At 42.0% G+C, this 288,358-nt stretch overlaps 1 protein-coding gene across 9 annotated transcripts; it reads left to right on the top strand.

Annotated features, from left to right (window-relative positions):
• The first annotated feature begins 9,907 nt into the window (after positions 1–9,907).
• On the top strand, positions 9,908–216,582 carry KCNC2 (potassium voltage-gated channel subfamily C member 2). 9 transcript variants are annotated; one of them, XR_012716113.1, is made up of 6 exons: positions 9,908–10,353; positions 10,760–11,388; positions 191,006–191,933; positions 193,731–193,886; positions 213,120–214,013; positions 215,621–215,666. XR_012716113.1 is itself a non-coding variant. In XM_075274356.1 (6 exons), the coding sequence occupies exons 2-5, from the start codon at positions 10,813–10,815 to the stop codon at positions 213,979–213,981; spliced, it is 1,722 nt and encodes a 573-aa protein (XP_075130457.1). In that variant the 5' UTR covers positions 9,908–10,353; positions 10,760–10,812; the 3' UTR covers positions 213,982–214,013; positions 215,621–216,582. The 9 variants fall into 9 exon arrangements, 8 of the variants coding, with proteins under 8 accessions (XP_075130457.1, XP_075130451.1, XP_075130453.1 ...); XM_075274356.1 differs by having other exon boundaries at positions 213,920–214,013; positions 215,621–216,582; XM_075274350.1 differs by having other exon boundaries at positions 213,120–216,582.
• Positions 216,583–288,358: the final 71,776 nt, after the last annotated feature.

Genomic DNA, 288,358 nt, shown 5'->3' on the forward strand with positions numbered 1-288,358 from the left:
CTCTATCATGCTCCACAGCCGCTAGGGGGGTGGGGCGTCTTTTGATCGTCTCCCTCAGGCAGCAAAGTGGTTGGGTTCACCACTGTGTGCATATTTGTGAACTTTCCTTCAAGGGAGTATGTTATTAGTAAATTGATTATTAATCTAATTACAATTTCCAAATATGACTGTGTTATTTATGTAAACTGGCATTTTATTCATATGTAAATGAGGGCAAAGTGCTTTGCACAGGAATCTAGAGTTAGGCTATGGGACATCCCCAAAGCTGTATTCCCTTCATTTGCATATGAATAAAACAAATTTATATGAAAATAGGGCTCCAAAGCAGAATAACACAGGCATACTTGGAAATACGCTTTTACTTGTATAATCACCTATGCTAAGTACAGGTTTATAACAGGTCTATAGGTTTATAACCAATTTACTTGAGACAGATTCCCTTTAACAAATTTCTAATATCCTAACATGATATTCACTATAATTATTCACACGGCATATGACAATGTTAATTTCACATAACAATGTTAGTTTTTCAAACTGTTGATCCACACATTTATTACTAGAGAAACATAAGAAACTTCAAAAATGTGCAACTTGAGATTGCGATAAATCAGCCTACTAAACTCTGATGATAAAATCTGCATTCTGGCTCATTTTCCACACCAAGTTCTCAGTTTATCAGATGGCGAGCTTTATAGTTACAATATGACTTGCATAGCAATTTGCCTTTTGATCTTCCCCTTTGATTATGTGTTTGGTCATGTTCCTATCTGTATAATGATTTTTCTTGTAAATGGTTTGATCCATCTGTGCTATAATTATGCGATTACAGAAGCTACCTGATCTTTTCCTATAAATTGCCTGAAATATAAGCCATATGTTGCTAATACTGTAATATGAATTTATTGATGGAGCTGAATATTAGACTATATCTACAGAATTTTGCCATTTATTATCTTTACTTGATGTATAAAATGTAAATAGTACTACCATGTTTCCCCGAAAATAAGACAGTGTCTTATATTAAATTATCTTCTGAAATATATGACCTGTCTTATTTTCGGGGGATATCTTATGCAGCGGCTGTAGCAGGGGACAATCGGCAGTCATGTAGGTGGTCCAGGAGGTGAAGGGGGGGAGAGGTATGCTACTTACTTTCCCCATGTTTGTAACAGCGCTGGTGCTGCTGTTGGTTGCATTGGAAGTGGTGGGCGGGACTTAGCGGAGTTTAGTGAGGCTTCCGGCGGTTGCACTGGAGAGCCTAACTTAGTGGACATTGCAGTCGGCTGAACGCTGTGCTCCGTGTGCACAGGAAAGCCGGCTGGTGCCTCTGCTGTGATACCACTGTTCTGGTTGCTGTGGGATGAGCTAGGAGAGTAGTTTCCCTGCAGTATACAATGCTTTCTCAGCTCATCCTACAGGAACAGTGGTATCACAGCAGAGGCAGCAGCCGGCATACCTGTGCACACGGAACATCGTGCACAGTGTTCAGCCGGCTGCAGTGTTTTTTTGGGATGCCTTTTTTTTTTTTTTTTTTTGGGGGGGGGGGTGCCTTATATTAGGCAATTTAACAAAACCTCCCCCATGCCTTACTTTACGGGGGACGTCTTATTTTCGGGGAAACACAGTATGCTGCTTATTAGGCCCGATTCATATCTGCATTCGAAATTACATTTGGAGAGTCCACTTGAGGACCCCCAAACGGAAACCTATACGCATTAAAAAGTGGTTAGCTAAGAAACCACACGGACCTTATAAACTATAATGGAGTCCATGTGGATTCCGCATGAAACATAGGGAGAGAAAAGTGGTGCTTGCAGTACTTTTCTCTCCGCATGTTTTGTGTGGACACCAAGCAGCAAAAAAAACACATGGACCTCATTATAGTCTATATGGTTTGTGTGGTTTGTTAGCTTATTGCTTTTTAATGCATATAGGTTTCCATTCGGGGGTCCCCAAGCGGACTCCCCGTACGGAATACTGAACGCAGATGTGAACCAGGCCGTACCTTTCTGACTGTATGGGCTGGAGAGAAGAAGGTGAAAGAAGGGGTAGACAAATTGCTGAACATATCCTTTTTTTTTAGAAAGTGTGCTATCCTTGTGCCAGCTAGGGGTGTGATGTTGCTGGGTAGTGTGTAGCTTTCTTCAATCTAATGTTGACCATTAGAAACATTTGTAAGCACTCATTCCTACACTAAAGGAAGTCCGCTAATGTGATTTTCTTTTTGCACAGTGTTCATATCTGGGAGCTCCATTTTCTTTCTGATAAAGGACTTCAACATTATAGTATTATTATTCCTATTATTATTGTTATTACGCTGCTTTCAACCAACAGATGTTCTGACTTAGTGCGGCTGTGACGATATCTGTGGCCTCTTGATGAACATCGTAGTTCTTATCGGAACAATGACAATTAGCCACTTTCATAAAATCTGCAATGTCTACACATCTGGCCTATTCATTTTCCATGGGAGCTATATATAATTGTGGGTCACAAATAAGGCTCATAATAAGTCTGAATTAATCAGCAAATCCAATCCCTTTTCAGACATGACTGTGCAGCATAAGGTTTCATGGACGTTCTCTTCCTATTAGTCTGCTGCCTTTAGCTGTTATTGGGATTTAAGAGTTTGAGCCTCCATGTGTTTTGTCAATATTTCTCGGAGGCACGCTTGCTGAGTCACAGAGAATGATTAACCTTTAAGGAATGAAATCTGACCTTTTTCATCTTGAAAAGAAGGTGAACTTTGATAGCCTTCGAATAACATATTCCAATTTTACTATATACTCTGCAACTTTAAGCAGATACCAGAAATCAAACAGCTGTGATGTATTTCCAGTATCTTGTCATACTGACTATAGTAGATCATATGATTATATCTGTAATATCATTTTAGATAGTTATATGCCTGAATAGCCTTTAAAAAGACTATTCAGGTGGTGCTACTAGATTTTGAAGACCTCCCCTGTTTTTTTTTTGTTTTTTTTTTATATATCGGTGAACCTCTCTGTGCACCCTGAGCGTTCTCCAAGCCATCGTGCACCCCCCTGCGTCATACCTTTGTAACGCCCCCTCCTTTGCTTGTGCTCCTGTGATGCCCTCCTCCTCCGTAGGTGTAACCACCTCCATTCTCTTTAGTCTCGATCATGTGCTTTCAAATCTCGGGCATGCGCAGTAATGCTCCCTTCAGAGCGCTACTGCACATGCCCAAGCACCATTTTCTTGTGAACAATGGAATAAAGCACACAAGAAAATGGCGCTTGGGGATGTGCAGTAGCGCTCAGAATTTTGCCTGGACATCCTCCTCTTGGCTTTTGAGTGGATGGACAGACTTTCTTTCATATTCTTCCAACTGTCATGGCACTCACATGATGCAGTTTGGTGATTTTCTAGGCCAAGAGTAAAAAAAAAAATAATATTTGTCTTTCAATATTTCTCTAAAACTGGAAAACTCCTTTAAACAATTTATCTATTGACTTATTTATCTATGAAAATCTAATTACCATAAAATATAAGTATACTAATATTTGGAAACATATTTATCACAGTGAGATCAAAGTGTTGGCTAAAGAGCACTGTAGCCTCCATTGCATTAATCTGATGGGCAGTGATCCAAAGCATCAATCTTTACCAATGACAAAGTATTTAAAATAAATCAGTGAAAATTATTCAACCAGCTTGTCAAAGAGCTGCTAATGTCATCCAGAAATATCTATGCAAATGTCTCTGGACCTTCTCTGTACCAGAGATATATGACATACTGGACTTCTTGTCATTAATTTACAAAGATAGATAAATAGATAGATAGATAATCAGATAGATAGATAGATAGATAGATAATCATATAGTGAGATAGATAGATAGATAGATAGATAGATAGATGTTAATTCAACATGTCAATGCTTATGATTCTTTTTTTCTCATCAAGATCTAACAGTCAACAATAGTCCTCTTGACAAATGATATTAGTGGTCTTATCCTTAGTCTATGAACAACTGTTTTACTTTAACGTCTATGGAAACTGATGGTGTTTCAGTGTTAATTGTGTTTGTGCATAGATCTTCACAAGAAAACCCTTTAATGCTGCAACAGAAAACCTATTTAACTTTTTACATGGGCTACATTTTGTGGACTAGCTGCTGAACTAGCACAATTTATCCTAGAACTGATTTCTTCTTCTACAAGCCATGAATAATCTCTTCATCCCTGTGCGGACACTGATGTTCCCCACCCTCAACCTGCAGGGTTGTTGGAGTTCTCATTTCTTTGTACCCATGCACAGCCTTTGGGATCTCTCTGTTCCTCTCTCACAGTGTTATGGTCAGCAGGGTTTATTAAAAAAAAACAAAAAAAAAACAACTAAACCCTACGGAGCCCTCTGGGCTACTGACTGCTAAACAACCTGGTGTGAACACTGTCCAACAGTTACTGTCACTGCCAACTAAATAAAAGGACCAGGTGTGCTCTGTTACCATTCACAGAGCCCTCTGCAGTCAGAGCAGCCGCACTAATAAACTAACTGGCTAGCCAGCACTCCTGGACTAGCCAGAGACCAACAAACCCTGTGTGCTTCCAGCCACCCAACCCCCCAATGCAGCTACAGCCTAACAACTGGTCAGTGTGAATACTGACTGACAACTCACACACACCAGGCAGCATGCTGCCCAACTATAAATGGCATTGCTGACTAAGGGGATATTTCTAACTAGGGCAAAATGGCAATAAAAATTTTTTTATATCTATTTTAGGGTAACTTTGTAAGTATTGTTAAAAAATGTCTCCTTGAAGAAATATTGTAATTTTCCACCTTAGTAGCACCCCTTGGTGCATGTCATTCTAGTGAGGCTCTGTCATGCATACATCCTGCTGCCCATGATTGCCCACTGAGGATCCAGCAGAAGCTGTACTGTATTCTACTGGGCATGCAATTTACACTAGGTATTGAATAAACAATTTAACTGCAAAGATCCATTTCCTAAACCTTGAAGAGGTTGGCCAGGCAAAAAAAATATTTTTGGAATAGGCCGGGGAGGTGGAAAAAAAAATTATACTTACCTGTCCCCGGTGCTCCGGTGTCCTCCCAGAACGGTCTGTGGTCCAGTGTCTTCTAGAAGTGAAACTCTTCGTCGGCTGTGATGTCTCGGATCCCTTCCGCTGAAGCCACTGACTGGCCTCAGTGGTCAGTATTAAGCTTGTTTATATTTAATGTGACCGCGTATTGAGTTATAACAAAGTGATTTGGAACACTAAACCTTGGGTCTAGAAGAACTTGCTGGCAGTGTGTAATGATCATCCTTCTTATCAGACAGCATACTTGCTCTCTGATTGTCACTTATGAAGGTATCAAGTTTTTTTTAGCAGAATAGACGTGAAAAATATGAGCTCCTGATTATTCAATCACCTCTCTGCATCTAATTAAGTTGCTTATTAATGCTAAAATCCAGTAGTTTAACCATTCAGATGCCACAATCTATGTTGATCATAGCATCTAAGTGATTATATCGAAAAAAAAAATAAAAGCTTTTTTTTTACCTTATCTAATGTTTAATTATTGAAAAAAAGAATTAAACTCTCTATATAACTGGTATTGCCACATCTGTAACAACTTGTTCTATAAAATCTCATGCTATTTATTTCACATAGTAAATGTGCGCAATAAATTACGTGTCCTGCTATTGACAGCCAGCCACTGTTACCTTCATTTGCAGTGATGTCATGAATGAGAAACCTGGACTACTATGGACTGGAATCATATTGTCTTCAGTGATGATTTCAGGTTCTGTTTGGGATCCAGTGATGGCTAGGGGAAAAGTATAATGTCATTGCGGACAGCTGTTCAATCCTGATTTTGCTGTGGTGTGACACACTGCTCCAACTGTTGGTGCGATGATCTGGGAAACCATCTAAATTACAGTCAGGAATAGCAGTGACCTAGCATTGATTAGAAACAGCTCAGCCATATGTGAAGGACATCCAGGAGCCTCATATGTTGCCTCTCAGGGCAATGTTCCCTCACACACAGCAAGGGTTTCCTAGGAACATCTCCGTCAAATTGCAACACTTCCTTGGCTTGCCCATTTGCCAAATTTATCGCCAAACATTTATGGGACCAGTTTTCCAGCTTTTGCATCCAATGAGTGGGCAGGATATGCAAGCCCAGATGCAACATCTATGGGCAAATTTTCAATAGGATATGTATGGAACTTGTATTCCTTCGTGCCTAACCATATCTCATCTTGTATCCAGGGTAGAGGCAGCCCAAGAGGGTCCTAGAGTCTTCTTTCACTTTAATATTGTAATCACTTACATATATTTTCATTATATTTACACTTACAAAGTTCATTTTGTTTCAATAACGCCTTCTTATATTTTGGCAATAAGTGTATTTATACCATATGGAGTACACCATAAAAATAAATACTGAAAAACAATGTTAAAAATTCATCAGGTATAAGGAGAGAGGCAATTCTCAACTTCAAGAACACACTCATCTCTGAAAAGCACGTCTACTTTACTACACTTATATCTCCCCTATCCCATAATCCCAAGCAGCTATTCACTAACTTCAACTCCCTTCTCAGTCCCCATCACTCCACAGAAACTGCACAAAGCCAAGCGTCACTACTCTGTCCTCCTCCTCCTTCACCTCTCCTCTGCCTTTGATACAGTTGACCATTTCCTCCCTCTCTCATCCCTTGGCATCACTGACTTGCCCTCTCCTGGATCTCCCTATTCCTCATCAACTACACATTCAGTGTCTCTCACTTGTATACCACCTCCTCGCTATGCCCTCTTTCTGTAGGTGTCCCCCAAGGCTCCGTCCTAGGACCCAGCCTGTTCTCCATCTACACCCTTGGTCTTGGCCAACTCATAGAATCTCATGGTTTTCAATACCATTGCTATGCCGATGACACTCTAATATATCTCTCTGGACCAGACATTACCACTCTGTTGTCCAGAGTTCCAGAGTGTCTAGCAGCTGTAGCCTCCTTTTTCTCCTCCTGCTTTCTCAAACTCAACATGGAGAAAACGGAGTTCATCATCTTTGGCTGCTCTACACATCTATCAAAGTTAACAGGACCACACTTACCCTAGTCCCACAGGTCCACTGCCATGGGATTAATGTAGACTCTGACCTATCCTTCAAGCCACACATCCAAACCCTAAACACTTCCTGCCGTCTCAATCTCAAGAACATCCATCACATCTCTGAAACTACAAAAATGCTATAACTTCTCTAACAAAAAACAAGCCCTCATGTGCCTAACTTTAAGGAATGAAAAAACAACTGCTGGAAGACTTGTGAAACATAAAATCTATACCAATGAAAACAACATAATGACATAAATGACATTACCAATTTTCTTGCTATTATTTTGCCCCAAATTGCTATTTCAGAACTTGAAAGTAAAATAGAAAACCAGTATGTACTTCACTTAGGAAAACACCATGTTTTCTCCAACACCCTTTCACCCCTCTAATACTAGTGCACTTGAATCTGGCACTTACAAGGAGTGGGGTGGGTTTGGACTACATGCCCATTTTGTTGATATGCAGGTCCTAGTTATCAGTAGTAGTAACAGTACTAGCAGTAGTACACATATAGTAGTAACAGTACTAGCAGTAGTACACATATAGTAGTAACAGTACTAGCAGTAGTACACATATAGTAGTAACAGTACTAGCAGTAGTACACATATATTAGTAACAGTACTAGCAGTAGTACACATATAGTAGTAACAGTACTAGCAGTAGTATACATATAGTAGTAACAGTACTAGCAGTAGAACATATATAATAGTAACAGTAGTAGCAGTAGTACACATATAGTAGTAACAGTACTAGCAGTACAACACATATAATAGTAACAGTACTAGCAGTAGAACACATATAGTAGTAGTACTAGCAGTAGAACACATATAATAGTAACAGTACTAGCAGTAGAACAAATATAATAGTAACAGTACTAGCAGTAGAACACATATAGTTGTAACAGTACTAGCAGTAGTACACATATAGTAGTAACAGTATTAGCAGTAGTACACATATAGTAGTAACAGTATTAGCAGTAGTACACATAGTAGTAGTACTAACAGTAGTACACATATAGTAGTAGTACTAGCAGTAGTACACATATAATGATACCAGCCACTATACCTTACTGAGTCCCAGTGGCATAGTTGAAGGAGGCAGCTATCATGCTGATGGCCAATAGTACTAAATACAGTATATACATACACATGTATCATTAGGGTGGCAGTAGTTGCACATATATTTGGGACTTTTATTACAGTTCTACAAGAAAGCCACCCAGCTTTCTAAAACTACTGAAAGGCAAATTTGAATGACACCATGTAGTACTTTTATTCTAATGAAATGCATTTGTTTCCTCCTCTTAGAGTTTTTACCCTGCTTTCCCAGATTGCTGAATTCCAACTTATATAGTGTTGAATATGCCATATAGCTAGACATACATGTCACTAAGCTTTTTCAGGACCCTGAATGGCAACACTATGTAGCTGCTAGACTGACTGGCTGTCCAGAAGCCATATGATTGATACAGACAGTGTATCAGACCAGCAAAGTGTGTATTTTATGTTGCCAATGTCACCTCCATCACAGCTCTCAGAGGTTTCCAGGCTTCCCAGATTTCAGGAGGTCAAATCTGCCTAATAATTTATCAGTAAATCCGCAACGGTCATATTATAACACAATAGCTCTTCAGGAGTTGGGAAAAGCTGGGTCAGAGGCTACACAAAGCTATATTTAACACTTCTGCCTACTTATGCACTGAGAAATCCTGCATGCTGTAACAAATCTAGGCACATTTGCCTTTCAGCTTCTGGGGAAAGATGTGTAACAAACCATATGGAGAACTGATGAATGCCAAATGTACCTAAATAAATCTTGCTCCTCACTGCCAAATGTTCCATAGCTAGGAAATTTGCCTTTTATGACTCTAGGAATGCTAGGAAACTTGTACATTGCATGGATGTGTTTAGAGGTGCCATTTCTGCTGCCTTTTCATAAAAATAGCAGAATATTTTCTACAATTTTTACACAAAAGGCTATAAAGTATATAGCTGAGCACTAACCAAACACAATATGAAGGAAAACAACAAACAGAAAACTCACATATTCCTATTCTTGCCTTGGAATTGCAACAATTCCATACTGCAGGTCTTTCAGTATAGGGTTAAAAGGGCTGTTCATGGGCAGAAAAAAAAATCATAGAATGCTTTAAATACATAATAAATACACACAAAAAATAAGATATTACCCATCCATTTATGGCATTTGCCCCATAGGATAGTGGTTAAATTGCAGATTAGAGGCAGTCCAATCACTATTAATGAGAATGGGGGGCTGGGGGTGCGGGCTTATAGAACCAAGTGTAACTGTATGATATAGGTCAATGCCATTCATATTAGCTAAACATATATTCAGTGTGAGCAGAAGACATGAAGAATCCTTTCTACCTGGAAGGCTTTCCTGGACTTGAAGTGCTGAATGACTGCAACTGTTATGTCAGGGAGGCTTTGTCTTTTATATATAGAAATGTAAAGTGCACCAGATTTCCACTTTTATAGCTGCAGATCTTATCTGGAAGTAAGTTGTGCACACCAAGCATTTGTGTAAGTGTGAACCTTGCTACAAGCCCAGGTTGCTAGGAGTCTTCATGATAGAAAGCTACTGGGAGACTTAGCAGGGATTTCACCTGTAACTAGGTGACGCTTTCCCTCTGTCTCACTAGATAAAACTATGTCTTACTGTTGAGGCAGAGCTGCTTAGCACTTGTATGGGGAAGGGGATGGCAGACCCTCTGCTCTCTAAAATAGAGCAGATGAGTCTTAGATGAGGGGGCGAGGGATGTTACCATTGGAGGGTGTGTGCAGGCTGTGCTGGTGCTGAAAGGACAGCTCCTTTCCTCCAGCTGTCTTGTAGATCAGGAGGGGGCTGGCAAGGAGACATCATCAGCATCTCCAGCTCCTGGAGCCACCACACGATCTTCTCCACTCTTCTGCTTGGATATTGCTGGGATCACACACTTGTTTCTGTAAATCCTCCAGGATCTCGTGGATTCTTTGTTTGTGCTCATATATTTAATGGCTACCGCCTGTTGTGATTCTGACATCCTTCCAGCAGATGACATAGGAGGAAGATTCTCCATGAAATGGACTGAGACTGACATGTAAGAGTCACAACCTTTAGGAGTTGGAGCAGGAAAAGCCATTCATAAAATAGACAAGTAGTTTGCACTTCAAGATCGATCCTCGCCTTTGATCCTTACAGGGAGGATGAAGAGGGGCTGGCACATATTACTGGCACTTTATTGGCTCTGTGTGTGAGGTATGGAGAAGCTTTGTCTTTGTGCAGACAGATGCATGTTACATATATGTGTGAATAGGCATCTCTGTGGCTGTAGCTTTGTGCTTACAACCTGTAGACAGCTATGTTTACTAGTGTGTATATAGGATGTTAACCCACAGTAAGTAGGAAATGGGATGTGGTATATACTAGGAGAAGGTGAATGCTCAGAACATTGTATGTGACATGAGCTGGGAGTCAGGGTGCTTAGTGACAGCTAGGAAGGAACTAGGGAACTTCTTACTAACTGGAGGTCAACAAGTTTACTCAAAGTAGTTGTATCCATTAAACTAGACACTATATGTGCATTACAGTATGTAAGGAAATGAAGAGGCTCTGCCTTGATTTAACCCTATATGTGTCCTCACTGTCTATTCTACCACTGCAGAACACGGGTTCCTTCCTCTTGCCACTCATGCGCGTCATGTGGAATCCAGAGATATGGGCAAGATTGATGAGAATGAGAGGATAATCCTCAACGTGGGGGGCACCAGGCACGAAACATATCGAAGTACTCTAAAGACCGTGCCCGGGACCCGGTTGGCATTACTAGCATGCGACTCTCACAGCGACCCAGGACTGGAACAGCAGCCGGTTCCAGGCACCTTCCAGGGCACCTGTCGCGGCAATGAGTTCTTCTTTGATCGGCACCCAGGGGTCTTTGCTTATGTCCTCAACTATTATCGTACTGGTAAGCTGCACTGCCCAGCGGATGTGTGTGGACCCTTGTTTGAGGAGGAACTGGCATTTTGGGGCATTGATGAAACGGACGTGGAGCCCTGTTGCTGGATGACCTATCGCCAGCACCGAGATGCAGAGGAAGCACTAGATATATTTGAAACTCCAGACCTGATTACTGGTGAGCCACCGCCTATAGATGAGGATGAGGAGGACTTGGGAAAAAGACTTGGGATAGAGGACGTTGTTGGTCCTGATGGAAAGGTTGGACGCTGGAGAAGGCTGCAGCCCCGCATTTGGGCTTTATTTGAAGATCCTTATTCTTCCAGAGCCGCCAGGGTAAGCAATTTCAGTGCAGTATATACACTATTGGGTTAGGTTCTTTTTACATATATTATGAATCTCTATGTGTATTTTGTCAACAATACTGGCCAAAGACACCCTATTATGGATATCCAGTGGACCCCATTATTGGCAGTGGGATCAGTCGCACAGTGCTCCTCATGTCAGAGATTCCACAAGTCCATTATTTCTATTGTTCCACTTCTAGAGCAGAGAAATGACTATAACTTGTGCAGATGTGAACTAAGCAGATGTGAATCTGTCACTTCAAACTAGCAGTTTGATCTGCAGACAGCATGTTATAGAGCAGTATGGGCTGGGCAAATTTGTCGGAAAAGATTTAGTATAACATTTATTAGTTTAAACCGCTGCTCTTTCTGGGTGTAGGAGTCCAGTAGGTGGTCCTACTCAATGATGGACAGCCTTCCTTCTAAAATTGTGCATTGTCTATACTTTTTCACATGCTGGGTAGAACCACCCACTAGATGCTCAACCAGAATGATCAGAGGATTGAATAAAAGAAAAGTTTTATTAGAACTTTTTCTACAAAGCTATAAATACATTTGCTCCTCTTGCACTATAACATACTACCTCCAGCTAGGACTGCATGCACAATTCATTTTAATGGGTATTACACAGGTATTGCTGTTACTGGAGATCACCATAGTTTCCTGACTTCTTCTGTTACCCAATATATCTCATAGCCTAAGTGGTTCACTATGATCTTACCTAGGCCACACATCTTTTAACAGTAACTCATATGCTAACATAATTCAACTATGTTCATGTACATGTTCTACAGATCAGAGTGGAGTAGTAATCATCAGGAGAAGGGGTTTTCTAGGCAGTAATATCATTGAAACTTTTCAGGGTCAAGCTTCTTTTACTCTTTATTTGCATTTTTCTGTATTTGGTATGTGATATATGGCGACAGTATACAGTTCAGCGCTGTGAAATGTTGACAATGAGAAGTAAAAACAGCCTGTTGCTTTGTGGCACATTTACTAAAAGACAGGGGTTTCCATAAGGCACTATAGCAAAACTTATAATGAAGTTCCACTTTGACATGACCAGTTTTATTTCAGAACATGAAGACAGTATTATTTTAGACTTCTTAATGCATAGGGATAATGCCAATGTGATGTCACAGCAATGAGTTAATAAACCCAGCAATGTCACAGTAAAGAGAAAATGAATATATTATGATCAGTGATGTCACAGTACAGGAATAAAAAACAGTGATGTCACCTTAAGGGGATAATGCACACAATGAATTAAGAGATAGCAGTGATACCAAACACAATGATGTCACAGTACACAGATAAAAAGCACAGTGATCTCACAGTGAGGGGACAGACATAACAAACACAATGATGTCACAGTGAGGGGACAGGCATAACAAACACAATGATGTCACAGTGAGGGGACAGACATAACTAACACAATGATGTCACAGTGAGGGGACAGGCATAACAAACACAATGATGTCACAGTGAGGGGACAGACATAACTAACACAATGCTGTCACAGTGAGGGAACAGGCATAACAAACATAAAGATGTTACAATGCATGGTTTTATCAACACAGGACAGGGATGATGCAGTAAATATCATAATACAAGGATAATGCTCATGGTTATGTCATGGTACACATAAAAAAACACTAATATCACAATAAATGATACTGAACACATATCACTAGTATAGGTAGAAAGTGCTCTTTGAGACCGCTTGGGGACCCCAAAAAATGGAAAGCTAATCCGCTTAAAAAGTGGTTACCCACGGAAACTTTCTGCCTGAAAAGTGCTGAAAAATGTATAAAGAAAAGTCCTGCTTGCTGAAATTTTCAAGCAGATTTGGGGATGGAAACCTTAAATGTAGTTCAAACATTGGTGTGAACCCAGCCTGATCTGTGTAATACACAGTCATGTGTGGGCTGACGGAAATGAATGGGTCAGTGTACTATCCAGAAAACGCCCAGAGAGTACACTGACCTAACTCATGGTCGTCTGCAACGGGTCTTACTTTGAGACAGATTCTTATGTCACAATTTAGGTGCATTTAAGCAAAACCCCCTTTTTCTGAGAAGTCACACCCACATGTCTAGCAAGTTGCAAACATTTTAGATTTTAGATGCACCACAGTTTTGCTAGTTGTTGGGGCCACACGGTGGCTCAGTGGTTAGCACTGCAGCCTTGCAGTGCCTGAGTCCTGGAGTTCAAATCCCACCAAGGGCAAAAAACATCTGCAAGGAGTTTGTATGTTCTCCCCGTGTTTGCATGGATTTCCATACCATATTCCAAAAAGACATACTGATAGGGGAAAAATGTCCATTGTGAGTTCTATGTGGGCTCACAATCTACATTAAAAAAAAAATAAATAAATTTTTTTTACTAGTTGTAACCACATTGGTAAGCCTGGGTCAATGATGACCCAGTATGTAGATAATGTGCTTGGTAATATCAAAGTTCTTATACAATATGCAGAGTCATGTCACAATATTGGAATTAGAACCACTATGGAGCAGATTTTCTATTTTGGTTACTACTCAACCCTTGTGAAACCTATGGTGAATCTTGGGATTTATTGGCTCGTTCAGTTTGAAATTATTTTTTTCTGACTAATTCACTAATTGGGCATGGATGTACAGAAAAGGGGCAAAGTCTATAACTAAATGTACCAAGATTTCAGCATAAAATTCAGGTTGAATGTTAGGGAATTAATAGGTGGTAAAACATTAGACTAGACTATCTAAAGGTGCACTTGAATTATCATCCAACATTGTCAACTGTGATAAATCTAACTGCCTGTTTAAATGTATACTGTATAACTGTTAGAGGGAAAGCTTTAGTGCTAAGAGCGCTGGTTATGCTGACTTTTTCCTTACATTACGGAGTGATGAGTCTCAAACAATGACAGTAGTCAGAGCCCACACTTCAAAACTGTCTCTAGTACACCCACAAAATCCACATCATTGCCCACACTTATTTACTGCTAAATAACAGTAAAATAAAGATTATGGGGAGGGGTCTCAAACTACCAAAGCACAGTAGGGGGGATATTGATTAAGACTGAAGTTTAATGTGTCATTTTTAATCAGTTCTCCCAGTGGTGCAAGATGAACCTAAATTATTAAAAGACTCTGGCCTCTTAATAATTCTTGTGCATGTCAGGTGATTCCGTGCGCCAGAATTGACATTGATGCTAGCAAGGGTCTGGAGTCGAATTTAGCTAGAACTGAGTTTCTTAGTTTTCAGGCGTGACTTAAAGCAACTTTAATGGGCCAAAGCATCACTACCCTGGTCCACCTCTATCCCCTCACTTCTCCGTCCATTGTCTTAGAAATTATTAAGTTGGGAGGAAAAGGAACAACGTGACATATCTTTGGTACAAATAGAGGCCTTGAGACTACTTGTCTAAAAGTTTTCTGATTTGAAATAAATAAGGGACTAGGAATTAAAGTAACTGTACAAGAAAGATTAAATAGGACCTCAGATATTTTACTATAGATCATTCATTTATTGGGAGAATATTATTGCAAACGGCAGGATCTCTTTAGGTGTAATCGATTTTTATCAGAAACAAGAGTTTTATAAGAAACAAGGTAACTGCACAGTACAGAATACAGACAATGGTGTGAACACCATAACAAGTGTGTGTGCTAGTGGACATGCAAGTCCAAAAACAGGCAACAAGGAAGGAGAAGAAAAGAGGTAAGAGAAACAGGGAAGTGGGAAACAAAAAGACACCAGGGGGCACACAGACACTGGGGGGGGGGGGGGGTTGGGGCACAAGAGGAGAGGGCAGAGGTCGCCAGGGCAGAGGGGAAGGGAGACCGGAGAAGATTATGAGAATAGGTTGGAGAACTCAGATGACTCCCGAAACAGCCGCCAGAGGGTCCCAAACTTAAAGGAGGTAGGAGAATCCTCCGCCTCCAAGACCTCCATCCTCCTAGTGAGGAGGGGCACCTGGAGCCTCTCCATCTACAGGATCCCTTTAAGTGGATGTTCTTCTTTAAAATTGTACTTTCTCTGCAATTTTCCCCTTGCTACTTAAAATATTGTCACTGTTTACTTAGCAACAGACTACAAATTACAACTCTGTAAACATGTCCTGACAGTTTGTACTTTGTTGCTAGGGTTGGAAAAGCAAATGGATTAAAATGCAGCAAGAAATTCAATAGTGTGAATGGGCACTAATATAAATGGGGAGAATAATGGTTACCGAGAAGTAAATGTAGTTTTCTCCTTAGCTGATTTTTTTCCTCTCTGTGTGCTTTAGTGATGGGGATAATGGTTATAACTAGATTAATACATAGGTGTAAAAACAAATGCTTTCACTCAACTGACTGGGTACTTGTATTCAGTAAAATCTAAACAACAAAATCTAAGTCCAATATTGGGCTCAATTCTATTGATAAGGTTCTTTATGACAAACCATTGGTTATTGTGTATGCACCTAAGTGTATATTTTATGCAAGCTTATAATAAGAGGTGCAGTACATGGAAAGATGAGTGGCTGACCTTGAAGATAATCTGTTTTACTGCGATGCATGGTGAATAAAATTACATATATTATACACAGTTGCAAAAAAAGATGTCAGTATATAAAGTATTGAATAGTTATTTTGTTAATGTTCAATCTTTCAGAATTATTTTCTGAAAATAAACCTGTGACTATATGAAGTCATGCAGAGACTAGTTCTTGAAAAGCTAGGAAAAAGCCAGTCTCCTTCTCAATGAATATGTGAATGGAGCATTCAGCAAGGCTCAGCTAAGGACCTGGAAAACATGATTAGCGGGCCTGTGATTACTCTGTATGTCTATGAAAGAGTGATCAGCATTATAATTTGCATGTGTTGGGAATTATCCAGCTGTGGCTCATTGTACTGGCTTTTTCTGGTGGTGGTGTGATAGTTGGTTTCTTTTCTCTATTCTATATTACATTTGCATGTCTACCCCAGCAGCAAGGCGACTCCCTGCTATTCTGAGGTGTGTAATTATCTAAGGCATGAAATAATATAGTAGTATAACAAAATATCAACAGTACTGACATACTCCCTATAAGAAAGAAGCCTTGATGGAAGATCAGTCCAGATTGCAGTTCTTTTATCATTTTTTGATTATGTATACATTGTATTATATCATTTTTTTAAGGTGTCTCTTCTCTATGTAATACTTCTGTGTGACATATTGTACTGGGTATATGTATTAATATACTACTATACAGTTTACTGATATATCATTTTTCCCATATACATTACAAGCATTTATTTTCTCTTCTCCACATATGAATTTGAGCCTATAAATACTGCAGTATATTTCAGCTATAGTCCACCATCTTCTGAACCAACATTAAATGTTTTTATGGTTGTGCGCTTGACAAGCAGAAGACTAAAAATTGTCACACATCAGTATGCCATCCGTCCTTTTGAATTCAGTTTGAGACTAAAAACGGACTGATGCACATACTGATTGTATACTGACACCTTTTTATGCTGATAGCAAATGCTGTCCATTCCCTAGAGGACAGATAAGGGGATTAAAAGTAGAAAATTGTAAATAGAGTAGAGATAAGAACATATAATAAATGTCCTTATCTCATATAATAAATGTCCTTATCTCTACTCTGTTTACAATAGCTACTTTTAATCCCCTTATCTGTCCTCTAGGGGATGGACAGTGTTTGTTTGCTATCAGCATAAAAAGGTGTCAGTATACAATCAGTATGTGCATCAGTCCATTTTAAAGTCTCAAACTGAATTCAAACGGACGGATGGCATACTGATGTGTGAACCAAGCCTCAGGCTAAGGCCCCACGGGACGTCCTGCAGCGAAAAAACACATTGCGGTTCTTCCCGCAGCGCTTTAGACAGAAAGTTCACAGAGTTTCCCTCTGCAAACTTTCTGTTACAACTATATCGATGGGGAAACTGTTGGCGTTTCTTTAGATATAATTGACATGCTGCGATTTCCAAAACCGCATCAGTACACCACTAGCCATAAATGAATAGAAATCACAGCTCCAAAACATCTCATTCAACTATTTTCTTGCCTGTGTAGATTTCATAGCCCTTTTAGTCTTAAGCCACATCATGACTGGTATATGTCAACTGAAAATGGGCTATCTACTTTTTATATTCCCTTTTTTGAGAAATGTCTTCAAAGGGCCCGTTCCCACGAAGTAACGCTACACTCATTCTGACACGTAAATACATGTCAGAGTGAGCGCTTCAAAACAGAATCCCATTGACTTCAATGGGTTCCGTCTTACGTGTGCTACACAATGAAATCAATGGGAGGCTTTTTAACCCATTGATTTCCACTTCAATGTGTTCCACACATTAAATGGAACCCATTGAAGTCAATGAGATTCTGTTTTGAAACGCTCACATTGACACGTGTTTACGTGTCAGAATGAGCGCAGTGTTACTTTGTGGGAACGGGCCCTAAAAATAAAGTTATTTCATAGGTTGCCCTGCTGCTTGGACCCCTCACTCCCAAAACAATCAGTGGTAAACTGCAGGTGAGCCTAGCAGCATGTGTTCAGTACCTGTTCAGTTCATGTAGCATTGCACAGTTGCATAACAATCTGTGTCCTTGTAATGCATTCATGTGCTCGGTTTTCCATGGAAAGAGATGGAATATGCAGTTAGCTACTGTATCTGGTGGAAATTCTATGCGAGGGATCCTCTCTATTAATTCAAAGAAAATATTTGATAATGGGGTCAAAACCAGACAACCTCTTAAAGAAATTGACTTATGTGGATTAGCAGAAGAAATCCCCTTACTCTTTGTTTTACTTATCAAGTTGCTGGCCAATAAGCTGAATACATGAGTATAACCTTTTGAATCTATCTATCTATCTATCTATCTATCTATCTATCTATTATCTATATAGCTCTCTGTCTATCCATTATCTATCTTTAAAAACAATTTTGCTTGTTAACACAATGACCAAAATAACCAGTGAAACGGAGAAGGTTAGTAGCCAAGAGGTGCCCACCCATATTATTATCCGCTGTTGTGTCACGAAAACAAAGCACTACTAATAGTAACATGTGACAGTTGTAATAATAGTAGTAATTACCTACCACCAACATTATGTGCTTCTACCTTCCACCTTTCACAATAGGGATGAGGGCGGCTTGTGGAAATTGATAATTATACCTGAAGTGGTATTTGGCCGCCAGCATCTCTTTTGTGAATTTCTTTATACAACGCTCTACAAAATATAACAAAACAGTCATTTTATTCAGGCACAAACAGAAATATTGTTTTAGCTCCAGAATTCTCTAGGATTGGTTTATATCTATGTTGTGATGTTTATCAGTGGTAGGATATAATACACTTACTATACATGATGAATGAATGAAAGGCTCACTGGGTGTATGGTAATAAAAATGACATTTCATTCTGTCCAGATAAGGAGATGACACAAGGAAAATAAAGGTGTGTATTAACATGTAAATATGTGGAAAGTTAGATAAAAGGATTGAAATTATATCGAGGGGAGGGAATCAGTTTCTACAAATATATAAATGGCCCAAACAGCAGTGTGAGAAACTTTTGACAGTAAAATTACCAAAAAAGGAGGAAGCTTTTCTGGTTGGAAGAATACAGGTTGATCTCTAGTGGTAAGTTTTGGTTACCCTTTGCAGCCCTGCAGTTTGATTTCAACCATAGACAACATTTTCCTACTGCTACGTTGGTTTCCTCCAACACATACCCAGTGGCGTAACTAGGAATGGCAGGGCCCCAAGGCGAACATTTGACATGGCCCCCCCAGTTCCCTGACCCCACCACCACACAAATTGCATTCCTGCACACACTATCATGCCCCATAGTGGCCCCTACAAACACACTATTATGCACAATAGTGGCCCTTGCACACAGTATTAAGTCCTTCCCTAGATAAACTTGATGGACATTCAGGTACAGCTATAGCTTGCAGCAGTGGTGAACCTAGCCTCTCTGTTGTCTGAGGCAGACGATCAAAAGACGCTCTCCCTCTTTTGATTGTCCGCCTCAAGCAGCCGCAAGGGGGGGTGCTAGTGGTAATATTATAGTAAATACAGTGCGTGCAGCAATATTTTGTTACTTACAGAAGACGTCTTCCCACATTCCCCGTCTCTTCCCTTTGGACCGCCATAACCACTTCTTCCAGATGTGACTTGACTCTGTAAATTTTGCAATAGACATCTTTGACTCCTCATTTCACCAAGCACCCGACCTCCATATATATATATATATATATATATATATATATATATATATATATATATAATGTCCCACAGTGGACCCTCCCCTGCAGCCTATATTGTGCCCCGTAGTGGCACAATAGACTGTGGGGCATAATAGAGGTTGCAGGGGGCCACTGTGGGGCATAATAGAGGTTGCAAGGGTCAGAGTGGAACCTGCAACCTCTCTTATGCCACATAATGGCCCACTCATGAACTATTATTATACTCTGGGGGCTTTTCAGACCCTGGAGTATAATAGTCAGTGCCCCAGGGAGGTGAGAGAATATAATAAAAAGTTTTACTCACCTTCCCGGGATCCGATGTTATTCCCAGTGGATCTTTGGTCTGGGACATTACCACACAGGCTGGAAGCCTTTGCTAGCAGTAATGAGCTGTTACTGCTAGCACAGGCTTCAGGCCTGTATGATACTGCTAACACAGACTTCGGGTCTGCACGATATTGCTAGCACAGGCTTTGGCCCTGTATGGTAATGTCACAGATCATCTGACATCTGGGTCATTACCTTACAGGCCCGAAGCCTGTTAGGATTAACATCGGATCCTAGAGAGGTGAGTAACACTGTTTATTATGTTCTCTCACCTCCCTTAGGGCTCCGATTATTATACTCAGGAATCTGAGCAGAAGGTGAAACGGGATGAAGCAAAAGGCCCTCGCGTCCTATAGCAGAAGGTGAAGTGGGGGTCGGCCTGAGCAGGCCCGGGGAGGTAGGTAAATAGGCCGCTACCTTCTGGGGATACTCCAGCAGGTAGTGACCTATTATTAAAAAAAAAAAAAAAAAAATGTTACTTACCTTGCCGCTGCTCCTGCTGCCGCCTTCTCGTCACCCAGCAATAATACGTCTGCATCTGAGGTCTAAATCAGCCCAGGAGAGGGCCGCTCAGTTTGTTTTCAGAGCAGCCCTTTCCTGCGCTAGTTTGTGAAAAAAAAAAAGTTAAAAAAAATCTAATTGCTGCTGCCCCCTCCAAAGTGCCGCCTGAGGCCTCCACCTTACATCGCCTTAGTAGAGGTGCGACTCTGGCTTGCAGCCCTAATAGTCTCACCACAGGCCTTGGTGCCTGAGGGAGTTTAAAGGCCCTTCTTCCACATGAGACATCAGTATCATAAATTACATATCTTTGATGGGGTCTATAGATGGGCATGTATCATTTCTCACACATGTGCTATATAAGTAAATCTTGCTTTATTCTGAATCTGTGACATGTCACTTTTTAGAAAATAAGACTATATGTGAGATTAATACAGTGAAGTATGAAGTTTTAGGCAAGAGAAGATTTGGAAAATGGAAATATACCATTGCTTTTCAGATTTTCAACATCATGAAATACATATCAGAAATGTAGTCCTTAAAAATGAGCTCTCCAGGGAATGTGGCTGACTGTGCGGCTATGTTTGTTTACATCGCTGTGTGCTTGTAGTCAGCTCTCAGGATGAGCCTAATGCATAGTGAATAGCCATGAATGAATGCTGCTTTTTTTCTGAGAGCTATATATGTGGATTAGACTACAGATATAGCAAAGTTGAATGTGTAAGTATTCAGAAAATAAGATGGTTGCTAAGAAAGACCAAAGTTCAAGAAAATCACCTACTTAGTCTGATATATGCCTTTACAATGAAGAGCATGCACAAGTCTATTAACATGCATCATTAATTACAATTTATTGTAATTATGGTACCTACAAACTTTCACCATCCAGGTCTTTGCATTTCAGAAAGACATAGGATACTGAAAAGTATACCTTCCCTAAGCTAAGTGACAGATGACAATGCAGCATTTGATAAGGGCTGAAGTTGCTTTCTCCTTACACCATATTCATTGCATTATCTGCTTGCACTGCTAGCAGTAAGTTATCTGATGGCTGAGTGTGCAGGTTTTGTGCCATGAAGAAGGGGAATAGCAGCCATCAGACACATTACCTTTGGTATCCACTAGTTTAACTAGGAAAATTGATCAGGCATCACCTTAGATTAAAGTGGGATTTTCTGCAAAAATATTAAAACTATTGCTGGAGTCTTATATGAATGGTAAGTACGGCTAACAGCTATCTAAGTAACAATTATGTATGTATAAGGACACTGAAATTGGGGAGGAGATCCCTCCTATTTTGCTCAGGCGCCTCCACTATGCTGGAGTCATAAATTTAGTTCCAAGCTGTGAAGGATCTTGCCTCACCAAAGCCACTTTGGCACACCCGCGATCAGCTCTTTTACCTTCCACTCACGTCCCATGAGTTTACCTGGGTTCGTGTAGGATAATATGAAACAAGTTTTATAAATTTTAGATATTTATTAACCTGAGTGGGTCGTTACTAGCTACAAACATATACAGAGATATACCAGTATCTATATCAGTGGATAAACAAATACAGGTGAAAGTAAAATACAATACGTAAAATAAAATGGGACAAAAGAATAGAAAAGATATACAGTACAGACCAAAAGTTTGAACACACCTTCTCATTCAAAGAGTTTTCTGTATTTTCATGACTATGAAAAATGTAGATTCACACTGAAGGCATCAACACTATGAATTAACATGTGGAAATATAAACTTAACAAAAAGTGTGAAACAACTGAAAATATGTCTTATATTCTAGGTTGATTACTGCTTTGCACACTCTTGGCATTCTCTTGATGAGCTTCAAGAGGTAGTCACCGGAAATGGTTTTCACTTCACAGGTGTGCCATGTCAGGTTCAATGAGTGGGATTTCTTGCCTTATAAATGAGGTTGGGACCATCAGTTGTGTTGTGCAGAAGACTGTTAGAATTTGTATTATGACAAGAAAAAAGCAGCTAAGTAAAGAAAAACGAGTGGCCATCATTACTTTAAGAAATGAAGGTCAGTCAGTCCGAAAAATTGGGAAAACTTTGAAAATGTCCCCAAGTGCAGTTGCAAAAACCATCAAGCGCTACAAAGAAACTGGCTCACATGAGGACCGCCCCAGGAGAGGAAGACCAAGAGTCACCTCTGCTGCGGAGGATAAGTTCATCCGAGTCACCAGCCTCAGAAATCGCAGGTTAACAACAGCTCAGATTAGAGACCAGGTCAATGCCACACAGAGTTCTAGCAGCAGACACATATCTACAACAACTGTTAAGAGGAGACTTTGTGCAGCAGGCCTTCATGGTAAAATAGCTGCTAGAAAACCACTGCTAAGGAGAGGCAACAAGCAGAAGAGACTTGTTTGGGCTAAAGAACACAAGGAATGGACATTAGACCAGTGGAAATCTATGCTTTGGTCTGATGAGTCCAAATTTGAGATCTTTGGTTCCAACCACCATGTCTTTGTGCGACGCAGAAAAGGTGAACAGATGGACTCGACATGCCTGGTTCCCACTGTGAAGCATGGAGGAGGAGGTGTAACGGTGTGGGGGTGGTTTGCTGGTGACACTGTTGGGGATTTATTCAAAATTGAAGACATACTGAACCAGCATGGCTACCACAGCATCTTGCAGCGGCACGCTATTCCATCCGGTTTGCGTTTAGTTAGACCATCATTTATTTTTCAACAGGACAATGACCCCAAACACACCTCCAGGCTGTGTAAGGGCTATTTGACTAAGAAGGAGAGTGATGGGGTGCTACGACAGATGACCTGGCCTCCACAGTCACCAAACCTGAACCCAATCGAGATGGTTTGCGGTGAGCTGGACCGCAGAGTGAAGGCAAAAGGGCAAACAAGTGCTAAGCATCTCTGGGAATTCCTTCAAGACTGTTGGAAGACCATTTCAGGTGACTACCTCTTGAAGCTCATCAAGAGAATGCCAAGAGTGTGCAAAGCAGGAATCAAAGCAAAAGTTGGCTCCTTTGAAGAACCTAGAATATAAGAAATATTTTCAGTTGTTTCACACTTTTTGGTTAAGTATATAATTCCACATGTGTTACTTCTGTGTTTTGATGCCTTCAGTGTGAATCTACAATTTTCATAGTCATGAAAATACAGAAAACTCTTTGAATGAGAAGGTGTGCCCAAACTTTTGGTCTATACTGTAATACCAAACAAAGTGATGGTTCGCTAGGCTTCATCCTAGGCCACAGGGTTCTTCCTTAAAACAGTCCAAACAACATGTGTTCTTTACATGCTGTCCCAGAGGCAGTGCTCTCTTTGCTGTCTCTTGGCTGAGTCTTTGCTGAGTGACCTTTCTGAATGACCAAGAAGTCTAAGTCTAAGTCTCTCTTTAGCATATGGCCAGTGTCCAACCACACCTTCCTCCCAGGTATCCCTCCTCCTCCTTCCCTCCTTGCAGAATCCAGTGAAAGAAGGGTGTTTTCCTGGCTAGGCTAAAGCTGTGTGTCTTTGGTTCAATTGAGGGTCATTAGCCCTCCCTCCTTGGACATTTGCTTGTCCAGGGGCCATAAACCGGCTGTCCAGACAGGACAATCTCCCATGGTACATATATATAAAACCACTGAAGTGAAATGACCCCCAATGTAAGCACAGCTTAAACATAACATTCCTAGAGGTATGTGTAGGACTGATATGACCAAGTAGAAATACCTTCCAAAGAAAGAAACATGGCTGAGGGTCTGTTCATCAAACAAGCAAACTGTAAGACTAGATCCTGGTCATGAGATCATGGCAGTCTTCTCTAAAGTTTACTTTAGGTAATTTTTTCTTGATCTAACTAGACTATATATTCCCCTCACTAACCTACTGTCTCCTACTTGGATCTGTAATACATTTGTCTGTACAGATCCCTACTCTGTAATTTTACACTACATTTAAACTGGATTTGTTACAGGGAAATCATATTATTGTTTTTCTTACACTGTTTTATCCTTCTTTTTGAAATATTATGTGAGTATATAGAAGTACTACAGCTTTGACATTTTGTGAATAAACATTTTAAAGAGATAAAATTGCTTTCAGCCAGCCAAACTGCATTGAAGAGTACATTCCTTAATATCTCATATGGCTGGCTTCTCCTACACTGCCATTCTGAATGACCTTGGTAGCTGGATGCAAGGCTCAATAAAAGCTACCCTACACTCTAATTATATGGGCTGTATATAGGGTGCTTTTACTGTACCCTGACAAGTATATAGAGCTGATACCTGTATTGTGTCCAGTACCTCATCACATGACCAAGGAAAATGTTTCTATCCGAAAGGTAAGTAGTAATCTCAATATCCTACTGTAGAACCTGCTACGACCACAAGACACTAAAAGTAAATATACATGAGAAAGAAGAAGGTAAAGTGAGATTAAGATAAAACAAATCAATCTACTGGAAGGTGAAATAAAAGCGTGATAGCTATGAAAAAAAAGAGAAAAGTTGAGAATGAATAGAAAAAGAAGATGACCAACTGGAAAATACAATGGCGGAGGAAACTGAAAGCAAAGATTTTAGAGGGATGATCTTCTGATTGTTTCCCAGGTCAACTTATATTTATAGATGCACCTACGCAATAGAACAAAGGTAGCCGTATCTGCTGATTTTGGCAGCACCAGACTACTATATTATGTGTATGGCCGCATGCTGACTCTCTTCCAACAAGTGATGTTTAAGGATACGGTGTATTGAATTTCCAATTCTTTAATTCAACATTGGATAAGATGCTGCCAAAGATATCTGACCATGGTTTATTTCCCCCACCCAATTCAGAACACATACGTGGCCGAGCTGAGTATGCATGTATGTGTGGGTATCAGGAGGAATAGTTGACTGCTAACATCTATTGAATATATGTTCTTACCTTCAGTCCTTATCCAAACAATTGGAAGATTTATTAAGACTGCCGTTTTTTATGCCAATCTTAAAAAAGGCTCTGACTGGCTTGATGTGCTCCTGAATTATCAGGAGAGTCAGGCATCACAAATATCAGACACTAATGTAGATTTGCTATATAACTCATGCAACTTTTCTAAATTGATTTATAATAAGTATCACAGGGCCAGGCATCCCAACCATGGTCCTCTCCACTTTCTACTCCATTCTCTGTCCTACTCTGCCCACATTCACAGAAATGAAGGTGGTGGAAGAAAGGACATGCACCAAAGATGCGCCTTTGATCGATACCGAATTTGCCAGGAAAATGGAACAGATTATTTGTGTTTGCATATATCCAAGGGTCTTAGATATATCAACTTTAGTAAAAATCTAGCCAATGTTTCCACTGTGATCCAAACTTTCACAAGGGTAACATTTATGCATTTCATCGTTCAAGCCCTGACTAACATAATATATACTACTAGACAAATAGCAGTCATTGCGTAATAAGGCTTAATAATTGATATTTCATAAACTCTTGTTCTTCTAGAAATTAGTCATCTATTTACAGTGTACTGATGCTTTCTCGCCTTTAAGGATTGCGTCATTGGAAGTAGTCGAGGGTTCATTACTGAAATAGCTGAAGAATTGTCCGGGACTGCCTTCATGACTTTGTGGTTAATCAATAATAGGAAATAGCAGCTGCACATGGGAATCGCAATGCTGAATGCTTTAAAAGTCATACCCATGGAAAGGATCATTTTCCTTCGCTAAGGAAAAAACAAAGAACTACTTACACTCCTTGCTTAGGATCAAGTCTGTTTCCAATTACTAAGAATTTCTTTTGTAGTTGGTTACTCTATAAATAGTTGTAAGTATAGTAAGAGCTCACTGGCATATTCATTTATGGCAATGCAAATTATAGGGGTGTAAAAGTATATAGTTGGTGATAAAGGCAAATTCAAGGAATCTTCCTCACTAAAGGGTTATATTTAAAGAACAATGTGACCCTTAATCTCTGTTCAGCACTGATGAAGTCTAGCTTTATAATTTACATATATGTAGTTACTAGAGATGAGTGAGTAGTGCTCGATCGAGTAGGTATTCGATCGAATACTACGGTATTCGAAATACTCGTACTTGATCAAGTACCACTCGCTGTTAGAATGTAAAAGTTCGATGCAGAACCAGCATTGATTGGCTGAATGCTATACAGTTGGCCAATCAATGCTGGTTCTTCTCCTACCTTTAGAAGTCTTCTCCGTGCAGCTTCCCTGCGGCGTCTTCCGGCTCTTCATTCACTCTGCCAGGCATCGAGCCTGGGCAGAGCCGACTGCGCATGTCCGCTTGTAGTGCGGGCATGCGCAGTCGGCTCTGCCCAGGCCTGATGCCTGGCAGAGTGAATGAAGAGCAGGAAGACGCTGCGGGGACACTGCAAGAAGACTGCACGGAGGATCCAGCCACGGAGGATCCGACCCTCACTCGTGGACTTGGTAAGTATAATTTGATCGAACGTTGCCTACCCCTGAAACAAGCATTTTCCCCCCATTGACTATAATAGGGTTCGATATTCAATTCGAGTAGTCGAATATTGAGGGGCTACTCGAAACGAATATCGAACCTCGAACATTTTACTGTTCGCTCATCTCTAGTAGTTACCCTTTAATGTTTACTTGCTAAGTGACAGATGACAATGCATCATTTGATAAAGGCCGAAGTTGCTTTCTGCTTACATAATATTCATTGCATTATCTGCTTGCACTTCTAGTAATAAGTAATCTGATGGAGTGTGCAGGTTTTCTGCCATAGGGAAAGGGGAATAAGCAGCCATCAGACACATTACCTTTGGTCTCTATTAGTTTTACTGGGAAAAATGATCAGGCATCACCTTAGAGTAAACTGGGTTTTCAGCAAAAATATTAAAACTATTGCTGTGTCTTGTCATGAATGATAACTAGAGATGAGCGAACAACATTCGATCAAATAGGTATTCGATCGAATATCAGGCCATTTCAGGTATTCGTTCCCAATCGAATACCACGCAGCATATGCAGTAAAAATTCGTATCCCTCCCACCTTCCCTGGTGCGTTTTTTGCACCAATAACTGTGCAGGGGAGGTGAGACAGGAACTACGACAATGGAGGCAGTGAAAAAAATTGAAAAAACCCATTGGCTGCCGAAAACATGTGACCTCCCATTCATAAGAACGGCCGCCGCCATGTTCGTGTCATTTCGCGGTGAGAGATAGGGAGAGAAACATATCTGCTGAGGGCTAGATAGGCATTAGCTTCAGATAGGCAGGGAAAAACCTAAGAACAACAATAGCTCTTCTCAGAGCTATACACTGCAGGGACAGGAGTCCAGATTTCCACGGACGTTGGAAAACAGGAATACAGAACAGTTACTTGTTGCTATATACGTGCACACCAGCTTTTGTTAGGGGTGTCCCCATACAAAATAGCAGGAATCCACAGCAGTTACTTCTTGCTTATATATGTGCAAACCAGCTTTTCTTTGGGGTGCCCCCCCCACAGAAATTTGCAGGAATACTGAGAAGTTACCTCCTGCTATATATGTGCAAACCAGCTTTTCTTTGGGGTGTCCCCCCACAAATTTGCAGGAATACAGAGCAATTACCTCCTGCTATATACCTATATACGTGCAAACCAGCTTTTATTAGGGGTGTCCCCCCAAAATTTGCAGGAATACAGAGCAGTTACCTCCTGCTATATACGTGCAAGCCAGCTTTTCTTTGGGGTGTCTTTGTCTCTGCCCGCAAGGGCTTACAATCTATGAAGGAAAAGGGATAGAGACAGAAGGTGAGAGGGAGACTGTTCAGATGGTGGTGTGGAGATAGTGTTATTAGAGGTTGTAGGCCTTCCTGAATAGGTGAGTTTTCAGGGCCTTCTTGAAGCCTGTGATTGTGGGGGTCAGTCTTATGTGTCTTGGTAAGGAGTTCCAGAGTATGGGGGATGCACGGGAGAAATCTTGGAAATGGTTGTGTGAGGAATGGATGAGAGCAGAGCGGAGTAGGAGGTCATTGGAGGATCTGAGGTTACGTGTAGGCCGGTAGTGGGAGATTAGTTTGGAGATATATGGAGGGGACAGATTGTGGATGGCTTTGTATGTTAATGTTAGTAGCTTGAATTCAATTCGCTGGTCTATGGGTAGCCAGTGGAGGGACTGGCAGAGGCAAGCAGCCGATGAAGATCAGGGGGTGAGGTGAATTAAGTGAGCAGTACAGTTTAAGGTGGACTGGAGGGGGGCGAGAGTGTTTCCTGGGAGTCCATGGAGAAGGTTGTTACAGTAGTCTAAGCGGCAGATTATGAGGGCCTGGACGAGCATCTTAGTAGCTTCAGGGGTGAGGAAGGAGCGGATTAGATGGGTGTTCTTGAGTTGGAGGCGGCAGGAAGTGTTCAGGGTTTGAATGTGTGACTTGAAGGATAGGTCGGGATCCAGTGTTATCCCAAGGCAACGAGCCTGTAGGACAGGGGTAAGTGTAGTTCCGTTAACTTTGATAGATGGGTCAGGTGGAGGGGTCATACGGGGTGGGGCGAAGATGATGAACTCCATTTTCTCCATGTTGAGTTTGAGAAAGCAGGAGGAGAGGAAGGAGGCTACAGCTGCTAAACAATCTGGAACTCTGGCCAGCAGGGAGGTAATGTCTGGTCCAGAGATGCATATTTGTATAGTTCCAAACAGACTGTAAGACTGGATCCTGGTCATGAGATCAAGGCAGTCTTCTCTAAAGTTTACTATAGATTAGTTTTTCCTGATCTAACAGGACAGACTATATCTTCCCCTCACTAAACTACTGTCGCCTACTTTTGTCTATACAAATCCTTACTCTGTAATTTTACACTTGTTGTCCATGCAACCAATGAGAAATGACAAAGGTAAATAACAATTTAATCTGGATTTGTAACAGGGATATCATATTATTTACTTGCATTTTATTATACCAGTCCATAGTAGAGAGTTATGTTGCCCGTATACATTAGACTGAATTAATCTAAATCCACAGAATTTGGCAGAATCTACTGACAATCTAATTTAGGGAACGCTAAACATTCCCTGATGGCAGATGTCAAGGGAAAGCATGAGCCTGCTGGATTTCAACATGCCTGATCTTTTGTCCCACAGAATATAAGTCACTGCCAGAGAAGTCTGAAGGTGACTAATTCCATTCTCTCCATTTAATGCATTGTAGAATTAGTTACAGTTATCTCTTTGTACATCATGTTTGTTCCTAAAAGCAGCATCACTAGATTACTTGCCTGTACTGTAGCTCTTCTAGCTATACCCCTGACTATATTCAGTAAGCAGAGGTATAGCTTAAAGAAGACTTTTCATGTCCTCTAATACAAGGATTATTACATAACATTATTTTCATTATTGTCTACATCTCCCCCCAATTTCAGAGATTTTATTTTTTGGCTGTATGGTCAGACCGGTTGGCCTTATAGCTCAGTGTCCACCCTGGGCAGTGGCGAATGCCTACATACAGTACAAGACTATGCAAGTGTTCTGTCAGAGGGGGGTTACTGGCTAAATAAAAAACTGAGGTTCTGAGAAAGACAGAGCTCAAGTGTTGCAGCTGAGGAAAAATTGCTACTGTTGTATGTGTGAAGAGAAGCTGAGAAACCAAGCCATAGTCTTGCATTAGGCTGGAACTTGTAGAAAAAATTGTGTACTTTAAGACAGAGTGTAGTAGACAAGTTTAAGTGAAAGACTTCCCCAGCAAGGAAAAGGCATATTGTCGAAGAGAGTATAATGAACCAGGGGATTCTCAGCAAGAATTGTACCTTAGTATCTGGACACTGTTCAGATTACCCTGTTCTCATCAAATAAAAACCATCATGGGCACTCGTACCCGCTCAGGCCCACAGAGGCATATAACCGTTAGGACAAGCGGACAAGAGGAAAGCCAGAGGATTCAGTTGAGATTCTTGCCATTGTGACTAGAGATGAGTGAAATGAAGCTGAGGAAGTGGAATTCCATCAGAATTTCAGGAAATATTTGATTAGCATCCAATCCAGATTTCCTTGCGCTTTGTAGTAATGAATTGCATTTTTTCCTAAAATGGCTGCTCCATATATTAGGACATGGGGCAAGGAACTCTGGAAACGCGGGATCACCTAAAATGTCATGCATGCAGCCAGTCAGCATCAAGCCTGTGATGTCACAACCCTCTGCCATCTTGGATTCAGGCTTTTTCCAGTGTACTCAGTGAACGGAGAGATGTAGCAGGTGCTAGGAAAGTGGCAGAAAAGAATTGAAAACTGAGATTTTGCTCAATCGAAATTCAGGGAAAGAGCATTAAAAGTGTAGTCAGGAAATAGCTGTTTTTTAACACGATTCGCAACAAATTAATTTGGATTAAATTATTTCGTAAAATTCAGTGAACTGGCTGGATCGAATTTTTGAAAAATTCATTAATCTCTAACTGTGACCACTGGAACTATTACTATTCTCAGCCTTTCATTTCTCTTTCACAAATGCGGGACCTGTAATGTAACAGTTCCTTATTTTGAACCTTCATTTTACCTCAGGGTTTTAAACATTTTTAGTCAGACCCTGAGCACTTTTATACAGATTCCTCACATAATGGAGCTAACGTGGCCAGTGGCCGGATACATCTATGCATGTGACAATGGCGTCTCACATCACCCACACTCATGTAACCACCTGTCATTTTCATTTATGACTATTTTACGTGTTATTTTCATTTAACTGGAATCCAAAGGAAATGTATGCAATGTCTCAATACATTTCATGTTTGTTTCTTGCTCTTTATGATATATGTTATTGCTTTGAGTAAAAACTGCTGAAAACCTGGCCGTGTCTATCTTTCTCAGGTCAAGGACTTACATTGTGTATCAGGACTATGTTCTGCAATAAGCTGCGTCACAAGGCCATGGTTTTCTCTCTGTGGATATAAACAAGAATGTATGCAGGGTTCATGAAAATGGAGAGGACTTGGAGCAACGTTGTTTAGAAAGAACTTTTTGTAGACTTTTTTTTAATGAATGAGATTTTTTGTTTTGTTGGAACAGGCAGGGCCGGCGTCAGCGCACGGCATAGTCGGGCAAGTGCTGGGGCCCACAGAGCCTCTGGGGGCCCCCCGGCACTTGCCTGTCACAATTTCAGCTCATCGGCGTCCGTCCGCCGATGAGCTGAATACATACGCGATGCAGGAGCTGTGAGATCAGCTCCTGCTTTAAAGCTCCGGCCCGGCTTGCGTGTGTAGGCGCGATGACGTCATCACATCGCGCCTACACACGCAAGCCGGGCCGTAGCTAAGCAGGAGCTGATCTCACAGCTCCGGCATCGCGTATGTGACTGGAGTGAGAGAGAGGAGTGTCGGGGGAACGATGGAAGGTGAGTGATAGAAGGTGAGTGTAAGTGTTTGTTTTGTATTAAATATTAAGGTGGAACATAATGAAGGGGGCCCATGAAACTGGGGGGCAAATGAAGGGGAGGGGGGGGAACGGCATGACACTGGGGAAGATGAAGGGGGTGGGGAGAGAACGGCATGAAACTGGGGACAGAGATGGAGGGGGCCCAATGAAACTGAGAGGGCAAATGAAGGGGAGGGGTGGAACAGCATGACACTGGGGCAGATGGAGGGGGGGAGAACAGCATGACACTGGGGCAGATGGAGGGGGTGGGGAGAGAACGGCATGGAACTGGGGACAGAGATTGAGGGGGCCCAATGAAACTGAAGGGGAGGGGGGGGAACGGCATGACACTGGGGCAGAGACGGGGGACATGAAACTGTGGGCAGATGAAGGGGGAGAACGTGATGAAACTGGGGACAGAGATGGAGGGGGGGACATGAAACTGGGGGCAGAGGAAGGGTGTATATGAAACTGGGGGAGAGATGGAGGGGGGGCATATAATTTACGGGTGACTGTAGGAGGATTATACTGTGCGGGAGCACATGATAAATGAATGAGAATGGGTGGAATCAACATAAAAGTGGGTGGAGCCAAATTTGCAGCGGCGCGCAGAGCGCGCCGCACATTTTGCCCCTCTTTCTACTCTTTAAAAGATTGGGAGGTATAGCGTTGGTGACGCCACACTCCATGACGTCACTCGCTTCATCTGCAACGCACAGTGTCTCGACTCCCCCACCTCCTTTACAAGGGGGCCCACTGAGGCTCTGTCGCCCAAGGGCCCATAAAAACCTGGAGCCGGCCCTGGGAACAGGACATGGTTGCCCTGAGCAATACCCCTACTCTGATTTGTAATATAGTATATTATAGTAGTATATATATGTAAGCGACAGGATGAGCAGTATATCCAGTGTGAACATAATCCATTTGACCTCTGCTGCCATTGAGAGCGAGGTTTGAGAAAGGTTACAAATATCTGGCTTGCATTTTGATGAGTGTTCCTACTTTCCCTACAGCTCTTCTACTAGTGGTCTGGGCTCTTTTCCTTAGTACTCACATTAAGGAAAACACGACTGACCTTTCTTTTTAATGTCAGTAAACTGTAAGCAGCAAATGTAAAGGCAGTGCGCAAAAAATTAACATTTTAACACTTTGTCGCCCCCAGAACGTTTAGTGGAGTGGGATGGGTAATTGCATTAGCAGTGATGAGTGAATTTTAAGTCAACACGGTTCATCCTGTAGACCTGAGAGCCATTAATCTGTGCAGCTAGTGCTCTCCTCCATAATACCATGTGTGTACGTGCTGAAGTAATGCATATTTCATTATAGTGGAGCTTGGAATGAAGGCACTTAGCTGCAGATAACACTTTAATTGTGTTAGCTTTATTTCTCAATATGGTTAGGATGTAGTCTTCAATCTATGGCTGGAAAATGGTAAAACTCGAACTAGTGGTTACTTTACCTATTTTTAACAATTTAGTTTACTTTATTATTGCCGTTAAATGTTGAAGATTGTGCGTCCTATTTCTTTTTATCTTGTCTATGGTGTACCCTGGGTTCTATAAATAGAGATTTATAGAAATTGAAATATAAGTTGTCATGGCAACCTGTTGTGGAGTAGAAAAGAAGAGCTTACAGGCAAAGGAAGAAGCCAAAACGGCTTGGAAATCAGATGATACTACAGAAGTACATGTGTATGATAACTGTCCAGCCATTGCTATTGTTCACAGTATAATATAATATTTGTCCTCATTTTAAGCTTTGTTAGTCATTTTCTATGATTAGATTGTGTGCATATGGTAGGAATATGATGTCAAGTGTGGACATGGCTGACTCTTATGAATCCAGCAAGTAGAAATTGTTCATCCCGTCTGTACATAACAGTGTTAATATTAACTTGCATAACAAGAATATGACTTTTCTCACCTCGCTGTCTTAGTATATATTTGTAAGTGGCAGGACGTGTATAGTCTTTGACATTTATGATGAAATAAAATTGCAAAAAGGTGCAGGCACATATGACTTAGCCAACTCAATGAATACATATATCCTACAGTAGCAGCTCCAGACGTACTGTCAGAGCCATCTATTAGGTTGGCCACTGATATTTCCAGTTACACCATATTATAGCTTTACCAACTAATTTTTCTTTACATTTTGTGTAACCTTTCCCAGTCTAAAGGGTCAAAACAAATATAAAACATGATGTAACTGCTTTGTTTCAGCACGTGCCATACATTAGAAAAGTGTACAAGATGACACGTACTATTTCTAAAAGCATTATGCAGATAACTGAATGGAAAGATCTGCACTTTGCAGAAGATAAGAGTAATTTGCACCATAGAGAACCAATAGGAAGATTGTTTCTAAAATATTTCTCATTTATATTTGACTTTATTCACATCACATGTATCAGTACAATTGACAGTAAAATCCTTTGCAGGTATACACTGTACAGCACGAGTAAGGGGGTGTTCACACTTGCACCCAGTGTCCACCCTGTGCCATTCCGCCGGGTTTCCATCCTCAGCCCTGAGAAACTGGACAGGGGACGGCTTCCCGGCAGGCAGCTTTAAAACCCATTCATTTGCATTGGTTTTTAAAGGTGACCGCCGGTGTCCGCCTGCAGCCTCTCCATGGGGAAACCAGTTTTTTTGGCCAGACATAAAGACCTGCATGTCTGACTTTGTGTGCAGCCAAAAAAAAAACGGGTTCCCACCACGGAGAGGCCGCAGGCAGACACTGGCAGTCTCCTTTAAAAACCTATTCAAATGAATGGGTTTTAAAGCTGATGTCCAGTTTCTTGGGGCTGAGGACGGAAACCTGGCAGAATGGCATAGGACAAATACTGGGTGCAAGAGTGAAGACGCCTTAAACTTCTGCGGAGCAGACATATTCCCAATCATATGATGTCATATTGCTAAAGTGTTATCTATTCAATAGCATTGCTAATATAATATTTTGTCGAAAAAGTATAAAAAAAATCTTGTGTCACTAAGTCTAATTTAGAAATTTTTAGACTTTTGTAAAAAAAGAAAAGAAAAACAAATGAATATACTGTATATGGTTTCATTTGAGAAAACAGTTTTTGTTTCCCTCATTCTATATCCACAGTAAGGTGCTCAGATATACTTCGGCAAGTTGCCAGGATCAATATGTTCTAAATTGCATAACATTGAGAAAGGTTATTTTCTCAACACAAGAAAATATTGTTTTGCTTTTTGTGCTCTTACTGTAATATAACCAGTGCATTAATTTCAAAGCTACTTGAGTACAGGAGTTGCTTATACATGTAGAACCTTTGGATGTCCAAGAGGAGTAGCTGGTGTTGCTGGGGCTGGGAGAGGTGAGTAGGCCATTGCAGTACCAGGATTGGGGGTCTCTGATAAAATAATCTACATCATGTTTCTAATGTATCTTAAATGGAGTCTGTCAGCAGGAAAAGCAGTATCATACTAATGACAGTACCTTGTAAGGTGATTTCTACACTTTCCAAAGATGCCTTTCTTATTATGCCATGCAGATGAATTTTCATGAAAATCAGGATTTTATTCTTATACAGATTAGCTGAAAAGGGCTTGTAGGCTAAGGCCCCACGGGCATTCCTCAGCAAACAGCGCTGCGGGAAAAGTAACGGCATCGTGCATCGTGGTACTTCGTGGTACTTCCTGCAGTGCTTTTCAGAGAAAGGTTGCAGAGGTTTCCTTTGCAGACTTTCTGCTTCAGTTCTGTCTATAAGGAAACCTTTTCCATAGATTTAATTGACATGCTGTGATTTCTGCCATTTGGGCCCCGGCCTAAGGGTGTTTCTTCTCCTACTGGGGCTTCACTCTTTGCTCCAGATGTCCAGCCCTGGCAGGAAAGTCTTTTTCAACTAATTTACATGGGAATAAAATCCCAATTTTTATGAAAATGAAGCTCCATGGCAGAATAAGAAAGTCATCTTTGGAAAGTGTAGAAGTCTATGTAGACTAAGGGCTGCTGGGAAGGACATGACCACATGAAAAAAGGATGAAACCAGGATTCAGTTGACTCTTAGGGTAAGTTCACACGGAGTAAAATGGAGTGTAATTTGGAGTGTAATTTTTACACGTGTAAAAAATTTACACGTGTATTTTGGAGTGTTTTTTTTACACGTGGCGTTTCAGTAGCGTTTACGGAGTGTTTTTTTGGAGCATTTACACGTGTAAAAAAACGCTTCAGTAAACGCTCCAAAAAACACTCCGTAAACGCTACTGAAACTCCACGTGTAAAAAAAAACACTCCAAAATACACGTGTAAATTTTTTACACGTGTAAAAATTACACTCCAAATTACACTCCATTTTACTCCGTGTGAACTTACCCTAAATTAGGCATCTGTGATTTAATGGAGGAATTGAGATTTCAGTCAGATTTGGTTACTGACGGTAATGACTGCTCTAAATCATCCGTAGCTAAAATACATACACATTCACTTTTCACATCCCCACTTTCCCCTATGGAACCTTGATAATATTTGACATCAATGCAGTGATGATATGTAGCCCAAATACCAACATGTGGTGCTGTGGTGATGGCAGTATGTGTCTTTAGCTGTCAGTCATTGACTCTGACTAGTCAGCTCTGCAGCCGCATATACAAAGACTAGCGGAAACCAGGTTGGCTGTATACGATGGCTGTCACAGTTAATAGAACATATGAAAGAAGATTGTAGAATGACTTCCCTTTTACCTTTTCTGTAGACACACTATAAACAGAAGTTGTGGTTCTTTAAAGGTAACTTTTGTCCTTTAATACACCGTTGTCCATATTAGCGTTACCAGTAGCTATGGGACATTGTCTTCCAGAATCTATTAGCACATTGTGTGCTCTTCTTCCTTTCGGTACAATATTTTCGGTGTTACTGGAGGCCACACAACCCCTAAGCATAACAGAACCACATCCATACTTCATGGTTAAAGGGGCTCTATCAGCAAAATCATGCTGATAAAGCCCCACATATGCGTGAATAGCCTTTAAAAAGGCTATTCAGGCACTGCTAAAGTTATATTAAAGTATCCCCCCGTTGCACGATGGGTAAGTAGATCACATTGTGTTTTAGGGTTTTATTTTAAAACTGGGGGGTAGTTTAATATAACATTTACGGTGCCTGAATAGCCTTTTTAAAGGCTATTCACGCATATGTGGGGCTCTATCAGCATGATTTTGCTGATAGTGCCCCTTTAACAAGGTGTTATTTTCTTGAAAGTCTTGAAGCCTATAGTTTATCCGTTATACGGCATGTGATGGAGAATGCTGCAGTGTTTTATTTATGTAGACTCTGTATTAAAGATGACTGTCAGCTGTATCCAGGATCCTTATCACCTGGATCCTGAATATGGTTGTCTGCACAAGGCCTCAAGAGATAAAACGCTTCTGTGCTCTAAATAGATACATAATAAGTAAGCTATACAGCGCTCATCTAGTTACTGTGGGTTACTTTATCTAAATATATCTCTGGTGTCTCTCCTTATTCATCTATTTGTGTGCTTCCCCATCTGCTCCTCTTTTAGCCTGAAAATACAGTAACTGTGGAAACCGAGCTTTGCTTAAAATAATGACAAACTCCATCTTTAAGGCCTCATCCAAAAGAGACGCCATATGTAACATGACAAACAGGTGGCACTTAAAGTTCTGATATAAGAATATGCAGCGCTAACAACCAGACCATAACGCTCCATTACTTTTTTCTGTCTTATAAGACCAGATTGAAAACAGCTTTACCTATTATCTAAAATGGTATATTATGTATTCTGCATTATATGCGGGATATTCCAATTCTTCCATTCCTGAAGTTTTGTGGCATATGTATGAAGTTTTGTCCTTTCCTCTTTCTTCTTGGTCACCACCAGATCCCTCTAGGCCAACCAGCATGGAGGAATGTACAGATCACCATTACAGAACTTGCTGTGGATTTAGGAGTCCGTTCATTGGATGAGGTGACACCCTCAAGCAGTAATCTAATAGATGCCCTAGACATGAATTACACAAATATAAAATAAAATAATTTGGGAGATGCTTTCTTGAGGAAAAATGACAGGGTTCTATGCCATTTTGCATCTAAAAATACAACTGCCACATGTAACTTACAAGGACAACTTCTCAAAATTGCAATGGAAATTTAATGGTTCCATTCAGAGGCCTAGCTTGGGTTTCAGCACATGACAAACATATCCAAGTGAGCCCCAACCCAGTTATACTGATATTATCAATATGCAGTCACAACATAGTGGTATATACTGTATATCGGCTCTGCACAGGGCTCCGCAGACCATTTAGTGCAGTTAAATTTAGTGATTTGCAGTTGATGTCTCTCACTGTTCATATTTCTTGTCTCTTCACATCTGGACCGCCATGACCACTTCTTCCAGCTGTGACTTCTCTCTGTAAAGTTTGCAGCACAGACATCTTTTCCTTACTTTACCAGGCACCTGATCTATATTGGCCTCACCTACACAAAGTCTCCATCCTGCTGCTTCCCCAATTATAAAATACTTAGTACAAAAGTCCCCTGTAAATGAATAATACCCCTTAATCTATAAATTAATCTATTAATAATATTAATAAAATAATATTAATATAAATTTTTATTAATAATAAAATAAAAATGCGCTGACACTTACCTACATCTTCCCCTCTGTCCTGCCCTCGGCCGCCTGCCAGTTTCTCTACTCTGTATACAGAGCAACTACAGCAGTGATGTCAAGTTAATGGGACCTCTACAGCCAATCCCTGCGCTCATCAGTACAGCAGTATACAGTGTTCGGCTGCCCATGGTCTTGTCAACATCAACGCTGCTGGTGCTCTGTATACATTCAAGGTGACAGGCGACTCAGCACAGGTAAGGTATAACTCTCCCCTTCTGCCTGCATTAAAGGTTATGATCTGGGAAGACCTCTCTTAATTAAGAGTTCCCATCAATTAATAATGTTTTCTCCCTTAATTAATAATACCCATGCATATCCCCTTAAAGTGGTTCTCCACAGCCACAGGATCAGAACAGGCGACATATATGAGTGACATCACTAGTTCCTTTCCTTTGGCAACTGATTGAACTTATTAGTCATGTGTGGCACAGGACTTCCACCGGCAAAGGCATGGCGTGCACTGGAAAGGACAGTGGTGGTGGACACGGAGCACTGGGGAAATATATGATTCTTTCTTTTTTGATGTTTCACCTTTCCCAGCCTAACCCCTGACTTCTGAAATTCTTGGACAACCCCTTTAAAACAATAATACTCACCTTAAATAAATACAGCCCAATAACCCATGGGTTAATATCTCCTTAAATCAGCAGTTCTCAACCTGTGGGTCGCGACCCCGGCGGGGGTCGAACGACCAAAACACAGGGGTCGCCTAAAGCCATCAGAAAATACATATTTCCGATGGCTTTAGCCGCTGAGAAGCCGCTAGATATATCCTAGCCAGTAGATCCTAGTGCGGTGAAGGACCTGTGATGACGTCATGACTATGTGATCGGACTCTGGTGTGGGCGGAGCTATTCAGTACAGTGCCGAGTTACACAGGAAGGGAAGGCTGCAGTGAGTGGAGACTCTAAGGTAAGATGGAGAGAAGAGACAGCATGTGTAAGCAAGGGGTGGGAAGGGGATGCAAGCAGTGTGTGAGTATGATAGGAGGGGATGCAGGCTGTGTGTGAGTATGATAGGAGGGGTTCAGGCTGTGTGTGAGCAAGATGGGGGTGTTTCAGGCTGTGTGTCAGCATAATAGTGGGGTTCAGGCTGTGTGTGAGCATGATAGAGGGGTTCAGGCTGTGTGTGAGCAAGATGGGGGTGTTTCAGGCTGTATGTCAGCATAATAGTGGGGTTCAGGCTGTGTGTGAGCGTGATAGGAGGTTCAGGCTGTGTGTGAGCAAGATGGAGGACATGAATCTGGGGGCAGAGATGGAGGGGACATGAATTTGGGGGCAGAGATGGGGGACATTAATCTGGGGACAGAGATGGGGGACATGATTCTGAGGGCAGAGATGGGGGAGACATGAATTTGGGGGCAGAGATGAGGGGACATGAATCTGGGGGCAGAGATGGGGGACATGAATCTGGGGACAGAGATGGGGGACATGAATCTGAGGGCAGAGATGGGGGGACATGAATCTGGGGACAGAGATGGGGGACATGAATCTGGGGGCAGAGATGGAGGGACATGAATCTGGGGACAGAGATGGAGGGGACATGAATCTGGGGGCAGAGATGGAGGGGACATGAATCTGGGGACAGAGATGGGGGACATGATTCTGAGGGCAGAGATGGGGGGACATGAATCTGGGGGCAGAGATGAGGGGACATGAATCTGGGGGCAGAGATGGAGGGGACATGAAACGGGGCAGATGAAGGGTGTATATGAAACTGGGGGAGAGATAGAGGGGGGACATATAATTTACGGGTGACTGTAGGAGGATTATACTGTGTGGGAGCACGTGAAAAATGAATGAGAATGGACGGAGTCAACATAAAAGTGGGCGGAGCCAAATTTGTTGTTTTATCCCTCTTTCTACTTTTCAAAAGTTGGGAGGTATGGGTTGTAGCAAAATTAAGGCCCGTTCACACAGGCACAGAGGGGGGCAGATTATGGTGCGAAATCCACGCCATAATCCGCCCTCTCACAATGGAGGTCTATTTAGACCGCCAGGCTTGTTTTTTGTGTGAGCGGCATGCTGACGCTCACGGAAAAAAAAAGTGGACTGCCCTTTCTTCAGGTGGATTACACAGCTCGGTGACCCGTGGCGTCCGCCTGGCGGTAGCAACCTCCCGAGTCGTCCCATTAATTTGAGCCGACTCCAGGGGGAAGCCGCGACAGTCATGGCAAGAGTGTTTTGACCCAAGAGTGACGCGGCTCCCCGCGTCACTCTCAGTGCCTAAATCCGCTATGGATCCGCTATACCGCCCCCTGTGTGAACTAGCCCTTACAGTTATGAAGTAGCCACCAAAATTATTTTTTGGTTTGGGGTCACCGCAACATGAGGAACTGTATTGCGGGGTCACGGCATTAGAAAGGTTGAGAACCACTGCCTTAAATAAATGTTGCCTCCTAATGCCCTGTTATATTAATAACACCCTCTAATGACCTGTTTGTATTACCTGCTTGCCCCAATGACCCATTATATCAATAATACCCCCTTATATTGTTATTTCCCCATAATATTAAAGGGGTTGTCCAGTATAAACTAAAAATTAACCCCTAATCTAAACTCCCTCTCTCCGCCTAAGGGCTCGTTCACATCTGCGCCCGGTCTCCGTTCATTCAGGTTTCCATTTCCTGCACAAAACAGAGCAGGAGATGGAAAGCTGCAGGACTCTTTCAAACCCATTCATTTGACTGGGTTTGAAAGGTGTCCGGCCGTGAGCGCCGGTGAGCGTTTTATGCTCTCCGCTGCGAAACCGTTTTTTTAAAAACCAGACACAGAGTCGGACATGCAGTACTCTGTGTCCGGTTTAAAAAAAACGGTTTCACGGCGGAGAGCATAAAACGCTCACCAGTGCTCACGGCCGGACCTGGTCTGACAGCTTTCCTTCTTCTGCATGCAGAAGACGGAAAGCTCAGAACGGACTCCGGGCGCTAGTGTGAACCCAGCGTAACTTCTAATTTACTTCAATTAAAAAAGATCTATAATTATCCATATCCCTGGAGCGGTCATGTGACCACCCCAGGGACACTTTCTGATGATCTGGTGATGTTCCATTTTATAGGTCCCAAAACGGAAAGTCACCTTTACTCTCCCCCTCCTTTATCCCCATCAATACTTACAAAGCCTTCCTGTGTGGGACGGATTCTCCTCTCTTCCTGTCTTCTAGTAGTGGGCAGAATAAATTAGCTAGGAAGACGGGAAGAATGGGAGGGGCTAGTAATGGGCGGGATCACTAGACATAGTGAGACAGGGCGGATGGGAGGGGATAGTAATGGTCAGGATCGCTAGGCATAGTGAGACAGGGAGGGTGTGAGGGGTTAGTAATGGGCATGATTCTAGGCATAGTAAAACAGGGAGGGTGGAAGTGGCAAGTAATGGGTGGGATTGTTAGGTTAGTGAGACAGGGAGGGTTTTGTAATGCAGTGATAGAGGAGGGGGGTCTGAGTGAGAGTGAACTAGTGTAGCAGCTACACAGGAAGCTGCACAGCAGTAAGCTAACATCATGTAAACAGAAGCAATAGGGATGCAGCAGCAACCAGAGACACCCAAAATTACTCCAATCCCTGCTAAAGTTTTATGGGTGTTACTTAGTAACCAATTACTAGCACTAACAGACCTTTCTTAAAAAAAGATTTTCTACCTGGAAAACCCCTTTAATGCCCTATATATAGGTCTATAGTATGCTGTAAGCAATTTTGCTTCAAAATAGGATTACAGTATTTAATGAAGAACATGCAGTAAGTGGCACTGTAGAATTCCTTTATGGGGGTCACAGAATTAGTGTATGGTAATATTTTTTCACCATTTTTCTCCTAGTCACCACTAACTAATTTTCCACATTACAAATAATGACAGGTATATACAGTCCTATGAAAAAGTTTGGGCACCCCTATTAATCTTAATCATTTTTTGTTCTAAATATTTTGGTGTTTGCAGCAGCCATTTCAGTTTGATATATCTAATAACTGATGGACACAGTAATATTTCAGGATTGAAATGAGGTTTATTGTACTAACAGAAAATGTGCAATATGCATTAAACCAAAATTTGACCGGTGCAAAAGTATGGGCACCCTTATCATTTTATTGATTTGAATTCCCCTAACTACTTTTTACTGACTTACTGAAGCACAAAATTGGTTTTGTAACCTCAGTGAGCTTTGAACTTCATAGCCAGATGTATCCAATCATAAGAAAAGGTATTTAAGGTGGCCAATTGCAAGTTGATCTCCTATTTGAATCTCCTCTGAAGAGTGGCATCATGGGCTACTCAAAACAACTCTCAAATGATCTGAAAACAAAGATTGTTCAACATAGTTGTTCAGGGGAAGGATACAAAAAGTTGTCTCAGAGATTTAACCTGTCAGTTTCCACTGTGAGGAACATAGTAAGGAAATGGAAGACCACAGGGACAGTTCTTGTTAAGCCCAGAAGTGGCAGGCCAAGAAAAATATCAGAAAGGCAGAGAAGAAGAATGGTGAGAACAGTCAAGGACAATCCACAGACCACCTCCAAAGAGCTGCAGCATCATCTTGCTGCAGATGGTGTCACTGTGCATCGGTCAACTATACAGCGCACTTTGCACAAATAGAAGCTGTATGGGAGAGTGATGAGAAAGAAGCCGTTTCTGCACGTACACCACAAATAGAGTTGCCTGAGGTATGAAAAAGCACATTTGGACAAGGCAGCTTCATTTTGGAAACAAAAATTGAGTTGTTTGGTTATAAAAAAAGGCGTTATGCATGGCGTCCAAAAAGAAACAGCATTCCAAGAAAAACACATGCTACCCACTGTAAAATTTGGTGGAGGTTCCATCATGCTTTGGGGCTGTGTGGCCAATGCCGGCATCGGGAATCTTGTTAAAGTTGAGAGTCGCATGGATTCCACTCAGTATCAGCAGATTCTTGAGAATAATGTTCAAGAATCAGTGACGAAGTTGAAGTTACGCCGGGGATGGATATTTCAGCAAGACAATGATCCAAAACACTGCTCCAAATCCTCAGGCATTCATGCAGAGGAACAATTACAATGTTCTGGAATGGCCATCCCAGTCCCCAGACCTGAATATCATTGAACATCTGTGGGATGATTTGAAGCGGGCTGTCCATGCTCGGCGACCATCTAACTTAACTGAACTTGAATTGTTTGTCCAAAATACCTTTATCCAGGATCCAGGAACTGATTAAAAGCTACAGGAAGCGACTAGAGGCTGTTATCTTTGCAAAAGGAGGATCTACTAAATATTAATGTCACTTTTCTGTTGAGGTGCCCATACTTTTGCACCGGTCAAATTTTGGTTTAATGCATATTGCACATTTTCTGTTAGTACAATAAACCTCATTTCAATCCTGAAATATTACTGTGTCCATCAGTTATTAGATATATCAAACTGAAATGGCTGTTGCAAATACCAAAATATTTAGAACTAAAAATGATTAAGATTAATAGGGGTGCCCAAACTTTTTCATAGGACTGTATTATAAGACTGTTTATTTAGGGGATGTATTTCACTTTACCAATTTTAAACACAGTCCTGGGGGTACAAATGCCATATTATATTGTGCAATCACATCGTCCCTTGTTTGCATTCAGCATCATTTTTTCTAAACAGCTGTGAACTAATGCAAATGAGCAAAATGTAATGTGTTTATGTCAGTGAATCTGTCAAACTGTCACTGAATAAGGGTAAACTGTTATTTAATTCTGACAGAATCAACTATTACCCACCAGAGTCGTGTTTTTTTTGTCTGTCTCGCTGCCCAATAATGAGGGTGCTTACACAACATCTTGTGCGCACTCTGTTTAATTCGAGCAGTCATTTCTAAGCAGCATGCGATGAGTCACTATTAGACTGTTAGTTTACGTCAGCCTCCAACTTAACACAAATGACAAATTTTTGGAGGAATTAATAAAAGGGAATGCACCATAAGTAAGGACTCCTCCATGCCTCACAGACATTATTAACCCCTTCCCACTGGTGGCATTTTCCAATTTTTGATTTTGACTCTCCACCTTGCAAACCCAATAACTATGAAAGCTTTATGTGTGTGGAACAAATTGTTCTTCATAATAGTACCATTTGTTATTCTATACAATATAATAGGAAGCTGGAAAAAAATTCTGAATCAGGTGGAATTGGAGAAAAAGTGCATTTGTGTGACTTTCTCACAGGCTTCATTTTTAAGGCATTCAGTGTGCAGCCAAAGTGACATGTCATCTGTATTCTATGTTCTATTACGATTCCGGTGATACCAAATTTATATACTTTTATTTACATTTTTTCTTAAAGTCACAATATTCTGATACAGATGCATAGGGCATCTTTTATTTTGCAGGGCCAGGTGTACTTTTTAGTTCTACCATTTTGGGGAATGTCTATTGCTTTGATCAATTTTTATTCAATGTTTGTTATCAGAGGCAAAACAGTGAAAAAATGATGGTTCGGCAGTTTTGATTTTTTTTTCAACTACAGTGTTTACTGTACAGGAAAAATATTTTTATAAGTTTTTTTTTTACATTCTACTTAGACCCCTATAGGTCTTTAACCTCAGGGGGTCTGATCACTAATGCAATGCATTGAAAAACATCGTTTTTTTTTAATGACAGGCTGCCATACAAATCATTGCCAGACAAGCCTGGGAGCCTTGGCTCCCAGCCATCATGACAACGGATTTCCGGCCCCGGATCTTGTTCCGGGCATCAGCAATACTCCTGAAAATGGCGGTGCCCATGTGCTGGTGGCAAAATGTCACCACAGTCAATTTGGGCACTGATTGCGAGGCATTAGCGTCGGGTCTCTGCTGTGCTCAGCTACATAACCTCAGCTCCTGAGCGCTTGCTATATTTAAATACAAATAATACCGTATATACTCAAGTATAAGCCGTCCCGAATATAAGCTGAGGCCCCTAATTTTACCACAAAAAACTAGGAAAACTTATTGACTCGATCATAAGCCGAGGAGGAAAAATGCAGCAGCTACTGGAAAATTTCAAAAATTAAAATGGGTGCAGTAGATGCTGGGGTGTTTTGGTTGTCTGTCTGGAGGGGGTTTTGGAGGGGGTGTTTTGGTTGTCTGTCTGCCCCTTTCTTGAGCTTGAGGACTGTTTTTTTTTTTTTTCCCCCACTTGGAATTCAGCCTGGCTGAATATAGTGTATCTGCAGTGCTCCTATTAACCCTTTCCTGACGGAACAGGAGCACTGCAGATACCCTATATTCAGTAGACCGGGCACTTTCAGACACAGGGATACCTAATGTGTATGTGATTCTAGGGAAAGGAGTGATTTAGAACTTTTATTTATTTTATTTTTTTATGATATTTTTTTCCTCTATTTTATGGGAGATTCAATACATTACTACTGCGGCTTGTCACAGCCCCCCCCCCCAAAAATATACTCGAGTATATACGTTACTTATTATTAGATTGTTTAAATGGGAAAATTTGCTTGCTATTAGAGATGAGCGAACACTAAAATGTTCGAGGTTCGAAATTCGATTCGAACAGCCGCTCAATGTTCGTGTGTTCGAACGGGTTTCGAACCCCATTATAGTCTATGGGGAACAGATACTCGTTAAGGGGGAAACCCAAATCCGTGTCTGGAGGGTCACCAAGTCCACTATGACACCCCAGGAAATGATGCCAACACCTCTGGAATGACACTGGGACAGCAGGGGAAGCATGTCTGGGGGCATCTAACACACCAAAGACCCTCTATTACCCCAACATCACAGCCTAACAACTACACACTTTACACACTCAATACCACCTCTCTGACAGTAGGTAAACACCTTGAAACATGTGTATTTGGCACTTGCAGTGAGGAGAGCTTGTCACCAGCAGTGAATTTGGCCCTTGTAGTAAGTTGAGGTTGGCACCAACATTTGTTTTGAAAATCAGGGTGGATTGAGCCTCTAACCAGCAGAGTTGAGGCAAAGTCATGGTGGAGGGAGCCTCTAAACACCCCAGTTTGGGCAAATTCATGGTGGAGGGAGCCTCTAAAACCCCCAGTTTGGACCAATTCATGGTGGAGGGAGCCTCTAAAACCCCAGTTTGGACCAATTCATGATGGAGGGAGCCTCTAAACAGCCCAGTTTGGACCAATTCATGGTGGAGGGAGCCTCTAAACAGCCCAGTTTGGACCAATTCATGGTGGAGGGAGCCTCTAAAAACCCCAGTTTGGACCAATTCATGGTGGAGGGAGCCTCTAAACAGCCCAGTTTGGACCAATTCATGGTGGAGGGAGCCTCTAACCAGCAGAGTTGTGGGAAAACAGGGTGGAGGGAGCCTCTAACCAGCAGAGTTGGTGGAAATCAGGGTGGAGGGAGCCTCTAACCAGCAGAGTTGTGGGAAAGCAGGGTGGAGGGAGCCTCTAACCAGCAGAGTTGGTGGAAATCAGGGTGGAGGGAGCCTCTAACCAGCAGAGTTGGTGGAAATCAGGGTGGAGGGAGCCTCTAACCAGCAGAGTTGTGGGAAAGCAGGGTGGAGGGAGCCTCTAACCAGCAGAGTTGGTGGAAATCAGGGTGGAGGGAGCCTCTAACCAGCAGAGTTGGGGGAAATCAGGGTGGAGGGAGCCTAGTATTAGCAGAATTGTGCAACGCTTATGGTGGATGAGTATGAGGATGCGGAGGAATTGGAGAGGTTGAGTACAGACATGGAGTTTCATGTTGGGGTGCTTTACACAGGTGGGCACAAAAATGAAGGCTCTATCCAGTGGTGGTTCATTTTTATCAAAGTGAGCCGGTCGGCACTCTCAGCTGACAGACGGGTGCGCTTGTCAGTGATGATGCCACCGGCTGCACTGAACACCCTCTCAGATAGGACGCTGGCGGCAGGACAGGACAGCACCTCCAAGGCATATAGGGCAAGTTCAAGCCACAGGTCCAACTTCGACACCCAATACGTGTAGGGCGCAGAGGGGTCAGAGAGGACAGGGCTGTGGTCGGAAAGGTATTCCCGCAACATGCGCCTATACTTCTCACGCCTGGTGACACTAGGACCCTCCGTGGCGGCACTTTGGCGAGGGGGTGCCATCAAGGTGTCCCAGACCTTAGACAGTGTGCCCCTCGTTTGTGTGGACCGGTGAGAACTTGGTTGCCTACTGGAGGAACTGCCCTCCCTGCCGCCAACGTCACATGCTGGAAACATCTCCATCATATTCTGCACCAATTGCCTGTGGCAAGCATTGATGCGATTGGCCCTCCCCTCTACCGGAATAAAAGACGAGATGTTGTTTTTATACCGGGGGTCAAGGATAGCAAAGATCCAGTACTGGTTGTCCTCCATGATTTTGACAATACGCTTGTCGGTTGTAAAGCACCCCAACATGAACTCAGCCATGTCTGCCACAGTGTTAGTTGGCATGACTCCTCTGGCCCCACCGGAAAGTTCAATCTCCATTTCCTCCTCATCCTCCATGTCTACCCATCCGCGCTGCAACAATGGGACGATTCGAAGTTGCCCGGAAGCCTCCTGTATCACCATCACATCATCGGACAACTCTTCTTCCTCCTCCTCCTCCTCCTCCTCCATTAAACGCGATGAAGCGGACAGATGTGTGGATCTACTCTCCAGCTGTGACGGATTGGATGCTATCCCTAACTCCTCTGTGTGATCTGAGTTATCCCTGATGTCAATCAGGGATTCTCTCAGAACACACAAGAGCGGGATTGTAAGGCTCACCATCGCATCCTCAGAGCTCACCCTCCTTGTGGACTCCTCAAAGACCCGTAGGATGTCACAAAGGTCTCTCATCCATGGCCACTCATGGATGTGAAACTGAGGCAGCTGACTTTGTGGCACCCTAGGGTTTTGTAGCTGGTATTCCATCAAAGGTCTCTGCTGCTCAACCACTCTATTCAACATCTGAAACGTTGAGTTCCAGCGTGTGGGGACGTCGCACAAAAGCCGGTTTGTGGCACATGCAGGCGTTGCTGGAGAGATTTTAAGATAGCAGCGGCTACTGTCGACTTGCGAAAGTGGGCGCACATGCGCCGCACTTTCACCAGTAGCTCTGGAACATTGGGGTAGCTCTTTAGGAAACGTTGCACCACTAGGTTGAAGACGTGGGCCAGGCATGGAACATGTTGGAGTCCGCAAGCTCCAGAGCTGCTACCAGGTTCCGGCCGTTATCACAAACGACCATGCCTGGGCCCAGGTGCAGCGGCTCAAACCATATTGCCGTCTCATCGAGGAGGGCATCCCTCACCTCGGAGGCAGTGTGCTGTCTGTCCCCCAAGCTGATCAGCTTCAGCACAGCCTGCTGACGTCTACCAACGCCAGTGCTGCAACGTTTCCAAGTCGTAGCTGGGGTCAATCTAACAGCGGAGGAGGAGGCGGTGGCGGAGGAGGAGGTGGTGGAGGAGGAGGAGGAGGGTGTTCTTCTCGTGTCCCTGCCAGGAATGTTAGGCGGGGAGACGAGGTACACCGGGCCAGTTTGGGAAGCAGTCCCAGCCTCAACTACATTCACCCAGTGTGCCGTCAGTGAAATGTAGCGTCCCTGTCCGCATGCACTTGTCCACGCGTCGGTGGTCAAGTGGACCTTTGTGCAAAGCGCGGAACTAAGGGCCCGCCTGATGTTGAGTGACACGTGCTGGTGCAAGGCGGGGACGGCACACCGGGAGAAGTAGTGACGGCTAGGGACAGCATAGCGAGGTGCCGCAGTTGCCATCAGGTCCAGGAAGGTGGGAGTTTCAACAAGCCGGAACGCCAACATCTCCTGGGCCAGCAGTTTAGCGATGTTGGCGTTCAAGGCTTGCGCGTGTGGGTGGTTAGCAGTGTATTTCTGCCGCCGCTCCAATGTCTGAGAGATGGTGGGTTGTTGTAAAGAAACGCCTGATGGTGCCTTTGATGGTGCAGGAGAAGGAGATAAGACAGGAACAGGGGAGGATGAGGGAGAAGTCAACAAAGTGGCGGAGGCATATGAAGTGGTGTCCTGGCTCGTCCTCTGGAGTGCATTGCCTGCACAGTCAGCAGTGGCAGTGGCAGAGGCAGAGGCAGTGGCAGAGGCAGTGGCAGTGGCGTGAACGGCAGGCGGCCTTTGTCCTGCCGTTGCTGCCTGCCACTGATTCCAGTGCTTGGATTCCAAATGACGGCGCATTGAAGTGGTGGACAGGTTGCTCTTCTCAGAGCCCCTAATCAATTTCGAGAGGCAAATTGTGCAGACAACACTATATCTGTCCTCGGCGCATTCCTTGAAAAAACTCCACACCTTCGAGAAACGTGCCCTCGAGGTGGGAGTTTTTTGGGGCTGGGTACGAACTGGAACATCTTGGGAGATTCCGGGTGTGGCCTGGCTTCGCCTAAGCTGCTGACTTCTGCCTCTGCCTCTAGCTACCCTTTTTGGTGCTGCACCTGCCTCAACATCCACACTACTTTCCCCGCTTGACATCCCCCCTGTCCAGGTTTGGGTCAGTGTCCTCATCATCCACCACTTCCTCTTCCAACTCCTGTCTCATCTCCTCCTCCCGCACAATGCGCCGGTCAACTGGATGCCCTGACGGCAACTGCGTCACATCATCGTCGATGAGGGTGGGTTGCTGGTCATCCACCACCAAATCGAACGGAGATGGAGGAGACTCTAGTGTTTGAGCATCTGGACACAGATGCTCCTCTGTTAGGTTCGTGGAATCGTGACGTGGAGAGGCAGGTTGAGGGACAATGAAAGGAGCGGAGAACAGCTCTGGGGAGCAGGGACAGTTGGGGTTATTGTTCTGTAAAGCTTGGGAATTTTGGGAGGAAGGAGGACAAGACTGTTGGGTAATAGGAGGAGAGGAGGCAGAGTCTGACTGGCTGCTGGACAATGTGCTGTAAGCGTTCTCTGACAGCCATTGCAAGACCTGTTCCTGGTTCTCGGGCCTACTAAGGTTTGTACCCTGCAGTTTAGTTAATGTGGCAAGCAACCCTGGTACTGTGGAGTGGCGCAATGCTTGCTGCCCCACAGGAGTAGGCACGGGACGCCCTGTGGCTTCACTGCTTCCTTGCTCCCCAGAACCATTCCCCCGACCTCGCCCACGGCCTCGTCCACGTCCCTTTCCGGGAGTCTTGCGCATTTTGAATTCCCAGTTAGAAACTGGCACTATATACCAGTAGCAAAAATTGTGGGTGCACGTAACCCCAATATATTCTTTGAATTACCAGTCAGAAACTGGCACTATATGGCAGTAGCAAGAAATGAGGGTATTTATAGCCCCAATATATTCTTTGAATTACCAGTCAGAAACTGGCACTATATGGCAGTAGCAAGAAATGAGGGTATTTATAACCCCAATATAGTCTTTGAATTCCCAGTCAGAAACTGGCACTATATGGCAGTAGCAAGAAATGAGGGTATTTATAACTCCAATATATTCTTTGAATTACCAGTCAGAAACTGGCACTATATACCAGTAGCAAGAAATGAGGGTATTTATAACCCCAATATATTCTTTGAATTCCCAGTCAGACAATGGCACTATATACCAGTAGCAAAAATTGTGGGTGCACGTAACCCAAATATATTCTTTGAATTCCCAGTCAGACAATGGCACTATATTCCAGTAGCAAGAAATGAGGGTATTTGTAACCCTAATATATTCTTTGAATTCCCAGTCAGACAATGGCACTATATACCAGTAGCAAGAAATGAGGGTATTTATAACCCCAATATATTCTTTGAATTCCCAGTCAGACAATGGCACTATATACCAGTAACAAAAATTGTGGGTGCACGTAACCCCAATATATTCTTTGAATTCCCAGTCAGACAATGGCACTATATACCAGTAGCAAGAAATGAGGGTATTTGTAACCCCAATATATTCTTTGAATTCCCAGTCAGACAATGGCACTATATACCAGTAGCAAAAATTGTGGGTGCACGTAACCCCAATATATTCTTTGAATTCCCAGTCAGACAATGGCACTATATACCAGTAGCAAGAAATGAGGGTATTTATAACCCCAATATATTCTTTGAATTCCCAGTCAGAAACTGGCACTATATGGCAGTAGCAAGAAATGAGGGTATTTATAACCCCAATATATTCTTTGAATTCCCAGTCAGACAATGGCACTATATACCAGTAGCAAGAAATGAGGGTATTTATAACCCCAATATATTCTTTGAATTCCCAGTCAGACAATAGCACTATATACCAGTAGCAAAAATTGTGGGTGCACGTAACCCCAATATATTCTTTGAATTACCAGTCAGAAACTGGCACTATATGGCAGTAGCAAGAAATGAGGGTATTTGTAACCCCAATATATTCTTTGAATTCCCAGTCAGACAATGGCACTATATACCAGTAGCAAGAAATGAGGGTATTTATAACCCCAATATATTCTTTGAATTCCCAGTCAGACAATGGCACTATATACCAGTAGCAAGAAATGAGGGTATTTATAACCCCAATATATTCTTTGAATTCCCAGTCAGAAACTGGCACTATATGGCAGTAGCAAGAAATGAGGGTATTTATAACCCCAATATATTCTTTGAATTACAAGTCAGAAACTGGCACTATATGGCAGTAGCAAGAAATGAGGGTATTTGTAACCCCAATATATTCTTTGAATTCCCAGTCAGACAATGGCACTATATACCAGTAGCAAAAATTGTGGGTGCACGTAACCCCAATATATTCTTTGAATTACCAGTCAGAAACTGGCACTATATGGCAGTAGCAAGAAATGAGGGTATTTGTAACCCCAATATATTCTTTGAATTCCCAGTGAGACAATGGCACTATATACCAGTAGCAAAAATTGTGGGTGCACGTAACCCCAATATATTCTTTGAATTTCCAGTCAGACAATGGCACTATATACCAGTAGCAAGAAATGAGGGTATTTGTAACCCCAATATATTCTTTGAATTCCCAGTCAGACAATGGCACTATATACCAGTAGCAAGAAATGAGGGTATTTATAACCCCAATATATTCTTTGAATTCCCAGTCAGACAATGGCACTATATACCAGTAGCAAGAAATGAGGGTATTTATAACCCCAATATATTCTTTGAATTCCCAGTCAGACAATGGCACTATATACCAGTAGCAAAAATTGTGGGTGCACGTAACCCCAATATATTCTTTGAATTCCCAGTCAGACAATGGCACTATATACCAGTAGCAAGAAATGAGGGTATTTGTAACCCCAATATATTCTTTGAATTCCCAGTCTGACAATGGCACTATATACCAGTAGCAAGAAATGAGGGTATTTATAACCCCAATATATTCTTTGAATTCCCAGTCAGACAATGGCACTATATACCAGTAGCAAAAATTGTGGGTGCACGTAACCCCAATATATTCTTTGAATTCCCAGTCAGACAATGGCACTATATACCAGTAGCAAAATTTGTGGGTGCACGTAACCCCAATATATTCTTTGAATTCCCAGTCAGACAATGGCACTATATACCAGTAGCAAGAAATGAGGGTATTTGCAACCCCAATATATTCTTTGAATTCCCAGTCAGACAATGGCACTATATACCAGTAGCAAGAAATGAGGGTATTTATAACCCCAATATATTCTTTGAATTCCCAGTCAGACAATGGCACTATATGGCAGTAGCAAGAAATGAGGGTATTTGTAACCCCAATATATTCTTTGAATTCCCAGTGAGACAATGGCACTATATACCAGTAGCAAAAATTGTGGGTGCACGTAACCCCAATATATTCTTTGAATTCCCAGTCAGACAATGGCACTATATACCAGTAGCAAGAAATGAGGGTATTTATAACCCCAATATATTCTTTGAATTCCCAGTCAGAAACTGGCACTATATGGCAGTAGCAAGAAATGAGAGTATTTATAACCCCAATATATTCTTTGAATTACCAGTCAGAAACTGGCACTATATGGCAGTAGCAAGAAATGAGGGTATTTGTAACCCCAATATATTCTTTGCATTCCCAGTCAGACAATGGCACTATATACCAGTAGCAAAAATTGTGGGTGCACGTAACCCCAATATATTCTTTGAATTACCAGTCAGAAACTGGCACTATATGGCAGTAGCAAGAAATGAGGGTATTTGTAACCCCAATATATTCTTTGAATTCCCAGTCAGAAACTGGCACTATATGGCAGTAGCAAGAAATGAGGGTATTTGTAACCCCAATATATTCTTTGAATTCCCAGTGAGACAATGGCACTATATACCAGTAGCACGAAATGAGGGTATTTATAACCCCAATATATTCTTTGAATTCCCAGTCAGACAATGGCACTATATACCAGTAGCACGAAATGAGGGTATTTATAACCCCAATATATTCTTTGAATTCCCAGTCAGACAATGGCACTATATACCAGTAGCAAGAAATGAGGGTATTTATAACCCCAATATATTCTTTGAATTCCCAGTCAGACAATGGAACTTTATACCAGTAGCAAGAAATGAGGGTATTTATAACCCCAATATATTCTTTGAATTCCCAGTCAAACAATGGCACTATATACCAGTAGCAAGAAATGAGGGTATTTATAACCCCAATATATTCTTTGAATTCCCAGTCAGACAATGGCACTATATACCAGTAGCAAGAAATGAGGGTATTTATAACCCCAATATATTCTTTGAATTCCCAGTCAGACAATGGCACTATATACCAGTAGCAAGAAATGAGGGTATTTGTAACCCCAATATATTCTTTGAATTCCCAGTCAGACAATGGCACTATATGGCAGTAGCAAAAATAGTGGGTGTATATAGCCCCAATTCTATTGCTAGGGGACTTGCAGGGTATTTCTGGGGTGAAGGTGGGGGGGCACACCGTTGGAATGGGGATTTGGGGTGTATATATGGGGTATACGGGAATACACTGTCAGTGTATTCCATTCAGGATCCTGGGAAAGCTGGGTTGCGGCGATTGAGCCTGTCAGTGCCACGTTACACTGACAAGCTTCTCCCTGGAATTTAGCTCTTATAAGAGCTGTTGTGGTTGTCTTCTCCTTCCTATCCTAGCCTGTCCCTGCCTACCCAGAATCTAAGCCCTAGCTAACTGGACGGAAACCTCCGTCCCCGGTGAATTGCAAGCTCAGAATGACGCGAAGCTGGGCGTCGCTGTTCTTTTAAATTAGAGGTCACATGTTTTCGGCAGCCAATGGGTTTTGCCTACTTTTTTCAATGTCACCGGTGTCGTAGTTCCTGTCCCACCTCCCCTGCGCTGTTATTGGAGCAAAAAAGGCGCCAGGGAAGGTGGGAGGGGAATCGAGTAATGGCGCACTTTACCAGGCGGTGTTCGATTCGATTCGAACATGCCGAACAGCCTAATATCCGATCGAACATGAGTTCGATAGAACACTGTCATCTCTACTTGCTATACGTGACTATATAATTATACATATACATATTATACATATCTGTTAAACAATGTTTAAAATATGGAAAACTTATTTTCTAATATTTTCATTCTCTTTTTGCATATGCTCATGATAGGAATGCCTATTTACAAATGCCTGTGCAGGAACATAACAACACAATTGGTCTTGAGGGAGATACTTTCTGTTTGTATTTTCCTTAGCAATAGGCAGGGAATGATGTCAGATTTGCCATGCCAGATTTGTCGCAAAAATTTCTGCAATTAAAAAAAATTCCATATATTTGACTGACATTTGTGCAGCATGTGTGAAGTTTTCTGCAATAAATCTGCCCATGTGAATATATCTAATAAATGCAGATGTAATGGCACTGATATCGACAGATGAGGCAGTGCCCAGTTTGTAATTTGGCCCGGAAATGTTTATATAACCTTAATATATATTATAATACAGATGACTCTGAGTCTCTATTATCACAATAAACTCTGCATGCCTATATAGGTAGATGAAGCAACATGTCACAAGGCAAAAGTGATAAACAAGTGATTTGGTGAACAAAACATTGACATTTTGGGTCCATGGCAAACTATCTCCCCAGATTTTATTCCCATTGAGAACCAGTGGTCAATCCTCAAAAAGTGTGTAAAAATACAGAAATTGTGACAAACACCAAACACTGATAACACAAGAGTGGATTGTGAGGATTTCGCTCAAAGCCTGCCAGGGCGAATTGCAGAAGTCTTGAAAAATAAAGGTCAACACTGTAAAAATTGAGTCTTTGCATAAACTTGATGTATTTGTCAATACAAGTTTAAACATGTCTGAAATACTTATAATTGTACTTCAGTCTTCCTTAGAAACATCTGAGTGAAAAATCTAAAAGCACTAAAGCTACAAACTTTATAAAAAAAAACTAAATTTGTGTCAGTCTCAGCTTTGGCCACGACTGTATTGTAAACTTAAAAGGAAAAACAATTCCGAGCTATGGCCAACTTTGGCCCTATCACTGGCCCTATCCCACAGGCATTCGTGCCTCAGCTGCCTCATTCGTACCACATGGCATGGCATGGCCTCACTATATGCAAATATAAGTCTGCTCAAATTGTTGGAAATTCACGGTTAACAATGTCCTAACATATAATGATGTAATTATGTAAAATAGGAAAAGATGAAGATGTTTTATGTTCTGTCAATTTGTAGAAAAGCACTTTTACAAAACTGTACTGCCTATATCTTAAATCTACAAATGCTTGTTACACATGATTACAAATTCCTTGGATAATACGTATCCAGTAGGTAACCAATCAATATTATAGTCATGTTCATGTTCAACCCCAATGTTGCTGATTTTCTAGAACAAGTTGATGATTCAGAGAACAGATCAATGAATATTGTAATATACTGTAAAACACCAAAGGTTCTGGCCTCTATGTAGAAAGACAGTCCTCTATATCCTGCAGTTTACAAAAAAAAATAATTTAGGAATCTTAACTCGCCAGTAGAAACCAATGGAGACTGCATTGCCTCTTTCCCAGGATGCCAGGTGTTTGGGGAGTTATAAAACATAACCAGTAAGGCTCAGTGCTTCATATCTAGTCAGCCTGTCTAGTTATGAAAGTCAGATGTGATTATGTTTTCCAGTTATGACTAGAGATGAGCGAGTAGTATTCGATCGAGTAGGTATTCGATCGAATACTACGGTATTTGAAATACTTGTACTCGATCGAGTACCACTCGCTATTCGAATGGAAAAGTTCGATGCAGAACCAGCATTGATTGGCCGAATGCTATACAGTCGGCCAATCAACGCTGGTTCTTCTCCTACCTTTAGAAGTCTTCTCCGTGCAGCTTCCCCGCGGCGTCTTCCGGCTCTGAATTCCCCTTGCCAGGCATTGGGCCTGGGCAGAACCAACTGCGCATGCCCGCGCTACAAGAAAATGGCCGCTTTGACTGTAGCAGGGACGCTGCACGGAGAAGACTTCTCGGAGGATCCAGCCCGACCCTCACTCATGGACTTGGTAAGTGTAATTTGATGGAATGTTGCCTACCCCTGAAACGAGCATTTTCCCCCCATAGACTATAATAGGGTTCGATATTCGATTCGAGTAGTCGAATATTGAGCGGCTACTCGAAACGAATATCGAATATCGAACATTTTACTGTTTGCTCATCTCTAGTTATGACCATTTGATTTTGCTTCCATACAATACTGTCCAGAACGACATCATATATTTATAACACCGGGTCCGAACTCTGCCATCAAAAGGTTTCTGAGCCAGTTTCTTATGACTGCCATTTTGACATGACTTTCAAGACTAGCCATTTTTGTTGGTTGGATTTATTTTCAATGTTATGAGAATGGAAGATCTTTTGATTTCTGAACACGACATAAACTTTGTTTTAGTTTCCATTTGGGATCCTCAAGAGAAGTTCTTCATGATACCCAACGTGGCTGGAATCTAGTTTTTCAAGTTTTTTTTCTTCTTTAGAGATATCACAGCATCTTTCACTTTTGTCTAAAACTGTTATTTGCTACATAATATATTTTTTAACAGCATATATTAGAAATATTGTCTTAAAATTGTCTCTTTTCAATAAAATTTGTTAGAAATCTCCATCATCCTGTATAAAGCTGAATGTTAAGGCCAGTGAATTACTGCCATGGACACATGCCAATGGTAGGATCTTATTGTTCACCCCAGCCAAAAGAGACCTTGCAGTGGAGTATGGAGCTATCAAGAAAGTCAGAGTGTGGTGGTTATGATCTTGTGTTATTATTTCCAGCTTTTTAATAATTTATTCAGGTGCAGATTATTCTGAATGGTGAACCTACTCTGATTGGTATTGTGTTATGTAAGATCCATAATGGGACTAAAATAAAAAGCAAATATATTTAAAAATGAGCTATATAAAATTGTCCAGATATTTAACCTACAAAGATAATGCTGTTAAGAAAAAGAAAAAAGAACAATAATAAAAAATGGCTGTTTTTTGTTCTTGACATTTCCAAAATCCTTAAGAAAAGCATGGGTTGCCACGGAAAGTGGAAGTCTATCTCTCCTGCCTTCACATACTATTCAGAGCTGCAATGTGACCTCAATACATCATGTCCAGCAAAAAATACCCTCATCCGAGTATGTCATTGGAGAAGTTTAGAAAAGTTATGGTTCGTAGCAGGCGGGGATAAAGAAATAAATGAAAATTCTGCATCTCAAAGATCAAAATAGATTAGAATTTTCTGATAGTGGACATTAACCAGCGTACAGGGAGGTGCTCTTAAACCGATCCTAGAGGAAAACCATAGCTACCTCACTATCTGCAAATATAAGTATGCTGGAATTGTTGGAAATTCACGGTTATCCGTGTCCTAACATATAATGATGTAATGATGTAGAATAGGAAAAGAAAAGGTGAAGATGTTTTATGTTCTGTCAATTTGTAGAAAAGCGGTTTTACAAAACTTTACTGCCTATATCTACAAATGCTTGTTACACATTATTACAATTTTCTTGGATAATAAGTATCCCGTTGGTAACCAATCAATATTATAGTCATGTTCTGTTATATATATCACCCCAATGTGGCTGATTTTCTAGAACAAGTTGATGATTCAGAGAACAGATCAATGAATATTGTAATATACTGTAAAACACCGAAGGCTCTGGCTTCTATGTAGAAAGACAGTTAATGGAAAATACAGTGAATTTACTCCAAATGCTATAAACTGTAGTCTACAATAACAGCCATGACGCAGGCAGAGGCTGAAAATGTCAATCATGGCTAAATGGGTGGCATTGGGAACCAAATTCAAGGGAAAGCCTGGAGCACGTGGGGATGTCTGCTGGCAACACTGGTCAACCAAATCTGCCATAGATGCATTTGCAGGTTGATTTGTATATCCATGAAAAGATGATTATCTCTGCATTGCTGTATCAGTTTGTAGCCCCCATGGTGTGATTCGGTTCCTATTAGAGGGCCCTACAAAGCACTATTATTAGTTTGTGAGGCAATTTGGTAGAGTATCCTATCCATTGTGCTCAGGAAGACAGAGGATTTAGAAATTTGTGACAAAAATCATACCCTTACAACCTATTAAAAGGATTTTGTTACTTCTGGCACTTCACTTGCAGGGCAGACTTTTGTTCCCCTTCCTCCTAATCATTGGTTGACCCATCAGTTGGACACCCATTGGTCTGTCATCTTCTATCCTGTGGATGGACATAAGAGTCTGCAATGGCACAACCCTTTTAAGTGAATCTAATTATGACTAGAGATGAGCGAACACTAAAATGTTGAGGTTCGAAATTCGATTCGAACAGCCGCTCAATGTTCGTGTGTTCGAACGGGTTTCGAACCCCATTATAGTCTATGGGGAACAGATACTCGTTAAGGGGGAAACCCAAATCCGTGTCTGGAGGGTCACCAAGTCCACTATGACACCCCAGGAAATGATGCCAACACCTCTGGAATGACACTGGGACAGCAGGGGAAGCATGTCTGGGGGCATCTAACACACCAAAGACCCTCTATTACCCCAACATCACAGCCTAACAACTACACACTTTACACACTCAATACCACCTCTCTGACAGTAGGAAAACACCTTGAAACATATGTATTTGGCACTTGCAGTGAGGAGAGCTTGTCACCAGCAGTGAATTTGGCCCTTGTAGTAAGTTGAGGTTGGCACCAACATTTGTTTTGAAAATCAGGGTGGATTGAGCCTCTAACCAGCAGAGTTTGGGCAAATTCATGGTGGAGGGAGCCTCTAAAAACCCCAGTTTGGACCAATTCATGGTGGAGGGAGCCTCTAAAAACCCCATTTTGGACCAATTCATGGTGGAGGGAGCCTCTAAAAACCCCAGTTTGGACCAATTCATGATGGAGGGAGCCTCTAAACAGCCCAGTTTGGGCAAATTCATGGTGGAGGGAGCCTCTAAAAACCCCCAGTTTGGACCAATTCATGGTGGAGGGAGCCTCTAAACAGCCCAGTTTGGGCAAATTCATGGTGGAGGGAGCCTCTAAAAACCCCCAGTTTGGACCAATTCATGGTGGAGGGAGCCTCTAAAAACCCCAGTTTGGACCAATTCATGGTGGAGGGAGCCTCTAAACAGCCCAGTTTGGGCAAATTCATGGTGGAGGGAGCCTCTAAACAGCCCAGTTTGGGCAAATTCATGGTGGAGGGAGCCTCTAAAAACCCCAGTTTGGACCAATTCATGGTGGAGGGAGCCTCTAAAAACCCCAGTTTGGACCAATTCATGGTGGAGGGAGCCTCTAAAAACCCCAGTTTGGACCAATTCATGGTGGAGGGAGCCTCTAAAAACCCCAGTTTGGACCAATTCATGGTGGAGGGAGCCTCTAAACAGCCCAGTTTGGGCAAATTCATGGTGGAGGGAGCCTCTAAACAGCCCAGTTTGGGCAAATTCATGGTGGAGGGAGCCTCTAAAAACCCCAGTTTGGACCAATTCATGGTGGAGGGAGCCTCTAACAACCCCAGTTTGGACCAATTCATGGTGGAGGGAGCCTCTAAAAACCCCAGTTTGGACCAATTCATGGTGGAGGGAGCCTCTAAACAGCCCAGTTTGGGCAAATTCATGGTGGAGGGAGCCTCTAAAAACCCCCAGTTTGGACCAATTCATGGTGGAGGGAGCCTCTAAAAACCCCAGTTTGGACCAATTCATGGTGGAGGGAGCCTCTAAACAGCCCAGTTTGGGCAAATTCATGGTGGAGGGAGCCTCTAAACAGCCCAGTTTGGGCAAATTCATGGTGGAGGGAGCCTCTAAAAACCCCCAGTTTGGACGAATTCATGGTGGAGGGAGCCTCTAAAAACCCCAGTTTGGACCAATTCATGGTGGAGGGAGCCTCTAAAAACCCCAGTTTGGACCAATTCATGGTGGAGGGAGCCTCTAAACAGCCCAGTTTGGGCAAATTCATGGTGGAGGGAGCCTCTAAAAACCCCAGTTTGGACCAATTCATGGTGGAGGGAGCCTCTAAAAACCCCAGTTTGGACCAATTCATGGTGGAGGGAGCCTCTAAAAACCCCAGTTTGGACCAATTCATGGTGGAGGGAGCCTCTAAACAGCCCAGTTTGGGCAAATTCATGGTGGAGGGAGCCTCTAAACAGCCCAGTTTGGGCAAATTCATGGTGGAGGGAGCCTCTAACCAGCTCAGTTTGGACCAATTAATGGTGGAGGGAGCCTCTAACCAGCCCAGTTTGGGCAAATTCATGGTGGAGGGAGCCTCTAAACAGCCCAGTTTGGGCAAATTCATGGTGGAGGGAGCCTCTAAAAACCCCCAGTTTGGACCAATTCATGGTGGAGGGAGCCTCTAAAAACCCCAGTTTGGACCAATTCATGGTGGAGGGAGCCTCTAAACAGCCCAGTTTGGGCAAATTCATGGTGGAGGGAGCCTCTAAACAGCCCAGTTTGGGCAAATTCATGGTGGAGGGAGCCTCTAAAAACCCCCAGTTTGGACGAATTCATGGTGGAGGGAGCCTCTAAAAACCCCAGTTTGGACCAATTCATGGTGGAGGGAGCCTCTAAAAACCCCAGTTTGGACCAATTCATGGTGGAGGGAGCCTCTAAACAGCCCAGTTTGGGCAAATTCATGGTGGAGGGAGCCTCTAAAAACCCCAGTTTGGACCAATTCATGGTGGAGGGAGCCTCTAAAAACCCCAGTTTGGACCAATTCATGGTGGAGGGAGCCTCTAAAAACCCCAGTTTGGACCAATTCATGGTGGAGGGAGCCTCTAAACAGCCCAGTTTGGACCAATTCATGGTGGAGGGAGCCTCTAACCAGCAGAGTTGGTGGAAATCAGGGTGGAGGGAGCCTCTAACCAGCAGAGTTGTGGGAAAGCAGGGTGGAGGGAGCCTCTAACCAGCAGAGTTGGTGGAAATCAGGGTGGAGGGAGCCTCTAACCAGCAGAGTTGTGGGAAAGCAGGGTGGAGGGAGCCTCTAACCAGCAGAGTTGTGGGAAAGCAGGGTGGAGGGAGCCTCTAACCAGCAGAGTTGGTGGAAATCAGGGTGGAGGGACCCTCTAACCAGCAGAGTTGGGGGAAATCAGGGTGGAGGGAGCCTAGTATTAGCAGAATTGTGCAACGCTTATGGTGGATGAGTATGAGGATGCGGAGGAATTGGAGAAGTTGAGTACAGACATGGAGTTTCATGTTGGGGTGCTTTACACAGGTGGGCACAAAAATGAAGGCTCTATCCAGTGGTGGTTCATTTTTATCAAAGTGAGCCGGTCGGCACTCTCAGCTGACAGACGGGTGCGCTTGTCAGTGATGATGCCACCGGCTGCACTGAACACCCTCTCAGATAGGACGCTGGCGGCAGGATAGGACAGCACCTCCAAGGCATATAGGGCAAGTTCAAGCCACAGGTCCAACTTCGACACCCAATACGTGTAGGGCGCAGAGGGGTCGGAGAGGACAGGGCTGTGGTCGGAAAGGTATTCCCGCAACATGCGCCTATACTTTTCATGCCTGGTGACACTAGGACCCTCCGTGGCGGCACTTTGGCGAGGGGGTGCCATCAAGGTGTCCCAGACCTTAGACAGTGTGCCCCTCGTTTGTGTGGACCGGTGAGAACTTGGTTGCCTACTGGAGGAACTGCCCTCCCTGCCGCCAACGTCACATGCTGGAAACATCTCCATCATATTCTGCACCAATTGCCTGTGGCAAGCATTGATGCGATTGGCCCTCCCCTCTACCGGAATAAAAGACGAGATGTTGTTTTTATACCGGGGGTCAAGGATAGCAAAGATCCAGTACTGGTTGTCCTCCATGATTTTGACAATACGCTTGTCGGTTGTAAAGCACCCCAACATGAACTCAGCCATGTCTGCCACAGTGTTAGTTGGCATGACTCCTCTGGCCCCACCGGAAAGTTCAATCTCCATTTCCTCCTCATCCTCCATGTCTACCCATCCGCGCTGCAACAATGGGACGATTCGAAGTTGCCCGGAAGCCTCCTGTATCACCATCACATCATCGGACAACTCTTCTTCCTCCTCCTCCTCCTCCTCCATTAAACGCAGTGAAGCGGACAGATGTGTGGACCTACTCTCCAGCTGTGATGGATCGGATGCTATCCCTAACTCCTCTGTGTGATCTGAGTTATCCCTGATGTCAATCAGGGATTCTCTCAGAACACACAAGAGCGGGATTGTAAGGCTCACCATCGCATCCTCAGAGCTCACCCTCCTTGTGGACTCCTCAAAGACCCGTAGGATGTCACAAAGGTCTCTCATCCATGGCCACTCATGGATGTGAAACTGAGGCAGCTGACTTTGTGGCACCCTCGGGTTTTGTAGCTGGTATTCCATCAAAGGTCTCTGCTGCTCAACCACTCTAGTCAACATCTGAAACGTTGAGTTCCAGCGTGTGGGGACGTCGCACAAAAGCCGGTGTTGTGGCACATGCAGGCGTTGCTGGAGAGATTTTAAGCTAGCAGCGGCTACTGTCGACTTGCGAAAGTGGGCGCACATGCGCCGCACTTTCACCAGTAGCTCTGGAACATTTGGGTAGCTCTTTAGGAAATGTTGCACCACTAGGTTGAAGACGTGGGCCAGGCATGGAACATGTTGGAGTCCGGCAAGCTCCAGAGCTGCTACCAGGTTCCGGCCGTTATCACAAACGACCATGCCTGGGCCCAGGTGCAGCGGCTCAAACCATATTGCCGTCTCATCGAGGAGGGCATCCCTCACCTCGGAGGCAGTGTGCTGTCTGTCCCCCAAGCTGATCAGCTTCAGCACAGCCTGCTGACGTCTACCAATGCCAGTGCTGCAACGTTTCCAACTCGTAGCTGGGGTCAATCTAACAGCGGAGGAGGAGGCGGTGGCGGAGGAGGAGGCGGTAGAGGAGGAGGAGGAGGGGGGTGTTCTTCTCGTGTCTCTGCCAGGAATGTTAGGCGGGGAGACGAGGTACACCGGGCCAGTTTGGGAAGCAGTTTAGCGATGTTGGCGTTCAAGGCTTGCGCGTGTGGGTGGTTAGCAGTGTATTTCTGCCGCCGCTCCAATGTCTGAGAGATGGTGGGTTGTTGTAAAGAAGCGCCTGATGGTGCCTTTGATGGTGCAGGAGAAGGAGATAAGACAGGAACAGGGGAGGATGAGGGAGAAGTCAACAAAGTGGCGGAGGCAGATGAAGTGGTGTCCTGGCTCGTCCTCTGGAGTGCATCGCCAGCACAGTCAGCAGTGGCAGTGGCAGAGGCAGAGGCAGTGGCAGAGGCAGTGGCAGTGGCGTGAACGGCAGGCGGCCTTTGTCCTGCCGTTGCTGCCTGCCACTGATTCCAGTGCTTGGATTCCAAATGACGGCGCATTGAAGTGGTGGACAGGTTGCTCTTCTCAGAGCCCCTAATCAATTTCGAGAGGCAAATTGTGCAGACAACACTATATCTGTCCTCGACGCATTCCTTGAAAAAACTCCACACCTTCGAGAAACGTGCCCTCGAGGTGGGAGTTTTTCGGGGCTGGGTACGAACTGGAACATCTTGGGAGATTCCGGGTGTGGCCTGGCTTCGCCTAAGCTGCTGACCTCTGCCTCTGCCTCTAGCTACCCTTTTTGGTGCTGCACCTGCCTCAACATCTACACTACTTTCCCCGCTTGACATCCCCCCTGTCCAGGTCGGGTCAGTGTCCTCATCATCCACCACTTCCTCTTCCAACTCCTGTCTCATCTCCTCCTCCCGCACAATGCGCCGGTCAACTGGATGCCCTGACGGCAACTGCGTCACATCATCGTCGATGAGGGTGGGTTGCTGGTCATCCACCACCAAATCGAACGGAGATGGAGGAGACTCTAGTGTTTGAGCATCTGGACACAGATGCTCCTCTGTTAAGTTCGTGGAATCGTGACGTGGAGAGGCAGGTTGAGGGACAATGAAAGGAGCGGAGAACAGCTCTGGGGAGCAGGGACAGTTGTGGTTATTGTTCTGTGAAGCTTGGGAATTTTGGGAGGAAGGAGGACAAGACTGTTGGGTAATAGGAGGAGAGGAGGCAGAGTCTGACTGGCTGCTGGACAATGTGCTGTAAGCGTTCTCTGACAGCCATTGCAAGATCTGTTCCTGGTTCTCGGGCCTACTAAGGTTTGTACCCTGCAGTTTAGTTAATGTGGCAAGCAACCCTGGCACTGTGGAGTGGCGCAATGCTTGCTGCCCCACAGGAGTAGGCACGGGACGCCCTGTGGCTTCACTGCTACCTTGCTCCCCAGAACCATTCCCCCGACCTCGCCCACGGCCTCGTCCACGTCCCTTTCCGGGAGCCTTGCGCATTTTGAATTCCCAGTTAGAAATTGGCACTATATACCAGTAGCAAAAATTGTGGGTGCACGTAACCCCAATATATTCTTTGAATTCCCAGTCAGACAATGGCACTATATACCAGTAGCAAAAATTGTGGGTGCACGTAACCCCAATATATTCTTTGAATTCCCAGTCAGACAATGGCACTATATACCAGTAGCAAACATTGTGGGTGCACGTAACCCCAATATATTCTTTGAATTACCAGTCAGAAACTGGCACTATATGGCAGTAGCAAGAAATGAGGGTATTTGTAACCCCAATATATTCTTTGAATTCCCAGTCAGACAATGGCACTATATACCAGTAGCAAGAAATGAGGGTATTTATAACCCCAATATATTCTTTGAATTTCCAGTCAGACAATGGCACTATATACCAGTAGCAAAAATTGTGGGTGCACGTAACCCCAATATATTCTTTGAATTCCCAGTCAGACAATGGCACTATATACCAGTAGCAAAAATTGTGGGTGCACGTAACCCCAATATATTCTTTGAATTCCCAGTCAGACAATGGCACTATATACCAGTAGCAAAAATTGTGGGTGCACGTAACCCCATTATATTCTTTGAATTCCCAGTCAGACAATGGCACTATATACCAGTAGCAAAAATTGTGGGTGCACGTAACCCCAATATATTCTTTGAATTCCCAGTCAGACAATGGCACTATATACCAGTAGCAAAAATTGTGGGTGCACGTAACCCCAATATATTCTTTGAATTACCAGTGAGAAACTGGCACTATATGGCAGTAGCAAGAAATGAGGGTATTTATAACCCCAATATATTCTTTGAATTACCAGTCAGAAACTGGCACTATATGGCAGTAGTAAGAAATGAGGGTATTTGTAACCCCAATATATTCTTTGAATTCCCAGTCAGACAATGGCACTATATACCAGTAGCAAGAAATGAGGGTATTTATAACCCCAATATATTCTTTGAATTCCCAGTCAGACAATGGCACTATATACCAGTAGCAAAAATTGTGGGTGCACGTAACTCCAATATATTCTTTGAATTCCCAGTCAGACAATGGCACTATATACCAGTAGCAAAAATTGTGGGTGCACGTAACCCCAATATATTCTTTGAATTCCCAGTCAGACAATGGCACTATATACCAGTAGCAAAAATTGTGGGTGCACGTAACCCCAATATATTCTTTGAATTACCAGTCAGAAACTGGCACTATATGGCAGTAGCAAGAAATGAGGGTATTTGTAACCCCAATATATTCTTTGAATTCCCAGTCAGACAATGGCACTATATACCAGTAGCAAAAATTGTGGGTGCACGTAACCCCAATATATTCTTTGAATTCCCAGTCAGACAATGGCACTATATACCAGTAGCAAAAATTGTGGGTGCACGTAACCCCAATATATTCTTTGAATTACCAGTCAGAAACTGGCACTATATGGCAGTAGCAAGAAATGAGGGTATTTGTAACCCCAATATATTCTTTGAATTCCCAGTCAGACAATGGCACTATATACCAGTAGCAAAAATTGTGGGTGCACGTAACCCCAATATATTCTTTGAATTACCAGTCAGAAACTGGCACTATATGGCAGTAGCAAGAAATGAGGGTATTTATAACCCCAATATATTCTTTGAATTCCCAGTCAGACAATGGCACTATATACCAGTAGCAAAAATTGTGGGTGCACGTAACCCCAATATATTCTTTGAATTCCCAGTCAGACAATGGCACTATATACCAGTAGCAAAAATTGTGGGTGCACGTAACCCCAATATATTCTTTGAATTCCCAGTCAGACAATGGCACTATATACCAGTAGCAAAAATTGTGGGTGCACGTAACCCCAATATATTCTTTGAATTCCCAGTCAGACAATGGCACTATATACCAGTAGCAAAAATTGTGGGTGCACGTAACCCCAATATATTCTTTGAATTACCAGTCAGAAACTGGCACTATATGGCAGTAGCAAGAAATGAGGGTATTTGTAACCCCAATATATTCTTTGAATTCCCAGTCAGACAATGGCACTATATACCAGTAGCAAAAATTGTGGGTGCACGTAACCCCAATATATTCTTTGAATTACCAGTCAGACAATGGCATTATATGGCAGTAGCAAAAATAGTGGGTGTATATAGCCCCAATTCTATTGCTAGGGGACTTGCAGTGTATTTCTGGGGTGAAGGTGGGGGGGCACACCGTTGGAACGGGTATCGGGGGTATATATCGGGTATACGGGAATACACTGTCAGTGTATTCCATTCAGGATCCTGGGAAAGCTGGGTTGCGGCGATTGAGCCCGTCAGTGCCACGTTACACTGACAAGCTTCTCCCTGGAATTGAAGTTATATGTAAGCCCAATATATTCTTTGAATTCCCAGTGAGACAATGGCACTATATGGCAGTAGCAAAAATAGTGGGTGTATATAGCCCCAATTCTATTGCTAGGGGACTTGCAGGGTATTTCTGGGGTGAAGGTGGGGGGGCACACCGTTGGAACGGGTATCGGGGGTATATATCGGGTATACGGGAATACACTGTCAGTGTATTCCATTCAGGATCCTGGGAAAGCTGGGTTGCGGCGATTGAGCCCGTCAGTGCCACGTTACACTGACAAGCTTCTCCCTGGAATTTAGCTCTTATAAGAGCTGTTGGTTGTCTTCTCCTTCCTATCCTAGCCTGTCCCTGCCTACCCAGAATCTAAGCCCTAGCTAACTGGACGGAAACCTCCGTCCTCGGTGAATTGCAAGCTCAGAATGACGCGAAGCTGGGCGTCGCTGTTCTTTTAAATTAGAGGTCACATGTTTTCGGCAGCCAATGGGTTTTGCCTACTTTTTTCAACGTCACCGGTGTCGTAGTTCCTGTCCCACCTACCCTGCGCTGTTATTGGAGCAAAAAAAGCACCAGGGAAGGTGGGAGGGGAATTGAGTAATGGCGCACTTTACCACGCGGTGTTCGATTCGATTCGAACATGCCGAACAGCCTAATATCCGATCGAACATGAGTTCGATAGAACACTGTTCGCTCATCTCTAATTATGACAAAACTTTGGATCTAAAATAAAATTGGTTTGTTAAAGTTAAGGGTTTTTTTCCAGCTAAAAATATTGTTATCCAAGTCTAAGAACAGGTCATCAATATCAATTTGGTGGAGGTCAGACACCCAGCACCACCATAGATAAGCTGTTGGAACACTGCTAATGGAACAGGAAGCAGATAGCTGAACCAAGCCTGGTCTGTCTACTACTCAAATAATGGAACTGTCTGCTTCCTGTCCCATTCTCTGTGTGTTAGCTACTGAGAACATCTGACTGGTTGGGTTGCTGGGTGTCTGACCCTTACTGATCTAATATTGATGAGCTTTTCTAAGGTCATAGATAATTATAGCCATTTTTTGTACATTTTAAAGCTTTTTACTATATAATGAAACAACCATAACCATAATTCTTGTAACCTTAAAAGTGAACTTATTAAAGCGTGTCAAATATTCTGTATGTTCTGTAATTAAAATGTTTGTTTTTATTATATTCCATTTCATTGAATGCAAACTCAAGACCACATTATATAATAAAATGAGACTAGATCTAAGTATAAGCATTGGGCTGCAGAGTCTTACTGTTACTCTATTTAAAGAAGTTCTATAAAAATCGTAGCAGCATGTTGACTGATATTAAATTATTTAAACAGCAAATGAGTGGAGTTTAAAGCACTCTAGGATAACATATATCTAATGCAGGATGTATCCCTAGGCACGACTGTGGAATAGCACACTATTTGTATATAGCATAAGCTTAATCTGATCAGACAAGTTCAATTACCATTTGATTTCACCACATTTAAAGCTACTTTTGCTATTTGCTTTGTTATTCTTAGTAACTGAGATTGCCTGGACTGCCATGGTGAAGTGTCTTACCATATTTTATACTGTATCCATAATGAGCAAGGTGATTATTTCCTATAAAGACCCAATGGAACATGTGTAATGTAACAATTCATTATCTGCTTTCATCCTTTTATTGCATTAGAGAATTCTCCAGGATCATAGCTTGTCATCATTATCCTAAGGTATCCACTTTTCAGATAAAGTCTTCATTGTAAGAAATATTAATGCTGAAGCAGACTGCTACTTAGGATATATTTTCTTAGAATGACTTTTAATTCAATTAATTAATACATTCATTACTTAAATAAATAGATGCAATGCTGTATCTATTACACTCCCCAATAAGCAATGCAAATGATCATGCAGTGGCAGGAAACCTGTACATTTTCATCCATGCACTGCTACATACACTCTTCTCATCTGCTCGAGATGCTGATGCTTATGTTTCTATGGAAACAGTCTAGCTCTTGGTTTTCTGCATTCACGGAATAACATCCCTTCTCTGTCTTATTGATTTGAAAAGTCATTGTACCATAGCTGTGACATCAAACCAAATAGGGGATCTGTCCTCTCCTATCAATACATAATTGCAGACCTTCCGATTCAGACTTGCCTGTCAATAAGAAGCAAATCTAGTAGGATCACAAGATATTACAACCTGCGAGCAGCAGAACAATTAATGGCATCAACAGGTTTACATTGCCTATGAAAGGCAGTCAGCAGTTGGGGCTAGACGGCTGTCTCCAGACGTCACTACCACTTACATACAGTACAAGATGGATATGCCAAGCTGTTATACAGATGTATATACATATAATGTTATTCTATAGCTAAGTTCATAGGTACTTGAGCCAAATATGTTTTATAAATCATTTAATTTCTTTTATTTTTAAACATGCTTTTCCATTTAAAGACAAGCTGTCATCTGTTCTGGCATGACTGTATTACCCATGAAATAATAATTCTATGCCTTGTGTGGTTCCTCTGTTATTCTACCTAGAAACGTAGGAATAAGTTATCTTTCCCCTTGTCTGAGAGGTGTAATTATACACAATGTGACCCTATCAGCACTGACTGGAGTGTTGAGACTTCTCAAAACTGGCAGGACCCAGGTAAGAGATCTTCTTGAACCCCTTCCCGCCACAATCATTTTTCAATTTTTATTTTTGACTCCCCGCCTTCCAAACCCCATACTTTTTTATTTTTCCATTCGCAGAGCCATATGAGAGCCAAATATTTGCGAGACAACTTTTACTTCATATTGGTGCCATTAAATATTCAATGTACTCGGAAGCTGGAAAAAAATTAAGAATGGGGTGGAATTGCATAAAAACTGCATTTTTTACAGCATTCACTGTGCAGCCAAATTGAAATGTCACCTGTATTCTATGGGAATGTTGCAGTTGATGGGACTTTAGCTATTTATTAGCTATATTACTATGACAGACCTGGGAACTTTCATTAAGCTCCTGGCTGTCAATGGAACAGGATAGGCCCAGGGATCTAGCCAGGTAGGAGCCTTCCTGCAAAAATGAAGCTACGGGCCGGCCTAGAGTTTCTAAAAAATTTTTTTTACTTTGAGGGGTGTCATTTAAAGCAATGCCCACAATGAAAGTAGACTCTTATCTTGGGCATTAGCTTCAGCTCTCTACTATATAATACAGTGAAGACTCAGTAGCTATGCTTCAGGGCGGCCTCCATCTTTAATGACCTAGCATCCGCCGTAATAATATTTTGCCTTAAAAAGTACTGCATGATAATGTGTGGACTCTTCTAATTAGATCTAACTGTTTTCCTGATAACACAGTCTTAGTACTGTCAAAGTGACAGCAACAGCTACTTTAAGACACTGTAGTGTTGAATTTTTCTACGTTTTTTAAAAGCTCACTGGTTTTTTTGATTTTTGGCAAGGAAAAAAGCAGGCAATATTTTACTGAACCATTCTATGCAGCAAACATTTGGCAAGAAACCCCCCCCCCCCAAAAAAAAAAAACAAATCCCACCACCTATGTACAAACAGAATGCCATGTGGAGTAAATTGTCTGGTTTGGTCTCCGAGATTCACAGTACGGATTGAATATAAACGTGACTGACTGTTGAGAATTGTGACTGCATCATCTGCTACAGGACAATGACACTAACACACCACTGCACTGACACACACATTGTGACAAACAGACAGACACAGAAATAGTGACTCAGTCTCCTATCTCTCTCAATGTCTCTGTGTATTAAATCAAAGTCCACTCCAGTTCTAAGTCTTTTTTCACCTCTTCCCCAGAATGCACGCACTGTATTATCTGTGTAATCTTTCCCATCTCTCTCAGTCTCATTGGCTGAGATGTTACGATCTCTCTAATTTGTCACCACTAAGTGGATACCATCTCTTTCTTTTTTTCTGTTACTGACCACTGATCTATCATGAATCGCTGTCCCCTGAGATGAGGAATGCTTGCAAGGAATTAACGGCCATTATATCCATAAAGTCATGTCATCAAATTCTCATGCTTTTATATGACAGCGACCATTTTAACCTGACTGAGTCAAACTGCAAAAGATTCGGATTAGTTCAAATCTAAAGATTTTGAAAAATTTGTACCGAGTTTGACTCATTACAAACAGGTTCTCTCATCTATTGTTAAAGGAGTTGTCCAAGAAAAACTGAATTTTCTCTGGAGCTTGGAAAGGTGAAAAAAAACAAACAAAAAAACATACTCACTGGTCTCCAGTGTTGCAGTGTTCCAGTCCACTCTCCGATCCTGCGGTGCCCCAGGTCTTATTCTGGTAGAAGCCCCCTCTGCACATGACTGCTAAGGCCAACAAGTTGCCTCAGTGGTCTAAGGAAAGAGCACAGGACTTCAGAGGTGACAGCGATCTGGGACACCGGAGCACTAGGACAGGTGAGGATTTTTTTTTCACCTTTCCAAAACTCAAAAAAAAAAAAAAAGTTTTCCCTGGACAACCCCTTTAATACTTCAGTAATATGGTATATGCAGAGCAGAGGGAGCCCCCCTGCGGATATGTAATCAATATGAGACAAATATTCTTGGTCCTTATGTCCTCTCCCTATTGTGTCCTTTATGTTGAAAACTGTATATACAGAAAGAGAGAAGAAAGAAGAAGCAAAGAAAACAGTTCTGCCTTTTCTCTGGGTTCTGTTTCTATGCTAGTCATACTCCATTGTAGGATTTAAGCCTGCGTCCTGCATTTACAAAAGCCCAGGAACGTGCTATACATTTCCAATATTTGGTCATTAACATGACAATTTATCAGCCATGCTTCCTATCATAATAAAATGTCATCCATTGGTTTGTTCATCCTGTGTTTTCAGCCTCAGTGTTACATTATGAGCTGTGAAGGTTATTGGTATCTACAGTGTAAGGACAGTCATGTGGTTTCTCTGCTACAAGTAGCTAAAAATAAAATGACATCCAACCTGCTTAGCACCCAACATTGTGAACTGAAAACAGCAAATGCATGTGTTTCTTCCTCATGATAAATTCTGGCTGGAAACGGAGGTGTTTTACCATCTATGTTTAGAAAATTGCATTACTTTAACACAGAATCCCTATATCTCAGCAGGACTGAATTATTATATTATAGATAATAGTTCTTCTATTTGACTTGATAACATCAGATCCGGTCACTTATAGTTTTGCATGTGACATGATAATTATTGTTATGGTTTCTCAAGCTGTTTATGTTTTAATTAAATTTATTTCTGTCATTGTTGATGATTATGGCTTACAGCCAAGGAAAACCCAAAAGTCATTATCTCAGAAAAGTATATTATATAAGACTAACTGTAAAACGAATTATTTTACACAGAAATGTCAGCCACATGAAAAGTCTGTCCAGTAAATGTCCTAAATACTTGCTGGGGATTCCTTTTGCATGAATGACTACATCAATGTGGCAATGTGGCATGGAGGCGATCAGCCTGTGGCACTGCAGAGGTGTTATGGACGCCTAGGTTGTATGATAGCAGCCTTTGGAGGTTTTGGAGGTTGGAGTGGGTGGTTTGGATAAAAGAGGATACAAGTCTAAGGTCATTGGCAGAATGTAGAAGATGGTAGACAATGATGAGGGAGGAGATGTTGGGAGTGCAATGCTGTGTATGGATTTATGAGTGAGTCTGATAATTTTATATTGTATTCTGTAATGGATGGACAACCAGTGCATTGACTGGCACAAGGTAGATGCATCTGTATACCAGTTGACAGGAAGATGAGTCTGGAGTCTGGCGGCTGTATCAAAGACAGATTGTAGAGGGGAGAGCTTAGTTAGAGGAAGCCCAATTAGAAGAGAATTGCAATATTGCAATAATCAAGACAAGAGAGAATCAGAGCAAAAATGAGGATTTTTGATGTTTCCACAGCAAGAAAACACAGCTGATTAGGGGGATGTTTTTGAGGTGCAGTTGACAAGGGCATGAAATAAAAAAAAAGTTTTGGATTTTTTAAACATGTTAAAACATAACAAAACCCGTATAAATTTTGTATCATAGTAATCGTAACAACCCACATAACATAGGTAGCATATTATCGTGGCTGCACAGTAAACATAGCAAAAACAAAACCCATGGCTCAGAAGGCCCAAATACATATTTTTCTAAATAACCCTATTCAGAAATTTTTGGAGCTTCCTAGTACACATTGTATGGAATATTAAATAATACTGCTATAAAGTATAACCTGTCACTCCAAAATACTCTCATGCAGCTCTGTGATTGGAAAAACAAAGCAGTCATGGCTAGTGGAAGGTGTGGAGCAAAAAATGAAAATTGAAAAATGGCTGACAGGCAAGGGTTAAATTACTGAACATAAAGGATAAACTGTAATAAACAAGATTCAAGAACTTGGTAAACGGTAGCTGAAAAGATCATCTTAATACAGCAAGATACACTGTCAATACTAATACTGGTTTAAAGGGAGATACATTTAGAAAAAGGATTCTTATAGATAGATAGATAGATAGATAGATAGATAGATAGATAGATAGATAGATAGATAGATAGATAGATATGTACAATATTATTCTCTGCATATTATTTGTGAAATGATTTTCACTTTGGCAAAGGTGCCTTTGATATATTACAATAGACAACTTACTCTGTAGATCCTGTGATAGATATCTTTGTTGGTTTCTCCTTCAGTGCCCTTCCAGGGTAGAAGAACCTTTAATGATTTAGGCATTGTGTTTCAGAGGTGACAGTGCAGGGACAAGTATTAAAGACAGGGCATTTCGTTCATCAGTCATGTTAGTGGCACATGCATAATAGACATTTAGAGGAATTGATGAAGTAGAGCTTTTCTCTATCTTAGCATGTTATTGCAGTTCATGATTACTAATAAAATAAGGACTGTTTGTAATCGAAATTACAATTATGGACAAACACAATCCAACTAAACAAACTAAACGTAAAGTTGTGCATATTCATGATGTATTGGAAAAGGGAGTGATCTTGCTGAATGAGGACATGGCCTAAGTTGCGACTCAAGGACATATTTACCAGACTAGAACTGCCTTTTTGCAGGGAATTCACACTTGTAAATATTTTCTATGCAACAAAAATTCACCAAGAACTCTAAAGCCTAATAGGTGGTGTAAAGTTAGACTAGACAGACTAAGAATACTCCAGATTTTTCAATGAGCATCAGACACATTGATAAATCTGGAATAGTTGTAATGTGTTCACATAACAGTGTACACACTGGCACAATGGCACCATGACATTGTGAACTATAGAACAGTCAAAACTAGCCCACAACTGATTCCATTCACACCTCTGTAAATAGTTTGATCCACAGGCCACCATAAAGGTATAAGCTACTTTTTAATGTTAACCGCAGTAACCAAACAAAACTTCCAGATAAAATATAAAATAATACACCTTACCCCCCATACTGTTTCCTTCCTATAACAAGCCAATTAGCAATTGCTCACAGGTTATTTCCAGAGATATCACTGGTTGAAAACACAGTGGGGATTAGGATATTTATATCATATATATTATGCGGCTGCATATAAATATCATATTCCTCATTTGTTTTACAATGTCCGAGATATAACTATTTGAAGTGACTTTCCTCTACCCTCATTTTCTGTATATGTTACACAGCCCATACTCCAAGCCCGTACTCCATATACAGTAACATTAAGTGAGAGGCAGGAACAGCTCTCAATACAGGAGCAAGGGGAAGAGTGGAAAAATGCAGGATTTCACAGAAAGGGTCCAAAATTTGTTAATAAATAGAGATGAGCGAGTACTGTTCGGATCAGCCGATCCAAACAGCACGCTCCATAGAAATGAATGGATGCACCTGGTACTTCCGCTTTGACGGCGGCCGGCCGCTTAACCTCCCGCGTGCCGGCTACATCCATTCATTTCTATCCGAGCGTGCTGTTCGGATCGGCTGATCCGAACAGTACTCGCTCATCTCTATTAATAAAGTATATTAAAAAATGTGTTAATAACAAAATAACTACCAGAAAATCAAAAGTTGCCTGAAAGTTTAGTAATGCTTTAAATGTATTTGGTTTAAGGAACAGATAATAGTCTACATATTGAAGGTTCTACATGTGTTTGGGAATCACTATGTAACTCACATTGCTCGAGATGTTTTCATCTGCAGCTAAGGGAAGAAGATGCATATGGACACAACAGATGCAAATATGACGTAGTATAAAAGTGATGTGGTCTGAAGTAATCATGTTTAGCGGTTTTGACAAAGCAGAAACAGAATGACACATGGAATAAAAATTATGGATAAATAAAGCTAGCGACGTAAATGAATGAATCACATGTGACACTAAATCAAAGAGATGAATCAACCAACCGGAACATATTAAAAACATTGCATTTTTGAGATTTTGAGTCAGCCTTAATATAAATATGTAGCAAGTATATCAGAGTGAATGAAAGCAATGGTTTAATGTATATGTAAACACTTTTGCTATAGAAATTCTAAGGGTTGGCCATTTTTGTACTTCATGTTTGAATGCAATTTATGTCTTTACAATTGAGAACTAAACAAGCATATACTGTATACTTTAACTTTGCTTTAGATACATTGGATCTTTTCACTTTTTATTAGCTTACCTTTGCATTGCGCACACCTAGTGATCACCGCCTACTTATAGGAACTCCACATGGAACTCCAAGGTGTTTTTATAGGTATTACCCATTTTGTAGTTGTTTTTATTTTTAGGGTCTAAATAAACAACCTATCACTATTTCTGTAAGTAAGACAAGCATTCTAAGGCTAAATTCACATTAGACTTTAAGTCTGTTCTAATCTATCAGAGCATTGCACTGAAAACTAATATGATGGTGGATAAAATGGCTGAATGTAGAGACAAGATGGTAGCTTTGTTATCTCTTATTTGTTTACTTTTCAAACGGAAGATCCGAAGGTCTGATCCCAACAATGTAAAGAATTACCTGCAATCTTTATGTGAATTATGTGTTTGAAGCACTGGGTGGTTTGGGGTTTCTAGGCCCAAGGACCATCAATCAGTTGTTCTGAATGCTAGAGATAATGTCACCATGTGCTCAGTACAAGGAGAGCAATGCTGGACTGGGCAGCAAGGTAGCCAGATTGATGGTGCTGAGACCCAGTAATGCACACCCTGGTGCTCCGACGGCCTCATTTACATTAGGAATTTACAGTAGGGATCAAATCACACAGCATTGATATGATGTTTACACTATATTAATAAGGATATCTGAGCCGATAGACTACCTTTAATGCTACACAGGCTGTAAAACGGTCTAATATCAAACACCCTATACATCTAGGCCATTTGTAGGTGAAATCTTCCATAAGAAATGTCCATTTCACCTTCTCATTGATGTCTAGGTAGATATTCTGGGCATTCTTTTTTTCCAGTGACCTGTGGCTAGAAGATTTTTTTTTAAAAAAAGGAAAAAAGAAAAGAAATGAAATCAATTGTCCCTTATGGTGGTAAGACACCGGAGATACGCTTACAGCAAAATGGCTAGAGAGAGCGATTCAAGAACATTTTCCAGCTAGAGAGAAAAATGTAACATAAAATGTTCTTCAAGACATGAAAATGGTTTTGACGACTGAGTAAAAATTGGTATTACTCAAGGAGAGATATAGACCTCTATCAAACATATTTCATACTGAACTGTATCTTATGTGGCGTAAGATACTGCGAGAAACAGTCACAGCTTTAAAAGAAAGATATTTGTTAAGAGTGATATTCTATAGACCAGACCTATTTATTTCAAATGGATAGCATGGAAACACTGCTGGAAAATCATATTGGAGAAAGAGAATTTGTGAGGCCACATTTAATAAGTCTGACCTATTCTGACCAAGCTTTCATAAACCCCAAGAGAAATGATTGCAATATAATGCTCTAATGGCCTGTTACCACAACCAGTGTCTTGTATGAAGATAGAAATCTCTACAGGAAAAATACTCTCAAAATATATGTAGCAGTACTACTAGTGATGTGTCAGCTATCAAGGCTCATATACAGCAATGTCTTTAACCCTATGGTTTGTAAAATGCTGCAGTATAGGTTGGCGTTATATACAGAAATATATTATCATTAGATTATTATTATTAAAGTTCCCTTTTAAGCCAAGTATTTTAGTATGAGAAAAAACTAATCAAGGGACCATAAACTCAGCGAGTCATCATGTGAACTGACATATGTTTTTGGACTTATCTGTTTATTTGCTTGTACTGCTTTCCATCAATTGTGCACCAAACACTGTATTCCTGTATAAATATGCAGCATTCAGATATTGTGTTATACCAGACTGATGAAGGAATCTTAGCAACCCTGAAAGCTCGCAATTGGTCATAAATAATTTTTTGTTTTCCATTAAAAAAGGTATCAACTGCTGAGAACTCTCAATCTTTACATATCAAAGTATTTTAGATCACTGTCTAAAACAGTAGTGGAAAAGATTTGTTTCACTTGTTCACCATCCCCTTTGACAATGCCATATGAGTGGTGGATATACTAGTACACTAGCTCAGTAAGATTAGGTTCCATTGCCACTTGATGTAAGATTTACAGCAGAGACATTACAAATCTAAACATCTGTACATATGAAATAGTTCAATATTATGTTTTCTGAAAATCAAATCCAATGTGTCACCAAACAATATATTTTAGCACTTGTCAAGCCCAGCGATGAAGGACAGATAACTTGAGGCTGTTTTTCAGATACCTTGCAATCACTGAACCTTACATGAACTGTTCTGTCCACCAGAATGTTACAAAGGAAATATAGTAAAGAAAGCAGAGTGGTAAATTACATTCCCTAATAGGTTAAGTGTAAAAGCTTTCTAAAAATGAAGTCAGCTGGTATGGAAAAATGTGTCATAGATTTTTTTTTGTAATGGACTGCGTATAAGATTTCCTGCAGAAGACGTCATAGCTAGTCACATACATCAAGCCTCAATATTCTGCTTAACTACATAAGATGTAAGATTTTACAAGAACACATGGAGGATCAATGCATTTACATCAGTTACTCTTTTTCTAGTGTAATATAGTGTCTCTGGAGCCTTCTAAACAGTGTGTCACAATTGTTCTTGGTCTATGAGCTGAGCATTTTATGTCCATAGGACTGCATGTTGAGTACTTGAATTGCAAAAATGTGGCCCCACAACTGAGATCTTAGTAACTTATGCTGTATGGCTATCACTTGTTGTTTTCCACATGCTTGCCCATATAGCTGTTTCATTTTATCAACAGAATATTGCTTTTTTATTCATATCATAACTGTGAGAGCCTTGTCTAAGAAGTAAGTACTATACAATTTTACTGTGTATACTACTTTGAGCTGTGAATTATTTGGTACAATCTTTTTTTCCAGTACCACACCTGCTAAGACTTCCAAATATATAAAAAATCTTCCTGAAGAAGTTGGTTATGGAACAATTTATAGATTTTTTTTTTTCAAAACTTTCCATTTACAACAAATTTACTTCCCTTTTCTTCATTCCATTCTTTCTAATCCACCCCCCCCCCAAAAAAAAAAAAAAAAAAAAATTAAGGAAAATAAGAATGATAAAGCATTAAAATTGTTGTCCCGTTATGGACACTTGTCCCCTATCCACAGTACAAATGATCAGGAGGACGAGGGAACAAAAATCCCCCTTATCCCTCCTTGTGAATGGAGCACAAGTGTGTTTACTTGACCAGCGCTTCATTCACTCCTATGGGGCTGCCCCTAGAATTGAATGGAGTGCCAGTCACACAAACGCACACTGGCACTCCATTCACAAGAAGACTTTAGGGGGACTTTCAGTCACCCATCCTCCTAATCACTGAGGGACATGGCATATGGGGACCCAGCAATCGGACACTTATTTCCTATTCACAGGACAGGAGATAAGTATCCATAACATGACAACACCTTTAAGGAGATATGGCATAGCCTACATAAGTGTCATATCTAAACTCTGGAAAGCTACATTGGGGCATATTTACTAATAATTTAAGACAGTGGAACTTTAGACAGTCTTAAACTGCACCAAATTTATCAAAGTCTCTGATGCTGTTTCATAAATCTGGTGTATTATCAAACTAGAGCCAGCTCTGTCCTGGGGAGCCCCTTGGACCCAGTACAGGTGGTGGGTGACAGAAGTATACTGTCCGTGGTGAGCTCCATGTGGGAGAATAAATCCCACCCCATGTATGAGACCTTGATGGCACTTGGCAGCACTGTAAGTGACTGTCTGCTTCACCCTATGTGTGAGAAGGAGCGCTATCGCAAGTCCTTCCTACCATCCGCGACCAGGCTGTATAATCAACATCAGTGCAAGTGAAGATCACGCCGCACAGAAAACTAATGATTATGATCATGAAGTCTTCCTTCTTTCTTTCTTCTGTTCGTTATCTGCTATGGACTCCTAGTATATCTTCTCTTCTCAGCATATGCTTGCCTACATCTGTAATATATTACTATGTATTATCCTGTATCTGTACTACTATGCTGCTGTAACATACTGAAATTTCCCTACTGTGGGACTATTAAAGGATTATCTTATCTTGTCTATTCTAATATTACACCACTTTTTATTTTACAGAACAGTGTCTAAAAGGCGCTTAAAACACATCATAAATGTGGCGCGCAGCATATTAAACAGTTTGTTGGTATAGAATATGCTGTAATTTAGCACCCATCACCTGTATACAAAAATATCAGTCGGCATTATTGCAGAATTTTCCAATCTCTGCATAGTGTCTTGAAAGATGTCATCCTGTTGACTACATTCATAACTTTTTTATTCTTGCTAAGTTAGACGCCATTCAGAACTAACCTTATAGTAATTATAAGAAAGAAACCCAAGTATTGATCAACCTTGCATGGCGCCTTTAGCCTTGAAAAGAAAAATAACTGTGTATTTTTGGCCAGATGTGTAACTTGAAGATCCTGGGCCCCAATGCAAAATCTATATTGGGGACCCTACTTATCCTGTGCCAAAAAAGATTGTGGTATTTTAGGTTTCATATAGACCCCACTGGGTCTGAGGCCTAGTAGTAACTGCTACCCCTGCACCCCCTATAGCTACGTCTCTGTTTCAGGCATTAGCGGTATCTGTGAATTGTAGACCATACTGTACCTAATACGTTGGACTTCATAAGGGAACAAATGCTATAGGAACTATTAAAGTTCTATTACTTCCACTAATGAGCTTGTGTTCTGTATACAATGACAATGAATTATTACTAGACATGGGCAAATTGAGCTCTTTTTCCAAAGAAAAAACCCTAAAACTAAATTCTTGTAATGATCTACTGACTCTGATCTGCTCAGTTCATTACACAAGAAATAGCCAAGGAAGAATTACATTCAGGCCTCCCTTGTCTTAATTTATCTTTATCATTGCTGAATGAATCTCTGTCCATGTATTAATTTTGATCAAAGAGGCTTTATAAGAGCAGCGAAAAGGCTACAAATGCTTCCGGAATTGTCTTCTAATTATAACATTATTCTAAATGTTCAAAGGGTGATGATAAGTCATTATTCCAATGAAATATCAAGAAACTTCCTATGCTTGCACTTGGGAACATATATCTTCTATTGCTAATTCCTGTTCTAAAGCCAACAGGAGGATATATGACCCTATAAAGTCATCAGGCTGTAAGGTAGGAAAGGTCACTGAGCTTAAAGCACAAATCTACTAAAAAGTCTGGAGCTTTAGTAAATGACCCCTGTGTCTGTACTGGGAACAAGCGTCAGCGTACAGAGGCATGGTTTTCCTAATTACATCCTGGGAAACACATTTGCATATACCCCACAATCCCCTAGTGGAGCGAAAATGGCTTTGTAAGTCTCCATACGCCTGCAAAGGTGCCCACTCCTCAAGGAGTGTTATTATCACCTGATCCTGGGAACAAATAGTAAAAAATATAGGACAGGGGTTCTAGTTTTTTTTTTAAACTTCAGAACATAGATGTAATGGTGGTCTTAAAGAGGAACGTCAAACTGTCTGTGAAATATATAAAGATATATTTAACAAATTATCAACTTACTGTTGGTTCTTAGAATAAACAACCAAACAATACCATGTAGTGTGAAACCAAATGGCACACCTTACACCATTTGCATATTAGCTCAATACCCATAATTCTGTTTCAGAAGTTACATTCAATCGTGTTATGCCATAGTTGTGCCATTGATGCAATGCTTCTAAACATGGGCACCAGCATTAGATTCTAAAGATCCTCTTAACTCTTGTGATAAGTGGCCATGTCTTGGAATCGAAGCGCATCACTAGACTTTCCCTTTCATATGAATGTAAGTGATAAGGTGGAGACACTTGTGCCAGTTTTTCTCTGTAAGGCGATAAGACAATGACACTCTCCACATCCACTGATTGTGCATAGTGTTTGCTAAAGGAGAGTCTCTGGTAGGTTAGAGTACACTGATAAATTGTAGTAGATAGAAAAATTCCGTGCACCCTATCACTCAACATACAATATGTAATATATTACGTTATGTCTTACTGAATCTGAAATAATTATATTGTAGTGTTCATGATATTTAATTTATAGATGGTAGAAATAATTCACGAAGTTTGCGATTCACAGCAGCGCGTAAGATAAATCACATTTTAATGTGGAACAGAAGATTCATTCATGGATAATTTTAGGACGAGTGACTTATGGCGTATGCTTTGGATTATTAGAGCTAGTTTAGACCCCAATCGTCACTTTACTTCATTAGAGGATTGTTGCATAGCATAAAATATGCCGTGTATATTTTTCTCCTGTGCAGATCATCAGAATTGACAGAAAATTGCAGACTTCTCTTTTGTTTAGAAGAACAGCTGAGTAACACGTCTCATCTGGGAATATGCAAATTCCTGCACCGCCTTTCAAACATTTTCCTACATTCAGTCTAAGCTGCATCATGAATAAAATATGTTCTGCTGCGTTACAAACGACAAGTGCATTTGAGTTTTTGCAGCTGAGGTGGTTGAGGCAGATAATACTTTTTCAGCTGTCTTTTTTCCATAGATAATTTTAGAAAGATAATTTCTTAATGAAGACTCTTCTTGTCTGACATGTTTTTTGCTCTACATACAGGAAGAGTTTCTAGAAAGGACTTTGCTAACTCCAGGGATGCAATTAGATGGCGCCACAATAACCAAGGAACATACTTTTGGTAAATATATGTAAGGACTCGTACCATGGGGCTAGGAATGTGCAGTAAATATCTACTAACATGAGTCCAAACATATCATTTATCAATCTATGTAAATGTCCATTACACCAAAATGATATGACATGTTATACATTGTGTAAATATTAGAGATGAGCGAACAGTGTTCTATCGAACACATGTTCGATCGGATATCAGGGTGTTCGCCATGTTCGAATCGAATCGAACACCACGTGGTCAAGTGCACCAAAATTCGATTCCCCTCCCACCTTCCCTGGCGCCTTTTTTGCACCAATAACAGCGCAGGGGAGGTGGGACAGGAACTACGACACCGGGGGCATTGAAAAAAATTGGAAAAAGTCATTGGCTGCCGAAATCAGGTGACCTCCATTTTAGACGAATAGTGGATTTCAAATCCGGGTCATATGAGAATGTGAACTTTGTGACTATGAGACAGGGATAGCTGTACAGGCAGGGATAGCTAGGGATAACCTTTATTTAGGGGGGAATGTTATTAAAAATAACTTTTTGGGGCTCTATCGGGTGTGTAATTGTGATTTTTGTGAGATAAACTTTTTCCCATAGGGATGCATTGGCCAGCGCTGATTGGCCGAATTCCGTACTCTGGCCAATCAGTGCTGGCCAATGCATTCTATTAGCTTGATGAAGCAGAGTGTGCACAAGGGTTCAAGCGCACCCTCGGCTCTGATGTAGCAGAGCCGAGGCTGCACAAGGGTTCAAGCGCACCCTCGGCTCTGATGTAGGAGAGCCGAGGGTGCACTTGAACCCTTGTGCACCCTCGGCTCTGCTACATCAGAGCCGAGGGTGCGCTTGAACCCTTGTGCACACTCTGCTTCATCAAGCTAATAGAATGCATTGGCCAGCGCTGATTGGCCAATGCATTCTATTAGCCCGATGAAGTAGAGCTGAATGTGTGTGCTAAGCACACACATTCAGCTCTACTTCATCGAGCTAATAGAATGCATTGGCCAGCGCTGATTGGCCAGAGTACGGAATTCGGCCAATCAGCGCTGGCTCTGCTGGAGGAGGCGGAGTCTAAGATCGCTCCACACCAGTCTCCATTCAGGTCCGACCTTAGACTCCGCCTCCTCCAGCAGAGCCAGCGCTGATTGGCCGAATTCCGTACTCTGGCCAATCAGCACTGGCTAATGCATTGTATTGGCGTGATGAAGCAGTGCTGAATGTGTGTGCTTAGCACACACATTCAGCTCTACTTCATCGGGCTAATAGAATGCATTGGCCAGCGCTGATTGGCCAGAGTACGGAATTCGGCCAATCAGCGCTGGCTCTGCTGGAAGAGGCGGAGTCTAAGATCGCTCCACACCAGTCTCCATTCAGGTCCGACCTTAGACTCCGCCTCCTCCAGCAGAGCCAGCGCTGATTGGCCGAATTCCGTACTCTGGCCAATCAGCACTGGCTAATGCATTGTATTGGCGTGATGAAGCAGTGCTGAATGTGTGTGCTTAGCACACACATTCAGCTCTACTTCATCGGGCTAATAGAATGCATTGGCCAATCAGCGCTGGCCAATGCATTCTATTAGCGTGAACTGAGTTTGCACAGGGGTTCTAGTGCACCCTCGGCTCTGCTACATCAGATTGCTACATCTGATGTAGCAGTGCCGAGTGTGCATCAGATGTGTAGTTGAGCAAAACTGACTCAGCACTGCTAAGTCTCTGCATTCGCATAGGAATGCATTGGCCAGCCTTCGGCCAATCAGCGCTGGCTCTGCCGGAGGAGGCGGAGTCTAAGGTCGGACCTGAATGGAGACTGGTGTGGAGCGATCTTAGACTCCGCCTCCTCCAGCAGAGCCAGCGCTGATTGGTCGAGTTCCGTACTCTGGCCAATCAGCACTGGCCAATGCATTTCTATGGGGAAAAGTTAGCTTGCGAAAATCGCAAACTGACAGGGATTTCCATGAAATAAAGTGACTTTTATGCCCCCAGACATGCTTCCCCTGCTGTCCCAGTGTCATTCCAGGGTGTTGGTATCATTTCCTGGGGTGTGATAGTGGACTTGGTGACCCTCCAGACACGAATTTGGGTTTCCCCCTTAACGAGTTTATGTTCCCCATAGACTATAATGGGGTTCGAAACCCATTCGAACACTCGAACAGTGAGCGGCTGTTCGAATCGAATTTCAAACCTCGAACATTTTAGTGTTCGCTCATCTCTAGTAAATATAAATATGTTTGTGCCCAATGTGATGCTTTCACACCACTTTTGAAGTAGAACCCATGACTAGCCCCGCTATATATACCCTGATTTACAACAGAATAGTTTCAGGCTGAAGCCCCACATGCGGAAAAAATTCCTTTTTTCTGTTTGTCCATTTTGATCCGTTTCTTTGAGTCAAAGCCAGGAGTAGCTATGAAAGGAATGCAAAATATAATGCTTAGCTAAGTCTCCATGGGACGTACCGTATCAATAAAGCACTGCGGGAAAAACCGTGGTGGCAACGCATCATGATTCTTCCCGCAACACTTTAAACAGAAAGTTTGTGTAGTTTTCATCCATGGACTTTCTGTTACAATTATACCTATCAGGAGACCGCTGGCGTTTCCTTAGGTATAATTGATATGCTACGATTTTCAAAACCGTGCCAGTTTTGGTAATCACAGTGTGTCCACACAGCGGTTTTTATTGCAAAGTGGGCATAGGATTTGCTAGAATCCCATCCACTCTGCTCGTACAGTAAAACTCTGCAAAGGAATTCTGCTAAAAAAACTGAAAAATCTGCAACAAGATAAAGCAGCTTTTCTACAATGTGGAGCTTAGCCTCAGAATTTTTTTTTTTTTTATTTTTTATATGTTTGAGTGCCTATTATGATGTAAACCTAACAAAGTGTAAGGCTGATCATACACAATAGACCAGTGGTTCTTAACCAGGGTTCGATCGAACCCTAGGCCATATGCACGGTTCATTTTGTGTACCAGTAAAAGAACATATAGCTATGTCTTGAATTTGGAAAAAAAATCATATTTGATTTATCACTAAAGAAGGGTTCGGTGAATGTGCGTATGAAACTGGTGGGTTCGGAACCTCAAACAAGGTTAAGGACCACTGCATTAGACAGTTATTTCTCCCCACCCAAACGCACATGCACACTTGGCTTTCCTGAATATATATGTATGAGCTCTCTATGAGAAAATGAATAAACCACTGTCAGATTGTGAGCCCAGAATGTACGTTTTTCTCTATCTTTATGTTTTTTTGAAATACGGAATGGAAATCCATGCAAACACAGGAAGAACATACAAACTCCTTGCAGATGGTTTTTTGCTCTTGGTGGGATTTGAACACCAGGACCCCAGCACTGCAAGGCTGCAGTGCTAACCACTGAGCCACCGTGTGGCCCCTCGTTTGGCAGTTAATTATCTCCACTGAGAAGAACAGGATCAGGAATGATGAATCCAACTTGACCAACCAGGTCTTTCCTTCTCTCAACATCTGCCATTAGGGGAATAATTTACATTAGATGGTCAAAAAATCTGCAATAGTTTGTAGCTAACTCACTAAGGGTAAGCTCACACAGAGTTTTTTTTGCTGAGGACTTTGGAGAGGAAAAAACCCACTTCAGGAATTAGGAAATGGTTTTTTGAAGCTCTTTCTTACATGAGGCATTTTTTGTAGCATTTTTTGAGGCGTTTTTAGTTTTGTTTTTTGTTTTTCCTCCAGCACAGTGTATGGACCTTGAAAAAACCGCCAGCAGTTTTTGAAGCAGTTTTTGCAAAAACTGCATCAAAAACCGCTAGCGTTTTTTTCCGCCTCCCATTGATTCCCATTGATTTTTTCAGGTGGAATCCACCTGACAATGTCCAGACCAAAAGACACTATAACAGTGCAGAGTATTGCTCACTAATCCAAATAACAATCCAAAAAGAGCAATCAGAACTAGAGATGAGCGAACAGTAAAATGTTCGAGGTTCGATATTCGTTTCGAGTAGCCCCTCAATATTCGACTACTCGAATCGAATATCGAACCCCATTATAGTCTATGGGGGGAAAATGCTCATTTCAGGGGTAGGCAACGTTTGATCAAATTACACTTACCAAGTCCACGAGTGAGGGTCGGGCTGGATCCTCCGAGAAGTCTTCTCTGTGCAGCGTCCCCGCGGCGTCTTCCGGCTCTGAATTCACTCTGCCAGGCATCGGGCTTGGGCAGAGCCGAATGCGCATGTCCGCACTACAAGCGGGCATGCGCAGTCGGCTCTGCCCAGGCCCGATGCCTGGCAGAGTGAATTCCGAGCCGGAAGACGCCGCGGGGAAGTTGCACGGAGAAGACTTCTAAAGGTAGGAGCAGAACCAGCATTGATTGGCCGACTGTATAGCATTCGGTCAATCAATGCTGGTTCTGCATCGAACTTTTCCAGTCGAATAGCGAGTGGTACTCGATCGAGTACGAGTATTTTGAATACCGTAGTATTCGATCGAATACCTATTCGATCGAGTACGACTTGCTCATCTCTAATCAGAATATAAAACTTAACCTTTAATAGTATTAGATAAAATGTAAAAATATACACAAAAAACTATAAAAAAAACTATAAAAAAGTCACGCATATGGCTCAAGTCCACATATAAAAACCTTGAAATATCCACAATCATGGAAATTATTCAAAGGGGACACAGCGGTCCCAAGTAGGTAACCAGTCACACTTACCCTACTTCAATCCGTGGCAGGATAATTCCGAAGAGTCTGGAAGGGATGACTACCAAATAGGCCGTCTAATGTAATGTAGGGTGAAATAAAGATATAAAGACAGTCCCTATTATGTAATATAAGAAGGGGACTGAATTCACCCCATAGCCTAATAAAGGGTCACCGCCCTATTTAGCCAGTGCCCTGACCGGAACCTCACCCTATCTAGGGGTACGTCCCTAATTAACCCTTTCCAAGAATTATATGCACTATAGACAGAAGGGCTAAAAAAGCACACTGTAGCATTCATACAACATAACATAACCCGTGGTGTACAAAGTTTATCAATACACCCACTCATCAGGGGTAAATAACAAAAGAATGCTTATGCCCTAGTAGAGCATATAAGCTTAAAATGGAGGTCATGCCCACACTCATCCATATATATATTGAAATCGCTCATTTTCATGCATCCATAAAGAGCGTAAATAGTCAATGAGAGGAAGAGATACGAACAGAAAGAATTGAACAGCTGTCCTATCCCATCCAAGTCCAGAAACACTCCGGTGTGCCAGCGAGTATAAATCTCTTCCCAGTGTTCCTCTCCACCGAGACGCGCCAACTACGGACTTATAAAACTGTCCTGAATGTGCATGCTCTCTAATAAAAAACAGTAACGGGCCTTACTTACTTACCAATCCTGGCAGGGGCTGGGATTGGTAAGTGACACCGCGGGCCCCGCAAACATCATTATTGTACTCAGGGGTCTTTTCAGACCCCCTAGTATAATGATCGGAGGCCCAGGAGAGGTAAGCAAACATAACAAACAGTGTTACTTACCTCTCCACACTCCACAAAGGCTTCGGGGCCTACTTGTGTAACGTCTCAGACATCACATGACCGGGGCCCACGTCCTTATGCGTCGCGACGCAGACCCCCAGTCACATGACGTCCCTAACGTCATTGAAGATAGCCGACAGTGGGGAGCGCAGGGATAGGTAAGTAACAGTTTTTATGTTTGTATCCCCCCTCCCGGTCTTCGATTATTATACTCTGGGGTCTGAAAAGACCCCAGAGTATAATAATTGTTAATGGGTGTCCACAATGGAGCATAATACTGGGTGATAGGGCCACTATGGGCCATAATACTTGGTGATGGGGCAACTATGGGGCATAATACTGGGTGAAGGGTGAAGGGGCCACTATGGGGTATAATGCTTTGTGCAGGGGCAAGTATGGGACATAATAGTGCACGTAGGAATGCGGGGGGGGGGGGGAATTGTTGGTCGGGGGGGGGGGGGGGCGCATGTCAAAGGTTCGCCACGGGGCCCCGCCATTCCTAGTTACGCCACTGCATACCATCCTCAGTATTCATATGTTAAAATCTTTGATGCTATAAACCGTAGTCTGTTTTTCCTAGCAGTAAATATTTATCTTGTTAGATATAGAAATTAGTCAAATTTCGTAACAATTATAGTATTTTTTGACATACCCAGAACTGATGGGAGATAGACAGCTTAATGGTTATCATGTCCAACAACACCTAAATCATGCCATCTAACGTTCTCCGGTATAAAACCTTTGTGTGCTCGCTTTTATACCGCCATAAACATTGCGATTCCATAGAAGACACAGTACATTGTATTAGTTTAACTGTTTTCTGTCACATTACAATATCAATATTAATGGAAGAAAATATCATACTTGTAGACTAGAAATTATTCTTCATTTTTCTATACTGAGAACCTGCTGCCACTAACAAAATAATTGCTTTGTTAATTAAATAACAAAACAAATGTGCTAAAGTAATATTTCATTTATGGGAATGCATGAAAATAATTGGCACAAATTAATTTTAAGGACTGTTGCACAAAGTTTGACAAAGTATAATTGTCTTTTGGAAAAAAAATCTAAGAACTGAAAAAATGACAAATGCGCCATTTTTTTTATAGAACAGGAAACAAATTCATAGTATAAGGTTTGTAGAGAAAGACTGAGACAAAGTCAAAAGGAAATCATTTATCACAAGTGTAGGGGAACAACAGGCTGGTATTCTGCTAAAATTATATTGATGTAGCTGGTGTGGGAAGGTGACAGGCAGGGTGCTGGAATCTCGCTATACCTCTCCCAGGTTTTTAACTTGTGTGTGGTCCTGTGCGGGTCCTGAGTAGGCCTCAGCCCAGGTGTAGATCCTTGGCTCATTACTGGCCCAGAAAAAGACTTCAGCTCCTGCATTCCAGTGTAGATCCATGGAGTGAAAGGAGGTGTATGGGTCTGTCCTGTAACCCTGAGTCTGGTGAGACAAAGTTGCAATTGTTTTGTTCATGTGGCTGGTAGTAAGCCACATGTGTAGTTAGGTTATCAGTTCTATTTAGTTGGTCGCTCAGACGAGCAGGTATTTATTTGTTTTGTTTTGCCCATTTTGTGTCCCTGTCTTGACTGTTTGGTTCCGCAGCACTGCTTCTACTGAGCTAAATCCTCCACTATGGAAAATGGCATCATTTTTGTATCTGTCTGGTAACTTGGTAAACAGTAAGGCATGCAGTCCATAACCATGAATACGGTTTAGCTTAACTGATATGTAACTAGTTTTCAGTTTACACCATTCTGCTAATGTTGTGTGCACAAATACGTGCTACACTGAGGGCCATTAGCTGGGAGCTTATACTGTTAGTTGGGTAGCTTCAGTTCATATTCTGAAACTGCCAGTTAAAGATTTGTTCTCCACACAGCTTTTCTCTCTGGCCTTTCTAACAAATAACAATTATGACCATTAGATGCTCACCTGCAGGAGAAATAGTCTGTACAGTAAGTAGGTCTTGCCTTCTTATATTCAATCCATTCAAACAACAAAAGCATGACACATACAGTGTCTGCAATTTAATAATATAACATTCAATATAGAGGTATATAGGTAATGCAGGTTCACCACTCCTCTGCGAAACAAAGTCCATCAAAGTTCATCCACAGGCATACACACTGTCTAGGAGAAGAGGGGTACATGCACACACCTGCTGTATTTTGAGGGTCAGACAAATTTTAGCTAAGGTAAGGAGTAGACACAGCTGTATCTCTATGTCACTGTACATGACTCAAGATATTTAATCATGTAACACGAAACTGTGTTGGATGCTTAAACGGAGTTTGTCAGCAGGAAAATTGGTATAAAACTAATGACAGCACATTGTAGGGTAGCTTCTACACTTTCCAAAGATGCTTTTCTTATTTGTATTGCAGTTCCATTTTCATGAAAATCTGCGTTTCATTATGCAAATTGGCTCGAAAGTGCTTTAGGGGCATTTCTTCTCCTACCGGGGCCTCATTCTCCGGCTCTGTCCTCATTGCTTGTGTGACATCTCCCACTTTGTTATACTTTGTCTGAAATTGCCTCCATCTAAAGACAGACTCCTGCTCTTTCAGGTTCAGCCTGATGCTTGCCATGGACAATACACATGATGAGCACCAGGAAGGACATCCCACTCAAGCAATGGGGTGCAGTTATCTAGAGCGGACAGTGAAGCCCCAGCAGGAGAAGAAATGCACATAAAGAATTTTCAAAAGAATTTGCAAAAGAATTGCAGAAGCCTTGCAATCAGGGTCAGTGCTGTATACATAGGAGTTATAGCTACCAGTAATGGAGTAAAGATCTTCTTCATACTTCTCAGTCAGGATTTGTCAGATAAAATACATTTAGCTGCCAGTGTCCTGGTGGTAGTTTAACTATTTTCTTCCCCACATTTACAAAATTTGGCAAATTTGGTTTTGTTAGATTGCAAAAAGCATTAACATGCTGGTGAACATGTGATTATCACCATATAATAACTTGTTATATTGAAAAGCTGCAGCGTATTATTATATATCATGGCCAGTTGGGAGCACTACGACATGGCCTGAAGACATTGATAGAAATGTATTGAGCCGTGCACTCCAAAATTCTTGTGTCTAAGGCTATATTTCACATGATAGAAGTGCAAAATACCCATGAAAAATGTACATTTTTCACAGTCGCTTTGCACCCCGGGGATGGCCATTTTCACGGATCCCTCATATATTACAGTGTGTGCAGGGATCCATCGAAACCAACAGTAAAAGAGAAAGGGTGACTTAGCCTACATTCACATGAAGAAAGGTGAAAACAGCTGTGAAAAATGTCGTCCCGAAGGGTGTCCTTTTTTACAAAACCTTATACATTTCAGGCAAAAATAGAACATAACTTATTCAAAGATACTGAAATTAATGCGGCTGTGAGATGGTCCTTCACATTAGCCATTCCAATTACTTTACATTTACATCAAAAGGGTTTTAAAAGCCCTTGATATTACCGTATTGGAACAGTGAAAATACCACTGTCAAAAAGAACGTAGAAGACAGTCCTGCTTTCATTGTGTAACATGTGGATAATGAGATTACCATTGCATTCATCTTTTTTCACATCTTGTCTAGAGAGTTTCAAGGTCGGATGAAGCTGCTACCGTGAATAATGTTTTCACTTTTACTGGTCAATGTGCCATGAAACCAAGCCTAAAGACTCTTCCTCAACTTGACAAACAGCTCACTTAACACCACACAATGCTGTTCCGGCATCACCTCCTAACAATTCTCTCCTTAGGCCACAGAGTAAGAATAAAGTGGCACATCTTAACTTTAGAACTTCTATACATTAATAGCATAGCAAGCAACTGGCACTACTATGTGGTCTGGAATATGGTGGAAAAATAATGAAAGAATATACTGTTGTGTCAAATCATTTTTTGCAATTGACATACTCAGGTGAATATAAGAAACTTTGTAAAATATTTTATCAGAAGAAATTGCTTCTATTCCTTTTTATCTGCTTCTCTGTCTGCCTGCTAAACTGTTCATTTCACTGCCAGATTTAATTTATCTTGACTAGATATTATCTTTAGTCATGTAGCAGAGGACCTATTAATGAGTAGTGATAGGTGGACTCACTCACCGGATGCAACATTCACTTTATTCAGCTGCTGATCGGGTTTCCTGGTTGGTCATATAATAAGCAGATAGACCTTCTGATATACATCAGCTGGAAGTTCTTAGAATCTATGTAAGTCTATGAGAGTGTAATAGAAAGGATTTCATAGACCTTTGTAGTAAAAGTGACTTCAGGCTGGTGTGTGAATCAGCAGGTCAATCTACTGATCTCATAGCCACTACATGGCCACTACAGCATGGCCACCTACCTGTAGAAAACACTCCACCCAAAAAGCACATATAGACCCTGAGCCAGTACAGACTGAGCGCCCACAGCCTAGAGATAGAAACAGGGGAAGCACAGGCAGTCGTACAAGCCACAGAAGAAGAGACTGTGACAACACTGTGCCCAGGGAACCCAAGAAGAAGAGGCCCATTTCCTACTACACTGCACCAAATACTCAGCCTTGAGGGCTTCCTACTTCCAAAGACTCTCTGCCCACATCTCAGATTTCACATCTGCAGATGAGAAGAGGAAACTCTACATCCTACTAGGAGAAGAGGACACTGTGGAGATCGCTGCCCAATGTGTCCACCTGCCAAAAACTGAGGGGAAGATGAGACCCCAAGAACTATTATAATCCAAATCACTCACCCATTCACCCATCCATCCACCCACCCACCCACCCACCCATACCCACCACATGTCTATTGTCCACCTGCCACCAAACAAGTAAAACGACGAGACCCCAAGGACTATTGTACCCCATACCAACCACCCTCCCACCCATTCATCCACTCTGTGCCTGCCCTCGGAAAAAGGGGGCAGGAGGAAGAGGAGTAAGAAGCAGAGAAATAAATGTTTTGCAGCAGATTACAATGAGATTTCTATCTCACCATATCTTTATTCCTATCTACATATATAATGCTTAGTACTGCAAAAAAACGTCTGGAAAACTGCTAAAAATCTGCTAAACACTTACTTTTATCTGAGATATCATGTGTCTGTGCTGGTTTCTTTTTCACTGCACTCCCCCACCTCCTCTATCTGTAGACTTTAGCCGTATTCACTAAGCAGTGAATTAAGTAGTTCAGCAGATAGGAGAGGACGAATAACAAGCAACAGAAGTATTTTTCTCTGACAAGATCAATTACAAAGTTTCTTATATTCACCTGAGCTATTAATTAAAATTCAAATGAGATTTACTGTCTAAGCTAATTACAGTGTATTACATGTAAAAATAATTAACACAAATGCATATATCTAAAGCAAATGCAACATGCTGCTTACAGGATATATTCTCTGCCACATCATAAATGCCAACATTAAATAATGTTTTGTTTTTTTTTCATATAGGTGTTATTGTATCAGTATTTGTGAGCTAAAAATAGGTGCAAAAAAATGTCCATATCTTTCCATTAAATATTCTCTTAGTAGGTTCAGTTTCTGGTTTTGGCTTAAAAAATGGCTGCATTCCACAAATGTAGCTACTTCAGAGTCAATATGTGGAGTTCACTGGGCTGAATGGTAGAAATCTGCCCTGTGCTATGGAACAAAGGTTTTAGCAGAACATTCTTTTTCTTGTGTACCAGGACAATTGACTTCATTAAACAATTTTATCGGTTACAATACTTAAAAAAATCCAAATTTTACATGTTATTTGTGACATCTGCCACAAGGGATTCCTCCAAAAGAGAGGATTGCTGTAGTGAATTAGAATTCACTAGAAACTAGAATAGTGGTACAGGTCCTTAGAAGCCTTTAAACCATGTTCCTCATTGCGTAAGCTAAATTTTAATAATTTTCCCAAAATTTTCCATTAGCTGAACATCTATAAAAAGTAATACCCACAGCTATCTCTGAACTTAAGAAAGCAAGGAGACATCAAGGACGCCATTGTTTTTTTTTAACCATATTTATTCATTTTGCAAATAACAAGCAAATATTACAGAGAATTATTCACTGTGAAAGGAATAGCAAAAAAGTACCCCAGGAAAGTAACAATGATTTCCCCTAATCTAGAGCAGACACATGATTTCAGACTACAATATATGGTGGTTAATGTCTATTGTTGGGGTTATTTTTATGGTTGGTAGATTATTAGAAATAATTTTACAGTAAAGTCCATGGCTATTGTGTGCATATGAATGATGTACTGTAGATGCTTATGGAATACTGCAATGGGATTTCCCAACAGGATACATCCTATTTCTACATCCTATTATACATGTCATAACCAGATTGTAGATCTGCAGAAGGATTCTGGAGCTGGTTGATATTGTACAGTAATGTGACGACCTGCAGAATTATGAATGCAGCTCTGGACTATAATATGGTTTGTAACTAATAATCGGTACCAGATATATGATGCAATACATTTATACTGTTAGTCGAATGTTATGTAGGTTATTTCTATGAGTTAATGTTCGAATGAGTTGCACTAAATGCATTTCTATAAAGCATGTACCAAATGTATTAGGGAGATGGAAAATAACATTTGTCTCTGTTAACTTACAGAATATTGCACTACGGAGACAATCTTTAGTTATTGCACAAGGTAGACTTATAATATCTCCCATATGGATAGCTTAATGTTAGCTAGATTAATATTGTCAGCCTTTACAATATGACATCCTGTAATGTGGTTGCTATTGCCAGTTATTGATTATATCCTATAATTGATGCTAAGTTGACTTTTGAGTCCCAGTTCGGTGATCTTGTCAATTTCTAATCTGGGACATGTGAACAGATGTTCCTCTGGGTCACTTTCATAGAAATGGCCACACGCTAGTGACTCAGCATTCAGAGATCTGTTCAAATAGCATCTTTGTTGAAGCATATTAGAACAGAATAACAACCTCATGGGGTATGCATACAATATATCTTCAGTAAGACACACTTTTCACACAGAAGATGAAGTTGTACACTGTAATTTTAGAGGCATTTACTCTTAAGTAACACTTGAATATATGTGACAATATTGAGGTTAAAAATCTCCAACTAAGTATTTTGCTCATTTAAAAGAACGTACGTGATCTTGCTAAAGGGTCATAAAAAGCAATGTGTGCTAATAATAAAGTATCCAAGTACTTAACAGATCTAGGATATGAAACCGACAAGGGTTGGGTAAGGCAAAGAAACAAGGGGGGTAGCTCCATAATACAGTGCCATATGGAAATCAGCAGAAAAAACTATGCCTCCATATCTCAGAAGTAGTTCTGAGTCATATTATGTCAGCTTATTATATCAGGTGTTTTACAATACTGTGTATGGATGAACCCTTTGCTCTGATGATATATATTGTACAGGACTCTCTTGCATTGTGAACAGACTATACAACTTATGTGTTTTAGTAGATGAATATTAAAAATACAAAGGAATAATTTTACTAATATACTTTACACCAAATAACATGGCAAACATGTCTTGCATAGTTTTAAACACTTTGTACAACTGGTATGACCAGAGGGTTTGGTTTACTAAAAAGAGCATGGTGTATTGGGAAATGGGTCTAGTTTAAGACATCTTTATAGATGAGTGAATCTAAGCTGATGCAATGGAATTCTAGATTTCCTCATGCTTCGTAGTAACGAATTGCATTTTTTCCTAAAATGGCTGCTGCACATGGTAGGATGTGGGAAAAGGAACTCTGGACACGTGGGATCACCCACAATGCCATGCGTGTAGCCAATCAGCAGCCAGCCATCCCTGTAAAGTCACAGCCGTTTAACTCCTTCAAGACCGCCCACAGCATGAAGAGCAGGTGTTAGCTGTAACTGACAGCTAACACCCTGCTCCATAACCCCTGCTCAGAATACAGCTTTGATCAGGGTTTTAACCCCTTGGATACTGCTGTCATAATTGACTGCGGCATCCAAGGGGTTCCACCATGCTACATGTCCCCCTTGGCACCCCCTGCGGTGAGATCTGAGGGTGCTGATATGCATGTTCTGCAGCCTGGGGTCTGTCCAGTGACCCCAGGCTCCTAGTAGCCCCAGCACCTGGTTGATCCTGCCCAGAAGTGAAGAAGTCAGCCTAGGCATCTGCATAGGTTGACTTCCTCTATAGACTGCAATACACGTTTACTGCATTCTATAGTACTGAACCAGTGATCAATGCATCGCATTGAGACCTCACTAAAAACCACAGCAGACTCCCTATGGAGGCACGTAGTTCTACACCACTATACAGGCTCTCTGCTCCCAGGAAATAGCTGTTTTTTAACACAATTCGCTGCAAATTAATTTGGATCAAATTTCAAATTGATTCGCATCTGAAAATACAGTGAAGCTGCCGAATCAGATTTTTTAAAACATCATGTACCAAAGTTTGACAATTTTTTTTTCTTATTGTAAACTACGTCAAGAAAAAGGAAGGGTTGAGATAGACTAGACAGTCTAAAAATGCACCAAATTTATCATGAAGCAACAGCCACTGTGATAAATCTGATGCAGGTTAAAGGAATTTTCTGGCCCCATATGAAATGTTCACTATGTAATTTGTGTGGGGCCTGACACCTGGACCCTGCAGAGATTAGCTGTTTTGGCAGCCTCTAGATGCTGGAAGCTGGTACGGATAAGGGGATGCAAATGCTACAATTTAAGAAGTAGAAAAAGTGCAGTGTATATGAGTACATCTGTATTAGTAAAGCTGCTCCGATATCAATAGGCGTGGAGAAAGATACTATATTTTAAGGGATTTTAACAGTACTATGACAATACACCCCATTAATAAATACTAGTGTTCATGTTATGTATGGTTTAATACCATGCGGTAAAATGTCATCCTTGTACAGAAGTATAAACCATCACTATGAGCTATTCATCTCTTACCTCTACCTACACTGAGTGTTGCTGGATTTTTCAAAGGCTTCTTTGTGTGTCCTAACTGTGACCTTAATATGTCACACTCAATTGGGGACATCTTTAAAAGCATCATCAGTAAGGGATTCTTCTTCCAAATACACACATTCAGTGTGACACATTAAGGTCATAAACAGGGCTCATTTTTAACATAAATAGAAGTAAGGTGACCAATGAAATGCTCACGTTGTTTCTATAAGGTGCTTAATGCTAGTAAAGTGCTATTTCATTAAATTAGTCTGATGCCTAATGCATTTCTGTAATTTGCTGAGATTTTTTTTCTGGCATATTGTACATACTTGATTATTTAATTTGAGGCAACCCATAATATAGAACATTATAAAGTACATTACAGGGGACTTGTCATGTGAATGATACCGCCTGAACAATGGGCAGAATGCCACCAGGCTCCTTCATTACAAACAGTTATGACTTACACTGTGGCTTTTCAGAAAAAAACATAGATTGAAAACCAGGACTGGATGAAGAGTCATAGGGGTGAGTCCCCATCCTTCTTATCTTGATTGACAGGTGTCTCCCTATACACAGATAGAACAAGCAATAAACACCAACGGTGCATTGTTTGATACATATTCAAGACTACAGTGTTTAACACTATTTAATGCATTGGTGAGAAATGTTAGATGGGGCCGGGTTGGTGGAGGTACCTTGAAGTGTAAAGCATCGAGAATCAATTGTCTCGCTCATGGGACACAGTCCATGGGATACCAGCATGGCAAAGCTCTCGGATATCTCAGCTTTAAAATAAAAGTCATTACCCCAGCCAGTTCCTGCTATGGAAACTGATGACTTATGGTTGTCCATTATCAGCTCTAATAAATATTTCAACAAACCTTAAATATTGCAATATTGTTTAAACTTTAAATAAAAGAATCATCTGTCAAGTATCTGCTAGGTAAGAGCGCTCATGAAGTGTTACAAAATGACTTAGTTATGTGATATATGAGGTTTTAAACATGATGTCATCGTGGCTAATGCTGGCTTAATGGAGCACAATAGAGGTTCAAGCTTTTAGTACCAGGCATTTATGATTCTTATGATAAACACTTGATAACACAACATATGCAATGGCCACAAATAACACTGTAGGATAAATGGACAGAGTACGCGGAACCAACAAATTATGTTTGACAAATAACCCTTACATGCATACTAATATTGCACATTGGTCCCAGATTTTGATTGTTTTACAAGAAGAAAAATGGAAAGTGGTATATAGATTATAACACCCAGTTAGTTAAGCTGGCTATGCAGTCATGGCTGTAAATGTTGGCACCCCTGATATTTTTCCAGAAAATGAAGTATTTCTCCCAGAAAATTATTGCAATTACACGTTTTGTTATACACATGTGTATTTTATTTGTGTGTATTGGAACAACACAAAAAACAGGGAAAAAAAAACAAAAATGATAAAATTTCACAGAAAACTCCAAAACTGGGCTGGACAAAATTACTGGCACCCTCAACTCAATATTTGTTTGTAGACCCTTTTGAAAAAGTAACTGAAACCAATTGCTTTCTATAGCCATCAACAAGCTTCTTACATCTCTCAACTGGAATTTTGGACCACCCTTCTTTTGCAAACTGCTCCAGGTCCATCATGTTTGAAGGGTGCCTTCTCCAATAGCAATTTTAAGATCTCTCCACAGATAAGATAAGATAATCCTTTAATAGTCCCACAGCGGGGACATTTCAGTTTGTTTTTTTTTAAGATAAGATGTTCATTTTAGAGTCAGACTCATTGCTGGTCACTTCAGAACTCCACAAAGCTTTGTTTCCATCCATTTCTGGGTGCTTTTTGAATTATGTTTGGGGTCATTGTCCTCCTGGAAGACCCATGACCTAGGATGCGAACCCAGCTTTTTGACACTCAGCTCTTCATTGTGACCTAATCCTTTGGTAATCATGATGCCTTACACACAGCCAAATACACAAAAAAAAACCCCCAAAATATCTTTGAACCCCCACCTTATTTACTGTTGGTACTGTGCTCTTTTCCTTTGTAGGCCGTACTCCATTTTCGGTAAACAGTAGAATGATGTGCTTTACCAAAAAGCTCTATCTTGATCTCACAAGATGTTTTCCCAGAAGGATTTTGGTTTACTCACAAACTGGCAAACTGCAGTCTAGCTTTTTTATATCTTTGTCAGCACTGGAGTCTTCCTAGATCTCCTGCGATAGTGTTTCATTTCCATCAAATGTTTTCCAGCCACATCCGTGATGATTAGATATTTATTTATCATTTCCTATTTCTGCTTTCCATGCTTAGTGTGGCACACAGAAACACACTATGCAAATATTGTGTTAACTTCTCTGCTTTTATCTGGTGTCAGGTGTGATTTTTACATTACCCACACCTGTTACTTGCCAAGGGTAACTTTGAATGAGCATCACATGCTTGAAACAAAGTTATTTACCCACAATTTTCAAAGGGTGCCAGCAATTTTGTCTGGACCATTTTTGGAATCTTATGTGAAATTATGTCCAATTTCCATTCCGCCCCCATTTTTTGTGTTGTTCCAATACCCACAAAGGAAATAAATATCTGTGTACCAAAACATATGTAATTGCAATAATTTTCTATGAGAAACACTTCATTTTCTGGAAAACTTTTAGGGATGCCAACACTTATGGCCATGACTGTACCTATTGCCAGACTGGACTGGTAATGGTTTATCCTAGTCTGTTATAAAAAAAAAAACATACAGTATATACTTGACTGAGCTGCGAATGCAAGCTTAAGGCTAAGGCTCCACCGCTCCAAATCCTCAGGCATTCATGCAGAGGAACAATTACAATGTTCTGGAATGGCCATCCCAGTCCCCAGACCTGAATATCATTGAACATCTGTGGGATGATTTGAAGCGGGCTGTCCATGCTCGGCGACCATCTAACTTAACTGAACTTGAATTGTTTGTCCAAAATACCTTTATCCAGGATCCAGGAACTGATTAAAAGCTACAGGAAGTGACTAGAGGCTGTTATCTTTGCAAAAGGAGGATGTACTAAATATTAATGTCACTTTTCTGTTGAGGTGCCCATACTTTTGCACCGGTCAAATTTTGGTTTTAATGCATATTGCACATTTTCTGTTAGTACAATAAACCTCATTTCAATCCTGAAATATTACTGTGTCCATCAGTTATTAGATATATCAAACTGAAATGGCTGTTGCAAACACCAAAATATTTAGAACAAAAAATGATTAAGATTAATAGGGGTGCCCAAACTTTTTCATAGGACTGTATAAGGGGAGTACATCCCGTATGATTGGCACCCACCCTATCACATGGGAAAACTGCATATCTTATTCGGTACTGAACTACATTGTATATAGCCTTTGACAGCTGATCAGGACTTCGTCCTGGTTTTGGACTTTGACCGATGTGATACTAATAACCAAGAAAATAATCCTGATATTGCATTATTATTGTATGTCCATACATAGGAGGAAGAAGCTCACAGACTTGTTTGAATAAGTAATAAGAACTTAAATAACAGAACAAGTTTTCATTTTAATGGCTAAGGAAAGCAAAAGTAAAAATCTTCGCTTGGCCAATAGACAGTTCTGATGTGAGCTCTATAGAAATGTAGTGGAAAGACTTAAAGGGATCTTCGCATATTCAGTGTGTTCCTAGATGAGTCATCATAAATCAACTGCCAAAACAGATAAGGATGAATACGGATATAATAGTGATATCTCCTAGTAGTATGTTAGTAGTAAGGTCATCCTTAATTTGGTGGCAGCCCTATTTTATGCCAGGAGAAAGTCTAGGTTCTCTTAGGAAGCAGCATTGGAAAAACATCTACAATTTGTCTCTTGTTGTTTATTCTTGCATAACTTTATTCGTGTAATAAACATTATATTTTATTGATAATCTGCTTTCTGCTAAACATGAATAGTACAGAGTATCAGGACCCTGGTTCTATGAACAGGTTTATGGCATCTTTTATGTGCACATACTGTAGGCTGGTCACCAAAACTAAAACATGAGTTAGTACAGCCTCAGGGGCTGCTGAAGGGTAAAAATAAACGGAATATGGATATTGCTAACCCATCTTTAGAATAAGTTATTAATATTAGATCTCTGGAGTCACCTAGCACCTCACTGATCGGCTGTTCTTAGCAACCTCCAGGATCAGAACTAACACAAAGAATTGATATGGAAACAGCGTTCCTCTCTGTGCAGTGGCCAGGCTGAGTTACTGCAGCTCATTGATAATATGGGAAAGCACTTTTATGTGCTAAAATCTCCTGAACCCACACAGGAATGCCCACACTTTCCATAAATTCCTGCTATGTCCTGGCAAAGTCGGGACAGTTGACAAATACAGTGTAAAGATTCTACAATGATATATAACACTTTAAGCTACATAAAGCTATAAAAAGTGAAACATTTTGTATTCTTCAGCTTGTTTTCTTTTTGTAGGTTTCCCCAAAGCTGATGTTGATGCAATATTAGTTTCCATACAGTTGGAGGCCTCTTGTACCTTTTATGTGTTGTGTATACATAGGGAAGTATGCTCTTACAGTGAAAGTCGCCCATGTAATGAAACATTTGGATGCTGAGTAGTTACTCATAGAATGAAACCAAGTAAACAGTTTGTCCTTCTTTTGAAATCTAAAGTGCTATTTTGAGGGAAAAAAAAGAATGATATAGTGTTCTTAAGATACCAGTAGGAAGGCAGAGAGCAAGCATTATATTTGTCATCTCGCATATTCATATGTAGAGAGCGAGGAACAACATTTTGTACAATATTGAATCTATACGTATTTATTATATAACAAGTGTTACTTAAATGTACTGTTCATATGTATGTTGCATGGTTTACCTATGTTATATACAGATGAACAGTATATTGACATAGACATAAGTGCACATTAACATAACCATATAGAAATGAGGGTAAAGACAATATAAGCATATACCCTGGTTTTAAAGTATTGTGAGATTAGCAAAGCCTACACATGGATAAACAAGGCATAGAGGCATGAGAGACATAAGAGTAAGTTTCCTGTTGGTCTTGGAATTATTGGGTATGGTTTCAAGCATTTGGGATGGAGCACTGTGGTCCCAGACACTGTAATAAGTAAAACCAGAAGGTTTGCCAAAGAGTGGACACTATGGGTCCATTCACACAGAGGAAGCTGGTGAGGAATGTCCTGTGGAATTTCAGCGCTGAAAAAAAGCCTCCTATTCCTTCAATGGGTTTCTTTTTCTGAAAGGAAAATAATATAATAAAATATAGATGAAAAACACACATAGGTCTGTGAACAATGACTGAGCCTGGCAGAAATCCTATTCGACCCTGACACCATAGAAATCCTATTAGACCCTGCCATATTTAAAGGGAAAAAGGGATATTTTTCCCTTTTTCTCTCCTGTTGTTTGAAATGAATGTGAAAAATACATGAAATTGCCACACAAAAAACAGACATATGCGTAAAAAACTCAGAAGGCTAACAGAAATCCTGTTCACCACTGGTGTAATAGTTTATCAATGATAAGAAAGTGTTAATCAATGAGAGTGTGCAAAGTGTTGAGAAAAATAGAATACTTCTTATAAATTTCCTTGTGACCCTAGTAGGTCCACTTAACCCTCTAGACCCCTGTACATCTGGACAGGTTGCATAACCTTTATCATTACCCTTACATAAAACCAGAAAACTTACTAAAACCTAACACATAACGCAAAGAATTGGAGGATTTTGCTGTTTGCAATGATTGTCTTATTTCTGGGTATATTTTTCCAGATACACAATAGTGGGCACCATATGTACGAATGTGGTGTACCCCAAAGATGTTAGTACTGAATACACTTGTAAAAAAACATGTCATTGAAATGCCAACATGTCAATTCCATTGAGAATGATAAAGGATATAACATAAAATGGTCTTGTTGTATTGAGGCTTCTAATGTATAATTGCCTGGTATTGTAGTAAGGAGTCTTGAAGTTGTCTGTGGGATCTGGGAGTGATAGGTAACAGGAATTGGAAGCAATACATGTGTAAGTGATCAGAAACATTAGCGTAAATAGTCAATGGTGAAAACAATATGAATTGCAGCTGTAGTTTTGGATATGTAGAGATTTCCAAATGGGTTCAGTATGGCATCATCAGATGTTTATGTTACATATTAACTAATATAGTGTGCCGAATAATTGAGGATTATATTATACATAATCATCAAACTGTCTACATGTGCCATATTCTTTGAAACCAAGCGTAGAATAATAGCAGGTTACATCAGTTATGGGCATTGAGCAGTAACCTCATTTCTGTTTATTTTCTGTCTGCTACATTGTGGAATGCCTGTCTCACATTCACATGGAATTTTATTCTGCACAGTCCATTCACAACATGTGCAGTTTAGTAATGTCCTGTTCCCATGGCAACCCAATGGTTCAATGACTTCTCCGCTTAGTCCCTACTGTTTTAGCTACTGTATTGGAGAGATAAAGAAATGAAATATAGATGTTTCCCATAGACCAAACAGGAATCATCTTATGTGTGAAAGTAGTAAAAGAAAAAAGGAATCAGAGGAATAAAATACGAAACTTTAAGGTTTCAGATATATTTCTTTGATGGTACAGTATGTCACCTATTTCATACAATGACTATGCTGTATATGTTCTTTCATTTCCATATCTTATTCCTATTTGTATAATTCAATCTGTGTTGAACAAATGTAATAGTAATATTGGCATAAAACTGATTACTATTTATTACTATTTATTTATTACCAAAAAATACTTATTTTGTTGCATATTTATTGTGTTTAGTCATTTAATACACCCTTTTCTATTATATCTAATTCTTAGTATATAGTCACATGTTCTTATTATCCTACTCTTGAATCTAAATATTAATCAATTTATTGTAGTTTTAAACTTTTCACTATTGGAAATTGCATGGTAAAACAAAATCAATTAATGTTATTTATGTATACATTTTACTTATTCTCCATCAATTTAATAGTCACACTTGGCTTACCGTCCAATCTCACAACCAGAGAGAGGACCGGGTCTTATAGGATAATAAGATAAGAGCCTTCTAAAGTTTTAAAGTTTTACTAACCCAAGGGGGTTGATACTAGGCAGTCGGAATACATAAAGATATATGCTGGTGGATACAAGCTTATACGGTTACAGAAAGGTATAATACAGTACAGTAAGGTAAACAGATTAAAAGATTAGAAACAGAAACAGTCCTTAGGCACATGGCACTTCAGCAGCCAGCGCATGATATCCATAAGGCAAGAGATTACAGTCCAATAGTGTCCATGGTAGGGGGACATACAGCTCCACCCCATAACATATAGCAATAAAGAGAGTTTTTAATCCATACCGGTAAAACAGTCCATCAGTCCATGATCCGTTCTAAGTAGCTCCTCATAATTCATAAATCCATGAGGATTCCATCATAATCCATGAGAGATCCATCAGTCCATGGTCAAATTGGAGTTAAATTATACTCCTCATAATCCATAAGTCTATGATCAGAGTCTGTAAGCACATGTTCTTCCAGAGCCACATGGCTTCTTTGACCCCGCTCTTCCCCCATCACAGGGGGAGAGGGGGCCACACACAAAGAGCCGACTCGTTCACATGTGTACAGGATATCAGGCCAGACCAGAGGGCAGCATACAGAGGCACTGTTCTCCTAATTACATTCTGGAGAATAGATTTGCATATTATTCACTTTGTAACTGTATAGAAAGAACATATCTCTCAGGGAGTACGTTGTTATATAAACCATATTACAATATGCATACAGTATTTATATGGATACAATAAGGGATTGAAGGGCATCCCACTGATCATAATGAGGGTGCCTTCTAGCCACACTTGAATGGAGCAGTGGTTGCACAGACATTTGGTAAATCCCTTTAAGCTGGGTGTGTGAATTGAAACCTAATCCACTAGTCTTCTTTATCTTTTACCTGAACACTTAAAGTTTACATGCAATAATTTTCACATATGTACGGTATCTGGAGAGGTACAAATCACACTACAGGATTCTGAAGCATGCTATCTTCCTTCTTTCAGTGTGTGTCCTTTTCCTTACCTCTCTGTCCCTGACATAACTGTAAAAACTGTGAGTTTGTATGCAAATAAATCTTGCTCTGCAGAGGGATAATGGTGGGTGTAACATCTTTACCTGTTAGGTTCTCTGTATCACCCTCTGGTTGCATGCTACAGCGCAGGAGGCTTGTTCAGTCTTGATCCTTTGCACTTGTTGTTGTAGCACAGCTGAGGATTCATTCCTGTGTGTCAGCGTAGCCAGTACTTTAGTTTTTTCGGTCGTTTTGAAGTTAACTTGACAGATTTAGATTTACATTTCTCCTGGCCAATCAAGTCTTGGGCGGATTCCTTTATATACATTTCCAGCCAACTCCCTAATGCTTGCTATTGCCTTGTGCTTGCTGGCTGTATTCTGTTACCATCTATATTCATATCTCTAACTTTAGCTTTTTCCTCTTACTATTCTCTTGGACTCTGACTCTGTACCTTGCTGCTTGGCTTGTTTCGACCCTGTGGCTAGTTGACCACCTGTTTGTTGTTGTTTGTCTTGTCTGCACTCTGTGTTATCACTTTCATCTTAGGAAACGACTGTCGCTCAGTTGTCCTCTTCTGCTTAGGGTAGTTGAGGCAATAGGCAGGGACAAGGTGAGGGCTCAGGACTCTTTGTCTTGTCGTTACCTTCCTCCCAGGTTTCATCAGCAGCTACTGGGGAATTGCTCATCTAGCTATTCCTTAATAGTAGGTTTACAAACATTACAGTCAAACTTGGTTCCTAAGAAGGTCCATCGACTACTCTGCCACATAATAGAATATCATTTAATCTCTAAATAATAATAATTAGTATTTGTTTTTTTTTTTGTTTTTTTTAATATTTTAGCTTTGATATCTAGGCGACAGTCCACAGTGTTCATTATCTCTGTAGTGTAAAGTTATACTATTTCGTCTTATATTGTATTCATGTGGTTTTTTTTATCTCTGTGCTTTGATATCACTATGTTACTCAGAATCACTGTATGTGACATTGTAACTCTCAATGGCATAACTTTCTACATTATTCCCATTACTTTGCAATAACCCCTTCCTATGATTTTACAGTGTTAGTTGTCTATGTATTGTGATATCACTGTGCCTATTATCCTTAATTTGTGACATCTGTTGATCCTTTACGGTGATGCACAGTGACTATGAGTCCTGTACTCTATGACATCAGTGCATCATTGTGATGTCACCATAGCAATTTTGCTTGTGCTGTTAGGTTACTTTTATTAGGTCAGTGCCCATATGCTGTGACATGATCCCCTGTCCAGAGATATCACATATTATAATCTCTGTATTGTGACATAACTATATTTATGTGTATTACAATTGTACATTCACATCATTGCTTTTATTGGATAGATCATCAGTATGCTAAACATTAATACTTATGAAAGGGATATTACTATCCTGTAATGTTATGGCGTATTCATAGGATACATCACAATGCTGCAACGTATGGGAATCTAATTGCTGAATCCTCCCACCAATACTGAGCTAGGTAACTTATGGCTAAGTGTACCACTGTTAAGGGTGAATCCGTGAAGTATCTGAGGATCAGTGTGAGGTCCCGCGGACAGATACCTTTAATCCACAAATGATCCTAGCAATATCCTAGTGATATGTGGTGTAAAGATGTTGGGAGTTTGGCGGTCCCTAATACCTGAGTTTACTTCCAGATTGTTTAGTTGTAAAAGTTACACGTCTGGGGTCAAAAGAGTGGGGTTACTGCTACTGGTAAGTTATGAGGTCAGAAGTGGGGAGATGTCTAAATGCGGATCCAATGCCTCCTGCATTGGCATTAATGTATAAGGTGTGGGATTGGGGAAAGGCCCTATCAGAGGTGACTGGTTGTACTGGTGCAGTCCTAAACTGAAGGCATTTTGTAAACTCGCAAGCTACAATAGTTGGGAAGAAAAGGGAATAGTTGTGGTGACCCACCTGTTTCAGCAGCCTCAAAAGGAGTTCTTTTTGCCCCATATATGGTTTTATCAATATCTACAGCTTCGCCATACATATACTATATAGATAAGGCTCTCTGGGTTATCAGTAAACTCTCATTTTGTCCTAGATTCTGTGCTGTCTGAGACTGCAACTAAGAGCCTTATTTCTCTGATATCATAACTTGCTTTCTGCTTATTTTGGAACATTCTCAATCAGATCCCATAATAAATGGATTGGGGATATAGGGCCTGTTACGGATGAACAATGGCAAGACATCTTGAAATAGACCACTCAACTTTCCTATTTATATTTATAGAGTCTACGAGACTCCTAGCCTACTTCACCAGATAGGAGCCCAGTCTAATGTTCAATGTCTGAGGTGTAGTTATGAAGATGCTCACTTATTACGTATGATCTGGGAGTATATTAACATTGGCCCATAAATAGAACATTGCAACTCATTCATAATGTGCACCAAGTACAGCTGCAGGCACATCCTAGAGTATGTCTCTTGGCTGTACTATGTTGATATGGAGGTCTTGGGACCTGTGGGTATATCTCAAATATTGTAAGAAGCCAGGAAATTGGTGATTCTACATTGGTAAAAACCCACATTCCCCTAGGATTAAGGAGTTGATAAATAGGTTGAATACCATTATATGCCTGGAACAAGGGGTGTAGCTCAAACACAATGCCTCCCGCAAATATGAAAAAGTATGGAGAGCATGGTCAGATTTCCAGGTCTCTGCATAGAGATTATTTAGGGATCGGATCTTCCCACTCAGGGTGGCTGAGATGTTTACTGTCCCATTATAATGAGAGGGTTTATATAGTTCATGCAGAATTTGTATCTTACAATTGGGTTATCATGGAAAGAACAATGAACATATCTTGTCCTTCCTGATTCTTTTGTTTTCAGCTTGGAGTTGGTGAGTTTGCTACTGCGTCTGCTTCATCATTTTAAGTTAATGAAAAGACATAAACTTTATTGTTTTTCTTTTATCCAGAGGCAAAAACACATAAATTACCTATTAACTCAAACAGCTGAAGTTTCCTAGTTTGGACACATTTACTGTTGAAAATGCACTAGGATTCTAGTGTAAACTGTGCCAAACACTAGCATACATACTGTGCACCAAATTTATGATTTGTTTTAGACAATTTTTTGTACCTTGTATGAAAAGAGGGCATAGAGTAGGAGAGGGGTTTGGCTTAGTGGCTTAGCATATTTATTTTGGCACTTTTGTGTACTAAAAAAAGGTCACAAACTGGTGATGGCTCATGTTGGATGATAAATCTGATGCATCTTTAGACAATCTAAATGTAGATTATTAGAATAGTTGGTTGATTTCTTCTTAGGAAGTGGGATCACATTTGTTGTCATATGGCCATACTATAGTTTAGTCTCATTCATTTTAATAGGACTGAGTTTTTGCCCTGCCCTGGGCCACTTTAATCATGGGTCAATAGTGCATTCAGGCCCTATGGTAGTAGGAACCCCCTCAACTGCTCCAGATCAAGTAGGACAACTCTTTGCACCATTATTTGGTGTTTGGCTGTTGATGTGTGCGGCAGGGAAGTGCAATGAGTGCTGAGGCATAGACATCATTACTAGAGATGAGCGAACAGTGTTCTATCGAACTCATGTTCGATCGGATATTAGGCTGTTCGGCATGTTCGAATCGAATCGAACACCGCGTGGTAAAGTGCGCCATTACTCGATTCCCCTCCCACCTTCCCTGGCGCCTTTTTTGCTCCAATAACAGCGCAGGGTAGGTGGGACAGGAACTACGACACCGGTGACGTTGAAAAAAGTAGGCAAAACCCATTGGCTGCCGAAAACATGTGACCTCTAATTTAAAAGAACAGCGCCGCCCAGGTTCGCGTCATTCTGAGCTTGCAATTCACCGAGGACGGAGGTTTCCGTCCAGCTAGCTAGGGCTTAGATTCTGGGTAGGCAGGGACAGGCTAGGATAGGAAGGAGAAGACAACCAACAGCTCTTATAAGAGCTAAATTCCAGGGAGAAGCTTGTCAGTGTAACGTGGCACTGACGGGCTCAATCGCCGCAACCCAGCTTTCCCAGGATCCTGAATGGAATACACTGTCAGTGTATTCCCGTATACCCGATATATACCCCGATACCCGTTCCAACGGTGTGCCCCCCCACCTTCACCCCAGAAATACCCTGCAAGTCCCCTAGCAATAGAATTGGGGCTATATACACCCACAATTTTTACTACTGGTATACAGTGCCATTGTCTGACTGGGAATTCAAAGAATATATTGGGAATACAAATACCCTCATTTCTTGCTACTGCCATATAGTGCCAGTGTCTGACTGGGAATTCAAAGAATATATTGGGGTTACGTGCACCCACAATTTTTACTACTGGTATACAGTGCCATTGTCTGACTGGGAATTCAAAGAATATATTGGGAATACAAATACCCTCATTTCTTGCTACTGCCATATAGTGCCAGTGTCTGACTGGGAATTCAAAGAATATATTGGGGTTACATGCACCCACAATTTTTACTACTGGTATACAGTGCCATTGACTGGGAATTCAAAGAATATATTGGGAATACAAATACCCTCATTTCTTGCTACTGCCATATAGTGCCAGTGTCTGACTGGGAATTCAAAGAATATATTGGGGTTACGTGCACCCACAATTTTTACTACTGGTATACAGTGCCATTGTCTGACTGGGAATTCAAAGAATATATTGGGAATACAAATACCCTCATTTCTTGCTACTGCCATATAGTGCCAGTGTCTGACTGGGAATTCAAAGAATATATTGGGGTTACGTGCACCCACAATTTTTACTACTGGTATACAGTGCCATTGTCTGACTGGGAATTCAAAGAATATATTGGGAATACAAATACCCTCATTTCTTGCTACTGCCATATAGTGCCAGTGTCTGACTGGGAATTCAAAGAATATATTGGGGTTACGTGCACCCACAATTTTTACTACTGGTATACAGTGCCATTGTCTGACTGGGAATTCAAAGAATATATTGGGGTTATAAATACCCTCATTTCTTGCTACTGCCATATAGTGCCAGTTTCTGACTGGTAATTCAAAGAATATATTGGGGTTACGTGCACCCACAATTTTTACTACTGGTATACAGTGCCATTGTCTGACTGGGAATTCAAAGAGTATATTGGGAATACAAATACCCTCATTTCTTGCTACTGCCATATAGTGCCAGTTTCTGACTGGTAATTCAAAGAATATATTGGGGTTACGTGCACCCACAATTTTTACTACTGGTATACAGTGCCATTGTCTGACTGGGAATTCAAAGAATATATTGGGGTTATAAATACCCTCATTTCTTGCTACTGCCATATAGTGCCAGTTTCTGACTGGTAATTCAAAGAATATATTGGGGTTACGTGCACCCACAATTTTTACTACTGGTATACAGTGCCATTGTCTGACTGGGAATTCAAAGAATATATTGGGGTTATAAATACCCTCATTTCTTGCTACTGCCATATAGTGCCAGTTTCTGACTGGTAATTCAAAGAATATATTGGGGTTACGTGCACCCACAATTTTTACTACTGGTATACAGTGCCATTGTCTGACTGGGAATTCAAAGAATATATTGGGGTTATAAATACCCTCATTTCTTGCTACTGCCATATAGTGCCAGTTTCTGACTGGTAATTCAAAGAATATATTGGGGTTACGTGCACCCACAATTTTTACTACTGGTATACAGTGCCATTGTCTGACTGGGAATTCAAAGAGTATATTGGGAATACAAATACCCTCATTTCTTGCTACTGCCATATAGTGCCAGTGTCTGACTGGGAATTCAAAGAATATATTGGGGTTACGTGCACCCACAATTTTTACTACTGGTATACAGTGCCATTGTCTGACTGGGAATTCAAAGAATATATTGGGGTTATAAATACCCTCATTTCTTGCTACTGCCATATAGTGCCAGTTTCTGACTGGTAATTCAAAGAATATATTGGGGTTACGTGCACCCACAATTTTTACTACTGGTATACAGTGCCATTGTCTGACTGGGAATTCAAAGAGTATATTGGGAATACAAATACCCTCATTTCTTGCTACTGCCATATAGTGCCAGTTTCTGACTGGTAATTCAAAGAATATATTGGGGTTACGTGCACACACAATTTTTACTACTGGTATACAGTGCCATTGTCTGACTGGGAATTCAAAGAATATATTGGGGTTATAAATACCCTCATTTCTTGCTACTGCCATATAGTGCCAGTTTCTGACTGGTAATTCAAAGAATATATTGGGGTTACGTGCACCCACAATTTTTACTACTGGTATACAGTGCCATTGTCTGACTGGGAATTCAAAGAGTATATTGGGAATACAAATACCCTCATTTCTTGCTACTGCCATATAGTGCCAGTTTCTGACTGGTAATTCAAAGAATATATTGGGGTTACGTGCACCCACAATTTTTACTACTGGTATACAGTGCCATTGTCTGACTGGGAATTCAAAGAATATATTGGGGTTATAAATACCCTCATTTCTTGCTACTGCCATATAGTGCCAGTTTCTGACTGGTAATTCAAAGAATATATTGGGGTTACGTGCACCCACAATTTTTACTACTGGTATACAGTGCCATTGTCTGACTGGGAATTCAAAGAGTATATTGGGAATACAAATACCCTCATTTCTTGCTACTGCCATATAGTGCCAGTGTCTGACTGGGAATTCAAAGAATATATTGGGGTTACGTGCACCCACAATTTTTACTACTGGTATACAGTGCCATTGTCTGACTGGGAATTCAAAGAATATATTGGGGTTATAAATACCCTCATTTCTTGCTACTGCCATATAGTGCCAGTTTCTGACTGGTAATTCAAAGAATATATTGGGGTTACGTGCACCCACAATTTTTACTACTGGTATACAGTGCCATTGTCTGACTGGGAATTCAAAGAGTATATTGGGAATACAAATACCCTCATTTCTTGCTACTGCCATATAGTGCCAGTGTCTGACTGGGAATTCAAAGAATATATTGGGGTTACGTGCACCCACAATTTTTACTACTGGTATACAGTGCCAATTTCTAACTAGGAATTCAAAATGCGCAAGGCTCCCGGAAAGGGACGTGGACGAGGCCGTGGGCGAGGTCGGGGGAATGGTTCTGGGGAGCAAGGTAGCAGTGAAGCCACAGGGCGTCCCGTGCCTACTCCTGTGGGGCAGCAAGCATTGCGCCACTCCACAGTGCCAGGGTTGCTTGCCACATTAACTAAACTGCAGGGTACAAACCTTAGTAGGCCCGAGAACCAGGAACAGGTCTTGCAATGGCTGTCAGAGAACGCTTACAGCACATTGTCCAGCAGCCAGTCAGACTCTGCCTCCTCTCCTCCTATTACCCAACAGTCTTGTCTTCCTTCCTCCCAAAATTCCGAAGCTTTACAGAACAATAACCCAAACTGTCCCTGCTCCCCAGAGCTGTTCTCCGCTCCTTTCATTGTCCCTCAACCTGCCTCTCCACGTCACGATTCCACGAACCTAACAGAGGAGCATCTGTGTCCAGATGCTCAAACACTAGAGTCTCCTCCATCTCCGTTCGATTTGGTGGTGGATGACCAGCAACCCACCCTCATCGACGATGATGTGACGCAGTTGCCGTCAGGGCATCCAGTTGACCGGCGCATTGTGCGGGAGGAGGAGATGAGACAGGAGTTGGAAGAGGAAGTGGTGGATGATGAGGACACTGACCCGACCTGGACAGGGGGGATGTCAAGCGGGGAAAGTAGTGTGGATGTTGAGGCAGGTGCAGCACCAAAAAGGGTAGCTAGAGGCAGAGGCAGAGGTCAGCAGCTTAGGCGAAGCCAGGCCACACCCGGAATCTCCCAAGATGTTCCAGTTCGTACCCAGCCCCGAAAAACTCCCACCTCGAGGGCACGTTTCTCGAAGGTGTGGAGTTTTTTCAAGGAATGCGCCGAGGACAGATATAGTGTTGTCTGCACAATTTGCCTCTCGAAATTGATTAGGGGCTCTGAGAAGAGCAACCTGTCCACCACTTCAATGCGCCGTCATTTGGAATCCAAGCACTGGAATCAGTGGCAGGCAGCAACGGCAGGACAAAGGCCGCCTGCCGTTCACGCCACTGCCACTGCCTCTGCCACTGCCTCTGCCTCTGCCACTGCCACTGCTGACTGTGCTGGCGATGCACTCCAGAGGACGAGCCAGGACACCACTTCATCTGCCTCCGCCACTTTGTTGACTTCTACCTCATCCTCCCCTGGTCCTGTCTTATCTCCTTCTCCTGCACCATCAAAGGCACCATCAGGCGTTTCTTTACAACAACCCACCATCTCTCAGACATTGGAGCGGCGGCAGAAATACACTGCTAACCACCCACACGCGCAAGCCTTGAACGCCAACATCGCTAAACTGCTGGCCCAGGAGATGTTGGCGTTCCGGCTTGTTGAAACTCCCGCCTTCCTGGACCTGATGGCAACTGCGGCACCTCGCTATGCCGTCCCTAGCCGTCACTACTTCTCCCGGTGTGCCGTCCCCGCCTTGCACCAGCACGTGTCACTCAACATCAGGCGGGCCCTTAGTTCCGCGCTTTGCACAAAGGTCCACTTGACCACCGACGCGTGGACAAGTGCATGCGGACAGGGACGCTACATTTCACTGACGGCACACTGGGTGAATGTAGTTGAGGCTGGGACTGCTTCCCAAACTGGCCCGGTGTACCTCGTCTCCCCGCCTAACATTCCTGGCAGGGACACGAGAAGAACACCCCCCTCCTCCTCCTCCTCTACCGCCTCCTCCTCCGCCACCGCCTCCTCCTCCGCCACCGCCTCCTCCTCCGCTGTTAGATTGACCCCAGCTACGAGTTGGAAACGTTGCAGCACTGGCGTTGGTAGACGTCAGCAGGCTGTGCTGAAGCTGATCAGCTTGGGGGACAGACAGCACACTGCCTCCGAGGTGAGGGATGCCCTCCTCGATGAGACGGCAATATGGTTTGAGCCGCTGCACCTGGGCCCAGGCATGGTCGTTTGTGATAACGGCCGGAACCTGGTAGCAGCTCTGGAGCTTGCCGGACTCCAACATGTTCCATGCCTGGCCCACGTCTTCAACCTAGTGGTGCAACGTTTCCTAAAGAGCTACCCCAATGTTCCAGAGCTACTGGTGAAAGTGCGGCGCATGTGCGCCCACTTTCGCAAGTCGACAGTAGCCGCTGCTAGCTTAAAATCTCTCCAGCAACGCCTGCATGTGCCACAACACCGGCTTTTGTGCGACGTCCCCACACGCTGGAACTCAACGTTTCAGATGTTGAATAGAGTGGTTGAGCAGCAGAGACCTTTGATGGAATACCAGCTACAAAACCCTAGGGTGCCACAAAGTCAGCTGCCTCAGTTTCACATCCATGAGTGGCCATGGATGAGAGACCTTTGTGACATCCTACGGGTCTTTGAGGAGTCCACAAGGAGGGTGAGCTCTGAGGATGCGATGGTGAGCCTTACAATCCCGCTCTTGTGTGTTCTGAGAGAATCCCTGATTGACATCAGGGATAACTCAGATCACACAGAGGAGTTAGGGATAGCATCCGATCCGTCACAGCTGGAGAGTAGGTCCACACATCTGTCCGCTTCACTGCGTTTAATGGAGGAGGAGGAGGAGGAGGAGGAGGAAGAAGAGTTGTCCGATGATGTGATGGTGATACAGGAGGCTTCCGGGCAACTTCGAATCGTCCCATTGTTGCAGCGCGGATGGGTAGACATGGAGGATGAGGAGGAAATGGAGATTGAACTTTCCGGTGGGGCCAGAGGAGTCATGCCAACTAACACTGTGGCAGACATGGCTGAGTTCATGTTGGGGTGCTTTACAACCGACAAGCGTATTGTCAAAATCATGGAGGACAACCAGTACTGGATCTTTGCTATCCTTGACCCCCGTATAAAAACAACATCTCGTCTTTTATTCCGGTAGAGGGGAGGGCCAATCGCATCAATGCTTGCCACAGGCAATTGGTGCAGAATATGATGGAGATGTTTCCAGCATGTGACGTTGGCGGCAGGGAGGGCAGTTCCTCCAGTAGGCAACCAAGTTCTCACCGGTCCACACAAACGAGGGGCACACTGTCTAAGGTCTGGGACACCTTGATGGCACCCCCTCGCCAAAGTGCCGCCACGGAGGGTCCTAGTGTCACCAGGCGTGAGAAGTATAGGCGCATGTTGCGGGAATACCTTTCCGACCACAGCCCTGTCCTCTCCGACCCCTCTGCGCCCTACACGTATTGGGTGTCGAAGTTGGACCTGTGGCTTGAACTTGCCCTATATGCCTTGGAGGTGCTGTCCTGTCCTGCCGCCAGCGTCCTATCTGAGAGGGTGTTCAGTGCAGCCGGTGGCATCATCACTGACAAGCGCACCCGTCTGTCAGCTGAGAGTGCCGACCGGCTCACTTTGATAAAAATGAACCACCACTGGATAGAGCCTTCATTTTTGTGCCCACCTGTGTAAAGCACCCCAACATGAAACTCCATGTCTGTACTCAACCTCTCCAATTCCTCCGCATCCTCATACTCATCCACCATAAGCGTTGCACAATTCTGCTAATACTAGGCTCCCTCCAACATGATTTCCCCCAACTCTGCTGGTTAGAGGCTCCCTCCACCCTGATTTCCACCAACTCTGCTGGTTAGAGGCTCCCTCCACCCTGCTTTCCCACAACTCTGCTGGTTAGAGGCTCCCTCCACCATGAATTTGCCCAAACTGGGCTGTTTAGAGGCTCCCTCCACCATGAATTGGTCCAAACTGGGCTGGTTAGAGGCTCCCTCCACCATGAATTTCCCAAAACTTGGCTGTTTAGAGGCTCCCTCCACCATTAATTGGTCCAAACTGGGCTGGTTAGAGGCTCCCTCCACCATGAATTTGCCCAAACTGGGCTGTTTAGAGGCTCCCTCCACCATGAATTTGCCCAAACTGGGCTGTTTAGAGGCTCCCTCCACCATGAATTGGTCCAAACTGGGTTTTTTAGAGGCTCCCTCCACCATGAATTGGTCCAAACTGGGCTGGTTAGAGGCTCCCTCCACCATGAATTGGTCCAAACTGGGGTGGTTAGAGGCTCCCTCCACCATTAATTGGTCCAAACTGGGCTGGTTAGAGGCTCCCTCCACCATTAATTGGTCCAAACTGGGCTGGTTAGAGGCTCCCTCCACCATTAATTGGTCCAAACTGGGCTGGTTAGAGGCTCCCTCCACCATGAATTTGCCCAAACTGGGCTGTTTAGAGGCTCCCTCCACCATGAATTGGTCCAAACTGGGCTGGTTAGAGGCTCCCTCCACCATGAATTTCCCAAAACTTGGCTGTTTAGAGGCTCCCTCCACCATTAATTGGTCCAAACTGGGCTGGTTAGAGGCTCCCTCCACCATGAATTTGCCCAAACTGGCCTGTTTAGAGGCTCCCTCCACCATGAATTTGCCCAAACTGGGCTGGTTAGAGGCTCCCTCCACCATGAATTGGTCCAAACTGGGGTTTTTAGAGGCTCCCTCCACCATGAATTGGTCCAAACTTGGCTGTTTAGAGGCTCCCTCCACCATGAATTGGTCCAAACTGGGGTGGTTAGAGGCTCCCTCCACCATTAATTGGTCCAAACTGGGCTGGTTAGAGGCTCCCTCCACCATTAATTGGTCCAAACTGGGCTGGTTAGAGGCTCCCTCCACCATGAATTTGCCCAAACTGGGCTGTTTAGAGGCTCCCTCCACCATGAATTTGCCCAAACTGGGCTGGTTAGAGGCTCCCTCCACCATGAATTGGTCCAAACTGGGGTTTTTAGAGGCTCCCTCCACCATGAATTGGTCCAAACTTGGCTGTTTAGAGGCTCCCTCCACCATGAATTGGTCCAAACTGGGGTGGTTAGAGGCTCCCTCCACCATTAATTGGTCCAAACTGGGCTGGTTAGAGGCTCCCTCCACCATTAATTGGTCCAAACTGGGCTGGTTAGAGGCTCCCTCCACCATGAATTGGTCCAAACTGGGGTTTTTAGAGGCTCCCTCCACCATGAATTTGCCCAAACTGGGCTGTTTAGAGGCTCCCTCCACCATGAATTGGTCCAAACTGGGCTGGTTAGAGGCTCCCTCCACCATGAATTTCCCAAAACTTGGCTGTTTAGAGGCTCCCTCCACCATTAATTGGTCCAAACTGGGCTGGTTAGAGGCTCCCTCCACCATGAATTTGCCCAAACTGGGCTGTTTAGAGGCTCCCTCCACCATGAATTTGCCCAAACTGGGCTGTTTAGAGGCTCCCTCCACCATGAATTGGTCCAAACTGGGTTTTTTAGAGGCTCCCTCCACCATGAATTGGTCCAAACTGGGCTGGTTAGAGGCTCCCTCCACCATGAATTGGTCCAAACTGGGGTGGTTAGAGGCTCCCTCCACCATTAATTGGTCCAAACTGGGCTGGTTAGAGGCTCCCTCCACCATTAATTGGTCCAAACTGGGCTGGTTAGAGGCTCCCTCCACCATTAATTGGTCCAAACTGGGCTGGTTAGAGGCTCCCTCCACCATGAATTTGCCCAAACTGGGCTGTTTAGAGGCTCCCTCCACCATGAATTTGCCCAAACTGGGCTGGTTAGAGGCTCCCTCCACCATGAATTGGTCCAAACTGGGGTTTTTAGAGGCTCCCTCCACTATGAATTGGTCCAAACTTGGCTGTTTAGAGGCTCCCTCCACCATTAATTGGTCCAAACTGGGCTGGTTAGAGGCTCCCTCCACCATGAATTGGTCCAAACTGGGTTTTTTAGAGGCTCCCTCCACCATGAATTTGCCCAAACTGGGCTGTTTAGAGGCTCCCTCCACCATGAATTGGTCCAAACTGGGCTGGTTAGAGGCTCCCTCCACCATGAATTTCCCAAAACTTGGCTGTTTAGAGGCTCCCTCCACCATTAATTGGTCCAAACTGGGCTGGTTAGAGGCTCCCTCCACCATGAATTTGCCCAAACTGGCCTGTTTAGAGGCTCCCTCCACCATGAATTTGCCCAAACTGGGCTGGTTAGAGGCTCCCTCCACCATGAATTGGTCCAAACTGGGGTTTTTAGAGGCTCCCTCCACCATGAATTGGTCCAAACTTGGCTGTTTAGAGGCTCCCTCCACCATGAATTGGTCCAAACTGGGCTGGTTAGAGGCTCCCTCCACCATTAATTGGTCCAAACTGGGCTGGTTAGAGGCTCCCTCCACCATTAATTGGTCCAAACTGGGCTGGTTAGAGGCTCCCTCCACCATGAATTTGCCCAAACTGGGCTGGTTAGAGGCTCCCTCCACCATGAATTGGTCCAAACTGGGGTGGTTAGAGGCTCCCTCCACCATTAATTGGTCCAAACTGGGCTGGTTAGAGGCTCCCTCCACCATTAATTGGTCCAAACTGGGCTGGTTAGAGGCTCCCTCCACCATTAATTGGTCCAAACTGGGCTGGTTAGAGGCTCCCTCCACCATGAATTTGCCCAAACTGGGCTGTTTAGAGGCTCCCTCCACCATGAATTTGCCCAAACTGGGCTGGTTAGAGGCTCCCTCCACCATGAATTGGTCCAAACTGGGGTTTTTAGAGGCTCCCTCCACTATGAATTGGTCCAAACTTGGCTGTTTAGAGGCTCCCTCCACCATTAATTGGTCCAAACTGGGCTGGTTAGAGGCTCCCTCCACCATGAATTGGTCCAAACTGGGTTTTTTAGAGGCTCCCTCCACCATGAATTTGCCCAAACTGGGCTGTTTAGAGGCTCCCTCCACCATGAATTGGTCCAAACTGGGCTGGTTAGAGGCTCCCTCCACCATGAATTTGCCCAAACTGGGCTGGTTAGAGGCTCCCTCCACCATGAATTGGTCCAAACTGGGGTGGTTAGAGGCTCCCTCCACCATTAATTGGTCCAAACTGGGCTGGTTAGAGGCTCCCTCCACCATTAATTGGTCCAAACTGGGCTGGTTAGAGGCTCCCTCCACCATTAATTGGTCCAAACTGGGCTGGTTAGAGGCTCCCTCCACCATGAATTTGCCCAAACTGGGCTGGTTAGAGGCTCCCTCCACCATGAATTGGTCCAAACTGGGTTTTTTAGAGGCTCCCTCCACCATGAATTTGCCCAAACTGGGCTGGTTAGAGGCTCCCTCCACCATGAATTGGTCCAAACTGGGGTTTTTAGAGGCTCCCTCCACCATGAATTTGCCCAAACTCTGCTGGTTAGAGGCTCAATCCACCCTGATTTTCAAAACAAATGTTGGTGCCAACCTCAACTTACTACAAGGGCCAAATTCACTGCTGGTGACAAGCTCTCCTCACTGCAAGTGCCAAATACACATGTTTCAAGGTGTTTTCCTACTGTCAGAGAGGTGGTATTGAGTGTGTAAAGTGTGTAGTTGTTAGGCTGTGATGTTGGGGTAATAGAGGGTCTTTGGTGTGTTAGATGCCCCCAGACATGCTTCCCCTGCTGTCCCAGTGTCATTCCAGAGGTGTTGGCATCATTTCCTGGGGTGTCATAGTGGACTTGGTGACCCTCCAGACACGGATTTGGGTTTCCCCCTTAACGAGTATCTGTTCCCCATAGACTATAATGGGGTTCGAAACCCGTTCGAACACACGAACATTGAGCGGCTGTTCGAATCGAATTTCGAAGCTCGAACATTTTAGTGTTCGCTCATCTCTAATCATTACATTAAGTGAGTATTCTGTTTATTTTTTGTAATATTGGAGGTTGAGGGGGCAGGGGTCCTTATGTGGAGCTTTCACGGAGGAAATTAAATTATTTTGGAGGTGTCTGCTTTCACAAAGTTTGAACAGGGCCTCCTAATGCATTAGTCCTGGCTCTTCCATGTAACCAACAGACATGAAGTCACTTGAGAAGAAGAAAGCATCCATATTGTATAACTCTGCACAACCTTAAGTCCTGCTACTTTGCCATAAAACACACTCCTTTCCTGTTTTGTCACATTTTACAGCAAAGTCGATTTGAAAACATGATAGTAAATCTTCCACAATCTGCCATAGATTATCCAGTCTAAGAAATCTACGCAGTCTTCTTTCATTGTTGCTCCTGGTATCGTTACGTTAAACAAGGCTCTAGGGGCCTCAGGTAAATTTATATATGGTTTCTCACCTCTGGTTGTTTCAAGAAAAACCTTTTATAATACACTTGATTATTCTCATTTTTAATGACATTATATACCCAGAATACATACATTAAAGTGTAGATGTTGAGGCACATACATATACAATAACTGATATTTAAAAAAAAGATCTGCTTTTTTCCCATTCGTGGTAGATTTATCTTTTGTAATTGAGAGTTAAAGAGGGCCAACTAAAATTGCATATTTGATAGTTGTCTGGTAAGCAAATGAGAATATGTCGATAGAATAATATTGTATGCATATTTTATTTTACTTTCTAAATTCCTTACAACATTAAGACTAACCTTTAGAACAGCAGGACAGCTGCACCATACATTGTTCGCATTCTGAAAGGAAGGCTCCTCCCCCCCTCCCCGTAGTGCCTCGGTAGGGGATCTTCTTCTGCTCAGATACTGTAGGATGATCATAGGCTTTGCTGCAAGGAATGCTTTGTGTCTTTGAAATGTTGCTTGTTTACCACGTTTACCAGCTGTGAAGAGGCTCACCATGACCCTGAACACAAATGTAAAAGAACAGTTTAAATTGGACGTGGAAGGGCTCAGTAAAATTATGGAGTGCGGTTTGTTTGCATAGATCATTAAAAATTTTGTTCAGAAGAAATCCATACAAAAGGAACAATATAAAACCTTAGGCAAATTTACCTTGAATGGTCACTAACTTTTCAGGCAACTAAGTCTTATTTCATAGAGCATGTGATTCTGTACCAAAATATAATGCACATTAATCACAAATTTGGCAGCCTTCCGTCCAAAAAATCTCTCTAAAGTTCCTGTAACTAAGTATCTCCCTTTTGAAAAATGAAAAAGATGGAAAGGAGGCAAGTATAGGGAAAGTTTCTTTTCTCTGTTCACACAGTGAATGCAGATGGGAGGGGGTGATTCTCCTCACAGTACATCTGCAGACTGCTCTGTTGAAAGGACTGAAGACTCTGTATGGCTTACAATGTAAGAAAATTCTTCTATGTACTTGTATCTACTTCTGGTTGTATGTGTAGTTACAGATGGGATGCTATACACAAAATGTAAGCAGCTTTGTTGGTGCTCATAGATTTTTTTTATAACTTCTAACTTGACTTTTCAGCAACAGAAAGCTAAAAGTGAGGAGCAGCAGAGACCTTTGATGGAATACCAGCTACAAAACCCTAGGGTGCCACAAAGTCAGCTGCCTCAGTTTCACATCCATGAGTGGCCATGGATGAGAGACCTTTGTGACATCCTACGGGTCTTTGAGGAGTCCACAAGGAGGGTGAGCTCTGAGGATGCGATGGTGAGCCTTACAATCCCGCTCTTGTGTGTTCTGAGAGAATCCCTGATTGACATCAGGGATAACTCAGATCACACAGAGGAGTTAGGGATAGCATCCGATCCGTCACAGCTGGAGAGTAGGTCCACACATCTGTCCGCTTCACTGCGTTTAATGGAGGAGGAGGAGGAGGAGGAGGAGGAAGAAGAGTTGTCCGATGATGTGATGGTGATACAGGAGGCTTCCGGGCAACTTCGAATCGTCCCATTGTTGCAGCGCGGATGGGTAGACATGGAGGATGAGGAGGAAATGGAGATTGAACTTTCCGGTGGGGCCAGAGGAGTCATGCCAACTAACACTGTGGCAGACATGGCTGAGTTCATGTTGGGGTGCTTTACAACCGACAAGCGTATTGTCAAAATCATGGAGGACAACCAGTACTGGATCTTTGCTATCCTTGACCCCCGGTATAAAAACAACATCTCGTCTTTTATTCCGGTAGAGGGGAGGGCCAATCGCATCAATGCTTGCCACAGGCAATTGGTGCAGAATATGATGGAGATGTTTCCAGCATGTGACGTTGGCGGCAGGGAGGGCAGTTCCTCCAGTAGGCAACCAAGTTCTCACCGGTCCACACAAACGAGGGGCACACTGTCTAAGGTCTGGGACACCTTGATGGCACCCCCTCGCCAAAGTGCCGCCACGGAGGGTCCTAGTGTCACCAGGCGTGAGAAGTATAGGCGCATGTTGCGGGAATACCTTTCCGACCACAGCCCTGTCCTCTCCGACCCCTCTGCGCCCTACACGTATTGGGTGTCGAAGTTGGACCTGTGGCTTGAACTTGCCCTATATGCCTTGGAGGTGCTGTCCTGTCCTGCCGCCAGCGTCCTATCTGAGAGGGTGTTCAGTGCAGCCGGTGGCATCATCACTGACAAGCGCACCCGTCTGTCAGCTGAGAGTGCCGACCGGCTCACTTTGATAAAAATGAACCACCACTGGATAGAGCCTTCATTTTTGTGCCCACCTGTGTAAAGCACCCCAACATGAAACTCCATGTCTGTACTCAACCTCTCCAATTCCTCCGCATCCTCATACTCATCCACCATAAGCGTTGCACAATTCTGCTAATACTAGGCTCCCTCCAACATGATTTCCCCCAACTCTGCTGGTTAGAGGCTCCCTCCACCCTGATTTCCACCAACTCTGCTGGTTAGAGGCTCCCTCCACCCTGCTTTCCCACAACTCTGCTGGTTAGAGGCTCCCTCCACCATGAATTTGCCCAAACTGGGCTGTTTAGAGGCTCCCTCCACCATGAATTGGTCCAAACTGGGCTGGTTAGAGGCTCCCTCCACCATGAATTTCCCAAAACTTGGCTGTTTAGAGGCTCCCTCCACCATTAATTGGTCCAAACTGGGCTGGTTAGAGGCTCCCTCCACCATGAATTTGCCCAAACTGGGCTGTTTAGAGGCTCCCTCCACCATGAATTTGCCCAAACTGGGCTGTTTAGAGGCTCCCTCCACCATGAATTGGTCCAAACTGGGTTTTTTAGAGGCTCCCTCCACCATGAATTGGTCCAAACTGGGCTGGTTAGAGGCTCCCTCCACCATGAATTGGTCCAAACTGGGGTGGTTAGAGGCTCCCTCCACCATTAATTGGTCCAAACTGGGCTGGTTAGAGGCTCCCTCCACCATTAATTGGTCCAAACTGGGCTGGTTAGAGGCTCCCTCCACCATTAATTGGTCCAAACTGGGCTGGTTAGAGGCTCCCTCCACCATGAATTTGCCCAAACTGGGCTGTTTAGAGGCTCCCTCCACCATGAATTGGTCCAAACTGGGCTGGTTAGAGGCTCCCTCCACCATGAATTTCCCAAAACTTGGCTGTTTAGAGGCTCCCTCCACCATTAATTGGTCCAAACTGGGCTGGTTAGAGGCTCCCTCCACCATGAATTTGCCCAAACTGGCCTGTTTAGAGGCTCCCTCCACCATGAATTTGCCCAAACTGGGCTGGTTAGAGGCTCCCTCCACCATGAATTGGTCCAAACTGGGGTTTTTAGAGGCTCCCTCCACCATGAATTGGTCCAAACTTGGCTGTTTAGAGGCTCCCTCCACCATGAATTGGTCCAAACTGGGGTGGTTAGAGGCTCCCTCCACCATTAATTGGTCCAAACTGGGCTGGTTAGAGGCTCCCTCCACCATTAATTGGTCCAAACTGGGCTGGTTAGAGGCTCCCTCCACCATGAATTTGCCCAAACTGGGCTGTTTAGAGGCTCCCTCCACCATGAATTTGCCCAAACTGGGCTGGTTAGAGGCTCCCTCCACCATGAATTGGTCCAAACTGGGGTTTTTAGAGGCTCCCTCCACCATGAATTGGTCCAAACTTGGCTGTTTAGAGGCTCCCTCCACCATGAATTGGTCCAAACTGGGGTGGTTAGAGGCTCCCTCCACCATTAATTGGTCCAAACTGGGCTGGTTAGAGGCTCCCTCCACCATTAATTGGTCCAAACTGGGCTGGTTAGAGGCTCCCTCCACCATGAATTGGTCCAAACTGGGGTTTTTAGAGGCTCCCTCCACCATGAATTGGTCCAAACTTGGCTGTTTAGAGGCTCCCTCCACCATTAATTGGTCCAAACTGGGCTGGTTAGAGGCTCCCTCCACCATGAATTGGTCCAAACTGGGTTTTTTAGAGGCTCCCTCCACCATGAATTTGCCCAAACTGGGCTGTTTAGAGGCTCCCTCCACCATGAATTGGTCCAAACTGGGCTGGTTAGAGGCTCCCTCCACCATGAATTTCCCAAAACTTGGCTGTTTAGAGGCTCCCTCCACCATTAATTGGTCCAAACTGGGCTGGTTAGAGGCTCCCTCCACCATGAATTTGCCCAAACTGGGCTGTTTAGAGGCTCCCTCCACCATGAATTTGCCCAAACTGGGCTGTTTAGAGGCTCCCTCCACCATGAATTGGTCCAAACTGGGTTTTTTAGAGGCTCCCTCCACCATGAATTGGTCCAAACTGGGCTGGTTAGAGGCTCCCTCCACCATGAATTGGTCCAAACTGGGGTGGTTAGAGGCTCCCTCCACCATTAATTGGTCCAAACTGGGCTGGTTAGAGGCTCCCTCCACCATTAATTGGTCCAAACTGGGCTGGTTAGAGGCTCCCTCCACCATTAATTGGTCCAAACTGGGCTGGTTAGAGGCTCCCTCCACCATGAATTTGCCCAAACTGGGCTGTTTAGAGGCTCCCTCCACCATGAATTTGCCCAAACTGGGCTGGTTAGAGGCTCCCTCCACCATGAATTGGTCCAAACTGGGGTTTTTAGAGGCTCCCTCCACTATGAATTGGTCCAAACTTGGCTGTTTAGAGGCTCCCTCCACCATTAATTGGTCCAAACTGGGCTGGTTAGAGGCTCCCTCCACCATGAATTGGTCCAAACTGGGTTTTTTAGAGGCTCCCTCCACCATGAATTTGCCCAAACTGGGCTGTTTAGAGGCTCCCTCCACCATGAATTGGTCCAAACTGGGCTGGTTAGAGGCTCCCTCCACCATGAATTTCCCAAAACTTGGCTGTTTAGAGGCTCCCTCCACCATTAATTGGTCCAAACTGGGCTGGTTAGAGGCTCCCTCCACCATGAATTTGCCCAAACTGGCCTGTTTAGAGGCTCCCTCCACCATGAATTTGCCCAAACTGGGCTGGTTAGAGGCTCCCTCCACCATGAATTGGTCCAAACTGGGGTTTTTAGAGGCTCCCTCCACCATGAATTGGTCCAAACTTGGCTGTTTAGAGGCTCCCTCCACCATGAATTGGTCCAAACTGGGCTGGTTAGAGGCTCCCTCCACCATTAATTGGTCCAAACTGGGCTGGTTAGAGGCTCCCTCCACCATTAATTGGTCCAAACTGGGCTGGTTAGAGGCTCCCTCCACCATGAATTTGCCCAAACTGGGCTGGTTAGAGGCTCCCTCCACCATGAATTGGTCCAAACTGGGTTTTTTAGAGGCTCCCTCCACCATGAATTTGCCCAAACTGGGCTGGTTAGAGGCTCCCTCCACCATGAATTGGTCCAAACTGGGGTTTTTAGAGGCTCCCTCCACCATGAATTTGCCCAAACTCTGCTGGTTAGAGGCTCAATCCACCCTGATTTTCAAAACAAATGTTGGTGCCAACCTCAACTTACTACAAGGGCCAAATTCACTGCTGGTGACAAGCTCTCCTCACTGCAAGTGCCAAATACACATGTTTCAAGGTGTTTTCCTCCTGTCAGAGAGGTGGTATTGAGTGTGTAAAGTGTGTAGTTGTTAGGCTGTGATGTTGGGGTAATAGAGGGTCTTTGGTGTGTTAGATGCCCCCAGACATGCTTCCCCTGCTGTCCCAGTGTCATTCCAGAGGTGTTGGCATCATTTCCTGGGGTGTCATAGTGGACTTGGTGACCCTCCAGACACGGATTTGGGTTTCCCCCTTAACGAGTATCTGTTCCCCATAGACTATAATGGGGTTCGAAACCCGTTCGAACACACGAACATTGAGCGGCTGTTCGAATCGAATTTCGAAGCTCGAACATTTTAGTGTTCGCTCATCTCTAATCATTACATTAAGTGAGTATTCTGTTTATTTTTTGTAATATTGGAGGTTGAGGGGGCAGGGGTCCTTATGTGGAGCTTTCACGGAGGAAATTAAATTATTTTGGAGGTGTCTGCTTTCACAAAGTTTGAACAGGGCCTCCTAATGCATTAGTCCTGGCTCTTCCATGTAACCAACAGACATGAAGTCACTTGAGAAGAAGAAAGCATCCATATTGTATAACTCTGCACAACCTTAAGTCCTGCTACTTTGCCATAAAACACACTCCTTTCCTGTTTTGTCACATTTTACAGCAAAGTCGATTTGAAAACATGATAGTAAATCTTCCACAATCTGCCATAGATTATCCAGTCTAAGAAATCTACGCAGTCTTCTTTCATTGTTGCTCCTGGTATCGTTACGTTAAACAAGGCTCTAGGGGCCTCAGGTAAATTTATATATGGTTTCTCACCTCTGGTTGTTTCAAGAAAAACCTTTTATAATACACTTGATTATTCTCATTTTTAATGACATTATATACCCAGAATACATACATTAAAGTGTAGATGTTGAGGCACATACATATACAATAACTGATATTTAAAAAAAAGATCTGCTTTTTTCCCATTCGTGGTAGATTTATCTTTTGTAATTGAGAGTTAAAGAGGGCCAACTAAAATTGCATATTTGATAGTTGTCTGGTAAGCAAATGAGAATATGTCGATAGAATAATATTGTATGCATATTTTATTTTACTTTCTAAATTCCTTACAACATTAAGACTAACCTTTAGAACAGCAGGACAGCTGCACCATACATTGTTCGCATTCTGAAAGGAAGGCTCCTCCCCCCCCTCCCCGTAGTGCCTCGGTAGGGGATCTTCTTCTGCTCAGATACTGTAGGATGATCATAGGCTTTGCTGCAAGGAATGCTTTGTGTCTTTGAAATGTTGCTTGTTTACCACGTTTACCAGCTGTGAAGAGGCTCACCATGACCCTGAACACAAATGTAAAAGAACAGTTTAAATTGGACGTGGAAGGGCTCAGTAAAATTATGGAGTGCGGTTTGTTTGCATAGATCATTAAAAATTTTGTTCAGAAGAAATCCATACAAAAGGAACAATATAAAACCTTAGGCAAATTTACCTTGAATGGTCACTAACTTTTCAGGCAACTAAGTCTTATTTCATAGAGCATGTGATTCTGTACCAAAATATAATGCACATTAATCACAAATTTGGCAGCCTTCCGTCCAAAAAATCTCTCTAAAGTTCCTGTAACTAAGTATCTCCCTTTTGAAAAATGAAAAAGATGGAAAGGAGGCAAGTATAGGGAAAGTTTCTTTTCTCTGTTCACACAGTGAATGCAGATGGGAGGGGGTGATTCTCCTCACAGTACATCTGCAGACTGCTCTGTTGAAAGGACTGAAGACTCTGTATGGCTTACAATGTAAGAAAATTCTTCTATGTACTTGTATCTACTTCTGGTTGTATGTGTAGTTACAGATGGGATGCTATACACAAAATGTAAGCAGCTTTGTTGGTGCTCATAGATTTTTTTTATAACTTCTAACTTGACTTTTCAGCAACAGAAAGCTAAAAGTGAGGAGCACCGTAGGAAAAAGAGTTAAGAGTGAAAAAAAACCCCACCCTTTAAGAATAGCTATTGATATCAGCTAGTAATAATTAAATAGTTTGTCCAGGATAAACTAAGAATTAACCCATAAACTAAACCCCCTCCCCCTGCCTTACTAAAAAAAAATATAAAATTACCCATATCCCTGGAGTGGTCATGTGACTGCCCCAGGGACATTTTCTGATAATCCAGTGATGTTCTGTTTCACTGCTTCTAAAATGGAACGTCGCCATTACTCTCTCCCCCCCATCCCCATCAATACTTGCCCAGCATTCCTGTCTCCGGGAACAACTCCACCCCTGTTCTGCTAGTAGTGGGCGTAATAGTTTAGCTAGGGAGACAGGGGAGGGAGGAACTAGTAATGATTGGGATCTCCTGGCTAGAGAGATTGGGGGAGGGTGGGAGAGGATAGTAATGGGCAGGATATCTAAGTTAATGAGACAGAGAGGGGGAGGGGTGCACAGAGGGCTGCATAGTTTGGCTAGTGACAGGGAGGGGAATGTAACGGAGTGAGAGAGGAGCTGAGTGAGAGGGAACTAGTGTAGAAGCTTCACAGGAAGCTACACAGCAGAAAGCTAACACCAAGTAAATAAATGCAGAGGATGCCAGCAGCAACCAGAAATCACTCCAAACACTGCTAAAGGAATATGGGTGTACTTATTAATCCATTACTAGCACTAACAGACCTTTCTGGGAAAAAACATTTTATGCCGAGAAAACCGATTTAAGAAATGGACATTGATGTGGACTGTGGTTAGAATCACATCAATGTCTCCAATGACAGTCCTGAGCAGAAGGCCTTGACAAGGCATTATGGTGCCCTATGCAGAGGTGTATGCAGAATTTTCCACAGGAACGGACTCACCAGTTCAAAGAAAGAAATTCCCCCACAGTGCCCAAGACCCAACACATTATAATGCCTAGAAACACAAATATGCAAATCTATTCTCCAGGATGTAATTAGGAGAACAGTGCACTCTGTACACCACCCTATAGAGGGCAGCATCCTTAACATCATGCATGAATCAGTTAAAAAGTCTTTTTAATCATGATGTGGATTTAATTGCCAAATTAGTATTTCTGTCCCAAAAGGAACAGATTCCCAGCTATGGACAGTGCTGTTTCGGCCTATCGGGCCATCCTCAGCATAGCGTAGGGATACTGATTTGGCAGAGTAGGAGACTATAGACCAGGGTCAGGGTATAATCGTACACATGTAGGCAAACACTCTCCCTGATGTGTACGATTATCCCCTGACCCTGGTCTATAGTCTCTCACTCTGCCAAATCAGTATCCTTGTGCTATGCTGAGGATGGCCCAATAGAGAGCCCCTATCTCTGTATGTAAACACAGACTTAAAGTGGAGTTTATTGCAAGCTGAATCTTGGTCCTGTAGCAAGTAAATTTGGGGTTCTCATCACCTATCAAATCCAGCTCTATTACATCAGCTTCATATTGTGCATCTTCCAGTTATACTATGCTAATTTGTTTAGTAGTAGTTAATCTAACAGGAATGCAGGCAGGATACACAAAGTACTGTTGCTTCATATGTGAATGGGACAGCAGTGATAGGAAACAACACTACATCAAGAAGAATTGGCCAATAAGAGACAGAATGCAGCCAAGAAATAAAAATGTTCTTCATCCACCATTGGTTGATCGTGACAACATTCTCATTTCACCGCTTCATATAAAGTTGGGACTTATGAAAATTTTTGTCAAGAACAAGTTCCCAGGGTTGAGTTATGCAAAGGTAAAAGAAGGTGTATTCATTGGTTCACAAATGAAAGTGTTCGTCAGCCATGGTTTCTTTTAAGACATTCTAAGTGCTGCTGGGTAGCATTCAAGTCAGTCCTAATCAATTTCCTTGAAAATAGGAAAAGTGCTGACTACGTGAATGTTGTACAAAAATGCATTTGTGTGTACAAACATTGTGGCTGCACTATGTCTCTGAAAATTCATTTACTCGACTCACATCGGGACTTCTTCCCAGAAAACCTAGGCACAGTCAGCGATGAACATGGTGAGCACTTCCACCAGGACATTTCGGTGATGGAGTCACATTATCAGGGTCGGTGGAGCGCAACGATGTTGGCAGACTACTGTTGGACGCTTCAGCGTGATTTTTCAACTCATCAGTATAAGCAGAAGTCCACAGCCAAGAAATTTAAACTATGAACATGTTTAACGAATTTTTGCACATGTTTTACAGATATTACACTTCAAACTGAATTTTTGTTTATCATTTAATTATGTATGTTATATATAATTTCATTAGCTATAGCCACGTTCATGTTTATGTTGAAAAATCATGTAGCAACTTTTAGTATACAAGCTTTTGTGCAAAAATTTCAAGAATGGAGGGTGATAGAGAAAAACGGTTTGGATATTCGAAATCAGCATGCTCAAATTGACTAAGATCGATTATTGTATACCAAGATATCCGCGGAAATTTTTTTTTTGTTGTCCAGTGTTATTGGCATGTAGGAAACCTGATACGTTAACAGGCAATGCTCTTATAGTCCTCATTATGTGTATTTGTTGTGTTTTTTTACATCTCCTTTTCCTGGTCTCTGCTTTATTAGATTATATGGTTTGCAGTAGAAGATACAGTACATTTCATATATAAAAGGAAAAGTTTTAGAAGAAAAATAGATAACAGAACTGCAGTTCCCATGGAAACCTGCATCCAGTTTCAATGAAAACTTTTATGCTTCTTTTCTTGGATGGTCTGCAAATATTTTTTTTTATCATTGTTGAAAGAACAAAAGTGTCAAATACTTGTTCTGCAGAGAAAGGTCCAGCACAGTAACAGTCATGTCTCTTTGCACCTGTTCTATTCCGGTGCCATCAATGGTCATTGTAACAACTAAATTGTGAGGCTTAAAATAATTATTCTATTGAATTATACAATGATAGTCCACAAAAAGAAAAATCCGGAACATACTGTATGTCAGTGTAGAAATATAGACTATACCAGTAGATGATAATTTAACACATTGTCATGAGGCAATAAATGTGGAAAAGGTGGCTACTTAACACAATGTAGAAAGCTATGAATGGAAATTGGTTTTGATGTTAAAGGTGTATTTTAGGATTTAAATATTGGTGACCTATTCTTAAGATAAGTAATCAATATCTGAATATCATTGTCAGTATAATAGAAGCCGAGCTATAGTGACCTTGTGCAGTCACTACACAGTGTATAGACCTTTATGGTTCTGTACGTTGTGCTAGTTTTTTTTAATCTGTGCGATGCCTGATGTTGACCTCCTACCCATCTAATGCCTGGTTCACATCTGCATTTGGTAATCCATTCGGGAGTCTGCATGGGCACCCCCCAAACGGATTACAAAACGCATTGGGAATTGGAGAGCTTATGAGCACACATGGACCCCATAGACTATAATGGGGTCCGTGTGCTTTCTGCACAGTGTCCGCATGGAACATGCGGACAGAAAAGTACTTCGTCATCTACTTTCATGTTCTCATGACTCATGCGGGCAGCACGCAGAAAGCACACAGACCCCATAGTAGTCTATGGGGTCCGTGTGTTCTCACTGTACACCACTTGTCAATGCGTTCAGTTGTCCATTCGGGGGGTTCCCATGCAGACTCCCCAAATGGATTACCAAACGCAGATGTCAACCAAGCATTAGGCTGAGGCCCCACGTTGCAGCTTTTTTTGTTGCAGATTTTGCTGAATTCTTTTGAGCCAAAGCCAAGAGTGGCTACAAAACTAATGGGAAATACCTAAAAAGTACTTATACTTCTACCTTCTGCTCAATACATTTCTGTTTTTGGCTTAAAAAAACCGCAGCAAAATCTGCAACAAAAAAAAACTGTTTCCGCAACGTGGGGCTTCAGCCTAATATTGATGAGAAAGCAGCCCCTTCAATTGCAGCAATAAAAAGGAAACTAAAAAAGGAAAAACTATAAACCATTGAATGTCTTTCTGCTGTTTATGCAACTATTTTCTAGGACCTGGTTGGTATGGAAAATACAGATGTCTCCACCATTATCTGAAATCTAGCGAAGGATTCCAATTTGTTTCTCATGAAACTATTTAAATACAATATTTTAACATTGCTAGCAGAGCCCTTATGAGAATGCGAGCCACATTACAACCAATGGCGACCAAATATAAGCAGATACTGTATATGATAGACATGTAGAAAGAATATTGCCAGATCTTGTTCTTTTTATAAATTTGTGACACACATATCTGATTGTACCCAGCCAAGAGAAATGTATGAAGGGACATATCTAAATATAAAAAAAAATGTAGAAATATAGCAGAACCAGCAAAATTACGAATTTCTTGACTCCTTTAAAATGCATGGCAGTGTCCCGTCTCCAGTTCCAGGCACTCAAATGGATACAAATGGAAATGGAAAAAAACAAAGATGATAACTTCTTTTATTTGAAGTAGAAAACACCACATATCAACCCTCACAGGGGTCTTTTTTAGAGATGAGCGAGTACTATTTGAAACTCCAGTTTCAAATAGCACGCACCCATAGGAGTGAATGGACGTAGTCGGCACGCAGGGGGTTAAGCGGCCAGCCACCAGCAAAGTCTGCGTGCCGGCCGCTTTCATTCATTTCTATGGGTGCGTGCTATTCGAAACGGCCATTTTGAATAGTACTTGGTCATCTCTAGTTTTTTTCTTCTTAAGAAATGCCAGATCATTCTAAATATATATAGGGCTACGCATCTCCTTAAATGACCCCCATACTTTGTGGCGTGCCTTTCCTGTAAACAGAGACCTGCCCAGTATAGAAGAACATTCTGTAATGCTGTTTTCTAAGTTTGGTGTTCAAAAATGTGAATCCATTCTTGCAAAACTGGCAAATGACATTGTTACCTACAGTATATTGAGTCATTTTATAATATATTTCAGAGTATAGCATAAGTGTATTTTACTATGATAGACTACCTCCCATGTATAACTAAAATATATAATTACAGTATTTGCTGTGTACGCAGCATGACCATTTACATGTTAGAGCAAATATAATAGGAAATCACAATCAATGGAAACCCAGGAAAAAAATTAAAGGGATTAGAAACAGGCTGAACTACTGTGTGCAGCGTATAATTACTGGTGTTCTACGCTCAGAATTTGTCAGAGGTACTACCTAAGGAATTCCAGACGACTGAAGAATTTTAAATACATAGACATAATCATATTATATATGGAAAGAAAAAATGGAAATGCTTGTATGCTATGGATAACTTAATTATATAAAGAAATTCAATTCAGAAATTTAAGTCATTTTATGAGACTGAGTTAAAGAGTTAATTCCATCTTGTAAAATGATGGCATATCACTTGGATATACTCTCATTTTATGATCAGTGTTGGGCGTTCCTCTCGGACACCACTAATGTTGAAAAAGAAAAGTCTTCTGTAGTGCCAAGGGACAACTGTTGAAGTATTCAAAGGGTTACAGCGCTTCACCACCCCTACAGGATTGTGGAATCTGTTGCTAAATTTTGAGTTAGATCAGTCAGCTATGACTATTCACTTCAAGGACATCTTTTACTTGTTTAATGTTCTGCTCAGCTTTTTCAGTAATGATTCTAAGGTGATGTTCACACGTAGGAATTTGATGCTGATTCCACCCCCAAATCAGCAGCAGATTCCAAGAGTAAGAAATTTCTGGTGCTCAAAAGTTGACTTCCAAATATGATGAATTTATTGTGTCCACAATCATAAGCATTCACCAAAAAATGTTTTGGTCCCATGGGCCTTCATCAGTGTATCGGATGCAGGGCGGTAAAAAGGAGTAGAGTGGAAGCCATGTGGAATGTTCTGGAGATGAACTTTTGAGTGGCAGAAATTTCGAATGAATGGGTTTTAAAGCTAACCACCGACAAGCCATCCGCTGTGCAGTTTCCCCAGGGATTAAGATGGAAACGCGGCAGATGGACAGGGGCGCAAGTGTGAACGCCCCCTTAGTCAGATGGTATTTGAGTCACAATTTTCTAGAAACACTCCATATTTATGAAGGACTCTACACCACAAGACTACAAACCAGATTTTGGCAGTATAGTTCAACAGTATTGATAAATATGCCCCTGTGATTTCTAAGTTTTGTCACAGCTTTGGCCTAAGTGTAACAACTGCAACTCCAGGGTATGCCCCAATTTATGATTCATTTATCATTTACGAAAAAAGCTTGAGAACTGCAACAAAATCCTCAATGTGAGTCATAGTAATCCTTTGTGTTTTAGAAACACAGAGTGATTCATAGGTCCTTACTTAGAGATTACGGCTTTTTAACACATTGTTTAGTTATTTTGTAGGTACAAAATTTACTTAATTACTTAATTAAAGTTATTTTTGTAGATATTAAAAGCTTATTACCTTATTCATTATAATAGGCATGTAAACTTGTATGTTCTTCCTATGTTTGCATTGGTTTTTGCAACCAATGGGCTCTCTACCATTTTCCAAAACCTTAATGCTTGGCTCTCTATGTAACTAGTATGTGTATGAAATAGAAGAAAATGAATATTAGCCTATTAGCCAAGTCAAACTTATGTCATGTCATGTTAGGAAGATTAGCAACAAGTCCAGTCTTTGAATATTTAAGCACATGAAGATCTAAACTAAATGGAAGACGTGCATTACTATCCCAAGTGACGGGCACACAGCAAGAAGTTACATTTTATTTATTTTTTTGTATGTTTAAAATTTTTAGTCATCAAATATTCAGTAGTTCAAAATGAGCATCAAGTCAGATTGTTCTGCAGTTTCCATGGATGCAAGAATAATGTTTTACAACTGCATCACATTTACTCATCCACCTTACAGAAAAATATAATGATAGGAGAGATAATAACAGAGGAAAATCTTAAACTGTATCCCACAGCTTTAAATTTTTCACGTGAGCTCTGGTCAAGAGCCACATTAATTGTTACATGAAGGAATAACAATGTAAGATATCCCAATTTCATTTTGGCTTAGGAAATGTCCCTATTGTAAAGAGTATTGAATCCTAAAATAAGGTAGCAGAGCTGCAAACATATGAAAATGCCAATAGGAGTCATCAGCAGAGAGCAGACACATTTTATGATAGCCTATATTATGAGAGTTCTATTTGGAGTTGTCCTGTTGCCCATCAGTGCATTGAGACAGCTTAGTTATTCCTCTTGACACTATATTATTGACTATATAGTATAAGATTATAAGCTCACTGGTCACGTGTTCAACTGCATGCGCACTGCCTCTACGTGATCATCAGGCAGTAGCGATCAGTTAGACAGTTTGTTTCAAGCAGTATTTGTACGTAAACATGGTTAAATGTAAGGATGTGACAGAGTGGCAAAAAGAGACAAACGTGTTTGGCCATGCTCATGGCCATACGGTGAGTGAAGTTGCTGGATTTGTTGATGTTTCGCAGTGGACTGTCCAACCTGTGTACAACCAATGGTGTAATACATGTGGCCACGAAACACGACGTCAGAATTGTGGTCGGAAAAGGATTCTATTTGAGAGAGACCAGAGACAATTTTCACAGCTTGTGGTTCAAAATAGCTTTCCAACTTAAGGGGCATTCACACGGAGTAATGCCGGGCGTGTATCACAGCCGTACACGCCGGCGTTATGGCAGACTGCCGAACACTTCCCATTCACTTCAATGGGAGCGCTCGTAAAAGCCGCTGTTACGAGCGCTCCCATTTAAGTGAATGGGAAGTGTTCGGCAGTCTGCCATAACGCCGGCGTGTACGGCTGTGATACACGCCCGGCGTTACTCCGTGTGAATGCCCCCTAACAGAAATTGCTGCAGTTACTGAATGAAGGTCCTTCCCTACCTGTTACCAAGGAACATTGCAACGGGAACTGCATGCAGTGAACATTTCGAATCGTTCACCTCACAAGAGGCCATTGCCCATACACAGGTACATAAAGCTGAATGTCTTCAATGGGCTAGAACTCACCAAACATGGACAGTAGCTGACTGCTGGACTAAACACTCACACATCCTATTACATCTCGATTGGCCTGCAAAATCACCTGTCTTGAAACCCATCGAAAATCCATGAGACATGTTGCAACAGCGAGTAAAACACAGACAACAGCATCCCTGCAATTTAGTGGATTTGATTGAGCAACTCCTTAGCGAGTGGCTTAAATTGGATGCGACGCACCTGTGAAACTCATTTCTTTTCTTTTTTTTATTTATTTCATTTTATGTAGATTGTGAGCCCCATATAGGGGTCACAATGATACATTTACTTTTCTATCAGTATGTCTTTGTAGAATGGGAGGAAATCCACGCAAACATGGGGAGAACATACAAACTCCTTGCAGATGTTGTTCCTGGTGGGATTCAAACCCAGGACTCCAGTGCTGCAAAGCTAAACACTGAGCCACCATGTTGCCCCTATTGTGGACTCATTTTCTAACTGAATACAGGCGCTTATCAAGTCCAGAGGTGGTGTTACACGATATTAAATGATGATTTTGATGATTTCTTTAGGATTGACTAATTTTTTTGTCTGGTGAGCTTATTTTTTTCTTAGCCTATGAAAAACAATATTTTGTAGAAATAAAAAAAATCAATGTGAATTTGAAAAAAAATGTTTTTCCCATCAAGCTTGTGCTGTTTGTGCTGGTATTTTGCAAAGAAAAAAACAAGTTCAGTGTGTACATTTTCTATTTTCTATGGATTTGAAAGGTTTGAAGGTCAAGCGAGATATCTCTCAGGATTTCATGCTTTTTACAGGTTGTAAATAAAAGCAGTCTCTAATATGCATTATAAGATATAGTTTAGGTCAAAATAAACATATCCCCATGTAAAGTTGACAGTTGCTTGAATTGCACTGGCCCCATTGGTATGTAACACTTGGAGGTTGATGCTGGAATTGTATTTTTACTGGCAATATAACTGTGGTAACCCCTGACCCCTGCCATATGAATTTATACAGTGAACATGGGCTCCATTAACATGTTCAGGATTTGCTCACAATGCCTAAAAAATATCCAGAAGAGTTAGCATATAATTCTAGGGCGACTTAGATCTGTAACAAAGGGATCGGGCTGTAACCTTCACTAAGATAAGCAATTTAGAGATTTACAAATATTTCAGTTTTTTTGTAAATGAATAGTTTAGATCCATCGTCACTGAAGTCAGGCTAGAGCCCACACAGATCAGTTTACATAGAGGTATTAGGAAAGGGGGAAGGAGGAGTTCAGTGAGTAAGAAACAAGCAGACATGTGCTGCCTAAGAAAATAGTAAGTGTTCTACAGATTTCTAGAAGTTTTCAACAGATTTTTCATCAGATTTTAGTATTATTGATCAGTATAGATGTGAGTAAAGCTCTGGTGATGAACTTTGGTTAAATCTGGTGTCAGAAGGGAAAGTGGTTTCTGATCTACATCTCAAGTACTGGAGCATGTTGTTTGGACTATTAACACCTGATCAGAAACCTGTAGAGGTAATGTAGAGTCCGATATTAGAGGACCATTACCGGTAGTAGTGGTTGAAGCCAATTCTCCACCTTTGCGGCCCTCTAAATAAAAGTTACCCCCAGAACTTGATGCCAAAATGTTATCAATTTCCCAATTAAAATCAAGGTCAATGTCTGGGTCCTCACTCCAATCCACTGCATCAATCCCACCCAATGAGAGTGATGGTTTTGGAACCACTGTTTTAGGGGCTAACAATTTTAAAGGGGCTAACACTCTGCTGCTGCAAGGTTAAACTCACATAAAGGGCCTAACATTCTGCCGATGCAAGGCTCAACTCACCCAAAGGGCAAAAAATTCTGCTGGTGCAAGGCGCAACTCACTTAAAGGGCCTCAATCTCTGCTGGTAGCTCAGCTTAAGGGACTCTAACTTAATTTAGAAGGGCTCACATTAAGGGCCAGAAAAGTGAATTTTTGAAGGTCTTACCACATCACACACACACACAATGACAGTTAAAGGTGGGGGCTGTTGGATTTCCCATTGGCTATGCCATCTGTGGTTGTCATGGGCAATGTGATTTAAAGGGGTGCATGCTAATGTTTCTTTAGCTTTAAATTTGTGTTTGTGTCCATACTATTGTGGAGTAAAGAAGGTTTCCAAGTGTTTTTCAACTTTTATACAGGTTCTATTGAGTTTGGAAAGTATCTAGTTGATAGGCTGTGTTAGTGGGGTAATACTGGGACTTGGATGTGTTAGATGCACCCAGGCATGCTTCCCCTGCTGTCCCAGTTGCATTCTAGAGGTATTGGCATAATTTCCTGGGGTGTCATTGTGGACTTGGTGACTCTCCTTAGTTGAATTGTGTTTTCCCCTGAAACGAGCATTTTTTTCCCCATAGACTATAATGGGATTCGATATTCGGTCGAATAGTCGAATATTGAGGGGCTACTTGAAACGAATATCGAATATTTCACTACTCGCTCATCTCTAACAATTAATTATTAGGAAAGACCATAATGACTATTTTTCTTTATTACAGCATTAAACGCACCTGGCTGCATTGTATTCTTATTTCATATCAAACTATAAATGCATAGTAGTGGGTTTACCTCGGTTATTGAAACATCTTATGTATAATTCTATTTTTGGCGCCTAAGTACATTTTCTGTGAAGTAGCTGAATATTTGCTATACACACAGCTAATTGTCTCATTTGGATAAACTCCATTGGATTTTACCTCCTATTTCATTGCTATTTCTATTTAGATTTACTTGCTTTGGCAGAGTACAGTCAGCACGCATTTCTTCCACAGTCTGTTGCTATGGATATGTGTGTGCCTAGTTATTTCAGAAACAAGTTAACTGCAGGAATGACGACAGGACCAGGAGAAGAAAATGTTTTTTTAATGCAGCGGATTGTATGAACAGCTTTCTAAATTATTACTCTGTCATGTTTATCGTAGTAGACCCACTAGGGACACGGCTGTGACAGTGTAATGCTCTCAACCTCATGGCTGTACAGAGCACATTGTGCTAGGAGAGGAGGTTCAGTATCCCATACACCTGACTTTGTGGTACCGTAATGATATTATCACGAGGTTTTTCACAGAGGTCTAGAAGTGTTACATGGTTCTCAGATTAGTTGAGTTAGCACAGGTTCAATAAAGGTAATAAAGCTTGAAAACTAATACCTTGTATCATAAACCTGACAGCTTATGTAATGTGTAGGTATAAAAGGAGAATAATAAAACATCACTTTTATTGATAGTGTATGTGTGACTGCAGACTGGCTAAAATAAAATGATAGACACTACGCATGGGTGGGTAATAACTGAAACTAAGCAAAAGTCTCTTACAGTGGATCAACACGTATATCATATATGATCCACAAGCCGGAGGGGACTACTATAAAGTTCACCTATCACTAGTGCAATTCACCCTGGCGTAGGGTAATATCAAATAGTGGAAAAATGAGCTTCTTTACGAAAGTGAAAATCCACTATATAATTCAAAGGTAACAACATGGCATATAATGTTGTAGTCAAAGAGTAAATATAGAATGGTGCCTGCATTCAAAATTCCATATGGTATGAACAAGATCTCTCAAAGCTTTTCCGCTATTGAAAGTGTCTGGAGAGTTGAATGGTATAGAATCTATGGGTAAGCATCTGATATGCAGTTAAAACACCAGTATAGCCAATACTGAACACTGGATAGAGTGGGGTATATATATTCGGGTCTCATCTATATGACCCTCCCCTTCTACTGTCATAAGTTTCCAGCCAATCCAAATGCCAGACACGGGGAGGGGAGGACTAGTAGCTAGGTAACAGGGAAGCTGAAACACAGAAATTCAGGTAATATTATAATCCAATCAGCTGAATATATGGAACAGCAGCTACTGGAAAATTTCAAAAATTAAAATGGTCGGAGTTTTTGGGTGCAGTAGTTGCTGGATGCTGGGAAAGTGGAGGGGGTGTTTTGGTTGTCTGTCTGCCCCTTCCCTGAGCTTGAGGACTGTTTTTCTTCCCCCACTTGGAATTCAGTCTGGCTGAATATAGGGGATCTGCAGTGCTCCTATTAACCCCTTCCCGATGGAACAGGAGCACTGCAGATACCCTATATTCAGTAGACCGGGCACTTTCAGACAAAGGGATACCTAATGTGTATGTGTTTTGCAGTAATTTTCTACTTTTGTATGTATTCTAGGGAAAGGAGTGATTTAGAACTTTTATTTTTTTAAATCTTTTTTTTTTTTTTTTTTTGCACTATTTTATAGGAGATTCCATACATTCATATTGTGGTTGGTCATAGAACCCCTCCCCTCCTAAAATATATATATATATATATATATATATATATATTTTTTTTTTTTTTTTTTTTTTTTTGCTGACTCGAGTATAAGCCTAGGGGGGCTTTTTCAGAACAAAAACTGGGCTGAAAAATTCAGCTTATACTCAAGTATATACGGTACATTATTGTTGTACACAAACTGTCATTATAACTTCAAAAAACCAGTCTAACACATGTAGTGTGTTCTAGTCTAACAATGACCATAACAATTTCTTAGTAAAAAATCTCATATTCTTGTTAATTATTTTTGAAATAGTGTTTTTTGTTAACCAATATACTAAAACTGCAATTATCACTGCAACAAGATCAAACTGACAGTGTGACCAGGACCAGCTAAATCTCATCTTCATGTTTTTTTTTAAATAGTGTTTTTTTTGTAAACAAACCCATGGTAACTGTCTTTATTTATCACTGCAAAAATCCAAGCTGACTCATGTAGTGTTTACTAATCTAATATTCACTGGCCAGGTAACTCTTTCAAGGATACATCTAATTTATTTCCTAATTTTCTTCAAATAGAAATTTTTGTAAGAACAAAAACAAAAAACTAATAATAATAATAATAACAATAATAATAATCATAATAAGTTTTATTATATAGGGCCAAAATATTCAGCAGCATTGTACAATTTGTAGGGTTCAAATACAAAAGATACATTACAAAGAAATAGTCATTTTACACAATAGGACTGAGGGCCCTGCTCACAAGAGCTTACAAACTATGAGGTACAGGAGGTGACACAAGAGGTATCAGGGGTGGCATTGGAGGTAACATTGCTTATATAGTGGTCAGACAATTTTTTAATAGAGGCTACTGTTATTACACAAACATAAAACTTTACGAGCCATCACCAGTCCTGTCCTTTAACATGTGGATGGTGCTTGGACATATAAAGTTAGCCTAAAACAGCATCATATCATGTGGGGTAATGTGGGAGCTGGGACAGAGAAGTGTTAATTTTAGGGATTCTAATTACGGTACAGAAGGGTTTACATTAGGGTGATAGGCCTGTCTGAAAAGATGTGTCTTTAGTTTGCGCTTGAAGCTGTAGAAATTGGGAGTTAATCTGATTGTCTGGGATAGAGCATTCCAGAGAAGTGGTGCAACTCGGGGGAAATCTTGTATACATGTAGTGTCAGAATTGTTGCCCATCATTATTCTATAAACAGTAAAGTGAAGTGAAATAGCTGGGCAAGGGACCAGAGACAGACTGAAGGAAGAGGAGAAAACGTTTATGCTATTTTCTTGCCATCTACCAGTACAAGCACTAATAATAACAGCAATTAAAATGTGGGTTGCAACAGCAACACTATTAGATTTGTCAGCCCAACCAGTAGCTATAAGATTGTTGTACTTCCTGAAAATAAAAATTAAGTTTTTGATTATTTTCCTGCTCATCTCAATCACAGCAGTTTAGGAGATCTGAGAGTAATGAAACACAGTCATGTTATGTACCACTTCGCTATCACTATACCTGTCCCTCCAATTATTCTGGCCAATGCCGCATGCATCACTTAAATGTACAGTATGCATTTAGAGGGAAAGTTGGGGAAAAGGAAGGAAAAAACAGAGGCAAAGTAATTATTATTAAAAAATAACCTTTGTTAATTCATTAAAATGCCAAGAGAGGCTAATCATTTTAAAATATATAATAGGCCTGTGGCCTACAAGTCTGGGAGGCCTAGAACAAATGAAGTCCCATGCTAAGAAGATCCTGCCAGTAAGACAAGTAAGTGTGAAGGGGTGAAGGCTAGGTAGGGAAACAGGGAGGGGGTATGAGTGAGAGGGAGGGTGAAAGAGTGAGAGAGAGTCATCTCTCTGTGAGGCATCATGGTAGTTGTAAGAAAACAGAACAGCAAGATACCGTTGTAAACAAATACAGAAGATACTAGGCAACAACCTAGGTGACAACCTATTATCACAACAAAGAAATGTATACATGACCCCACAATGATATACAAACAATAAAATAAGCATACTTACTAATGGATGGGGTATGTAGGGGCCAGACACGGTCTCAATGCATATTTGGCTTTGGCTTACTCAGGAGATAGGCATTCCATTTCTTCTTGAGGACACCAAGACAAGATGCACATTGAGGCGTCATCTAGTCTGTTCCCCTGCATACTCTGTGGCTTAGTAAGGAATTAGAAGGGACTGCAAAAGCCTGTTTTATCGGAGAAGATCAATTACCCCTTGTGTAAAGAGACCTTCTGCATCCATAGTAAGGAAACCCAAATCAGAAAAAAAAAAGGCCAATTAAAATGATTTTCACAGTAATTATTTACTATTGATATTATGCTTCATAGAGGCGTATCATTTATATGCATTAGTATCCGAAGGAGAAAAAATAACCTGAAAAACAAACAGTGTTGAAGTATTATAAAAACATTTCAGAAACAAACAATTGTTTCACATTTACAGTTTCTTGAATTTAAGCAGCCAAACAGGCAGAAAGTGGTCTGATCGGCTTCCCTTCATGTTTGTTCTCAGGGCATGTATTCCCCTGTGCCTGCAGTCTCTGTGTGCTACCATCCAGAATCGAAGGACTTAGTCATGTCCAATATAGAGTGTATCCATGGCATTGTATTTCCGTGGAAACATACGGCAGTGATCTCAATGTGAAATGAACTAATAAATACAATGTATAGATTTTCATAGACATAATATCTTTGCAGAATTGCAGTATTAGTTATGCCATATTATTTATTTCCAAAGTGAAGATTTTATTTTGAATATTTATTTCTCTTACATATATATCGCTATCATATTCCTCAGCGCTTTACAGACATTGACAATCACTGTCCTATATTCCCTATCAATATGTCTTTGGAATATGGGAGGAAACCAGAGTACCTGGAGGACACCCACACAAACACAGTAAGGCCTCGTTCACATCTGCATTCATATTCTGTCCGAGGGAGTCCGCATGATGACTCCCCTGAATGGAATACCGAACGCAACTGCGAGTGGTGTGCCAGTGAAAGCACATGGACCCCATAGACTATAATGGAGTCCGTGTGCTTGCCGCCAGATCTCCACAGGGATCCTGCGAACAGAAAAGTAGTTCACAATCTACTTTCCTGTCCACGTGATTTGTGCTGGCAGCACGCGGCAAGCACATTGACCCCATTATAGTCTATGGAGCCCGTGTGCTTTTACTGCACAGCGCTTGCAGTTGCGTTCGGTATTCTGTTCGGGGGTGCCCATGCAGACTCCCCGAACGGAATACAGAACGCAGATGTGAACGAGGCTTAAGAACATAAAAACTCCTTGAAAATGTTGTCTTTGGTTGGATTCAAGCCGAGGACTACAGCGCCACAAGGCTACAGTGCTAACCACTGAGCCACCATGCTTCTCCAAGAATAAAAACCTCTGTGAACAGTTATTCCTTATCTGTCAAGTTTCCGTTTGACAATCCAACTATTGCGATAATGCAGAAGGGGATCACTCAAGATCAACTGGGATCCCAAAGAATCTATCACATCTATCGTAGCTGCATAAACTGTAACTATCATGACAATGTACAGCACCCTTAAAGTGTAACTAAATGTTCAGACAACGTTTGATTTTCTGGCAGTATTTGTGTCATTCAAACATTTTGTAATATACATTATTAACAAATTTTGGATCGTTTCTGTGAAATCCTGCATTTTGCACTATTCCCCTTTCTTTTGTATTGAGAGCTGTCCCTGCCTCTCACTGAATGTTACTGTGCACAGGAGTGCAGGCTGTAAAATGTACAGTAGATAAAATGAGGGTAGGGGAGGGTCACTTCCAACAGTTATATCTTGAGCATTATAAAACGTAAAAATTTGCTTTTTATGTCATATGAAAGAGGGTTCTCCTGGTTGCAGTGCTGTATGAACTATTTCCAGAGATATCACTGATTGGAAACTCAGTCAGTATTGGGATATTTATATGCAACTGTATAATACTGTATATACTGTAGGATATAAAAATCCCAATCCCGACTGAGTCTTCATGGTAGTTTGGGTCCAGATAAAAAAGAAAAGTAAATTCTGAAGAAATGTATGAATGTTCATTGTTGTGAGGATATGTTCTGTGGGGAGTCCAAGCTGACCTCCTGCATCAGGGTCTGAGAAGCTGTAGGTTAGGTTCACGTCTCCACTTCGGTCTCCATCGTTCAGGTTCACTGGGGGACCCTAATAACGGAGAGCTGGATTGCAAAAACATTGGTTACCTGCGGACTAAAATGGGGTCCATGAGGTATCTGTTGGGAGTTGTCTTTTTATTCTAAAACCGGCGGAGAGAAAAGTCCTTTGTGCAGGACTTTTCTTTATGCTGATTTTCGGTGGCTTTGGCAGCGGAGTCTCCAACAGATGTGAATCCAGCCTCAGTTACACCCCTGGCTTTGAGTATTGTATGAATCATTAAATACACTGATATAAGGCTATACCTGTATCTTTTATCAGTGCTGATTCACAGACAGCAGTATCAGCTGAGGTTCCCGATACATATAGGATAATGTAATCTAGGACATTCACGGACCACTAACTTTGATATCTGACATTGTTTGTTTATGTCTCATGCGCTCTCCCCAGAGTGAGATCTGGAAGACATAAGTGTACATAACTATTCTTCCATCCTTACAGCTGCTGTTTTTAAGATATATTAGATAAGTTATTGCCAGTTCATATTGCAGAATAACCCCAATATCTCAAGGATCAGAGCAAATCTAACATACATGAATGAAATACATTTTAGCCATACAGTACTTTTTAGAAAATAATTAGATGTATTGACTGGTTCATGCAGATCTTTTCAATATGTTTGTTCTAACAGATTTGTAGCAGGTAAAAAAAAATTTGCAGTAAGTTTTTTCTTTTTATGAGTTGTCTAGTGTGAACAAAAGAGAGATAGAAATGACATAATGTACCTAATGCAGCCAGTGACTGGGAACATTTCAGATGTAACTTTAATGAATCATAAATGAATAAAGACTTAAGGGGAAAGCTTAGTTGGCCTAGACTTTATCAACAATATTCCACCAACCATGTATGGGAGTCTATGTATTTTATCTATGGACTATTTCCAAACTATAGGAACACTATGATTGAAAAAAGTATGAAATCTCTGTATATTGTATTTTCTTATCTATATACCTCAAGAAAGACTATAACAAGCTGCGCTCACTGGAATAATATTCAGATGCCTTTATTCAAATTGCAAACAAAGAACATGCGGGTATAAAACATACCATAGACTACAGCAAAGACGTTGAATTTTAATCTTAGTGAATGTTGTCGAACTGTCTTCTGAGAACTTTTATGATGGTGAATCTATTCCTACCAGTACACATATACTAGAAGAGCCGTGCCATCCCATTCTTTGTACTAAAGTTGTTTGGAATATTTTCACATTTAATCACATGTAGATTTGACATTGTATACTGTACCCAAGTAGTCTATTGTTACAATATCGGTTAAATGCAGTTTACTTAATTCAGTGTTTGAAATTTGAACCCAGACGTGCTACATGAAAGTTTCACATACACAGAATATTATTGTAATAGTGAAAAATTAAAATACACTATTGATTGTGTAATACTAGAATTAGTTGTTAATATTTTGCATATAAGGTACTTATAATTGTTGAACGAGACAAAGAACACTTATGCAGATCAGATAATATGCAGATGCTTGTACAGAATGGATTCAGAGTTATCTGTGTGTTTACATCCAGAGATAACAGACTCGGCTTTATCAGCAGATTGCAAGTAGCTGAACGATTGTTCTGCCAGCGAGAGCAGTGAGTGAGTGACGTTACTTGTCCTATAGGTCTGTGGTTATAGCAACACTGTGTAAATAATGGGAGGAATAAGTTCACATAGCAGGCAAACAAAGCATAATTTCTAAAGCAATATATTTTAAAAAGTTTTCAGTTTACATAAGCTATCAGTATAGATAGGATCCTTGAGATGGGACAACCCCACTGAAATCGAGAAGCTCTTTAACCACTGGCAACAATTAAACAATTAACAAATACATATACATTGATTAAATTAAGTTCCATCTATTTTGCTAAGATTGAGTATTACATTGTTGGTGTGCTAATAAAATTGTCTTGTGCTAACGTTGCAGTTGGAAATGCTGGGTTGCACAAGGTACAGGCTTCAGCGTCTTGTTTATTTCAAAATGATAGGTTTTACCAAGTTCAAGGCAGAACATATAAGGAAGACGTCAACATTACACAGTTACTGATGACAGAGAACTGCATATAACGTAGATATAGAAACAGTATAAGATATGTAAACCAGTCTACCTGCCTGCTACATCATCTGAGGAGCATTCCAGTTTGTTGTATCCTCTGGCAGGGTTACTTCAAGGAAGAGAAGAGAATGGTGGTGGACGGGAAAAGTCTGTGCACTATCAATGGGATAGGACATGTCAGCAAAAAAAGAATAATGCTATTAATCAAAATTATAGGCATTATCTAAGACAATAAAGATAATAAGAGCAACTTGTCTTGTAATGATCCATGTCATAGCAGGTTTTTGGTCTGTAATCATTTTAACCAGTTACAAGTATGCTATTTTTGTTACTTTCTGATGGTACTAGCTGAATCCTTGATAATCCTCTTGTGTTCCCATGACATTACTTCATTTTCCACCCAGTCTCTTGTATCTTTCCACACGTAATGAATAGTTTGGTTGATTTTAATACTCGGTCTTCTGAACAAATGACACTTTGAGCCGCACAATAAGCACAGCTTGAAAAATGCAGCTGTTTCTATCTACTCATAAGTCTTTTTAAATTGGAGAATGACAGCAACAAGTTGAGTCCTGTTGTATTCAAAGGGGTATGAAAGGAAAATCTGATATTTGTGAACAATATTTCTGACATTTAGATGCAAAGGACTCTATAGATGAGATTTGGAAAGGATATTTAGCATTTTGTAATCTCCTCGGGACATATTATACACAGGGATTCTGTGGCGTATTGTTCTAAAATGTTGCACCAAATCCTCCAAACATATGCATTACATTTGTAAGACAAACGTCTTCATTTATAAACTGATACAATGTTTTGTAGGTAGGAATAACAAAATTCACCATTACAACTCTAATATGCTACTTTAAAAAGAAATAAAAAGTGTATTCGTGCAGAGCGATGTGCACAGCGGCATCCGGAGTACTTATGGTTCTGTACATTTAGCAGTATACATTATTACCAAAACATGCTTGTGTTTTCATACCATACATAAAGCACATGGCTTCCTTATCTGTAATCCTTACTGGCAGTATCATAGCAATGGCTGCCTGATCCAAACTTTTCCCATTGGCTTATAATTGCTTTATGATGATATTACATACCTAGAGACAAACGTCTGAAACATTCCTGTTTCAGGATAGCATTTCTAAAGGGAACAGGCATCTTTGCTTTGTTTTGAGTTAGGTACCGAGACCATCCCTCATTGTCACTGATCATAACTATATACACTTCTGCAATGGATTTCACATCTCAGGTTGTTAGACCATTGCATTGCAATGTGTACTCAGGCTCCTACACCTACTGTTGGACTTCAGGGCATGGCAGCCATAACATTTTAACAGTCCTTTATATTTGTGATTTATTTTTTATGCTTTGTGATCAAGAACTTAGTTTTTGTATTTGGTTATCACCCTCTTTTGTGGTATTTTGATGTCTGCCATAGATAGCACATGGAGAAAACAGGAGATTCTACTTATTAACTTCAGTTACTTACATGGCAGCAACAATAGCACCAGCATGATACGATTGAGCTTTCTCTCTCTCTCTCTCTCTCTCTCTCTCTTTCTCTCTGCACTTCTTTATCTCACACTTTGCTCCTACCCTCTCTCCATAGACATCTCAGTCAGAGACAAGACACAAAATCTGGTGCAAACATGTTTATTTAGTAAAAACAGCAAAATAAATAAACCTTCAGGTCAGATAGAAAAAAGGATCAAAATAAAATACAGCCTTAACTTCAGGATAAAGGGAAAACAAAACTCCTGCTCGTCCGAGCTCTAATACAGAATAAGAATAACTGTACGTGTGGCTTACTTCCCGCTCTCCAGGACAGACCCAGGTACCCCCACTCACTTCCAGAAGGGATATGCAAAAAATGGAATAGATGTAGAGTTGAGTTGATACTAAATATCTGGCTCAGCTTGGTGCCACATTTAATAAACAGTTCAACAAAAATGAATGAAATGAGTAAGATACAGCCTTGTTTTGACAGCCTCAATAGAGTAGTCTCAGAATATTTTATTTGTGTATATGCTAAAAACTTCAGTGATCACTACTGTATGGTAAATATAATTCAGTACACCTGCCTGAAATGTTATACTTAATACAAGATAAGTAATGTCAATGTAAATTATAGTACTACAAGGTCTAGTAATGTACCCTGCTCAGAACTCAATGCAGTAGAAAGAATTTCAACATGTCAGCTGAGCTATTGATGTGATTGTCAGTACATTGTCACCTGGTTAAAGTAACAAGATGCAGAACTAGAAATGTAACTAGACATAACCAGTAACTTGTGATCAATGACATCAGGGACAGCTATATTAAAGAGATATATCCCTATATGACAGTAGAAGACAAAGATGAAAATGAAATGTGATAATTTTTAATTCGGAGCACGTGATTCTAGTACAAAATGTAATGTAAGGCTAAAGCCCCACATTGCAGAAACGCAGCTTTTTTGTTGCAGATTTTGTTGCAGTTTTTTTTTTCCAAAGCCAAGAATGGCTACAAAAGGAATGAGAAATATATAGGAAGTTCTTATACTTCTGCTCAATCCAATCCTAGCTTTGGGTCAAAAAACACTGCAAATTCTGCAACAAAAAAGCTGCTTTTCCGCTATGTGGGGCCTTAGCTTAAATTTCCTACCATTAGGAGTCTCCATTCTACTTAAGTTACTGTCCACTCCCTGTAATTTTGGAAATCCCATGCATAGATAGCATTAAAAAAACAAGTCGGCTTCCCAGTAAGAGGAGAGAGGAGGGACTGGTCTTTTCACACAAGCTCCATGGCAGTCTACCAATCTCCTTGTTGGATGTAGAGAAACAAAAACATATTCGTCTGCAGCCATATTGACCCTGGATGGAAAACTTTATTGGAGCCAGAAAGCATCACATTCACCCACCTAGGAGTCTTTCTCAAGTACACTTAGGGCCGATATGTGGTGTGGTGAGACCATCCCTAAAATATTGCAATTTATAATTAAATAGTATACTGTACATCTGTGTGTATATAGGAAGGGACTGTATATAGTAAAATCATCTATTAGTTATGTTATTTTTGGTCATAGTCAAAGAACTACATAACTTCATTCCTGTAAGGATTTTTGTTTATTTCTTAGAAAATTATATTTAGTTTCACAATCAATATTGTCATTAATAATAAATTCAGTGGAAGTCATGTAATACTCTGTAACGAAAGCATCACTCAGTATATAACATAATAGTCTGAGGAAACATATTGTCCAACACAGTCTTATACATATTGTGAAAAGGTGACAGGCAGAGTGCTGCAGTTCAGATTTATCAGCCCCAGGTTTCTGACATATGTGTGGTCCAGGGTGGATCTGGAGTAGGCCTCACCCAAGGTGTAGATCCTGGGTTCATTACTGGGCCAGAAAAAAGCTACAGCTCCTGCATTGTGTGGAGTTCCATGAGGTGAAAGGAGGTATATTGTTCTGTCCTGTAATCCTTAGTCCAGTGAGACAATATTGCTTCTGTTTTGTTTGTGTGGCTGGAAGTAAGCCACACGTATAGTTAGGTTATCAGTTCTGTTTAGTTAGCGCTCAGACGAGCAGGTTTTTATTTTGTTTTTTTTTTGCCTGAAGTTACAGCTGTATTTTGTTTTGTTTATTTTCTGCTTGAAGTGAAGGTTTATTTATTTTCCTGTGTTTTTTTTTCTAAATAAACCAGTTTGCTGCATTTTTTGTATACATAGTATACATAGTTGATGAGGTTGGATAAAGACATCAGTCCATCAAGTCCAACCTATAACCCTACAATCCCTACAGTGTTGATCCAGGGGAAGGCAAAAAAAACCCCATGAGGCTCATTCCAATTGCCCTATTTCTGGGGAAAAAATTCCTTCCCGACTCCAAATCTGGCAGTCAGTATAAAAACCCTGGATCAACGTGTCCTTAAAATCTAGAGTCCATAACCTGTTATATTTTTCTCTTCAAGAAAGACATCCAGGTCCTCTTTGAACTTGTTTAATGAATCCCTCATCACCACTTCCTGGGGCAGAGAGTTTGTGTCCCTGTCTTGACTGTTTGGGTCTGCACCACTGTGTCTACTGAGCTAACTTGCCCAGAGTACCTTGTAAGTCACTATAGCCAATCTGGTATCTGTGTTATTATTAGGTATTTACATTTGTATAAATAATGACAAAATAAATTACAAGAATATTAGCATTTACTGCAGAATAATGAGAATGAGAATGACTGCTGTACAGATCATTAAACTCAAACATGTCTTTTAATATTAAAATCAATAATTAGTTATAACTAGAGATGAGCGAACACTAAAATGTTCGAGGTTCGAAATTCGATTCGAACAGCCGCTCACTGTTCGAGTGTTCGAATGGGTTTCGAACCCCATTATAGTCTATGGGGAACATAAACTCGTTAAGGGGGAAACCCAAATTCGTGTCTGGAGGGTCACCAAGTCCACTATGACACCCCAGGAAATGATACCAACACCCTGGAATGACACTGGGACAGCAGGGGAAGCATGTCTGGGGGCATAAAAGTCACTTTATTTCATGGAAATCCCTGTCAGTTTGCGATTTTCGCAAGCTAACTTTTCCCCATAGAAATGCATTGGCCAGTGCTGATTGGCCAGAGTACGGAACTCGACCAATCAGCGCTGGCTCTGCTGGAGGAGGCGGAGTCTAAGATAGCTCCACACCAGTCTCCATTCAGGTCCGACCTTAGACTCCGCCTCCTCCGGCAGAGCCAGCGCTGATTGGCCGAAGGCTGGCCAATGCATTCCTATGCGAATGCAGACTTAGCAGTGCTGAGTCAGTTTTGCTCAACTACACATCTGATGCACACTCGGCACTGCTACATCAGATGTAGCAATCTGATGTAGCAGAGCCGAGGGTGCACTAGAACCCCTGTGCAAACTCAGTTCACGCTAATAGAATGCATTGGCCAGCGCTGATTGGCCAATGCATTCTATTAGCCCGATGAAGTAGAGCTGAATGTGTGTGCTAAGCACACACATTCAGCACTGCTTCATCAAGCCAATACAATGCATTAGCCAGTGCTGATTGGCCAGAGTACGGAATTCGGCCAATCAGCGCTGGCCAATGCATTCTATTAGCCCGATGAAGTAGAGCTGAATGTGTGTGCTAAGCACACACATTCAGCACTGCTTCATCAAGCCAATACAATGCATTAGCCAGTGCTGATTGGCCAGAGTACGGAATTCGGCCAATCAGCGCTGGCTCTGCTGGAGGAGGCGGAGTCTAAGGTCGCTCCACACCAGTCTCCATTCAGGTCCGACCTTAGACTCCGCCTCCTCCGGCAGAGCCAGCGCTGATTGGCCGAAGGCTGGCCAATGCATTCCTATGCGAATGCAGACTTAGCAGTGCTGAGTCAGTTTTGCTCAACTACACATCTGATGCACACTCGGCACTGCTACATCAGATGTAGCAATCTGATGTAGCAGAGCCGAGGGTGCACTAGAACCCCTGTGCAAACTCAGTTCACGCTAATAGAATGCATTGGCCAGCGCTGATTGGCCAATGCATTCTATTAGCCCGATGAAGTAGAGCTGAATGTGTGTGCTAAGCACACACATTCAGCACTGCTTCATCAAGCCAATACAATGCATTAGCCAGTGCTGATTGGCCAGAGTACGGAATTCGGCCAATCAGCGCTGGCCAATGCATTCTATTAGCCCGATGAAGTAGAGCTGAATGTGTGTGCTAAGCACACACATTCAGCACTGCTTCATCAAGCCAATACAATGCATTAGCCAGTGCTGATTGGCCAGAGTACGGAATTCGGCCAATCAGCGCTGGCTCTGCTGGAGGAGGCGGAGTCTAAGGTCGCTCCACACCAGTCTCCATTCAGGTCCGACCTTAGACTCCGCCTCCTCCGGCAGAGCCAGCGCTGATTGGCCGAAGGCTGGCCAATGCATTCCTATGCGAATGCAGACTTAGCAGTGCTGAGTCAGTTTTGCTCAACTACACATCTGATGCACACTCGGCACTGCTACATCAGATGTAGCAATCTGATGTAGCAGAGCCGAGGGTGCACTAGAACCCCTGTGCAAACTCAGTTCACGCTAATAGAATGCATTGGCCAGCGCTGATTGGCCAATGCATTCTATTAGCCCGATGAAGTAGAGCTGAATGTGTGTGCTAAGCACACACATTCAGCACTGCTTCATCAAGCCAATACAATGCATTAGCCAGTGCTGATTGGCCAGAGTACGGAATTCGGCCAATCAGCGCTGGCCAATGCATTCTATTAGCCCGATGAAGTAGAGCTGAATGTGTGTGCTAAGCACACACATTCAGCACTGCTTCATCAAGCCAATACAATGCATTAGCCAGTGCTGATTGGCCAGAGTACGGAATTCGGCCAATCAGCGCTGGCCAATGCATTCTATTAGCCCGATGAAGTAGAGCTGAATGTGTGTGCTAAGCACACACATTCAGCACTGCTTCATCAAGCCAATACAATGCATTAGCCAGTGCTGATTGGCCAGAGTACGGAATTCGGCCAATCAGCGCTGGCTCTGCTGGAGGAGGCGGAGTCTAAGGTCGCTCCACACCAGTCTCCATTCAGGTCCGACCTTAGACTCCGCCTCCTCCGGCAGAGCCAGCGCTGATTGGCCGAAGGCTGGCCAATGCATTCCTATGCGAATGCAGACTTAGCAGTGCTGAGTCAGTTTTGCTCAACTACACATCTGATGCACACTCGGCACTGCTACATCAGATGTAGCAATCTGATGTAGCAGAGCCGAGGGTGCACTAGAACCCCTGTGCAAACTCAGTTCACGCTAATAGAATGCATTGGCCAGCGCTGATTGGCCAATGCATTCTATTAGCCCGATGAAGTAGAGCTGAATGTGTGTGCTAAGCACACACATTCAGCACTGCTTCATCAAGCCAATACAATGCATTAGCCAGTGCTGATTGGCCAGAGTACGGAATTCGGCCAATCAGCGCTGGCCAATGCATTCTATTAGCCCGATGAAGTAGAGCTGAATGTGTGTGCTAAGCACACACATTCAGCACTGCTTCATCAAGCCAATACAATGCATTAGCCAGTGCTGATTGGCCAGAGTACGGAATTCGGCCAATCAGCGCTGGCTCTGCTGGAGGAGGCGGAGTCTAAGGTCGCTCCACACCAGTCTCCATTCAGGTCCGACCTTAGACTCCGCCTCCTCCGGCAGAGCCAGCGCTGATTGGCCGAAGGCTGGCCAATGCATTCCTATGCGAATGCAGACTTAGCAGTGCTGAGTCAGTTTTGCTCAACTACACATCTGATGCACACTCGGCACTGCTACATCAGATGTAGCAATCTGATGTAGCAGAGCCGAGGGTGCACTAGAACCCCTGTGCAAACTCAGTTCACGCTAATAGAATGCATTGGCCAGCGCTGATTGGCCAATGCATTCTATTAGCCCGATGAAGTAGAGCTGAATGTGTGTGCTAAGCACACACATTCAGCACTGCTTCATCAAGCCAATACAATGCATTAGCCAGTGCTGATTGGCCAGAGTACGGAATTCGGCCAATCAGCGCTGGCCAATGCATTCTATTAGCCCGATGAAGTAGAGCTGAATGTGTGTGCTAAGCACACACATTCAGCTCTACTTCATCGGGCTAATAGAATGCATTGGCCAGCGCTGATTGGCCAGAGTACGGAACTCGACCAATCAGCGCTGGCTCTGCTGGAGGAGGCGGAGTCTAAGGTCGGACCTGAATGGAGACTGGTGTGGAGCGATCTTAGACTCCGCCTCCTCCAGCAGAGCCAGCGCTGATTGGCCGAATTCCGTACTCTGGCCAATCAGCACTGGCTAATGCATTGTATTGGCGTGATGAAGCAGTGCTGAATGTGTGTGCTTAGCACACACATTCAGCTCTACTTCATCGGGCTAATAGAATGCATTGGCCAGCGCTGATTGGCCGAATTCCGTACTCTGGCCAATCAGTGCTGGCCAATGCATTCTATTAGCTTGATGAAGCAGAGTGTGCACAAGGGTTCAAGCGCACCCTCGGCTCTGATGTAGGAGAGCCGAGGGTGCACTTGAACCCTTGTGCACCCTCAGCTCTGCTACATCAGAGCCGAGGGTGCGCTTGAACCCTTGTGCACACTCTGCTTCATCAAGCTAATAGAATGCATTGGCCAGCGCTGATTGGCCAATGTATTCTATTAGCCTGATGAAGTAGAGCTGAATGTGTGTGCTAAGCACACACATTCAGCTCTACTTCATCGGGCTAATAGAATGCATTGGCCAGCGCTGATTGGCCAGAGTACGGAACTCGACCAATCAGCGCTGGCTCTGCTGGAGGAGGCGGAGTCTAAGATCGCTCCACACCAGTCTCCATTCAGGTCCGACCTTAGACTCCGCCTCCTCCAGCAGAGCCAGCGCTGATTGGCCGAATTCCGTACTCTGGCCAATCAGCACTGGCTAATGCATTGTATTGGCTTGATGAAGCAGTGCTGAATGTGTGTGCTTAGCACACACATTCAGCTCTACTTCATCGGGCTAATAGAATGCATTGGCCAATCAGCGCTGGCCAATGCATTCTATTAGCGTGAACTGAGTTTGCACAGGGGTTCTAGTGCACCCTCGGCTCTGCTACATCAGATTGCTACATCTGATGTAGCAGTGCCGAGTGTGCATCAGATGTGTAGTTGAGCAAAACTGACTCAGCACTGCTAAGTATGCATTCGCATAGGAATGCATTGGCCAGCCTTCGGCCAATCAGCGCTGGCTCTGCCGGAGGAGGCGGAGTCTAAGGTCGGACCTGAATGGAGACTGGTGTGGAGCGACCTTAGACTCCGCCTCCTCCAGCAGAGCCAGCGCTGATTGGCCGAATTCCGTACTCTGGCCAATCAGCACTGGCTAATGCATTGTATTGGCTTGATGAAGCAGTGCTGAATGTGTGTGCTTAGCACACACATTCAGCTCTACTTCATCGGGCTAATAGAATGCATTGGCCAATCAGCGCTGGCCAATGCATTCTATTAGCGTGAACTGAGTTTGCACAGGGGTTCTAGTGCACCCTCGGCTCTGCTACATCAGATTGCTACATCTGATGTAGCAGTGCCGAGTGTGCATCAGATGTGTAGTTGAGCAAAACTGACTCAGCACTGCTAAGTCTCTGCATTCGCATAGGAATGCATTGGCCAGCCTTCGGCCAATCAGCGCTGGCTCTGCCGGAGGAGGCGGAGTCTAAGGTCGGACCTGAATGGAGACTGGTGTGGAGCGATCTTAGACTCCGCCTCCTCCAGCAGAGCCAGCGCTGATTGGTCGAGTTCCGTACTCTGGCCAATCAGCGCTGGCCAATGCATTCTATTAGCCCGATGAAGTAGAGCTGAATGTGTGTGCTTAGCACACACATTCAGCTCTACTTCATCAGGCTAATAGAATACATTGGCCAATCAGCGCTGGCCAATGCATTCTATTAGCTTGATGAAGCAGAGTGTGCACAAGGGTTCAAGCGCACCCTCGGCTCTGATGTAGCAGAGCTGAGGGTGCACAAGGGTTCAAGTGCACCCTCGGCTCTCCTACATCAGAGCCGAGGGTGCGCTTGAACCCTTGTGCAGCCTCGGCTCTGCTACATCAGAGCCGAGGGTGCGCTTGAACCCTTGTGCACACTCTGCTTCATCAAGCTAATAGAATGCATTGGCCAGCACTGATTGGCCAGAGTACGGAATTCGGCCAATCAGCGCTGGCCAATGCATCCCTATGGGAAAAAGTTTATCTCACAAAAATCACAATTACACACCCGATAGAGCCCCAAAAAGTTATTTTTAATAACATTCCCCCCTAAATAAAGGTTATCCCTAGCTATCCCTGCCTGTACAGCTATCCCTGTCTCATAGTCACAAAGTTCACATTCTCATATGACCCGGATTTGAAATCCACTATTCGTCTAAAATGGAGGTCACCTGATTTCGGCAGCCAATGACTTTTTCCAATTTTTTTCAATGCCCCCAGTGTCGTAGTTCCTGTCCCACCTCCCCTGCGCTGTTATTGGTGCAAAAAAGGCGCCAGGGAAGGTGGGAGGGGAATCGAATTTTGGCGCACTTTACCACGTGGTGTTCGATTCGATTCGAACATGGCGAACACCCTGATATCCGATCGAACATGTGTTCGATAGAACACTGTTCGCTCATCTCTAGTTATAACAGTTTAGCAAAAATAGTCTATTTTATATTTTAAAAAATTTATATCTAAAAATATATTTATCAATTCTCAGAAATCAAACCTGTCATCTCCATTTTGCTGTCCTCACTAAGGGAAGTGTAAAGTAGTGACAGACGTGCTCAGTTGTCTTTTAGTTGAGTAGTTTTGGAGTACTTAGACTTTAACTCTTACAGCAGACTGCCAGAGATGAGTCACGTTTATTTATGACCTATTCTGATCAACAGTTTTCACTTTGTACTGTCAGTCAGCTGCAGGTGGGTTGGGGGAGGCAGCTTATGATTAAATGTGACTCATCTCTGGCACTGCTGCAAGCATCAAAGAGGGTAGCATAACAGAGACAACAGGTTCCCTTTAACTAGTTCGCGAACTATGATGTGCTATTATATCAGCGATGGGAAATTGTTCCTGCTAATTGATATAGTAGTACATCATGAAGATGACATTGGCTCTGCAGCTGATCTGGTGCCATCAGGAGAGGATATCAGCCATGACACACAGATAACATACTCCTGTCATGGCTCGGATTGTTGGGAACACCGTTCTCAGCCATTTAAACCTTTAGATTCCACCAATCAGGGTGTGACAAGGCTTTGCCATGGTGAAGGGGGGTCTATTGAAGGTCTTAAAGGGGTATTCCCATGACGCTTGTTCACTAACCTGCAGGCTGTTGTGCTCTATTCACTTCCTGCTTTGCTCTGCACATAGGTGGGCGGGGTTTCACTTGCACGGGATTGGTTGTAAATGAATTACCACAGTGTGAAGCTGATGTAGCAGAGCTGGATTTGAGTCAGTTTGCATTACATAAAAAGGTAATGGACTCCCTATCTCAGCCCTTATCAGCCAAATTCAATTAAACCAACTGATAAGAGCTAATTGGTGCATCAATAGCAACCCAAAGTATAAAAATGGAATCTTATTTATCCCAAACAGTGAATGCTGTCAAAAACAAAAACATATCAAAATTGCTATTTTTTGTCACAGTACCAACAAATATAAATGTATGAAAAATGATCAAAAAGTCACATATAACCTAAACTCATAAAGACAGAGGTTTTCACAATAAACAATCACTCACACAGCTCCAGTGCTGGCAAAATAAAACAGTTATGGCTCTCAGAATATGATGCCACTAAAACAAGTTATTTTTAGCAAATAAGTGATTTTTTTTGTGCAGAACATAAAAACCGAATAAAAACTTAATATCACCGTAAACACACTGACTGGCAGAATAAAGGGAGCAATTCATTTATGATGACCAGTGCGACACAAAAATTAGGACATTGAAAAAAGAGGTCAAACTAAATTTTGTCCAAGAGTTAATAAAATGTGATCAATAAGCTAAATGTTTCCCAAAATGGTGCAGTAGAAACGTACAACTCATTGCAGACTAAACAAGCTCTTATATGGCTATTTCAACATTGAGGGGAAAAATTTATGGCTTTTAGAATGTGGTTAGGGAAAAAATTTAAAAAAGGACCCACATCCTCAACTATCAAACTAGCCCATGTCCTTAACATGTTAAAGTGTGATTGTCATTTCAATCTTTTCATATTTCAAGAAACTTTGTAATGTATGTTACAAGAGAAAATGCTTCTTTCTCCACTTATCTGCCCTCTTTCCTGCTCTCTTCACCTTTCAAACTGCTCAATTCCATCATATGTGAAGACAAATTGCATTGTAGTTGATAGAAGTCTGTGAAGAGGAAAAGGGGGAAGGAAGAAGAGCATCTGAGTGAGAGAGAGGTCCTGCGGAAGATAACTACAATTTCTACGGTATATCACCAGAGTGCTTTTTTTTACATCTATACTACTTAATATTGGTATAAAAGCTACTAAAACAGATAATAACTAGAGATGAGCGAACACTAAAATGTTCGAGGTTCGAAATTCGATTCGAACAGCCGCTCAATGTTCGTGTGTTCGAACGGGTTTCGAACCCCATTATAGTCTATGGGGAACAGATACTCGTTAAGGGGGAAACCCAAATCCGTGTCTGGAGGGTCACCAAGTCCACTATGACACCCCAGGAAATGATGCCAACACCTCTGGAATGACACTGGGACAGCAGGGGAAGCATGTCTGGGGGCATCTAACACACCAAAGACCCTCTATTACCCCAACATCACAGCCTAACAACTACACACTTTACACACTCAATACCACCTCTCTGACAGTAGGAAAACACCTTGAAACATGTGTATTTGGCACTTGCAGTGAGGAGAGCTTGTCACCAGCAGTGAATTTGGCCCTTGTAGTAAGTTGAGGTTGGCACCAACATTTGTTTTGAAAATCAGGGTGGATTGAGCCTCTAACCAGCAGAGTTTGGGCAAATTCATGGTGGAGGGAGCCTCTAAACACCCCAATTTGGGCAAATTCATGGTGGAGGGAGCCTCTAAAAACCCCAGTTTGGACCAATTCATGGTGGAGGGAGCCTCTAACCAGCCCAGTTTGGGCAAATTCATGGTGGAGGGAGCCTCTAACCAGCCCAGTTTGGACCAATTAATGGTGGAGGGAGCCTCTAACCAGCCCAGTTTGGACCAATTAATGGTGGAGGGAGCCTCTAACCAGCCCAGTTTGGACCAATTAATGGTGGAGGGAGCCTCTAACCAGCCCAGTTTGGACCAATTAATGGTGGAGGGAGCCTCTAACCACCCCAGTTTGGACCAATTCATGGTGGAGGGAGCCTCTAAACAGCCAAGTTTGGACCAATTCATGGTGGAGGGAGCCTCTAAAAACCCCAGTTTGGACCAATTCATGGTGGAGGGAGCCTCTAACCAGCCCAGTTTGGGCAAATTCATGGTGGAGGGAGCCTCTAAACAGCCCAGTTTGGGCAAATTCATGGTGGAGGGAGCCTCTAACCAGCCCAGTTTGGGCAAATTCATGGTGGAGGGAGCCTCTAAACAGCCCAGTTTGGACCAATTCATGGTGGAGGGAGCCTCTAAAAAACCCAGTTTGGACCAATTCATGGTGGAGGGAGCCTCTAAACAGCCCAGTTTGGGCAAATTCATGGTGGAGGGAGCCTCTAAACAGCCCAGTTTGGGCAAATTCATGGTGGAGGGAGCCTCTAACCAGCCCAGTTTGGACCAATTAATGGTGGAGGGAGCCTCTAAACAGCCAAGTTTTGGGAAATTCATGGTGGAGGGAGCCTCTAACCAGCCCAGTTTGGACCAATTCATGGTGGAGGGAGCCTCTAAACAGCCCAGTTTGGGCAAATTCATGGTGGAGGGAGCCTCTAAAAAACCCAGTTTGGACCAATTCATGGTGGAGGGAGCCTCTAACCAGCCCAGTTTGGACCAATTAATGGTGGAGGGAGCCTCTAAACAGCCAAGTTTGGACCAATTCATGGTGGAGGGAGCCTCTAAAAACCCCAGTTTGGACCAATTCATGGTGGAGGGAGCCTCTAACCAGCCCAGTTTGGGCAAATTCATGGTGGAGGGAGCCTCTAAACAGCCCAGTTTGGGCAAATTCATGGTGGAGGGAGCCTCTAACCAGCCCAGTTTGGGCAAATTCATGGTGGAGGGAGCCTCTAACCAGCCCAGTTTGGACCAATTAATGGTGGAGGGAGCCGCTAAACAGCCCAGTTTGGACCAATTCATGGTGGAGGGAGCCTCTAAAAACCCCAGTTTGGACCAATTCATGGTGGAGGGAGCCTCTAAAAAACCCAGTTTGGACCAATTCATGGTGGAGGGAGCCTCTAACCAGCCCAGTTTGGACCAATTAATGGTGGAGGGAGCCTCTAAACAGCCAAGTTTGGACCAATTCATGGTGGAGGGAGCCTCTAAAAACCCCAGTTTGGACCAATTCATGGTGGAGGGAGCCTCTAACCAGCCCAGTTTGGACCAATTAATGGTGGAGGGAGCCTCTAACCAGCCCAGTTTGGACCAAGTAATGGTGGAGGGAGCCTCTAACCACCCCAGTTTGGACCAATTCATGGTGGAGGGAGCCTCTAAACAGCCAAGTTTGGACCAATTCATGGTGGAGGGAGCCTCTAAAAACCCCAGTTTGGACCAATTCATGGTGGAGGGAGCCTCTAACCAGCCCAGTTTGGGCAAATTCATGGTGGAGGGAGCCTCTAAACAGCCCAGTTTGGGCAAATTCATGGTGGAGGGAGCCTCTAACCAGCCCAGTTTGGACCAATTAATGGTGGAGGGAGCCGCTAAACAGCCCAGTTTGGGCAAATTCATGGTGGAGGGAGCCTCTAAACAGCCCAGTTTGGACCAATTCATGGTGGAGGGAGCCTCTAAAAAACCCAGTTTGGACCAATTCATGGTGGAGGGAGCCTCTAAACAGCCCAGTTTGGGCAAATTCATGGTGGAGGGAGCCTCTAACCAGCCCAGTTTGGACCAATTAATGGTGGAGGGAGCCTCTAAACAGCCAAGTTTTGGGAAATTCATGGTGGAGGGAGCCTCTAACCAGCCCAGTTTGGACCAATTAATGGTGGAGGGAGCCTCTAAACAGCCCAGTTTGGACCAATTCATGGTGGAGGGAGCCTCTAAACAGCCCAGTTTGGGCAAATTCATGGTGGAGGGAGCCTCTAAAAAACCCAGTTTGGACCAATTCATGGTGGAGGGAGCCTCTAACCAGCCCAGTTTGGGCAAATTCATGGTGGAGGGAGCCTCTAAACAGCCCAGTTTGGGCAAATTCATGGTGGAGGGAGCCTCTAACCAGCCCAGTTTGGACCAATTAATGGTGGAGGGAGCCGCTAAACAGCCCAGTTTGGGCAAATTCATGGTGGAGGGAGCCTCTAAACAGCCCAGTTTGGACCAATTCATGGTGGAGGGAGCCTCTAAAAAACCCAGTTTGGACCAATTCATGGTGGAGGGAGCCTCTAAACAGCCCAGTTTGGGCAAATTCATGGTGGAGGGAGCCTCTAACCAGCAGAGTTGTGGGAAAGCAGGGTGGAGGGAGCCTCTAACCAGCAGAGTTGGTGGAAATCAGGGTGGAGGGAGCCTCTAACCAGCAGAGTTGGGGGAAATCATGTTGGAGGGAGCCTAGTATTAGCAGAATTGTGCAACGCTTATGGTGGATGAGTATGAGGATGCGGAGGAATTGGAGAGGTTGAGTACAGACATGGAGTTTCATGTTGGGGTGCTTTACACAGGTGGGCACAAAAATGAAGGCTCTATCCAGTGGTGGTTCATTTTTATCAAAGTGAGCCGGTCGGCACTCTCAGCTGACAGACGGGTGCGCTTGTCAGTGATGATGCCACCGGCTGCACTGAACACCCTCTCAGATAGGACGCTGGCGGCAGGACAGGACAGCACCTCCAAGGCATATAGGGCAAGTTCAAGCCACAGGTCCAACTTCGACACCCAATACGTGTAGGGCGCAGAGGGGTCGGAGAGGACAGGGCTGTGGTCGGAAAGGTATTCCCGCAACATGCGCCTATACTTCTCACGCCTGGTGACACTAGGACCCTCCGTGGCGGCACTTTGGCGAGGGGGTGCCATCAAGGTGTCCCAGACCTTAGACAGTGTGCCCCTCGTTTGTGTGGACCGGTGAGAACTTGGTTGCCTACTGGAGGAACTGCCCTCCCTGCCGCCAACGTCACATGCTGGAAACATCTCCATCATATTCTGCACCAATTGCCTGTGGCAAGCATTGATGCGATTGGCCCTCCCCTCTACCGGAATAAAAGACGAGATGTTGTTTTTATACCGGGGGTCAAGGATAGCAAAGATCCAGTACTGGTTGTCCTCCATGATTTTGACAATACGCTTGTCGGTTGTAAAGCACCCCAACATGAACTCAGCCATGTCTGCCACAGTGTTAGTTGGCATGACTCCTCTGGCCCCACCGGAAAGTTCAATCTCCATTTCCTCCTCATCCTCCATGTCTACCCATCCGCGCTGCAACAATGGGACGATTCGAAGTTGCCCGGAAGCCTCCTGTATCACCATCACATCATCGGACAACTCTTCTTCCTCCTCCTCCTCCTCCTCCTCCTCCATTAAACGCAGTGAAGCGGACAGATGTGTGGACCTACTCTCCAGCTGTGACGGATCGGATGCTATCCCTAACTCCTCTGTGTGATCTGAGTTATCCCTGATGTCAATCAGGGATTCTCTCAGAACACACAAGAGCGGGATTGTAAGGCTCACCATCGCATCCTCAGAGCTCACCCTCCTTGTGGACTCCTCAAAGACCCGTAGGATGTCACAAAGGTCTCTCATCCATGGCCACTCATGGATGTGAAACTGAGGCAGCTGACTTTGTGGCACCCTAGGGTTTTGTAGCTGGTATTCCATCAAAGGTCTCTGCTGCTCAACCACTCTATTCAACATCTGAAACGTTGAGTTCCAGCGTGTGGGGACGTCGCACAAAAGCCGGTGTTGTGGCACATGCAGGCGTTGCTGGAGAGATTTTAAGCTAGCAGCGGCTACTGTCGACTTGCGAAAGTGGGCGCACATGCGCCGCACTTTCACCAGTAGCTCTGGAACATTGGGGTAGCTCTTTAGGAAACGTTGCACCACTAGGTTGAAGACGTGGGCCAGGCATGGAACATGTTGGAGTCCGGCAAGCTCCAGAGCTGCTACCAGGTTCCGGCCGTTATCACAAACGACCATGCCTGGGCCCAGGTGCAGCGGCTCAAACCATATTGCCGTCTCATCGAGGAGGGCATCCCTCACCTCGGAGGCAGTGTGCTGTCTGTCCCCCAAGCTGATCAGCTTCAGCACAGCCTGCTGACGTCTACCAACGCCAGTGCTGCAACGTTTCCAACTCGTAGCTGGGGTCAATCTAACAGCGGAGGAGGAGGCGGTGGCGGAGGAGGAGGCGGTGGCGGAGGAGGAGGCGGTAGAGGAGGAGGAGGAGGGGGGTGTTCTTCTCGTGTCCCTGCCAGGAATGTTAGGCGGGGAGACGAGGTACACCGGGCCAGTTTGGGAAGCAGTCCCAGCCTCAACTACATTCACCCAGTGTGCCGTCAGTGAAATGTAGCGTCCCTGTCCGCATGCACTTGTCCACGCGTCGGTGGTCAAGTGGACCTTTGTGCAAAGCGCGGAACTAAGGGCCCGCCTGATGTTGAGTGACACGTGCTGGTGCAAGGCGGGGACGGCACACCGGGAGAAGTAGTGATGGCTAGGGACGGCATAGCGAGGTGCCGCAGTTGCCATCAGGTCCAGGAAGGCGGGAGTTTCAACAAGCCGGAACGCCAACATCTCCTGGGCCAGCAGTTTAGCGATGTTGGCGTTCAAGGCTTGCGCGTGTGGGTGGTTAGCAGTGTATTTCTGCCGCCGCTCCAATGTCTGAGAGATGGTGGGTTGTTGTAAAGAAACGCCTGATGGTGCCTTTGATGGTGCAGGAGAAGGAGATAAGACAGGACCAGGGGAGGATGAGGTAGAAGTCAACAAAGTGGCGGAGGCAGATGAAGTGGTGTCCTGGCTCGTCCTCTGGAGTGCATCGCCAGCACAGTCAGCAGTGGCAGTGGCAGAGGCAGAGGCAGTGGCAGAGGCAGTGGCAGTGGCGTGAACGGCAGGCGGCCTTTGTCCTGCCGTTGCTGCCTGCCACTGATTCCAGTGCTTGGATTCCAAATGACGGCGCATTGAAGTGGTGGACAGGTTGCTCTTCTCAGAGCCCCTAATCAATTTCGAGAGGCAAATTGTGCAGACAACACTATATCTGTCCTCGGCGCATTCCTTGAAAAAACTCCACACCTTCGAGAAACGTGCCCTCGAGGTGGGAGTTTTTCGGGGCTGGGTACGAACTGGAACATCTTGGGAGATTCCGGGTGTGGCCTGGCTTCGCCTAAGCTGCTGACCTCTGCCTCTGCCTCTAGCTACCCTTTTTGGTGCTGCACCTGCCTCAACATCTACACTACTTTCCCCGCTTGACATCCCCCCTGTCCAGGTCGGGTCAGTGTCCTCATCATCCACCACTTCCTCTTCCAACTCCTGTCTCATCTCCTCCTCCCGCACAATGCGCCGGTCAACTGGATGCCCTGACGGCAACTGCGTCACATCATCGTCGATGAGGGTGGGTTGCTGGTCATCCACCACCAAATCGAACGGAGATGGAGGAGACTCTAGTGTTTGAGCATCTGGACACAGATGCTCCTCTGTTAGGTTCGTGGAATCGTGACGTGGAGAGGCAGGTTGAGGGACAATGAAAGGAGCGGAGAACAGCTCTGGGGAGCAGGGACAGTTTGGGTTATTGTTCTGTAAAGCTTCGGAATTTTGGGAGGAAGGAAGACAAGACTGTTGGGTAATAGGAGGAGAGGAGGCAGAGTCTGACTGGCTGCTGGACAATGTGCTGTAAGCGTTCTCTGACAGCCATTGCAAGACCTGTTCCTGGTTCTCGGGCCTACTAAGGTTTGTACCCTGCAGTTTAGTTAATGTGGCAAGCAACCCTGGCACTGTGGAGTGGCGCAATGCTTGCTGCCCCACAGGAGTAGGCACGGGACGCCCTGTGGCTTCACTGCTACCTTGCTCCCCAGAACCATTCCCCCGACCTCGCCCACGGCCTCGTCCACGTCCCTTTCCGGGAGCCTTGCGCATTTTGAATTCCTAGTTAGAAATTGGCACTGTATACCAGTAGTAAAAATTGTGGGTGCACGTAACCCCAATATATTCTTTGAATTCCCAGTCAGACACTGGCACTATATGGCAGTAGCAAGAAATGAGGGTATTTGTATTCCCAATATATTCTTTGAATTCCCAGTCAGACAATGGCACTGTATACCAGTAGTAAAAATTGTGGGTGCACGTAACCCCAATATATTCTTTGAATTACCAGTCAGAAACTGGCACTATATGGCAGTAGCAAGAAATGAGGGTATTTATAACCCCAATATATTCTTTGAATTCCCAGTCAGACAATGGCACTGTATACCAGTAGTAAAAATTGTGGGTGCACGTAACCCCAATATATTCTTTGAATTCCCAGTCAGACACTGGCACTATATGGCAGTAGCAAGAAATGAGGGTATTTGTATTCCCAATATACTCTTTGAATTCCCAGTCAGACAATGGCACTGTATACCAGTAGTAAAAATTGTGGGTGCACGTAACCCCAATATATTCTTTGAATTACCAGTCAGAAACTGGCACTATATGGCAGTAGCAAGAAATGAGGGTATTTATAACCCCAATATATTCTTTGAATTCCCAGTCAGACAATGGCACTGTATACCAGTAGTAAAAATTGTGGGTGCACGTAACCCCAATATATTCTTTGAATTACCAGTCAGAAACTGGCACTATATGGCAGTAGCAAGAAATGAGGGTATTTATAACCCCAATATATTCTTTGAATTCCCAGTCAGACAATGGCACTGTATACCAGTAGTAAAAATTGTGGGTGCACGTAACCCCAATATATTCTTTGAATTACCAGTCAGAAACTGGCACTATATGGCAGTAGCAAGAAATGAGAGTATTTGTATTCCCAATATATTCTTTGAATTCCCAGTCAGACACTGGCACTATATGGCAGTAGCAAGAAATGAGGGTATTTGTATTCCCAATATATTCTTTGAATTCCCAGTCAGACAATGGCACTGTATACCAGTAGTAAAAATTGTGGGTGCATGTAACCCCAATATATTCTTTGAATTACCAGTCAGAAACTGGCACTATATGGCAGTAGCAAGAAATGAGGGTATTTATAACCCCAATATATTCTTTGAATTCCCAGTCAGACAATGGCACTGTATACCAGTAGTAAAAATTGTGGGTGCACGTAACCCCAATATATTCTTTGAATTCCCAGTCAGACACTGGCACTATATGGCAGTAGCAAGAAATGAGGGTATTTGTATTCCCAATATATTCTTTGAATTCCCAGTCAGACAATGGCACTGTATACCAGTAGTAAAAATTGTGGGTGCACGTAACCCCAATATATTCTTTGAATTACCAGTCAGACACTGGCACTATATGGCAGTAGCAAGAAATGAGGGTATTTGTATTCCCAATATATTCTTTGAATTCCCAGTCAGACAATGGCACTGTATACCAGTAGTAAAAATTGTGGGTGCACGTAACCCCAATATATTCTTTGAATTCCCAGTCAGACACTGGCACTATATGGCAGTAGCAAGAAATGAGGGTATTTGTATTCCCAATATATTCTTTGAATTCCCAGTCAGACAATGGCACTGTATACCAGTAGTAAAAATTGTGGGTGCACGTAACCCCAATATATTCTTTGAATTACCAGTCAGAAACTGGCACTATATGGCAGTAGCAAGAAATGAGGGTATTTATAACCCCAATATATTCTTTGAATTCCCAGTCAGACAATGGCACTGTATACCAGTAGTAAAAATTGTGGGTGCACGTAACCCCAATATATTCTTTGAATTCCCAGTCAGACACTGGCACTATATGGCAGTAGCAAGAAATGAGGGTATTTGTATTCCCAATATACTCTTTGAATTCCCAGTCAGACAATGGCACTGTATACCAGTAGTAAAAATTGTGGGTGCACGTAACCACAATATATTCTTTGAATTACCAGTCAGAAACTGGCACTATATGGCAGTAGCAAGAAATGAGGGTATTTATAACCCCAATATATTCTTTGAATTCCCAGTCAGACAATGGCACTGTATACCAGTAGTAAAAATTGTGGGTGCACGTAACCCCAATATATTCTTTGAATTCCCAGTCAGACACTGGCACTATATGGCAGTAGCAAGAAATGAGGGTATTTGTATTCCCAATATACTCTTTGAATTCCCAGTCAGACAATGGCACTGTATACCAGTAGTAAAAATTGTGGGTGCACGTAACCACAATATATTCTTTGAATTACCAGTCAGAAACTGGCACTATATGGCAGTAGCAAGAAATGAGGGTATTTATAACCCCAATATATTCTTTGAATTCCCAGTCAGACAATGGCACTGTATACCAGTAGTAAAAATTGTGGGTGCACGTAACCCCAATATATTCTTTGAATTACCAGTCAGAAACTGGCACTATATGGCAGTAGCAAGAAATGAGGGTATTTATAACCCCAATATATTCTTTGAATTCCCAGTCAGACAATGGCACTGTATACCAGTAGTAAAAATTGTGGGTGCACGTAACCCCAATATATTCTTTGAATTCCGAGTCAGACACTGGCACTATATGGCAGTAGCAAGAAATGAGGGTATTTGTATTCCCAATATACTCTTTGAATTCCCAGTCAGACAATGGCACTGTATACCAGTAGTAAAAATTGTGGGTGCACGTAACCACAATATATTCTTTGAATTACCAGTCAGAAACTGGCACTATATGGCAGTAGCAAGAAATGAGGGTATTTATAACCCCAATATATTCTTTGAATTCCCAGTCAGACAATGGCACTGTATACCAGTAGTAAAAATTGTGGGTGCACGTAACCCCAATATATTCTTTGAATTCCCAGTCAGACACTGGCACTATATGGCAGTAGCAAGAAATGAGGGTATTTGTATTCCCAATATACTCTTTGAATTCCCAGTCAGACAATGGCACTGTATACCAGTAGTAAAAATTGTGGGTGCACGTAACCCCAATATATTCTTTGAATTACCAGTCAGAAACTGGCACTATATGGCAGTAGCAAGAAATGAGGGTATTTATAACCCCAATATATTCTTTGAATTCCCAGTCAGACAATGGCACTGTATACCAGTAGTAAAAATTGTGGGTGCACGTAACCCCAATATATTCTTTGAATTACCAGTCAGAAACTGGCACTATATGGCAGTAGCAAGAAATGAGGGTATTTGTATTCCCAATATATTCTTTGAATTCCCAGTCAGACAATGGCACTGTATACCAGTAGTAAAAATTGTGAGTGCACGTAACCCCAATATATTCTTTGAATTACCAGTCAGAAACTGGCACTATATGGCAGTAGCAAGAAATGAGGGTATTTGTATTCCCAATATATTCTTTGAATTCCCAGTCAGACAATGGCACTGTATACCAGTAGTAAAAATTGTGGGTGCACGTAACCCCAATATATTCTTTGAATTACCAGTCAGAAACTGGCACTATATGGCAGTAGCAAGAAATGAGGGTATTTATAACCCCAATATATTCTTTGAATTCCCAGTCAGACAATGGCACTGTATACCAGTAGTAAAAATTGTGGGTGCACGTAACCACAATATATTCTTTGAATTACCAGTCAGAAACTGGCACTATATGGCAGTAGCAAGAAATGAGGGTATTTATAACCCCAATATATTCTTTGAATTCCCAGTCAGACAATGGCACTGTATACCAGTAGTAAAAATTGTGGGTGCATGTAACCCCAATATATTCTTTGAATTACCAGTCAGAAACTGGCACTATATGGCAGTAGCAAGAAATGAGGGTATTTGTATTCCCAATATATTCTTTGAATTCCCAGTCAGACACTGGCACTATATGGCAGTAGCAAGAAATGAGGGTATTTGTATTCCCAATATATTCTTTGAATTCCCAGTCAGACAATGGCACTGTATATCAGTAGTAAAAATTGTGGGTGCACGTAACCCCAATATATTCTTTGAATTACCAGTCAGAAACTGGCACTATATGGCAGTAGCAAGAAATGAGGGTATTTATAACCCCAATATATTCTTTGAATTCCCAGTCAGACAATGGCACTGTATACCAGTAGTAAAAATTGTGGGTGCACGTAACCCCAATATATTCTTTGAATTCCCAGTCAGACACTGGCACTATATGGCAGTAGCAAGAAATGAGGGTATTTGTATTCCCAATATATTCTTTGAATTCCCAGTCAGACAATGGCACTGTATACCAGTAGTAAAAATTGTGGGTGCACGTAACCCCAATATATTCTTTGAATTCCCAGTCAGACACTGGCACTATATGGCAGTAGCAAGAAATGAGGGTATTTGTATTCCCAATATATTCTTTGAATTCCCAGTCAGACAATGGCACTGTATACCAGTAGTAAAAATTGTGGGTGCACGTAACCCCAATATATTCTTTGAATTACCAGTCAGTCACTGGCACTATATGGCAGTAGCAAGAAATGAGGGTATTTATAACCCCAATATATTCTTTGAATTCCCAGTCAGACAATGGCACTGTATACCAGTAGTAAAAATTGTGGGTGCACGTAACCCCAATATATTCTTTGAATTCCCAGTCAGACACTGGCACTATATGGCAGTAGCAAGAAATGAGGGTATTTGTATTCCCAATATATTCTTTGAATTCCCAGTCAGACAATGGCACTGTATACCAGTAGTAAAAATTGTGGGTGCACGTAACCCCAATATATTCTTTGAATTCCCAGTCAGACACTGGCACTATATGGCAGTAGCAAGAAATGAGGGTATTTGTATTCCCAATATATTCTTTGAATTCCCAGTCAGACAATGGCACTGTATACCAGTAGTAAAAATTGTGGGTGCACGTAACCCCAATATATTCTTTGAATTCCCAGTCAGACACTGGCACTATATGGCAGTAGCAAGAAATGAGGGTATTTGTATTCCCAATATATTCTTTGAATTCCCAGTCAGACAATGGCACTGTATACCAGTAGTAAAAATTGTGGGTGCACGTAACCCCAATATATTCTTTGAATTACCAGTCAGACACTGGCACTATATGGCAGTAGCAAGAAATGAGGGTATTTATAACCCCAATATATTCTTTGAATTCCCAGTCAGACAATGGCACTGTATACCAGTAGTAAAAATTGTGGGTGCACGTAACCCCAATATATTCTTTGAATTACCAGTCAGAAACTGGCACTATATGGCAGTAGCAAGAAATGAGGGTATTTGTATTCCCAATATATTCTTTGAATTCCCAGTCAGACAATGGCACTGTATACCAGTAGTAAAAATTGTGAGTGCACGTAACCCCAATATATTCTTTGAATTACCAGTCAGAAACTGGCACTATATGGCAGTAGCAAGAAATGAGGGTATTTGTATTCCCAATATATTCTTTGAATTCCCAGTCAGACAATGGCACTGTATACCAGTAGTAAAAATTGTGGGTGCACGTAACCCCAATATATTCTTTGAATTACCAGTCAGAAACTGGCACTATATGGCAGTAGCAAGAAATGAGGGTATTTATAACCCCAATATATTCTTTGAATTCCCAGTCAGACAATGGCACTGTATACCAGTAGTAAAAATTGTGGGTGCACGTAACCACAATATATTCTTTGAATTACCAGTCAGAAACTGGCACTATATGGCAGTAGCAAGAAATGAGGGTATTTATAACCCCAATATATTCTTTGAATTCCCAGTCAGACAATGGCACTGTATACCAGTAGTAAAAATTGTGGGTGCATGTAACCCCAATATATTCTTTGAATTACCAGTCAGAAACTGGCACTATATGGCAGTAGCAAGAAATGAGGGTATTTGTATTCCCAATATATTCTTTGAATTCCCAGTCAGACACTGGCACTATATGGCAGTAGCAAGAAATGAGGGTATTTGTATTCCCAATATATTCTTTGAATTCCCAGTCAGACAATGGCACTGTATATCAGTAGTAAAAATTGTGGGTGCACGTAACCCCAATATATTCTTTGAATTACCAGTCAGAAACTGGCACTATATGGCAGTAGCAAGAAATGAGGGTATTTATAACCCCAATATATTCTTTGAATTCCCAGTCAGACAATGGCACTGTATACCAGTAGTAAAAATTGTGGGTGCACGTAACCCCAATATATTCTTTGAATTCCCAGTCAGACACTGGCACTATATGGCAGTAGCAAGAAATGAGGGTATTTGTATTCCCAATATATTCTTTGAATTCCCAGTCAGACAATGGCACTGTATACCAGTAGTAAAAATTGTGGGTGCACGTAACCCCAATATATTCTTTGAATTCCCAGTCAGACACTGGCACTATATGGCAGTAGCAAGAAATGAGGGTATTTGTATTCCCAATATATTCTTTGAATTCCCAGTCAGACAATGGCACTGTATACCAGTAGTAAAAATTGTGGGTGCACGTAACCCCAATATATTCTTTGAATTCCCAGTCAGACACTGGCACTATATGGCAGTAGCAAGAAATGAGGGTATTTGTATTCCCAATATATTCTTTGAATTCCCAGTCAGACAATGGCACTGTATACCAGTAGTAAAAATTGTGGGTGCACGTAACCCCAATATATTCTTTGAATTACCAGTCAGACACTGGCACTATATGGCAGTAGCAAGAAATGAGGGTATTTATAACCCCAATATATTCTTTGAATTCCCAGTCAGACAATGGCACTGTATACCAGTAGTAAAAATTGTGGGTGCACGTAACCCCAATATATTCTTTGAATTCCCAGTCAGACACTGGCACTATATGGCAGTAGCAAGAAATGAGGGTATTTGTATTCCCAATATATTCTTTGAATTCCCAGTCAGACAATGGCACTGTATACCAGTAGTAAAAATTGTGGGTGCACGTAACCCCAATATATTCTTTGAATTCCCAGTCAGACACTGGCACTATATGGCAGTAGCAAGAAATGAGGGTATTTGTATTCCCAATATATTCTTTGAATTCCCAGTCAGACAATGGCACTGTATACCAGTAGTAAAAATTGTGGGTGCACGTAACCCCAATATATTCTTTGAATTCCCAGTCAGACACTGGCACTATATGGCAGTAGCAAGAAATGAGGGTATTTGTATTCCCAATATATTCTTTGAATTCCCAGTCAGACAATGGCACTGTATACCAGTAGTAAAAATTGTGGGTGCACGTAACCCCAATATATTCTTTGAATTACCAGTCAGACACTGGCACTATATGGCAGTAGCAAGAAATGAGGGTATTTATAACCCCAATATATTCTTTGAATTCCCAGTCAGACAATGGCACTGTATACCAGTAGTAAAAATTGTGGGTGCACGTAACCCCAATATATTCTTTGAATTCCCAGTCAGACACTGGCACTATATGGCAGTAGCAAGAAATGAGGGTATTTGTATTCCCAATATATTCTTTGAATTCCCAGTCAGACAATGGCACTGTATACCAGTAGTAAAAATTGTGGGTGCACGTAACCCCAATATATTCTTTGAATTACCAGTCAGACACTGGCACTATATGGCAGTAGCAAGAAATGAGGGTATTTGTATTCCCAATATATTCTTTGAATTCCCAGTCAGACAATGGCACTGTATACCAGTAGTAAAAATTGTGGGTGCACGTAACCCCAATATATTCTTTGAATTCCCAGTCAGACACTGGCACTATATGGCAGTAGCAAGAAATGAGGGTATTTGTATTCCCAATATATTCTTTGAATTCCCAGTCAGACAATGGCACTGTATACCAGTAGTAAAAATTGTGGGTGCACGTAACCACAATATATTCTTTGAATTACCAGTCAGAAACTGGCACTATATGGCAGTAGCAAGAAATGAGGGTATTTATAACCCCAATATATTCTTTGAATTCCCAGTCAGACAATGGCACTGTATACCAGTAGTAAAAATTGTGGGTGCATGTAACCCCAATATATTCTTTGAATTACCAGTCAGAAACTGGCACTATATGGCAGTAGCAAGAAATGAGGGTATTTGTATTCCCAATATATTCTTTGAATTCCCAGTCAGACACTGGCACTATATGGCAGTAGCAAGAAATGAGGGTATTTGTATTCCCAATATATTCTTTGAATTCCCAGTCAGACAATGGCACTGTATATCAGTAGTAAAAATTGTGGGTGCACGTAACCCCAATATATTCTTTGAATTACCAGTCAGAAACTGGCACTATATGGCAGTAGCAAGAAATGAGGGTATTTATAACCCCAATATATTCTTTGAATTCCCAGTCAGACAATGGCACTGTATACCAGTAGTAAAAATTGTGGGTGCACGTAACCCCAATATATTCTTTGAATTCCCAGTCAGACACTGGCACTATATGGCAGTAGCAAGAAATGAGGGTATTTGTATTCCCAATATATTCTTTGAATTCCCAGTCAGACAATGGCACTGTATACCAGTAGTAAAAATTGTGGGTGCACGTAACCCCAATATATTCTTTGAATTCCCAGTCAGACACTGGCACTATATGGCAGTAGCAAGAAATGAGGGTATTTGTATTCCCAATATATTCTTTGAATTCCCAGTCAGACAATGGCACTGTATACCAGTAGTAAAAATTGTGGGTGCACGTAACCCCAATATATTCTTTGAATTACCAGTCAGTCACTGGCACTATATGGCAGTAGCAAGAAATGAGGGTATTTATAACCCCAATATATTCTTTGAATTCCCAGTCAGACAATGGCACTGTATACCAGTAGTAAAAATTGTGGGTGCACGTAACCCCAATATATTCTTTGAATTCCCAGTCAGACACTGGCACTATATGGCAGTAGCAAGAAATGAGGGTATTTGTATTCCCAATATATTCTTTGAATTCCCAGTCAGACAATGGCACTGTATACCAGTAGTAAAAATTGTGGGTGCACGTAACCCCAATATATTCTTTGAATTCCCAGTCAGACACTGGCACTATATGGCAGTAGCAAGAAATGAGGGTATTTGTATTCCCAATATATTCTTTGAATTCCCAGTCAGACAATGGCACTGTATACCAGTAGTAAAAATTGTGGGTGCACGTAACCCCAATATATTCTTTGAATTCCCAGTCAGACACTGGCACTATATGGCAGTAGCAAGAAATGAGGGTATTTGTATTCCCAATATATTCTTTGAATTCCCAGTCAGACAATGGCACTGTATACCAGTAGTAAAAATTGTGGGTGCACGTAACCCCAATATATTCTTTGAATTACCAGTCAGACACTGGCACTATATGGCAGTAGCAAGAAATGAGGGTATTTATAACCCCAATATATTCTTTGAATTCCCAGTCAGACAATGGCACTGTATACCAGTAGTAAAAATTGTGGGTGCACGTAACCCCAATATATTCTTTGAATTACCAGTCAGAAACTGGCACTATATGGCAGTAGCAAGAAATGAGGGTATTTGTATTCCCAATATATTCTTTGAATTCCCAGTCAGACAATGGCACTGTATACCAGTAGTAAAAATTGTGAGTGCACGTAACCCCAATATATTCTTTGAATTACCAGTCAGAAACTGGCACTATATGGCAGTAGCAAGAAATGAGGGTATTTGTATTCCCAATATATTCTTTGAATTCCCAGTCAGACAATGGCACTGTATACCAGTAGTAAAAATTGTGGGTGCACGTAACCCCAATATATTCTTTGAATTACCAGTCAGAAACTGGCACTATATGGCAGTAGCAAGAAATGAGGGTATTTATAACCCCAATATATTCTTTGAATTCCCAGTCAGACAATGGCACTGTATACCAGTAGTAAAAATTGTGGGTGCACGTAACCACAATATATTCTTTGAATTACCAGTCAGAAACTGGCACTATATGGCAGTAGCAAGAAATGAGGGTATTTATAACCCCAATATATTCTTTGAATTCCCAGTCAGACAATGGCACTGTATACCAGTAGTAAAAATTGTGGGTGCATGTAACCCCAATATATTCTTTGAATTACCAGTCAGAAACTGGCACTATATGGCAGTAGCAAGAAATGAGGGTATTTGTATTCCCAATATATTCTTTGAATTCCCAGTCAGACACTGGCACTATATGGCAGTAGCAAGAAATGAGGGTATTTGTATTCCCAATATATTCTTTGAATTCCCAGTCAGACAATGGCACTGTATATCAGTAGTAAAAATTGTGGGTGCACGTAACCCCAATATATTCTTTGAATTACCAGTCAGAAACTGGCACTATATGGCAGTAGCAAGAAATGAGGGTATTTATAACCCCAATATATTCTTTGAATTCCCAGTCAGACAATGGCACTGTATACCAGTAGTAAAAATTGTGGGTGCACGTAACCCCAATATATTCTTTGAATTCCCAGTCAGACACTGGCACTATATGGCAGTAGCAAGAAATGAGGGTATTTGTATTCCCAATATATTCTTTGAATTCCCAGTCAGACAATGGCACTGTATACCAGTAGTAAAAATTGTGGGTGCACGTAACCCCAATATATTCTTTGAATTCCCAGTCAGACACTGGCACTATATGGCAGTAGCAAGAAATGAGGGTATTTGTATTCCCAATATATTCTTTGAATTCCCAGTCAGACAATGGCACTGTATACCAGTAGTAAAAATTGTGGGTGCACGTAACCCCAATATATTCTTTGAATTCCCAGTCAGACACTGGCACTATATGGCAGTAGCAAGAAATGAGGGTATTTGTATTCCCAATATATTCTTTGAATTCCCAGTCAGACAATGGCACTGTATACCAGTAGTAAAAATTGTGGGTGCACGTAACCCCAATATATTCTTTGAATTACCAGTCAGACACTGGCACTATATGGCAGTAGCAAGAAATGAGGGTATTTATAACCCCAATATATTCTTTGAATTCCCAGTCAGACAATGGCACTGTATACCAGTAGTAAAAATTGTGGGTGCACGTAACCCCAATATATTCTTTGAATTCCCAGTCAGACACTGGCACTATATGGCAGTAGCAAGAAATGAGGGTATTTGTATTCCCAATATATTCTTTGAATTCCCAGTCAGACAATGGCACTGTATACCAGTAGTAAAAATTGTGGGTGCACGTAACCCCAATATATTCTTTGAATTCCCAGTCAGACACTGGCACTATATGGCAGTAGCAAGAAATGAGGGTATTTGTATTCCCAATATATTCTTTGAATTCCCAGTCAGACAATGGCACTGTATACCAGTAGTAAAAATTGTGGGTGCACGTAACCCCAATATATTCTTTAAATTCCCAGTCAGACACTGGCACTATATGGCAGTAGCAAGAAATGAGGGTATTTGTATTCCCAATATATTCTTTGAATTCCCAGTCAGACAATGGCACTGTATACCAGTAGTAAAAATTGTGGGTGCACGTAACCCCAATATATTCTTTGAATTACCAGTCAGACACTGGCACTATATGGCAGTAGCAAGAAATGAGGGTATTTATAACCCCAATATATTCTTTGAATTCCCAGTCAGACAATGGCACTGTATACCAGTAGTAAAAATTGTGGGTGCACGTAACCCCAATATATTCTTTGAATTCCCAGTCAGACACTGGCACTATATGGCAGTAGCAAGAAATGAGGGTATTTGTATTCCCAATATATTCTTTGAATTCCCAGTCAGACAATGGCACTGTATACCAGTAGTAAAAATTGTGGGTGCACGTAACCCCAATATATTCTTTGAATTACCAGTCAGACACTGGCACTATATGGCAGTAGCAAGAAATGAGGGTATTTGTATTCCCAATATATTCTTTGAATTCCCAGTCAGACAATGGCACTGTATACCAGTAGTAAAAATTGTGGGTGCACGTAACCCCAATATATTCTTTGAATTCCCAGTCAGACACTGGCACTATATGGCAGTAGCAAGAAATGAGGGTATTTGTATTCCCAATATATTCTTTGAATTCCCAGTCAGACAATGGCACTGTATACCAGTAGTAAAAATTGTGGGTGCACGTAACCCCAATATATTCTTTGAATTACCAGTCAGACACTGGCACTATATGGCAGTAGCAAGAAATGAGGGTATTTATAACCCCAATATATTCTTTGAATTCCCAGTCAGACAATGGCACTGTATACCAGTAGTAAAAATTGTGGGTGCACGTAACCCCAATATATTCTTTGAATTCCCAGTCAGACACTGGCACTATATGGCAGTAGCAAGAAATGAGGGTATTTGTATTCCCAATATATTCTTTGAATTCCCAGTCAGACAATGGCACTGTATACCAGTAGTAAAAATTGTGGGTGCACGTAACCCCAATATATTCTTTGAATTACCAGTCAGACACTGGCACTATATGGCAGTAGCAAGAAATGAGGGTATTTGTATTCCCAATATATTCTTTGAATTCCCAGTCAGACAATGGCACTGTATACCAGTAGTAAAAATTGTGGGTGTATATAGCCCCAATTCTATTGCTAGGGGACTTGCAGGGTATTTCTGGGGTGAAGGTGGGGGGGCACACCGTTGGAACGGGTATCGGGGTATATATCGGGTATACGGGAATACACTGACAGTGTATTCCATTCAGGATCCTGGGAAAGCTGGGTTGCGGCGATTGAGCCCGTCAGTGCCACGTTACACTGACAAGCTTCTCCCTGGAATTTAGCTCTTACAAGAGCTGTTGGTTGTCTTCTCCTTCCTATCCTAGCCTGTCCCTGCCTACCCAGAATCTAAGCCCTAGCTAGCTGGACGGAAACCTCCGTCCTCGGTGAATTGCAAGCTCTGAATGACGCGAACCTGGGCGGCGCTGTTCTTTTAAATTAGAGGTCACATGTTTTCGGCAGCCAATGGGTTTTGCCTACTTTTCTCAACGTCACCGGTGTCGTAGTTCCTGTCCCACCTACCCTGCGCTGTTATTGGAGCAAAAAAGGCGCCAGGGAAGGTGGGAGGGGAATCGAGTAATGGCGCACTTTACCACGCGGTGTTCGATTCGATTCGAACATGCCGAACAGCCTAATATCCGATCGAACATGAGTTCGATAGAACACTGTTCGCTCATCTCTAATAATAACCTGTAAGAACTTGCCAAGACATACTTATTTGCAGCAGAACCTCTGTGTCTGTGTATTCACTTGTCTCTGAATCTTCCCACTTCCCATCTCTATAGAATTCTACCAGAATAATTCTGTAAGCTGTCAGTCTGTATTTACTGAAGACGGACCCGAGCAGTGAATTAAGCAAGTAAGAGGAGAGGAGGAATAAGGAAGAAACAGTATAAGTAGAGAGGGAGGCATGTCTCTGTTTTTCTCTGATAAGCGATATCACAAGATTCTTTATATTCGCTTGCACTATCGCTTTATACAAAATAATCAAAGTAACACTTAATCTTTAACAATGTATTTAAGTAAAAACATTCCTTGAGATGTCACTGTATACCTTGTAGTGTATCAATGGTAGTTTTACCATAGTATTAGACATTAAGAATGAAGAATTCCAAGACTAGTAGACACGCTTACATCTACAATTTAGCAAAAGTGCGGGTTACAGAAGTGCTGTAAAACTGGATGATGATGGAAAATGTGAGCCAAGGAAGTAAATATGAGAGCAGCAGAAATGATTTTGGTAGCTAGAAATTGATGCGTTTAGAAATGGTCTACGTAAGGTATTGAATGACATGAAGATTAATAAGAGACATTTAGTAGTGGCACAAAATGAGTAGGCGTAATAGAAGGAAAGTATGTTTTAAGCAGATTTCTCAGGTCTCCTATGCTACAATTTTGGGACAGTAAAGGAAGAAGGAGACGCTGAGATCCATGATATGCAGTTTTTATGAATTGATTCAGTATCTTCATAAAAATAGCCTAAATTCTGTCAAGATGCCTAAAGAATTGAATAATGGCTCTATGATTAAATATTATGGTAAATCAGATTATATACATCCACTGGGGCAATATACATACTTTTGACATAAGTTGTGTGTACATTAGGGGTAACATTATATTTGTCCATTATGTATATTATATTTTTCAATGTTTGTCAGTTTTCCCCACTACAGGTTCTTTATGATTTTTGTAGCTATCTCTGAACAGATGGATGGAGACTAGCTTACATTGTACACAGTATGTAGAGAAGAATATGCTCCCTAACTTCCTCCCTTTGGCTTAGAAACAATGCCAAGATCATGCAGGACATATATAGAGGAAAGGACATGCCAAACATGCAGAGTCTTTTTAATTTTTTTCAATATTTTTTTTTAAAAATAAATACATATTGTGTGTCACTAATTTTATCATTTTTGGGTAAAGGTTACCTATAATTTACAGTTTATTAACCATTTTGGGATGCGAACAAAAACAAAATCAATTTTGTGCCATTTCCCGTGTGGCATCAGTAATGTGCTACCTTTCTTCTATTTGGTACTATTATGCTGCTTTTACTCAAGCAATCTGTTTTGCTGACTATAAAAAACAGATGTACGTCCTTGTCTCTTTCTGTGTTACAGTATGGGGGCACTAACAGTTTATGTGGACACAGACATGCTGTGAACAAATCCTCATGGTGGTCTGGGCCCATATGGAGAAGTAAAGGGAAATGTAACGTACAGATTAGAGATGAGCGAGTAGTATTCGATCGAGTAGGTATTCGATCGAATCTTACGGTATTCGAAATACTCGTACTCAATCGAGTACCACTCGCTATTCGAATAGAAAAGTTTGATGCAGAACCAGCATTGATTGGCTGAATGCTATACAGTCGGCCAATCAACGCTGGTTCTTCTCCTACCTTTAGAAGTCTTCTCCGTGCAGCTTCCCCGCGGTGTCTTCCAGCTCTGAATTCACTCTGCCAGGCATCGGGCTTGGGCAGAGCCGACTGCGCATGCCCACACTACATTTTCTTGTAGTGCGGGCATGTGCAGTCGGCTCTACCCAGGCCCGATGCCTGGCAGAGTGAATTCAGAGGCGGAAGATGCCGCGGGGACACTGCAAGGAGACTTCTCGGACGATCCAGCCCGACCCTCACTCGTGGACTTGGTAAGTGTAATTTGATCAAATGTTGCCTACCCCTGAAACAAGCATTTTCCCCCCATAGACTATAATAGGGTTAGATATTTGATTCGAGTAGTCGAATATTGAATGGCTACTCGAAACGAATATCGAATATCGAACATTTTACTGTTCGCTCATTTCTAGTACAGATGAGATGCAGCTGACAGTTGTAAGAAGTTGCGCAGGGGATGTCTAAGTTGGGCTTTTCCGCCAGGGAACACAAATCTTTAGTTATGGCGTCAGGAGAGATGACAATAATTTTTCTTCTTGATGTCACTTTCAGTTTGCCTCCTTCCACATCTCTCCTACATGTAGCTCCCTCTGCTTCCCAAATTCAAATAAGTTCAGTGGTCCAACTATTGTAGCTAAGCTAGCTTTTATTTGATACCAAGATCCAAGCTTTAGCCCTTATTAGTCTAGTCAAGGCAGGCAAATCCTTAGATTAACATATGCAGATTGACATATTGCACAAATTCTTGGCAGAGAAAGTGTTAAAATAAATACTGATACCACTATTAATGCTGTATTTTTCATGTGTACTGTACTTCGTCATGGATATTGAACACTATATAACATTTTTTTATTGTGACGCTAATTTGCGTGAATAATTATGTCAATTTTTATTATCAGCGAGATGCCTTTTGACTGTTAAATACAATGTAAACCATGCAATATTTTTTATGTACTGGATTTTTGCAACAATATAGCAATAACATAAATCTAGAATATTTACTTGTTATTGCTTATAGCGCCAACATATTCTGTAGTGCTGTTCACAGAATGTAATCACTTTAATTTCCTTCCTCTTGAACCATTGTCAAGATGATTGGCTTTACTTTATGATCTGCCTTTAACTCCTAAGTGTATCCACTTAGTGTCATAGCTGCTCAAGGGGCTGTTAATGATCACATTACTATCCCATAGCTCGCTTCCCTTCATCAGAATGAGCACACAAGTAAATGTAACAGGGAAGAAAAATAAATGATGTCATTCAGATTGTGTAAGAGAATACTTTCCACAATGATCTCTATTTTAAAATAAAATACTACTTACATATTGCTGGTGAACCACAAAATAGCACCGCAAGCAAGTGCAGAGTGCACTGTTATTTTGCTTAATCATAGCAGGTGCTGTAATTTCCTTAGAACATAATTATACTATTCACTCAAAATAGCGAGGGGTGTATTGACTGGATCAGCTTTTTCTTTGCTGTACAATGAAGTTGCTTTCAAGAGACCAGACAATGTGATAGAATATGCTCTGCTGAATTCTCTGAATCCACACTGTAACGTGGAATATGAGAAAAGCCATTTGTCTATTTGTCAATGAAAACTGCTAAAATCAGCCTAGTATACCATTCTTAAATCTATCCGATAAATTAATCTTATAATTCAGATTTTATAATAATTTTCTGTCATTTATCACATTTGCCAAACTAGGTGTCAGGACTAGCTTAAAGGGTTATTCCCATCCTGGCAAATTGTTGCAGAAATAAGAAGGATTGCTCCCAGGTCTTGACGCTAGGCTGAGACTTAGGGCCCCTTCACACGGAGTAAACACGTGTGTATTTTGGCAAAATACACGTGTAAAAATCAGACTCCCATTGACTTCAATGGCATTTTTTTTACACGTGTAAAAAAACAAGTCAAAATACACATCAACATACACGTCAAAATACACGTGAAAAATGTCATTGAAGTCAATAGGAGTCTTATTTTTACACATGTATTTTTACATGAGTATTTTGCCAAAATACATGCGCGTTTAACAGCTAAGTAGTGGGGCCTCTACCTACCTACAAGCCCCACCTTCTCCCAGCATCTCTAACACTAGTCTAGGGAGGTGGAGGTGCGCAGAGCGCTCTGAAGGCATGTCAATGAGAGAAAAGGGGAGCAAGAAGAACGGGGAGCGGCCGCAGCAGTGGCAGTGGATCTGTGCAGGTAAGTTGAGTGAAGTTCGCAAGTAGATAGATACTACCTACTCTTCTGTTTCCTCCCTGCTGTGCCGTATACTGGACTCTGCTATATCTACATAACTGTACATTGACATCTCAGATGTAGCAGAGCTGAGTATATGGTAATGCAGGGACAAAGCAGAAGAGTAGATAGACAAGTCAATATACAGTAGTATCTACTCGCAAACTTCAGCCATGGCTTATTATATGGCGAGTGACTCGTCATCCTCACAGCAGCGCAGCACTGAGTGATTTACTGCAGCCTGCCGAGTACAGTTTCAAACGCAAACTAAAGACGCATCTTTTCAGACAAGCCTATCACAATTCCTAATGCACAAAATTGTCTGAACACTGTATAAGCAATGCCGCCCCTGCTACCTCTTGTGTCACCCCCTCTACCTCATAGATTGTAAGCTCTTTTGAGCAGGGCCCTCAGTCCCATTGTGTGAAATGACGTTCTTTGTTATGTATGTCTGTATCTGAACCCTATAAATTGTACAGTGCTGCGGAATATGTTGGCGCTATATAAATAAAATGTATTATTATTATTATATGGCACAGCAGGGAGGAAACAGAAGAGTAGTACACTCCCATAGGAATTAATGGATGCAGCCGGCACGCAGGGGGTTAAGCGACTGGATGCCGGCAAAGTCTGCGTGCCAGACATTTTTCATTCATTCCTATGGGAGCATGCTATTCGAAATGGGGGTTTCGAATAATACTTGCTCATCTGATAATATAGCTTTTCCCACATTGGTTGGCCAGTAGCCAAGCATTGTGGGAAATAACCTCCGATCTCGATCCCGCCGGCAAAGATCAGGATCAGAATTCTGATCGCGATCGTGAAATTTACTCGATCGCCGAACGGAATCTGAGCATTTCCGATCCCAATCGCTCAACCCTACTTGTCACTGGATGTCAGAAACATTGGTGCCAGTACTGTCTATGCGGATGAACAAATGGATTTCTTCTAGACTAACTGAGTTACGCCTAACAAGAAACCTTAGAAGTGATCTTATAATTGTACAAGGAAATAGATGCATTCACTAGGTGTAGACACCTTTGGACACTTCTTACACTATCTTTTTTTTTTTTTTTTTTTTTTTTACAATTATTAGTGGTTACTTTATGTTAAGACATTTCAGACTACAATATTCACACCTTATTTTATTTCCCAGACTCCATGATGTGCAGTTTGCAGCATGCTCCTAATTTCAGACTTTTTTCATGTGGGCGTTCTGATCCGAGTAATACATATGGGATGTAAAGTCAGTGCATTGGGGATGCTGCTTCTTCACTAGCTGGCATATACTATTATAGGATACTTGATGTACAGCTTTCCTTTTATAGTTCATATTAATAGCTTTCTCCTTTTATAGTTCACGCTGCACTTTGGTCAGGAAAAGAGGCCAAATGCTAGGCACTTGTCTGTATACTCTCCTGATGAATTCTTTTGGGAGAAATGAGTCAGAATTAAGGAGTATCTGGCTGCAGTGACTCTATGATTATGTTTTCCCCCATTTAACAACGAACCCTGCTCCCCTTTATGCCATACCAAATTATTAACCCTTTGGTATAAGGACTATGGTGTGAGATAAGGTTGTTCCTATCTATCCCTTTACAAGAACCTGTGTTTCTATCTATTTGTGAATGCTTAGAGCACTGTTCACATCATGTTACTTGTGTGGGAATTTCTTTTGAACTCTGAATAATTGCATTGACACGTTTGCTAGAACAAACAGCTTTGCTTTACTAGGTATGCTTAGCCATTGTGGTAGTAGATGACCATCTACCAACATGGGAAGTGTCTGATCCCATGTGTAGTGACAACTGGTTCATCATACTGTTCGAGCTTCGTAATATAAGGACTTCTAGTTTGCCATTTCTTGAATGTCCAAAGAATCTTGAACTAAAGGGGTCTTTCATTGGTCCATCTACTTTATGACAGACTGAATACACTGCTAATGGTGTATAGATCCCTTCCTTTTCTGGGCCAGAGCACCTAATTATTATATTCTATTTGCTCAGATTTACCTATTTACATTTATGACAAATAAAGGTTAAATTGTAGATACCAAATTGTAAATTCTGTTTAAGTGTTAGAGGTTAGATCTATGAGGAAGGTCCATTTATCAATTATTGATTACACGTCAGATCAGTGAGATATTTACAGTCCATGATAAATATAATTTCCCTTGTACAGAGAAACACCGATGCTGATAAAGATGTGATATTCCCCTCTCTCACCCTGCAGAGTCACCATGCGCAGATACTTACCTCACTTTCCACTCCCTGACCCGAGTGCCCTCTCTGTCCCCGAATTATGGTATTTCTAACACTGGCCTACTACTGTATTAAACTATCCATAAGTAATGCAGAGAAAGCTGGCACAGACATGGACTGTGTGATCTATGTTAGAAGTAGCATTACAGCCAGCTATGTAAAGGAGTTATACAAACTCTACAGCAACTACAGTAAATCGTAGGAAATTTCTAATGGAGACTAAATTTGCATTAAGTAAAAAAAAATAATTTTTTTCTTAGTACAATTGGGTCTATAACTTTTAGTATAATAATCATAAAATATAAAACATAATGGCAGAATTCTCATACAGACATGTACTGTAAAACAAACCTTGTTCAAAGCATTCAATCTTTTTTAAGGCTTCTTGATCTTCAAGAAAGAAGAAACATATGAAAGGGAATAGGCAATGATTTCTTTTTGATGGCAGAAAAGATAAACTTTTAAGGATGTTTGTACGTTAATTAGTAAATCAAGTGTGAATGTGTCAAAGTCAACTCAATTGTAATATAAGGCTGTTAGAACAGATAGTGCCAGCACACTCATTTACACATGCCACATAAAAGACAGTGATAGTTGCTCTTCAAACAAAACTCACACCTAATATCTATATAAAAAAGAGTCATTTTTAAATATTCTAAACTTATTTTGTGCTGATTTTTTCTTGTAATTTTTACCATGACAGTAAAAGTTATCTATAGAAACTATATATGGTTTATCTGCACCCTATAATAACATGGCCACAACTCAATGATTCAAATAACGGAGGCCCCAGGTATTATTTATAGGATTGGTATCTTGTTATGTGATACAGAGGCCTTTTGATTCCACCAATAATAGGATATTGGTTACTAACTAAGATGATGCCTGCACTACAACGTTATGAGCACATTCATAGATGTTGGAGAAGGAGCTTCATAAATATCTTCCACTTAAACCTTCAATGTATTTGCTATTTCCATTTAGAATTGTGTCTTATTTCTCCGATATGATACTTTCCAGTATGAGCTGTTTACCTGATCCACTTGTCTTATGTCTGGTTCACATCTGCGTTTGATAATCTATTTGGGGAGTCCGCATGGGGATTACCGAACGCACTGGCAAGCATTGTGAAGTGAAAGCACAAGGACCCCATAGACTATAATGGGGTCCATGTGCTTTCTGTGTGCTATCCGCACAAATCATGTGGACATGAAAGTAGATCACAAAGTGCTTTTCTGTCCGCATGTGTGGAGACTGCGAGGAGAGCACATGGACCCCATTATAGTCTATGGGGTTGGTCTGCTTTCCCTGCACACCACTTGCCAATGCATTTAGTATTCCGTTCGGAGGTTCACCATGCAGAATCCCTGAATGGATTACCAAATGCAGATGTTTACTAAGGCTTTTAAACTTTGATTAATGCATGTTAATGCAGACCGAAGGACACTGAAACAAACGCTTCACTTATGAAATGTCTCATACTACAAAAGGTCAGCTCACCATTCATCAAAACTCAGTTCATTCTGGCACAAAGACAGATCTGAAAACTTGGTTATCAGATACACATAAAGGCAAACTTCATGACATGAACTTTCAACCATGAAAAGAAAGTACACCCTCTTTGAGTTCTATAGCTCTATGTACCAGTACATAAAAAAAAAAAATGTGGTCCATAGAAAATTTTAAAATGAGGTAAGTATTAGAGATGAGCGAACACTAAAATGTTCGAGGTTCGAAATTTGATTCGAACAGCCGCTCACTGTTCGAGTGTTCGAATGGGTTTCGAACCCCATGATAGTCTATGGGGAACATATACTCATTAAGGGGGAAACCCAAATTCGTGTCTGGAGGGTCACCAAGTCCACTATGACACCCCAGGAAATGATACCAACACCGTGGAATGACACTGGGACAGCAGGGGAAGCATGTCTGGGGGCATAAAAGTCACTTTATTTCATGGAAATCCCTGTCAGTTTGCGATTTTCGCAAGCTAACTTTTCCCCATAGAAATGCATTGGCCAGTGCTGATTGGCCAGAGTACGGAACTCGACCAATCAGCGCTGGCTCTGCTGGAGGAGGCGGAGTCTAAGATCGCTCCACACCAGTCTCCATTCAGGTCCGACCTTAGACTCCGCCTCCTCCAGCAGAGCCAGCGCTGATTGGCCGAATTCCGTACTCTGGCCAATCAGTGCTGGCCAATGCATTCTATTGGCGTGATGAAGCAGTGCTGAATGTGTTTGTTTAGCTCAACTACACCGGTGGAGTAGTTGAGCTAAGCACACAGATTCAGCTCTGCTTCAATCAGCGCTGGCCAATGCATTCTATTAGCTTGATGAAGCAGAGTGTGCACAAGGGTTCAAGCGCACCCTCGGCTCTGATGTAGCAGAGCCGAGGCTGCACAAGGGTTCAAGCGCACCCTCGGCTCTGATGTAGCAGAGCCGAGGCTGCACAAGGGTTCAAGCGCACCCTCGGCTCTGATGTAGCAGAGCCGAGGGTGCACAAGGGTTCAAGCGCACCCTCGGCTCTGATGTAGCAGAGCCGAGGCTGCACAAGGGTTAAAGCGCACCCTCGGCTCTGATGTAGAAGAGCCGAAGGCTGCACAAGGGTTCAAGCGCACCCTTGGCTCTGATGTAGCAGAGCCGAGGCTGCACAAAGGTTCAAGCGCACCCTCGGCTCTGATGTAGCAGAGCCGAGGGTGCACAAGGGTTCAAGCGCACCCTCGGCTCTGATGTAGAAGAGCCGAGGGTGCACAAGGGTTCAAGCGCACCCTCGGCTCTGATGTAGCAGAGCCGAGGCTGCACAAGGGTTCAAGCGCACCCTCGGCTCTGATGTAGCAGAGCCGAGGGTGCACTTGAACCCTTGTGCACCCTCGGCTCTGCTACATCAGAGCCGAGGGTGCGCTTGAACCCTTGTGCACACTCTGCTTCATCAAGCTAATAGAATGCATTGGCCAGCGCTGATTGAAGCAGAGCTGAATCTGTGTGCTTAGCTCAACTACTCCAGTTACTTTAGTTGAGCTAAACACACACATTCAGCACTGCTTCATCACGCCAATAGAATGCATTGGCCAGCACTGATTGGCCAGAGTACGGAATTCAGCCAATCAGCGCTGGCTCTGCTGGAGGAGGCGGAGTCTAAGGTCGGACCTGAATGGAGACTGGTGTGGAGCGATCTTAGACTCCGCCTCCTTCAGCAGAGCCAGCGCTGATTGGCCGAATTCCGTACTCTGGCCAATAAGCACTGGCTAATGCATTGTATTGGCGTGATGAAGCAGTGCTGAATGTGTGTGTTTAGCTCAACTACACCGGTGGAGTAGTTGAGCTAAGCACACAGATTCAGCTCTGCTTCAATCAGCGCTGGCCAATGCATTCTATTAGCTTGATGAAGCAGAGTGTGCACAAGGGTTCAAGCGCACCCTCGGCTCTGATGTAGCCAGCACTGATTGGCCAGAGTACGGAATTCGGCCAATCAGCGCTGGCTAATGCATCCCTATGGGAAAAAGTTTATCTCACAAAAATCACAATTACACACCCGATAGAGCCCCAAAAAGTTATTTTTAATAACATTCCCCCCTAAATAAAGGTTATCCCTAGCTATCCCTGCCTGTACAGCTATCCCTGTCTCATAGTCACAAAGTTCACATTCTCATATGACCCGGATTTGAAATCCACTATTCGTCTAAAATGGAGGTCACCTGATTTCGGCAGCCAATGACTTTTTCCAATTTTTTTCAATGCCCCCGGTGTCGTAGTTCCTGTCCCACCTCCCCTGCGCTGTTATTGGTGCAAAAAAGGCGCCAGGGAAGGTGGGAGGGGAATCGAATTTTGGCGCACTTTACCATGCGGTGTTCGATTCGATTCGAACATGGCGAACACCCTGATATCCGATTGAACATGTGTTCAATAGAACACTGTTCGCTCATCTCTAGTAAGTATAAGGTCAGAATAACAACAACAACACAACAGATTCTACTGTTTCATTATTTATTCAACAAAAATGAAGCTAAAATGTGTGGAAAACTAAGTACACCACATGAATTAGTAACTTGTGCAACCACCTTTAGTAGCAATAACTTGAAGTCGTGGTTTTGTGTATTACTTTATCTGTTTCTCATATCATTCTGGAGGAACTGTGACCCTCTCTTTTTTAGAATGTTGTTTCAGTTCATTGAGGTTTGTGTGGATTTGTTTATGCCCATCTATCTTACTCCAGGTTCACACCTGCACCTGGTATCCGTTCTTTGGGTCCTGAAAAATGGAAATCCAATCCACTTTAAAAGCGGCTACCTGTGATAGACTTTAAAGGGGTCTGCCGGGATTTGGGGACAGAATCCCTTAACATGGTGCGAGTGCTGGCATGAATCAATCCTTAAAGGGGTCGGCCACTTTCAGACAAATATTGAGAGACAAATGTTATGGTTTGTATAATAAAAAGATATACAATTTCCCAATATACTTTCTGTATCAATTCCTCACGGCTCTCTAGATCTCTGCTTGCTGTCATTCATTCTGTTACTTCTAGTGGATAAAAGTCTGACCATGGTCATGTGATTTGCGGTCCATGGTCATGTGATTTACGGTCCATGGTCATGTGATTATACACAGGTGCTGCTCATTATAGTCACAGCACAGTAATCAGACATCTGCCTGGTAATCAGCTGTGCACCTGTGTACATCACATGACCATGGACCATAAATCACATGACCATGGTCAGAGTTTTATCCACTAGAAGTAACAGAATGAATGACAGCAAGCCGAAATCTAGAAAACCGTGAGGAATTGATACAGAAAGTATATTGAAAAATTGTATATCTTTTTATTATACAAACCATAACATGTATCTCTCAATATTGGTCTGAAAGTGGCCAACCCCTTTAAAGTTCCACCATAGTATTTCAATTAGGATGAGGTCTTGACTATGGATCTTTGCGATACTTTGATTCTTTTCTGTCTTAGCCATTCTGTTGTAGAGTTGCTGGTGTGCCTGGCATCATTGTCCTATTGCATGACCAAGTTTCAGCCAAGCTTTAACTGTTGAATAGAAGGCTTCCCCCTTCCACTACTGTGCTTGACAGTTGCTATAAGGTGTTTGTGCTGATATGCTTTATTTGTTTTTCATTAAACGTGCTTCTGTGCATTATGGCCAAGCAACTCCACTTTGGTCTTGTCTGTCAAAAGTACATTGTTCCGGAAGTCTTGTGGGTCATTCATGCACAACTTTGTAAACATAGTGTGCTGCCATGTTCTTTTTTTTTTTTTTTTCAATGAAGAAAAGGCTTTCTCCTGGCAACTTTGCCAAAAAAAGCCATACCTGTTCAGTAATTTTCTAGTTATAATGTCATGAACTTAAACATTTAACATTCTCTGCAATTCCTCTAAGCATTATATGGCTAGATCTTGCAGTAAATTTGCTTGGACATCCAGTCCTGGAAAGATTTTCAGTTGTTTTGAATGTCCACTTGTGAATAATCCTTCTCACTGCAGAATGATGGACTTCAAATTGTTTGGAAAGAAGCTTATAATTCTTTCCAAATTGATGAACAGTAAGAATTGCTTCTCTAAGATCATTGCTCATGTCTTTTTATCTTTGGCATTGTCTTAGCACATCCCCGAATGCTCCAGACTAGCAGAGGGGTCACGCTTGTTCATGATCAATTAACCAGGGGTATTTGAGTAGCAGCACCGGGCAGCTACTTACCCTCCTTCCTATGGAAGCAATATGGGTGTTCTTAATTTTTCAAATGCTGAGTCTGGATTTTGGCATACCTTTTGTTACATTAATAATGGCACAATGTAATTTGTCATGTGTTGTTGTGTAGTACTATTTACTTAATTTTCAGATCTCCAAGGGACCAGATGTCTTTTCATTATGTATTGATTTGTAAAACCATATAATGGAAAAAGTGTGTTTCACTTATCACTGTATGTTAGGTGGAGATTTTACCGGAAATTCTGAGATTCTGGAGTTTTGCTTTGTGTATGGAAAAGTGTCTACACAGCAATGTACTAATCTGGAAACTTACGCACAGTTTTCATTGCAGTTTTGTGAAGAATAAGTGTTGCATAATCATGTTTCCTTCCTTTTGGATATATTCTGACTATGGCTTAAAAAACTTTAGCAAAAACCGCATCCATGAATCCAGCCTTATGGAAATATTCTCCTCTCGAAGTGATGAATATTAGCAATTTATGAAAAATTGGCACTTGAATATTCTGATGAAATGACAACTTGTTATCAGTTTCTGAAAAGATAATAAGCATATAAGCAACTTTTAGTATCCTGATAATATTGTGAGAACTTTAGAAAGGTAGTGTCAGCAGGAGGGCATGATTCAGAGCTCCAATCAGAGGTAGATAGTGGAACTGCCCTCTTGACAGTACAGAGCTTACGCCTGGTTCACATCTGTGTTTAGTAATCCATTCAGGGAGTCTGCATGGGGACGGACTACTGAACGCACTGGCAAGAGGTGTGCAGTGAAAGCACAAGGACCCCATAGACTATAATGGAGTCCGTGTGCTTTCCACGTGCTGCCCGCATGAATCATGCGGACATGAAGGTAGATCATGAAGTACTTTTCTGTGCGCATGTTCTGTGCACATGTTCTGGAGAACACACGGACCCTATTATAGTCTATGGGGTCCATGTGCTTTCACTGCATACCTCTTGCTAATGTGTTCAGTAGTCCTTTTGGGGGGTCCCCATGCGGACTCCTCCGAATGGATTACCGATGCAGGTGTGAACGAGGCCTTAGTCAGGCCCCAAAACTAACAGCATTGAGTGCTCTGGAACCAACTGCAGCTGTTGTCCATATCATTGCATATTTTTTTTTTGTCTAAAACTATTTTTTTTATAAAAAAAACCTCTCTAGCTCTATGTTATCCTGACATCTTGTTTCCTTTTTTTCTTACAGTTCATCGCCTTTGCTTCCTTGTTCTTCATCTTGGTATCTATAACAACATTTTGTCTGGAGACTCATGAGGCATTTAATTCCATCATCAATAGAACTGAGCTTTCGAATAATGGCACAGAAATTGTGTCATTAATAGAGATTGAGACTGACCCTGCTTTGACATACGTTGAAGGAGTTTGTGTGGTATGGTTTACATTTGAGTTTTTAGTACGTGTCACTTTCTGCCCTGACAAACTTGAATTCATCAGAAATTTACTAAACATTATAGATTTTGTGGCTATATTGCCATTTTATCTTGAGGTTGGCCTAAGTGGGCTTTCCTCCAAAGCTGCTAAGGATGTATTAGGATTCCTCAGGGTTGTGAGATTTGTCCGCATCCTCCGAATTTTTAAACTAACCCGCCATTTTGTAGGACTAAGAGTGCTTGGACACACTCTTCGAGCTAGCACTAATGAATTTTTGCTTCTCATAATATTTTTGGCTCTAGGAGTCTTAATATTTGCCACAATGATCTACTATGCCGAGAGAATAGGTGCCAGTCCAAATGATCCATCTGCAAGCAAGCACACACAGTTTAAAAATATTCCAATTGGTTTCTGGTGGGCTGTGGTCACTATGACTACGCTGGGGTATGGTGACATGTATCCACAGACCTGGTCAGGGATGTTGGTAGGGGCACTATGTGCATTGGCCGGTGTACTTACAATTGCAATGCCTGTTCCAGTCATTGTTAACAATTTTGGAATGTACTACTCCCTTGCTATGGCAAAGCAGAAACTTCCAAGAAAAAGAAAGAAATACATTCCTCATGGACCTCAGGCTGGCTCTCCTACCTTCTGCAAGATGGATCTTAACATGGGATGCAACAGCACACAGGTGGATGCCTGCCTTGGTAAAGACAACCGATTAATGGAGCACAACATGTCAGGTACAGTAGAAGAGTAGTAATACAGACTTGTCATGTGCAACATTTAATTTTCTTAAAGACGTTGTGCAGAATTAGAAAATGTGATTCATTTCTTATTTTCAGGAAGTGACCTCACATCTTTTGGTCATATGGCAATGAATGAAACTGAACTGCAGCAAGGCCATGTGACCAATGGATATGATGTCACTTCCTAAGAAGAAGAAATCAACCATGTTTTGTAATCCTGCACAATCCCTTTAACATTAATCCGAATATTAAGAAATTAATGCATTTTCCAAAAAGTTGTAAGTTGGTATAGTTATATAAATGCGAGGTATAGAATTATAGAATGGAGCTGCATATGTCTGCTCACTAGGTTTTGGATCAAATTGCACTTGCAACAAGAAATAATAATAGAAATATGTACTTAAATGAGAATCTAAATTTAAACTTTCATACTGTACAATGAAATAACAATTGACAAATGTGGAATCACATATATATGGATATACAGAGTCTACTACTACATGTTTCTATGACTTGAATTTTCCAAAAGTTTCAGTTTTGACCCAAACCTGAAACTTTTGAGGTTTGATACCAGCAAATCACTATTAAACTCTGGGGTCAGATTCCAGGGTATAAATGGAGGTTCAGGGAAAATACGGTAACCTAATAAAGCATTATTCCCACCTTGCTTCATCTCTCCTGGGCATTCTTCTTGAGGTCCCTCAGCATCCTCATCAGATGTTATGCACCCTGGGGTCACTGCAGTGGCCTGTGATTGGGCCTTACCAGTCATGTCGGGCACGCCAGTGTCCTCACATTTACAAATAACAATGTGATTGTAGGATCATGGTCACCCAGTGGTTAACACTGTTGCCATGCAATTCTAGAATCCTGAATTAGGATACGACAAAGCGTCAACATCACTATGGCATTTGTGTGCTCCCCCTAGGTTTTCAGGTTTTATCTCCAGGTACTACAATTTACTCTCACACTCAACAGATATACCAAGAACAGTTTTGCTATGAAAATGACCCAAGTGGGTATTGAGATAAGAGTGCCTAGATGGCTCCTACTGACTTTCCTGTTCCACAACTAACAATAATTTCTTTGTTGTTCTTTGAGTTCCTTATGTACAAAATGCTCATTAAAATTTTGGCTGCCGCGTTGTTGTAGACGTTAGATATTGTCTACATAGTTTTGGAAGAAATAAAAGCAATCCCTGAGAAATTAATTCTTATCAAGAAAAAAAATCTCAGAATCCAGGAGCATTTATATATTTTCAGTAATAGTGTTCAGAAAAAGAAATATATTGCAATATTTGTCTTATATATTGGTTAACACCAGATAACACCTATTACTATCTTGCAGCTTTCTTTTGAAAAGGAGAAAATAACTTTCTGGAACTCTGTAAGAAGAATTGTTACTTTTTGAGAGACTACCCAAAATATGAATAGGTCTATGATATATATGGGGGACATAGGAAGATTAGATTGAAAACTATGATATGACATATGGTTGGTTGAGAAGATCTTATTGTCTTCAGTACATTTCTATTGCCTGTCTCTTTTTTATGGTTATAGGTCAAGTTAAACTTTTTACCTGTTATAACTATTATTAACTCAGAGAAGCCAGAGAAAATGGGAAAATGTCTCAAGAGTCTTAGATACTTTTACCTGTTACTGTTTTATGTTCGATATTCATATAAAATAAATTTATGGTTTTCAGTTATTAACATTTTAATAATACTCTTTATTAGTACATTTAGTTATTTGTAATTCCTTTTTAGTACAAATCCTTCCTATATATTACCAGGTGAGGATAGTTCTGGAAGTGACCAGCCACTATCACCCGGAGAACGGCACCCAATGAGACGCTCTAGCACCAGGGACAAAAACAGAAGAGCAGGAACATGCTTTCTCCTGACAGCAGGTGATTACTCGTGCAATACTGATGGAGGGATACGGAAAGGTATGGGTTTTTTACATTTTATAAAAATATATATATATATATATAAAAATATTACTATATAAAGGAGAGGTGGACAACAGTTGGTACTCCAGCTATAGCAGACCTCAACTCTCTTCTTGAATATATTCATAGAAACTGAGGTTATTCCATTAAGATGCAAAATTCTAATTCTAGAAATGCAACATTAGATTTCAGCTGGTGTTCCAAGGGTTTCTGTCCTTAATATAGTGTGCTATTTATCAAGCTGTTGGCGATTTGTGGCTAAGCATTGCTTATTGTAGACAGCTAATCTGATGAATTTATGAGTTGTGTAGCTAACTATATACTAACATTGAAAGAAAAAAGAATCCATATGCTACATAAACAAACCTAAATTTATACTAAATAATATTTATAGAAAACAGAATGAACAGAATGTGAATAAATCTAGCAGAAATGTGAGTACATATTGCTATAAAGCGGTACATGCTTATAGATTTACTTTTGGGTACTGAAGCATTAACATCTATGAGTCTCCCTTTCTTTTTTGGCAGTTTTCTCATCCAAATGTACATTCTAGAGATTTTCTCTTAAAGCAAATACTGTACTTGTCATGGTAACACTTTCCCTCTGAGCCTTTTTAAGATACCGACACAATTACACCAAGACCCAAGTCATATTTACACTCAACAACCTTCTTCTATATAGGCCAGTGATGCTCAACCGGCAGACCACAATCCAAACCAGACTGTATTTGACAGCTTCCAAGACCCCATCTTTTGGCCTTCATTATGACAGCGGTTGGGGGAAACATTTATCTTTCACCCTCTGTCCGTAGCCTTCCAACAGCTGTGTAAGCCGCAGAGATGATAGCTAATCTCTGCTAATCTGTGCTGTCACTGTCGTAACATATCAGGGGATACTGGTTGGAAGTTGTATTTTTCTCCTGATCACTGTTAGTGTCAATTGTGTGCCACTTAAAAGCATTATTCTATGTAATGGTCCTTAGTCAGTCCCCTCACACAGCATAATGCTCCTTAGTCTCCCACACAGTATAATGCCATGTTATTGGCTCTCCCACAGTACTATGTCTTGTTAGTGCCCCTCCTACAATATTATGCCATATTAGTCCCCCAAAACAGTATAATGTGCCTTAGTGTCTCTAACATAATATAATGTCATGTTTGTGCTCTGACATAGTGTAATGCCACATTAGTGCCCCCATAAAGTATAATGCACCATAGTGTTCCCAAACCAGTAGAATGCCATGTTACTGGTCCTTCCACAGGGTCACAGTATAATGACACAGTAGTGACCCACAAAGTATAATGTTCCGTAATGCCCCCCCATAGAGTATTAGCCTTTTTAGTGTCCTAACACACAGTATAAATCTCCTTAGTGCCCCCTCACTAGTTAGTGTCACCCTCACTAGTTAGTGACATTGACCCCTCTTCTCCATTTGTCCTCCAGGATACGTCTTATCATCCAAAAATATGGTAAATACTTGACATGTTTAGCTACTGTTCATCTCAGACCTTTATCTGATGGCGGACTACAGTCAGCCGGTCAGTGGATCTGTATTAAAAGTAGTGTGGAGTGGAGTGTTGTTCTCTTCAGGGACTCAACTCTTCATGGATTATACAATCACACATTGAACCAACATTCAATAACATTTATTTATCAGGTAATAAAAAGGCAACCAATCTCCGTTATACTCATAACAATAGTCACCCAGGGAGCTCTGCAAGCAATTACAATCTCTGTCATATTGGACAGCATTGAGATTCACTCCAAGTAGAACATCATTATGTCGCACGTTATGTTTTGGAGGTTGTAACCACTTTCTCCGGCATGCTCAGTGAACCCATCATTTGCAATCTTCAAAATGTTACAATATCACATCTAAAATCAAGAAAACAAAATATTAAAAATAGTATTACTGGAATCAAAGTAACAAAAAAAAAATAAATATATAAATAGTTCTTTCGTACAGAGATAATAATTTTAGGTTCTGTAGGCTAACATTATCTCACAGAAACTATTTATCGCTAAGTCAATCTGAATATAATAAATAACCTTCTATTTGTATAACAAACTAGGCACTGCAGAAAAATATTAAAATTGGGAGACTCCTTTTAAGGGTTGTACAGGAAGTGGAGAAATCTGTCAACTCCCCTGGCCTCCTGACAGATTGCACCGATTCATGGACAAACTCTTTAAATCTGATAAGCTTCTCTCTAAAATAACTTCTTATTTGTTCAGCATTATTACTCTCCACTTCTTATAAAATTAACCATTTCAACTCTGAGATTTGGTATCAGCGCTCATAGAAGTACCGAGCTACGGTTGGTTCACCACTTTGACATAAGTGTTACAGTAGACTATCAGTTACTATGAGATCTTCCATTTTTTACATCTAAATAATGCATTACTTCAGTATCGGTTACAAAAAATTCTAAGTTAGTTAAATGGTGGCCCAGTTTTAGACCAATATTAAGAAACAAATGTTATTGTTTGTATACTGAAAATTTATGCAATTTTCCAATATTTTTTCTGTATCAATTTCTCATGGTTTTCTAGATCGGTCCTTGCTGGCATTCATTATGCTTACTTTCAGTTGATAAAAATTAGTCCATGGTCATGTGATAAACATACATAAACACAGCCTCCGTGCACCAAGGAATCAAAGACAGGTGAGTATAACTTTTTCTTTCTTTTTTCTTTTTTTTCTTTTTTTAGGGCAGTTTCTATTATATGTGGCCTAAAGGGTATGTTACATTTATATGAGGAGGCATAGAGAATATAAGGGTCATCAGGAGCATTATGTCTATAAGAGGAGGTTATTTATGGTAGGGGACTTAAGAAATACAAGGAGTCATTATTTATATAAGGAGTCATTAGGATGCATTATGAGTGACTAGAGATGAGTGAGTACTAAAATATTCGAGATTCGATATTCGTTTCGAGTAGAGCCTCAATATTCTACTACTTGATCAAATTTCAAATCCCATTACAGTCTATGGGAAAAAATGCCCATTTCAGGGGAAACCACTATTCGACTAAAGGAGAGTCACCAAGTCCACGAGTAGCAGGAGGAGAGTGTTTAGGAGGAGCGAAGTGCAGTTAAAGTGCACGGACCTCATAGACTATAACAGGTCCATGCGCTTTAACTGCACAGCGCTTGCAGTTGTGCTGATATTCCGTTCGGGGGGTCCTCCTGCAGACTCCTTCCGGATGGGAGGCAAGCGCTAATGTGAACATACTCGTCCTGCAGAACCAGCATTGATTGGACGAATTCTATACACTGTATAGCATTCGACCAATCAACACTGGTTCTGCAGCAGGCTCTTCTTTGCTAGTTGGGAGGGCTGGCAGCTTACGTTTATGCGGGAGCTGATTTTTTCTCATAGGAATGCATTGACCAGCGTTGATTGGCCGAAAGCTATAAAGTGTACAGCATTCAGCCAATCAACGCTGGTTCTACCGGAGGCTCGTCTGTGACGAGGTGGAGTCTAAGATCAGACCACAATGGAGACTGCTGTAGTACGATCTTTGACTCTGCCTCCTCACAGATGAGCCTCCGGCAGAACCAGCGTTTTTTGGTCGAATGCTGTACACTGTATAGCATTAGACCAATCAACGCTGGTCAGTGCATTCCTATGAGAAAAAGTCAGCTCCTGCATAACCCCAAGCTGCCAACTCTCCCGACTAGCAAGGACGAGCCTGCTGCAGAACCAGCGTTGATCTTCCAAATGCTATACAATGTATAGCATTAGGCCAATCAATGCTGGTTCTGAATCGAATCTTTACTGCGAATAGGAGTAGTATTCAAATGAGTATGAGTATTTTGAATACCGTAGTATTCTATCAAATACCTACTCGATCGAATACTACTCGATCATTTCTAATTATGACTAAGGGAGAGATCATTCATATAAGAGCACATAAAGAATATAATGAATCATTACTTAAATAAGAGGGTATTATGAATGTAGGGGTTTATTAAAGGGCTTTATGAATATGACTAGGATCATGTATGTAAGGAGGCATAAGAGAGGAGCATTTATCTCATAGTGCACAATATGAGTGGGCAATTGGGCAGTATTAAATTAAGGAGGTCTTGGGCTTTACTACAGAGGTTTTCCAGCTCATTTTTTATTGATGATCCATACTCAGGATAGATCATCAGTAAGAGATCAGAGGGGTTATAACATTTGGGACCCCTCACAACTATTTGCAGCCACGGTAACCTCAGCACAATTTGTATCACATGCTACCTGTTTTATAATGACAGTGTCATGTAATTACAGCCTCATTGTATAGTAGTGTATAGGACAAGACTGTAATTACATTGCATAACCACTATGAAATGAGCAATATAATGTAAATAGAAAAGGGGTCACAGCGCTTGCACAAGTGCAGTGGTCCTCTTCAAAGAACTGATGAGCGGGGGTCCCAGATGTTGGAATTCCACTGATTAGTGAGACAAGTCATGAAATGTTTTACTGCATTCACCTAAATTGTCTGCAGAGCCCTGTGCGGAGTATGTACTTACTATCACTTTATGGTGACCGTATAGTGATAGTATTGGTACATCTGAGTTAGGAGACTACTGGATGTGCTTGCTCCACGTGCTGAACCTCTGCCTATGCCTCTGCATGGACTGATTTTTATCCACTGGAAGTAAGCAGAATGAATAACAGCAAGCAAAGATCTAGAAAACCGTGAAGAAATGATTCAGAAAGTATATTGGAAAATTGTATAACTTTTCATTATACAAACAATAACATAATTATTAGAGATTAGCGAACACTAAAGTGTCCGAGGTTCGAAATCCGATTCGAATAGCTGCACACTGTTCGACTGTTCGAACGGATTTTGAACCCCATTATAGTTTATGGGGAGAAATGCTAATTTCAGGGGTAGGCAACATTCGATAAAATTATACTTACCAAGTCCACGAGTGACGGTCGGGCTGGATTCTGCTTGAAGTCTTCTCCCGATGCAGGGTCCCCGCGTCCTCTTCCGGGTGGAATTCACTCTGCCTAGGCATCCAGCCTAGGCAGAGCCGACTGCACATGCACGTGCAGCTCTGCCCAGGCCCGACGCCTGAGCAGAGTCGACTGTGCATGCGCGTGCATGCCCGCACATGCGCAGTCGGCACTGCCTAGGCCGGATGCCTAGGCAGAGTGAATTCCACCCAGAAGAAGACGCGGGGACGCAGCGCGGAGAAGACTTCGGAAAGGTAAGAGAAGAACCAGCGTTGATTGGCAGAATGTATAGCATTCTGCCAATCAACTCTGATTCTGCATCGAACATTAAACTTCGAACAGCTAGTAGTGTTCGATCGAGTACGAGTATCTCGAATACCATAGTATTCGATTGAACACCTACTCGATCGAACACTACTCGCTCATCTCTAATAATAATTGGTCTGAAACTGGACAACCCTTTTATGTTGTATTTTGAGATAGGTGACAGAATGTTGGGTCTTAGTGTAAATTCAGCTTTGTCATGATGATGCACTAGATACTTAAATATTATTAATATCTATACTTTTAAAGCATACTGGACTCCAGACTCAGATGCAACACCAAGACAATGACTACCATTAGTTATAATGCAAAGATGTTAGTCACTTTCAATCAAGACCCTGTCTGCTACAAATAACGTGTTAAAGGGAATCTGTCACTAGCAGATTGGTTATAAATCCAATCCATATTTCCAAATATGCCGCTGTTATTCATTTTAGAAGACCCATTTTTATGTAAATCACTGGTTTATTCACATGCAAACTAGGAGAAAAGTGCTTTGACTGGGAATTTCAATCATAAATGCAGATGTACCCAAATAAATCTAAATGTATTGTACTAGAGCTGACCAGTCCATCGCTTGATAAATGTGCTCTTCAGATATTCATGCACAATGAATGACTGTATGGTGTTCAATGTACTGCTTTGCTCCTATGTTTATTTCCTTCATCTACCAAAGATGTTTGCTAATAAGTTGCTTGGCAATGTATGTCGCTCAGTCTGATCATTTAATCATTGATGTCTCATGTTCTCATTTTATTTTTATGTCTGATTGTCCTGTAAACATATTGTATAATATACATGAATATAGGAATAACAAGTAGAAGAAAATATTAGTACATAGGCATACCTGACCTGCATACGTGTTTATTTTCAATAGAAAAAAATAAAAATTATTTATTATGGTTCAATTAAATTAATCTTTCCCGTTTAAAAATAGGGTCAATAGGATCACTGTGCCTCTCAAAGGAGAATTTTCAGTTGTGTAGAGTCTTATAGGCATTGCATGCTCTGCTAAGAATTCTGGGAAAAGAAGAAGCAAACAAGTTCTTGATACAGAAAGGAAAACTATTCCCTATTGATCAGTGCCTGGCCTTCAGGAAGCTTAGCGACATGAGCTGTTTCAGGAATATTGCACTTTACTGGTGTGAAGCAGGGTACTGGCTGGATAAGAGGCCATAGACATACATCAGGAAGGATGCTATGCTGAGAATACACACCCTATAAGACTCTGTGCACTGGAAAATGGTGGCATAGTGCTGTGGCTTTAAGGCCACCGCTTCACCTTGCGGAAACACCACATTTTTTGTTGCAGATTTTGCTGTAGTCTTTTGAGACAAAATTAGGAGTGACTTGAAAGAAATGAAAAATATTAAGGAAGTTCTCAGATGTTTCACTTATGTTAAATGCACTCCTCAATTTGTGTCAAAAACCACACCAAAATCTCCCCCCCTCCCCAAAAAAAAAAAAAAAATGCTGTGTTTCTGTAATGTGCCTTAGCCTAAAGGGATTTTCCAGGGCTTTAAACTGATGTCCTCTCCTTAGGATAAGTCACCACTTGAACATCCGTGGAGAGTTGACGCCTGGAATCTATGCAGATCTGCTGTTTGAGGTGGTAGTGGCATTCCCTGAGCACTGCTTCCTCTTCAGAGGCCATATAACACCATTTTACTAAGTCATATTGCCTGATCATAGTTCAGTCCCAATCAAATGAATGAGCTGAGCTGTGATAACAAGCAAAGCAACTGTACAAATGTATGGAGCTGTGCTTGGTAAGTAAAGCAGAGACTGCATCACTCAAAGGAATGCTGCAACTTCTTCAAACAACTGATTGGCCAGGGACCTGGTGTTGGACCCCTGTCAATCTTTCATGGTTTATACCTAGGATAGGTCATCGATTATGTATCCTGGTAAACCTGGCAAACCCTGTAAATCCCAGATTGTGTCACTAAGCTTCCTGAAGAATAGCATTGATCAATAGTGATCTACCTTTTAAAAGATGGTCTTAGAGGAACAGTTTTTCCATCAATACAACAAAGGAAAAATCAAAGATAAGAAAAACATTGCTGCTTTTTAATTTTATTATTATTATTATTATTATTATTATTATTAGCAGAAACAGCACCACTTTTGTCCATGGGCTGTATCAGGTACTGCAGCTTTCACTTTCATGAGGTTGAGCTGCAATTTGAGATTAAACCTATGGGCAATACTGTTGCTGTTTCCAACCATATATTTTAATTCACAGGCCATCCTTTTTAATTTCCAACTATCTTGGATTGTGTGATTTTTATTTTGTTTGTTGGATGAAAATCATAATTAAAATTTAATGTCCTATAGTACTGACCTACTAAACTTACATAGGTATATTTCTGTAATTTTGAGGTTATTGAATTTTTCCTGGGTTTATGAAGTTTCACTATTCGGTTCCCCCCATTATACTGCAGATTATTCATTAGCTTAATGAGACCTATTTACATTGTATGAAAATAAAATAATAAAAATGGAGAACATCAGACCTCTGGAATACATTGCAGCTAGCACACAAGAGAAAAGGATCCACAATTGCTGCTTATAAACTATTTATGAAACTTAATGCAAAAGAAAACAGTTTCCCATGAATCCACAAAGGAAATTACTAGTCTTGATGGTATCCACATACAAAACCACTTACATTCTTCTTTGAGCTATTTTTCCTATATATGAGCAATATGCACAGGGCACAGTAGTTTTTTTTTTTAATCTGCCATGTTATTTAAAGGGGTATTCTCATGTACATAATCATATCTATATTTGTAGATAATTAAAAGTTAAACATTTTTGCAAATATAAGTAATTAAAAATTCTGCAGAGTTTTAAAGATTTCCTCTAGCCATCTTAGTGGTGACAGTCTTTTATCTTGATCGGTTGCCATGGATTCGACCACTAATGCAGAAACTTTCTATGGACTGGGACTTGTCAGGAACCCAACTATGATCTTCTTATTGTAGCTGGGTTATCAGGCAGGGACACTACGTGTATGAGGAGATATCCCGACCACAATAAGGACATCATGGCTGATTTTCTGACCTTAGAAAGTTTCTGCATTGGTGGTCACTGACACCACTAAGAAAGTTAGAGAAAATCTTTAAAACTCTGCAGAATTTTTAATTACTTACATTTGCAAAAATGTTTAACTTTTAATCATCTACAAATTAAATAATAATTATGTAGATGGGAATACCCCTTTAAGGAAGAGAAATGACTAAATGTCTAATCTAATTAGACAAAGTTAAAAAAAAATGTAAAAAATTGAGTTTATGTGTTTATTTACTATCATCATATTCTGCTCATGTTACCTGACTGTGCTCAGATCTTTGCTACTTTCTTCTTTCAGACTGAGTTGTTTGAAACCAGAAGGTAAACAGTGAATTATCAATTTTCAATATAAATTTTGTTTCATGAGACTTGTTTCTATATAAAATACACTGAAACCTCTCTAAAAAAAATCCACCTCTTTTAAGACCATCCTTTTATCTACACCAGATTTTCTGTGACAAAATTTCAGATGTATCATATGCTATGTATAATGACCATCTTCTATGAAATGACCACCCCGTTACCACAGAATAGTTTTGGATGGCCATCTCAAAGACGTTTCACTATAATTTGGTTTCTACCTATTTATAATTAAGAAATATGTCAGTGCTAATAATTGAAGTAAAGCCTTGTGCACACAATTGTGCATAGTGGGGGCTCGAGCAGGAACAGGGCATAAGAATCCGCCTCGGTCATGTTCATGGGGCCTAAGAGTTTTATTTGGCATTACTTGTCATAATATAAGTATATAGACAGTTCACAGTTGCTTGCATATCAAATAGATGAGAAAACTGCACTTTGTGGTATTCTGTAAAGTACAATGGCTGTAAATGGCTGTATAAACATGGAGACTTAAAGGGAACATGCCACTATGAAAATGCTGTGTAATCTGCAGCCATCATGTTATAGAGCAGAAAGAGCTGAGCAGATTGATAAATAGTTTTGTGGCAAACAATTCAATTTAACTTATCATTTATCTATTTCTCTGTTCTTTCTCTGCTTAGAAGAAGTGATTGAACCCAATGGGCAGTTCTAAAAGTGAATGGCAGTCTCCCATATTTGCGGATACAGAAATAGATCTCAATCACTGTTAAGACTAGAATAGAGTAGACTACTTTTTCATGGTGATGGGATCCCTATAAATTGTTCATTTAGCATTAAGGACCTTTACTTTTTATATAGAAACTATTGTCCTCTTCTGGAATCTATTGTAATATTAACCTTTATATAAGTATCTGCGCAGGGTGAAAGGCCTCCAAATTATAGGTAAAGTACAGATGGACAGGCAGCTTTACCAGAAGTGATGGAATGTTGCACAGTCCTATCTCTGGTGTAGAAATAGCATTATCTTTTTTGTGCTTATTTTAATATCATACTGAGTTTAGGAGCAGAATCAGGAGAAAAAAGTGAATCTAGCAAGATTTTCAATTTTGGTATGGATGTTGACCAGAAGTGGGGATCCCAAACATCATGGTGAGCTGATGAGCTCCAGTAAATAAAGACTGGGAACTATATTCATGTGGCTGTCCACTGATGTAAGTCCACCAGTGTCTGTCAACCTTTCTTTTATTTGGAACAATAGTCGCTGTAAAAATTCTTTAGTAACACTTGAGGTATGATAGATCATGCGTAGAGATGAGCGAACACTAAAATGTCCGAGGTTCGAAATCCGATTTGCACACTGTTGGGCTGTTCGAACGGATTTCGAACCCCATTATCGTCTATGGGGGGAAATGCTCGTTTCAGGTGTACGCAAAATTCGATAAAATTATACTTACCAAGTCCACGAGTGATGATCGGGCTGGATTCCCCTTGAAGCCCCTGCAGCGTCTTCCGGCTGGAATTCACTCTGCCTAGGCATCGGGGCCTAGGCAGAGCCGACTGCGCATGTGCGGTTGGCTCTGCCCGACCCGACGCCTGAGCAGAGCCAACTGTGCATGCGAGGGCATGCCTGCGCATGCGCAGTCGGCTCTGCCTAGGCCGGATGCCTAGGCAGAGTGAATTCCAGCCGGAAGACATCGCGGGAACGCTGCACAGAGAAGACTTCTAAAGGTAAGAGAAGAACCAGCGTTGATTGGCAGAATCTATAGCATTCTGCCAATCAACACTGGTTCTGCATCGAACCTTAAACTTCGAACAGCTAGTAGTGTTCGATTGAGTACGAGTATTTTGAATACCGTAGTATTCGATCGAACACCTACTTGATCAAACACTACTCGCTCATCTCTAATCATGAGTATTACCTTGTCTTCTGGACTTGAAGGAGTTGTCTAAGGAGTTAAACTTACCTCCCTTTTTTGGGTGCTTTCTTTATACTGGATCTCGGGGTCCCAGCTTGATTCCAACCCCAGGTCTTGTAATCAGAACCAGTCCCCGACCTTGGGTAACTCTGCCCCCTCCCTCCTCTCCTGATTTCATGGGTATTAGGTAATGCCATGAGGGCTGGCTTTGCTATAATTAGTCAGCCGCCACCACCACAAGTAATCACCTATGAGATCATTAGAGGAGGGAGGAGATGGAGTGACCTGGGGGTCAGGGGGTTGGTTTTGTTAATGTCATCCTGGGTCAGGCAGGCCAGATACTCTGATTCTACAGTAGAATGATGAGACTAATTGAAGAGGTAAAGTTTACCTCCCTGGACAACCATTGGAATTGGATTAATAAAATAGTACTTAGTAGACCTGACTTGCTTGTTATTTAGAAAAGCAAATGATAAAATGTAATTGGTCTCTTGCAAAAATTGCTGGAGAATGTTGCATGAACATAAAGGCCAGCCATATGCATCAAACATCTATATCTTCCTCCCTCATAAGTATGAAATGTGTAACAGTAACCTAATTCCCTGCTTACAGCATTTTGGGAGTGTCAGCCTGACATTTGAGGAACCTCATACATATTAGATTGTCATCTGATCCTAAAAAAACAAAAAAACAAAAGAAACAAGCAAATAAAATCTATTTCTCTATCTACATACATATATACAGTATATATAAAAATAGTCTAAGTAAAGGCTAACATACTGTACAGTGTACAACAGAGGATAAAGCTTGTAAACATGACAAAAAACTAACACTCCATGTCAACATTACACTACAGACACTTCAGAGCTGAAATCGCCCATTCTCTGCCTGCAATGTTAAAACACAACTTTCTCTGTTGATTTACGATCTCGGAATAGTAATCTTTACACGAGGCGCTGTGACATAGGAAATCATCAGCTTAGCTGTTAAAAGTTGTTGGCAGCCTGCTTGTCAACTGGATTCAAAATAGAAACCAGCAGAACTGGGAATTCAGCTGTAGGCTATATTACAATATGTTTTTCCAGACAAATGCAAATACTGTATTTACAAAGTTTGATACAAACTACAGGTCCTTCACAAAAAGTTACAGGCTACGATATGTTGGAAGAATAGGCTAAAAATTTTGGAATTCACTGATCATTAAGAGACATTTTTGGTCTGTAAATGAACCCGGTCGCCCACTCTAGATTTTGGGAACTCCAATTTATAAAGCATATTTGTTTCAAGATGTACTTCCCTACAATACAGCCTAAAGATACTGATATAGTGGAGGACATTGTAGTAATAATATGGATGATATTTTAAAGTAAAGCTCCATTCTTCAACAGCATTTGCTATATAGTCAGCAAATGTATAATCTAGAATAACATAGAGTAACATTCCTTACTTGTAACTTCACTTTTCTTGAGCTATTCTTTTAACTCGGAATGTAAATATTGCTACAGGTTCACAGTTAGGTAGGGTTCACATTATCGTTGGTGTCCACACCGAATGTGTCCGTTTAAAAAAAACAAACAAAAAAAGGACACCTAGCATAACGAACACAAACGGACAGTAACTGATGGCTATCAGTTACTGTCCGTTGTCCATAGACCTCAGTGTTAAAAAAAAAAATGGACACTTGATGTCCGTTTTTTCAAACGGACAGAAAAGTCCTGCATGTAGGATTTTTTTGTCCGCTTGAAAAAAACGGACATGGTTGCAAACGGACACTAAAAGACACAAACGGACACTAAAGGACAACAGATACAATCCCACTGAAATGAATAGAAATTGTAACGGACACAGTGTCTGTTGCTAAAATCTTGAATGGACACTGCAGTCAGACACCAACGATAGTGTGAATACCCTCTTAGACGCAGGGTAATGAGTATTTCTGAAACATGTACTAGTTCATGTGTTGTGTGTGGGCTCTGGCGTTTTTAATGTCATAAGTGATGGAATAAAACTGAATTTTACGGATATTGTTTCCATGCCTAGGCACTTCTTCTTCCACAAAACAGCTTTATCAGTTCTTTTAAAGAGAAAAACGTTGGGGCAGGGAACAAGAACAGAAGTCATCTGGATACGGACACAATTGAGAGTGGGCTACATTTTTTCCATGGTTGCGTTACTCAGAAGTAGGCTTCAGGTACAGCGGACTCAAAGGCTGATTTGGGATTAACTCTTGAAGGCAGTAATATTGAAGCACTGACCTGACCAGCTCTGCATCTTTTCTCAGTAGTCTTCACCTAAGATTATCTTAGGCATCATCCATTTTATCTAAGTCAATCAGGCAGGAGTTTAGGAGGAGGTGATAAGAGGAACAGCAAGGCAAATGTTAATAGACGAAGAGGCTCTTAGTGAACACCTGTAACATCATGACAATAATCTTTTCCAGAATTAACAACACTGATGAGTTGAAGAAGACTTCTGATAACTGCTGCAGCAAATGTTGCAAGGCAGAAGTGAAATTGGCACAAATAAGATGAAGGGAAATGCAACAAGTGCTACCTTCTCATGTAGATCAAAATCAGGAACATTGAAGGCATGTGAAGTATGGCAAATTACTATTTAGGACTTGGGGACCCTTTAAGAGGATGAATAATGCCCATCTTCACAATAAGAGAGAAATCTTGATCACATATAACTTGTAAAACCACCAGGGTTATCATAAGTTTCCATGATGTTCAAAAAGAAGCAAGAGGATGACTGTGAGAAGTGGTACCCGTGTCCATATTGATTGTAGCATTCTTTTTCTTATAACCAAAGGATGTAGTCATTTACATGGGTATGCAAACATCAGCAAATGTGTCCCCACATGGGCAAACCTATTGTAGCACCTTATTACTCGAACATGTGTGGCATTATCATTTAGTGGACAAAGAGTGGTGAAAAAGACTTCACATATCCTTATCATTCTCTATCAGTTTCAGATTTCCAAGCAACCCTTTCATTGCCATCATATTATCCTGTTGGTGCTGCTGCTCTTGGGGCATGGGTTGGTTATGCTGCTGTTACACTGGGGAATTGAATAATCCGAAAGGGAATGGATTTCTTTTCCTTCTCATCCAAAATCTACTCTAGTGATTTGACTGGTGAACCACAAAATATTCCTATATGGAAACCAAACTTGCACACTATGAGGCCCATCTCTCAGTCAAGTTACTCAAAGCATTTGGTGACCAGAGAACTCAAGGGCATGACAGTTTTTAGGAAAATTAGGCCCTTCTGTGCTCCCAGTGCATTTTTGCTACACTATATTAATTACTGCAAAAGGTAGTACCATTAACAGATGTGCCGGTGACACTACCAGAAAATTAAGTGTCGTAGACATGATTGTGTCTTACTTACCAATCTATAGGGTCTTGACCATGTGAAAATGCTGAAAACAGTATTTCAGGGTCTTCCTGTTCTACAAGCCACAGTCTAGACGTAGAGCATCAGAATCTAGATATTTAGATTTTTAGGCTCACAGACTAGAGCAATGGTATGACTTAGTTGCTATACAAAGACTGGCCTATTTTTTATTAAGTAAATTTTCTCAAAAGGGTTTTCATGGAATCATAGCTTATTATCTATTCACAAGATAAGTATAAAGTGTTGGATACTTGAGGGTGAAACTGGACAATTAATCGAAAAATAACCAAAATTGAATGTCAGCTCGATTAATCATTGTGAACTTGCTCGCATCGTTTATCTAAATTATTTTGTATCCCTTCTATAATGTCTTACACTGTCACTAACTGTAAAAAAATCAAAACATGGCATATACATAGAGGGTGTGGCATATGAAAGGGGAATGTCATAAAATAATCATTTGTTAATCTTAATTAAAGGGATTCTACCATTAAAACTCATTTATTTTTTTAGTTCGAACATCGGAATAGCCTTAACCCCTTAACGCTAAATCACGTACAATGTACGTCAGGGAATGTGGTTAGTTCCCGCATTCCCACGTACCTGTATGTGATGGAGATCGCACGGGCTCAGAAGCAGAGCCCGTGCGATCTCCATGGGAGGCCGGCTGTATCTGACAGCCAGGCTTCCCCTGTAGCAGCAGGGACGGTGATTGCACCAACCCCCCCCTGTTTAACCCTTAAGGTGCCATGATCCATAGTGATCATGGCACCCTAGGGGTTTGGCCGGGCTATAAAGCAGTCTGCCGGCAGCATCAGGAGTCTGTGTGAGCTGTAATTTACAGATACACGCAGCTCCTTAATCCCTCCCTCCATCGGAGTGAGCTCCGATGGGGGGAGGGTTAACCCCCTGGATGCCAGGGCGAGAGGAAGCTAGTCTATGCATCTGCATAGCTAGCTTCCTCTATAGACTGCAATACACGTGTATTGCAAGTCTATAGTTAGTATAGAACCAGTGATCCTCTCTGATCGCTGGTTCTAGTGTGCTTACAGCACAAATGTAAAAAAGTTTATTTTTATTTTTTTTAAAAATAAAGTGTGTAAAACAAACAAAAAAACAAACATAGTTACATTTCTTGTAAATCTGGAAAATCGCTGTTACACTTGTAAGCCTTGTAACATCCAAAATAAATTAAAATACAATCAAAAGATGATGCCGATATAAAGCAGAGATATGGGAGATAATATTTATTACTATATTTGGGTGGTATAACTATCTGCATGAAAAGCAGAGAATTTCACATTTTGAAAATTGCAATTTTTTTCCAAATTTCCATCAAATTTCCTATTTTTTTAATAAATAAATACAAAAATATTGATTAGTGTTTACCACTACCATGAAGTATAATGTGTTACGAGAAAACATTCTCAAAATCACTTGTTTAAGTTAAAGCGTCTCAAAGTTATTGCCATTTAAAGTGACACATGTCAATTTTGAAAAAATAGGCCTGGTCCTTAACATACTTTTGGGCTGTGTCCTTAAGGGGTTAAGAAAGGCTATTCATCTCCTACCTTTAGAAATCGTCTCCATCCCGCCTTTCGGTTAAAAACCCGGTTTCTGTCGGTATACAAATGAGTTCTCTTGCAGCAATTGGGGCGGGCCTGAGTGCTCAAACAGCACTGGGGGTGTCCCCAATGCTGCGAGAGAAATCTCTCCAGCGACGCCTCCATCTTCTTCAGTCACCGCTTCTTCACTCGTCTTCTTCCGGCTGGGGTCACACCACGACGCCTGCTCAGTTGGCTCTGCCATGAGGCAGCAGGCATAGCTGAGTGAGCAGGCATGCCATGTCACTGTCACTGAAGTCTCGCTAAGACTCACCCCCAGTGCTGTGAGAGAACTCATTTGCATGCCGACAAAAACCAGGGTTTATAACCGAACGGCGGGATGGAGACAACTTCTAAAGGTAGTAGACGAATAGCCTTTATTAAGGATATTCTGACATGTGAACTAGAAAAAAAATTAGCTTTAATGGTAGAATCCCTTTAAATTAAAATATTGGACTAATTTTGATATGGGCCATAATCGCCAAGCCCTACCTTATGGTCTCACTGAGAACGACAATGGATGTCTCTTTGTCTTGCTTTTGAATGTAGTTGTGGTTAAAGTCTATGGAACTGATTAAGTTAGTGGTTATCTCCATCAGTACCACTGAGAATGAATAAAGCCCATCCAGCACTCCAGTCAAACGGGGGACACAGGAATCTTGTTTTCATTTTGAGCAAAGGTCACATCAATGGGACCCCTGCAGTAAGACATATATCACCTACCTATGGCTAGGTGATAAGTTATAATTCTGAGAACCCCAAGGTTTTCCAGGGCTTCCGTTAATGCATAAAGAGATTTTGTAATAATGTATTTCAACTGATTATGCCAAATGCCAGGAGGAAACATAGGAGGACACATAAAACATATCTATCTCTTGCAGGATACAGCTGAGGACTATTTGGATCATGTACTTTTCTAGTAGGTTACAGAATATTTGCTTTCCAGAGAGCTTCATGAATGAAACTTTTTCAAAAGACCAACTTTTTGTAAAGGCCAGCCCTAACCTAGAAAGGATTTGTCCATGATGCATTTTCCTCTTAGGGTGCATTCACACGGAGTAACATGCCGTGTGATGTGGCATGTATACGGCGTGTGAGACTTTGCGCACCGTAAAAGCTCCCATTGATATCAATGGGAACCTGGATCGTATACGCAGCGTTATTTTGTGGTTGTGATTTTGTGGCTGCAAAATCACGGCCGCAAAATAACGCGGCATATACGATCCAGGCTCCAGGATCCAGGCTCAAGGATTTGTCTGCATGTTCTATTTCCTTACATACTATTCGAATTTTTTTTTTTTTTTTGAGAAGACTCAATTCTGGACTGTCAATAGCCAATCATGAGTTTTTACTGAACATAAATACACATATATGGAAACAGACTGGTGTGAGAAGAATGCATATTATTTTAAGAGATTTTCCCACTGTTAACCTTCTTAGAAATAATCCATAAAAGCATGTTCAGCTTTGGCCAGACTACTGACTCTTAAACCATTGTTAAGTGCTTCCTTTTTACGTATCTTGCATTGTAAGGAGAGTGATGTAGATTCACTATCCTGGTATTAATGAGCAAACAGTGGTCAGATTCAGTAAGTTTTACATTTATGACTATACTGTCAATTTTATGAATGGTGGAGCTTTACTCTTAAAACCAGACACTAAGTTTTCTTTTTGACAAAAGCTTTTAAGCTGTAACTATATTAGCATTGAAACAGCAGTATTGAAGATGTATGATGGCAATGTAATACTGATAGGTACGCTCCTGTTAAATATATGCATTGTGTTTGGCCTGTCTCATGACATAGGAGACATGGCAAGACATAGACATTCAAAGAGCACCAAAAAGAGAATAAATGTGTTATGCATTGTCACCTTTAGTCCTGTTATATAAGGTCAGGACACTTATTTACGTTTTGCTAAAGTGTTCCTTTAAATGGTAACCCACTTGATCACTTATTTAACATTACAAGGATAGATTGTTATGCAATATTGTAACAATAGGAAGCTGTGACTGACTGACTACTGAATGTATAAAGTGTATATTTTTTCATCATGTTACCAAGAGTTATTTAGAGTTATGTAATGGGTCTGTTTTAAGTTTTATTCACTGTGGTTTCCTACAATTTTACAGTATAAAACAAAATGCAATTTTTATAACACACACTATTATATTGGGCATATTTAAACCACTGTTCTCCTGTTTATATTATTGGACAATAGGCTTTGGCCGCCCAGTAGTTTCAACCGATTCCCTCTTTGAGGTTCCTCTTCTTCGCCCTAGTACTGGGGCACAATGACAATATAATTGTACAATCTCCCTCCGTGATCTGAGAAGAGAGGTGCCTAATCTGGAGGATAAACTACCATGTCGGTTAAATTGGCACCAGGTAATATGACATTCCCACTAGACCACTGGTGGATCCTCATTTAGAAAAAGCATTTTTTTTTTCCAAATGGGGCACATCTGTATATCACACAATAATATAATTTAGATTTCACCAAAACATTTTTTCACTTTGGTTTAAATGAAACTAGAAACCTTTGGGTATAATTTACATAAATTACAATTGCATTATAAAAATGTTCAGAAATCATGATGCTCTGCACATTACTATATATTCATAGTGACAATTTTCATTGTAGACATTACATAGAAAGAATTACTGTATAAACTTTATAACAATTCCCAGTTCACCTACTCTGTTCTTTCAATTCAGTGTTTGGATTTCTGAGAGCAACGTGGATGAGATAACCATGTTCTACATAAATAAGAACCATGCAAAGAGGCATTTCTGGAAAGGTTACTGTATATGCCAATAGTGATACATCTATTTGTGAGATGTAGTAGAATAATAGCATAAAAGCTAAAAATAGAGGACTTTACAATAAGGGATATTCTGAAAATCTTAACATTTTTCTATGTGGTTCCTGATTTTTTCATGTTACAAATTTCTACCTACTTTTCCTAATTCATAAAATACAGGATTTCCAGAAAAAATGCATGAATGTTAATATTGACCTTGGTATTTTTTTTTTTTTTTTACTAAACATTTATTTAAATTGTTTATAGATGAAATGCTGTTGAATTAATGAAATACTGGCCCTAGAGAATGGTAAATTCATTATAATACTCCCCTTAAATGCATGGTTGCCTGCATTAGCTTGACAGAGTTTGAACTGAATAACTTATGAATGGAAGGTTTGTTAATTTGTTTCCATCTGCACCTAAGTCCTTGCTTTCTAATTATTTCTCAAGGACAATCCAAGACTGAACTTATCATTTCACATGTTGCTTTGTGTATTTTTATTATGCATTTTGACCATACAGTTTAACATGTCATACTGTGTTAGCTAATACAATTGTAGATCAAATCTAGACCCTGCATGACATTTTTAAGTAATAAAATGTTCTGTTTTATTTATTAATTTACATATATATTTTTTTTATAAAACGTAATTCTGTATGTGGGGTTCGATTGACCTATAAATTGTCTCAGCTCTTCATTACTGTTGACATAAACCTTTTTGATGGACTCATAATTGATTGCATTTCATCTTACTGTTTGTCTCTGTCTTTTTCTGGTTGAATTCAACTGATGTCTGTGCAATATTTCGTAAAAGGATATGAAAAATCCAGAAGTTTAAACAACATAGCTGGCTTGACTGGCAATGCCTTGAGACTGTCTCCAGTAACATCACCCTACAGTTCACCTTGTCCTCTCAGACGTTCTCGGTCTCCTATCCCATCTATCTTATAAATCAGACTACACCAATCTGACAAATAGAATACTCTCAAGTACTATTGACCACATAATGGAAACAATTAAATGTAGCATTAACTCTAGACTCTGGCCAGACAACATAACCATTGCATAATCTCAACTGGATATGCTAGGAAACACCATTTTGTCAGCAAACATTTCAATATGATGCTCGTAATTTATCCTGTGGAGTTTTCGCATATCTACCGACCTTCTCATTTCTTTTCTGGCAATAAAAAGGATAGAGTGTGGATGGATCGGCCAGTATATTTAATAATCACATATATTTTCAGGGACATACAGCTATACCAATGTGCTTCCAAATGATAACCAACACTTCATTGAACGTTCATTTCTTGTGAGTTTCTGATCCATTCTGAAGATGTCTGGGATCCTGTCTTTAGAGCTCGCAGTGTAACAGATCAGACCATTTGCATGGACCATCTCGTCTACACATCATATCAATGCAATGTTGCAGATTACAGGAGCTACAAAATGGCTCCCAACATCAGCTTGGCATCGTATCATTTGCTAATCAGTTGTCCTGCCAGTAGGATTTTGTTTTTCTCTTCTTATTTCCATTGGTATTTTTAGATGACTTTTATTTGTGTTAATACTGTGTAATAGAGTACCGAAATGTCTCTGGTTGTTTGCACACAGATAACTGCAAAGAGGTTGTCATTACTGGTTACACGCAAGCAGAGGCCAGATCTCTTTCATAATGGCTTGGGAAGGCACAATACATGTGAAAAAGGTAACTGCCATCCAGGCTTGCAATTTTAAGCTAGCAGGTCTTCTTCTAACATAAGGGTTCTTCAAAGTTTCCACATGCAAAATTCGAAGAACTAGAGAGAGAAGCTTATGTACTGCATGTTTCAGTTAAATGATGAGGGCTGTATATTTATTGAGGATATTTTTTTTTTGACCAGCCTTAAACATCTAGAAGCAAATTTGGCATTTTTTTTAAGTCAACGTTTTATCAAATATTTCTTTTGAAATTTGTTTGTCGTATATGTTCATGTTGGTTTGTCTAACCAGTTGTTAAGTTGTTCCATCCACCTCTCTTCCAACACTCAAACTGTGCCTGTACACAACTAGTTCAAGGCTGCATTCTTTTCTTTTGCGTTTTGCTGTGTTTTATGTGCTTTAAGTATGGTTGATGTTCTATTGAATTGAATTTTCTAGAAAGTAAATTACCTATTTTGACCTGATCTAAAAACCATTAACCATTGCCACTTACTGCAGCAAGTCATCTATTTTTTAAGATAATATAATGTTCAATTATAATATGTTAGAATGGGCCAACTTTATTACTCTAGCTGTTGTTGAACCATATCTACCAGCATTATCAGTCAGTTAGTAGGCACTTTGTAGCAAAATAAATTGGGCCCTCAACAGCTTATGAGTGATTGGTTTCCTATTCTTAGAGGGGTTGTACAGGATTAGTAAAACAAACCTGCTTTTTTAACCTCAGAAACAATGTTCATCGGTTGTGTCTGGTATTACAGCTTAGCCCTAACCTCGCGAGAATGAACTCTAGTACCAGATACAGACCATGGGCAAGAGTGACATGGTTTCTTGAAATAAGCAGACTGGTTTTACTGATGGAAGTCAACTAGTTTAACTCATTGTGAATTCCGATTTTTAGATAAACAAAAGAATTGTTTTTTCCATGAAATATACTAAACACTGAAGTCATTCTCACAACTCGTCTATTGTGTCAGTAAATGGCAGGTAACCCGTTTCATGCTCCGTTATGGCCCTTGAAATCAGGTCCAACTCACAACCTTTAGACACTCTTATGTACAGTACACTGCTGTGCAGCAGATAAACCTATAGTACGGGGAAAATTGATTATATAGGTTAATGTAAGATAGGTAGATATAGTATATACAGTTTAGGTGAACATGATTGAAGGGAATCTTTGACAAATGGGGAACAATGGATAACAATTCATGTCCTTAAAAATACTCAACTGCTCAGCAGTCCTGAAGGACACACAACTATCTGATTTACAAGCCTTGTGACATCTGACATCAGTGTTTAGCTTACCTGTTTTATTAAAAGTTATGATGTTTTGGGCTGGTGATAAGAAGAGAATGATGTAGGAAAGGCTTCTCAGTTAGTGAGGTGCTCTACAATTGATCAATCTGACAAACGCAGTGTATTTTATGAAAAAAATATATAAATTGTAATGTTATATACCAGAATCAATAGCATGAGCTGCAAAAGTTTATCTAGAAGTCAATAATGATCATATTTTAAAATATAGAAATGATATATTATGACAGTAAAACATTAGTATAGTATTTTAACCAAGGGAATTAATACAATATTTGGTGCTGCTGTTATTGACTACAGTGTTATACGGAATTTATCATGGATTTGTGACTGCTGAAAAGGGGACAGTGGAATTTAGCCATAACAAGGACTATACTGGAAAGAAACTCCTGCTGGTGAATGGGCCCTAGATGTAAGCCTCTCATGGTTCAAGGTAGTGAATAATATCTGATGTCCAGCTTGATCTGCAAAGTGCAACAATCACAGACTGAAATGTTTCACATGCCAACACCCTGAAAGGTCTGTGCTGGCAAATAGCTGTAAATAAATGTGAGCATGGAATATACGCTATTTTCATCAATATGAGTACATGTCAGATTGTACGGTTCCTATTGATTAATGTGTATATGTAAAATCTCCATACATTTTGGATTACCTCACAATCCCTGCAGTACTCTAGTTTGTGCTGTAGATTGTATAGAAATGCACATAAAAGGTGTACATTAACTTATCAGGATCTGTTTCCACAGGTCTATCCTCATTTATTGCTGTTTGTATTCCAGACGATATATAGTACAGTAGGATCCAGTTCACTAAGTGGCAATGTTCCATTACACGCTACAGGGCCAAGCTGCCACGGTATGTTCTGATGTCGTATACTGGGACAGAACCACTTAGTCCTCATGGACTGTAACTCATAACCCATCAGATAAGTGTATTGTACTATCTTCCCTTTTCCTAGAATATTTCATGTTAAACATGCCAGAATTATTTTGCCATTGAAAATGACCATGTTAGTTAGCTGGCAATTCTTACCATCCATTCTATGAAATAAAATGTAAGTATTACCGATAAAATCATGGTGGCAAGAACATATTGATAGTGTGTGCTTAACTCCATTGCTTTGTCATCACTACAGGATCCAGCAGCATAAATATTTGTTGTATAAGAATATTCATTTTATTTTTTTGCCAAGGAAAGAGATATCTTTTTATCTGTGCTGTGCTATAAAAACGTGAATTGTTACTTGTTACTCTGTCCATGATAATGTACATTTCAGTTAATAAAATAAAATATTTTTCCTTTATTTAAAGAATAATTCTAGTTCTTTCATTTTTGTTCAAATGACATTTTAAGAAGTGTATGCTGAAGATTACATCCATATGGTCAAATCAGAAAGTAACAGGGCTTAAATCTAATATACAAAAAATGACTGAGTAAACAGGAAATGCTGATGAAAATAATGTGCTATTAAACTTTGTTAGCCCTGGAAATCTACATAATAGCGGACAGTAATAAGGTTAGATAAATGAAAGAACAAGACATTGCTTAGAGACGCCACAATTATAATCTATCCTGTTAATTTGGTAACACACAATGGAAATGCCAACGCTCTTGTTTTACTGAAGACTAGATATCAAGACAAGACAAGATATAAAGAGGTGAAATATGTACATGGTCCTGCTGGGCAATCTTTTCTATGACTGTATAAGCCTTCATATATGGTGTCTTATCAGGTTTTCTGCTGTCAATAATCAAATTATGGCTGAAGCACATTTTACATTTGTCTCCCAGGCTGTGTTAATGTACATTAGGGGGCAGTCTGTTTCCCTTCCCTATCCATTAACACTAACTTGGTTTGTTTACATATAATTGTTCCAGTAGTAAAAGCTCAAGTGACCATAATATAGGAGATTGATGAAAAATGAACTGCAAATATAGGGTAGATATGTGCAGGTAATCACTCCATTCTAGCATCTACAATGCAGGCATGACACAGGAAAAGAGCACTGTCAGGAAAGCTGTTTTCTGTCTCTGAAAAATATTCCATCTGTAATCACACAAACAGCCAGCCAGAAGAATATACAAGTACTTAGAAGACCTGTCTTATATTGCAAGCTGTGAGATATGCAGAATCTTCAGTCCTTTGCACAGAGCAACAGTTTGCAGATGTGTGTGTGCTTGCTGCGAAGAAAATCAGCCCACCCATCTGCATTGTTTGAAGAGATCAGCACTGCCCTCTTACACTCACTGTGATCTATCTTGCATCTAGGGACAAACTTTTCCTAAAAATAGACAGTGAAATGTCTCAGGAAATTAGAGAGGTTGTCTTCAAAACTTTATGTCTAAGGCCCCATTATGAGGAAAAGCTGCTTTTTTTGTTGCAGATTTTGCTGCAGGTTTTTGAGCCAATGTTAGGAGGGCATTGAACAGAAGGGAGAAGTATAAGTGCCATTTTCCTTTACAGAAAGTGAAACTTTTCCACAATGTGGGACCTCAGCCTAGGGACGGTTTTCAGGAAAAAAAACAGCATAATTTTTAATTAAATTGCATTGCATGATGGTCCAGAATTACATGCTTTATGAAATGAAACTAAGTTGCCTGAAAAGTTAGTGACCATTTTATGTCAGTACAACTGCAAGAAAATCTGTTAAAGTCTTGCATCAGCTGAACTAGAAAGTGTTCAAAGGATTGACCAATCATTTAATTTATATATCAAATGCCCAACCAAAGCTGCATACTATATGTCGGGAAAAAAAGAGAAATGCATTGAATATCAACTTGCCCAATTGTTTGTTCTTAAATGAGTTAATCTGCCACAAATGTTGACAATATCTTAGTCTACCATTCCCATTGAGAACGAACGGACACTTTCCTATACAAGAATTGATTATGAATAGCTATGTGTCAAACAAATATTCAGGCAGCACCTTTCAGAAGTGTAAACCAGCTACAGTTATTATCTAATTGGGAAATCCTATACTGACTATAACACACATTCTTATGATTTTATTCTATCTAGATATAGGACATTGCAAATGTTGTGGCATTTCTACCACTTTGTAATGAAGCTTTGAGGTCAGGAAGTGCCAGACAACTGTCTGTGCGTCCTCACTGGTATTGATTCTCAGCGTCATTGAAGTGAACAGGGCTGAGTGCCATACCACACACAACCTGTGGACCATGTGCTGTTTCTGAAAGAAAGTGGCCATGTTTTTCTAACAATCCTTTCAAACTCTGTAGATACACTGTTTGTAGGAAAAAAATAATTTCACTATCACTTTGTTCTCTTCATGTTCTGACAACTATAGTTACACAATTAAGCTAAAATATACGTATCTTGATTAGAGACGAGCGAGTAGTGAAATATTCAATATTCGTTTCGAGTAGCCCCTCAATATTCGACTATTCGACCGAATATCGAATCCCATTATAGTCTATGGGGAAAAAAGGCTCGTTTCAGGAGAAACCACTATTAGAGTCTGGAGAGTCACTAAGTCCACAATGACACCCCAGGAAATGATGCCAACACCTCTGGAATGCAACTGGGACAGCAGGGGAAGCATGCCTGGGGGCATTTAACACACCCAAGTCCCAGTATTACCCCAATATCACAGCCTATCAACTAGACACTTTCAAAACTCAATAGAACCTCTATGAAAGTGGAAAAATACTTGGAAACTTTCTTTCCTCTACAATAGAATGGACAGAAACACAAATTTAAAGCTAAAGAAACATTAGCACGCAACCCTTCAAATCACGTTGCCCATGACAACCACAGATGGCATAGCCAATGGGAAATCCAACAGCCCCCACCCTTAACTGTCATTGTTTATGTGTGTGTGATGTGGTGAGATCTCCAAAAATGAATTTTCTGGCCCTTCACGTGAGCCCTTCCAAATTAAGTTAGAGGCCCTTAAGCTGAGCTACCAGCCCTTGAGGTGAATTCAGCCTTTTACCAGCATAGTTTTAGGCCCTTTAAGTTAGTTCCGCCTTGCACCAGCAGAGTTTTTTGCCCTTGGGGTGAGTTGAGCCTTTAACCAGAAGTGTTTTTATCCCTTTTGGTGAACTGAGCCTCTAACCAGCGTACTTTTTGGCCATTTGGGTGAACTGAGCCTCTAACCAGGATAGTTTTAGCTCTTTGGGTGAACTGAGCCTCTAACCAGCATAGTTTTTGGCCTTTTAATTTAGTTCAGCCTTGCACCAGCAGAGTTTTTGGCCCTTTGGGTGAACTGAGCCTCTAACCAGTATAGTTTTTGGCCCTTTGGGTGAATTGAGCCTTTAAACAGCAGAGTTTTATTCTTTGGCCCTTGGGTTGAGCAGAGCAGAAATTATACTTACCAAGTCCACGAGTGACGGTCGGGCTGGATTCCCCTTGAAGTCTTCTCCCGACGCTGCGCCCCCACGGCGTCTTCCGGCTGGAATTCACTCTGCCTAGGCATCGGGGCCTAGGCGGAGCCGACTGCGCATGCACGGTCGGCTCTTCCCGGCCCGACGCCTGAGCAGAGCCGACTGCGCATGCGCGGGCATGCCCGCGCATGCGCAGTTGGCTCTGCCTAGGCCGGATGCCTAGGCAGAGTGAATTCCAGTTGGAAGACGCCACAGGGATGCTGCACGGCGAAGACTTCTAAAGGTAAGCAAAGAACCAGCGTTGATTGGCAGAATGTATAGCATTCTGCCAATCAACGCTGGTTCTGCATCGAACCTTAAACTTCGAACAGCTAGAAGTGTTCGATCAAGTACGAGTATTTCGAATACCGTAGTATTCGATCGAAAACCTACTCGATCGAACACTACTCGCTCATCTCTAATGCCTACGTTTTCCTGCTTCCTGTCCCACCTTCCCTGCACAGTTATTGGTGCAAAAAAAGCACCAGGGAAGGTGGAGGGCATATAAATTTTTACTGCGTTTACCGCATGGTATTCAATTGAAATCGAATATGTCGAATACCTTAAAATTCAATTGAATATCTACTCGATCGAACGGTATTCGCTCATCTCTAATTTTGATCTGTCAAGTGCAACCAAAGTAGATTTTAAAAAATTCCGTCCAGCTCCTACAGATCAGTATTAATATCAGTACAGGGGTGTAGTGGATGATAGCAGATAGAAGATGATAAAGGGCACTACATTTGCTACTCCATCATGGGCCTGGTCATATGGGATAAAAGCATCTGCTACTTTGTGAGTAGTCATTTTGGAAAATGGAACTAACTCCACTGCTTTCTCCACTGCTCTGCTGTGACCTTGATCACAAGATCAGGACGTTTTACACACTGACCCATATAGAGACTCTGAAGTCAACAACTACTGCTGACTTTTGGGCTGTATACTTGAGATGTGTCTATGCTATACATAAAAAAGACAAAAAAAATAAAAAATGTGTACTAACATTAAATAATTCACACAGATTTGTGATACGTGTATTAGCAACTTTTTACAATCATGGCTAATCTCTACATCCTGGTCTCTTTTGGCAGCATGGAAATAAATACCAAACACTTTCCACAGCAGTGACCCATCTCCAGAGTGAATAGGATGTAGACACTGGCAGGGGACACAGAAAGGGTCAGAACATGGGTTCATTAAGGCGAGTATGACATTGTTTCTTTACAGCATTATGAGCCTTCTAAAAAAATGTAATCAGCCAGGAAACCTGTTTAATGGGCTTCTGGGACAGGGACCAAGTTATTATCAAGCTAATGTACATGCCTCACACAAGAAGTACACAAAAAAAATGGGCGCATGATCCAACAGTAGGGACGAAAAAAACATGAAACTATGCTTCTAATATTATCCCTTCTAGCTTCTGTTTCTATTTTTTTTCCCCAAAAACAATTGTGCATGAGAAAATGACCTGTATTACTCCAATGTATGCTACATATGGATAAATATTCCGTGGTGGCCACGCATTTCCTTCCATATCACATAACAGCACAGAGATTTCTCTCCAGTTTGAAGACTCCAAAGCAGAGAAAAACAAGATCTAACCTCCAGGAGTTGTTTTTTCGTTACCTTGTAGAAAGTAAATTTACTCGTTGATTGCTAATGAAATACTAATGCAGAGCAAATTATCATCAACATTGAATTATTCTGAATGCAATGCTCACCAGATAATTAGCGGATGAGAACACGTCTTATGAGAATCAGCTAAGTGTTCAATTAGTAATGCAAATGCTTCTTTTTAATGAATGATAGCTTGCGTTAGGCATCTATAGTATTACCAATAACCAATTCTAACTTTGCCTGTAGAGCTGCAATATTAGATTGCCAAGAGAGTAATAGCAGGAAGATAATGGAGAGCTTACAGATGTAAGTCACATCTCTCACAATGAGCTTCATTAAAACAGTGTCACATTTACACATCCTAAATAAATATTTTAGGGAGCACGTTAAGTTTTTCTTGTATTTTTAATTGGGATGATGTGGCGCCAGTTGTGGATTGCCATGGCATGAAGTTTGACAATAGCTAGGAAGCCATTTATTACAGACCATTAATGTAAATTTATAAAGGTTTTTCAGTCTCATTTCGGTATCTTGGGACACATGTTAAAGAGCAACAGTTTTGCATTTGTTTTTATTATAAATCAATAGTAGAAATCTAGATAATAATTGTTCCAATACAGTTAGGGCCAGAAATATTTGGACAGTGACACAAGTTTTGTTATTTTAGCTGTTTACTAAAACATGTTCAGAAATACAATTATATATATAATATGGGCTGAAAGTGCACACTCCCAGCTGCAATATGAGAGTTTCCACATCCAAATCGGAGAAAGGGTTTAGGAATCATAGCTCTATAATGCATAGCGTCCTCTTTTTCAAAGGACCAAAAGTAATTGGACAATGGACTCTAAGGGCTGCAATTAACTCTGAAGGCATCTCCCTCGTAAACCTGTAATCAATGAAGTAGTTAAAAGGTCTGGGGTTGATTCCAGGTGTGTGGTTTTGCATTTGGAATCTGTTGCTGTGACCAGACAACATGCGGTCAAAGGAACTCTCAACTGAGGTGAAGCAGAACATCCTGAGGCTGAAAAAAAAGAAAAAATCCATCAGAGAGATAGCAGACATGCTTGGAGTAGCAAAATCAACAGTCGGGTACATTCTAAGAAAAAAGGAATTGACTGGTGAGCTTGGGAACTCAAAAAGGCCTGGGCGTCCACGGATGACAACAGTGGTGGATGATCGCCACATACTTTCTTTGGTCAAGAAGAACCCGTTCACAACATCAACTGAAGTCCAGAACACTCTCAGTGAAGTAGGTGTATCTGTCTCTAAGTCAACAGTAAAGAGAAGACTCCATGAAAGTAAATACAAAGGGTTCACATCTAGATGCAAACCATTCATCAATTCCAAAAATAGACAGGCCAGAGTTAAATTTGCTGAAAAACACCTCAAGAAGCCAGCTCAGTTCTGGAAAAGTATTCTATGGACAGATGAGACAAAGATCAACCTGTACCAGAATGATGGGAAGAAAAAAGTTTGGAGAAGAAAGGGAACGGCACATGATCCAAGGCACACCACATCCTCTGTAAAACATGGTGGAGGCAACGTGATGGCATGGGCATGCATGGCTTTCAATGGCACTGGGTCACTTGTGTTTATTGATGACATAACAGCAGACAAGAGTAGCCGGATGAATTCTGAAGTGTACCGGGATATACTTTCAGCCCAGATTCAGCCAAATGCTGCCAAGTTGATCGGACGGCGCTTCATAGTACAGATGGACAATGACCCCAAGCATACAGCCAAAGCTACCCAGGAGTTCATGAGTGCAAAAAAGTGGAACATTCTGCAATGGCCAAGTCAATCACCAGATCTTAACCCAATTGAGCATGCATTTCACTTCCTCAAATCCAGACTTAAGGCGGAAAGACCCACAAACAAGCAAGACCTGAAGGCTGCGGCTGTAAAGGTCTGGCAAAGCATTAAGAAGGAGGAAACCCAGCGTTTGGTGATGTCCATGGGTTTCTTGACTTAAGGCAGTGATTGCCTCCAAAGGATTCGCAACAAAATATTGAAAAAAAAAATATTTTGCTTGGGTTATGTTTATTTGTCCAATTACTTTTGAGCTCCTACAATGTGGAGTGTTTGTAAAGAAATGTGTACAATTCCTACATTTTCTATCATATATTTTTGTTCAACCCTTCAAATTAAACGTTACAATCTGCACTTGAATTCTGTTGTAGAGGTTTCATTTAAAAACCAATGTGGTGGCATGCAAAGCCCAACTTGCGAAAATTGTGTCACTGTCCAAATATTTCTGGCCCTAACTGTATATCTTATTGAAGGAAATGTCTCTTCCTCCTCTGATCAGATGCCTTTTTTCATTTACCTGCTGAATGCACTGACTTTAGTTGATCACTCACATTCAATTTAGTGAAATCTTCTCCTTGTGAAGCAGTAACAAAATGGATTAGCACTTCATTGAAAGACCAGGTTACAGCCACTGCCCTTTGATATAATGCATTCAGTAAACTTTCAGATTTTGCTATGTTGCAGCCTTGTGCTAAAAAGTAAAAAAATAAGAAAAAGTTTTCCTCATATTTCTGCACTCAATACTCCATACTAATAAAGTAAATAGTAATATTAAATTGACATAAGTATTCAGACCCTTTACTCAGTGCAGAGTTCTTAGTTGAAACCCCTTTGGCAGTGATTATAGCCTCTGGTCTTCTTCGGTATGAGGTTTGCACACAGGGTGGGTTGCAATGTAAAGGTTTGCTAAGTGGGTCTCCCCTATCACCACCACTTAAATATACTTGACCTATCCAAATTAAAATGGCCCTCATATATATACCTCAATAACTGGAGTAGCTAACATCTTCTCCTGTTGTTGCACTCTGGTGCAGGTCCAGGCCTGGCGCAAGTGACGCCATGCATTGGGCAATCCTGCACAAACATTACTAGAAGTATTCTATGGCAGAGCAAGGACTTTACAGCCTTCTGCTCTGTCATAGGCTTACACTGGCACGCCAATACAGTTGAGAGTGGAGCTCTCATGGGCAAAAAGTCTGATGCCCGTATCAGGGCACCCCTGCAACCGTATGGCCTGGTGCAAGTGAACTGTTTGCTCTATGGTTAAAACTACCCTGGTTGAACACGTAGATCTGGGATTTTCTGCTATTCTTTCCTGCAGATCCTGTCAGGGTGGATAGGGACCATTGGTGGACAGCCATTTTCAGTTCTCTCTAGAGATATTTATTTGCGTTCAAGTCAGAGTTCTGACCAGGTCACTTAAGGACATTACCAGAGTTGTCCCGAAGCCACTCCAGTGTTGTCTTTACTGTTTGTTTAGTGTCACAGTCTTGTTGGAATGTGAACCATTTAATGTCTATAGCATTCTTTTATTAAGAATATCTCTATACTTTGCTCCAGTCAGGTTTCCTTCAGCCCTTACATGTCTGCCAGGTCCATCCACTAAAAAACACCTTCACAGCATGATGTTGCCACCACTATGCTTCACAGTAGGGATTGACATTCAGCAGGTGAGGCAAAAATTTCAATTGCGGTTTCATCAGACCACACAATCTTGTTTTTCACAATATAAGAGTCCTTTAAGTGCTTTATTTGCAAACTCCACATGGAGTTTCTTGTGTCTTTGAGGCTAAGGCCCCACGGAATGATACGCAGCACCAAAGCGCTGCGGGAAAAATCACAGCGGGAACATATTGCGGTTCTTCCTGCAGCACTTTGAACAGGAAGTTCATGGAGATTTCATTCCTGGACTTCCTGTTCCCATTATATCTACTGGAAAGCCGCCAGTGTTTCTGTAGATATAATTGACATGCTGCGATTTCCAAAACTGCACTGGTCACACTGCAGTTCAAAACGCAAAGTGGGCATGGGATTTGCATGAATCCCATCCATTTTACAGATACTGTAAAATGTTGCGATTTTTCCTGCGGAGAGGGTTGTTAAAATAAAATAGATTGGTGATGTGATGGAGTGATGATTGACCTTCTGGAAGTTTCTCCAATCTGTACACTAGATCTTTGGAGCTAAACAAGCCAAAACAATTCTTCAGCACCTTTCTTAGTAAAGTCCATCTCTCCTGATTACTTAGCTTGTTGGGACATGCAACTATAAGAAGTGTCCTGTTAATACCAAAAATTTTTTGTTTAAGAATTATGGAAACTTTCAATGCAGCAATTTTTTTTTTTTTTAATAATCCTTCTCCAGATCTGTGCTTCTGTGTTTCTGAGATCTAAATGCAATTCTTACATCTTCATGGCTTGGTTTGTGCTCTGATATGAATTGTCAGCTGTGAGACCTTATATAGACAGGGATGTGTCTTTCAAAACCATGTCCAATCAACTGAATTTACCAGAAGTAATCAAGGTGTTGAAATGTTTCAAAGATGATCAAGATAAATGAAAGATCCCCAGAGAAGTTTCATAGCAAAGGATCTGATGACTTATGTCCAGACAAAAGCTTAGTTCTTCCTTTCTATTATATTTGCAAACATTTCTAAAATTCTTTATTCACATTCTTATTATGGGGTGTTGAGTGCAGATTGATGGACAAAAAAAAGTTGATTTTTTTTATATTTTAGTACAAAACCTTAATGACCTTCAAGGGGTTCTATCATTGGGAAAAGTAATTTTAACTAAGCACATTCTTGCATAGCCTTTAGAAAGGCTATTCCACACTTATCTTTTGTATGTATATTGCCTCAGTAGTCTTTGGATGAGCCCATTTTTATTCATATGCTAATTATCTTCCATGGTGCACTCCGGAAGTCTCAGTGAGCACACTCTGCTATTCTCTGCTATGTGTGTGAGAGCAGGGAGATGAGTCATCATCATCAGCCTGTGCTGTACACATAGCAGACAGTGTTTGCTGAGAACTGCCTGTGCTTGCTGAAGCCTAATTAGCATATAATTACAAGCAGGCTCATTCAGAAATAACTGAGATTTACATACAAAATGTATGTGTGGAATAGCCTTTCTAAAGGCTATGCATGTATGTGCTTAGTTAGAAATGACTTTTCCCAATGATAGAGCCCCTTTAATAGAGACAAATTAAAGGGGTTTGAAGTCTTTCTGAATGCATTGTATCTAAGGAAATAAAGAAGATGGGGTTGAGAGAGTTGTTGCACAGAAATAGATGGACACAGAGATTGTTGTTGCTGCTTCTAATAAGTTCTATACTACCTGAATCAACACTGCTCACTGCTGCTGTATAATAACCACCATGCTGCTGCTGCTTTGCATGTGTGTGCAAGAGATCATATGTGTGTGTGTGTGTGTTTGTGAAAGAGAGAGAGAGAGGGGAGCAGGATCTCTTTTCTCTGCATCCTGTGTTTGCTCTGTGTGTTAGTCCAATAACAGCTGGTCTTTACCACTTATGAAGCCAAACTCAAAGAAGACAATTACAGACAGAGCCCACAGAGCAGGTAAAAACTGGTAATTAATATGGTAATAAATACAGGGACAGGTCTTTCTCATGCACACAAAGTGGCTTTGTGAAGGATTTCACCTCGCCAAAGCCACTTTGGCGCCACCGCTGGCACACCTGGCCTTGCCACGGGCAAAACTGCGATCACCTTCTTACCTTTAGTGTCCACTCTCAACCTGAGAAAGGGACCAGGTCTTATAGGATAATAGGAGACAAGCTTTCTAAAGTTTTTATCTTTATTAACCCAAGAGGGCCGATACTAGACAACCAACATACATAGAGACATATTCTAGTGGAATACAAGCTTATACGGTTACAGAAAGGTATGATACAGTACAATAAGGTAATAGGAAATAAAGATTAGAAACATAAATATAACACCCAATTGGGTCTCTGGAATTCCACTCACAAAATCCAGGGCACAGTCCTTTTAGAGTCCATAAGTAGTCCACAGAGGTTGGGGGTTCTACTACCGCATCACAGAACAGTCCTTAGGCACATGGCATTTTCGCAGTCAGCACATGGTATCCATAAGGCAAGAGATTACAGTCCAATAGTGTCCATGGTAGTGGGACATACAGCCCACCACATAACATATAGCAATAGGGAGAGTTTTTAGTCAATAATGGTATAACAGTCCATTAGTCCGTGAACAGAGTCCATAAGCACATGGTCCCCGGTCCTTTTGTCCCCTCCCCCTCAGGGGAGAGACCAGAGAGAACTAGCCGCTCACATGGTGTGTTCAGATAGCAGGTCCAGAGAAGAGAGAAAGAAGCTCCTCCCCAGGTCAACCATATATTCACCTTGGTCTCCACCCTGGTATGATGTAATCAGGGATTTTGTGCCGACCCTCCATCCTTGCAATCAAATTACTATAAACAGCCATAATTCATCCTCACATGACCATACTGTCAAACCAGGGGCATGACAGGGTTCACAGCTTAAGGTAGTTTGCAAGAAGATAACAATAGGCTTTGATCTAAGTAATTTCCAACAGTTAATTATACTCGGCCATTTGACAATTGCCCCTCACACCCTGCTAACATAATGAGATGAATTAGCAAGATGGTGGATTACATGGCAATTAGAGAGTATATACGGATAACAGGCCCTGTATATGAGATGGACACTGAAAAACAACTGATGAGCCATTCATCCGACTGATACAAAAGATAGATTTCTACATACAGGGCTGAAAATCATAATTGAGGGCCGGTTCATCACAGGCTTTTTCTGAAACTACAGTGACTTAAAATATTCAGAATGAAATGTATACAAAGCACATCATTTATGCATGTGAGACATGAAATGTAAAATTGAATGATGTATAAACAGACATTTCCAGCTCCCCACTGAAATACCATACTGCTAGACATGTTGGATAATCTAGTTCAAGAAGGATATAACCCATATAGAAAGATACTTTATGTAGGAAAATGGCAATTTATCGACTGCCTAGTGGATTCAAATGCTGTTATGGATATAACAATATATTGAAAAACTACAGAAATTCTATTTTAGATACTATGCCATATAGTCAGAAGTGTTCGATCTAGATAATTGAAAATATGTCTAAAACAAGAGAGGTATATACATAATGTTTATAAATATGATACTGTAGATCTGTAGATACCAATACCAGTACGGTGTAATCACAGATTGTTTGAATAAAGTGTAATTCTGAACTATTTGTTTCTTTTCTTTTGGTTTAATAAATATATCAAAATGTTGTGAGATTAATTGTGTTGATTTTATGTATCACAAAATCAAAAACATTTGTGTATCCCAAAACATGCACACAATTTGGAGACATTTTTGAAACTGTAGATAAAGAGAACTAAAGCTCAGCATAGTGGTAAAGCTTTGATTTCCTGCCACAGATTCATTAATGGTTATAAAACTATGTTACAGCCAGAGGGCAATTAATAATAGTGCTGCTAAACAATGAAATGGATTTGCAGTATATCTGTAATACAGATGGACACAAGAAAGAGAGACTTAAGAATTTCTATACGGTACGGCTGGATGTTACATCAAAAAGGTGGTTTCTATGGTATTTTCTTGCCTGTGAGATAAACTAGGTTACTGTTCTTGTCACGCAGTATATTTGACCCACTTCACCTACTATTTGATCGCTGGATTTTTATAAAATGCATGCACACACTGAAGAACAAACAGAAAGAGAAGACAAGTTGAGTACACAATAACCTTTCTGATCTGTAAATGTAAGCCTGGATTTGCCCTCAGTCAGATTAATATCAATATTAGTATGGTTGTTCTAATTTTACTGTTTCACATCTACAATAATAGTGATAATGGTGACTGTGAGAGAACATTGTAAGCAGGTTAAATACATTTTCTGACAATTTCAACCAGGTAAGTTATGTATTTCTATAAATTGACCCTAACGCTGCCCTTAGTATTTTTTCCTGCATATTTACTGGCAGTATAATGTCTTTGTAAAGAATTGCAGTGAATCAGAGTGAGTCACATTTTAGAGATCCATTGGGCAATATAATTTTTAAAGATTACGCCATCTGTAACGTCTGGCATCTGCCCAGTCTACTAGCTTCACATTTAGGCCGGGTTCACACGGAGTTACGTGCCGCGAGATTTGGCACGTAGACGCCGCGTGACCCTTTGCGTGCCGTACACGCTCCCATTCATTTCAATGGGAGCGGGGAGCGTATGCGCCGCGCTAGTTTGCGGCCGTGAATAAATGCACGGCCGCAAACTAGCGCGGCGCATACGCTCCCCGCTCCCATTGAAATGAATGGGAGCGTGTACGGCACGCAAAGGGTCACGCGGCGTCTACGTGCCAAATCTCGCGGCACGTAACTCCGTGTGAACCCGGCCTTAGGGCTCATTCACACTACGTAAACGCCATCTTATTCTGAATGTAAAACACGTTCAGAATCAGCGGCGTATAAAGCAGTTCCATTCATTTCTATGGGAGCCAGCATACGAGCGCTCCCCATAGAAATGAATGGGTTGCAAGGGCCACGCGGTGGCTCAGTGGTTAGCACTGCAGCCTTGCAGCGCTGGAGTCCTGGTGTTCAAATCCCGCCAAGGGCATAAAAAAAAAAAAAAACATCTGCAAGGAGTTTGTATGTTCTCCCCGTGTCTGCATGGTTTTCTATCCCATACTTCAAAAACATACTGATAGGGAAAAATGTACATTGTGGGGCTCTACATTTAAAAAAAAAAGAAATGAATGGGTTGCTTTTTTCACCACGAGCACTCCCATTGAAGTGAATGGCAAGTGCCCGCGTGTACAGCTAGCTCTGCTCCTTAAGAGCCGTACACGAGGGCACTTCCCATTCACTTCAATGGGAGTGCTCGTAGTGAAAAAAGCAGCCCATTCATTTCTATGGGGAGCGCTCGTATCCCCGCTCCCATAGAAATGAATGGAACTGCTTTATACGCCGCTTATTCTGAACGTGTTTGTAGTATGAATGAGCCCTTACCCAGCTTTTTTGTCCAATGGTGCAAGTTGGTGGAGATGAAACTAATATTTCTTGGCTAAAAAATTGATTGGTGGAAACCTATCAAATAATGTTGGCAATTTATGTGTAAAAGAAATCATAGTTCTAACAAAGGAGTATAACATATGCATTTTGACCCCCACCAGGTTTTGTATAAGCATACAGTTGATCTAATTCATTCATACTGTATGTATTCAGGTTTTAGCAAGCCTGGATGTTATTTACATAATGAAAAGATGGAATTTTCTAATATATGTCCAGTTTTCAAAATGTCTGCTTGTAGCAGTTTGCGATAATTCATTTATCAGTTGTTTAATTCCTATGGATAATATATGCTGTACTTATGTGATCACACAGGTCCATTACTTGCTGGCATAACACAACTCACACTACAACTACACTGAATTTGCATGGTGATTTGGTACACGTGGGAAAAATTTTTTAAAATTCACATCATGTAAAGTGCTGTTGTTGATGATACTCCTCAAAGTGCAGCACGGATTCCATTTCCAAATTTTACTACAGATTTGCAGAGAAATCTGTGGCAGATTTTTACTGGTAAATGTACTATTATCCTAACTGTAAAGCTTACCATATGAGATTGGCTGACAGCTACAGATATGTCCAAAGGATCTTCAATTTGGTTAAAGCAATGTTTCCCAACCTTTTCAAACTCAGTACACCGCTGGAGAGAAAAAAAACATTTCTTGGGGCACCTCTAACAATTATTAACAAAAAAACCTACTAAGAATGTAGATAGTATTGAGTGAAGGCAACACTATCATCTTCCCAGCCAGAGTGCTGCGGCCCCTAGCAGGCGTCCAACAACACCCCTGTTGAGAATCACTGGGTTAAGGAATACAATTTCTCAAGATAATTTTAGGCACTATTCAGTTCACGTTTTTTACATCCAGTTAAAAGATGCACAAAACAGATGAGAAAAAAAAAGGACGTAAACTGGTCATTCGTTTACATATACATCAATGTTTAAAAAATAAAAATAAAATAAATTATCGCCTGAAGATACCATAACTTGTGGGGAAACACAGTGAGAACGAAGCGCCACGGACGGAAACGCCACAATTTGTCTGCGGCGGAAATGCTGTGGGACAAATCTTGGCATTTTAGAGTAAGGGCAAAGTGGATGGGATTCTAGTGAATCCCATGCTCACATTGTGGTAAAAAACGCGGTGCAGAAACACCATGATTTCCAAAACAGGCTCGGTTTTGGAAATTGCAGCATGTCAATTATACCTACAGAAACAATGGTGGATTCACCATAGGTATAATTGTAACAGAAAGCCTGCGGAAGAAAAATCTGCAAATTTTCTGTCTGAATCCCTGCGGGAAGAATTGTGATGCAATGCTGCCGTGTTTTTTCCAGCAGCGCTTTTTTGCTTCAGAATGTCCCGTGGGGCCTTAGTCTTAGAGTGACAGTCACACAGCATGGCTGAGGGTAAATTCATTCTATGTTTTTTTAAAATACTAAGGGTGAATTCACACTGAGTAAACGCTAGCTTATTCTGAACGTAAAACACGTTCAGAATAAGCGGCGTCTAAAGCAGCTCCATTCATTTCTATGGGAGCGGGGATACGAGCGCTCCCCATAGAAATGAATGGGCTGCTTCTTTCACTCCGTGCAGTCCCATTGAAGTGAATGGGGAGTGCCGGCGTGTACGCTCCGGCATGAGCAGAGCTTGCCGTATACGCCGGCACTCCCCATTCACTTCAATGGGACTGCACGGAGTGAAAGAAGCAGCCCATTCATTTCTATGGGGAGCGCTCGTATCCCCGCTCCCATAGAAATGAATGGAGCTGCTTTAGACGCCGCTTATTCTGAACGTGTTTTACGTTCAGAATAAGCTAGCGTTTACTCAGTGTGAATGCACCCTAAGACTGCGAACATACCTTCTAATCAGCTGATATGCCTTATATAATGGCATAACCATTGTTATATTAAAGTCCTTGTGATAAACTACAAGTTAAAGCAGTAGAATGGAGATGGACGAATTGGTTTGTAACAAACTAAATTTGATTCAAATATTCCAGATTGTTAGAACAAATGGCAACTGGCATTGGATGTACAAAAATAGTAACGCTTGAAAAATGCCCACCGCCATGAGTTTGACCAGGAAATACAGAGCATACTCATGTGTAATGACTCAAACACTGTCTGTGAGTCACTGTGACATTGCAGCAACACCCGGCAGCCTCTCAGCCAATATACAGTGGTAGTTGAACCTTACAGTGCCTATGTCATATGTAGTATAAAAGTTTGGACACTTGTTAATACTTTTTCATTGCTTAATCATTCATTTGTTTGCACAAGTGCACATATATACATACACAGTAGTGTAGCCTCTGCTAATCTAAACAAAACAATCTGCAGGATTGTTGTACTTTCTGAGTATTAAGGTGAAGTTTTTGATTATTTAGCTCGCTCATCTCACACTGGAGGATATTGATGTAATCTTGAGTCAGGCTTTAATGTATTCCTCCTCCTGCCACATAACATGTAAGTTACTGCAGGAAAGCTACATCTGAAGCTCTCGCAAGAACATATGCCTCTTGATGTTGGAGCCCAGACCCTTGACATTCAAGCTAACAGACCTAACCATTGGGTAACTGAGTAGGCAGTATGAAAAAATGTAAGAGCAGATCTCAACCACTAGTCGTGAAACGTGAAATCATCTGAGGCAGGCAGAGATGTATAGTTGAGTGGTGCACGCATTACTTAAAGAAGGAGATCACTAAACCTAAGGAAAAAAGGAGGGAAGGAGAGACAAACAACAGATCAGGACACGGCGAACAAAACATGAAATAGAAGGGCAGCCAAGTATCATCACTGAGAAGTTAGAAAATGCCTACTAGAGGCAACTAAAAAGAAGGAGGTAATAAAAGAGAGCAGTGAGGGAAGGTATAACCCACCCTGCCTAACAACATGAATGGTAATTTAAGGCAGAATGAAACAGACCGCAAACAATATGACAGAACAAAACACAATAAAGTGCAAATAAAGTGCAACTACAGCATGAATATGAAGGAGATGCAGGAGATTCCATGGACCTTGAAGAGAGAACTGAGTCACTAAGAGGTAGTGTCGACTCGTGGTCTCCTAGATTCCATGAGAAGGCAGCTGGCGTCTCTAGGACTTCTGGGTATAACACAGCTGAGGAAGTGAGGGAGGAAGGCTTAACTTTGTGTCAAACAACTAGGGCCGGGTCCAGGTTTTTATGGGCCCTTGGGCGACAGAGCCTCAGTGGGCCCACTTGTGGAGCAAATCAAGTGAACCTAGCCTCTCTGCTGCCTGTGGCGGACGATCGAAAGACGCCCCCCACCCCCCTTAACTAATTGAGTCTGGGGGGGTGGGGGTGTTGGGTTTTGTTCATCTTTGGATCGTCCGCCTCAGACAGCAGGGGGCGGGGGAGGGGGAACATTACAATAAATACAATGCAGTAATATTTTGTGCAGTAATACTCACAGGAGACGTCTCCCCACATTTCCCGTCTCTTCCTTTTGGACCGCCATGACCACTTCTTTCAGCTGTGACTTGACTCTGTAAAGTTTGAAACATAGATATCTTTGACTCCTCACTTCTCCATGCACCCAACCCCTATATATATATATATATATATATATATATATATATATATATCCCACAGCGACCCCTGCAGCTTATATTATGCCCCACAGTGGCACAATAGACTGTGGGGCATAATAGAGGTTGCAGGGGGACCGATGCAGGGCATAATAGAGGTTACAGGGGCCACAGTGGACCCTTCAAGCTCTATTATTATACTCAGGGGTCTTTTGAGACCCCCGAGTATAATAATTGGAGCCCCAGGGGAGATGAGGGAACACAATAAACACTGTTACTCACCTCTCCGGGATCCGGTGTTAAAGAGGACCTTTCATGAGTTTGGGCAAAAGCATTTTTATATACTGCTGGAAAGCTGACAGTGCACTGAATTTAGCGCACTGTTGGCTTTCCTGATTTGTGCCCAGGGTGAAGAGGTACCGTAGCGCTTTACAGTCAGAAAGGCGTTCCTGACAGTCTGTCAGAAACGTCCTTCTTCCCAGCAGCGCTTATAATACTGTACAGTGTCTGCTCACAGTGCTCGTCCATAGATGAGTATTATCAGGAGGGGCGGGGGCGTTCCTCCCCACTCACACAGTACAGCGCGATAGGCGTTGCTGGGAAGAAGAACTTTCCTGATAGACTGTCAGGGCCAGAAGTGGCCTCCTCAGACATTAGGGTCTGTTTTGGTGGCCATTTTAGAAGTTTGTACAAGACAAGTCACAAAAGTCACAAAAGTTTCAGTTTTGTTAGAAATCAAAATGTTACCCATCCCTATTCATATCAAAAGGAAACACGCAATTAGGGCCAGTTCACACGGAGATTATGAGCGCGCATTCTGGCACGTATACACGTGTCAGAAGGTGAACGCTCAAAACAGATCCCATTCATTTCAGTCGGTCGTTACGGGCGTAATTTTGCACGTAAATTTTTGTGAACTGGCCCTTATATTGCAAACTAACAATTCAAAAAAGACCACATGATCCATCTGCTCTGATCTTTTAAGATTTCATTTTTAATCTTAGGATAGATTTGTGCTTATCCCAGGCATGTTTAACTTCACATACTGCAGATTTCTCAATCACTTCTGCTGAAGGTTAGTTCCAAACTTCAACTACTCTTTCAATAAAATAATATTTCCTGACATTGCTTATGATCTTCCCCCTAACTAATTTCATTTCTTGTATCTCTCGAGAATAAAGGAGGAAGAAACTTTTCAATCCTAACTTGCGTAATAGCGGCTTTAAGGCAATTGACCCTTTTGTCCACTTTAGAAAATTGCCCTGAGAACAGGGAATGCCTATGTCTTACTGCCTACTATGGTTTTCTTTGTGCAGATTCTTACTATACCTCTGAGCAATATTGTGGAATAACCTTCATTGTCAATTGTGAGTGTAATCATGCAGAAATGGTTAAAGAAGAGTAGCCATGTTATTTATTGTATATTCAACAGTATATGAAGTTCGGAATTGCATGATATTTATTGGAGTCTTTATCCTTCTTGGATGAAAGATATACTAAGTAAGCTACACTGGAGTTATGTTGTTTGTTGCTCTAAACTTTCATCATCATCATTGTCCTTTTTGAAAGCTATAAAAAAAGGACAGAAGTTTTTTTTTCTATCATGTTCACTTTGATTTTCAACAGAAAAAAAGCCCTGGGATTTGCTATAAAGCCATATACTTTGTAGGAACTGTAAAACAAAGATGTTTACATCACGCAGGACCCTGGTCTTTCTTATAATAATACAGTCAATGATGAAAGCAAAGGAACTCTGTATACATCCAGTCCATTGTTCTAATCCTATAACACAAAACAATACAATGGCAAAACAATATCAGTGTAAATGTAACCTTACAAAATTGTTCATAATAAATGTTACATATTTATCAAATGTTGTAACTTGCTGATGTTATTGGATATAATTGTGACAATATGTGGATTTATTAATTGTATCCAAAAATCAGTCTCACAATCTTAAGAAATGTGAAAAAAATATCTGTCGCCATTAGAGGAAGACCAAGTGTTGGGAAGTAATAAATATGAAAATATATGGTTTCTCAAAGGCACATACAATACAGTAAAGTATAACTTACTGAAGAATTAGATGATGAATTTTAGCGCTTTGGCAGCTCATTATCCTAACAAGAAACATTCCTGTTCCATGTCACAGTACCAGAATATGAAAAGAAGATGCTAAAAGAAGAAGTGTTACCATGGAAAGAATATATAATAGGTACATATGTGTTTAGACACATCTACATATATAGATATATCAGTGGTATGCAAAAGTTAAGACACCCCTAGTCAAAATGACTGTTATTGTAAGCAGTTAAACATGTTGAAGATGAAGTGATCTTTGAAAGGTATAAAGTTAAAGATTAAACACACTTGTCTATAATTTTAACCAATATTAGTGAATTATTACATTTGAGTACAATTATAGAAGTAAAAAGGGAAAGGAGTACCTTGCAAAAGTTTGGGAACCCTTGTAGATTTGTTTGCTCAGATAACTTTCACCTAAATTAGCCTGTTAGGGTTATCACTTGTTCATAATAAATGTTACATATTGTTTCATAAAATAGAGACTCTAAAAAAAGGTTCATGTCACTTATTCATATAATTCCAGAAACAAAAACATGATTGATGTGTGATGGTCACCAGCATTTGATAAAGGTGGCTATAAAAATAGATATATGATGATTTGTCTTTGAAATAGATCTGTTTAAAATTGTGTATTACTGTGCACAGGCTCAAACTGGCCCACTACTGAACAGGTGAACCCCAGGTGGGCTCTCACCATACCTGGCATAGTACACTCATTGAACTTCATACAGATACTCATCATAGAGCATTTCTACCAGACTATGTTTCAGTATGATATACTGGCAAATTATTTAAGAAACACCTAGTTTATTTTTACATGTAGGTACATGTAGGTATTTTGGAAACTGATATGACATTAGGATTTTTTCCCCTGAAATGGGGCAATTCTCATGAGCCTCATGGGTTGTTTTTTTTTAGCCTTCCTCTGGATCAACACTGTAGGGATTGTAGGGTTATAGGTTGGACTTAATGGACTGATGTCTCCATCTAACCTCATCTACTATGTAACTATGTAAGGTGCAGAGTCAGGCCAATCAGTATGCCTTCTTCCAGGACCCCACCTTTTCAATTACACTGTAGACTCTCCAGTCACCAATAACGAAGGCCCTAGAGGAAGGCAAGAATCAGGCAGCAGGGTACTGACAGGACCCCAGGACAAAAACAGTCAGAGGCAAGGGCTATGTAATAAGCTACAACTGAAAAATACATTTAAGTTGGCATCATTTTCGGAATTGACAAACAAGTGTCAGGTTATATATGCAAATTGCTGCAGTGGAATGAATTTTATTGGTGGGCCCTAGGTACCCCAGTCTCATATTATCTGTACAGTATGACTGAGCAAAGTGAAGATCAACCTTCTACATTACAATTTAAATGTGGACTAGTGGTGTCATTGAGGTAACCAAAACTTTATAATATATGTGGCTATATGGATGATAGCCACATTAGAACGCCATAGTAACACCTAACTCTATTTTTTCAGCAGCTGACTATATACAAGCATAGCTCTGTAGCTATTGCGGCAGCCACAGATATATCTAGTGTCATTCACCGAGTAGATAACCTATGTTGAAAAACAGTCTACGTATATTCCATATTTTGTGTTAATGCCCATAAACCATTTCCACTAGCCCACATCTGTAAAATGTGCAACTTCACCTTCTCTTTAACCTCTCTTCCCCAGTTAATACTGATTAACTTAATCTCTCTTCACCAGACTACAGTCCAAGAGAAGCATCCTGACCCTATTGATTATGGCAGATAAACTGTTAATCCACTTTATTGGCTCAGTAGAGACTCACCTACTATTTCCATGTGGACCAATAAAGTTTATTTTTCTTTATCTTTACAGATCAGAGGAATTGTCTAGCTCATATAAGACTAGCCTCCTCACATAGCCCCCTTCCTCTCCTCCCACTTTCTCAAACTCAACATGAAGAACGCAGTTCATCATCTTTACCCACCACGTAGGGCCCCCCTACCTGACCCATCTAGTTAATGGTACCTCAATTACCCATGTCCCCCAGGTCCATTTCCTTGGGGTAATCATTGACTTATCCTTCAAGCCACACATCAAAGCCTTTAACACCTCCTGCTACCTCCAACTCAAGAACATTCATCGACTCCTCTCCTTCCTCACCCCTGAAATTACAAAAATATTAGTACATGCCTTCAAAATCTCCTGCTTAGACTACTGTAACACCCTTTTCCATGGCATACCAGCAAATACTCTTGCCCCCCTTCAGACCACCCTAAACCCTAATCCACATATAATGTTATTGAGCATAATTGTTATACTATATTGCCGAGTCACGATATGCTGATTTATTAACTGTATCCAAAAATCAGTCACAACATGTATATATTCCAAAATCGTGATGCTTATGATGTATTTCCATCTATTAATATTGTACCAACCAAGCTGACTTTGTCCCTGACTTCTACTCCAATTCTCGTTCTAACAATAATAATCCTTTGTGAGAAATAGTGAATAAAAACTGAATGCAACTATTGTGTATACCAATCAAGGTATATATAATGTCTACCCTATGATGATATTAAAGTATGTTGTAGCTTGCTGATGTTATTGGATATAATTGTGACAATATGTGGATTTATTAACTGTATCCAAAAATCAGTCTCACAATCTTAAGAAATGTGAAAAAAATATCTGTCGCCATTAGAGGAAGACCAAGTGTTGGGAGGTAATAAATATGAAAATATATGGTTTCTCAAAGGCACGTACAATACAGTAAAGTATAACTTACTGAAGAATTAGATGATGAATTTTAGCGCTTTGGCAGCTCATTATCCTAACAAGAAACATTCCTGTTCCATGTCACAGTACCAGAATTTGAAAAGAAGATGCTAAAAGAAGAAGTGTTACCATGGAAAGAATATATAATAGGTACATATGTGTTTAGACACACATATACATATATATCAGTGGCATGCAAAAGTTTGGACACTTGTCTATAATTTTAAGCAATATTAGTGAATTATTACATTTGAATCCAAATTATAGAGGGAAAAAGGAAAAGGAGTACCTTGCAAAAGTTTGGGAACCCTTGTAGATTTGTGTGCTCAGATAACTGTGACCAAGGTCTCAGACCTTCATTAGCCAGTTAGGATTATGGCTTGTTCACTATCATCAAGTGATGCAAATTTTACAGCTTTATAAATACCCAGCCTTCTCTAACCTTGTGCCAAAAATAGCAACCATGGGTTCTTCTAAGCAGCTGCCTAGCACTCTGAAAATGGTGGAGGCCCACAAAGCAGGAGAAGGCTTTAAGAAGATAGCAAAGTGTTTTCAAGTCACCTTTTCCTCAGTTCCACAGTTAACAGGAACAGTGGAGGTCAAGATAAGGTCTAGAAGTCTGAGAAAAATTTCAGAGAGAGCTGCTGGTATAAAAGCAAGAGTAGTAAATCAGAATCCTGCTTTAATGTAAACGACCTTCAGGAATATTTAGCAGACTCTGGAGTTGTGGTACATTGTTCTACTGTTCAGAGACCTGCACAAATATGGCATTCACCGAAGAGTCATCAGAAGAAAACCTCTCCTGCGTCCTCACCATAAAATACAGCGTCAGAAGTTTTCAAAAGAACTCCTAAAAAGGCAGAATTTCAGGAAAAGAACATCTCTCCAACCATTACGCTTAGGGAGGATCAATCATGCTTTGGAGTTGTATTACAGCCAATGGCACAGCGAACATTTCATTGGTAGAGGGAAGAATGGATTCAATGAAATTTCAGCAAATATAACACCATCTGTAAACAAGCTGGAAATTGAAAAGAGCAAGGCTTCTAAAAATGGATAATGATCCTAAACACACATCAAAATCCACCATAGACTACTTAAAAAGGCATAAGCTGAAGGTTCTACCATGGCCATCACAGTCCCCTGATCTGAACATCATTGAAAATCTGCGGCTAGACCTAAAAAGAGCAGTGTATGCAAGATGACTCAAGAATCTTACAGAACTGGAAGACTGTTCCAAGGAAGAATGGATGTGAATCCCTCAAACAAGGATTCAAAGACTATAGGCTGGCTACAAAAAGCGTTTTCAAGCATTGATTCTTGCCAAAATTGGAATTATTTGGTGTTAACCATGCAGGGTGCCCAAGCTTTTGATTTGGGCCATTTTCATTTTTTGTTATTTTGAAAATGTAAAACATTATTAATTATTATTATTATTATTATTATTATTATTATTATTATTATTATTATTATTATTATTATTATTATTATATACATTGGGAATTGTGAATAATTTGATCTTCATCTTGCTTAACTGTTCTCAATAACAGTCATTTTGACCAGTGGGGTCCAAACTTTTGCATGCCACTGTAAAGGTAATGTCCTATTTTTGGCCATTTCCACTGAAATGTATGGGGATCTGTGAAAATGGGTACCCCTTAGGTGCAAAATGGCCATGAAAAATTTATGTTTTTCACGGGCGTTTTGCATCTTTTTAATGTGAATGCAGCCTAACTCTTCCAGTCTTCTGTTACTAAATCCAGTGAGATAAAGCTGTGTCCTTTCCGATAAAGCTGTGTCCTTTTCCGATAAAGCTGTGTCCTTTTCCGATAAAGCTGTGTCCTTTCCTTTACATCTACAAGTAATTTTGGGGGAAATCAAATATAAAGTCACATTTCTTAAGAGGCCCGTCTGGACAAACCCTATAGCTATACATATATTTAATTCAAATGTCTAGATAATCCCTTTAAAGCTATGGCCGCATGTTGTGAGCGGAAACTGTGGCCGAAAACATCACATTTTTATCCTTCAGCGCTATTCACAGCAAATTCTGCTTCAATTATACCCATATGGAAAATGCATACATTTTTGAAATCACAGCATGTCTGCTGCTAACATCTTCTGCAATGTGTGGATGGGATTAGCCAGAATCTCATCCACTTTGCAGGTACTATAAAATGCTGTGGCAAAATCGTGACGCTTACGCTACGTGAACAGCCTAAAAAAAAAAAAAAAAAAGAAGAGGGTTTCAGAAAAAATAAAAAGACGTTTTTAAAATTAAAGCTCAAAAAAATTATTAAGAGCTACAGAAAATTAAACTCCTAACAACCGAGCAAGACCTAGTATATTAACGTCCTATAATGCTGGCTTGTCTGAAGGAAAGTCAATATTCCAATTGTGTTTTCCCTAATGGTAGAAGGAGTAATCCATACTAAGTCCTTATTTATATGTCCAGAGTCTGTAGCTCTGTAATAGTCACGGACAGCACTTCATCCTGCCCATCTGCGGGTAGTGAGCTAGCTATGGTTCACCAACTGTTGCTCGTCTATGTAAAACTTTGTATGTCTCTGGGACTGTGAAAACGCATGATACACAGATGTATCAGCATCAGAGGTGCATCAGTCAAAAAAAAAAGGTCCTATGTTTTGCAACAAAAAACACAGACATCTGTATAAAATTTTGAAATGAATGTGTGTGCATGCCGTCCAATAAAAATGTGGCCAACATTCATACGTGATATGTGGATGAGTGAATAAGGCCAAACACACATACAAAAAAGCATAACTATATGAAGCTCAAAATGTGAAAAGTGTAGCAATGCCTCTTTGATGCTGTTATTGCATTTAAATAAGGCACACAAACATATTTTCTCTGGGGCAACATGGTGGCTCACTGGTTAGCACTGCAGCACTGGAGACCTGGGTTCAAATCCTGCCAAGAACAACATCTGCAAGGAGTTTGTATGTTCTCCTGTGTTTGAATGGATTTCCTCCCATCTTCCAAAGACATACAGATAGGAAAAAAAAAAATACATTGTGAGCCCTATATGAGACTCCCAACCTACACTAAAAAAAAAAACAACACACATACATTTCAATGGACACATACGCACATCGGTAGTTTTACAGCTGTGTCTGGGCCAAACTGAAGATCAAATTATGGAGTAGGTCCTATGTCTGTCCTTATCTTTGGAACTGTCAATTTATTTTAAAGTGAAAACCAAGGATGACACATGGATACCAATCCATGTGTTGTTTTTACTGTCTCGGAGACTGCATACGTTTGTGTGCAGGAGACCTAAAACATTTGACTAAACTAAGTCCTATACAGATAGAAGTTCAGTTGAATTAAAGTTTATTAGCAGGGTGCTTTGAAAAAGACACAGTTCTACACCACTGATAAAATATTTAAGACGTCTTCTCATTCCTCTGACGGTTCTAGAAGAGGCTACTAATGAAATAGTACTAAAATATCACTTCTCTAAAAATCAGAACAAGGACAAATATTTCCATAATTCAAATGTCCTGACAATTAACAACTTCAAACACGTTTTTTATCTTAGGAACAAGTCGTGGAAATGCAAAGCTTTATATCCACTAACGTCACATACATCGGTATTATATAACTGTGAACTGACATTTCAAAGGTGACTTTGATAAATGTCTTGAAGGCATTCAGACAGTCTGCAATGTAATAACATATGAAAAAGAAATCAACATTGTGCACTGACATTGTAGAGTATGAACTCCCAAGGTACTAGTTCTGATTGCTAAGGATTTCAAAGCCCACTCTCCTTATTTGTAAGAATCTATCACAAATTAGCTATTTATATTCACTTCAGATTATTAAAGGAAAGAAACTCTCAACAGGTCTCCAAGTTACTGTTTTCTACACGTACAGGTTCAAGGTTGGTGGATGCTTTAGGGCAGACATTGGGAAGGGACTCCTTCCCTTACCAATTGCAATGTCAAGCAAGAAATGGATTAATGAAGCTGAACAAACTCATTAAATACAGCAATTGCCTCCAAAGTAAATAGAATCCATCAAAGGGTTACTATGAATGGGTAGCCCAACTAATACCCAACATCTGCTACTGAGAAAATTTACATACCCAGTGATTTGTTCCTATTTGGCAGACAGTTATTCCTTGTTTTCAAGGCAGAAAACATGCATCCTTGGCCATAAGGTTTCCGGTTTGCTGCATAAATCAATGGTGCATTGAAACTCAAAAGCAAAATGATTTAATGGACAACTTTTATTAAGCAAAAAACCATAAAACCATATAAATCCTCAGGCTTCTCTACTCTCTGTTACAAAAAAATGACCACTCTTGTCAGTCCTCTTCTCTTTGTCAATACCTCTTTGACATGTCGTTTCACTCAACATCTACATTTCATGCCAAATTATCATGGTACCAGGTCCAACAAACACAACCTGGATTAAAACAACTACAGTGTTGGCCAAAAGTATTGGCACTAGAGATGAGCGAACACTGTCCGGAACAGCTGTTCCGAACAGCACGCTCCCAGCACGCTCCCATAGAAATGAATGGAAGCGGCCGGCATGCGGGGGGTGAAGCAGCCGGCCGCCGGCAAAGTCTGCATGCCAGGTGCTTCCATTCATTTCTATGGGAGCGTGCTGTTCCGATCGGCTGATCCGAACAGTATTCGCTCATCTCTAATTGGCACCCCTGCAATTCTGTCAGATAATACTCATTTTCTTCCAGAAAATGATTGCAAGCACAATCTCTTTGGTATTAATATCTTCATTTATTTTGCTTGCAATGAAAAAAAAAACACAAAAGAGAATGAAAAAAAAAAAAAGTCAAATCATTGATCATTTTACACAAAACTCCAAAAATGGTCCGGACAAAAGTATTGACACCCTCAGCCTTATACTTGGTAGCACAACCTTTAGACAAAATAACTGCGAGCACCGCTTCTGGTAACCGTCAATGAGTTTCTTACAATGTTCTGCTGGAATTTTAGACCATTCTTCTTTGGCAAACTGCTCCAGGTCCCTGAGACAGTCCTCAGACAGTTCTTTGGTTTTCTTTCTTTTCTCCATGCTCAATGTGGTACACATAAGGACACAGGACAGAGGTTGAGTCAACTTTAATCCATTTCAACTGGCTGCAAGTGTGATTTAGTTATTGCCACCACCTGTTAGGTGCCTCAGGTAAGTAACAGGTGCTGTTAATTACACAAATTAGAGAAGCATCACATGATTTTTTCAAACAGTGCCAATACTTTTGTCCACCCCCTTTTTATGTTTGGTGTGGAATTATATCCAATTTGGCTTTTTGACAATTCTTTTTGTGGTTTTCCATTGTAGACAAATTAAATGAAGATAATAATACCAAAGAATTTGTGATTGCAATCATTTTCTGGAAGAAAACGAGTATTATCTGACAGAATTGCAGGGGTGCCAATACTTTTGGCCAACACTGTATGTGATTCTTAAATATTGATATTCTATAACTGTCTACTCCATACCTCATTTCTTTACTCTATTATCCACAAAGATCAAACAGATTGTCATCCTGCATAGTCATACTAGTGACAATAACAGAAAAGTGATCCACTTATATAAAAAAAGACTACTATGTTACTAAAAGATGCATGATGACTTCCACTACATATGAAACATTTATATTCTTTTCAGACCCCCGAGTATAATAATCGGAACCCCAGGGGAGGTGAAGGAACATGATAAACAGTTTTACTCACCTCTCTGGGATCCGATGTTAATCCTAGCAGGCTTCAGGCCTGTATGGTAATGTCCAAGATGTGACAGGCTCGAAGCCTGCTAGGATTAACATTGGATCCCGGAGAGGTGAGTAAAACTGCTTTCAGTTTCAAAACAGCAGACACTATTATAGTTAATGGTGTCCGCCAGTCTACACATGTAATCACTGAAGCATTCTGGCTCATCCTCATTTAATTTCAATGACAGAGGGCGTGGTGCTGGAGTGAACCTAGTATAAGTCCGATTTAACACGGATTAGTATTTGCAAGCAAAACCAGAAGCGAAACATAAACAGACAAAAGTATAGTGGAATTGTAACTTTTCAGGTTTTGAACCCAGTACTGTTTGCAAATTACTGATCTAATCCGATACTGATAATCTTAAAAGCTATGAAAAGATATGGATTTTGTAAATAGATAACCACAATTCATTTTTCTTTTTTAAATGTATTTCCTTGTGAGAACATTTTCTTACTTGACTATTTTATTGTAAAACATACATTTGCATTGCTAAGCCTTTAATACAACAAATACAAATCATTTGATTTGACAATCTCTTTGAGCAGAAGCATAACTGGATCCCCATACAAAATCTATAATGGAGCCTATCCTGTGTCATTTAGAATAGTGGTATATTATACGTAGCACAGAGATGTTTGGAGCCCCTTCCAGATCCTTGGCCTGGTAGTGGTTGCTATGCCCCTTCCTTTGAAAAAAACAAAGATAAAGAGAACCCGACTGAACACAAAGACCAACACAACAAATTTACGGAAATCTGGAAAAAATGTTGCTAAGTAAGAATGCTTTCAAAAATAGAAGTGTTACTAGGAGGGCGAGTCAAAAATCATCAGTGCTACAATTATATTAAAACTTATGTTAAGTTCACATCTACACGATGGTTGCCGTCGTTTGGGTTCACTGCACTGTCCCATCATCACTTTCTTTACAAGGTCGCTGTCTCTCCAGTCAATGCTGTTCAGGTTTGAATATGTTACATCAGTTCATTTGTGACTTCAGTATGACAAAAAAATGGTTTTCCCACTTGTGTTTTGTAGAGAAAGAAGAGCACATGCCGCACTTTTTCCACACCCGCATAAAATTTTTGCACGTTACAATGTATTTTAAAACTGTACATCAGTACAAAGCAGTCTCCATTGTGTTCCGATATCAGATGTAGCAGTGTTGACAGCATCAGCATGGCTACATCTCCAGACGGAGGGTGCACTTGAACCCTTGTGCACCCTCGGCTCTGCTACACCACCGGAGCGCATGGCCAACTCTGCTCAATCTCCGTGCACTGAACTGTTGGCTACACCACCGATGTAGTTGAGAGTTCAATCTCCGGCATAGCAGGCTGGCCATGCACTGAACTCCCGGCTACACCACCGGCGTAGTTGAGCTCAGCACACACATTCAGCTCTGCTTCATCACACCAATAGAATGCATTGGCCAGCGCTGATTGGCCAGTTTACAGAATTCGGCCAATCAATGCTGGCTCTGTCAGAGGAGGCGGAGTCTAAGGTCGGACCTGAATGGAGACTGGTGTGGAGCGATCTTAGACTCCGCCTCCTCCGGCAGAGCCAGCGCTGATTGGCCGAATTCTGTAAACTGGCCAATCAGCGCTGGCCAATGCATTCCTATTGGAAAAAGTTAGCTTGCGAAAATCGCAAGCTGACAGGGATTTCCATGTAATAAAGTGACTTATATACCCCCAGACATGCTTCCCCTGCTGTCCCAGTGTCATTCCAGGGTGTTGGCATCATTTCCTGGGGTGTCATAGTGGACTTGGTGACCCTCCAGAGACGGATTTGGGTTTCCCCCTTAACGAGTATATGCTCCCCATAGACTATAATGGCGTTCGAAACCCAGTCGAACAGTGAGCGACTGTTCGAATCGGATTTCGAACTTCGAACATTTTGGTGTTCGCTCATCTCTAATCAGTACTACACTTATATTAAAACTTATGTTAAGTTCACATCTACGTGATGTGAATATTGAATATGTTACATCAGTTCATTTGTGACTTCAGTATGACAAACAAATGGTTTTCCCACTTGTGTTTTGTAGAGAAAAAAGAGCGCATGCCGCACTTTTTCCACACCCGCATAAAATTTTTGCACTTTACAGTATATTTTAAAACTGTACATCAGTAGAGGTGGTACCAGGCAGCCCTTTTACTATGCAGAATACTTGTTACGCAACTGGTGATACAGCTGGAATCCGATAGCCAGGAAGGACGGCAGATGCTGCGGAGTAGGAGACTTGGTCAATGGATAGCCAGAGATCGGTACACAGAGTGGGTAGTCGGAGGAAGCCAGGAGTCGGTACACAGAGCAGGTAGTCGGAGGAAGCCAGGAGTCGGTACACAGAGCGGGTAGTCAGAGGAAGCCAGGAGTCGGTACACGGAGCGGGTAGTCAGATGAAGCCAAGGAGTCGGTACACGGAGCGGGTAGTCAGATGAAGCCAAGGAGTCGGTACACAGAGCGGGTAAGCAGGAGAAGCCAAGGTATACTGAGCAAGAATACCTCATAGCTAGAGGACTGGGAACAAACACAATACTCAAGCATTGTTTATAATATGCTCTGGGTATATATAGGGCTAGACAGGAAACAAGATGGCCGCAAACAGGAAACAAGATGGCCATGGTCATGAGACAATACTCGCCATATTAATTGTGGGCAAGAGTCAGGGAACAGCAGCCTCCAATGGTGGGAGTAGTAATGACACTTGAATAGCGGCCACTAGTGGAGATCCTTGGAACAGTATCTTCACATGATGATGAAACACAGGTTTCTAACACACAGATTCTGACAATACTTTTGCTGTAAATTCAAAAGAATACATTTTTGGAGCGAGTATACCCAACAACCCAAAATCTACAATAGTCTTATGCAAAACCATAAACAGCACATTGCAATATCCGCATGAGTCATGGTAGTTGCAAACTCAGCATAACTATGCGGGAAAATCTGATCTGCTTTAACTATACAGGAATATCTGTTTTGAGAATCAGAAGTATTTTTTTAAATGTAGATAAAAGATGAGAAAAATGACCATTTACCATGGAAACACAAGAGAAGATATTTAAAAGAGACATAATAAAGGGGTTTTCCATTTGTTAGCAATTGCTCACTGAAAATATCTGCACACTTGCTGATGTACTTTGTATATTAAAGTATATCTATGCCATTTCTGAGATGTGTCTCTCCTTTATCAAGTCTTGTTTCACATTGATGTGCAATGGTTATGTCCTTGCTGACATCATTATATGAGTGCTGTACCCCATGGGCTGCACATTACATCTCATCTCACCAATTATTCTAGTTCTTCCAAGTACTTGAACACATCTTACCTGCTTTACCCTGCATACTAAGCGCAGTCTGTACTAACTGTACTAACGGCACTAACCATTTAAAAGTCTTCCCAAAGCACTGGTTAAAAGGATTAACCTCTTCCAGTCAGTTTTTATTTCATAATTTTTGTTTATTATTCTCTGCCTTCCAAAAGTCATAACTTTTATTCTTCCATTTTCCATTCTCCTGGTGTACTGTCTTGTCCCTGGTGCACCACAGACTGTCCAGGAGTTGGAAGATGCTTTAGTCCAGGTCTGGGAGGAGATCCCTCAGGAGACCAACCGCAACCTCAGCAGGAGCATGCCCAGGCGTTGTAGGGAAGTCGTACAGGCATGTGGAGGCCACACACACTACTGAGCCTCATTTTGTTGTTATCACATTCAACTTTGTACAGAACAAAGTATTCAATGAGAATATGTTATTCATTCAGATCTAGGATGTGTTATTTGAGTGTTGCCTTTATTTTTTTGAGCAGTTTATATCTGAATGTTTCAAACTCATTTTAAATAAGGAAACGTATATTTGAGAAAACAATTCTTTTGTTCATATACACTGATACAATAAAGTAAAATTTGTGTTTGCTTTTGTTTCTATATATGATTACAGGAAAATGATTATATCTTTTTTATTATTCATAGCAATGTGCACAAAATATACGATAAACTGATAAACTGAATTGAATGGAATACAAAGAGTACATATATTGTTCTGGAAACTAACAAGAACACACAATGCAGAATGCATACACTATATCTGGTGCCTAATAGCCTTGTGGGGTAGAAAGGTCTGATCAATTGTTAAAGTGACTGCTGAGCAAATGATAGAGGAGATAACAGTGTCATCTGAAGACAAAAATAGACTAGAGAAAAATGAGAGAACCGTAGACTTCATTCTGTCTGGGTCAAGGAACTGATAACATTTCTAAATCAATGTCACAAAGTTTTAGTTTTCCAGTAAATTAATTCATTTCTTTGTCAGATAAACCCTGCTAAATGTCTTATGTACATGCTAAAAATAGCAAGTTGTTTTACTGAATAAAAATGGCCCAGACACAAACAACATTGTAAGAAATGTAAGAATATTAACATTGAACTACTAGTTATACCAATGATGGCACCTGGCTTTATAATACCACTAGCGCGTTCTGGTTTTGGGTTACAATATATATATAATTTACATGGCTAAAAAGGTAGAGAACTATACTTAATATATAGAGATAGGAAAGAACAATTTCTTTGATTGCTTAGTAATTCCTAAACATATGCAAGCATTTACTTTTAATATAGCTGTAAAGTGCAAGTGCCAGCAGGTACTATACTGTGCCCAGGTGTATCTATAATATAATTCATCGTCTCCATCTTCTTGATAGTAAAAAGCTGATAACTAACTTTATTTTAAGGACTCCACTCTTTGTGCTTGGTGTATATATATATATATATATATATATATATATATATATATATATATATATATATATGTCATACCTCTGGAACCTTCAAGTATTGGGAGAGCATTGTACCCTGTACCACCAGGAAAGGAGGCTGTAAGTCACTACAGTCAGGCCGAGATTGAATAAAAGTTTGTCTATTCCACTTTTGACGTTACTCCATTCTATTGCAGCCTTTCTTCCTGAAGACATTAAAGGGTTATTCCTATCTTACTATTTATGGCTGGCAATATTCATCGGATATGTCACCTGATAGTTGTGGGACCAAATTCCATTCAGTTTTGGGAACAGAAGACCGACATTACCAAGATAGATGTAAGTTTCATTATATTCATTGACAGCCATTAATATCAAAGCTGTGGCTGTTTTTCACTGTTGTATGAATAAGGCCTAAAGAACATGAAACCACCAGCTTTTTTACCTTCCAAAAGGAACACTGGGGCATATTTATTAAACTGTATATAAGAAAAACTGTCTTAGTTGCCCATTGCAACCAATCACAATGCAATTTCATTTTCAGGAACAGAATACAAAATGAAATCTGCGGTCTGATTGGTTGTTATAGGTAACTAAGACAGCCTTGACAGTTTTAATAAATCTATCTTAATGTTTTTGCACTAAGTGTGTTTCCACAGTTGTAGGTTTCCATAGGGATGAGCAGGGGTGTAGTTGGAGGGGGTGCTGAAGGTGCATTTGCACTGGGGCCCAGGAGCCATAGGGGGGTTCAATAAGCCCTGGTATCAGTATTGAGATGGCAGCTTCCATCTGGCCCATAAGCCAAGGAGAGCTATACACTCACCGGCCACTTTATTAGGTACACCATGCTAGTAACGGGTTGGACCCCTTTTGCCTTCAGAACTGCCTCAATTCTTCGTGGCATAGATTCAACAAGGTGCTGGAAGCATTCCTCAGAGATTTTGGTCCATATTGACATGATGGCATCACACAGTTGCCGCAGATTTGTCGGCTGCACATCCATGATGCGAATCTCCCGTTCCACCACATCCCAAAGATGCTCTATTGGATTGAGATCTGGTGACTGTGGAGGCCATTGGAGTACAGTGAACTCATTGTCATGTTCAAGAAACCAGTCTGAGATGATTCCAGCTTTATGACATGGCGCATTATCCTGCTGAAAGTAGCCATCAGATGTTGGGTACATTGTGGTCATAAAGGGATGGACATGGTCAGCAACAATACTCAGGTAGGCTTTGGCGTTGCAACGATGCTCAATTGGTACCAAGGGGCCCAAAGAGTGCCAAGAAAATATTCCCCACACCATGACACCACCACCACCAGCCTGAACCGTTGATACAAGGCAGGATGGATCCATGCTTTCATGTTGTTGACGCCAAATTCTGACCCTACCATTCGAATGTCGCAGCAGAAATCGAGACTCATCAGACCAGGCAACGTTTTTCCAATCTTCAATTGTCCAATTTCGATGAGCTTGTGCAAATTGTAGCCTCAGTTTCCTGTTCTTAGCTGAAAGGAGTGGCACCCGGTGTGGTCTTCTGCTGCTGTAGCCCATCTGCCTCAAAGTTCGACGTACTGTGCGTTCAGAGATGCTCTTCTGGCTACCTTGGTTGTAACGGGTGGCTATTTGAGTCACTGTTGCCTTTCTATCAGCTCGAACCAGTCTGGCCATTCTCCTCTGACCTCTGGCATCAACAACGCATTTCCGCCCACAGAACTGCCGCTCACTGGATGTTTTTTCTTTTTCGGACCATTCTCTGTAAACCCTAGAGATGGTTGTGCGTGAAAATCCCAGTAGATCAGCAGTTTCTGAAATACTCAGACCAGCCCTTCTGGCACCAACAACCATGCCACGTTCAAAGGCACTCAAATCACCTTTCTTCCCCATACTGATGCTCGGTTTGAACTGCAGGAGATTGTCTTGACCATGTCTACATGCATAAATGCACTGAGTTGCCGCCATGTGATTGGCTGATTAGAAATTAAGTGTTAACGAGCAGTTGGACAGGTGTACCTAATAAAGTGGCCGGTGAGTGTAGATAATAATAACCACACTAAGGTTGATGAAACTCCTTAGCACCCATAACCATCACTCTCACCAATTCACTGTAGGGATGAGGTAGGGGGCCTCGGACAAAAGATTACACCAGGGCCCACAATGTTAAACCACTGGGGATGATGCACTGCATAAGCAAACACTTTATCTAGCTCCCACACCTCCAGCCTCATAGGTAGTGAACACTCAGCGCTAGGTAATGCTAAGACAAATATTAGAGATGAGCGAACAGTGTTCTATCGAACACATGTTCGATCGGATATCAGGGTGTTCGCCATGTTCGAATCGAATCGAACACCGCGTGGTAAAGTGCGCCAAAATTCGATTCCCCTCCCACCTTCCCTGGCGCCTTTTTTGCACCAATAACAGTGCAGGGGAGGTGGGACAGGAACTACGACACCGGGGGCATTGAAAAAAATTGGAAAAAGTCATTGGCTGCCGAAATCAGGTGACCTCCATTTTAGACGAATAGTGGATTTCAAATCCGGGTCATATGAGAATGTGAACTTTGTGACTATGAGACAGGGATAGCTGTACAGGCAGGGATAGCTAGGGATAACCTTTATTTAGGGGGGAATGTTATTAAAAATAACTTTTTGGGGCTCTATCGGGTGTGTAATTGTGATTTTTGTGAGATAAACTTTTTCCCATAGGGATGCATTGGCCAGCGCTGATTGGCCAGAGTACGGAACTCGACCAATCAGCGCTGGCTCTGCTGGAGGAGGCGGTGTCTAAGATCGCTCCACACCAGTCTCCATTCAGGTCCGACCTTAGACTCCGCCTCCTCCAGCAGAGCCAGCGCTGATTGGCCGAATTCCGTACTCTGGCCAATCAGCACTGGCTAATGCATTGTATTGGCGTGATGAAGCAGTGCTGAATGTGTGTGCTTAGCACACACATTCAGCTCTACTTCATCGGGCTAATAGAATGCATTGGCCAATCAGCGCTGGCCAATGCATTCTATTAGCTTGATGAAGCAGAGTGTGCACAAGGGTTCAAGCGCACCCTCGGCTCTGATGTAGCAGAGCCGAGGGTGCACTTGAACCCTTGTGCACCCTCGGCTCTGCTACATCAGAGCCGAGGGTGCGCTTGAACCCTTGTGCAGCCTTGGCTCTGCTACATCAGAGCCGAGGGTGCGCTTGAACCCTTGTGCACACTCTGCTTCATCAAGCTAATAGAATGCATTGGCCAGCGCTGATTGGCCAATGCATTCTATTAGCCCGATGAAGTAGAGCTGAATGTGTGTGCTAAGCACACACATTCAGCACTGCTTCATCACGCCAATACAATGCATTAGCCAGTGCTGATTGGCCAGAGTACGGAATTCGGCCAATCAGCGCTGGCTCTGCTGGAGGAGGCGGAGTCTAAGGTCGGACCTGAATGGAGACTGGTGTGGAGCGATCTTAGACTCCGCCTCCTCCAGCAGAGCCAGCGCTGATTGGTCGAGTTCCGTACTCTGGCCAATCAGCGCTGGCCAATGCATTCTATTAGCCCGATGAAGTAGAGCTGAATGTGTGTGCTAAGCACACACATTCAGCACTGCTTCATCACGCCAATACAATGCATTAGCCAGTGCTGATTGGCCAGAGTACGGAATTCGGCCAATCAGCGCTGGCTCTGCTGGAGGAGGCGGAGTCTAAGGTCGGACCTGAATGGAGACTGGTGTGGAGCGATCTTAGACTCCGCCTCCTCCAGCAGAGCCAGCGCTGATTGGTCGAGTTCCGTACTCTGGCCAATCAGCGCTGGCCAATGCATTCTATTAGCCCGATGAAGTAGAGCTGAATGTGTGTGCTAAGCACACACATTCAGCACTGCTTCATCACGCCAATACAATGCATTAGCCAGTGCTGATTGGCCAGAGTACGGAATTCGGCCAATCAGCGCTGGCTCTGCTGGAGGAGGCGGAGTCTAAGGTCGGACCTGAATGGAGACTGGTGTGGAGCGATCTTAGACTCCGCCTCCTCCAGCAGAGCCAGCGCTGATTGGTCGAGTTCCGTACTCTGGCCAATCAGCGCTGGCCAATGCATTCTATTAGCCCGATGAAGTAGAGCTGAATGTGTGTGCTTAGCACACACATTCAGCTCTACTTCATCGGGCTAATAGAATGCATTGGCCAATCAGCGCTGGCCAATGCATTCTATTAGCGTGAACTGAGTTTGCACAGGGGTTCTAGTGCACCCTCGGCTCTGCTACATCAGATTGCTACATCTGATGTAGCAGTGCCGAGTGTGCATCAGATGTGTAGTTGAGCAAAACTGACTCAGCACTGCTAAGTCTCTGCATTCGCATAGGAATGCATTGGCCAGCCTTCGGCCAATCAGCGCTGGCTCTGCCGGAGGAGGCGGAGTCTAAGGTCGGACCTGAATGGAGACTGGTGTGGAGCGATCTTAGACTCCGCCTCCTCCAGCAGAGCCAGCGCTGATTGGTCGAGTTCCGTACTCTGGCCAATCAGCACTGGCCAATGCATTTCTATGGGGAAAAGTTAGCTTGCGAAAATCGCAAACTGACAGGGATTTCCATGAAATAAAGTGACTTTTATGCCCCCAGACATGCTTCCCCTGCTGTCCCAGTGTCATTCCAGGGTGTTGGTATCATTTCCTGGGGTGTCATAGTGGACTTGGTGACCCTCCAGACACGAATTTGGGTTTCCCCCTTAACGAGTTTATGTTCCCCATAGACTATAATGGGGTTCGAAACCCATTCGAACACTCGAACAGTGAGCGGCTGTTCGAATCGAATTTCGAACCTCGAACATTTTAGTGTTCGCTCATCTCTAACAAATATCCCACTACCTTCCACCATGACTGGGCAAAATTTGCTCACCTGCTCCTGAGTCCCACTCCAAAGTCCTTCCTCCTTCCTCTCATGTCTGCCCTCCAGGTTGCTACTATGATTTGGGCTTGCTATCTACATGACCAGATACAGTATCAGGTGCCACTCCTGCTTCACCCCACAGATGCAGCTACTCCACTACAGCACCTCCTTCTTAGCATAAAGGAGAGGAGATAGAGGGGGTACGGTGCCACTGCCACACAAAGTATTTGTAGAGAGAGAGTGCTAGTAAGTTTCATTAAGACCCACTGGCACCAATATCAATTGTGAATATAAGTTAGAGTTACTATCCCAAACTATTTTACAAGATTCGCCCCTCAGTGGATCAGAAAAGATGCCTGAAAAATAAGACTTACCCTCAAAATTAGCCCTAGCTCTTTCTTCAAAGAAAAAAAACAATAATATAAAACCCTTGGAGAAAGACGGCATATGTAGGGAATTTCTTAAGCAAAAAGAGCCATGTCTGTAGATTAATGTTCCCTACATTGCTGAACGAAAAAGTATATAAACAGAAATAATTTTAAGGGTTGTATAGACAACACACAGAGTAATGAAGTAGTCACAAGCAAAGTAGTGCAATCTTTCCAAGCAATGTTCTCCTCTTTGTTACTGATTAGAGATGAGCGAATACGGTTTGATCGATTAGGTATTCGATCGAATATCAAGGTATTCGACATATTTGATTCCGATTGAATACCACGCGGTAAACGCACTAAAAATTCGTATCTCCTCCCACCTCTCCTGACGCTTTTTTTGCAGCAATAACTGTGCAGCGAAGGTGGGACAGGATGCAGGAAAACGTAGACATCGAAAAAAATATAGGAAAAAAGTCATTGGCTGGCTAAATCAGGTGACCTTGGATTTATAAGAATAGTGGCAGCCATGTTGGTGTCATTTGCGGCTTGGAGTTAGATAGGGAGAGACATGCTGAGGGCTAGAGAGGGATTAGTTTATGCTACTCAGGCAGGGAACATTCTCAGAAGTACACTGCTTGATGAGAGTATATACACCACTAGTATATACACTCATCCTGCAGCGAATTTCAACAAAAGCACTTTTTACAGCTCCAATTGTCTACCACTGCTATACAGTACATGTGTCCCTTAGGGGTGAGAAGCTAGCAGTTTATCTTGCATCCGGTATATACGGTACTAGGTAAACGCCATATATATCTACCCTCCGTGTATACTTTAAAGAAATCGATGTATACAAGTGTTTTTGTTCGCTCACTTATTGTACCTATGCCATTGGGTGAGAAGAAACCTGTATACTGTCATCCTGTATACTGTCATCCAGTATATACGGCAGTAGACACGTTCAATATATCTACCCTCTGTGTATAGTTCTATCAAAAACACTTGCATACATCAGTTTGTGCACTCACTCATTGTAACTGTCCCATTGGGTGAGAAGCACGCTGTATACTGTCATCCGGTATATACGGCAGTAGATACGCTCAATATATCTACCCTCTGTGTATACAATAAAAATACCCCATTTGTATACATCATTTGGTGAACTCACTCATTCCTGTATACTGTCATCCAGTATATATGCGTTTATCTACTACCATATATCTGCTGGTGCAAGTCTGAACTCACACCAAGGGGCACAAAATGTAAACAATGCTGGTGCAATTCTCAACTCACACCAAGGGGAAAAGGGCTCTGAGAAGAGAAGACTTACTATAAAACACCAGCCCTTAAAAATTCCAAAATTATCTTTGAAGAAAAACTTTTCCTCATGCCATTCTTCAGCAACTCTCAAAAAATCAAATACAAATCTATTGATATTCTAACTCTAATCTATACATATTCTATTAATAATCTAACATACTATGAGAAAACATAACTACTAGAGATGAGCGAACACTAAAATGTTCGAGGTTCGAAATTCGATTCGAACAGCCGCTCAATGTTCGTGTGTTCGAACGGGTTTCGAACCCCATTATAGTCTATGGGGAACAGATACTCGTTAAGGGGGAAACCCAAATCCGTGTCTGGAGGGTCACCAAGTCCACTATGACACCCCAGGAAATGATGCCAACACCTCTGGAATGACACTGGGACAGCAGGGGAAGCATGTCTGGGGGCATCTAACACACCAAAGACCCTCTATTACCCCAACATCACAGCCTAACAACTACACACTTTACACACTCAATACCACCTCTCTGACAGTAGGAAAACACCTTGAAACATGTGTATTTGGCACTTGCAGTGAGGAGAGCTTGTCACCAGCAGTGAATTTGGCCCTTGTAGTAAGTTGAGGTTGGCACCAACATTTGTTTTGAAAATCAGGGTGGATTGAGCCTCTAACCAGCAGAGTTTGGGCAAATTCATGGTGGAGGGAGCCTCTAAAAACCCCAGTTTGGACCAATTCATGGTGGAGGGAGCCTCTAACCAGCCCAGTTTGGGCAAATTCATGGTGGAGGGAGCCTCTAAAAAACCCAGTTTGGACCAATTCATGGTGGAGGGAGCCTCTAACCAGCCCAGTTTGGGCAAATTCATGGTGGAGGGAGCCTCTAACCAGCCCAGTTTGGACCAATTAATGGTGGAGGGAGCCTCTAACCAGCCCAGTTTGGACCAATTAATGGTGGAGGGAGCCTCTAACCACCCCAGTTTGGACCAATTCATGGTGGAGGGAGCCTCTAACCAGCCCAGTTTGGGCAAATTCATGGTGGAGGGAGCCTCTAACCAGCCCAGTTTGGACCAATTAATGGTGGAGGGAGCCTCTAACCACCCCAGTTTGGACCAATTCATGGTGGAGGGAGCCTCTAAACAGCCAAGTTTGGACCAATTCATGGTGAAGGGAGCCTCTAAAAACCCGTTTGGACCAATTCATGGTGGAGGGAGCCTCTAACCAGCCCAGTTTGGGCAAATTCATGGTGGAGGGAGCCTCTAAACAGCCCAGTTTGGGCAAATTCATGGTGGAGGGAGCCTCTAACCAGCCCAGTTTGGACCAATTAATGGTGGAGGGAGCCTCTAACCACCCCAGTTTGGACCAATTCATGGTGGAGGGAGCCTCTAAACAGCCAAGTTTGGACCAATTCATGGTGAAGGGAGCCTCTAAAAACCCGTTTGGACCAATTCATGGTGGAGGGAGCCTCTAACCAGCCCAGTTTGGGCAAATTCATGGTGGAGGGAGCCTCTAAACAGCCCAGTTTGGGCAAATTCATGGTGGAGGGAGCCTCTAACCAGCCCAGTTTGGACCAATTAATGGTGGAGGGAGCCTCTAACCAGCCCAGTTTGGACCAATTCATGGTGGAGGGAGCCTCTAAACAGCCAAGTTTTGGGAAATTCATGGTGGAGGGAGCCTCTAACCAGCCCAGTTTGGACCAATTCATGGTGGAGGGAGCCTCTAAAAAACCCAGTTTGGACCAATTCATGGTGGAGGGAGCCTCTAAACAGCCCAGTTTGGGCAAATTCATGGTGGAGGGAGCCTCTAACCAGCCCAGTTTGGACCAATTAATGGTGGAGGGAGCCTCTAACCAGCCCAGTTTGGGCAAATTCATGGTGGAGGGAGCCTCTAACCAGCCCAGTTTGGACCAATTAATGGTGGAGGGAGCCTCTAACCAGCCCAGTTTGGACCAATTAATGGTGGAGGGAGCCTCTAACCACCCCAGTTTGGACCAATTCATGGTGGAGGGAGCCTCTAACCAGCCCAGTTTGGGCAAATTCATGGTGGAGGGAGCCTCTAACCAGCCCAGTTTGGACCAATTAATGGTGGAGGGAGCCTCTAACCACCCCAGTTTGGACCAATTCATGGTGGAGGGAGCCTCTAAACAGCCAAGTTTGGACCAATTCATGGTGAAGGGAGCCTCTAAAAACCCGTTTGGACCAATTCATGGTGGAGGGAGCCTCTAACCAGCCCAGTTTGGGCAAATTCATGGTGGAGGGAGCCTCTAAACAGCCCAGTTTGGGCAAATTCATGGTGGAGGGAGCCTCTAACCAGCCCAGTTTGGACCAATTAATGGTGGAGGGAGCCTCTAACCACCCCAGTTTGGACCAATTCATGGTGGAGGGAGCCTCTAAACAGCCAAGTTTGGACCAATTCATGGTGAAGGGAGCCTCTAAAAACCCGTTTGGACCAATTCATGGTGGAGGGAGCCTCTAACCAGCCCAGTTTGGGCAAATTCATGGTGGAGGGAGCCTCTAAACAGCCCAGTTTGGGCAAATTCATGGTGGAGGGAGCCTCTAACCAGCCCAGTTTGGACCAATTAATGGTGGAGGGAGCCTCTAACCAGCCCAGTTTGGACCAATTCATGGTGGAGGGAGCCTCTAAACAGCCAAGTTTTGGGAAATTCATGGTGGAGGGAGCCTCTAACCAGCCCAGTTTGGACCAATTCATGGTGGAGGGAGCCTCTAAAAAACCCAGTTTGGACCAATTCATGGTGGAGGGAGCCTCTAAACAGCCCAGTTTGGGCAAATTCATGGTGGAGGGAGCCTCTAACCAGCCCAGTTTGGACCAATTAATGGTGGAGGGAGCCTCTAAACAGCCCAGTTTGGGCAAATTCATGGTGGAGGGAGCCTCTAAACAGCCCAGTTTGGGCAAATTCATGGTGGAGGGAGCCTCTAACCAGCCCAGTTTGGACCAATTAATGGTGGAGGGAGCCTCTAAACAGCCCAGTTTGGGCAAATTCATGGTGGAGGGAGCCTCTAACCAGCCCAGTTTGGGCAAATTCATGGTGGAGGGAGCCTCTAACCAGCCCAGTTTGGACCAATTAATGGTGGAGGGAGCCTCTAACCAGCCCAGTTTGGACCAATTCATGGTGGAGGGAGCCTCTAAACAGCCAAGTTTTGGGAAATTCATGGTGGAGGGAGCCTCTAACCAGCCCAGTTTGGACCAATTCATGGTGGAGGGAGCCTCTAAAAAACCCAGTTTGGACCAATTCATGGTGGAGGGAGCCTCTAAACAGCCCAGTTTGGGCAAATTCATGGTGGAGGGAGCCTCTAACCAGCCCAGTTTGGACCAATTAATGGTGGAGGGAGCCTCTAAACAGCCCAGTTTGGGCAAATTCATGGTGGAGGGAGCCTCTAACCAGCCCAGTTTGGACCAATTCATGGTGGAGGGAGCCTCTAACCAGCCCAGTTTGGGCAAATTCATGGTGGAGGGAGCCTCTAACCAGCCCAGTTTGGACCAATTAATGGTGGAGGGAGCCTCTAACCAGCCCAGTTTGGACCAATTCATGGTGGAGGGAGCCTCTAACCAGCCCAGTTTGGACCAATTAATGGTGGAGGGAGCCTCTAAACAGCCAAGTTTTGGGAAATTCATGGTGGAGGGAGCCTCTAACCAGCCCAGTTTGGACCAATTCATGGTGGAGGGAGCCTCTAAACAGCCCAGTTTGGGCAAATTCATGGTGGAGGGAGCCTCTAACCAGCCCAGTTTGGACCAATTAATGGTGGAGGGAGCCTCTAACCAGCCCAGTTTGGACCAATTCATGGTGGAGGGAGCCTCTAACCAGCCCAGTTTGGACCAATTAATGGTGGAGGGAGCCTCTAAACAGCCAAGTTTTGGGAAATTCATGGTGGAGGGAGCCTCTAACCAGCCCAGTTTGGACCAATTCATGGTGGAGGGAGCCTCTAAACAGCCCAGTTTGGGCAAATTCATGGTGGAGGGAGCCTCTAAAAAACCCAGTTTGGACCAATTCATGGTGGAGGGAGCCTCTAATTAGCCCAGTTTGGACCAATTAATTGTGGAGGGAGCCTCTAACCAGCCCAGTTTGGACCAATTAATGGTGGAGGGAGCCTCTAACCAGCCCAGTTTGGACCAATTCATGGTGGAGGGAGCCTCTAAAAAACCCAGTTTGGACCAATTCATGGTGGAGGGAGCCTCTAATTAGCCCAGTTTGGACCAATTAATTGTGGAGGGAGCCTCTAACCAGCCCAGTTTGGACCAATTAATGGTGGAGGGAGCCTCTAACCAGCCCAGTTTGGACCAATTCATGGTGGAGGGAGCCTCTAAACAGCCCAGTTTGGGCAAATTGATGGTGGAAGGAGCCTCTAACCAGCAGAGTTGTGGGAAAGCAGGGTGGAGGGAGCCTCTAACCAGCAGAGTTGGTGGAAATCAGGGTGGAGGGAGCCTCTAACCAGCAGAGTTGGGGGAAATCATGTTGGAGGGAGCCTAGTATTAGCAGAATTGTGCAACGCTTATGGTGGATGAGTATGAGGATGCGGAGGAATTGGAGAGGTTGAGTACAGACATGGAGTTTCATGTTGGGGTGCTTTACACAGGTGGGCACAAAAATGACGGCTCTACCCAGTGGTGGTTCATTTTTATCAAAGTGAGCCGGTCGGCACTCTCAGCTGACAGACGGGTGCGCTTGTCAGTGATGATGCCACCGGCTGCACTGAACACCCTCTCAGATAGGACGCTGGCGGCAGGACAGGACAGCACCTCCAAGGCATATAGGGCAAGTTCAAGCCACAGGTCCAACTTCGACACCCAATACGTGTAGGGCGCAGAGGGGTCGGAGAGGACAGGGCTGTGGTCGGAAAGGTATTCCCGCAACATGCGCCTATACTTCTCACGCCTGGTGACACTAGGACCCTCCGTGGCGGCACTTTGGCGAGGGGGTGCCATCAAGGTGTCCCAGACCTTAGACAGTGTGCCCCTCGTTTGTGTGGACCGGTGAGAACTTGGTTGCCTACTGGAGGAACTGCCCTCCCTGCCGCCAACGTCACATGCTGGAAACATCTCCATCATATTCTGCACCAATTGCCTGTGGCAAGCATTGATGCGATTGGCCCTCCCCTCTACCGGAATAAAAGACGAGATGTTGTTTTTATACCGGGGGTCAAGGATAGCAAAGATCCAGTACTGGTTGTCCTCCATGATTTTGACAATACGCTTGTCGGTTGTAAAGCACCCCAACATGAACTCAGCCATGTCTGCCACAGTGTTAGTTGGCATGACTCCTCTGGCCCCACCGGAAAGTTCAATCTCCATTTCCTCCTCATCCTCCATGTCTACCCATCCGCGCTGCAACAATGGGACGATTCGAAGTTGCCCGGAAGCCTCCTGTATCACCATCACATCATCGGACAACTCTTCTTCCTCCTCCTCCTCCTCCTCCTCCTCCTCCATTAAACGCAGTGAAGCGGACAGATGTGTGGACCTACTCTCCAGCTGTGACGGATCGGATGCTATCCCTAACTCCTCTGTGTGATCTGAGTTATCCCTGATGTCAATCAGGGATTCTCTCAGAACACACAAGAGCGGGATTGTAAGGCTCACCATCGCATCCTCAGAGCTCACCCTCCTTGTGGACTCCTCAAAGACCCGTAGGATGTCACAAAGGTCTCTCATCCATGGCCACTCATGGATGTGAAACTGAGGCAGCTGACTTTGTGGCACCCTAGGGTTTTGTAGCTGGTATTCCATCAAAGGTCTCTGCTGCTCAACCACTCTATTCAACATCTGAAACGTTGAGTTCCAGCGTGTGGGGACGTCGCACAAAAGCCGGTGTTGTGGCACATGCAGGCGTTGCTGGAGAGATTTTAAGCTAGCAGCGGCTACTGTCGACTTGCGAAAGTGGGCGCACATGCGCCGCACTTTCACCAGTAGCTCTGGAACATTGGGGTAGCTCTTTAGGAAACGTTGCACCACTAGGTTGAAGACGTGGGCCAGGCATGGAACATGTTGGAGTCCGGCAAGCTCCAGAGCTGCTACCAGGTTCCGGCCGTTATCACAAACGACCATGCCTGGGCCCAGGTGCAGCGGCTCAAACCATATTGCCGTCTCATCGAGGAGGGCATCCCTCACCTCGGAGGCAGTGTGCTGTCTGTCCCCCAAGCTGATCAGCTTCAGCACAGCCTGCTGACGTCTACCAACGCCAGTGCTGCAACGTTTCCAACTCGTAGCTGGGGTCAATCTAACAGCGGAGGAGGAGGCGGTGGCGGAGGAGGAGGCGGTGGCGGAGGAGGAGGCGGTAGAGGAGGAGGAGGAGGGGGGTGTTCTTCTCGTGTCCCTGCCAGGAATGTTAGGCGGGGAGACGAGGTACACCGGGCCAGTTTGGGAAGCAGTCCCAGCCTCAACTACATTCACCCAGTGTGCCGTCAGTGAAATGTAGCGTCCCTGTCCGCATGCACTTGTCCACGCGTCGGTGGTCAAGTGGACCTTTGTGCAAAGCGCGGAACTAAGGGCCCGCCTGATGTTGAGTGACACGTGCTGGTGCAAGGCGGGGACGGCACACCGGGAGAAGTAGTGACGGCTAGGGACGGCATAGCGAGGTGCCGCAGTTGCCATCAGGTCCAGGAAGGCGGGAGTTTCAACAAGCCGGAACGCCAACATCTCCTGGGCCAGCAGTTTAGCGATGTTGGCGTTCAAGGCTTGCGCGTGTGGGTGGTTAGCAGTGTATTTCTGCCGCCGCTCCAATGTCTGAGAGATGGTGGGTTGTTGTAAAGAAACGCCTGATGGTGCCTTTGATGGTGCAGGAGAAGGAGATAAGACAGGACCAGGGGAGGATGAGGTAGAAGTCAACAAAGTGGCGGAGGCAGATGAAGTGGTGTCCTGGCTCGTCCTCTGGAGTGCATCGCCAGCACAGTCAGCAGTGGCAGTGGCAGAGGCAGAGGCAGAGGCAGTGGCAGTGGCGTGAACGGCAGGCGGCCTTTGTCCTGCCGTTGCTGCCTGCCACTGATTCCAGTGCTTGGATTCCAAATGACGGCGCATTGAAGTGGTGGACAGGTTGCTCTTCTCAGAGCCCCTAATCAATTTCGAGAGGCAAATTGTGCAGACAACACTATATCTGTCCTCGGCGCATTCCTTGAAAAAACTCCACACCTTCGAGAAACGTGCCCTCGAGGTGGGAGTTTTTCGGGGCTGGGTACGAACTGGAACATCTTGGGAGATTCCGGGTGTGGCCTGGCTTCGCCTAAGCTGCTGACCTCTGCCTCTGCCTCTAGCTACCCTTTTTGGTGCTGCACCTGCCTCAACATCCACACTACTTTCCCCGCTTGACATCCCCCCTGTCCAGGTCGGGTCAGTGTCCTCATCATCCACCACTTCCTCTTCCAACTCCTGTCTCATCTCCTCCTCCCGCACAATGCGCCAGTCAACTGGATGCCCTGACGGCAACTGCGTCACATCATCGTCGATGAGGGTGGGTTGCTGGTCATCCACCACCAAATCGAACGGAGATGGAGGAGACTCTAGTGTTTGAGCATCTGGACACAGATGCTCCTCTGTTAGGTTCGTGGAATCGTGACGTGGAGAGGCAGGTTGAGGGACAATGAAAGGAGCGGAGAACAGCTCTGGGGAGCAGGGACAGTTTGGGTTATTGTTCTGTAAAGCTTCGGAATTTTGGGAGGAAGGAAGACAAGACTGTTGGGTAATAGGAGGAGAGGAGGCAGAGTCTGACTGGCTGCTGGACAATGTGCTGTAAGCGTTCTCTGACAGCCATTGCAAGACCTGTTCCTGGTTCTCGGGCCTACTAAGGTTTGTACCCTGCAGTTTAGTTAATGTGGCAAGCAACCCTGGCACTGTGGAGTGGCGCAATGCTTGCTGCCCCACAGGAGTAGGCACGGGACGCCCTGTGGCTTCACTGCTACCTTGCTCCCCAGAACCATTCCCCCGACCTCGCCCACGGCCTCGTCCACGTCCCTTTCCGGGAGCCTTGCGCATTTTGAATTCCTAGTTAGAAATTGGCACTGTATACCAGTAGTAAAAATTGTGGGTGCACGTAACCCCAATATATTCTTTGAATTCCCAGTCAGACACTGGCACTATATGGCAGTAGCAAGAAATGAGGGTATTTGTATTCCCAATATATTCTTTGAATTCCCAGTCAGACAATGGCACTGTATACCAGTAGTAAAAATTGTGGGTGCACGTAACCCCAATATATTCTTTGAATTCCCAGTCAGACACTGGCACTATATGGCAGTAGCAAGAAATGAGGGTATTTGTATTCCCAATATATTCTTTGAATTCCCAGTCAGACAATGGCACTGTATACCAGTAGTAAAAATTGTGGGTGCACGTAACCCCAATATATTCTTTGAATTACCAGTCAGAAACTGGCACTATATGGCAGTAGCAAGAAATGAGGGTATTTGTATTCCCAATATACTCTTTGAATTCCCAGTCAGACAATGGCACTGTATACCAGTAGTAAAAATTGTGGGTGCACGTAACCCCAATATATTCTTTGAATTACCAGTCAGAAACTGGCACTATATGGCAGTAGCAAGAAATGAGGGTATTTATAACCCCAATATATTCTTTGAATTCCCAGTCAGACAATGGCACTGTATACCAGTAGTAAAAATTGTGGGTGCACGTAACCCCAATATATTCTTTGAATTCCCAGTCAGACACTGGCACTATATGGCAGTAGCAAGAAATGAGGGTATTTGTATTCCCAATATATTCTTTGAATTCCCAGTCAGACAATGGCACTGTATACCAGTAGTAAAAATTGTGGGTGCACGTAACCCCAATATATTCTTTGAATTCCCAGTCAGACACTGGCACTATATGGCAGTAGCAAGAAATGAGGGTATTTGTATTCCCAATATATTCTTTGAATTCCCAGTCAGACAATGGCACTGTATACCAGTAGTAAAAATTGTGGGTGCACGTAACCCCAATATATTCTTTGAATTACCAGTCAGAAACTGGCACTATATGGCAGTAGCAAGAAATGAGGGTATTTGTATTCCCAATATACTCTTTGAATTCCCAGTCAGACAATGGCACTGTATACCAGTAGTAAAAATTGTGGGTGCACGTAACCCCAATATATTCTTTGAATTACCAGTCAGAAACTGGCACTATATGGCAGTAGCAAGAAATGAGGGTATTTGTATTCCCAATATACTCTTTGAATTCCCAGTCAGACAATGGCACTGTATACCAGTAGTAAAAATTGTGGGTGCACGTAACCCCAATATATTCTTTGAATTACCAGTCAGAAACTGGCACTATATGGCAGTAGCAAGAAATGAGGGTATTTATAACCCCAATATATTCTTTGAATTCCCAGTCAGACAATGGCACTGTATACCAGTAGTAAAAATTGTGGGTGCACGTAACCCCAATATATTCTTTGAATTCCCAGTCAGACACTGGCACTATATGGCAGTAGCAAGAAATGAGGGTATTTGTATTCCCAATATATTCTTTGAATTCCCAGTCAGACAATGGCACTGTATACCAGTAGTAAAAATTGTGGGTGCACGTAACCCCAATATATTCTTTGAATTCCCAGTCAGACACTGGCACTATATGGCAGTAGCAAGAAATGAGGGTATTTGTATTCCCAATATATTCTTTGAATTCCCAGTCAGACAATGGCACTATATGGCAGTAGCAAGAAATGAGGGTATTTGTATTCCCAATATATTCTTTGAATTCCCAGTCAGACAATGGCACTGTATACCAGTAGTAAAAATTGTGGGTGCACGTAACCCCAATATATTCTTTGAATTCCCAGTCAGACACTGGCACTATATGGCAGTAGCAAGAAATGAGGGTATTTGTATTCCCAATATATTCTTTGAATTCCCAGTCAGACAATGGCACTGTATACCAGTAGTAAAAATTGTGGGTGCACGTAACCCCAATATATTCTTTGAATTACCAGTCAGAAACTGGCACTATATGGCAGTAGCAAGAAATGAGGGTATTTGTATTCCCAATATACTCTTTGAATTCCCAGTCAGACAATGGCACTGTATACCAGTAGTAAAAATTGTGGGTGCACGTAACCCCAATATATTCTTTGAATTACCAGTCAGAAACTGGCACTATATGGCAGTAGCAAGAAATGAGGGTATTTATAACCCCAATATATTCTTTGAATTCCCAGTCAGACAATGGCACTGTATACCAGTAGTAAAAATTGTGGGTGCACGTAACCCCAATATATTCTTTGAATTCCCAGTCAGACACTGGCACTATATGGCAGTAGCAAGAAATGAGGGTATTTGTATTCCCAATATATTCTTTGAATTCCCAGTCAGACAATGGCACTGTATACCAGTAGTAAAAATTGTGGGTGCACGTAACCCCAATATATTCTTTGAATTCCCAGTCAGACACTGGCACTATATGGCAGTAGCAAGAAATGAGGGTATTTGTATTCCCAATATATTCTTTGAATTCCCAGTCAGACAATGGCACTATATGGCAGTAGCAAGAAATGAGGGTATTTGTATTCCCAATATATTCTTTGAATTCCCAGTCAGACAATGGCACTGTATACCAGTAGTAAAAATTGTGGGTGCACGTAACCCCAATATATTCTTTGAATTCCCAGTCAGACACTGGCACTATATGGCAGTAGCAAGAAATGAGGGTATTTGTATTCCCAATATATTCTTTGAATTCCCAGTCAGACAATGGCACTGTATACCAGTAGTAAAAATTGTGGGTGCACGTAACCCCAATATATTCTTTGAATTACCAGTCAGAAACTGGCACTATATGGCAGTAGCAAGAAATGAGGGTATTTGTATTCCCAATATACTCTTTGAATTCCCAGTCAGACAATGGCACTGTATACCAGTAGTAAAAATTGTGGGTGCACGTAACCCCAATATATTCTTTGAATTACCAGTCAGAAACTGGCACTATATGGCAGTAGCAAGAAATGAGGGTATTTATAACCCCAATATATTCTTTGAATTCCCAGTCAGACAATGGCACTGTATACCAGTAGTAAAAATTGTGGGTGCACGTAACCCCAATATATTCTTTGAATTCCCAGTCAGACACTGGCACTATATGGCAGTAGCAAGAAATGAGGGTATTTGTATTCCCAATATATTCTTTGAATTCCCAGTCAGACAATGGCACTGTATACCAGTAGTAAAAATTGTGGGTGCACGTAACCCCAATATATTCTTTGAATTACCAGTCAGAAACTGGCACTATATGGCAGTAGCAAGAAATGAGGGTATTTGTATTCCCAATATACTCTTTGAATTCCCAGTCAGACAATGGCACTGTATACCAGTAGTAAAAATTGTGGGTGCACGTAACCCCAATATATTCTTTGAATTACCAGTCAGAAACTGGCACTATATGGCAGTAGCAAGAAATGAGGGTATTTGTATTCCCAATATACTCTTTGAATTCCCAGTCAGACAATGGCACTGTATACCAGTAGTAAAAATTGTGGGTGCACGTAACCCCAATATATTCTTTGAATTACCAGTCAGAAACTGGCACTATATGGCAGTAGCAAGAAATGAGGGTATTTATAACCCCAATATATTCTTTGAATTCCCAGTCAGACAATGGCACTGTATACCAGTAGTAAAAATTGTGGGTGCACGTAACCCCAATATATTCTTTGAATTCCCAGTCAGACACTGGCACTATATGGCAGTAGCAAGAAATGAGGGTATTTGTATTCCCAATATATTCTTTGAATTCCCAGTCAGACAATGGCACTGTATACCAGTAGTAAAAATTGTGGGTGCACGTAACCCCAATATATTCTTTGAATTCCCAGTCAGACACTGGCACTATATGGCAGTAGCAAGAAATGAGGGTATTTGTATTCCCAATATATTCTTTGAATTCCCAGTCAGACAATGGCACTGTATACCAGTAGTAAAAATTGTGGGTGCACGTAACCCCAATATATTCTTTGAATTCCCAGTCAGACACTGGCACTATATGGCAGTAGCAAGAAATGAGGGTATTTGTATTCCCAATATATTCTTTGAATTCCCAGTCAGACAATGGCACTGTATACCAGTAGTAAAAATTGTGGGTGCACGTAACCCCAATATATTCTTTGAATTCCCAGTCAGACACTGGCACTATATGGCAGTAGCAAGAAATGAGGGTATTTGTATTCCCAATATATTCTTTGAATTCCCAGTCAGACAATGGCACTGTATACCAGTAGTAAAAATTGTGGGTGCACGTAACCCCAATATATTCTTTGAATTCCCAGTCAGACACTGGCACTATATGGCAGTAGCAAGAAATGAGGGTATTTGTATTCCCAATATATTCTTTGAATTCCCAGTCAGACAATGGCACTGTATACCAGTAGTAAAAATTGTGGGTGCACGTAACCCCAATATATTCTTTGAATTACCAGTCAGAAACTGGCACTATATGGCAGTAGCAAGAAATGAGGGTATTTGTATTCCCAATATACTCTTTGAATTCCCAGTCAGACAATGGCACTGTATACCAGTAGTAAAAATTGTGGGTGTATATAGCCCCAATTCTATTGCTAGGGGACTTGCAGGGTATTTCTGGGGTGAAGGTGGGGGGGCACACCGTTGGAACGGGTATCGGGGTATATATCGGGTATACGGGAATACACTGACAGTGTATTCCATTCAGGATCCTGGGAAAGCTGGGTTGCGGCGATTGAGCCCGTCAGTGCCACGTTACACTGACAAGCTTCTCCCTGGAATTTAGCTCTTACAAGAGCTGTTGGTTGTCTTCTCCTTCCTATCCTAGCCTGTCCCTGCCTACCCAGAATCTAAGCCCTAGCTAGCTGGACGGAAACCTCCGTCCTCGGTGAATTGCAAGCTCAGAATGACGCGAAGCTGGGCGTCGCTGTTCTTTTAAATTAGAGGTCACATGTTTTCGGCAGCCAATGGGTTTTGCCTACTTTTTTCAACGTCACCGGTGTCGTAGTTCCTGTCCCACCTACCCTGCGCTGTTATTGGAGCAAAAAAGGCGCCAGGGAAGGTGGGAGGGGAATCGAGTAATGGCGCACTTTACCATGCGGTGTTCGATTCGATTCGAACATGCCGAACAGCCTAATATCCGATCGAACATGAGTTCGATAGAACACTGTTCGCTCATCTCTAATAACTACAGTAAATCGTTGACCAGTTTTCCTTTTTCAAAAATTGTGACAAGATAGGAAACAGAAATCAAACTTGAACTCAAAAGAAAACATACACACGCAGGTTCTATTATTAAGTTACAAGTAGAAGAGTCGCTCAGCAAGTGACAGATGTGGCTCTTTGTACACATCCCACCAAAAAGGCTAACTTGTGGGTGTACTGGCACCCCCTTGCCAATTCCCATTCAATTCCCTATACCGGGGGTCGAGGATTGCAAAAATCCAGTATTGGAGTATTGGTTGCTCCATGATTTTTACAATGCGTTTGTCACTGGAAAAGTAGCCCAACATGAAGTCAGCCATGTGTGCCAGAGTGTTAATTGGCATCACTTCGCTTCCCCCACCGGAAATGTCACTCTCCATTTCCGCCTCTTTCTCCTTCCCTTCGCCCCATTCGCGCTGAAGCAGTGATACGCACTGAACTTCCCCGCTAGCCTTGTGTGTGAGAATGACATCATTCGCCACTTCATCCTTCTCTTCTTCCTCCGTCATTCAACGTTGAGAAGCTGACAGGAGTGTGCTCTGAGTATCTAGCTATAATGGGCCTGCTCCTATCCCGGACTCCTCACCGTGCAATGCGTTATCCCTGATTGCGATGAGGGATTCTCACATCACACAGAGGAGCGGGATGGTTATGCTCACTAATGCATCGTCACAGCTAACCCTCTTGGTGGACTCCTCAAAGAGGTGTAGGATTTCACATAAGTCTGCCATCCATGGCCACTGATGGTTGAGAAACTGAGGGAGCTGACTTTGAGGAACCCTTGGGTTTTGGAGATGGTACTCCATCAAAGATCTCTGCTGCTCACACACCCTGCTCAACATATGGTATGTTGAGATCCAGCATGTGGTGATGGGCAGATGTAGGCGTTGCTGGAGGGTTTTGAGGCTAACAGCGACTACTGTAGACTTACAAAAGTGGCCGCACAAGCGCCACACTTTCACCAGTAGCTCATTTACATTGGGGTAGGTTTTTAAAAATTGTTGCACCACCAACTTGAAAACGTGGGCCAGGCATTGAATGTGTTGGTGGCTGGCAAGCTCCAGAGCCGTTACCAGGTTCCAGCCATTATCACACACGACCATGCCTGGGCCCAGGTGCAGCGGTGAAATCCACATTGCCGTCTCCTGTAGGATGGTATTGCTCACCTTGGGGGCAGTGTGTTTTCTGTTGGCCAAACTGATGAGCTTCAGCACGGCCTGCTGACATCTCCCCACACCAGTGCTGCAGCGTTTCCAGCTGGCAGCTGGGGTCGATGTTACAGTGGAGGAGGAGGGTTTGTGAGAGAGTCCCAGCCTTGAGTACATTCATCCAGCATGCCGTGAGTGAGATGTAGCGTCCCTGTCCGCATGCGCTTGTCCACGCGTCGGTACTCAAGTGGATCTTAGTGCAAAGCACGGAACTCGCCTGATGTTAAGGGACATGTGCTGGTGCAAGGCAGGGATGGCACACCAAGAGAAGTAGTGATGGCTGGGGATGGCATGGCAAGGTGCCGCAGCTGCCATCAGGTCACAGAAGGCCTGCGTCTCCACAAGCCTAAATGCCAACATTAAGGCTTGGGCATGTGGATGGCTTGCGCTGAAATTCTGCCTGCGATCAAAACACCTGGGAGATGGAGAGTTGCTGGAAAGAGGCGCATGATGGTGCAGGCAAAAGGAGCAGAGGCAGGAAAAGGAGAGGAAGAGGGTGAAATCCCCAAAGTGTCAGAGGCAGATGTGGAAGTGTCCTGGCTGGTGCTCTGGACTGCAGCGCCAGCACTGGAAACAGTGCAAGAGTCAGTGTCAGCAACGCCGGCTGACGATTATCCTGCGTTTGCTCTCTCCCACTGAGCCCAGTTCTTGCTTTCCAAATGACGGCGCATGGCTGAGGTGGTCAGGTTGCTCTTCTCAGAGCCCCTATTCAGTTTTGAGTTGCACAGTGTGCAAACCGCACTCAGTTTGTCCACACATACGGAGATACGCATACGCATCTGCCTCTAGACACATTTTTGCTGATGCGCTTACCTCCACATCTACAGTGCTTTCCCCGCTAGACATCACCCCTGTCCATGCCTCTGCCACTAGCCACCTTTTTTGCTGCTGCGCTTGCCTCCACATCTACAGTGCTTTCCCCGCTAGACATCACCCCTGTCCATGCCTCTGCCTCTAGCCACCTTTTTTGCTGCTGCACTTGCCTCCACATCTACACTGCTTTCCCCGCTAGACATCACCCCTGCCCAGGTCAGGTTGATTTTCCTTGTCGTCCACCACCTCCTCTTACAATTCCTCACTCTGCTCTTCCTTCTTATTGCAAACCACACATAACCACAGCCTGCCCTGATGGCAATTGTGTCTCGTCATCATCAACGAGCCCGAGAAATGCTGGTTGTGGGTCCACAATCACAAAATTGGCAGGAAATGGCGGATGCTTCAGTGTTTGGGCATCAGAACACACAAAGTCATCTTCTAGCTCCTAGGATTCGGGAAGTGGTTCAAAACAGGGAGAGACAATAAAAGGACCTGAAAACAGATCCTGGGAAGGGGCAAAGGTGGGATGACTCTGCTGGGAAGATTGGGCATGTTGGGAGGAAGATGGGGCAGACTCTTGGGTAGAAACACAACTGGAGGTAGTGGCTGACTGGCTGGTGTAAAAGCTGCTGGAAGCATTATCCGCTATCCATTGTAACACCTGTTCCTGGTACTCGGGCCTTGTCAGTGTTGTACCCTGCACCCTGCTTAACATTGCCATCAAGCCATGGATTGGGGATGAGCACAATGCTGGCTGCCTCTCACCAGTAGGCATTGCATCCGCAGTAGCTTGACTGCGGCCTGGGCCCCCAGCTGGATTTCCACACCCCTGCCCTCTTCCGCTAGCCATACGTATTTCAGGATGTTTACAAGCATAGTGTATTGCAAGTATACATGGTATATATTTTGAGCGAATAGCAAATACGGTATATACTGTATGGCAAGTATTCCCCTTGCTTCACACCCATATGAGACAGCTATATTGGGCGGATGCTCCAGTGTTTGGTCATCAGGACACAGAAATTGTTCTGGTAGCTCCTGGGAGGGGGCAAGGGTGGGATGCTGGGAAGATTGGGCATGTTGGGAGGAAGGAGGGGCAGACTCTTGGGTATGAACAGGACTGGAGGTAGTGGCTGACTGGCTGGTGGAAAAGCTGCTGGAAGCATTATCCGCTATCCATTGTAGCACCTGTTCCTGGTGCTCGGGCCTCGTCAGCCTTGTACTCTGCACCCTGCTTAACGTTGCCATCAAGCCAGGGATTGTGATGAGCACATGCAAATGTTTCTTTAGCTTAAAATTTGTGTTTCTACTAATGTAGGAGAAAGAAGGTTTCCAAGTTTCTACTTTCCATATTGAGTTTGGAGTGTCTAGTTGATAGGCTGTGATAGTGGGGTAATACTGTGACTTGGGCTTGTTAGATGCCCCCAGGCATGCTTCCTGTGCTGTCCCAGTTGCATTCCAGAGGTGTTGGCATCATTTCCTGGGGTGTCATTGTGGACTTGGTGACTCTCCTTAGTTGGATTTGGGTTTCCCATGAAACGAGCATTTTTTCCCCACAGACTATAATGGGATTCCATATTCGGTCGAATAATCAAATATTGAGGGTCTACTCGAAACAAATATCGAACATTTCACTACTTGCTCATCTCTATTACTGATATAATAAGGATATAGCACCATCCAGTGGACCTACAGTGACATTTTCCATATAAAAAGAATCTGTTTGTCTGTCTGTCCGTCCGTCCATCCATCCATCCATCCAGCTCTTCACAAAATAGGCAGCAAACTGGATATTCCACAAAATGTAAAAAGATAGTATCCTCATTCATCTAAACAGTAATGTTTCACCTACTCTTACTCATCTACCCAGTGAAAGGGATGGAGAAGGAGTGAAAGTCATTCTAAGATCTCCTGAAATCAAAGTATATTGCAATTTCTGCAACTAGGATTGTGTTCACATATCGTTTTCCCCACATTAAATATATTTATTTTGAAAAATAATGGAAAAGCATAGCATCATGTGTTTTTCTATATAGTGGTGTTCAGTAAAAGGATGTATACATTAGTATTTTCACAATAGAACCTATGGTGACTGATACCATTATACTTTATCCATCAGAGGAATCCGTTTACAGATATATCCTGCATATATGATAACCATTTTTTAATCTAATATGTCATGTGAAAATGCCCTAGTACATAAGTCAATTTTTATATTAAGCATATTTTTTAAAGACTTTGAAAATTATCTATGTTATCTATATTTAATAGAGATGAGCGAAGATATTAGATTCATTCCTATCGAATACCTCGCCCGCATAGCTCCCGGTGCCAGAAAAGGTGGGAGGGGCAGTAAATATTCGATGCCCCGGAAGTGTTTTTGCACACGGAGCTTAATGCGGCCAAGGTATTCGATAGGAACGAATCAAATATCTTCGCTCATCACTAATATTTAAAACTAAATCTAAAAATCCTGCAGCACTAACACTGGCCACTAAGTCTAAGGCTTACATAAAGATTTTTGGTCAGGGTTTTGAGGCGAATCCGCCTTAAAATCCTGATTCAAAAACCCCTCACCATACAGTCCTATGTAAACCGCTTGTCATTGTTCTCCATTAGCGAAAAAAAAAATCGACATGTCCATTCTTCAGGTGGATTCCGCCTGATAAAATCAATGCAAGTCAATGAGAGGTGGAAAATCCGCCTCACGATTTTTGGACGGGGATTTTGACACAGAATTGATAAAAATCGAAGATCATTCATGGCCACATTCAAGAAATGCCTCTAAAAAATGCCTCAAAAAACGTGACAAAAAACACCACATAATTTTTACTGAGCAGATTTTTCCTAACCAAAATACTTTGTGTGAACGCAGCCTAAAATAGTCTGTCACCTACTATTTCCTCATAGTTTTTCCATGATGCAACGTTTCAGGCATGATTCAAGCATGACACTGGCATTACTACTGATGAGTTTGGGATCTTAAACTCTGGCCTGAGCACCCAAATTAAGTCTTGGTGCTACTGTGGACTTTCTCTTATTTTCTGGAGATGAACCAGATGGGTCATAAACACAAAAGTCTTGATCAGATCAAAATGACTTCTATAGGAGAGTTTTGTAGGCATGCTCTGTGACCTGTACCTGTGCAGAAGCCATTGTGAAGCAAGGGGAGTGGATACATTGTGACATCACCTATTGTGACTGGTGGATTTTGTGTCTTATCTACATATACATGATAGCAGTGTCCAATAGTTCTCTAATAAGTGAAATGGCTACTGCAAAAAAGAAAGGGCCTACAGAATATGAAGTATAAGCACATAATTTGTTATTAATGTGAGTGGTTAATGTGAGTACTGCAGGTTTTTTTTTTTAAATAATATCTTAAATATGTTATAGAAATTTTGGGAAAAAACATGTAAAAACTTTATTTAACCCTTTCACTTCCAAGAGTCTCTGGAAATTTTGCACCTCCAGTAACCAGAGCAATTTTCACAGTTTTGAGATGGCCTTTTTGTCTGAGGTATGCCTCCACACATACAAGGAAGACTGGTTTACACTAAGGAGACACTATTACACCTTAGAAGCATGCTGCAGGACAAACTACAGGGCAAGCATGCTCTCACCATCCCCCACGAACTAATAAGAAAACTTAGAAAACGCGGAAAACGAGCCGGCATACTGAAACGCAAAGAAAAAAAACGCAAAAAACACGTGATCCCGTCCATCATCATGGGGAATGTGAGATCAATTGTGAATAAGATGGATGAACTGACAGCACTGACCAGGCATCAACAGGAGTTGAGTGCAGTTTGATGCTGTTTACAGAGACTTGGCTTACTGATATCACTCCGGACATACTTGCCTCCGTGGAGGGCTTCAAACTTCTTCGTGCGGACAGGTCGCTGGAGAGCGGTAAGCGAAAAGGAGGAGGGCTTGCAATATTTGTCAATGAGAGATGGTGTAATCCAGGACACATTGTAGTTAAGAAACAATTGTGTGGAAAGGATATTGAACTGCTAGCCGTGAGCATGAGACCTTATTACCTGCCAAGGGAACTATCACATGTTATCGTACTAGCTGCATATGTTCCCCCCTCTGTAAAAACTGATGCTGCCGGTGAAGTCCTCCGTGCTGCTGTGAGCGAGCTGCAATCATCTCACCCCCATGCCCTGCTCCTAGTGTCGGGAGATTTCAACCATGTTTCAGCATCCACTCTACCAGGCTTCACACAGTACGTAACCTGCCATACAAGAGACAACAAAACACTGGACTTGCTCTTTGCTAATGTAAGGGATGCATATAACTCATCTGCCCTACCACCCCTAGGCAGATCAGACCACAACCTGGTACATCTGCGACCCACATACACACCACTGGTGCGCAGAGAACCAGCGGTTACCCGTACGGTGAAAATCTGGTCAGAGGAAAGTGTCGCGTCTCTAAGGGACTGTTTTAATATAACTTTATGGGAAGTGTTTCAAGACTCATTTCCAGAGGACATTGAGGGACTCACACACTGCATAACAGACTACATTAACTTCTGTGTGGACAGCACGGTACCAACTAGAAAGGTGAGGTGTTTCTCCAATAACAAACCATGGATCAACTCTGAAATTAAAACTCTTCTCAAGGAAAAAAAGAGAATTTTTAGGTCTGGGGACAAAAATGGCCTGGGGGAGGTGCAGAAACAGCTAAGAAAACTGATCAGAGAAGGGAAAGCCAACTACAGGCGGAAGATGGAACTACAGATGGGGGAGGGTAGAATCTCGGAGATGTGGAATAGCCTTAAGGCAATATCAGGACACAAGAAAAAAAATAACAGGGTATCGAACAGTAGGGGACAGGAAGTGGCTTAACGAGCTTAATCTATTCTTCAATAGATTCGACTCCAAGCAAATGCTCCCTCCACCAGCATGTCAGTCATCCCCCCTCTCCTCACACACCAAGACCCAACCCCCACCGACCGGTGGTAAACTGCAATATGACTATCTGACCCTGCAGGAGTCTCTAGTGTGTAAGGAAATAAAGAAGATTAGAGCAGACAAAGCAGGAGGACCTGGTGGTATAAGCGCAAGAGTTCTTAAAATGTGCAGTGACCAGCTAGGTGGCATTATTACACACATGTACAATATGAGTCTAAAGCTGGGAGTGGTACTTCTAAAACATCTTGCGTGGTACCAGTCCCAAAGAAACCCAACCCGAAGGGCTACAATGACTACCGACCAGTAGCACTGACATCCCACCTGATGAAGGTCCTAGAGAGACTGGTCCTGACACACCTACACCCCCTAGTGAGCTCCGCTCTGGACCCCCTCCAGCTTGCCTATCGGCCGGGCATTGGGGTAGATGACGCCATCATCCACCTTCTTCATAGAGCTCTCTCTCACCTGGAGAAACCCGGGAACACTGTGAGAATAATGTTCTTTGATTTCTCCAGTGCGTTCAACACCATTCAGCCAGGGCTACTGAGGGAGAAGCTGAACCTTGGTGGTGTGGACCACCACCTGTCCAACTGGATACTAGACTACCTGACAAACCGCCCTCAGTATTTGAGAGCCCAAGACGGTGTGTCTGACACTGTGATCTGTAGTACGGGGGCACCACAAGGTACAGTTCTTGCCCCATTTCTCTTCACACTGTACACTGCTGACTTTAGGCACAACTCATCCAGCTGTTGGATCCAAATAGTAAAAAATCCAGCTCCACCAGGCAGCACGATGAATATTTTTCTTAAGATATAACTTTTATTCGTAAATTCCAATAAAAATGTTACATGGTAACATCAGGTAGACAGTCAGAAATATCGCATGGAAAAGGCTACGCATTTCCGGACATAGCGTGTCCCTTCTTCCTGGCCTACTGATACAGACTAAAACCCACATATAAATAGAAAACACCTGACCCAAACTACTCCACCTATTTTCAAATTAACCCTTAATAGAAATTCACAAATAAGGTGTATATACAAATAACACTGCATATAAATACACATAATACATACATATATATGCATCAAACTTCACTGCATATACATATCATTATATACAATATGATACATAACAATACACGATAAATATCAATCTATGCAATATAGAAAATCGCCTCATTGCCGCATTTCAAAACGTCATATTCTTCCTGTACACTACATAAATACATATAACAATCCAGATCACATATGTTATCTTTGATTTAGTACAGAATCCATTACCTTCAACTTTGTCTAAGTTACCGGATTCCTCAAAAGCTCTACGTTCTTTATTCCATAAGCCGCAAACCACAGGGTATAGAAACCATGGATACTGGTCATCTGATACAAAGACCACGTGATTCGGTCACATGATCGGATCAAATACTATCTTCATTCATGTTTTTTAAATGGATACTGATCACATGATAATAAACCATGTGATCAGATCACATGACCGGGTCAACTACTTCCTACATTTGTAATTTTAAAGGTTAAAAAAAACTACATCAAAACAAGATAAATAGACACCTACCTATGCTCATCCAGCTGTTACTTACAGAAGTACTCCGATGACTCTGCTATAGTAGGCCTTATCACTGATGGCAACGATAGGGAATACAGAGACTTAAACCGGGATTTTGTTGAATGGTGCCAGCAGAACCATCTCAGGATTAATGCTGGGAAGACCAAGGAGATGGTGGTGGACTTTAGTAAACGGAGAGGTGCTCCGACCCCAGTGGAGATCCAAGGAACATGTATTGAGATAGTCAGGACCTATAAGTATCTGGGCGTGATCCTCAACAATAAACTAGACTGGGCTGATCACCTGGAGGCGCTGCACAGAAAGGGCCACAGCAGACTCTACCTGCTCAGGAGGCTGAGGGCCTTCGGAGTCCAGGGGACACTTCTCTGTGGTTGCCTCAGCCATCTTTTTTGGCGTGGCCTGCTGGGGAAGCAGTATATCAACCAGGGACAGAAATAGACTTGACAGGCTGATCAGGAGGGCCAGCTCTGTCCTGGGGAGCCCTTTGGACCCAGTACAGGTGGTGGGTGACAGAAGGATACTGTCTGTGGTGACCTCCATGCGGGAGAACAAATCCCACCCCATGTATGGGACCCTGATGGGACTTGGCAGCACTGTAAGTGACCCTCTGCTTCACCCCAAGTGTGAGAAGGAGCGCTATCGCAGGTCCTTCCTTACAACCATGACCAGGCTGTATAATCTACATCAGACCAAGCGAAGATCACTCCGCACAGAGAACTGATTATGACGATGACCATGAGGTCTTCCTCTTTCGCTTCCGTTTTTCCTTAGCTGCTATGGACTCCTACTATATCTTCTATTCTCAGCTTATGTGTGTCTACGTCTGTAATATTACTGTGTATTATCCTGTATCTGTATTACTATGCTGCTGTAACATGCTGAAATTTCCCCAATGTGGGACTATTAAAGGATTATCTTATCTTATCTCCTGACAATTTTGTGGTTGTGGACACGCAACCAGCATTTCTCGGCCTCAATGATGATGACGAGACACAGTTGCCATCAGGGCAGGCTGTGGTTATATGCTGTTTGCAGTAAGAGGAGAGTGAGTAATTGGAAGAGGAGGTGGTGGACGACGAGGCCACCGACCCAACCTAGACAGGGGTGATGTGTAGCGTGGAAAGCAGTGTAAATGTGGAGGCAAACGCAGCACCAAAAAAGGTGGCTAGAGGAAGAGGCCTGTCCAGAGGCACAGGACAGCTGCTTCACAGAAGCCAGGCCAGAACCATCAAGGTCCAAGATGTTCGCTGTACTAGCCACTCGCCCAAAAGTCACCCATCGAGGCCACATCTCTCGATGATGTGTAGATTTTTCAACATATGTGCGGAGGACAAACTGAGTGTAATTTTCACACTGTGTAACTCAAAACGAAATAGGGTCTCTGAAAAAAACAACCCGAGCACCTCAGCCATGCGCCGTCATTTGTAAGGCAAGCACTGGGCTCAATGGGAGAGAGCAAACGCGGGACAATTGTTGGCCGGTGGTTGCCTACACTGACTCTTCCGCTGTTTCCAGTGCTGGCGCTGCAGTCCAGACCACCAGCCAGGACACCTCCACATCTGCCTCTGACACTTTGGGGACTTCACCTTCATCCTCCCCTTTTCCTTTCTCTGCTCCTTTTGCCTGCACAATCATGCGCCTCTTCCCAGCAAATCTCCATCTCCCAGGTGTTTCATTGCAGGCAGAAGTACAGCTCAACCCACCCACATGCCCAAGCCTTTAATGGCCACATTTCAAAACTGCTGGCCCTGGAGATGTTGGCATTTCTGCTTGTGGAGACTCAGGCCTGATAGCAGCTGCAGCACCTCGCTATGCTGCCCCTAGCCGTCACTGCTTCTCTTGATGTGCCGTCCCCAACTTGCACCAGCATGTGTCCTATAACATCAGTCGGGCCCTGAGTTCCGCGCCTTGCTCTAAGGTCCACTTGACCACCGACGCCTGGACAAGCACATGTGGACAGGGACGCTGCATCTCTGTAACGACAGACTGGGTGAATATAGTGGAGGCTGCGACCAGGTCGCAAACTGTAGTGGCCAATCTGGCAGGGGATCTCACAAAGTCTCCTCCTCCGCCGTAACATCGACCCAGCTGCGAGCTGAAAATGCTGCAGCACTGGTGTGTGAAGATGTCAGCAGGTCGTACTGAAGCTCATCAGCTTGGCCGACAGAAAACACACTGCCCCCAAGGTGAGGGATGCCATCCTAGATTAGACTGCAATGTAGTGTTCGCAGATGCACCTGGGCCCAGGCATGGTCGTGTGTGATAATGGCCAAAACCTGGTAGCTGCTCTGGACCTTGCCAGACTCAAACACGGTCCACACATGGCCCATGTTTTCAACTTGTTGGTGCTAAGGTTTTTAAAAACCTACCCCATTGTACCTGATATACTGGGGAAAGTGCGGCCATTTTCGAAAGTCTGAAGTAGCCGCTGCTAGCCAGAAAATATTCAGAGCACATTCCTGTCATCTTCTCACTGTTGAATGTTGGAGGAAGGGGAGGAGGATGAAGTGGCATTTCACTGTCCCACACGAGGCTAGCGGGGAAGTTCAGTGCATCCCATTGCTTCAGCGCGGATGGTGTGAAGGGGAGTTGAAAGTGGAGGTAATGTAGAGTGACCCTTCTGGTGGGGGAAGCAAAGTCATGCCAAGTAACACTCTGGCACACATGGCTGACTTCATGTTGGGCTGCTTTTCCAGAGATAAAGGCATTGTTCACATCATGGAGAGCAACCAATACTGGATTTTTGCAATCCTCAACTCCTGGTAGGCGAGAAGAACAATCGCATAAATGATTGCCACAAGCATCTGGTGCAGAATATGATGTAAATGTTTCTGTCAACCCTGGCTGGCAGCAGAGAGGAGATCTCCTCAAAGAGGCTAACAACTGCCATCCAGTCCACAACCACCAGGGGAACACTCTCCAAGGTGTGGGACACGTTAATTCCCCCCCCTGGCCAAACTACCACCACTGAGGGGCCTAGTGTCACCAGGAGGGAAATGTATAGGCTCATGTTGCCTGAGTGCCTGGCCAACCACAGCCCTGTCCTCTCCGATCCCTCTGCGCCTTACACGTATTGGGTGTAGAAGTTGGACCTGTGGCCCTTGGGGTGAGTGGAGGCTTCTCCCAGCTGAAGTTTGGGTGAGTTTGGCGAGGGGGTGCAAGTTGGCCCCCCAGTTAGACTTTTTGGTGGCATAGAGTGTACACAATGAACCCCAACTGTCACTTGCTGAGCCACTCTTCTACTTGTAACTTCATGATAGAACCTGCGTGTCTATGCTTTCTTTTAAGTTGTAGCTAGATTTGTGCACCTGCATTTCAAGTTTATACCCCATTCTGTGACTTCAGCCCACAAGCAGTGTTCTTTTTTTGTGCCCCTCTGTGCCAATTCAGCCCTGCCCCACCATTTGTAATTCTTCCACACTTTTCTTGGAATTGTGACTTGCCCCAGCAGAGTTTAGAGTGTCAGGCCCATTCTGTTGCTTCAGGCCACAAGCAGAGATTTTTCTCTTGTGCCCCTCTGTGCCAATTCAGCCCTGCCATCCCCAGTATTCATTCTTTCACCCTTTTTCTCAAATGTGACTTGCCACAGCAGCGTTTACAGTCTCAGCCCCGTTCTGTTGCTTCAGGCCACAAGCAGAGAATTTTTTCTTGTGCCTCTCTGTGCCAATTGAGTCCTGCCAGCCCCAGTAGTCATTCTTTCACCCCTTTTTCCAATTGTGACTTGCCACAGCAGCGTTTACAATCTCAGCCCCATTCTGTTGCTTCAGCCCAGGTATATACTGTATACCAGTACTACGGAATTTCAGCCCTAAAAAGTGGTTTTGAGAACTTTCAGCAGGATGAGCCTATAAGTGGATGGTGTTTATAGACTCATCAAGCAGTGTTGCTGTTTTCAGACTCTTTCTTGCCTAGCAAAAGCTAAAATTTCTCTCTGACCCTCAGCATGATGTCTTTCCCTATATATCGCAGCCGCAAAAGACACGAACATGGCTGTCACTATTCTTATAGAACCGAGGTCACCTGATTTCACCAGCCAATGACTTTTTCCTTTTTTTTCCGATGCCTACGTTTGCCTTTTTCCTGTCCCACCTCCCCTGCACAGTTATTGGTACAAAAAAGCCAGGGAAGGTGGCAGGGGATACAAATTTTTACTGCGTTTACCGCGTGGTATTCGTTCGATATCGAATATGTCGAATAGCCTGATATTCGATCGAATACCTACTCGATCGAACGGTATTCGCTCATCTCTTTACCTTATCACATTTTAAAACCCCACACATTACACTAACATTTATTATACTAAGTATACCCATACTCACCTTTCTCTGGCACTCCAGTGTTCCCTGCCTCTGTCTGATCCAGCTGCACTCAGGGACTTGTTCTGGTGGAAGGTCTTGCCACATATAACCATTGAGGCCAATCAGTGGCCTCAGCGGTCACGGGAAATGACACAGAACATCATTCACATAAATTGCGTACACATACTTCAGTTGGCCTATTACAGGGGTAGACTACCTTCTGGACTCCAGCTATGGTAAAACTACAGCTCTCAGCATGCATACTTGTTCTGCTGTTCTTTGAACTCCCATGGAAGTGAATGGAGCATGATAGGAGTTACAGTATCACAGCAGCTGGAGTGCTGAAGGTTGCTCACCGCAGGACATTTAATTACTATAACGTGGTTTGTACAGCTTATACTTTATCACCAGTGCCTAGTTATCTGCACAAATGTGATATTTACCACCTTACGGTCTTATTGTCAGTTTTAAGTCTTTTGGGGAATCGATGCAAAATTTTAACTCAGAGAATGAAGCTTACAGCTTAGGGGTAGTTTTTCTGTTCTATCATGTATATATGTACCTATTTGAGTATTGTACAATAGATGTGTGCACAAACCAGTGCATCTAAAAGGTTTGTGTTGAGATATAATATTTCTTACAAATCGTTTGTACAGTAAGTTTTACTGAAATTAAGTTAACTAATGTGGCCACAAGATGGCAATAGTGATCCATATTATTCACTTCTCAACATTTACAAGTAAACCATCACATTAGCACAGAGTTCATAAAGCAACAGTATTGGCAAGAAATCATATGAGTACACAAATTAATGCATTATTAATACAAAAAAAAAAAAATCGCTATTTGGCACCATTTTCACAGTAATATATGATGACTGTGTGGATTTATCTCCATTAAGATATGAGTGGATTCTAAAACATACATTAAGAGATTCTATTCATCAGAAGTGTTCACAACATGATAAGGTTTACCTTTTTTTATGGTGTTTTTTATGTAAAACAAGTGCAATTATATACCGTATTTAGAGAACATTTTACAACTAACACCCATGGCCCGATAAATTGTCATCACAATGGAAGCTAGAATAAAGGTTTGCAGGATCACAATCTATTAGGCTTTATTAATGATGTATATTATGTGTACAATGTTAGGATCAAAGATCTTTGATCCTAACATTGTACACACATGATATATGTAAGTAAATCCTACTAATATTATAAGTGTGAAAGTTTGTGTGTTTGGATGTTTGGATGTTTGTGAGTTTGGATGTTTGTTCCTCAATCACGCTAAAACGCCTGGACGGATTTGCGTGCAATTTTCCACAAACATAGTTTTCCCTTAGGATTGAGTCACAGGCTACTTTTGGTGCCACTAAACAACATGGCTTCCTAGCAGGAGACTCACAAAAGCAGGACTCCTAGCCCCAGCTATAGACTCACACACACTGCCTGGCATTTCCTGCCTCAACCTGCCTGCACACTCCTTACTGTCACCTCAGGAGTAGCCCTCACTCTACTCACTCACATTTTACATATAGCTTTCCACTATATAACACATCACATTGTCTGTATCACGACATACACAATACAACACATCACATTGTCTGACACAATACAACACATCACATTGTCTGACACAATACAACACATCACATTGTCTGTATCACGACATACACCAGGGGTCTCAAACTCGCGGCCCGCGGGCCGCATGCGGCCCCCCCGAACAATTTTGTGCGGCCCGCACAAGCCTAGGGACGCCGGATCCGAGTTGACTACATTGCGAGATGATTATATCCACTAGCCGCTGCGTTCCGGCTAGTGGACATATAGGCGCGATGTGATGACGTCACATCATCACATCGCGCCTACAGGTCTATTAGTGAAACTGCAGAGCGCGGCGGGGGAGCATTGGATGGTGAGTATAAGTGTTTTTTTGTGTGTTAAAGAGGACCTTTCACCATTTTGCCCACAGGCAGTTCTATATACTGCCGGAAAGCTGACAGTACGCTGAGTTCAGTGCACTGTCGGCTTTCCCGATGTGGGCCCGGTGTGAAGAGCTTAAGGTCCCAGTACCGTAGCTCTTCTATGGTCAGAAGGGCGTTTCTGACAGTCAGTCAGAGACGTCCTTCTTCACAACACAGCGCTGCGGAATATGTTGGCGCTATAGAAATAAAATTTATTATTATTATTATTACTGTGGAGCGGGGAGGAATGCCCCCCTCCCTCCCTGATAATGCTCGTCTATGGACGAGTACTGCGAGCAGATGGAGGGGGCGTTCCTCCCGGCTCTCACATCACAGCGCGATTGGCTGTGCTCTGAAGAAGGACGTCTCTGACTGAGTGTCAGAAACGCCCTTCTGACCATAGAAGAGCTACGGTACCGGGACCGTAAGCTCTTCACACTGGGCCCACATCGGGAAAGCCGACAGTGCGCTGAACTCAGCGCACTGTCAGCTTTCCGGCAGTATATAGAACTGCAAGTGGGCAAAATGGTGAAAGGTCCTCTTTAAACATTGAGGTGGAATGAAGGGGCTCATGACACTGGGGGCAGACGAAGGGAGGGGGGAGAACGGCATGACACTGGGGCAGAAATGGAGGGACATGAATCTGGGGGAAGAGATGGGGGGACATGAATCTGGGGGAAGAGATGGGGGGACATGAATCTGGGGGCAGAGATGGAGGGACGTGAATCTGGGGGCAGAGATGGAGGGACATGAATCTGGGGGCAGATGAAGGGTGTATATGTAACTGGGGGAAAGATGGAGGGAGGACATATAGTTTACGGGTGACTGTAGGAGGATTATACTGTGTGCGGGCACATGAAAAATGAATGGGCGGAGTCAACATAAAAGTGGGTGGAGCTAAATTTGCCGCAGTGCGGCCCGCTGACTGGCTGGGATCTTGCTCTGCGGCCCACATGCTGAGTTGAGTTTGAGACCCCTGACATACACAATACAACACATCACATTGTCTGACACAATACAACACATCACATTGTCTGACACAATACAACACATCACATTGTCTGTATCACGACATACACAATAAAACACATCACATTGTCTGACACAATACAACACATCACATTGTCTGACACTATACAACACATCACATTGTCTGACACAATACAACACATCACATTGTCTGTATCACGACATACACAATACAACACATCACATTGTCTGTATCTCGACATACACAATACAACACATCACATTGTCTGTATCACGACATACACAATACAACACATCACATTGTCTCTATCACGTCATACACAATACAACACATCACATTGTCTGTATCATGACATACACAATACAACACATCACATTGTCTGTATCACGACATACACAATACAACACATCACATTGTCTGTATCACAACATACACAATACAACACATCACATTGTCTGTATCACGACATACACAATACAACACATCACATTGTCTGTATCACGACATATACAATACAACACATCACATTGTCTGTATCACAACATACACAATACAACACATCACATTGTCTGTATCACTACATACACAATACAACACATCACATTGTCTGTATCACAACATACACAATACAACACATCACATTGTCTGTATCACGACATACACAATACAACACATCACATTGTCTGTATCACGATATACACAGTTCAACGCATCATATTGTCTGTATCACTAGATACACAATATAACACATCACATCACATTTGCTAGCCCACCAAACTTTTTAAAGCACTTTTACAGTTTCACACGTCTGTGTCCGCCCAATTCTCAAATCACCGCAGACGAAGTCGCGGGTAAAAGCTAGTATGGACATATTCTGTATAGGTAGAGGATGTGCACTTATTATAGTATTTTTTGTATGTTAAGGAGGTTTGGTGGGGACAACCAGTAGAGACAACCCGTTTCATTTCAGAGTTTCTCAAGATCCTGACATTCACAGCAAACATCTAATTTTGCCATGAGAATCCGTGGCCATGCGGTTTTACAGGGCAGACATTGAGATAGCATCTATTACCTGAACAGCAAACTGAGTCCAAGAGAGCGGAGCTTAAACACCCATCCCCCCCATCCATTTCATCCTTATGTCCTATCAAAGGTTAAACAAATGCAACAACAACAACAAAAAAAAACACTCTTGCCTTATCTATCCCCTCCTGGTGCTGCTCCAAAGCTTACGGAGTCTCTGTTGGTCTCTATTTCCTGGTCACATCTCAACTCAGGAAATACCCACTTAGCCAAACTGTACCACTTCCAGTGACTGGCTGAGCTGTCAATTCCTACTTATCAAGGGATACCAGGAAATAGATAACCGTGGTAGACCAGGGAAGTGCTGCGGTGGCAGCAGAGTTGAATGTTCAGTGAGTTACTCTTTTCTACTCATTTTCTCCCATTCTGCCTATGTTCTCAAAAATGTTATTCTACTGGACCACCCCTAGTAACCAACTTTATGAAATGCTAAAAATGACATATCATTACTATTAGTTTAAGAGAATCAAAAACTGAGGCCAAGAGTGTTTCTTTAAAGCCGCCCCTTCCTTCAGAGTTGAATCATGTTTAGTATGGAACTAGTTGACAGCTTTATTTAAAGCCCCAGTAAAAGTGAAGAAGAAAGAACTGCTGCTGTTGACACGCACAAGTACTGTATAAATATACTCAACAGCTAAGGTTTATGGGAGAATTCTTTAAATTTTACTTTATGTGCCCCTGACATTTTTGTGAGTCTATTATGGAAATTACTGAGTGCCTTAAAGCCTTTAAGTATTTATTTGCGTTGACAAACATTTGCAGAGACCTAAATGATGAAAGATTTATACAGGTTTATACAGCTGTAAGCTCTGACAACGTAAATACTAGAACAATAAGTAATATATTTCCAAGGATCCTACGGGAGTTTTCTACATTCAGTTGGCTTAAATTTTTCCATTTGCATCATTAAACAAAATCTCGTTTCCTTATCCCTTCTTTTTTAAAATTCTTAAGCAATAATTTCAGACTTCTGACAGCTTCTCTATTAAGTTATAGTAGTTATGATATAAGTTAGGCTAAGGTATATCAAAACCATAACTAGTAATGCTATAAGTTAGGCTAGGTTATAACAAAACCATAGCTAGTTATACTAGTAATGCTATAAGTTAGGCTAGGTTATAACAAAACCATAGCTAGTTATACTAGTAATGCTATAAGTTAGGCTAGAGTATAACAGAACCATTCCTTAGATACAATTGTTAATGCATAAAGCTCAGTAGGTATACTATAATACTCAGCTCCCTCAGAAGTTATGGAAATGTTAATAACTGGATAGTTCACCATCTCTTGATACTTAAGATTTATGAAGAATGGTGTATTCAACATATTCCCTGCAATGGTGGAAGTGGGCCTCATAACTGAGATGCCCCCTCTGCCAAGCCATGCGCCTGCACACTGAAGTTTACTGATGATAAATCTAACACACTTTCATGGATGGGGCATGGTGTGGGTGGTGCAAAACAGAAAAGAAAGTAGATCTGTGTATTATGACATGCCCCACTATGCTGTTACATTATGGATAGATCTGCATGCTGATGACATTGGGGCTTGCAGAACTGTGGGAACATGACTTACGAAATTTTGAATCTTAACAAAGCTGTAGAGGTGTCAAAGCTCCTATAAGTAAGTAATATAACACTTATTAAAATGAATTTAGATAAACCTGGTCTAAAATGGCAAAGCCCTTTAAGACGTTCCTTCTCTAGAAAACATTCCCACTTCTTTTTTTGTGGTGTACCACATTGCTTATGTCCATGAGGCAGAAGTTATAAGTGACACAGTCTGTGTGGCCTCAGAAGTCTCAATTTCCCAAGGCCAGATTTTGACATGGTATCCGCGTCAGAATCCGGCTCAAAAAACCGCCTCCCACTGAAATCAATGGGTGCCGGTCATCTCCTTTTTCCGCAGGCGATTTACTCCCACTCGTGGAAAAAAGAAGCGACCTGCCCTTTCTTCAGGCAGAATCTGTGGCTCATTCAGCAGCGGATGTCTACTTTGCGACACCTTCCTTCCAACTAGGCCCATTCATTTGGGCCTAATCCAGAGTGGAATGTGGCACTGCATCGGCATCCAGGCATGGCTAGCCGTTTTTTGGTCTGGAATTTGAGGTGGCCTCCGGATCAAATTCCGGACCAAAAAACCTCGGCCTTAAACTAACCCAGTCCATAATCCTGAACCAAATATAAGGAGCACAACTGATTACTTGAACTACCTGTAAACTGCAAGGCATATGAAAGGGAGTCAATTTCTTACCTTACCTATACAATTGTATTCTATGGACATATGCATCAAACACTAACTTCACCATTTCATTTGTTGTTAGTTATCAAACTCCAGCAAGTTATGAGATTCCAGTTACATTCTGTTGCTTTTCTAGTTACTGCAGTAGGTGATAGAGTAAAAATTGTTATTTTACTTTCAAGCTTCTCATTGAAGAAATATAATCTAAAGAAAGCTACAAGAACAAAGACAGCGATTGATAAAACCATGCCTGATTTGGTTATCATGTAATTGCGTTTTAGAGAATTGTGCTCTTTACACTTTGGCTTGGTTTGGTATATACTGTAATTGAGTTGTACATTTATCATCCGTTCTCTGTCTTATATTGATACAACCTCAA

The sequence above is a fragment of the Leptodactylus fuscus genome, chromosome 5, assembly GCF_031893055.1.
Source record: "Leptodactylus fuscus isolate aLepFus1 chromosome 5, aLepFus1.hap2, whole genome shotgun sequence".
NCBI lineage: Eukaryota > Metazoa > Chordata > Amphibia > Anura > Leptodactylidae > Leptodactylus > Leptodactylus fuscus.

Bases quoted from the DNA above. Each gene is read 5' to 3' on its own strand.
- KCNC2 (XM_075274350.1), top strand. From the start codon at position 10,813: ATGGGCAAGATTGATGAGAATGAGAGGATAATCCTCAACGTGGGGGGC. The intron at 11,389-191,005 runs GTAAGCAATTTC...TTTTTCTTACAG, and splicing joins ATTCTTCCAGAGCCGCCAGG to TTCATCGCCTTTGCTTCCTT. The intron at 191,934-193,730 runs GTACAGTAGAAG...ATATATTACCAG, and splicing joins AATGGAGCACAACATGTCAG to GTGAGGATAGTTCTGGAAGT.